General features: G+C 41.5%; 2 protein-coding genes across 2 annotated transcripts; one reads left to right on the plus strand and one right to left on the minus strand.

Annotated features, from left to right (window-relative positions):
• The first annotated feature begins 50424 nt into the window (after nucleotides 1–50424).
• On the plus strand, nucleotides 50425–200135 carry SYN2 (synapsin II). Its single transcript, XM_082211950.1, has 13 exons — nucleotides 50425–51329; nucleotides 116027–116084; nucleotides 118997–119088; nucleotides 123343–123499; nucleotides 129531–129620; nucleotides 163819–163881; nucleotides 166174–166316; nucleotides 171885–171959; nucleotides 174806–174908; nucleotides 179966–180115; nucleotides 190931–190991; nucleotides 195380–195620; nucleotides 199212–200135. The coding sequence occupies exons 1-13, from the start codon at nucleotides 50938–50940 to the stop codon at nucleotides 199345–199347; spliced, it is 1761 nt and encodes a 586-aa protein (XP_082068076.1). The 5' UTR covers nucleotides 50425–50937; the 3' UTR covers nucleotides 199348–200135.
• Nucleotides 133677–152244, minus strand: TIMP4 (TIMP metallopeptidase inhibitor 4). Its single transcript, XM_082211999.1, has 5 exons — nucleotides 151875–152244; nucleotides 143184–143281; nucleotides 140005–140119; nucleotides 137945–138069; nucleotides 133677–136041 (listed from the first exon to the last, which is right to left on the minus strand). Exons 1-5 carry the CDS (start codon nucleotides 152002–152004, stop codon nucleotides 135844–135846), a joined length of 666 nt encoding a protein of 221 aa, XP_082068125.1. The 5' UTR covers nucleotides 152005–152244; the 3' UTR covers nucleotides 133677–135843.
• Nucleotides 200136–251007: the final 50872 nt, after the last annotated feature.

Consider the following 251007-nt stretch of genomic DNA (forward strand, 5'->3'; position numbering starts at 1 on the left):
TGATGGGAATAATGGGGGCAGGACTGATTCCAGTGTTAATAACTACTGGACCCATATACAGCTATCCTGTGCAGGAGCTTCCCATTGAAATGCTTTTAGGCCCTGGACTGAGTCATCCCACTAAGACTGCCCATTGGATCCTCCTGGGCAGTATGGAATATAAAAGAGTTTCTGGTTGAGCATCGAAAACTTCTTAAGCAATGGTGTCTTCATACATGCTTGGTCATTCTTCATTCTGGCTTGCTCTTGCCTCTTAGTTTGTCCTTTGGTCCTCCTGACTAATCCTTCTGTCTTGACTACTAGCTACGTTGTCTCCATGGCTCCTTACCATGTTTCTTACCTCAATTCCTCCTATTTTGATATGATTTCAACTTAAGGTGAGTAACAATGGAAAGAAAATCCATTTTTCTGTCTCCTGGTGAAAAATCTGATTCTGCAGCCAGTAACAATACAACAACTGTTCTGTAGCTGGAAATATATAGTAATAATTGTAGGTCTTCATATCACCTTTCACTGCATGAAGAATTGAATGTAAATGCTTTAACCTGCTTTGGAGCACAGTAACAGATGAAGTCTTTATATCTGTGCAAAGAATTATGTATCAGTACTTTCTATTAACCTTTTAATCACCTCAAGGAGAAAACAGTGAATTTCCAATAGCAGATTTTATTTCTAGGCTGAACTCCCCTAGTGGTGGTCACCAACATATTTCAGCAATGTGCCCCAGTGGGGATTTGTGCATATGTTATATCTGAGCTAGAAGGGATATTGTTATTTTCAGGCTATCCATAGCACCCTATCAACTACACCATTCAGTGGCCAGTACAGTGGTTCACTATACTGGACTGTTAGCAGCTGGATTTCTGAAAGTTGTATTATTAACTCCAAGACTTTAAATTGATCCCCTCCAGCATGCACATCAGCAGCCTATTCATTCAAATATCATGTTCTAATGCAATTTTAAAGCAACAGAAATTGAATGTGAAATTAAGGATGAATGAGTATATTGAAGCAAATCATTGATGATTCAGGATATGCTCAGCATTCAGTTATCTGGTCTCTGTGAATTTTAGTTTGGAGAGATCTCAGGCAAGTCATGTAATCTATTTGCCTCCTACTCTCCTCTATCTAGAGCTGTGGCTCTTGGGAGAAGCTGCTGCTTCATTATATTTTCACAAGTGCCTGCAGGAAAAATGCGGACAATCCCAGCAAGTAAAATGATATAAAAATGCTTATTTGAATTCGTAGATCCTTAGAGAACAAGAATAAGCAAAGGGGGCTAGAAGGAGAGATGAGCCGCTTTAATATGGTCTTGAATATTGAAGCATTTAGTTAGAAAAAGCTGAAATACTAACACATTTACTAGGAAGCAATACTGTTTTCTTTAATGCAGGAGACAAACCAAACCTGTGACAGAGTCCCTTACCACACTTGATGAGCAGGTTGTCTGCATTTGACCAATCAAAAAAAAGATGGTGCAATGCTTGTTCTTTTCTTCTTAGACTTTTGATATTAACAAATATAGCCTTCAGCAAGTACAGATTTTAAGTGCTAGGGTAATATAATATTTCCTTTGGTTTCATAAAATGTCTCTTTATTTAAAACGTTTGAGAAATTGGCAAGTAATTTCTTTTTTCCTGGAAATATTTATCATTAAAGGCAGAAACAGCAGAATTATAACCCAAAGGCTTGTTTGGTTCCTCTGCTGCATTTGATTTGTGACTGGAATAATAACACTTACAAGCTTACCATCATTTGGAAAGGATACAGCGGGAGAATCATGCAGGAGTCAGTGTGACCGAGCCACAAAATCTACAGGTGTGCAACGTTGCTGTGAACATTGCAAATGTCTTAAGAGACATCTGCTGTTGCCTAGCTCACATCATTTCATTTTCCCATGTAGCTGTGTTCATTTATATCTTATTTCCCTTTTTGTGAAATTAATAATAATAATAATAATAAATTTTATTTATATCCCGTCCTCCCCAGCTGAGCCGGGCTCAGGGCGGCTAACAACAATCAAATAAACAATTAAATAATCATACATTCTAAAAATATTTCATTATAAAAATTAGTTAAAATCAAATTGATGGCAACCGATTAAGCAAAATTCTGTGCAGGTTGCCAGAGGAGGGAGTCAGGCTGCGCCCTGACCAAAGGCCTGGCGGAACAACTCTGTCTTGCAGGCCCTGCGGAAAGATGTCAGGTCCCGCAGGGCCCTAGTCTCTTGTGACAGAGCATTCCACCAGGTTGGAGCCGCTGCCGAGAAGGCCCTGGCTCTAGTTGAGGCCAGCCTAACCTCTCTGAGGCCTGGGACCTTGAGGATGTTATTATTTGCAGACCGTAGGTTTCTCTCTGGGGCATACCAGGAGAGGCGGTCCCGTAGGTACGAGGGTCCTAGGCCGTATAGGGCTTTAAAGGTTAAAACCAGCACCTTAAACCTGATCCTGTACTCCACCGGGAGCCAGTGCAGCTGGTACAGCACCGGATGAATGTGATCTCGCCGCGAAGACCCCATAAGGAGCCTCGCCGCAGCATTCTGCACCCGCTGGAGTTTCTGGGTCAGTCTCAAGGGCAGCCCCACGTAGAGCGAGTTACAATAATCCAGTCTGGAGGTGACCGTCGCATGGATCACAGTGGCTAGGTCAGGGCAAGAGAGATAAGGGGCCAACTGCTTAGCTTGGCGGAGATGGAAAAATGCCGCCTTTGTTATAGCTGTAATCTGCGCCTCCATAGAATCATAGAATCATAGAATCATAGAGTTGGAAGAGACCACAAGGGCCATCGAGTCCAACCCCCTGCCAAGCAGGAAACACCATCAGAGCACTCCTGACATATGGTTGTCAAGCCTCTGCTTAAAGACCTCCAAAGTAGGAGACTCCACCACACTCCTAGGCAGCAAATTCCACTGTCGAACAGCTCTTACTGTCAGGAAGTTCTTCCTAATGTTTAGGTGGAATCTTCTTTCTTGTAGTTTGGATCCATTGCTCCGTGTCCGCTTCTCCGGAGCAGCAGAAAACAACCTTTCTCCCTCCTCTATGTGACATCCTTTTATATATTTGAACATGGCTATCATATCACCCCTTAACCTCCTCTTCTCCAGGCTAAACATGCCCAGCTCCCTTAGCCGTTCCTCATAAGGCATAGAGAGGGAGGTATCGAAGATTACACCCAAACTCTTAACGGACGGTGCTGGCACTAATTGCACCCCCGCAAGAGATGGGAATTGTTTTTAATAAGAAGTTTATAGAAACTAAGTTATGCTTTTTACAGGCTTCATCTCTTCTAAGTACAGTTCTTCGGGCCATAGTGTTTCTGTAAACAGCAGCTGGTTTCCTGTACGCTATAGTGAGTGAATGAAAGCCTTAGGCAACCACAAAATAAATACAGCAAATAAACAATCATTTAAACGTATTTAGGAATAGACAGATGATAGATAGATGATAGATAGATAGATAGATAGATAGATAGATGATAGATAGATAGATAGATAGATAGATAGATAGATAGATAGATGATAGATAGATATAGATGGTAGGTAGATATAGATGGAAGGTACACACACACACACACACACACACACACACACAAAGAAACAGAAAATAATAGCCCCCATATTAATAATGTGTTGTCCCTCTACAGTGAACTTTATAGGTGCTAAAAATAAAATAGAATAATAGCAGAACCCACCTACAAACCCACCCCTTGGGTTGCATGGAGCCTGGTTCATAGGAACATAAAAGGACTCTGCTGGATCAGCTCAATGGCCAATCTAGTCCAGCACCCTGTTTTCACTGTGGCCAACTAGATCCCTGGGGGAAACCCACAAGCAGAACCTGAGGAAGAGCACTCTCCCCTACCTCAGTAAGGGCCTGCACATTCCAGGTGCGGTGGTGGTGGGCAACTTGAAGGCTCATTTCTTCTCTTCTTAGGGCTCTTTATTTTTAACCTGGAGCTGAATCAGGCAACCCTTCAGACAGAAGACTCCTTTAAATGGGGGACTGTCTTCTGACAGCCCTGCATATGGAGGACTGTAGTAACATGGCCACTATGGTAACTATGAATCACTTGCAAGGGGCGGGGATCTATAGCTGGGCTGAATACTAATTTTAGTCTATCTATTCCAGGCTATACTTTAGAGGTTGTATTTTAGCACTGAGATCAAGGACTCTCAGCCAACGCAGTAACAAAAAGGACTGCTTTACTTTCTGTTAGTGCTGTTAGTCATGATGACTCATGACACATACGTCCTGTTATCACTAACCCTGTCCCTCTCAGGCTCTTTCTGGTTCATTCCTGCAATAAATATTAATGACAAATTGAAATTATTTCCTGGACTTGAAAGGGGAGAAAAAAGTTTAAAAGGAGGATCTCCCCATCCCCACACTTCTTTTTCTTGGGTCTAATGTTTCATAAACTAATCTTTAATTAGTATCTTTAAAAAAGAGAAAACATTACTGAGTCTTAGCAGTTTATGCTGCTACAGGCTCTTCTTAAATTCAGATTTCCTTCAGATTTCCTATGGGGAGTCTTAATGGTACATTAATCAGCATATTTTATGTATCAAAAAGCATCCTGGGTTTTTCAATTACTAGACATTTAAATTGTATGAGAGAATAAAAAAAAAGATAGAATCCAGAGCTTTGTTTTGTTTACCAGTTTGATTTTATTGCATTGAAACATCTACACCCTTCTATTATGCCTTGAGATATACCAGGGGGTTTTTTTGTTTTGTTTTTTGTTTTAAATGCCACTTACAAATTATGAAGCTAATATTCCAATTTCCATGGAGATTGTAAGATGGCACTTATATGGTACGCAGAAATTTAATGTAGGCTAGCTTGACATTTCATATTTATTCTTGACACATCCTGCTTTACTTCCCCTTTGCAATCTCTTAATAATAATAATAATAATAATAATAATAATAATAATAATAATTTATTATTTGTACCCCCCCATCTGGCTGGGTTTCCCCAGCCACTCTGGGCGGCTTCCACAGAAATCAAAAAACACTAAAATATCATACATTAAAAGCTTCCCTGAATAGGGCCGCCTTAAGATGTCTTCTGAATGTCAGGTAGTTGTCCATCACCTTGACATCCGATGGGAGGGCGTTCCACAGGGCGGGCGCCACCACCGAAAAAGCCCTCTGCCTGGTTCCCTGTAGCTTCGCTTCTCGCAATGAGGGAACCGCCAGAAGGCCCTCGGCGCTGGACCTCAGTGTCCGGGCAGAACGATGGGGGTGGAGACGCTCCTTCAGGTATACTGGGCCGAAGCCGTTTAGGGCTTTAAAGGTCAACACCAGCACTTTGAATTGTGCTCGGAAACGTACTGGGAGCCAATGTAGGTCTTTCAGGACCGGTGTTATGTGGTCTCGGCGGCCGCCCCCAGTCAGCAGTCTAGCTGCCGCATTCTGGATTAGCTGTAGTTTCCGAGTCACCTTCAAAGGTAGCCCCACGTAGAGCGCATTGCAGTAGTCCAAGCGGGAGATAACTAGAGCATGCACCACTCTGGCCAGACAGTCAGCGGGCAGGTAGGGTCTCAGCCTGCGTACCAGGTGGAGTTGGTAGACAGCTGCCCTGGATACAGAATTGACCTGCGCCTCCATGGACAGCTGTGAGTCCAAAATGACTCCCAGGCTACGCACCTGGTCCTTCAGGGGCACAGTTACCCTATTCAGGACCAGGGAGTCCTCCACACCAGCCCGCCCCCTGTCCCCCAAAAACAGTACTTCTGTCTTGTCAGGATTCAACTTCAATCCATTAGCCGCCATCCATCCTCCAACCGCCTCCAGGCACTCACACAGGACCTTCACCGCCCTCACTGGTTCTGATTTGAAAGAAAGGTAGAGCTGGGTATCATCTGCATATTGATGGACACCCAGTCCAAACCCCCTGATGATCTCTCCCAGCGGCTTCATATAGATGTTAAAAAGCATGGGGGAGAGGACGGAACCCTGAGGCACCCCACAAGTGAGGGCCCAAGGGTCTGAACACTCATCCCCCACCACCACTTTCTGAACACGGCCCAGGAGAAAGGAGCGAAACCACTGTATAACAGTGCCCCCAGCTCCCAACCCCTCTAGACGGTCCAGAAGGATGTTATGGTCGATTGTATCAAAGGCCGCTGAGAGATCCAGCAGAACTAGGAAACAGCTTTCACCTTTGTCCTTAGCTCGCCGGAGATCATCAACCAGTGCGACCAAGGCAGTTTCAGTCCCATGATGAGGCCTGAACCCTGATTGGAAGGGATCCAAATGGTCCGCATCCTCCAGGCGTGCCTGGAGTTGTTCAGCAACCACACGCTCAATCACCTTGCCCAAGAATGGAAGATTTGAGACTGGGCGATAGTTGGCCATACTGGCCGGGTCTAAAGATGGTTTTTTAAGAAGCGGTTTGATGACCGCCTCTTTCAGCGGATCTGGGAATGTTCCCTCACAGAGGGAAGCATTCACCACCCCGCAGAGCCCATCACCCAGCCCTTCCCGGCTAGTTTTTATAAGCCAGGATGGGCAAGGATCAAGGAGACAGGTGGTTGGTTTCACTCGTCCAAGCAGCCTGTCCACATCCTCGGGGGTAACGGATTGAAATTGATTCCATGCAACTTGACCAGACAGGGCTCTAGCACTCTCCCGCCCCAGCCCTGCTCCCACGGTGGTGTCTAGCTCCTTCCGAATATGAGTGATTTTATCTGCAAAAAACTTTGCAAAATCGTTGCAGGAGATCTTGGGGTCTTTACAAGGCCCCGGTGGTAAAGGTGGTTCCGTTAAATTGCGGACCACCTGAAAGAGTCTCCTGCTACTATTTTCTGCAGATGCAATAGAGGCGGTGAAGAAAGTCTTCTTCGCCGTCGCTATCGCCACTTGGTAGGCTCGACGTTGAGCTCTAACCTGTGTCCGGTCAGATTCGGAGTGAATTTTCTGCCACCGACGCTCTAGCCGTCTCAGCGATTGTTTCATCGCCCTCAGCTCCGAAGAAAACCACGGGGCTGTCCGGGCTCCATGCAATCGGAGAGGGCGCTTCGGAGCCAGACAGTCGATAGCCCTGGTTAACTCCGCATTCCAGCGGGCCACCAGGGAATCAGCTGAAAGGCCATCAATATGGGATAAAGCATCCCCTACCACTCTCTGGAAACCATTTGGATCCATTAAGTGGCGGGGGCGGACCATCCGAATTGGTCCCACCTCCCTGCAGAGGGGAAGGGTCGCGGAGAAGTCCAGTTGCATCAGGAAGTGATCTGACCATGGCACTTCTTTGGTTTCATTTTTACTTAGTGTCAGATCACCCACGTCGCTAGAGGTGAATACCAGGTCTAAGGCATGTCCATGACTATGAGTTGGGCCCAACTTATTCAGGGACAGCCCCATGGAGGCCATGCTTTCCACGAAGTCCCGAGCGGCCCCTTGTAAGGTCGTGTCGGCGTGGATGTTAAAATCCCCTAGGACAACCAAACTAGGTGTCTCCAGGAGAACATCCGCCACGACCTGAAGCAGCTTGGACAGGGAATCCTTGGTGCAGCGGGGAGGTCGGTACACCAAAAGGAATCCTGTACTGCCCCTATTGCCCAACTTCCAGAACATGCACTCAGAAAACTGGGTCTTCCCAGTAGGACGCCCGATGCAAACTAATGACTTCCTAAAAATCACTGCAACCCCCCTCCCCGCCCACATGACCTGGGTTGCTGTGCGTAAGAGAAACCTGGTGGGCAAGCGGCAGCAAGGACGGGCCCATCTGCCTCATTCAACCAGGTCTCTGTCACACAAGCCAGGTCAAATCCTCCATCCACAATCAAGTCGTGGATGGCAGTGGTTTTATTCATCATTGACCTGGCATTACACAGCAACACCTTCAGGTTATGTGGGTTTCCCCTGTTGATTCCAGTATCCATCTGGTCAAGGCCAGACCCGGAGGCAGGGATAGTCTTCAAACAACGACTAAACCTGCCTCCTCGGTAATGACATGTTATGTACTAAGCTTGGATCCTAGAACAATAGGCAGGTAGGATCCTAGAATGCAACAACTGATTGGCTTGCAGGAGAAGACCAATCAGGCTCCAGGAGGAAGTTAATCAGCCTATTAGGCTGGTAGTATCGTAGAATGCAACAACTGATTGGCCTGCAGGAGAAGACCAATCAGGCTCCAGGAGAGAAGCAGAATCAGCCAGTCAGAAGGCACTCATTGTGAAAATAATGTATATAAAGGGCTGAGGTTTGGGGGAAATCCAATCACTGCTGGACTCCGAGTATATTTCACTCTTACAGATTATTCCTGTAGGGTTAAGTCTGTAGGGTTAATCTTGACATACTATTGTTGTTGTTGGCATCTGTCTGTCTTGAGAGACAATGGAGTGGGCATCCAGGGGTGAAGTCAATCCTGCAGCTGTGGCTGCAGAGGCCACTAACTCATAACTGTTGCCTCCCATGTTTTTGCTGTGTTAGGAACACCAAAGTAACTTCTCTAGGGAGTAAGCCTGGGCAGTGTGTATGGAAGTCCTGGGCTGCCCATTTTACATGGCCCCCCTCTTGGCTTGGCTGGTGTGATCCAAAGGAAAGCAGAGCAATACATCTGACACCAGCTTGGCTGCAGGAGTTGCTGGAAGGAGGTATACAAGATGTCACCCAACCACCTTAGGGACTCAACTCCAGATTTGTGTAGTGTTTACTCCCTAACCTTTTCTTCACCTGAAGGTGTCCCACAAGGCAGTGGGTATGGATTTTTCATTGGCGTTTACTCCCGAAGCCTTTCTAATGAATGAATATAACCGCAAGGCAGCAGAGGCTTAGGATCAGAGTTTCCTTCTCCTAGATGAGCTACCTTCCTAGGTTGATGAGCCCCATCTGCCCCTCACTTTCCACTACAGCAAGTGCAGAAAGTGCCTTCTTGACCGTTGAACTCACTATTGGTCTCATCCGCTCAATCCTCCAGAGCCTGTCCTCACATGCAGAGGAAGCTCCTAACTCACCAAGAGTTTGAGACTCATTGGCTACCCACAGCATGTTTAGCCGGCTAGTCCAAGCCATTTGCAGGGTGTGGCCACTGTTGCATGCGGACAGCTTCTAGGAGCCACAGGTGAGAGCTGAGTGCAGGGTGGGGGCCAAAGGTGGACAAAGTACCCCAGAAAGAACACAATGTATACTCCACCAGAGGTACTGCCTCTCCCCTAACACTATACACCCCATACACCATTGTGTTAAATGGGGAAGTGTATTGGCCACATTGGAGTGATTCTGCTCCATATGTAGGGGTTTCAGTGGTCATATACTCAACATCACATGTACAGAATGGAGCTTTTTCAGCAGAGGTTGGATGCCATCTGTCATGGATGTTTCAGTTGAGATTCCTGCATTGCAGGGGGTTGGGCTAGATGACCCTTGGAGTCTCTTCCAACTCTACAATTCTCTGATTCTCTGATTTTATGAAATGTACAAAGGTAAATTTATAGTATGAACATAAATTCTCTCACATAATCCTGACAATCTGGAGATAACTTGTTACCTTCACTGGGTCCTGGTTGGACCTGAGCTTTCTGGTGCCATCAGACTGCCAAGGTTGGGGACACTCAGATTTCTTTGCTCATTCAGTTGGTGCTGGAACTAGAAGCTTATATAGCAGGCTGGCACTGGTAGAGCACATCTGCAAAGTCAGCAGAAATCCCCCCTTTTCGGCCTCATGGTGCAGTTATTCCTGGGCTCAGTGCCTTGAGGTGTGCTTGCTCTCCACTGAAAATTAGTATTTTGACTGAACTCATTTCCAAATAAGTTTGTGTAGGATTGTAGCCAAAGTGGACTTAAATCAAAATACTTTGGGTTGACATACATTCTCATCTCCTGGGGGAACACTGGGTTTTATTTTTATTGATTTACACAATTTTCAAGGTTTTTCATTATAAAGAGAACACCATCCTAAAAATAGCCTTTTGAAGGTCATTTAAAAGCGAACTTCGATAATGTCTCAATGATAGCTGAAGCTGGACATTATTAAATTTCCAAGCTATTCTGTTTGTCCATGTATTAAACCAAGTTAACTGGAGCATTTTCAAGGATGCAGGGATTGCGTGGATGGTTGTTAAATGGATTATAGCACTGAAATGTACTCTGCTGCCCTGACTTTTAATAAGCCAGGGAGGTCTGGTAGCACCTAATTTGATTAATTTCCTGCAGGAAACTCTGGAGTAAAAATGCATTAGCAAAAAGAGAGCATGCTGGGAGACAAATACAATTATGTATGGTTTTACAAAGAGACATTTGAAGTTTTAGAATGATACAATCAAAGGCAGACTGGCACCATTTTTAGACATGCTTACTTGGAAAATGGAGGCAGTGATTTTAGAATGAGTCTCTGAGGGAACCAATACAGAAAACAGCATATTAGAGTGTGGGGTTTATTTTCCCAGGAGAAGACTAAGATCATTTCCTTAAGATGCATGCTCATTTATATGCACTGGAATATCCACACAGGTCCTGAATGCTGTCAAAACTTTTTCATGACTTGGAATTGTTCCAAAAAACAGTCCATGGAGGATGCTCCACCTTTCCCTGTCCACACTGGAACAGGTTTCTCTAGGAGATGTGCTTGGGAAGCCAGCCTGGAGAAAGCATCTTCCGTCAATATCAGCTTTAAAAACAGATGTGGGAAATGATTCAGAGAAAGTGTTAATGCATGTGGGCTTAAAGTGGGTAGTGGGGGGCACACACACAGACCCTGCCCACAACATTCCGACTTTTTGCATTTTGAATACAAAAGTCTGAAGGGGAATTCTGATGGCATTCAGCAGAAGCCAATCAGGATTGACAAGGAGGCTCCTAAACATGTTTGACATGCAAAGGTTGAAGTGGATCCCTCTTGTGCCTGTCAAAGGTGTTGGAACATGATTCTTGTTTGCATCAGTTCAGTGGGATTTTAATCCACTGTAAAGCTCTTAGAAGAAAGCCAATCTGGAGAACCTATTTATTGTTATTTGCTATTTAATTTATAGCCTGCCAAAGCTTCCCAGGAATGTTGCACAATTCCTCAAATACACACAACTATGCAAAGAGCAGAAAAGCAACACTATTACTGAAACAGAAATTTAAAATAAAATAACAAAATAAAAAGGGAAACCCAGCAGCAACTTATTTCTAGGTTATTTCTATAGTGCTTTTCTTGCAAGAGATCAATAAAGCAAATTTGCTTGCTCAAGGGAGCTGGAAAAAAATGATCTCTTTTAAATATTTCTTTCTGTGATATTTAGGGTACAGAGGGAGGCTGAGAAAACAGAATAAAATTAAAGAATTAGTTGGTTCCAAGATTTACCTCTACCAGCAAATAATCATTTAGCTTGGGTTGCATCATGGCAAGTATTCAAAACATGAGATAATGGTGGCAAAATATGTAGATGTACCAGTGCAAATAGCTTAGAATCCAGTTACGTGCCCTATTTGTGCTGTATTTGCACATTGCTAGTCCGGATACCACACTGTCTCCATATACCCTGCCCAGGCTTACGCCCTGGAGAGGTCACTTTGTGTTTCCATGACACAGGGTTGTTCTTATCCAGTGTCATGGACTGGCTCGATGCCGAGGACTGGTGGGAGGCACCAGCTGGGGAGCCCCCGGGGGAAGAAGGCTCAGAGCTAGGGGACTGGTGGTGGGTTGACGATGAGTGGTCAGAGGGAGAAGAAGAAGCAGACTGGGAGGAGCAGGTGTCGGAAGCTGAAGAAGCTGAAGAAACAACAGGGTTAAGTGAGCAAGAAGACGCTGTGGCAGAAAGCAATTCTGATTCAGAAGCTGGAGAGGAGTGAGATCAAGAGACAGAGATCCGGCAGGCTGCCAAAGAAGCCAGGGTGTCTCCCCCTCCTCCTACAATCAGCTCCCCTCTCCCCCTGGTCTCCCAGGACTAGAATAGGCATGAAGGGGGAGGAACAGAAACAGATGCATTGATGGAGTCTCAGATTGCTAGGGAAGGAACTGAGGAGGAGGAGACTTAGAGAGCTGTGGGAAGGTAGGGACTTTCAGTCCTCACAACTGCCTCATTGGGGCAAGATCTACTGAGAAGAGTTGCTGTGCTCACTAGACCTGGCTTCTGGAACTGTTTGTTTCTTTGAAAAAAGGGTCAACTTCACTGACATTGTAAGAGTTATTACTAACCTGCTCCTGGTACCCGCCCTTGACATCCATTGGATCTCATCTTTTTAGAAATTACCCATTGATTTGCCCTCAAGTGATTCCTAAGCACTTTCTGGATTTGGTACATCATTAAAATTTTACTCACACTATTGCACTAGCAACTCTTCATACATGCAGCACCCGGCAACTTAAAATTAGTGTCACTCTTCATTTTCAATGAAACCCTACCAAGTCATTAAAGGATTATGATGCTGTTTTGCTGGCTTCGAACAGGACAGCCTTATCAAAATTCTATGACAGCAAGCTCAGCAATGCTACATTTGTTCCCTATCAGACTAGCTACTTGGTTTAATCCTCTTTTATAGGAACATACCTTAACTGCAGCTGCCCCCCACCTCCCCACAGTCACACAGTGAAAACTCAAAGAAGAATGGTGGCAAAATTGCTTCCTTTGCATCAGAAATGGTTTATTGCTGCTTTCTGCAGCTATGGTCTCCTAAAGCAAAGGCTAAGTGTACCCAACCACATGTGACAGGTACACAGCCACTTTTGATTTCACCCTGAATAACTTTAGCTGATGAATCTCCAGTCGGTTTTTCAAAGGAGTTTTGCATTACAATGATTTCACGTCTATAATTTTATGCACTGGTGAAACCCTTGCTGTGACTTGCCAATTGCTTTCCAAAAATTTGAACTAAATCCATAGACATTACACTGAAAATGGCCCTAAGTATTTACTTCTTATTTCACCTGCTTCTTAAAAAAAAAATATGTAAGCAAGTTCAGAACACCTGAAAGATTGAAAGATTTGTATCTGTTAAGGAAGGTAAACACCAACATTTCTCCCTGCAGACTTTTCCCAGATGTAATGAAACACTTTTGCTTATCTCCGGAGGGCAAGCAAGCGTGACAGCTCTGTTACAATTAATCCAATCCTGTAAAATGAGTTTAGTTACAGGTAGCATTTATTGACTGTAAGAACATGGCTCCCAGAGGCCTTTTTTGCCACAATGGAATCTTGGTACTTTAGGAAAATAGAGAGATGGAAATCCCCTACTTGTCAGGGCTCCATGAGTAATTGTGTGAAAAGAGTGACCCTAATACACTATTGTAAAGCTTTAAGAACACACACACCCCCAACATATCAACGATTTTTAAACAGGCCTCTTAGTATACAGTCAGGGCCAGTTCAAAACATTTTGCTGCTTGAGGCAAAACAGAAAATGGCATCTGACACCACAGCCTCCTCCACCACCTGAGGCAACGGGAGGCAGCCTGGAAAAGCCCTGGAACACTGAAGGCATAGGATGAGAAAAAAGGAGGCCTGAGATGAGCAGGTAGTGACAAGCAGAACACTCCTTGGGGGCTTTCAGAGTGGCACCAAGCTCCAGTTCCAAGGCTGCAGCAGTGGAAGGACAGTGGTGGTAGTGGCAGCTCCAATTCTCAGCTGAAGGAGCAACAGCAAAGGCATGCAAGGAATGCCTCTGGCCTTCCTCTTCAGATCTGCCACCTCTCCCAGCTGTCCCCAGCCTGTTACCTAAGTCAACTGCCTCAACAAGGCTTATGAGCCCTGCATTCAGTTTTGTTAAGTAGCAGGTGGACAGAGCCTACACGACGAGTTCGTTGCAGGCAGAGGGCCCAGATTGAGACTCTCACCAGGTAGCCTATGGCCAGCTCAGTTTTGCACCCACTCTGCCCCATAATCTCATGTTTCGGGTGCCTTCCCTTGGCTCCTGCTGGTAGGAACACTGCTGATGTCATTGTTGCTTCTGCCGCTCTCTCTATAGCTGCACCAGGGGCCTCAAAAATAGCAGAGCTGCTCTCCGCCAGCAAATAGGCTGGTGGCAGAGACATCCACTCAGTCCTAGCCCTCTCCGGTAGCATGGATTGTGTGTTAGGACTGTAAATCAATGTTAAGAATGTTGGACTTGAGAGAAATTGACAGCTCATTGGGAGAAAAGAAACTACCCCCCCAAAAAAAAGTATAATTCTCCTCAGCCCAGGACACTTTAGTAAGAATCCTAAAGATACCAGATGAACCTCTCTGCATGAACAATGAATTGCGTTAGCCAATCCATGGACACTGCTAGTAGCTACTAAGTCAGATTTTTACCAGCTTTACTATGTGAATGGCAGCCATCAGCCTGGTTGTGTCAGATGAGGGCCCATGGGGAAAATTTAACCACATCAGAACCGAACCACAGGATCCTGTCCAGCTGTGCAAAGAGCTTCCATGTGAGAGGCTACATGTTATTTATTAAATATCATTTCTGAAAGCATAAGATCTCTTAGGAATACAGAGAAGCAAAAGTGTTTTATTGGTGTTACAACCTGAAACAGTTAATGCTGTGTACATCCTCCTCGTGTATGTGTTTAATAGAAAATGAGTGTTTTTGATTAAGGTAACAGACCTCATCTTTTTTTTAAAAAAAAAGGAAAGTGAAATATACTCGGAGTCAAGTGTGAATTCCATGCTCATAGTAGCAATGAATGAAACTTTCCCCAAAACATCTAGCTATACAGTGGTACCTCGGGTTACATACGCTTCAGGTTACAGACTCCACTAACCCAGAAATAGTACCTCGGTTAAGAACTTTGCTTCAGGATGAGAACAGAAATCGTGCTCCGGCGGCACGGCAGCAGCAGAAGGTCCTGTTAGATAAAGTGGTGCTTCAGGTTAAGAACAGTTTCAGGTTAAGAACGGACCTCCGGAACGAATTAAGTACTTAACCCGAGGTACCACTGTATATACATTATTTACACAATGGGCCCCGCGTGATTGGCTAATTCCGGGCTGCTCCTTTAGGCGACTCAGGTTGTGGATTCACCTCCTCCAGAAGCCTGATTGGCTGCTCCTGCAGGCCAATCAGGTTGCTGATTCACTTCCACCTGGAGCTGGATGGATTGGGTGCCTCCTGCGGACCAATCAGACTGCTGCATTCTGGATCCTATTGTTCTAGGATTCAGCTCAGTACATAACAGAAGGTGATCTGCATATCTACTTAATAGTCTCCTACTTCCTTCTGCATTAAGCTCCTTGCCTTTGATTTGACTCTTGCAGTTCTAAAGAAGTAAATCAAGTGTGTCAAGACGGTAGCAGTTTAGACTTGGTGCTGCTTAAGGATTATACTGCTAAGATCATCACTGTCTGTTATCTGTGATACACGAAAGTGCAAGCAACATCTATTCTCAAGCACCATATCTCTCCACTACCAGATACTGGGCACTAACTACAAGATGTAGCTATCACCATCATCCTTAGCTTGTGAATTTCTCTAGGGCTGTGCTAGCCCTAGAATGCTGAGCTTATGGTCCCTTGTTCTGTCCCGCCATGCAATATTTAAGTTCTTATATAAAAGTATAAATGTTTCATTTGTAACAGATCTGTGGCCATTCTCGCCGACGTCTACTACAACTATCTGGTCCAATGGCTTTCCACAAACACAACACTGAAATCAAAAGACTGTTCTTTGCAGAAGTGTTTTAATGAAGCATGCCATTTGCTGCTCCCACCTGCCTCCTTCTATTGAACAAGTGAGCATGTACCCCTTTCCCCTGTTCTTCAGCTATTCACAGATTTCAAATTCATCCCAGAGCAGTTAAACAATAGTTTCCCCCTCTAGAGAGTTCTCTTGTGAGAGGAACATGAGTCTGAGGCAAATGGCAGCGTGGGCGAACTCATTAGATGACAGTAACAATGCAATATGAAGTTACTGACAGGTATTTCAAAACATCTTTCCTACATTGTCTGCAGTCCCCATCCCATTTACTCCATAGCAACCTCACTGAAGCCCGCAGGACTGGTTTGGGATAAGTGAGCTGTCATTATCCCCAATCTCTCTGAGATCAGCGCAACAGCAAAAACAATGCTTTCCTTTATGTATTTATTTATACAGTGGTACGCTTCAGGTTACATACGCTTCAGGTTACACACTCTGCTAACCCAGAAATAGTGCTTCAGGTTAAGAACTTTGCTTCAGGATGAGAACAGAAATTGTGCTCTGGCAGCGTGGCAGCAGCAGGAGGCCCCATTAGCTAAAGTGGTGCTTCAGGTTAAGAACAGTTTCAGGTTAAGAACAGACCTCCGGAATGAATTAAGTACTTAACCCGAGGTACCACTGTATTCTACTTTTCTTCCACAGGATTCCTGCAAGGTCCCCCATGTAGGTACCAGCTCTGCTAACATTCAACAAGGTGCCTGGATCATTATCCTTCAAACTATGCTATGGAAGTTTAAGTGCACTGCGTTCTGTACACAAAGGGTTGTTTCCACTTTTCAAGGATAGTGTGCCACTTCAAACAAAGACTGAATATTCTTTAACTATACTGCGTTACACCATTTTCTCTGAAGCACCCCACATTTTAAACCAAGGGCACCACATAAACAGCTACGTGATTGTGAGGGCCACGCCATTTTTGAGAAGGGATAAGATGAACTGGTTTCATTGCCTCCCTCCTTCTGTAACAAGCAAAATCTTTTGTTCAAGCTTATCTGCAAAACCCAGAAACGGCTGTCTGTTTCATATGCACAACCAGATTCTTGCTATGTGGTACTCAATAGCAATCCTTTTGTTTCTCTTGTTGCTTGTTTTGTGGGTGAGATATGTAAGAGTGCTGTTTGTGTCGTAGATTTCCATGTGTTCTAGAAACCAGAAAGGAAATTAATGCTGTTCTCTCAGCATGCTGTGTCCTTTGTGCAACAGTCTGTAGTTGCGTGTTTGGCATCAACACCTAATTTCACAAGGCTTTCAATAATACTAGTTAGTCAGAGTAAATTGCATTTAACAGATTTCATTGCATATTATTAATCACACAGAAAAGGCAGTGTCTGGAAATATTAAATTATTGTTCTTTCAAAAAAGAAGAAGAGCTGGGCTAATGGAATATACATATTCAAAGGCAGATGCAGTGAGATAGCTGTCTAATGTGTGCTTTGTTTATTCATGGACCTTACTATTGACTTCCTAGATTGTAATATGCATGTAAATGTCAGATCTGAATAAAAATTTGCTGTTCAAAAAAGGCTATACATTTCCAAGCATGATAGAGAATTCTGAATAGATTTATTTACAGGTGAAAACAGATCAATTTGACCAAATATTGAACTACTGAATGCATATAGAATCAGACTAAGCTACTAATGTACAAATTCTGGCTCATTGAATAAATGAAATGTTTCTGACTTGAAGGTCAGATAAAAAACAATATGCTGCTTGCATCTTGAACACACTGGAAGACAGCTTCCTTACAAAGCAGGTAATTCCAAGCAGGTCCAGATGCAGGTTTGAGGAAACCCTTAGCAAGGCAAGCTGCGCTCTGGCAGGACCACTCTTCCCTTGGCAGTGACAAGATTAGGCAGCAACATCATCAGTGCCTTAAACAAATGATGGTGGCACCATTTTAATTTCCCACAATGTTCCCAATGGAGCATCATCCTGGGACATTGTGGGAAATCAAATGGCAATGCAAGGAGATGAGTCAGACTCCTGGATACCAGTAAAAATATAAAGGGATCCCTGGTGTCAGTGAAGAGCACAGCTGCATGGTCCGCTCCCAAGAATGCCAAGGACTCCAATATCATACTCAGATTCTTTCACATGATCTTTCAGGTGGTCCCCTGCATGTTGCACAAGCAATGTCTTGAAAGCTCATTTGTGCAACAAATTTATTCTTTTGCTCTACAACTTGCATTATTTGATTTAAATTGTTTATTTTCTCCTCTAGCACAATCTATTTTATGTATAATTTTCTCCTTGGATCTTTCAAAGTATTCCTGTAAGCCTAGATGTAAACCTTCAGTTCTCAGTGGCATGTTTCCTTTACTACCTTTCTTCCTCATTCTACTGGACATACTCTGACCCCCTCCCCTTTTTTGTGCTTTTCGCTTTTTAATTATTCCGTTATAGTTCTCATATGGTGACCCCCATTTTACATGCTAAGTTGGTCCTTTGTTAGATTCTACTTCTGTCATTGATTTTTTTTTTTTTACTTAATAGGCTTACTTGGTGAAGCCAATTTACCACCATGTTATCAAAGGCCTCAGTATATCTGCATTGTGATCCAGGAGGCACCATAACTGCAGTGAAGACTCCTTTATGATCAAAAGATTGCATTGTATCAGTAAAAGGTGGTCCAATATGTATGCACACATTCATTGCACAACACGGTGCTCCTATCAATATTCACCGAACAGCAGCTGCTATAAATTATGCATTTCTTTTTTTAATTCCCCCTCCATGAAAAAAGATAAATCCTTTTCAGCCCACCTTTTGTATTCACATTCAAATGGAATGTATTATTCCAGAGAAATAAAACAGAATGATGCTTTTTCTAACGGCACTGAGATCCTTTCACAAAGTCTTTGGGCTAAACCAGATCAGGGGTTTAGAGTACAAAAGGTTTTTTTTTTTATTGTGAGCCAGCTTCTGCTGACAGAAATGAAGGTGAGAACTTTCGAGCCAAAATGTGCCGAGCAAACTGCTATAGGTATTGAGTTGAGATAAATTAAAAGGTAATCTACAAAAGGCAAAGCTTGTGGGAAGCAGCTTTTTAGTAAGACTGCAATGGATATTTTCAATTTTTCTAGTTAAGAAAAGCATGACAGAACAATAAAGATAAATACAGGCAATGAGAGATTAGGGAGACATGATAAGAGCCCCAGGGACCAGGTCAGAGGGCTACACATTTCAAGCTACTATCTTTTTCAGAAAGGGGGCAGGATAGCAAGGAGGAATTGAGAGTCAACTGAGAGTGAAGGCAAGTCAGAGCAATGTAAATGGATACATTGTGAAGAGTGTTGTGAAAAGTCAAAGAGGGATGTGTTCTTTGACAATGCTGAGAATGTTCTGAGAAACTGAGAATTGATTTGATTATTTTTCAAACGCTGGTGTTTTAGAATCCACTGTCCCTCCACACCAAACCACATCCTGTACATCCTTAAATATTTAATAGTGTGTGTGAACTGGGATTATTCAAAAATAGCATGTTACTTTACTCAAGATAGGGTACTTTGTTGTGTTCATTATATAATAATACTTCAGATTTATTTATATGGCATTTCTCCTAAGTGCGCAGCATACTTTATATTGTTTCGTATTGTAACAGCCTGTAAGAAAGGCAAGTATTAGGGTCAAACCCAACGTATCTTGAAGCACCATGCCTTTTTTCTCTGCAGTTCTTTTTTTAGGGCCAAAAACAGCATCTGCAGGTTGCCAGTTTGAGCTGGATACTATTTTTAATATTGTATGGTGATGTCATCAAACTTTTCTTCTCTCCTGACTGGTGACTTCAGAGGACTGGTTAGTGGACAAGGGAGATATCTCATCTATCGTGGGGCTTTGCATCTGTCCCATGCCTTATCTTAATGGCCTGTAAGGGACGTCCACCACCCTTATCACTATACTTTCTCACACTGCAATCTTATCAGAAGCCCACAGTCCCTCCTCATGGCATAACACACTCCTAAACACAATGAACTCATTAAAGGTCACAACCAAGAAGGATTGATATTAACTAAGCAGGTCCAGGCTTTGATACAGATCCTGCATAAAGCATTGCGGAGTTAACCTGTTGAATGCCTCTCTCTCCTTGTAACATACCTTCCACATTTCCATTTTAGGTGTTTATTCCTAAAGGGATTTTCCTGGATTTATGTTTTTTTTTACAAAAACAAAGAACTTGTGCCTCTTAATTCTAAGCAAACATTATTTAATGTCTCAATGGAATGTTACTTATAGTCAGGTTAAAAAATTTCTTGCAAGCAATGTCTTTCCTAATTGTGTCTCCTTGAAAAGGATGACTCATTGTTTGGAATGGCTGCTTGCCCACCACCTCTCTTTATAGGACCTGTTAAGGGAGCTTATCATCCATTTAGATTATTATAAACTTCAGCTTCTCAAATTCTTTCCAGCTTTAGATTCCAAATATGGGTTTTACTGTTATTGCATCTCCTTACTGCTCTGAATTATTAAAGATTATTTAAGATTGCAGCAGTGGTTCTTAATCCCTTAGCAATATGGAACATGCAGCTTATCAGATTGTTCTTTGGATTTATTTTTATAGAGAAGTTGCCAAAGATTCCATAGTTAAGGCAGATTTTGAAATAAGAATGGCAAATGGTTAACAACTTTAATACAGCTTTGCTGTACAAATCTATTGTAGGATTTTCCTTGTCAAATTTCATACTAATCATCATCATCATTATCATTAATTCATACATTCTTGAGTTGTTATGATTCTGTGATGGGCCATTGGATTTCAAAAAGTAATTTATGAAGTATATTGAGGAAGAAAAAAGAATTAAAAACTTTTACTAGTTCTGTGAACACAATATTAAAGAGATTACTAGGATATTCAAATTCCGGTAGATGGGTTCCCCCAGTAAAGGTAGGTAAAATAGATCTTCGTTATCTCCTTTTTCTTTGGATCGTTACTTGTAGTCTATTTAAACGGACATGCACAACATGGAACTATATTACTGAATTTACTGGAAAGATCCTTATCAGTTGAGTGACACATTACTGGAGCTGAAAGGGATATTGGACATTGAAACGGTAGTACTTATCCACATGAAGTTAAAAGAGGACAGACAAGGAAAGGATGAGGGTTGGGAAAGGAGTGGTATTGAGACTATGATTAGTGAAATGGAAGATACTGGAATATGTTGGATCTGATTGATTGCAAAAGCACTTCTTATTTCTGTACAAAAGTACTGTATTGCCAGCCTAACAAAAACAAATATATCTGCCTACTTCATGAAATTCTTGATAGTATCTCATGGTATATAAAAGCATTAGCTTTTGGCAGCAGTGGGAGATGATTTTGGCACCACTGGAAAATAATTGGCTGGAAGTCTGCTGGTTTGTAGATTACTGTATCTTGGCCTAATCCACTTCATAAGATTGTTGGGTAGTTAAAACCATCCTCTTTGGCAGGATGCACTTGCAATTAATAAACAAAATGTTATTTTTGGGGGGTGGAGGAGGTAATTATAGCCAGAAATGGCATCACTTGCATTTTAATCAGAAATCAAACTAACTGCATGGCCAAATATTAGTCTATGTTCTGGCAAGGAACCTCTTTAATGTACAGGGATATGATACCGTATATAGTGAGTCCTTGAGCAATAAGAAAGGCCATTTCACTATGAATGGTTGATTCATTGTGTATGTGGGGGGTTAAAGTAGACTATGAACATAAACTATATATTATAGGCAGTATGTTAATTTTTTAAGTTGGGGAAGGTCTGCACAAATGTTGAAAATGGTGCTGGCCCATATTGAGTACAAATATTACTGCTCCAAATGCAAGATCAAAATGTAACCCATGTATAGAGTCCTAACAGGGTTAGCCAAAGAGGTTTTTCCACTGGAAGCCAAGGACAACAGGATCCCATTCCCCATTCCATGTAGAAAAGCTGACTGGGCTTGCTGTTGGGTGACAACGCCAAGGCTGGTGCCTCCCTCCCAACACAGGGTTGCCCGGGATTCATCACTCTGGTCTCCCGTCACGCTGATGTGGTCCATATCCAAGGACATGAGCACATGACAAGCAGAGTTCAAACAGAAGCTTAGTCTTGAGGAGTAACATCTAAGCCTAATTTATTGCAAATTAAATCAAACGTAACAGAACAAAGAGAAACATGGCTTCTCTCTCTGTGTCTTTCTTCCTCGGAGAGAGAGAACTGCAAAAACAACAGCAATACAGAGCGGAAACAGTGTATATCAATTTCCTCTCACAAGACATAATCAGTGCTGGAATGTAAACGGACATGTGACATGTAACAATCCCACACACATCTGCAGCACGGGAGGAATGGAAATCTCAACACTTGCAGCGGAACCTTACTTCAACCCTTTAAATACTGCAGGGTACTGTCTGCACCAGAAGACATCAGGCAAAGTATGAGGATTGGCAATATGGTACACTCACCAGTGCCCTCCAGTCCCACCTAAAGGCTGGGCCAGCCCCAAATTCAGAGGGTAAGTTTTCTACAAAAGCATTAACTGCATTCATTTTTCAGTCCTTCTGTTGTGATTCAGTTTGCCAAAACATTCACAGTGGTTTTGTAAACACATTCAAAAAGCTATTTCCATTCTTCTTCATTCACAGCTTCCCAAGCCTATTTCATCTCAGCAGGGTTTTCTTCTCCACTGGCTTTATCTTTTAGGCCTGCCCAGTTCCCACTTTGGCAATCTCTCTCTCTCTCTCTCTCTCTCTATCTCTCTCTCTCTCTCTCTCTCTCTCTCTCTCTCTCTCACACACACACACACAGCAGCCAGTATCTCAGGCAAAAAATGTTCATGTCATAAGGAGAACTTGATTGTTTTGCTACATGCACAGAACTATAACCTATGGTTTACTTAATAAGCATCCACACTGCTTTGAATTCTGCATGACTGAGTCAAGGGCCAGGAATGACAGAATGAAAAAGCAATTGTTTCTCATTTTGTACCAGAATCTTCTTTTATAGCACTTATCAAATCTATCTTTGGTTTTTTGTTTAAGTGCTTCATCTCATATGCTTCAACTGTCTTGTTTATCAGGGACAGACACTAGTTTATGATCCCTAGTAAACCACAGCTCCTATTGCCTCCCACTTTCCCCCCACATTTTGGAAATACCTTGTTATATAGCTGGTCCTAGGTGGCTCACAAAGCAAAAAAGCACATCAAAACCACACCAAACCACGCCCAGATCATCCCATGTTCTGCTATGCTAATGAAGTTAATAAAGATGGACCAGACCAATTCAAAAGGATCTTTCTTTTTCTATCCATGGGCAACTCTTAACAATTGCAAAGTCATCTGCTATTCCCTTTGGTACCAGTGATTGAAATTCACTTTCTGAAAGTTTTTCAAGTTACATGCTATCACTGACTTTGCTGCTGCGGTTAGATGTCTTAATGGCTCACTATGCTTCAAATCTAAATAAAGGCCTATATATCAATTTAAAAGTGCCAGCTGTGGAGAGGGGTGGTCCTAGGACCCATGATGGAGGTGACTTTCTGAAACACCTGCATTCAACAAGCCCATACTTGGGGGCATGCCCCCCATATCACTACATATCACCAAATTGATTGGCATCCCTGCCAACCTGAAGTAGACTAGCACACATTAGGGACATTTCCCTCGGTGTAAGATACATCATTTATGTATCAATATTAGGAATTGCTCTTTCAATTTAGTAGATGCAGTAAGCCCACAACTTGCACTCACTTTGCTTATGCAATCGTGATTGCAACCTTACACAGGTGGCGGGAGGGGAAATAAATAAAACTAATGCCAGGCCAATGAAACCCACTGCTCTCTGTTCTCCATTTATTTATTTATCTCTGTCTCACTTACTTGGCTTTGGGAAGACAGCACGAGAGCTCTGGGCTGCTTCCAGAGCCCTTGTGCCTCCTTCTGAAAGCCTGGTACCTTGGATACCCAGTAAGCATGGCGACGCCCACCTTACAGCCTCCGGGAAGGAGGTATGAGGGCTCTTTATGTCACCTTGCAAAAGATAGACAGTATCATAGAATTATAGAGTTTGAAGGGACCCTGAGAGTCATCTAGTCCAACCCCCTGCAATGAAGCAATCTCAACATGAGGTCCCCCACCCAATTTGCAACCATACTGGTTTGTGCTAGCAGTTTTATTGCTGCACCATCTTTTCTTTTCACCCTTTTCCTGCAGTGATGAAAGAGCAAACAAGGTTCTTTTGCATCTCCACTGTGTTAGCTAGAACTAGGATCTTTTCTATCTCATGGGTATGTCCTATAATAAAGTTAGCTTTTTTATTTTCTGTACTCAAAGTCTTGGTGTGATTGTATTAAGGGTAAAGTGAGCTTCTCCTAGCAGGGATTTCAGTGCACAGTTCCAGCTTCTGCTGAAGCATATAAACTCCAAATGCTATCAACTGGCACCACAGCAAGTTCCAGCCCTGTATATCAACTGTTAGATCCAATTCCCTTGCCCATTACTCTTGTAAGAATTCTTTAGAGCCTATTACTGATTTTAAGACCTGCCTATAAAAGCTAGGTACCATAAACTTAGCTACCCCAAAGTAGCCCAAAGTGTCGCTTTCAAACTGTGCTGTTTGATAAAAAATTAAGCCATGACAACCCAAGTTGGAGAAGCTGGTTCCAATTATATGCACGCTAGGCACAGGCTCTGCCCCAAATTTAAGCCCCTGGGGTGGACCGGAGTGAAGCCTGCTCACCTGCGGCCCAGCCTCTTGGTGCTGCCCCACCCCCAACGGCACCACAGATAGGCGAGTTTTGAACAGGTGGTTTGGTGGGAACCCCCAACGCTCCACGGTGGCAGGAAGGCAGGCCACATCCGAGAAGTCTCGAAGAGGATTGGAGGTGCTGATGCCGGGGCCTTAAATGGCGCCCACTTTTGCAAAAGGGGAGGCGAGTGCTTATTTCAATACCTCGACAGTGGGCAATCTATCATGCTTGCAAAAATCCCAGTGTGTAAAAAAAATAATGGGAATTTGTAATACTAAAAACAAGATCTCATCCGCACTGTCTTCTGTACTGTAGGATAATCTGACCTGGTTATTCTGGATTCATATCTCAACCAGATGCCCAGCCTGGGAGTGATGATGAGCTGCGTGTACAACCTCCGCAGAGCTGGCTGGTGTTTAATTGGGCAGTATTGTGGTAGCTACCTATGCAGAGCTACCATGTAACATTCTAGCAAAGTGTCAGTCAAAATGTCTGATTTATGGTGCATATCTCCATCATTTGCTGTTTATAATTAGGCAAAACCAAAGCAGATAATCAGATGAGTCTTTCTGTTTTTGTGCTATAAATAGCATTATGCTTACTATCTTTCAATGCCAAAAGCCATGTTTCACTGACATGCATGCTCCAGCGCTCTCCCTGATCAATAACTAGACCAGGAGCATTAGGTCAGTTCACATGTCATCTGACTGAGATCTCTCTCTACATGGTACAGATGCAAGCTGGTAGGCAGGTCCAACTAGAGTAAATGGTTTCCCAGGCATCCTCTGTATGTTAAATCTCAGTGTTTTCAGTACCACATTTTTAAAGCATTTGTAGTACATTTTACAACTTTGATGTATGGTTTGGATGCATGGTTTATCCCAGTCATATAATAAATTTGCATGCATGGATCTGGACCACAACCACTCATGTGCACATCATTGCTGAATCTACATTTTCCTGTAAGTAAATTCAAAACAACAAATATTTGCATCGTATAAGGTCAGTATTAACAGTTTTAGAAATGAAGCTGAATTATTTGCTGCAGCAGTTATGTGGATAATTGTGTAGAGACCAAGGGTAGAGACCGCTCTGCTTGCATAAGATTCTCTAAAACCACTGGAGGTTTCCATGAATGGAATGGAATCCTCACTCATTCCTGTGATCAGCTATTACAAGTTACAAACAAAAGTAAGCAAGGAAAGAGAAAACTGAAACTAGAAAGCCTGCTCCCACATACATTTGTTAACCCCTAGTGGTTTGTGCTTCTCAGTACAGTGGGTGTTAACTGAATACTGTTGCTTATTCCAACAATTCCCCCAACAAGGGATTTGTAGAAAAAAGGGGAAAATCTGTTCTTGCACCCTCTTCTGTTCATGAAAGCCCCTGCTGGTTCAAGAAAACTTTTGTGAATAGGACACCATCACACACAAAGGTGAAGAATCCTTATACATTGCATCACTAACTGGAACAAATCTTACAGGATGCCCTAAAGAAGAATACCCTAAAGAGCATTGATTAAGAATTTACAGCAAGAAAAGTCAGTTCACTAGGGAGAAAAAAACCATTAGCAGAAAATTGGGCTGTTATGGAAATTTATCTTGTGGTGATCCAGAATATTAAGGACATTTATTTCATGGTGGCTTAAGAGTATGGCTTGCTCTAGGGATAGGTTATACCTGTGTTTAAAAGGCCCCAAATGGTATAACTGATTTTGAATTACAGCCTTCAATAATAGCCCCTGAAATATATCTCACAGCAGAAATGCATCCCAGGAGAGAAATGCAACCAGAATATATTGTATTACAGTATGAAGTTAGATTTCCTTTCTGTCACCAAGTTCTGCTTTCTATGGCTGCTGTCTCATAAAAAAAACCCTACAGATATGCTTACTTTGAAATCCAACTGGATTCAATTGAATTTTCACTTAAACAAGCAAACTTAGGTTTCACAAATAATTGTTTCCACCAATTTTCAGTTGTGATTCCTGCACTTCAGGGGATTGGACATGATGATCCTTGGGGTCCTTTCCAACTCAACAGTTCCATGATTTTATACTCATGTGAAAGATGACCACTTTCTTTTCTTTTCTTTTTTAGCAAAGCCATCACAGCATATTTATATAAACATATCTGCCCTAAAGACAAGAAAGAGCCCCGCTGGATTGGGCCAAAGATCCATCTAGTCCAGCATTCCATTCCCACAGCAACTGGTATTCAGAGGCATACTGTCTCCAACAATGGATGCAGACCAGAGCCATCATGGCTGGTCGTCATTGATAGCTTTCTCTTCCATGATTCTATCTGACCCTCTTTTGAAGCCATCCCAGTTTCCACCTACAGTATCACTACGTTTAGTGGGGGTGAATTTCCTAGTTTAACTGTGTGCTGTATTTTCTTTTGTCTATGTTGAATTTTCACTGGATGGCTTCAGGCTCTAAGGCATACTCTGCCATTTCAGGTACCTTGTCTTGACCCAGGAACTAGCTCTATGCATATACAGTACAACAATTAAAAGCTCAGTAACACCATAAGGGTGGCGCTGTGGGTTAAACCACAGAACCTAGGACTTGCTGATCAGAAGGTCGGTGGTTCGAATCCCCGCGACGGGGTGAGCTCCCGTTGCTCAGTCCCTGCTCCTGCCAACCTAGCAGTTCAAAAGTACATTAAGTGCAAGTAGATAAATAGGTACCGCTCTGGCGGGAAGGTAAACGGCGTTTCCGTGCGCTGCTCTGATTCGCCAGAAGCGGCTTAGTCATGCTGGCCACATGACCCGGAAGCTGTACGCCGGCTCCCTCGGCCAATAAAGCGAGATGAGCGCCGCAACCCCAGAGTCGGTCACGACTGGACCTAATGGTCAGGGGTCCCTTTACCTTTACCTTTACCTTAACACCATAAAACCACAATCTGTAGCAACATGGAAATACCCCTGAGCAAGTGGGGCTGTATCAGGAAGTTGTAATAATCTTCTTATTTATAAATGGGTAGGTTGAGCAGTAAGCATGCAGCAGGTCTGTCTCTGCAGCATTACTGTACTCATAAACCCAAGCTGAGCATAGCACATTTCATAGTGTTTCCACGTTGGACTGAATGGGGCTTGCATAGGATTGCACTGTTAGAGAATCATAAAATTAAGAGGAAACAGAGGAAACATCACAAAAGCCCTGCTGGATTAAGCCAAAGGCCCATCTCTAGTCCAGTGTCCTGTTCTCACAGTGGCCAGCCAGATTTATTTGGGAAGTCCAAAATCAGGTCTCAAATTCCAACAGTTGGTATTTACAGGCATACCACCTCCAATGATGGAGGTAGAACATAGCCATTGTAGCTAGTAGCCTGAAGTACCCCTGGTCTGTCATGAAGCCTGGTACCTAAATCCCCAGAAAGATTCCCAACTAACTCTTTTGGCTTCTAGGCAGCACATTCCATTGCCATATTTTTCTTTTAACTAAGATTTCCACTCCTAATATTCAAAGCAAATCTGTTCTTCTGCAGTACATCAGCATTTCCTATTTCCCTTGCTCCAAGATCCCAAAGCTCCGGATATTGTTTGTTTTGTTAAACGTGCCATTTAATTGCATTTCCTCTCAAATGAAAAATTGACCGCAGGCAATGGGCCAACAGCTGAACTGAACCAATTATTTTTACATGCAAAAACCTGTCATTATATCATCCCCACCAGGCATGAAGGTTGTTGCTCTCCAATGTATAAGAAAATATTTAGTATTTCAGTACCAAAATATTGAAGAGGAGCTATGCTGTTTGTGATCAGGAATATCCTCTGTAAACCTTAACCTCCCATGTACTCCTATATATCTATATCTATATCTATCTATCTCACAGATATCCTTCTAGGTTTAAAGGAGATACATGCTCATGAACTAATGACTTATTTATGCGCATCAGCCCTACAGCTGAATAGGACATATGTAGGAAAACAAAAAATAGAAAAAAGCAAAAAGCTGCAGCTTTAAACTTCCTAACTTAGAGGTCAATTAGATTGAAATCAATGGGACTTCCTTGTAATAAATTGACTTAGCATATAAAGGAGGTAGATGCTGGGGCTGGGGCAGGAGATGCTTCTATCTGCCAGCAGACTCACAATTTAAAGATGTGTGTGTGTGTGTGTAGCATACAGAGAGACATCTTTGAACAAAGCAACATCATTGCTAACATGGCTCTAAATCCTAACACACATATTCTTGAGTGATGCTGATTTCAGTGCTGCCTGAGCAAATGTGTTCAGGTTAGAAACAATGGTTAAACAATGGACCCTTACCACATTCTGGGGAGATGCCTGTTGCGGCCTCTCATGCTCAGCCACCGTCCCCGGGCAGTGAGAACAGAGTGCACATGATGGGGCAGCTGGTAGGGGAATTCCCCCTGGCCACCTGGGCAGCTGGCTTGAGTTCCCGCTGGCTGCTGCAACTCAAATTGGCCAAGAAAACCTGCTCTTTAACAATTGATCAGAACAAGCTTTAATCTGTTGAAAACCTGCTTGCCATATGTTGCAATGCAGTGCTAAAGATCACCCCCGGGGGTGCACTCCATTGTCCCTCAAGACAGATAGATACTAACAACAATTTTATTTATTACATTTATATACCACCTTTATCTTCCAAGGATCTCAAGGTAGTGCACATAGATCTCCTCTTCCCCCCCCCCCATTTCATCCTCACAACAACTCTGTGAGGTAGGGTAAGCTAAGAGATAGTGAGTGGCCCAAGGTCACCCAGTGAGCTTCATGGGTGAGCAGAGATTTGAACCCTGTCCCCCAGGTCATAGTCCAACACTAACCCTTACACAAAAAGGAAAGGAGACATGATAGAGGTGTATAAAATTAAGCATAATGTGAATAAAGTAGAGGGAGAAAAAAGTCTCCCCCTGGAAAACTCAGAACAGTGAAAATGAAGTACTTATCCCAAGATTTAATTATGGACACCAACCTGGATTGCTTTAAAAGGGGGATTAGACAATATTCATGGAGGATAAGGCTATCAATATCGGAGGTGATATGGCTCTGAATACAAGTTACTGGGAAATGTGAGTAGGGAGTGCTGTGCCCATGTCCTGCTGGAGGACTTCTTAAGGGCATCTACATAGTTGGCCACAATGGGAGCAGAATGCTGGGCTTGATGGGCCTTTGGTCTTATCCAAAGGGGCTCTTCTTCTGTTCCTACCATATCAATCATCAAATAGAAATTGTAGGTATGTATCCAAGGTATGAGGGACGCGGGTGGCACTGTGGGTTAAACCACAGAGCCTGGGACTTGCTGATCAGAAGGTCAGTGGTTCGAATCCCCGCCATGGAGTGAGCTCCCGTTGCTTAGTCCCTGCTCCTGCCAACCTAGTAGTTCGAAAGCACATCAAAGTGCAAGTAGATAAATAGGTACCACTCCAGCGGGAAGGTAAATGGCATTTCCGTGTGCTGCTCTGGTTCGCCAGAAGTGGCTTAGTCATGCTGGCCACATGACTCGGAAGCTGTACGCTGGCTCCCTCGGCCAATAAAGCGAGATGAGCGCCGCAACCCCAGAGTTGGTCACGACTGGACCAAATGGTATGGGGTCCCTTTACCTTTACCTTTATCCAAGGTATGTGAGTCATGCATAAGCACACACACACATGTGCGCGCACACGAACACACTGTTTGATGTTTCTTGGATTTGCACATTGTTCCTCTATAATAGAGAACAGTGACACAATTTTCTGTGTTTTTCTGTGACATTGGGCAAGTTGCTGAACTTCCCAATCTGGCTATTGCTCTAATTGAAAAACAGAGAGATCTGAGTGTTGAAATATATTAAGAAAACCAAGAAGTGCTATATATGTGACAGTTATATTAAAGGTTCTCTGAAAGGTATCACTGAAGACTCTGAGGATATTTCACACAACTCAGCAACCAAAGATTAGTGCTGCCCTTGCGATCGCAAGAGTGATTAGCTGCTAGAACATGGTCATGCTTTGGGACTGAAAAAGCAAGTGCTAATTGTGCTATATTATTCCCTATTTTTTATTCACATACATTTACACAATAGTTAATCTTAATGAATATCTTTAATTAACAAGTTTGCCATTTCATTGTGTTCCATTGTAACTTTCTGATGTGCTACTTAGTGACTGAAGTTAAAATTCCAGTGTTTGTTTAGGTTTAAATGCGTCTGCATGAGCAGCAATCTACAAAAAGTCTTAACTATGCCACCCGTCTGGTGCCAGCAGCTAGCTGTGCAAGCCAAACAGGTCATTGCTCCACCTGGAAATTCTGCAGCTGAGGAAATGTAGAGTTGAATTTTAATGTGTTTGATCAACAGCATTATGTTATTTCAGGAAAACAAAAGGAACCTAAGAAATTACTGTGCATAGAGGGACAGGGCATAGTTATGGGAGCAGGTATTCTGCATGAGATCAAGCTGTGTGAGGGCCAAAGAGGATGTTCAGGGGGAAAAGCCATAGCTCAGTGGCAGAGCACATGCTTGGAATACAAAGGGTCTCAACTTCAGTCTGGTATTTTTATACCCTCCAAGTGTCCTGATTTTCCATGGACAGTCCTGGAATTACAGAAGCTGTCCCAGTTTCTGACCTGAACCCAGAATGTCCCGGTTTTCCTTTATCCTACAATGCAAAAGGTGCTTAATAAAATTCTGTGTCATAATAATTTTTTTGCTGCTAAGTGTGGAAGCTGAAAGATACATCAAGCAGTTATCACATAGCTATTAAGCAACTCAAAAGATAAGAAAGGGCTTGCCAGGATAACAGTTCAACTGGCAATAAGTAGATTTTTGTAAGGCGCTTACTGTAGGTAGAAGTCATCAGATAACTGCAATCATGGTTAAAGCATGTTGCCATAACCTGCTTTCTTTTTAGAGCACAATAACACTGAGCAAGCTGCTGAATTATAAAATGGAATTATACTTACATGTGCTGTGACCTTGAAATATTACAATGATGTTTAAATGTATTAACATAAATTTGTAAGTCCATTTGTGGGCATTTATTCCAGCATCTATAATAGCAGTGGAAAAGAGAGTCACCTAGAGAGTATTTTTTTATTCACTGGTTAAGTAAATAAATAGCCATATGCTGTGAATTTGAATAATTGCAATACAGAACAATTCTAGACTTGCAATCAAACAGGTGCCCTGGACTGTTTTTTGTTTTGTAGGGAGACTCACTCTTGTTAAAAGTGATCTTCCTAGAGTTTTGTTATTATACTCAATTCTCCTGCACAGCAAAAAGTTGGTACGAATGAAAATCGAAAGAGAGGCCACATGCACACCATGTATTTAAAAACATTGCTTCCTGCCCTGAATAATCTTGGAAACTGTAGTTTGTTAAGGGTGCTGGGAAATGTAGCTCTATGAGGCTTAAACCAAAGTTCTGAGAACTGTTTAGGGGAGAGTCATGCGCTTTAAATGTATGGTACATATGCAGCTAGAGACTAATGGTTTATAGGAAAGTTTTTAAAAAGTAAAGATATAAGAGCCAATCGGAAGGAATGACTGTAAGTCTAGGACTGAATATGGTGTGAATTAATGAACAACAGCAACCAGTTTTGCACACATGGCAATAGCATTCAAGACAATTTGAACACTATTTTGAACTCACAATTTGATGATGGCATTGCATCTATGTCTGTTGTGCAGTGCTGATGTGAGAAAAGTGAGCTGATGGTAATACCTTAAAAACCAGCTGTAAAAATCAATTTCCTGACAGAAATATTTTCAAACTCAACAGTAGGGAATGAAAAAGCATGTTAAAGAGATTATTCAGGAAGATCAAACTGGATATTGATCAGCGAGGGGGGAAACAGTAACACATTTCAAAAAATTATATGAACCTCAATCCAGAATATGTCTTCCATAATAGTAGTGGTGGTATATCCATAATAGCTCGGTTTCCTTCCTTCCTTTCCCCAGTTTACACATTCTCTTTTCAGGACACCCTCATCGTCATCCTTTTCCGGCTTCAAAAGACTAGGTTTTAAAACTCAATCAGCCAGCAACAACAAATATATGCTACCCAAATCTAAGATTCTTCTGCATTTAAAGTTGATTTAAATACGCAGTGATGTGGCAAATAGCCTAACAACCAAGTGAGGAGTAAAGAACAATGACCCGATCCAGAATACACCAAAACAGCATAAGTAGGGTATCCTCTTCATGACTGAAACCGAAAATGTACTTTTTGGCATTTTTTTATTTATTCATGCTTTACATTAAATAGGCTTGAGATATTTTTGGCAGGTTTTCCCAAGTCATGCCATTCAATTACATAAACTCAGAAAGACTGAAGGGTTGCCAGGTTCCTTAATAACAGACAACCAACACTTGTATATTTTCTATACCTTTTCAGCTGCCCTGATGGAGCACATAATTATTCTTCTTTCTTCTGTAATGGTACATTCTAATACTTAATATTCTGTCTAGGCCAAGGCCACTGAGGAGGCAATTCTGTACTGATATGTTGGCTGTAGGTGTTGCTTTGGGATAGTGTAGAAGCCCTACTGCACTGTTATGTCTTGAGAGACACTGGAGTTCACTAATGCTATCATATGTGAGTTATGCAATATTGCAGATGGAAGCTTTGCAGTCACTGTGGACTAATAATATATCTCTTGTTTTCACATATAAATAATAAAATTACTACTACTACTACCGAATCACCACAGTTCTAGCTCTGTGTGATACATGTATGATGTTGCCCTTTCATGTAGGATCTTTTGGTGAATTTTCATTGCAGTAGTCATGTTTTGGTTTCTTCCAAATTAGCTGTTAATTTAGTAAGAGTATAATCCCTCACAGGGCATAGTTGTATTGCTGTACTGGCTTTTGTCACTGTACACCTAAGGGAGGCCCAAGGGTGACCTCCTGTGCAAAATGCTATAAAATCAAGGAATTAACTCTTGGAGGATATCTCCCAACATGACAATAACCTTTCTTTTTTTCTTTTTCTTTTGGTATTCCTATTCTTTGCACAGCAGTACTCCTAAATCTCCTGTATTGCAGTGCTGTGTTGCACCAAAGGCATGGGGTAAGGTGTTATAATACTTTCAGTTTTATAACAGCATTATGCCTCTTCAATCCTATTGTGGCCTGCTGAAAAAGCAATTAATGTGCTTATAGACTGCCACTACATTTTCTTTCTCTTCCTGCATATTTTCTGACACATATTTTAATTCACTGGCATCACATCATGTACACAATGAGAAGAGGAAGGCAAGTAATAGTTTAGATTTGTTGCTCCAGCCTCTCTGCAAACTCTGCAAAAATGTGTCTATATTCTCTATAGTTTAATTCTTATGTCCTGTAATGTTTATTTTAAGCACACCTGGAGACTGCTTTTGGGGTTTTTCAAAAGTAGAACAGTGAAGAATACTTTGGAAACACTTGTCTTACAATGCTATATGCCTGGCAAAATATTTAATTAATGAAGTATATCTTGTCCCAGCAGACAGCTCATTATTCATGCAGATACCTGTCTACTGGATTTGACTTCTAGGTGCTTCAGCTTTAAATCCTCAACAGCATATCAGGTTTCTTTGCAAGCTGTCATAATCTATTGTACATACACCATGTCAACACGTTTTAATAAGCACTGGGAAGAAGTGCCTTTCCAGTGTGTTTTTTTCCTCAGCAAATGAGAAAAGACCTGAAAGACCTATTGTCTTCCTTGGCAACTCAGGCTTGAAAACTAAGCTGCTTCAGTGAACTTCTTTGACTGCTTTTCACCTGAGTGCTCAAGATTTGATACATTTTTTAAGAAACTGAAGCTGTCACAAAATCATTGTTGCAATAAAACAAAACAGGCCACATTGTATACCAGATGCATCCTAAACTCAATATTTGTAGAACTAGGTGGAGGGGCTTGACTTAGTGCTGAAAACTATAAAGGGATGTTGGCTTAGAAGTCTCTTTGCTGAAAACACTGCATAGCTGTGATGCTGACACTGGAAACAAATTTCTCTTGAGCTCCAAGAGATTCATGTTCAAAAAGTAAATGCATTTAACCATGGTTTGATGGATGATACAGACTCATCTAATGGTTCAGCTGAAGCATAGCCTAGTGACTCTAGATTGTATAGGCTTGACCCAGAGAGTTATCTTCAGGTCCAGAGCAGGGCCAGTCCCCCATTAGGTAGAGTGAGGTGACTCACTGCTTTGGGCTGGGCAACTAATTTTGGATGTTGTGAAAGTTGATTCATTTATTAAAGTTGTTGTTGTTGTTGTTGTTGTTGTTGTTACTTCCAGAGAGTTGAAGAGGTGCTTGTGGGATGTTCTGTCTCACATAGCAGAATACCTAGACTGATATTGAGAACTATATATTTTGATTAAGGAAGGGTATGCAACATTGGTCACTCTGTCTCATGTAGCAAAATGTTTTGGGCCAGTCCTTGTGCAGAGAGAAAATGGTGGCAGACAGTATGGACTAGCTATGATGGCTATGTCCTACCTCAACTGTTAGAGGCAGAATATCTCTGAATGCCAGTTGCTAGGACTCACAAGTGGAGGAGAGTGTTCCCCCCCCACTCAAGCCTGCTTGTGGGCATCCCATCTGGTTGACCTCTGTGTGGTCAACAGGATGCTAGGCTAGATAGCTCATTGGTCTGACCCAGTGGGGTTCTTCTTAAATTCTTAACATGATGCTAGGATGTCTTTGGATTGACTACAACTGTCATAATTACTGGGAGCCTGTCCTTCTGCCTTGGCCTTCTGCCTGCTGCACTTCACATTCCACCCCAGTCTTGGCTTCAGGGTTTCAGAGCTAGAGAGCACATCCTCAAGATCTAGATTTTTACATGGTCAACTACTGTCCTAATCTGGCCCTGGTGTTGGGGAGTTTATGCTGGGCTAGAGATGTTGCAAGCATTCAATCAAGGGTGCTTGCAAAATCAATAACCACTTGTTGAAACACTCACGAGTTGGATGAGGAGAGTGGGGCCCTGCTCGCCTTGATCATGCAAGGTGCCTCCACTTGTGTCCCAAAGACCCAGACAGAAATATTTATTGTTCAATAATAAGGAAATGATTGCTTTAGCCTTTCCTCACTCATCTGTACCTATCTTCAAAAATAGCTTTCAAGGCCTATGGCTTTTATGACATATGTAGCATATAGCAGACGGTTAGAACTACAATAAGCAATAAATAATAATAAAGGTCTTTAGTATTATAGCACTTAGGAATGTTTGAATATTCAGTAATACTAAGTGCGGTGTACCCATAAGTGAAGCTGTTGCCCTTTATGAGCATTCAGAGGGCGGCACTACACACTTTGCATTATTTTTAATAGGTTTGTACAGTAGAATGACCCTTGACAGCTGAGGAAATCCTGATGTGGTGCATATTATGCATAGGCTCTTGTGAAGAATGTGACAGATTTTGCAATCCACATATTCCGAGCACACACGATGCTGCTTCTTATAGCCATGCTTCTATTTACAGGATTTAAATTGCCTGGAGTTGTGGAAACAGGGAACCATCTGTCAGAACATGCTTTTGTGAATTTATTGTGTTCATGCTATAACAGAAAGTGACTTAGGAAGCACATATCTCATATAATGCAAGCTACAATTCACTTCCTGTGTATTGAAACTGACACTTAAAAGCTCACTGTGGCTTAAGAATGATGTGTAATTCAAAAGCAGATTATACTTCTTGTATATGATGGATTATATTTACTGGTTATAGCTTCTAAAGCTCTAAATCTGGTCTTCACCCAGAGTGTGAATGGTTTTCCCCATCCTGTTCTTTAAGGCCAGCCTGGGAAGATGGAAATCATCAGCTCATGGTTATTGGGATTAAAAGATTTGTGGGTTGTTAAAAAAGGGGAAACAGTACAGAGGGAAATGGTTAACCTCCCCTCCATAAGCACCTCTGCTTTGATCAAATTTGTAGTCCCCTACAATTGATTTAATGCAAAAAAAAAAAAAAGATTGCATGCTTTAATGCTTGATTTCTCATGAATGGCCTGTACATGTGGCATATAGTTTGACCAGCAAAGCAGACTTTAACTTGATGGTGCAACTATAGAATAGCCTTCTCAGAGAAGCCTATCAGGAAGCATTACTACCATGCCAAATCAAGAAATTTTCATACTCCAAGGTTTTTGGGTGTGCAATATTCTTTTATTGAACAGTATGCCAGGTGTTTATTGGTGAGTTAGTATTGAGTTGTCAGATGGTTTTCTTATTTAGAATAGGAAAGGTACAGTCTTCAGAACTGTATGCTCAGTGATCAATCCAGACAAAATGAATTATATATCAGTGCTGCTGAAATCAATGGGATTTGTGTTAGTCCTTGCTAATGAAGGCCCATTGATTTCAACAGAACTTACTTGTGACTAAAATGATTTGAATTGGGATAATTGTGTGTTGCATTTATAAACAACTAGCAAGGAGTGCCTAGCGCTGCCTGGGTAGTTTTAGAAACCAAAAAATAGTGTGATTTTTTAAATAGATAGTTCAGTTTGTGAATTTGGACCCACCACATCAAATATAAAGTGAAGTCAACTCAAAGTCACATTTTGGTCTAGCATCTTGATTAAAAATTATTTCCAATGTCCAAACAACAGCAAAGATTGCTGCCGCCCCCCGAAAACCCTTGTCCCAGGTTTGGTGATGGTATTTTGAAAGGTGGCTGAATCTATGTCAAAAAATGGGCCAAGTCACACCCAAGTGATGTTTTGGTCCATCTTGATTCAACATGGTGCCTGGCACCCAAACATCAATGTAGACCCCACCCTCACATCAGGAATACTCGTACTGAGTTTGGCAACAATATTTTGAGAGGTGTCCAAATGTGTTGTAAGGATCACTGAAATAACATATACCATAAAAATATTAAGCATAAGTATTATGGTTTTGAAAATAATAAATATTAACATTATATGCCTAGTCTTCCTATTCATGCTGCGGATGTTAAGATTTGCAACCAGAGTGTACATTTGAAGTGTAGGAATCATATGTGTTAATTCCCACTTGAGATATTGTAAGAGTGTAAGGCATTTGCCTGCGTCAGATCTGCCTGGCTATATTTGTAGTAATGTTCCAGTATGTCTTAATTGACTTCAGTGTTACTACTCCAGAGTGCTTGCTAGAAGAAATTAAGAGGAACTGCCTGCTGGATTAGAGAAGGGGCACATTTAGTTTAGAATTATGCCTCCAATAGTGGAGTCTAGAATTGCCTCCTACAGTGGCCAGACAAATGGTATAATATGGTTTGGCAAAATACTCTTCTTAAGATGTTGTGGTCTTTCTAGTACATATAGTTACAGGAATCAATAATCACTTGTGTTAAGCTAATGCATAATTGACAGTGCCAGACCTTAGCAGCAGTATTTAGAGTGTTTATGATTTTAAACTCTAAGTCAAATTTTACTAATTTTCTCTAAGTGACCTTTAATATTACTGATTGGAAGCTATTTATGTGTTCTAAAAATTCATCTAATGTTCAAGAAATGGGATTATTATTTCCCCTTTTATAAATATTACTCTCTCCATTCATGGTCGCCTGGAACACAAGGGTTAATATAATCTGGTTATAGTAGTCACTGAAACAAGTATACCATGAGTAATGGTTGTGGTGATCTATTTTTATGAATGCAGATATACCCTTGGCCATCTGTTAATCAGCTCCTCATTATGCCTTTTAAACATTCATTTTTTGCTTACAATGACATAACTAAGTATCCTTGAAGTTAATCATGCGCAATTCTGTTTAGCTATTCAGTTTCAACTGATTATCTCCTTCATGCGTTCTTTTCTGTGATCTATGGAACTAGAGCAGCAGTAAACTGATTTCTCTGCTCCTCTTCCAAAAGAAGATTATTGCTACAGCCAGAGTGGCTCCATGGCAAATCCAGACAGATAGCCATGCAAAATGGTGAAGGTATAATTATGAAAGGTTCTTTCACATGTACTAAATACTGCATGACTACAGTTCTTTGTTCAGCTGTTAATAACATATGTCACAAATCAAAAGGAAAGTTGAAGGTAGCAAAGTTGTAAGGAGCATTGATTGAAATATGATGTCACACTTACATTGTTGCTTCTCTAAGTACAAATCGTTAACCCAATCTAGCTAGAGAGCATGCATGTACTAAAGCAGGCATTTTATCCCAAGCTGGATGAGGAAACCTGTGTGCTATAGACAGAGTTAACATTTCCTACTCACCCAATCCAGTAGCTGGGACTGTGCAATGATATTCCAGAAAATTAGTGGTAGCATCAACTGGTCTGTCAGGATGGAAAGAAAAGAGCTGGATTTAGTCCATTTAATCAGACCCCTGATTAGCATGGTTGTGCATAGCCCTAACTACTGTAATCACTTCAGGAAAATTCCAAAGCATTTTGAAATCTGTCTTAATGATTTGTACCTGGATGACAATAGTATTCCAGACTCTTTTTAATGTACGTCAGTTTTATATCAGAACTTTGGAAGAAGGCTTCTGAATAAGCGGATTTTAAAAAATAATTAGGATATGTTCATTACACATTCTCCTTGTTCAAATTAGTGCAAGAAACAAAACAACACAATAATATTAGCATTAATTCTGAAATAAGTGATAAAGAGCCTATCTGTCCATATGTTAAAAGTCATAAACAGAAGCATTTGTTAAGAAGAAGAATATTTTGTCAGGCGACTATATCTTACACCAATAGTGTACTTTTGGACCAACATAACATTGCCAGTCATCAGAAGCTGTTGCCACCATCTAGTTGCATCTTTACATAGCATTTGTGGAATTGAAAACATGGTAGCTAGGAGAAAAAGTATCCGCAGAAATTAACCCAAGGCCTAGAATCTGAATGTTAACTTGACCAAGTAGAACACTCATTGTGGAACAGAATACAGACACCAGTCAGTAACTAACCTGACTCCTTTCTCTATTCCTCTATGCAGTGATATTGATTTGGCTGGATAGGTGGGTGACACAATTACCGTATTTTTCGCACCATAGGACGCACCGGACAACAGGACGCACCTTGTTTTAGAGGGGGGAGAACAAGAAAAAAAAAATCTCCCCCTCTCTGCCCAGCGCCCCTTCAGTGAAGTGGCAGGAGGCGCTGCACAGAGAGGGGGAGAATTTTCCCCCTCTTGTTTTCCCGCTCTAAAACAAGGTGCCGTTTGGGGTGTGTTCAGGTGGCTACCTTGGAAGCCTGGAGAGCGAGAGGGGTCGGTGTGCACCGACCCCTCTCGCTCTCCAGGCTTCAGGTTCCTTTCGATCTGCTCTTTGGGGCTGGCGGGGGGAAGCCCACCACCAGCCCCAAAGAGCAGGTCAGGGAGCAGCGGAAAGGCACAGCGGAGAGGCTGCTGCCATAGTCGCGCGTCACCTCTCCAGCTGGGAGAGGGTCGCGGGGGGCTTCTTTAGCCCCGCGCGCGCTCTCCCGGCTGGAGAGGTGACGCGCGGCTAAAGAGGCTCCTGCCATAGCCGCGCGTCACCTCTCCAGCAGGGAGAGGGTCGCGGGGCTATGGTGTCTTCGCTCCGTAGGACGCACACACATTTCTCCTTCATTTTTGAAGGGGAAAAAGTGTGTCCTATAGAGCGAAAAATACGGTGCATATACTTGATATAGGAAATGTATCATCACCATTGAGCCAAAGTTAAGCACTTTGAAATTCAGTTGAGTTTAGTGAGTTATAAAGTTAAGAAGGTGCTCAGTTCCCATTCAAATCAGTGGAAATTGTGTTTAATTTGTGCTAGATTGTGCCAGTAATGTTACATAATAGGGATGTTGTTGTGGGGGAGTTGTTGCTGCTGCTGGGTTTTTGTATCTTTATTATAGATCTTGTTGTGATTTATCTGGAAATCGTTCAGTCTGGTTGTGTATTTCTTAACATTTAATTTATTGTTTATGGCTACTTTTGTTATGTTGTAGTTATGCATTTTTTCATGTTGTAATCCACCTTGAGCATGGTTTGAACTGTAGAAAGGCAGCATACAAATAAAATTATGGCTGTATGTACAGTGGTACCTTGGTTCTCGAACTTAATCTGTTCAATACCCAAAACCGTTTGAAAACCAAGGCATGGCTTCCAATTGGCTGCAGGAGCTTCCTGCAATCAAGCAGAAGCTGCACGGACGTTCGGCTTACTTCTGGGTTTGAGGCATTCGGGAGCCAATTAGTTCGACAACTAAGTCATTTGAGAACCAAGGTAGCACTGTATGTACAGTGGTACTTCGGGTTACATACGCTTCAGGTTACAGACTCCGCTAACCCAGAAATAGTACCTCAGGTTAAGAACTTTGCTTCAGGATGAGAACAGAAATCGTGCTCCGGCGGCATGGTGGCAGCAGGAGGCCCCATTAGCTAAAGTGGTGCTTCAGGTTAAGAACAGTTTCAGGTTAAGAACGGACCTCCGGAACGAATTAAGTATTTAACCTGAGGTACCACTTTATGCATTTAAACTTCCACTGGTAAAAACTACAGTTCAGAAATTAGAGCCTTAACACCTGTCTACTTCTGGAAGTATAATAAGCATATATAGCCATGCCTAAAATTGGGTGAATTAAGTAGCGAGGAATCTAATTGGTACTTAGCCAATGGAAATTACATAATAGGTAGCTACCTAATAGGAAACAGCATTTAAATACAGTTCCCAATTATGTATCACCTTGCTTTTATTTTTTTGCTTTGATAAGTAATAGTGTTTAAAGTAAAGGTCTGATAATATTCTTCATATTTATTGTTCAGAAAAAATACATTTTCTTTCCAGAAAGACACACAAGCAAGTCAAATTAATTTTTAGAATTGAAAGAAAATTATTAAGTAATGCAGAAGCAAAGCGTCAGAGGAAATGACCCAGGAGAAAATAAAAGGCTTATTGAAAAAAAGTAATCTGGCATTTGAATAAACTTAATGTGCTTCTATTCACTTTAGAGCTTTTGTGGAGTATAATGCATGAGGGGGAAATTGTGTGGAAAAAATAATGTATGAAATACAAAACAGACTATAATGAATTGAGCATTTTATCTTAACATATAAGGACAGTGCTTCAGGGGCAGGTGCTGTAGCACAGTGTTGCTCACATATGGAGAATAACCTCATACCGTTGCCCAGATAATTGTTGGGCTTTTAAGAATATAAGATGAGCCCTTTGGGTCAGGCCAGTGCCCCACCTGGTCTAGCATCCTGTTCTGAGAGTGGCTGACCAGAAGCCCATGGAAAACCTGCAAGCCAGACATGAGCAAAATAGCACTCTGTCCACCTTTGATTTCCAGCAACTGGTATTCAGAGGCACAATGTATCTTACAGTGGATGTAGAACACAGCCATCATGGCTTGTAGCGGCTGATAGCCTTGTCTTCCATCTGCATGACAAGACAGATGTGAAGATACATCTCCATTCATACTATGAACCTTTTAAGAGGCCCTGGTTCTCCACATGGAAGCAAAGGATAGGAGAGTTGGGTTGGAGGCAGAGGCTAAAAGACCTCAGTTCACATGCAGTCATTGCCAGAGCTGGAGCTGTCCTTGGTGCTGTAACAACTGACTTATCATGGTGCCGCAGATTTCCTTGCATCTTTTCAACATAAGTATACCTTCAGTGCTATGTGGAAAAACTATTATAGAACTCTTAGTAACATCAACCATAATTATAGAACTCTTATTAACATCAACCATAATTCAAGAGATTAACATAGCTACACCTCTGAAAATTGCTACAGTGGAAGGCACCAGAGTTAGCCATATGGAGTGGGTATTCATCACTGAATAATCTCTAAGTTTTTAAGGTGTCAGGAGACTAATACAGTTATCCTTCTGGAAATAATAAGCTTACACCTTCATTTGGTGATTTTGCACTCACTGCCTACTGACATTGATGTGTAACTCAGTCATGTGAAAGGATCTAATGCGTGTTTAGCTTTGAGACACTAGAGGACTTCCTGTCTTTAGACTTATGTGTGACCTAAGACCAGTTGAGGTTTATATACAGGATGCTGCATGAATCTTATTCTGAATCTTTCAAGACCTACTACTAATGAATGAGGTGAACTATTGAGATAATTCTTTTAGTTTTCCTGGGGCATGCAGAAAAGCACATTCCACTAGCTCTTGCCTGGGAGATTACAGTAGTTGAAAAGATAATGACACATGCTGTAAGTAAGGAATTTGGCGGTTGGTATAGTCAAAGAAAATATAAATGTTTAGTTTTCTATGAAGAAGAAATTACTGAAGTGGGGAAATTCTTATGGGTGAACTGGAAAAAGAAATGGCAAATAATAGGAAGAGTATTATTCCCCTATTTCTCAGAGCACAAAGGGAGAATGCCTTGTATCTCTTGCAGTTTTAACTTAAACTATGTTGTTATAATTGAAACTCAGCCAGGCCTCTGTTGGGAAGCAGTCAACAATAGGTATTGATGAGCTCCTAATTCCTCGCTGTTTTGCATTTGAGAAACTAATTATTGTAATATCTCTTTGCAGTCAGTCTTATAAGCAGCTTCCTCATTCAGCTATTCAATTTTCCAAGCCTCTAATGCGACAGAGAAGAAAAATACATAGGGAATATATTCATCTTCTTGAATCTTAAATATTTTCGAGACTTTGAGAGATGTGGCTGCCTTAAGGGTTTTCTTTCCTCCTAAAATAATCTCCATAAAGAACAGTGCATCTGCTAACATTGATATGGAAATAAATATTTTCCTGTTTAAAATGGCATTAGTTCAGCTTCTAGAACCATAGGAATAAATAAAACTCACAAATCCCATCATTATTATCAATAATATTAAAGTATGCAGCAAGTGAGATTTGTTAGCAACCCCAAAGAACAAAAGGACCTCTTTGTTTAGCCAATGTCTAGCATCCCATTTCATGGCTTTTGACTGATACAGTACATCATCTGGCACTGTGGAAAGTTCAGCGTTTAGGATATCAATACATATCCATTGTATGTAAAACATTTGTGAACCAATAGAACAGAACTTTCCAAACTGTGTGTTACGACACTTTAGCGTGTCAACTGCATTGTGTAGGTATGTTGTGCAAGTGTTCTCCACACTCCTCCCAGGGCTGGAAAGGGATTAGTTTAACCTCCAGTTTACTAGTAAAACTGAATTACTGTGTTGCAAAATGATGCAAAACTGAATTACTGCATTGTGAAATTATGTATGTCTAAAAAGTGTGGCACCAGCAAGAAAAGTTTGGAAAGCTCTGCAATAGTATATTCTGGTGTAATCTGTGAGGCAGAAACAGAGCTCTGTGCACCACTGCCAGATTAGAAAGCAAAGTATAAAAGATGCAGCACACAGGATTGTGTCTGTGTCTGTCTGTCTCTCTCTCACACAGAGAGATTCCAACCCTGGATTTGCATTTGAGGTGCTGAATGGTTGTGTCAGCCTGCTTTGACTATGCTCCCAACTGTGTGGGTGCATGGATTAAATGCAGGCCCCTAATTTTTTCTCCCTGTTTGTTGGAAAGGAAAGTAGTTGATTTTGCTATAATTAACTATACTGATAACAGAAATGCACCCATAGAGGCACAAACACTCTGTGCCAATGCAGGAGGTCCAGTTAACTCACTAAGGCGACTTACCTGGGAGTAAGGCCCATTGAATTAAAGAGAATTTATTTTTGAGCATTGGTTAGGATGCACCTGTAATTTACCTGGTATTTCTAAAATGTATAACCCACACCTTCAGTGTCAATTGGCATTTCCAGAGTGGTTTACAAACAAAATAAAAAAGTGCTACAAAACGTCCACACAACTATAACAACACCAACAATAATTATTGTACTTCTCTACTATTATAATAGTAGAGAAACCAAAATACAACAAATCTGCCAGTAAAAACAGAAGCTGACAACAGCATAAAAGGGCTTAACAACATTAAAGTTATGCTAAAATGTTCTAAGGCTCTTAAGCAAGAAAATATTAATTCACGCTGTTATTCCTCCAAGATGTGGGGTTGAAATTGAGTATCAGGTTGAAGGATTAACTGTGAAATCTGAAATTGACTTTGGAATATGGGTGAAACCTGAACTTATAATAGCATTAATTAAGAATTTCCCAAGACTTCTAACATGCCTCTATCAGCAAAGTCTCCTATATCAACATTTTCCTTATTTCTCCTTAAATAAGACCTTTATGCTGTGTCAGGGATAGCAGTTTTGTGGTATGATCAGATCCTGGCTCAAGGGAAATTGTTCTGGCATTGCATTGAAGTCAGACCCATTTAACCCCAGTTCTGTAAACTCCAGTAATGAAGGATTACATTATACACTATCAACTCTGGGTTTCATTTGACAATTCTCATCTGGTGCTCATTTTCATCAGAAGGGTGGGATATTAATGTTTTAATTATACGTTTTCCCCAACATGCATTATGGGTAGTTAAGTTTTTTAAAAAACATTAACATAATATACTCTTTTCACTTGTTTAAATGTCTTGGGAAATTAAAACTAAAGCTGTATCAATAAATAATTCAGGTTTATGGTTCAGCTACTGCTCTCCTTTCAAATTCTTTGTTGACTTGCAACCGTATTGTAACTTATCTAAGTTTTACAGTCCGTTATTATTTTGTGCAAACTAAATCAACAATTAATTAGAACAACTTGTGTGCACATAATTTTGTTGTCAAATCATTATTATGAATCCATTAATTCAGATAACAAGTTAATGCACAAAACAAGCTTGAATGAGTTTTAATTCCACATGATTAGCTCTCATTTGGTACATTGCTATGAACTCTACAGTCTTTTTGTGAGCAGAGAGTTACCTCTTGCTGTGTGCAATTGAAATCCAAACCTTTGGGGATTATCATACAATGTATGGAATCTATAACAAAATGTTGCAGTGTAGAGTGCTCCTTTTCATTGTATCTGACAAAATGCTTAATATTCTTCCCCTCTCCTCAGGAGTCCCCCCCCCCAAGAATTTTTGTACATCTGTAATCATTTGGATCTCCCATACCTTGTAATACCCTTGTGTGGATGGTGCTAATTGAGTAAAGGTACTAATTTGGATATGTAATGATTGTCACCAACCCCAAACTTAAGAAATTGCTGGAATAATTTACTTTAACAGAAAATGTAATCAGTTGCACATTTTCCATACACTTGTGGTGTGCTATCACTGAACATTTTTTAATGTAGCCCAAAAGGAATATTTGCACTGCAATCTTATTTACTACCATTTGGAGATGCTGGATTAAAACTTAAGAAACTCATCAAAATAGGATTTACTAGGTGAAAGAGAGATCCCTAAATGTGATGTTACATACACATGAAAAATTACAAGACAAGCTACTTTGACTAGGAAAGACAATAAATTTTTGAAGAAAGATCCATGGGAGTATAACTTTCTTAGTTTGGCCAGCATATAGGTTACAACACTGCAGCTAGTAGCCTTATTAGCTTTCAGGATGTGGTTAAAAACATCATAAAACACCAGTGTTGGCTTTTATCTTATTAAGCCAGGCATAGGCAAACTCGGCCCTCCAGATGTTTTGGGACTACAGTTCCCATCATCCCTAGCTAACAGGACCAGTGGTCAGAGATGATGGGACTTGTAGTCCCAAAACATCTGGAGGGCCGAGTTTGCCTATGCCTGTATTAAGCCAAAATCGGCACTGTAGCTTCAGAACAAATGAACAAGAAACATCATGTTCCACTGTGTAGCACCATGGACAGCACCCAATCACATCAAAATGTATGCTTATATTTCTTTAGTTGTGCCTATTCTTTTCTAAAATAGAATAATTATTAATATGATTTATTTATTAAATTTCTATCCTGCCATTTCTCCCAAAAGAGTCCAGGGTGGCAAATGACAAAACAGCAGAACAAAAAAATAAATTAAACAATATAAAAAGGTTAAAAATATTTAAATAATAATTTAAAATAGGATATTTATTAATAATATCATTATATTTTCTATTACTCCTATATTAAATTAAAAATCAGAAAACAAATTACTAGAATATGTGGACTGTGTGCAGTTCAGGTCTATACATAGTAGAGCCACTGAAATTAGTGAGCTTCAGTCACATCCATTTAATTAAATGATTCTATTTTCATGCAGTTCTTAACGGCTTATTATGTACACACTGGTATGATCCTGCAAAGTATTTCCTGTGTTCTTATTGTGAAGGAAATGCTTGTTCTTTGAAGTAGGCTAGCATTTACCTATTTAGAAAGCCCTTCTTCAGAACTAACAGCAACAATAACCCAAATTGTTGTCCTCCATAGATGGAATTAATGTTTGGTAATATTGTTTCTGGCCTTAGAAAACCTGCCTTATATGGAGTCACACTACTGGTCCATTTAGCTCAGCATTGCTCTACGCTGATTTGCAGTGACTCCGCAGGCTGCAAATGATAGTACTTCTCTTTTCCACCTGGAGATACTGGGGTTGAACCTGGTTTTTGCTGCTACGTGCACAGAATGTATTTAACCCTTACCATATATGGGAATGTATACCTATGTACAGTGGTTCCTCGGGTTGCATACGCTTCAGGATACAGACACTTCAGGTTACAGACTCCACTAACCTAGAAATAGTATCTCGGGTTAAGAACTTTGCTTCAGGATGGGAACAGAAATTGTGCTCTGGTGGCGCGGTAGCAGCAGGAGGCCCCATTAGCTAAAGTGGTGCTTCAGGTTAAGAACAGTTTCAGGTTAAGAACGGACCTCCAGAACGAATTAAGTTCTTAACCCGAGGTACCACTGTACCACAATAATTAGGTTGAGAAAATATATTGAGTCAGTGTGTAGGAGTGGTTAGACTGTCAGAATATAAATGAGGAATTCAATCTATACTCAGCTGGGTGACTTTGGATCAGTCATTGTCTTTCAGCCTATCATATCACAAAGAATTGTTATGACAAAAGGGTGAGTCATATACATGTCTACTCACAGAAGTTTCTCAATTCTGCTGTTTGACAATTATTTATTATTTTTACCCCATGCTTAGGGGTAAATGTTCTCCATCACACATCTTCTATTGCACAGTGGTCTTGCACAAAATCTCCTGGAGCACCTCCCAAGATTGGCTCTTTCTTTGCTTTATGGTTGAATCAGTTCTCAGGTCTTTGCCTTGCTATTCTTTCGGTCCCCTGTAAGTGGTTGCTGGCACTCTGTAACTGCACTGAAGGCCTTCTTCTCCATTAACTATGAGGCTGTGGCAGACTTACAACTCTGATGAGGCTAGCTGATTCCCCAAATCACCTCCAAACTTTGCTAATTTCTGCTTCCAAATAAACTTAACAGTTTTGTTGGGTGGAAAGTGGCACAGCTGGTTCAAATAACAGACTCAAATATAAACCTTAATGAATTACAATTGTAACTATACATTCTGCCACACATCTGCACCTGATGTGCGGTAAACTCAAATCCTCATTTTGACTTGATCAGATGATTCAGATATGCAAGTTACACCAGTTTAGTCATTTGAACAGAAAGAAGACAACAAAGCAGGCTTGCACTAACAAAAATGTTAGCATACTAGCAGTGATCGCTGGAGTAAAATGTCAGCTGGAGACCAGTTCTCTACCCTCAGAAATACTAACAGAGTTGTTGGTGGTGACTGATCAACCTGAAAGTGAATTGCAAGGAATATACACCACCATACAGAACCCAAGACTGATTGATTCTGATTGGCTCTTTGGGTGGATTCACATTTACCATATGGTTATTGCTTTAAAATTCTTCCTGTATTCATTTTAATTACATGCAGAGCTAGTTGTTTATAGAGTCTGGCTGGTGCTGCATCCTGATCAAATGGGTCAATAGACATTGATAGCTGACATGCTGTTTTAGGAAAAACATATTTACTTCACACTGTGTAGCATCAACAAATGTCCAGTGAACGCTATGTGGCCTGTAAAGTATTTTGGGGCCAAAAAGTTATTTTCATTGTGATAACCATAGTTTTTGCTGCTTCTTCTTTTCTTGAACATTTTCTTGATATCCAAGTGCATCCATCTTGGCTGCCAGTCCTGGAAGACCTGCTCCCAGTTATTATATGGCTGCCCTTATGGATCAGGTAAGCAAGGTTTTCCAGAAGGAAAAATAAGAATAGTGGACTGGAAAATTGTGAAAACGTAGTTCTAAATTAAGGCTTAAAATCATTAAGTAACCCCACATTTTCTGTTTATCCAGCCTTTTTTAAATAGGTTTGTCTCCTTGAATTTGATATTGTGTGCTTGCAGTAACAAAGTGCTTGGTCATCTTGGCTCGCTGTGTTACAATGTCCATTCACTATGTCATATATAACCAGCAACCCACCAACTCCCCCAGCACAGTACTTGGCTGCAGATGTCTTCAGACTGCAGTCTCACATTCATTCCTTTGCCAAGCTCTCAATTTTGATCAGGAATTTATAGCTAAGTATGAGATTCTGGTACCCTCAGCTAGGAATCTAACAATAGAAACATAGTGATAGATGGGATTTACCAGTTTTCACTATATAAACCTGTGTCATATTGCTATTTGTATTTTTTCCTTACAGATATCTGAAGGGAACATTTGAAATGTAATTCTTGAGTGAAAACAAACAAACAAACAAACAAACAAACAAAAAATCATTCATTTGGCATCTGGTGGAGCTAAATATTTCATACAAAGAACTGTGTTATTGTGCAGCCTAAATAATAAATGGTTGCTATGTTTGCTTTAATGGCTCACATATTACTCTGGCATAAAATTATCTTTCAAAATGTTGCATATTATGCAGGCGATTTTACTATGTCCATTTTTATGCTATACTCAGTCACCCTAACTGTGTATGAACTGTTTTATTCCCACATTTGCAATGGCCACTAATTTTTAGCAAGCAAAACTTGATGGTTTATCATATTGTTGTTTGCATCCCAATTTCTGAGTGGCAAAAGACTCCAGGGGTTCCAGCATTTACCCAGTTTCAGTGGAATGAAGGTCAATGGTGTCTTTAGGATATACAATTTAATTTACAGATCTATCTATCTCCCCTGAGCAAGGGGAAGGGGGCACAACATCAACACTCCAACAAACCTTGTCTCCTTATTAGGCTTCTGGAGTGAAAAGCCTGTGTCTTGTCAGCTCCCATTGTCACTCAGTCTCTCACACAAACCAGCTCTCCTATTGTTCTGCTTACAAAATGATGTTGTATCTAGTCAGGTGAATAAGTGGGGGAAATGCCCACCCCCTGCTGGAGAGCACCAACACTTGGCTGCTGCTATGGCAACATGACCAACCCTTCAGTTATGGAGATAGGTTGTTGAACTGGCCATCAGCTTGAGGAAAATGCACTTTGCCCCTTCCATGTCTTCCTATTCTCTCTCATTCGCTTTGTGTTATTCCTTAGTGAGCAGCAGCCTATCATGTGATTGCCCATGCACATACAGAAAAGCACTATTTCAAGTCTCACCCATGAGGCACACTGAAGCAGGCAGCTGCCTCAGGCAGCAGAACCCCACTGGGGTGGTAACCCCCATGGGCGCCCCACTGGCCCCTGGAAAACTGGTGGCAGTGGTGATCTGGTGAGCTCTTGTGAGAATATGCTGCTGCCACTGCCACTTCTCAGTTTTCCGGCAATGGGGTGGGCCGATAAGCGCCATCCTCGCTTCTCCTGTGGTTGTGGTGGGCCACCACTGGAACTGGTGTGTGAGAGGGAAGCCATGCAACCCCCGATTTGGGAGGTTCTTTTGTGGAGTAGCAGCAACCAGGTGAGACATCACCTTCTTGTTTTGCCGCGCCACCCCTGCACTACCTGTACCATTTTAAAATGACACCATTAAATAACATTGAGGTCTCTTCTTCTTCATGAAAGGGCACAGTTACGAAAGTACTGTTACATGACAGAACTGTATGAATGACAAGGCCGCTCAAAGACGTTTTAGCGCCTTAGGCAAACCGCAAATGGTGAGTGAAGATGTACACTAGGAACAAGGAGGGAATAAAGATCTATAGTGGGATCTGCTGCCCCTGTGGATCCTGCTGCCTGAGGTGGTTGCCTCACCTTGCCTTGTGGGTGGGCTGGCCCTGCCTCATGCTGATGGTGCCACACGTCCAAAAAAAATGTACCTGAGAACATCCCGTTCCCATGACAGTAAATGTTCTGCAGTGAAGCGTGGCTGGTGTAAAGGGCTTTCCTTACCAAATGGCTGGAGGGAGGTCGCAGCAGTCTGGAGTTTTTTTTTCCCCCAGTTGTAAAGGAAACTTTCCCTAGGAAACTGGCAGCATCTCTCCCTGAGGTAAAGCACAGATGGTGGGAGGGGTTGTTTTGAAGAGGATTTTCCCGTGCTCCGGAGGGGAGGCAGGCGAGGCGGAGCGGGGGAGACCGGACGGCGAAGGGCTTTCCCGCCGAAATGAGCGCTAGTGGGCGCTGAGCCCTCGAGCGCCGCCGCCCTGTCGGAGGGTCCCCCTTTCATCTCGCCAGTGAAGCGGCTGGGCGTCCTCCGCGGCTCTGCCTGCTCACATTCACAGCAGAAGCAGCGGGCTTGGGCGGCTGCCACCTAGAGACCGGAGGGCGGGAGGAGCGCGGAAGAAGCGGCGGCAGCAGCCGACGGCTCCAGCGCTGTGCAAGCGAGAGGCAGGCAGCCCTTTCCCTCTTCTGCGCGACCCAGCGAGGAGGCGGCGGCGTGCCGAGCGCCCAGCCAGCCAGGCTTTGTTCCTCCAGCCAGTCTCTTTCCCCCCTTCGTGGCGGCCAAATGATGAACTTTCTGCGGCGCAGGCTTTCGGACAGCAGCTTCATCGCCAACCTGCCCAATGGCTACATGACCGACCTGCAACGGCCGGAGCCCCAGCAGCCTCCCCCGCCAGCCGCAGCGGCGGCGGCGGCGGCGCCTGCTTCCTCGTCGTCCTCGGCCTCGGCTTCCCCGGCCTCGGAGCGCAGGCAGCCTCAGCCGGCGGCAGCGCCGCCGCCCCAGCAGCCGCCCCAGCAGCAGCAGCAGTCGGTGGGCAGCAGCTTCTTCAGCTCGCTCTCCAATGCTGTGAAGCAGACGGCAGCCTCGGCGGGCTTGGTGGACGCCGGCTCGTCCTCCTCGGCGGCTGCCAGAAAGTTCAAGCTGCTCCTGGTCATCGATGAGCCTCACACGGACTGGTAAGGTGCTCTTTCCTTCCCTCAGCCCCCCCGCCACCCCCAGCTGCAAAGTGTCCGGATTGGTGCCTCTCCTCACCCCACCCGGTTCGGAGTGGCAGAAGGCGGGAAAAACGGCAAGCCCTAGTAGGCGCTACAGCCGTGCCTTAGTGCGCTGCAGAAAAGCCCGTGGGCTTTGAAAGGAGCGCGGAGAAAATGCTTGTCACGGGCGCCCACTGGGATGCAGGGAGGACGGGGGGGGGGGGACTCGAATGCCGCTGTGTTGAGGCAGCAACAGGGCATAGGAAAGGTCTGTGTGCTGAAACGGCAGAGAAAGGGTCACCTCCCAGCTTTACTCTGTATGCAAAAGAAACAACAAAAAACAAAACCCAACCTTCAACGTGGGGGGGGGGAGCCAACGGACCTGCCTGTAGATTGTCACGTGCCGCTATTATGCATGTGCATATTTGGCTGGGAGTACATGTGCTGGGAGCTTCCAGCTGACTGTAGCTTCCCAGCGCGCAACACGCTCGGTGAATTTACACCAGTACCATCACCCATGGCGGCCTTTGTGTACAGATCCCCTGCAAGGTTTTCGCAGGGGCTGAGGGAAGTGTTCATGAAACCCTGCAAATGTATCTGTGGTGCTTAGTTACACCAGAGATGGAACCTGTGAGACAAGGCATGTGAGACTGGTGTGTTCCCAGATACAGTATAAGTTTTAAAACCACTATGTACAATTTGCCTAAATATTGTGAACATGCTCTCTATTTGAACAGAGACAAGCTTTTATCAGATTCGTTCCAAATAGATGAGAGTAACTTCATCAGATCTGGAGTGTTTGGATTTTAGTCCTATTTAACATAGTTGTTTCCACAAAATATGAATAGTGACTGCTAGATCACTGGCATGTATCCTGTGTGAAAGCAATTTTATTGTACATTGTTTTGACAAGATATTAAACCTCAGTTTACAAAAGGGATGTGAAAAGGTGAGGTCTTACAACAGCAAAAAAATAACCAACCTGGATGTAAAGTATCAAGAGAAGTTTTCAGTTATCTGATTTTGGAGCTAGTCTGTTTTCCTTGAGGCTCTGGAAAAGATTTACATACAGTAGTGAATTTGGGGAATGATCTGTGAGTACCTGATGCGGCACTATTACTGAAGCTGACAGGTGTGGATCTGATCAGCTATCTAAATGAAAGATGATTGGGAGCTCTGTGGAATATAAGGATTTGTAATGTATTTTTAAAAAGAAAGAATGTTTATACAGTGTTGGCCATGAGGTCAAATGTGCTGCAGATTATAACACAAACGATTGCTTTGTACAACACTTTAAATAGCATGCCTTTCCTGTGTACCTGACAGCCATGTTTATGTGTCCACTCTAGTCACAAAAGCATATGTTTCAATACATGTCTTAGTCTTTACAGTACCATGATAATCCAGTGCTATGCATGTCCACTTGGAAATAATCTCCACTGTGGATGGTGGTCCTTGCTTCCTAATAAGCGTGAATAGGATTATACACAATTACCTGGCAGTAAGGCTGCAAATCTAATCCCATTTACCTGAGAGTATGCTCCATTGAATTCTATAGGACTTACTTCTGAGTAGATTGTTAGGATTATGCCTTTAGTCTCTTTAAACTCAGTGGGGTATGCATCGGATTAAACATGCATAGGATCACAGTGCTGTTTTGCTGCAATACACTAACATTCCTGCTACTTTGGATGTTTGTGGTGTGCATGAAAATTAATAGAGGTTTTAAAACAGTGATAAGCACTGAACATACAACTGCTTGCATCTTTCATTTTCTATCTGCCTGCACTGTGTAATGTGGTTATTGTGGAAATATTGTGGAAATTAAAGCAAAAACAGTTAATGGTTTAGTATTTGATTTAGATTATCTTGCCTTGGTTTCCCCCCTCTGGTATTATGTGCAAATGATAGTTCTAGATAATGAACTAATACAGCTCACAGCAAGAAATCTTACTTTTTAACTCAAAATGATAGTGTGAATTTAAAGGAAAATGTGCTACCACAAGATGTGGTGATAGCAACTGGCTTATAAGCATGAATAAATTCAAAAACAGGACTATTTATGGTTATTAGCCATGATAGTTAAATGGAGCTTTCATGCCAGTAGCATTTGGAGTATTAAATGCTAGGGACAAATAAAAGGAGATCCTTCATGCCTTGCTTAAGATGTTCCAAAGATGTTTGAATGGCTGCCTGTTGAAAATAAGATGCTAGGCTAGAGGGGCCTTGGTCTGATAGTCTAACTCGTAAACCAAATCCTGGGTACTTTTGCTTCAGTGACAGCAACTGTCAGACATTTCCCAAGGTGGCATATCCCTTTGGTTTCTGTGCAGCAACACAGCATGTGCATTTCCCCACCAGACTAGTGATGCTTATGTACCTTTGAGTATTGCCTCCTGCTATTCATGTTTTCTATTTTCAAAATCTCTTAAAATTCATATCTCTATTACAATAGATTCCAAGGTACACTGGATTTTATTTTTATGGCAATCATAGTATAATTCACCAACATTTGGTTAAAGGAACACTCTGTTCCGGATCTAGATAATAAACTGTGGTTTAGGAAATGTCAGCTGTGGTGTCCCTCTGTTAAATATGTCTGTTTTATGTACCTGAGTAATTCTATTTAAGCTCTATATTTGGAAGGCTTTTTTAAAGGCAGAGGTTCTGTTTGCAGAAAAACTTATGAAGATTTGCTAGATTTGTAATGGAGAAATGAAATTGCATATTACATGGAATGCAATTGTCTCATTAGGAAATATATTTTCATAGTAAACATAAGTATCAGTTTGTTTGACCATATGAATCAAATTAGAAGAAACTATATTTTAATTTACTACAATCTTTTCTCTTTGGGTTAGAATAAGACAGCAGCTACAAATGGTTTGTTTAACTACCGGTACATTAGCCCCTGGTGAAGCCTCTTTGTGTGCATATCTAGATAACGCAGTAGGAACATTTATGTTACAAGGTCAGAACTATTTTATCTTGCATTCAAAATTAGTTCCTTAGACTTGTGCATCTTGGTCTGTGAATCTACTGTTCTTATCCCATCAATGTGATAAGAGGTCTGCTAATTCTAAAGCACCTACAGTACATCTAGGTTTGCCAGGTAAAAACCCTTAGACGATTTCTGTCCTCCTAAGTGTTGCATAAAAGAGAAAATCCCCACCAGGTATGGTTATCTGCCAGTATAAGTAGTGTGGGGTACATCTACAGGAGTGGTATCACTCAAGCACTGGGTTTGACTACTTGCTCAGCAGCAAGTCTGTCAGCATAATATTCAATAGGTAAAGAGGCAGGTGTGTGTGTGTGGGGGGGTATCTGGAGCTTTTCTACTCCAGCTGAGGCTGGTTCCCTTCAGAGAACACCTCTACCCTTAGATCTGCTGTTCCTGAGAACTACAGAGGATAACTACGCAAGAAGATTCACTAGTCATTCGCTTTGAGAGTATTTGTGGTATCAGCAGCCCATATCCCAATTCTACCTCAGCTTATTACATAATTATAGTCAATGTGCCACAATTGACAGAGGTTTGTGCTTCTTCACACCTTGTATTTCTGCTTCCTCCCATGAAGAGTCTGGAAAGAACAGTTTAGTAATGCAGTTTGGTTTTTCTCCATTTCCATCCTACTTTAGTCAGTATTTTGGAACAAGTTTCCTTTCCCCTTTTTTAAATACAGTAAGTGCCTAACTATACACATAGTTTATGTTGACAAATAGCTAGGAGTACTTGCTATGTTATAAAAGTAAGAATTTTGCTGCTCATACTTTATCAATCTGAGTATAGGTAAAGGAAGAAACAGGATAATTATATGTGGTCACCAGAATTGTTTAAACTGTGAAAACAAAAATTTGCTTCATTCTTGCTACCATGTGAAAATTGGTTGTGCTATTCTAAAGTACAGTCATACCTAGGGTTACAGACACTTCAGGTTGTATTTTTTTAGGTTACGGATCGCCGAAACCCGGAAGTACTGGAATGGGTTACTTCTAGGTTTCTGCGGTTGCGCATGCGCAGAAGCACTAAATCGCGCTTTGTGGATACGCAGAAGTACCGAATCGCAACCTGCACGCGTGCAGACGCGGGTTGCAAACGCTGCGGGTTGCAAACGTGCATCCCACACGGATCACGTTTGCAACCTGAGCGTCCACTGTAATGCTGTCAATGGTCGCCAAAAGGATGCAGTAATGGGATGAGAGCTTAAGGAAATAAAAATTGGACTCTTTTTATCTTGAATGGTCACTGTTGGATATAAACATGTGTTTCTTTCTTCAGTAATAAACTAATTTAGAATAGATTTCAGCATGCTGGCACGGCACCATGATAATTATTATTCAAAATTGTCTTTCCAATCAATACATCATGCCCATATTGATATTTCTACAAACATTAATGTCTTGCTTATTTATATATACATACAATCATAACTGTAGAGTTGGAAGGTACTACGAGGGTCATCTGGTTCAACCCCCTGCATTGCAGGAATCTTTTGCCCAGTGTAGGGCTCAGGCCCACAATCCTGAGATTAAGAGTCTCATGCTCTGAGCTATAGCTAAGGTACTAGATGGATTGTACATTGCACCTGCTTTCTTTGGATTACAGTAGTTACTTAGGCTCAGCAAAGACAATTTTTGAATATCGCAATGCTGAAAACTATTGATTTTGTCCCCTGCCTATTCTATTGTGCAAAATGAGTTCACGCCAGTTCATATAGTATAGAAGAAATCATAGTAATTCAAAAGCTTATTATTACCACGATTGTCAAGCAGTTTGTTCTATAGCTCTCAAAATGAGTTTTCTACGAATCTTCCAAGATCACAACTTTATATTTAAGAGAGCAAGAAAACGGGGAAAGTTCTATATCTAAAACTCAGAAACAAAACATAGGATTTTGCATATCAATGAGAAATTAGATGGGGAGAGTATTCAACCGCACAGCTGTCTTTTTAAGATTCATATTCAGAAGCGAAAGCAAAGAAAAAAAAGAAGAAAATGTTTAGCATCAGCTTTGGAATTGGGGGTAACTCATTTGTCTCAAGTTTTATAGGCCTAAATTTGGGCAACACAGTTGAGAGGTTTGTTGTCTTGAAGCTAAACTCCTACCCCTGCAAATATTTATTCTAGGATGAGCCAGAGCAAAGCTCTTCCTAGCACCTAGAACTAGGTTTAGCCAGTCTTGGGCAAACCCCTACCTCTTGGGTTTCCTTGTTTGTGTTCCAGAAGCTGCAGCACACTGCCCATCTGCAGGGCAGGCCTTACTATTAGTAGGCAAGACTTGCAGATAGTTGCCTGGGTGACTTTTCCTTCTCAGTACTTCCTTCGTCTATGTGTTTCTCCATAATAGCAGTAGTGGGCAACTGAAGGCCCAAGGTTATAATGGTAAATGAGGTGATGAAAATGTTGAGTAATAAGGAATTGCAATAGCAGCAGAGGAATCCAATTAGGCGTCATAGTAAGCTAGAACAGTGCTCTTAACTGGACCCACTAGTGGGTCGCAGCCCAATCCAAGGTAGATTGCAGCAGGAGCACTACTGCCATGCAGGTATGTTCAAAAAGACTTAAGAAATGGGTGCCCAGATGCTTGTTTTGGTTAGAAGTGGGTTCTGGGTCTGAAAAGGTTAGAGGACAAACCATTGGGTTGAAAGGTTCAGGCTTCAGCTTCTAGTGTAGTTTGCTTGTTTAGTCAAAATGTTACCCATTTAATTTAAATTATTATTATTATTATTATTATTATTATTATTATTATTATTATTTATACCCCGCCCATCTGGCTGGGTTTCCCCAGCCACACTGGGCAGCTTCCAACAAAATATTAAAATACAATAGTCCGTCAAACATTAAAAGCTTCCCTAAACAGGGCTGCCTTCAGATGTCTTCTAAAAGTCTGATAGTTGTTTTTCTCTTTGACATCTGGTGGAAGGGCGTTCCACAGGGCGGGTGCCACTACCGAGAAGGCCCTCTAACTGGTTCCCTGTAGCTTGGCTTCTCGCAATGAGGGAACCGCCAGAAGGCCCTCGGCACCAAGCCAGTTTTTTTTTTAAAAAGATCAATATAGCCACTTTCTTATTTAGCAACAAAAAAGGTTACAGAAAACTTTCTGTTGTTATTATCAACATTCAAATGTCATTATTAGCACTCTTATTTTGCTACATAAAACATGATTTTATTTATATTATATTGTATTAAAATACATTCAGGCTTCTAACCACTGTGCAACAATATTTGGAAAACAACATTAACATTACAGTTGTAGGAGCGTAATCCAAAAAAAATTATGCTCCATTTTGTTAAAAACAAGATGTTCTATAACAAAGGTTGCATTTCCTCCCAAGGTTTAAATATCAAATAAAGCACATGTAAAGCATTTGAAACCATTATTTTCTGAAGTATTGCAAGCAGAGCAAATAAACAGAAAAAGAAATAACAAAAATAAATTTGAATGAGAAACCTGTATACAGAGCTTGATTATATTATATCTTATAAGCAGTTTTGCTTTTTTGGTACAAGATAGTAATTCTGGTGTATAGTGAAAACTTCCTAATTTTTTGTTGGTGCTTTCGTAGATGGAGGTTGTAGAACATGGTTATTATTTCTGGAAGCAGCAAGATGGATTAGGTGCAAATGGATAATTGCCTTATAATTTAAACATACCTTTTTGGAGTATTAAATCTCTTCTTTAACATTTAATCCCTTGGAGGTATGAATCCATCAACCTTTTGATGGATGTGCATATATGTAATTTTGCAGAGCATTATGATTGACAGGATTTTATGCTAGAAGTACTACAAATGTAAACTGCTATTTTACATAATGGTTGTATGGAAAACATTGCAGAATTGATGCAGTGTAGATAGCCGCTGTCATTGGCTTGAAATAATCTGAGTTCTTCACATTTGGTCCTTTAAAAAATATTCTGCAAAGAGATTTGGTTTAATTGCTGACTGCAGTTTTGAAGCATTGTAAATTCAAGCACTCTGTTGTATGGTAACGTCATAGTCATTCTGGCCTTCTGGCACACGCAGCTTCCTGTGAGGCTGCACAGATATTGCAAGCCCAGTGTGATAGAGCTCCTTGTAGTGTGCACAGGAGAAATGCATGGAAACCATGTCCCTAGCTCTCTCTTGGGCTCCTAAATGGCTGCAATCAGGTGTACTATCATTGGGGGATCTATGCTTTCACTGCGCAGCGATCCCTCTTGCTGTTCTGGCTTCTGAGATTCAGAATATTTTTTCTTGTTTTCCTCCTCCAAAAACTAGGTGCGTCTTGTGGTCTGGTGTGTCTTATAGAGCGAAAAATACAGTAACTCTATTGCAGCTCCTGGTGATACCAATGTCATGGCAGGAAGGTCAGGTGTTATTATGTTATCTATGTGGGGCTGCCTTCAGGCCTGATCTGGATACTCCAGCTGGTGCAGATTGCAGCAGCAGCTAGATTGCTGATTGGGGCAGACGGCTAGCAGCATGTAAGAGCTCTGTTAAAATTTCTACACTGGCTGCTCCTGTGCTGCTGGGCCACGTTCAAAACCTGACCTGTTATACAAGGCCCAGAGCAATTTTAGTCCATGAAACCTGAGCCCTTCTCCCAGCAGAGATCCAGCAGGAATCCTTGGTTTTGACTTTCAGACGTCGCTTGAAGATTTTAAAAAAAATGCCCACAGACCTATGCAGTTGTTTAAAGCAGGTACAGTCATACCTTGGGTTACAGCTGCTTCAGGTTGCGGTTTTTTTGGGTTACGGGTTTTTCGGGTTTCTTAATCTTTTAGCATATATTGCATGGTGGTAGTACTCCTGTTATGACCCACCTTGGATCAGGCCACAAACCCCTAGCCCACAAACCCACCAGTTGAAGACCAGGGGTTTAAAGTATCTCTTTGGTAGGTAATCACTTAAATGACTGTTCTGTATTTTTAAACATAGAATCATAGAATCATAGAGTTGGAAGAGACCACAAGGGCCATCGAGTCCAACCCCCTGCCAAGCAGGAAACACCATCAGAGCACTCCTGACATATGGTTGTCAAGCCTCTGCTTAAAGACCTCCAAAGTAGGAGACTCCACCACACTCCTTGGCAGCAAATTCCACTGTCGAACAGCTCTTACTGTCAGGAAGTTCTTCCTAATGTTTAGGTGGAATCTTCTTTCTTGTAGTTTGGATCCATTGCTCCGTGTCCGCTTCTCCGGAGCAGCAGAAAACTACCTTTCTCCCTCCTCTATGTGACATCCTTTTATATATTTGAACATGGCTATCATATCACCCCTTAACCTCCTCTTCTCCAGGCTAAACATGCCCAGCTCCCTTAGCCGTTCCTCATAAGGCATCGTTTCCAGGCCTTTGACCATTTTGGTTGCCCTCCTCTGGACACGTTCCAGTTTGTCAGTGTCCTTCTTGAATTGTGGTGCCCAGAACTGGACACAGTACTCCAGGTGTGGTCTGACCAGAGCAGAATACAGTGGCACTATTACTTCCCTTGATCTAGATGCTATACTCCTATTGATGCAGCCCAGAATTGCATTGGCTTTTTTAGCTGCCGCGTCACACTGTTGGCTCATGTCAAGTTTGTGGTCAACCAAGACTCCTAGATCCTTTTCACATGTACTGCTCTCAAGCCAGGTGTCACCCATCTTGTATTTGTGCCTCTCATTTTTTTTGCCCAAGTGCAATACTTTACATTTCTCCCTATTAAAATTCATCTTGTTTATTTTTGCCCAGTTCTCTAATCTGTCAAGGTCGTTTTGAAGTGTGATCCTGTCCTCTGGGGTGTTAGCCACCCCTCCCAGTTTGGTGTCATCTGCAAATTTGATCAGGATGCCCTTGAGTCCATCATCCAAGTCGTTGATAAAGATGTTGAATAAGACCGGGCCCAAGACAGAACCCTGTGGCACCCCACTAATCACTCTTCTCCAGGATGAAGAGGAACCATTGATGAGCACCCTTTGGGTTCGGTCAGTCAGCCAGTTACAAATCCACTGAGTGGTAGCATAGTCAAGACCGCATTTTACCAGCTTCTTTACAAGAATATCATGGGGCACCTTGTCAAATGCCTTGCTGAAATCAAGGTAGGCTACATCCACTGCGTTCCCTTCATCTACCAGGCTTGTAATTCTGTCAAAAAACGAGATCAGGTTAGTCTGACATGACTTATTTTTCAGAAATCCATGCTGACTATTGGTGATCACAGCATTCCTTTCTAGGTGCTCACAGACTGTTTGCTTAATGATCTGCTCCAGAATCTTCCCTGCTATTGATGTCAGACTGACTGGGCGGTAATTATTTGGGTCCTCTCTTTTCCCCTTTTTGAAAATAGGGACAACATTTGCCCTCCTCCAGTCTGCCGGGACTTCGCCTGTTCTCCAGGAATTCTCAAAGATGACTGCCAGTGGTTCTGAGATCACATCTGCCAGTTCTTTTAATACTCTTGGATGCAGTTCATCTGGCCCTGGAGACTTGAATACATCTAAACTAGCCAAATATTCTTGTACTATCTCCTTAGTTATTCTGGGCTGTGTTTCCTTTGCTGAATCATTTGCTCCAAATTCTTCAGGTCGGGCATTGTTTTCTTTATCGGAGAAGACTGAGGCAAAGAAGGCATTGAGGAGTTCAGCCCTTTCTGTGTCCCCTGTTTGCATTTCACCATCTTCTCCTCTGAGTGACCCCACTGTTTCTTTGTTCTTCCTTTTGCTACGAACATACCCATAAAAGCCTTTTTTGTTGCTTTTAACCTCTCTAGCAAGCCTGAGTTCATTCTGTGCTTTAGCTTTTCTGACCTTGTGTCTACACGTGCTGGCTATTTGTTTGAATTCCTCTTTGGTGGTTTCCCCCCTTTTCCATTTTTTGTACACGTCCTTTTTTAATCTTAATTCAGTTAAAAGTTCTTTAGATAGCCACCCTGGCTTCTTTAGGCACCTTCCATGTTTCCGTCTCATTGGTATTGCCTGACGTTGTGCTTTTAGTATCTCCCTCTTAACAAACTCCCAGCCATCATGAACTCCCTTTCCTTTTAGTATTGTTGTCCATGGGATCTCACCCAGCACTTCCCTAAGTTTTATGAAGTCGGCTTTCTTAAAGTCAAGAAATTGAGTCCTAGTATGCTTGGCTGCTCCTTTCCGCTGTATAGTAAACTTCAGAAGAGCATGATCACTCGCGCCTAATGATCCTTCCACTTCTACCCCACTAACCAGGTCATCAACATTGGTTAGGACCAGATCTAAAATGGCTGTTCCTCTTGTTGCTTCTCCCACTTTCTGGACAATGAAGTTGTCTGCAAGGCCAGTGAGGAATCTGTTTGACCTTATGCTCTTGGCTGAGTTTGACGTCCAACAAATATCCGGGTAATTGAAGTCCCCCATTACTACTATCTCCCTTCCTTTTGCATGCTTGGCCATCTGTTCCAGGAAGGCATCATCTATGTCCTCCGTTTGGCTTGGGGATCTATAGTAAACTCCCACAATGAGGTCTCTGTTATTCTTCTCTCCCTTAATTTTGACCCAAATGCTCTCACTTTGGCTTTGAGGATCTAAATCTTGGATCTCTTCACAGGTATACACATCCCTGACATATAACGCCACTCCTCCTCCTTTCTTGTCTGGTCTGTTTCTCTGAAATAGATTGTATCCCCCCATTATTACATTCCAATCGTGGGACTTATCCCACCAGGTTTCAGTGATGCCTATTATGTCATATTTAGTTTGCTGTACCAAGAGCTCAAGCTCATCTTGTTTATTTCCCATGCTTTGCGCATTAGTGTACAGACATTGAAGTCCATTAATCATTCCCCCGTGTCTCTTATTTAAGGATTTTTTCCTCCCACCACTAGGTCCGCGTGCTGTTTGCTCCATTTGGTCTATGACATTTGGATGATCATCTTCATTAATTGATAGACTCCTACCTTCAGGAGCACTGTCTCCCTCCCCCACATTAGTCAGTTTAAAGCCCTCCTGATGAGGTTTCTGAGATTTTTGGCAAAAACATTTCTCCCAACCATTGTGAGGTGCAGCCCATCACTTGCCAGAAGTCCATCTTCAAGAAACTGCAGTCCGTGATCTAAGAATCCAAACCGTTCCTGTTTACACCATTTGCGAAGCCAGCTGTTCACTTCCACTATTTTCCCCTCTCTCCCTGGGCCACGTCGTTCAACTGGGAGGACAGATGAGATGACAATTTGTGCATTTAGTTGCTTCAATTTCCTGCCGAGAGCCTCGTAGTCTCTTTTGATCTTCTGGAGGCTATGGCTTGCAGTGTCATTGGTTCCCACATGAACCAAGAGGAAGGGGTATTTGTCAGTGGGTTTTATGATTCCTTGCAGTCGTTCAGTTACATCTTGGATCTTAGCCCCGGGGAGACAGCACACTTCCCGAGACATCTTGTCAGGCCCACAGATCACTGCTTCTGTTCCCCTCAGTAGGGAATCCCCTATCACCACTACACGCCTCCTCTTAGGTTTGGTCGGGGTTCTTCCGTGAGCTGTCCGTTCCAAGGTCGCCTGCACATTCCCTGAGGACTGACTTTGCTGCTCGTCTTCATATACCTGATCGACTGTAATGAGGGAGAGATCCTCAAATGGAGTCTGCACTTCGTCTTCCATGCTAGGGGAGAGGACCTCAAAGCGATTGTGTATTTCTAAGCAATCAGAGTGAACCCTGGGCCTCCTACTTCTTTGAGTGACGTTTCTCCATATATCTGGCTCCTGTGTTGGTGAACTATCCTCCTTCTCAGGGGAGTCCCCTGTCTCCTCCTTGGTGGAGACAGTGTGCTCTGTTGCTTCCAAGAAGAGCTCCAGCTCTCTAATTCTTTGGAGCGTAGCTACACGTTCCTCCAGTTGCAGGACTTTGTCTTTTAAGAGGGCAATCAACATGCAATTGCTGCAGGTAAAGCTGCCTGCAACCTTTGGCAAAATATTTATGTTGCAGACAGTGGTATATAAATTCTGTGAACAAGGAAATTAAAAAAACAAACAAACCCTGACTTGTGTTCCCAGTTGTAGGTTTTTAGTCTCTCCCATACAAATAGGTACCTTCTATTGATTCATTTTGTTACATAGATTTCCGGTTTGTAATCTTTATCAGTTTCTTATACAGAGATCTTTCTGGGCATTTGCAATGGGAAGGCCAGTAAGTTTGGAGAAGATAACATGTCCCAACCTCTCAATTTAAAGGCAGGTTGTGTGTGTGTGTGTGTGTGTGTGTGTGTGTGAACAGGAATAACATTTGGGACAGAGGCCGAGACAGAGGAAGAGGGAGAACTCTGAGTGAAAGTATGAAAGCATCCTGGGGTTGATGTGGGGGTGGCAGTTCAGCTGTCTGATATTTCTATACCTCCACTTATGCTATGCTTGTCGTTGGTATCCGTCTGTCTCGGGAGACAATGGAAGTACAGTTGGGGGTAAAGTTAAACCATGGGAGAGTTACAGTGCCAGCTTTGTAACACAGAGTTAGTCTGCCAATAGGCCTAGTGCCTGATGCCAGCTCCCCCGTAGAGTATGTTCTTGGGGATCCTGCCATCTTCCATTTGGTTTGTATATTTGTAATTAAAGCAAATATCATAAATTTTGCAAGAAGATCAAACCTATCCATTCTTAAGGAAATCAGCCCTGAGTGCTCACTGGAAGGACAGATCCTGAAGCTGAGACTCCAATAATTTGGCTACCTCATGAGAAGAGAAGACTCCCTGGAAAAGACCCTGATGTTGGGAAAGATGGAGGGCACAAGGAGAAGGGGACGACAGAGGACGAGATGGTTGGACAGTGTTCTCGAAGCTACAAACATGAGTCTGACCAAACTGCGGGAGACAGTGGAAGACAGGAGTGCCTGGCGTGTTCTGGTCCATGGGGTCATGAAGAGTCGGACACGACTAAACGACTAAACAACAACAACATCATAAATTTCCAATGCTTTCTTCTAGAACACCTTACCTCTTGGAAGAAAATAAATACAGACCTCTACAACAATGTCTCCCTCCCCCCACTAGTGTATATGTGATTTAAGTGATTATTGTTAATATCTGCAAGGTGTTTAAAATTTGGGCATTGTGATTTTGACTGACTGCAATAGCATTACGACGTGTGATGTTCCTGTAATATTGCAGGCAATTACTTCATGAAGTTAAATAAATTCTGGCAAATATCCTTAGATTAGGGTCTTAAAAGGACTGCAGTTCAACTTGACTCCTGTGTCTGCAAATAGCACATTACTTTAAATATATATTTAAATGTATTGGGGTCATATAGACCTCAACAAAGCAACAGTTAAGAAACAATGACAAATGCATTTGACATTGATTTTTGTTTAATATAAAGTACAGTGTGTGTGTGTGTGCGCGCGCTTGCGTGCGCACATGCCCCCCTGCGTGCACATATTAAAGGCTATTTTTGTAACATAAAACTAAGCATGGTGAGGTAGAAGCAGGAGTCTGTAGCCTCTGATGTTGTGATTAAGCCTAGACCTGTGGTGGGGCATTAACACTGGGATTATCCACATGATTGAAGTCTGCAGGCTGCTGTCACCATGATCAGGCCTACTGTCAACCATGTCAACTTAGTCAGATGCCATGGCCCAAGTGCCCTGGAAGGGCATGCTAAAGACAACTGTCTCTTAGTCCTGGTAGAATAATGTAAGCCGTAGAAAGGGGTAAAGAACAGGCAGAATACTTGAGGCAGCTGGCTGTGGGAAGAAAAGAAGTAGCTCTGATTGGGAAACTGAATATTGCTAATTATGGCATCCATAATTGGCTTACTATGAGAGCAAGTAAAAAGTATTTTAAAAGCCATACCTTGTTTTACTCATTGACTGAGGTCCTGTATTGGCCATGCTCATTTTGCTGCTGCTAAATGATCTCTTTATAAGTACCTTAATTGATCTGAGGCAGAGCAACTTGCTTTAATCTTTGCTATCTATTTTCAAGGGGCATGTACACTTGCTCTCACTTCATTCGTTATGGAAATTATAAAATGATTTCATTACAATAAACTTTAAATAGGTAAAATATAGTCCCATATTAGAGCATAGAGAAACAACATTGTACAGTCAATTAAATTCCCAACTGCAACAGAACAACCTGGGCAAGTCCAATTTGCAGTAGTTAATGAGAGCCAGTATGATGTCATTATAAATGAATATTGATTTTGAACAAGATCCATCAAGCTTCATTGAGAATCTCCAGAAATACAGGGTACTTCAACTGTCAAGCATCTGCGTACTATTGAGTTTTTGCTTCTTCTTTTAAAAGGCCTTGATAATATCCCCCTCAGATGGTTTATCAGAATATGGCTAGTCATAAACAATAGCTATATCCATGTATACCTTTTTTATATAACATTCACACACCTTTATATATTTACTCCTTCACTTTTACCACATTCAGCCATCTGAAGGTCTTTGCTTCCTTTGATGACTTGGCCCTTTCTCCTTAATTGTTTCTTTGCCCTCCAGCCCTACTAGAAAATTCTGAAGCAAAATGTGTGTGTACCCTTCTAAGTGATTTCATTTTAAATTATTACCCCCGCAAGCTATTTTGGGGTGGTGTACTCACCATCTTCTTATGGTACACAACAGTCTAGACTCTCTGACCTTGTCTTGGGAAAGGGGAGTTGCATATAGAGAGTGAGTTTCTTTAGTTATTTTATTGTTTCCTGTTTAAATACTTGATTAATAGTATTATCTCTAAAGCACAGGGTTGATTTCTGACAGTCTACAAATAATTGTAAAACATTAGTGCTTCATTTCAAACTTTGTAACTGGAAAGTAGAGGTGAATAAATAAATCAGTGCATGTTGTTTTCAGATAAAATTTCAAATTAAGTGAATAGTTCATATCCTCCAAGTGTCCTTATTTTCCAGGGGCAGTCCCAGAATTATGAAAGCCATTCCGGCTTCTGATTTGATCCCAGAATGTCCCTATTTCCTGCATCAGTGTTGCTGCCACCAAGCTTCGGGGAAGAGGAGGAGCCAGCACTTTCCCCAAGTGGTGGCAGGGGTGGCTGCTGCGAGGGAGCATCCTGTGGCCTCTCCTCCCTTGGACAGCTCATAGCAGCTGCAGGGGCCCAGCCCTGTGTGATACACCAGCTCTGAGGGGCAGATGGCAGGGCCACGCGGGGCGGGAAGAAGGTGGGAATGGACCACAAGGTGTATTGACTGGGGGGGTGCTTTGTGTGACCACATCTAACCTTGCACCTTTCTAAAATTTATTTATTGGTGTGTGTGTTTATCAAAAAACAAAACAAAACAGGGAATAAAGGTTTTTCTAAGTATGGTGGATGGTGTGTGTGCTGTGTTCCCATTGGTGTAGTGATGGTGGCACTTGCTCTTCTTCTGATAGGAAATGCTTTGGAGGCAGGAACACAAAAAATGTGGGATTGACGAAGGTTGGGGGGGGAGTGAGGAATGGCCCCTATTTTCATGTTAGGAATGTTGGAGGGTATGATAGTTCTGATTGTACTATAGAATGCTGTGGGTGTTTCTTCTACCTGTCCAGGTTTGCTGTAGCATGGGTGACCTCTTCAATTCAGCTTGCCTAGAGTAGCAGTTACCCAACAGTGGTGCACTTGGTGACAGGTATCTTAGATGTGATAGCAAACAGTCATTCAAGTGAAGAGGATTGATGGATTCATATTTTGTGGTTTGTTCTGTTTTGGCTCATTTATTGTAATTTTATTGTTTTGATTCATTTATTGTACTTACTGTATATTTCCCCCCCTCAATTAGGAAGTGTTATCTTTATTTGTTAATGCTTTATTGTTGTTGTGAGCTGCTTTGAAATCACCTTGGTTATTGGAAAACAGCATAAAAATATTCAGACCAAACTAACTGTCTTGTCAAATAAGGGTTCCTAGTTTTGGGTACTGGCCCCCGCTTCTGTGCAATTTAACAGCAGCCTGTTCTGCAGACACTAATTGGTGATAATGTGTTATCTCCATGCTATCATGTATACTCACAACATTTTTCACTGCAAATGCATGCCTACTGTATTAAAAATGCAACCCTCATGTGACGTCTTTGAGAGCAACCCTAACAAACAGCTGGGAAGGCCCAGAGTAGTGGATTCATGTCTCTGTCTGTATTACTGCTGTCTCCTGTCAACCATGGTGGAACTGATATTATTATTATGCAAGTACTGTTGTGGTAAAATAATGTATTATTTAATTCAGATAAAGTCATACATGTCAGGGCAAAAAAATCACATACATGCTCATGGTTTCTGAAGCCGTGGTGACTGACCAGGAAGAAGACCTTGGGGTTGTAGTAGATTGCTCAATGAAGTTGTGGACCCAATGTGCGACAGCTATGAAAAAGGTGAATTTCTTGCTAAGGATCATTAGGAACGATAGTGAAAATAATACTGCCACTCTCATAATGCTGTTAAACAAATACAGTGGTACCTCGGGTTAAGAACTTAATTCGTTCTGGAGGTCCGTTCTTAACCTGAAACTGTTCGTAACCTGAAGCACCACTTTAGCTAATGGGGCCTCCCGCTGTTGCCGCCGCGCCACTACTGCGCAATTTCTGTTCTCATCCTGAATCAAAATTCTTAACCCAAGGTACTATTTCTGGGTTAGCGGAGTCTGTAACCTGAAGTGTCTGTAGCCCGAGGTACCACTGTAGTTGTTGGACATAATGTGATATTAAGATTTGTTAAGCTTCTCTTTATCAAGAAGGTATTGGAAATTCATTTTTGTCTATTGTGAAGTTTGAAAGTTGCTCCTTGGCAAAACAATTCAAGTTGTGGAGGTTTCCTGTGGAAGTTTTAATGATGTCTCCTCCACCTTTTGACTTTGTAGTACAGAGATAGATTTGCTATGGATCTTTCTTGTCTCTGTAGTTTCACTCCTGCTGCAAGAAATCAATCATCCACAGAAAGTTGAGTCTAAAAAACCCACAATTTTATCATTTTTGAGAGCTGCTTGCAGTAAATCTCTTGAGGCATTACCCAGACAGAAAAATAAACAAGGCCTTATGTCCTCAGGATCTCTAAAACTGTTAATAGTATATTGAAGTGCTAACATACAACTTCTAAAAGTTGAATGTTTAACAGCTTACTTCATTTGAATCATTGACAAGGAAAACAGTAAATTGAAGGTAGTCTGAGTGGTGTGTGACAATGTGGGAAGTATTAGTCATAGTCATGCTTTGGCTCCTTCTAGCACTCTTTTTGACTATTGTCTAATTAAGTCCTCCTACCAGGCGCTTGAAGCATTTCCCTTCAAAACATTTGTAATAACCCTGAAAGTACAGCATTGATAGAGCAGAAAAATGGCTTCATTAGGAATGAGTTGTGTGATGCTTACATGATACAGTCACTTCACCTGTAGAGGACTGTCTCATGTTTCTTAAGTTAAAGCAGAATGGTAGTGAAGAAAGCAGTTGGACTGGGAATCCAGCTATCCCTAGTACAAGTCCAACATTCTATGCACCATACCACATTGGCTCTCATTAACCAACATAAAATACTGTTGCTTTTATTAGATATGTTTGGATGCATGTTATTATATTTCAGCCTAATTTATATAACAGCGTTGATTTGATTATATAAAGTACCTAATCTGTGGACAAAATAAGTGGAATAAAAATTGCAGTGTTGGGAAAGGACACACACACATGGCACAAGTACCCACTTAACATTATTTGTCCCAGTTGGTATTAAAAACAATACATTTAAAGTTAAACAGATGGACATTTTGAGGCCAGCCAGTAGTTTTACAATTGATCCGTGCCATCTTGTGTTGCTCTAATGGTGTGTTGGACATAATGGTCCTGTGCGCCAGGTCTTCCCATGTATAATAAAAGCAAACCCAATGTTCTCTATCCACATTTTTGTTTTTATAAGGTCATCTATCATCTTTTCTGCAAACATAATACACGGAAATAAGCCTGTCAAATGTAATGGAAGCTGAAGGCTGACACAATCCAATATGTCAGTGTGAACTTTCTAAGCTGGCGAAAATTGTAAAAAGAAAGAGGTTGCCATTTCAATTATTGCACGTTGGGTTTTCTACGAGAAGTACATTCAGGGTAGGAAATGCTCGTGTATATAACAAAACTAGCATTGTGACAATATTTTTGCTTCCCGTTTAAAAGTAATCTGACATTGTACAAAAACGGTATTGTTTACTTATTACCTTCAGTTATGCAAGACTGTTTGAGACTGCTTCTGTGTGCCGGCTTGCTGCCACTGTCATGATGAGACCAGGCACTCCAAGTGTCTCGCCACCCCCACTCACTCACCCTCTTTGGCTTTCTTCTTTTGGGCCAGCAGAACTGTCACATGGGGAGTGCTCATCACCACCTGCCCGTCCCTCGCTCGCCCACGTCCGTTTTATTCCTTGGGCAGGATCTGGGAGTCTCTACACCCTCCGACTGCCGTCACCCTCTCCCTCTCCCTCACTGCCCCACAAGCAGGCAGCAACTTTATTTCTTATGGGGAAGGGTGGAGGGGCACACGCCTGTGGTGACTGTAGCTGAAGTGGAAATGACCAGAGCGCAAATACACAACTGAGTGCATGAAAAGTGTGCATATGCATGAACCCTGATCTGCACCATTTCAGGGGGAAGGAGAGATTGCTTGGAGAGGGGCTGCTGCCTCACTCCAGGATTTTCCTTTTTCTCCTTGGTTCTGCAAGAGATACGGAACTGCCAAATTGGCAAAGATTTATCACAATAGTGATAATCTTTGCTGGAAATGTAAAGAAAAAGAAGGTACCTTTTATCATATGTGGTGGACTTGTCCCAAGGTGAAAGACTTCTGGGAGAAGATTTATAATGAATTGAATTTTTTTTGGAAATATACATTCAGTAAGAAACCAGAGGCCTTTCTTCTTGGAATGACAGGTTTGGATTTGCCCAAGAAAGATGTTAAATTATTTTTGTATGCCGCAACTGCAGCAAGAATTTTGTTAGCGAAGAATTGGAAAACACAAGAAGTACCAACAGTGGAAGATTGGCAGATGAAGATGATGGATTTTTCGGACCTGGCCGACCTGACTGGAAGAGTCCATGACCAGAAGGAGGAGGAGTACCAGGAAGAATGGAAGAAATTTAAAGATTATTTAGCTAAATATGTCAAGATAATTTAATTGGAAAAACTTGCAAATATTAGATAGGTTTAGGATTGAAATATGTAAGGATAAGATTTAAGATATTTAAAGCTAAATTAGAAAGAATGAAAGATGTTAAGTGATTAAGTGAACTTTCTTGAGAAAATTGATTTTGGAAAACTGTTAAAATGATATATAATGAAATTCAGTCAAGGGGATTTGAGGAAGTCACTTAATAATGTTACTAAGAACAGGATGCATGTATGTATGTTTATATGTCTGTTTGTTGTAATTTTTTTGGAAAATGAAGAAAAAAAATGAAGAAAAAAAAGAGATACGGAACTGCCCCTGGCTTGAGAACTGGCTATGTGCTTGGTAAGTTACCTGGTGGCACAGAACAAGGAGGAGTGTTCCAATCTGCTCCGTTTATTGCTGGGTAGTGAACTGGAACATGCTTTCCTATTTCCAGAACACTTGGCCAAAAGGAGAAGTGCAGAAGGAGGGAGGAAGCAGAAATCCCTTCAAAGCAAATGTTGCCATATTCACCCTCCTTTCCACACAGGCATGTTTCACCCGTAGGGAGAAAGAGTGAGAAGGATGTTTTGCTTCCCCATCACAGTGCTGCACAGGGCAGTCTCTTCTCTGTTGAGTCTAGTACGGCAGTGGTACCCACCGCTTTGCCTACTTTCCCTAAACGATAGATGTGGCTCCTGGATTTACCGTATTTTTTGCACCATAACACTCACTTTTTTCCTCCTAGAAAGTAAGGGGAAATGTCTGTGTGTGTTATGGAGGAAATGCCTATGGGTGGCATGCCTACGGATTTTCCTCCTCTAAAAACTACGTGTGTGCTATGGTGGGGTGCGTGTTATAGAGCGAAAAATACGGTATTTCAGATACCACTGCCACTGCTGAAGCTTCTGGAAAATTTGCGGGATGCCAGGTGGGCCAAATAATGAAAGGGAGAGGGATGAAGCCTATGGGCTGCTGGTTCACCACTGCAATTGAAAAGCATATTAAATATTTTATGGTGAGGAAAATTAAGAATTCCCTCTTGTCTACTGAGTGACATTTTTAAAAAACAAATCTTCACTTTTGGCCAGCACAGGTTAGTAGCCTTGATTTAGAGCATTATAAATCCTTGATATGTGCAGCAGCAGACAAAGTTTTGGCTTGGCATTTAGGAAGACTATAGGAAATTAATGTTCCTACACTGCACATTTTAAGGACTTCAGAGGCAGAAGAGTTTTATACAGCACATACACAGAAAAAGAGGTCCCATTTCTACTGCACCTCTAATGTCAGAAAGGCGTCATTAATTTTCTTTGTGTGAAGCTAGAGAGCATGTGTGGGTGTAAGAAAAATGACTGGAAGCATTTACCAGAAGGGAGGGCTAGAGACACTGCTGTAGTATAACCACCCACGCACATTTTATCAGGAGTGAGCAGTAGGAGATTTATTCTGCTGGATTCAGCCCAGAAGAGGGCTTCTCAGGGAGCTGAGATGAATTTTAACTGTCATACAATTCTTCATTTTCTGAGCACTAAATCCTATGCATCAGAACTTATGACTTAGAATTCTGACTACAGTATTAAAATTCTAAATAGGTTTTTTTAAAAATCCATTGATTTGTAGCTAGGATAAGCCATGTCTAGGCTCATCATGAACTAAGATGTTGACATAGATGGTTATTCAGTGACTGTTTAACATTTGTAGTAATTCCATTGACTTCCTTGTGCTTGTTCAAGTCTTTTGTATTTGTCCCTATGGTAACACAAATGTCTGCTCCATTAATTTCCCTTATGCTTTGTCTTTATTGGGTGCATAAAATCCACTTATTCTCAGCTTCAGTTCATCTATCTTATAAAAAGGAAAGTATATTTTATATAGACTACTTTGAAGTAAATCACAAAAGCTTTTCCAGCAGACAACTAGATTAACAGTGTTATTTTTTGATTTCCTCAAAAGTGTATTTTTACTTTCCTTAATCTTTCTCATGGCAAAGGAGTAGGAAATGTGCTTGAATGCACTGAAATGTTAACTAATCTAATGTAATACCCACGTCTAAGGAATGCACCTCTGCAGTCAAGGGTCATATAGTCATGTAATGGTGTCTTACTGTGAGGAAGTTACTTTCCTTTTCTGGAATATTAGGACTGAATATTCTAATAGAATATTAGGAAGTAGGATTGCAACTTCCACGATTACAGCTTAATGCATATTACAAAAAATAAAGGGGGTGGGATATCCATGCTGGCTGGATTCTGGATATTCTTGTGAGATCACACTGGATCTTGGAAAGTCGTGCAAAATCTTGTGGGAGCTCCAGAGCTTTCATGCAACCACCCGAGAGCCCAGTAAGCCAGGCAAGGGGCACAAAAGCTCTTTCCAGCACTTTTTAGCTCTTCTGTTTGCTTACTGGGCTCTGGGAGACTCCTGTGAAATCTTGGGTAGTGGGGCTGGTTCTGGGGGTTGTTCTGAGTTTGCATGATTGTCCCTTTATGCACAGTCCTTAAGAACACAACCCTCCCGTAAGCTGCAATTGCACTGTATTAAAGAATAAAATAAAGAAGCTGCAATTGCACTGTATTAAAGAATAAAATAAAGAAGCTGCAATTGCACTGTATTAAAGAATAAAATTATTACCGTATTTGTATGTGCCCATATCCCAGCAATTAAGCGTAGCAGCAGTATTACACTTTCAGGGAACATTCCTTTGGTACCTTAAAACATTATTTGACAGTAAGGGTGTGAGTATTTCACGTGGAAAATAGAAATATCAAACGCATATGTGTGGCAGTCACAAATTATGAAGTTTGATGTTACCCTGGGTTGTTGTATTCAGTATCGCTAAGCTTATAAATAAGGGATTGCCTGGAGTGTGAAAGGGATTTAAAAAATAATAATAATCTGCTAGTCTGCAAGCTTCTGTTAAAGTCAATAACCTCCATCCCTTCCCACTGTAAAAAAAAACATTTCTTTTAGTAAATCTGTTTACATAGAAGGCCCCTTTGTAGAGGCTAAACTATGTTTTAATTTGTTTTCCAGTCAGTACATGGGCTGCAAACTGTTGCATGGATGTTTCATTTTCACCTATATGTGCATTCTGTCTGTTTGCATGGGTTGGTTCTGGACTGGTAGTAGGCTGATACTCTATTTCTTGTCATATGAGTAAGTAGTTTAAATGAGTAGTTAATGAGTTTAGTAGCTAGGCTAAGAGCAGCCAAAAAGAGTGAGCTCCCGTTGCTCGGTCCCTGCTCCTGCCAACCTAGCAGTTCAAAAGCACGTCAAAGTGCAAGTAGATAAAAAGGTACCACTCCAGCAGGAAGGTAAACAGCGTTTCCGTGTTCTGCTCTGGTTCTCTAGAAGCGGCTTAGTCATGCTGGCCACATGACCCGGAAGCTGTCTGTGGACAAATGCTGGCTCCCTCTGCCATTAAAGTGAGATGAGCGCCGCAACCCCAGAGTCGTCCACGACTGGACCTAACGGTTAGGGGTCCCCTTTACCTTTACCTTTTTTGGATAGGTTTAGCAGATTGTGGTGGTTAGTGCCAGAACAAAAACTCTCATGAATTTTAGGTCCCAGTTGTGAAGAAACCTTTGCTCACTGGCCCTCTGTTTTACCTGAGCAAGGCAGTCACATATCTCCTGCCACTGAAATAATAATTTACAGTGCAGAAGGAGTCATCGTTTCCCAGGAAGCATTTATCTCTTCATATGAAAGCCTGAGTGTGACATAGTTTGAAACACACAGAATAGCAGCCTACTTAACAGTGTCTGAAGCAGTGCTTTGTCTGCTTGCAAAAATACAAATGTCAAGGGATGCCAGGGGAAGAGCTCTACTTAGGGACTGAACTCTTCTCTGCCTTGTCTGCTGTTTGTAATGTGCGTTCTGACATACTTTTCTTTCTGACTTTGATAATAATCTATTCCTTCGGATATTTTTGCCCGTTTCACTTAAGTGGGGAGCTCATGCTCCCAAACACATTGCCTAGAATAAGAAAGCTTTGTAGACTGACCTTTGCAATATGTGTGTATGACTCTTCAGACAACTTGAGAGCCGCCAGCCCTCAAGGCTATCTCATACTCCGCAAAGACAGGGAAATTGGAAGCTGGACTGATGCCTTAACCAGTAGATGCAGTTTCCCTTGGTACTTCTTAAAACATGCTTTGACAGTTTGCACAACTGGCACCATCGTCGGTCACAATGGTGCTAGGAAGCATAGCTACATGTATTACCAGCAGCACCCCTCCACCCCAAATGCATGAACCTATCCTGCCTGCTACTGATAGAAGGAACAGACTGGCATGGGTCAGTTCACAGGATGATTGCTCTAGCAATGCATGAACGCTCATATGCTTCAGAACAGGAGCAGGGCAGCTTCCGCCATCTTTTGCAGTCCCAGACACTTTATCCTCCCCATCTGGATTTGGGCCTGAAAGACCAAGGCAAAGTATGGGTTCTTGGGGGTTAAGTTGTCTGCTAGCATATTCTCAGTTGGGGTGAAACCAGACAGAATAGGTTATGTTGTCCCCCTTGTCCCAGAAGATTTAAAACAGCTAATATATTCTGGCTGATCCCCCAGCTCCAAACTCAAGTTGTTTCCTATCTTGAGCCTCAGCAGGCAGTCTTTTTCAAGCCTTCCATTGTTTTTGCAGTACTGCCTTGTTTTGAGAAATGCCCAGTTTTGATGCCATTCTAGGAACGTAACATTTGTCATGTGGTTCAGGCTTGCATTGCTGGTACAAGAGGCCCAAGGTGGATTGAGACTGTGGCTTAGGTTTGGGGGTTTTAACGCTCCCTCCAAGACTGCGATCTTGGACCTTCCCTCTCTGACCTTCCCGCTGTAGCGCTTGCTATTCCTAGGGGAGGAAAGTTTTTCCCCTAATGGTGGCTTGTGTATTCATTACAGCATAATTAAATAATAATAAATGTGAGGAATAGAAATCTAAAATTACCTAGATAATGGGTGGGGAACCTCTGGACCTCCAGATATTGTTGGACTCCAACTCCCACCAGCCCCTAATAGCACAAAAAATGGTCAGGAATGATGGGAGTTGTGGCCTTTCATATGTTGTTGGATTACAAGTTCCCCATCCTTGATCAGTAGCTTTTGGGACTAACTGTGTTCATAGGGTACCGATTCATAGGGTATCAGTTTTACAAACTGAATTAATAATATTGTCTGAAACAAATTCATTCAGACAATACTATTAATTCAGTGTGGAAAACTAAAATTTGAATTAGTAGCATTGTCTGAACCATTTTGTTTCTTGCCTGTCTGTTGGTCTTTGGGACTAATTTGGCAATTGTTCTTGGGTTTAGGTAAAATAGTTGAGGTTCTATCCAATTCCTGTCTTTCTGTTGACAGGAGGCTCTTTTTATTTCCCAGTGAGCTATCTTCCCTTGTTATATATGTAACCTATTCCATAATGATTTTTATGGAGCTATAGAAATTGGTATGAAAAGATAATAATAGAAACATATTCTCAGGGATTATTTTTCCCTTCTATGCTCTAGCTTTTCCAGCTGTAAGGTTTAAATTACGTTAATTATCCTCTTTAGAAAACACTTGGTGTGACAGATAAACTTAGTACAGATGCCAGAAGGCAGTTCTTGTCTTTGTCTCTATCCATTCCCCTAATTAGGTCTGAGTGTAGTTTGATAGTATGGCCGATAATTGCCAGTGATGTTCAGAGAGAGTTTCTTGGATTATACGGATGCGCATGTTTCCAAAACTGCCAAGTTAATTATTGCTAAGGTGAAATTTGATTGCACGTAATTGCAACATTTATTTTTGCCCTCAAGTAATTACAGAAAGAAGGCACTACTTCACTAATGAAAAAAATGATGTCGTTATAGGCCCAGAGTTGGCAGATGTTTAGATTCATACTAAAGTAACACCCACAGTTTTCTGTAAATTATTTACCAAAGCCTCATAACTGTGTCGACTGAGGATGAGGAAATGATGTAACAAATACAATGCTTTAGATCAGGTGTCGGAAAACTTTGGCTCTCCTGATGTTGCAGAACTACAGCTACTATCATGCCCAGCAGGCATGGCCCTTGGCTAGAGATTATGGCAATTGTACTGTACAAACCTAAGAATTAAATAGTGCACATCAGTTATGCTCAGACATAATGCGGAGTTTCAGCCTCAAATGAGGGGGGGGGACAATAATTCCCTATATATATAAATATAAATATAAATATAAATTTGGCAGAAACAGGAAGATTATGTTGATAGGGAATTAGAGAACACGATAGAACTTTATATGGTACTATGCTAAACTTCTGGTTGGGTTAAAAAAAACATTTTATCAAACATTTTATTTAAAGTACCCGTTTTGTATTATAGCATAGTTTGTGGCTTAATAGAATCCTTAGTCATCTTCCTGAAATTTACCTAATTATTGAAGATTGAAGGTGGGAGGTAATAATTAATGTGCAGCTTCATTTTAATATAATGAATATTTTTGGTAATGATTATTTGTCCCTCACATTTATCATCTCTTCACTGAACAAACTGGAATGCATTTTTAAAGTTGAAGAATATTAAAGGAATAAAAACAGTAAGTCAAACTCTATTCGTATTCAAAAACCATATAGATAAATCCAGCAAAAAACCCAGTATCCCTAAAATGCAGTGTTTTGTCTTTTGCATTTAATCCCATCAATGTTGCACATCTGTGTTTCATATACACAGTGCTATAATTCCAAAGTGATGCCTAATCTGTGAGATGAATGAGAATCATTACACAACTTTAGTAACTTCCACACCTTTGGGAGTTTATGGAACCACTGGTGGATTTGCATGGCGGTGGTATTCAAATGGTGTCTCTGTGTGGAGTTGGAACCTTTTTTGAGCTCCCACTGCCCACCTATACTGTGCCTGGACTAGAGATTGCCTTGCTGTGCCCCAAGCAAACTGCCAGTGAGGCAGCATTCTCCTGGGCAACAAACATGGTTTCAGGAATGAGCTCCCTAGAAAGCCAGTGATTGGAGCTGCGGCCACCACTTCCGCTCGGTGGTGAAGAGGAAAGTCTAATCCTGAATCATGTTCCTTATGCTTATGGCATGTCAGAGAGAGATGGGAAAGAGAAAGTGCTTAACATTTGCATGTCTGTGGTTCTCCTACAAACGAATCCTCTAGTAGGCACACATTGCCCTGCATCTCACGACTGAGGCTGGTGTCTGATGTCTCATCTTTTCCCTTCTCCATTCTGCCAGTCCAGTGTAGATCCTTTCAAATAGGATATAATTGTAAGACAGACAGTTAAAAGGATTGATTTCAAAATGCCAAATCCTTCTCATGTGTGCTGCTGTGCCGTTTGTTCAATGTGAGCCCCTTCCTTGTTTAATGTAAGGCAAAGCATACTTTTATTTTCTCAACCAGATACAAGAGGGGAGGAAAAGAATGTGCTATATTGCCAACAGACTCTGGCAGAAACACCGTGGGTTGCATCCAGTTGTGTCCCTTCGCTCATAGAAGACTCTTTGCTGTAGGAGAAGCTGTGAATGGAAGGGGGAGGAAGGTGATTTTTGCAAATTCACCCTTTTCCCTGTAGCCCAAGTAGAGTACCTCTCGTGCTGTTCCAAAGGATCTCCTAATTCTCTGTCAAATTTTTCAGTGGACTGCCTTTTGTGAGTGGAGGGACACAACTGTATACCATCTTTTCTCTGTGTGTGGTGTGTTTGTGTGCTTGTATACTCTCTCTCTGAGCCATAGAAAAAGTTAAGGTGGTGGTTGTCATTTGTGTGTGGGATGAGTGAGATAGGTAATGTGTAGGTGGGTGGAAGAGTACATATATGCTTGTACAAGATTCTGCCTTATCTAACGTAAAAATAATCTAGTGTTCATAGTTTCCTTCCCCTGCTAGCTAACACATCTCTCTCAAGTTTAGCTTGGTAGATCTGTCATTAATTTGTCACTGACTTCATGCCCTGTGAGCAGTAGAGAACATCACTCATGATTTAAAATATGGTGCTTGCCTTTGAGAAAGGGCTTAATTGTAGAAAGGGGCACCACGCAGTCACTCCCATAATTAGCTAAAATGAAATAATGAGCGAGCAAGTAACAGTTCTGCTGTAGCAAAACGAAGTAGGATCCCCATCCCACAAGCAGATAAAAAGCAAGCAGATAAAAAACTGCCATGCTGCCTAAGCCAGTTTTAGATGGATCTGAACTTACAGTGTGTGAATAAGACTGGAACCAGTATGAGTTTGACCAAACTGCGGGAGGCAGTGGAAGACAGGAGTGCCTGGCGTGTCTGGTCCATGGGGTCACGAAGAGTCGGACACAACTAAATGACTAAACAACAACAAGACTGGAACAAAATTTTATGGTGTGCATGAGGTCTGCCAAAAAAAAAAAAAAATGGCAGTCACATCTCCTCCCAAACCATTATTCTAAAACAACTTTAGAGTTTCCTAGAGTTTCCTCCTGGTGTTTAATACTTGTTCATTTCCCTTTTCCTTGCTGGTGGCAGCTGAATATATACTGCAAAATACTACTTTTGTGTTTCTTCAAGATTGGCTAATATAGGTACATCCTGTTGTACATGCCTAAAGTGGCTGTGTCATCCAATGAAGGATTGCTCCTCTTTAGAGAATATGAAGTATGTTTCCTAAAGGAGGAACACTCTTCATTAGAAACCATTTTCTTAACTGGTCCTTCAAGAGATTCAAGGTAAGTGATAAGTAGTGTGAACAAAAACTAACATGCAGCAGTCAAATACAATTAAAAAATTGACAAGACGAAACAAGCAACCTCCTATAAATAACTAATTTTATGGACAATATATGATTGCGTGTGTGTTTTCACCTACATCATATTTCCAGTGTCTGTACTGTGAACATGATTTCTGCAAGTTTCCTCGCCCCCATAAAGTCCTTAAGATTGAGTGAAATTTGTCATGAAGGTTTTATTAAAATACGTCCTACAAGCCTCCTTCTGAGTTGGTTATGAAAGGGGAAATCCAATTCCTCAAAATTGTAGTGGGAAATATTTCACAAACTTCTTCCAACTCTGGCATATTTTTTAGTCCAAACAAAGCCACTGGCTCCCAAATGCTTGCCTAATAACAATTGGGGGGGGGGGAATCCTATTAGCATAAAATATAACATTAAAATTGCATAAACTTTCTACTCTGATTCATTATACTGAATTTATATATACCGAATTTAATTTATCTACAGTATTGTAACTAGGAAGCCCTTGGCCATCAGTCAAAGTGACATTAATGTATTTTGTACAAGTTTGTATGTTATTTTCAAGATTAATTTGTATCACTGTTAATAAATTCTCCTCAGTTTATCATAAAAGAGAATAAATGCATTGTCATCCAGGTATTTTATTAGTCTTGTTGATGTAGACAATATAAATGAGAAAATGTTTTTACACCTCCAACAATTAGCACATCCCAAAGGAAATGAGCTACATGTTTAGTTTAATGTAGTAGATTTGTTGGTCTGTAGTACTTTTGATTGCAGGTTGGAATATGTTTTTGAATATGTCTGTTTCATTTGAAAACAGAAAAAGGTATATTTCGGACTGTAGGTTATATACATTCTACGTATTTCATCATCTGAAACCATCCTGTGGTGGTGGTGATATCACATCAAAAACTATTGAGTGCCGCATAAGATTTAAGTTGGGCCATGGGTAAAGGTAAAGGGACCCCTGACCATTAGGTCCAGTCATGGATGACTCTGGGGTTGTGGAGCTCATCTCGCTCTATAGGCCGAGGGAGCCGGTATTTGTCTGCAGACAGCTTCCGGTCATGTGGCCAGCATGACTAAGCTGCTTCTGGCAAACTAGAGCAGCGCACAGAAATGCCGTTTACCTTCCCGCAAGAGTGGTACCTATTTATCTACTTGCACTTTGAAGTGCTTTCAAACTGCTAGGTTGGCAGGAGCAGGGACCGAGCAATGGGAGCTCACCCCGTCGCGGGGATTCGAACTGCCGACCTTCTGATCGGCAAGCCCTAGGCTCTGTGGTTTAGACCACAGCGCCACCCTCGTCCCTCTTGGGCCATGGGTAGCCAAACCTAATTAAAGTCCTAGATCCCCACCCAACTAAACCTCAGAGTGCAATAAATTAAGGCAGAAATCCAGGGATTTACTGTATTGGCCCGAATATAAGCCGCACCTTTAAAATTGGAGGAGGGAAAAGAAAAAATACCCAAATAGAAGCCGCTCCCTTCCTCGCTGCTCCTGGCTGCGTACACTTGCTGCGCTGCGTTGTCAGAGACCTTTCCCTTTTCTCGCTCTCTCCCTTCCCGGCCTTGAGGGAGAGGGTGGGCGATTACTCCCAGGGCGGGCACCGCTTTGCCACGCTCCTGATGCTGTTTGTCCCGCGCTCCTGGCTGCATACTGTAAGGTCGCAGATATAAGCCGCACTTTAACTTTTCATGGTTGGAATTTGGAGGGAAAGTGTGGCTTATATTCAGGCCAATAAGATATACCAAGGCTGGTAGAGCCAAAAGCTCCTTACTCCCTGCAAAATTCAAATACCTTTCTCCACCTGAAGTAGGTTCTGAGGTCTTAACTTAACCAATCATTTAGTGTTGCACCTCCACCTGTATGGAATAAATTACCAGCTGAAAATAGACAGGTACCTAATATTGCTGAACTGCTGGGTGCAGTGACAACGCTTTTAACATGTATGTTGCCCAGAAGCTCCAAAATTATTGCATTTGATTTGAAAAGAAGAAACTTCCAGAAACAAGATTAAGTTGAAAGGCAAATTTGGAGTATTGGGGGTTATTTAAAAGTAGAGAAGAGCGCAAAATATGGTCTGAAGCTCAACATCAAAAAAACTAAGATCATGGCCACTGGTCCCATCACCTCCTGGCAAATAGAAGGGGAAGAAATGGAGGCAGTGAAAGATTTTACTTTCCTGGGCTCCATGATCACTGCAGATGGTGGCAGCAGTCACGAAATGCTTTTTGGGAGAAAAGCAATGACAAACCTAGACAGCATCTTAAAAAGCAGAGACATCACCTTGCCAACAAAGGTCCATATAGTTAAAGCTATGGTTTTCCCAGTAGCAATGTATGGAAGTGAGAGCTGTACCATAAAGAAAGCTGATTGCTGAGGAATTGATGCTTTTGAATTATGGTGCTGGAGGAGACTCTTGAGAGTCCCATGGACTGCAAGAAGATCAAACCTCTCCATTCTTAAGGAAATCATCCCTGAGTGCTCACTGGAAGGACAGATTGTGAAGCTGAGGCTCCAATGCTTTGGCCGCCTCATGAGAAGAGAAGACTCTCTGGAAAAGACCCTGATGTTGGGGACGACAGAGGACGAGATGGTTGGACAGTGTTCTCAAAGCTACCAGCATGAGTTTGACCAAACTGCTGGAGGCAGTGGAAGACAGGAGTGCCTGGCATGCTCTGGTCTATGGGGTCATGAAGAGTCAGACACGACTAAACAACAGCAACAAATACTGTAATAGAGGTTCATAGAAAAAAATATCCCACAGATTAGTAAAGGTACAAACAAACCCATGAGGGCATCAGTGTAGTTAATAAGCAGAGATAAGGCTCAAAACCAGAGATACTCTGTGGAAAAAATGGTGGCAAGTTATTTAGGTTGATGTTACTTTGCAGCAGATTGTGAAGGGTTCCGAAAGGAACTCTCCAAACTGGGTGAATGAGCAACGAAATGGCAAATGAATTGTAAGAAACTCCTACTACAAATATAGATTGAGTTTGAATCCTGGCAAGATGGAGGCACTGCGGGTGAGTTTCACTCCCTCTGAACAGGGTTGCATTCCCCCTGAAGTAGTAGGTGTCAGAGACCAGACTGAGGAGAGCTACTCTGATTAGGAATGGTGAGTGAGAAACTGAAATTGATTTACCCATCCCTAGTCTTAAAACCCTTATCTACATCTATGGTGTGGATATATGCATTTGGAATACTGTATCAAGTTTTGGGTGCACCATATCAAAAGATCTGGAGAAGGGGAAGAAAAGGGAAGTAAAAACGTTTTAGTGACTGTATCTTCTTTCTTACAAGCAAAGGCTAAAGCATTCATTGCTGTAGTTTAGAGGAAAAGGTCATTGTGGAGGGACATGATAAATATGTTTATAAAACTATGAGTGGTGTGGAGAAGTGGATATAGAAGCCTCCCCCTCTCGGTGCTAGGATTCATACATTGAAATTGATTTATATTACTTGCAGAACAGTGTGTGTGTGTGTGTGTGTGTGTGTGTGTGTGTGAGAGAGAGAGAGAGAGAGAGAGAGAGAGAGAGAATGCGTGATTAATCTGTGGATTATTGTCCTCATTGTCAGAGGATGAGGGGCACTGGTTTATATAGCTGCAAAGGGGGATTACACATTACATGGAGAAAAGGTCTATGAATGGCTATAGGCAACAATAGCTAAATAGAATATCCATGTTCAGAAGCAGTAAACCTCTGGCTATGCTAATGATAAACATCTATGCTAGGGATAACTATGTTGCTTCTGAACATATGCTGGTCTTATTCAGCTCCTTGTATGTCCTTATTTTCCTTTTCTAAGTTAAGTTTCCAGTACAAACCATGAATTTTTTTAAACAAAATTTTTGACATAGCCTTCAGAAATGTTTTGAAGGCTTGTCTTTCATTGTAAAAAGAAAAACACAGCAAGTGCAGAGTGACAAAAAGATTAATTTTAGAGACATTATAATTGTTATGAATCATCTAAATATATGAAAGGCAAACTATATGCTACCTGCAAATGTATGTAATCCAGCCGTCAGTTTGTTTTTTTAATAACAAAGAAACAGCATTTGAAGGGATGTGATTTCAACTGGAGGAGGTGTTTTTTTTTGGGGGGGGGAGTCAAACTCCCATTGCAACTTTTCATTTCTTTTTAAAAGAAGAAAAAGAAGCAATGCAACCCAACAAACTGCTGGAATTTCATGTCCCACATTTGTGTGTAACGTGTAGTTTGCCCCTCTAGGTTTCACGGACCTGTCTCAGTTACAACTTGCTACGGGAAACGTGGTGTTTCAGTTACAATGTGTTCCAATTGCACTGACTGCTTTGAGTTTGAATCACCGCTTGAGGCAATATTTATTCTGTTAATACCCATTAATCCTCTAAACCACTATTTCTTTTCATCAAATTGGAGCGTTTAATTATTTCATTCCTAGTTTCCAAGGCGTTTGTGCTCAAGGGAATGTTCAAGCAGCTTTGCTATGCCCAATCAACAGCAGGAATGCTAGCATGGGAAAGGTATTATTTAGGCCAGTTGGTCTTGCTGCCTCTAGCTGACACACACCTGTGCCCAGCATGGGTTTCCAATCAGCGTACGGCTTGACTTTCAAGGGCAAAAAAGCCTTTTGCTGAAATGGACGAGATATAGCAGCAGTATGCTAAAGTCACGCTGAGTAACTTCTTCATAATCTACTTGTCACTAATAATTAACTGCAAAATATTTCCCTATTAAAAATATTTAGTGGCAAGCTTGTGTCCACAGTATGCTGGTGTTGAACATAACACATCATCATATAATTCTTCATTTTATAAGCATATGGCACTTAAATAAGAACATAAAAAATGTTATTATCTCTATATTACCTCTTGACAAACACATTTATGGTTATGTCATTTTATACAATTCTGGATAAGAAAACTTTGCTGTAAGAATATTTTGGAACCCTAATTAGATGATTATGATTCTAGCAGAAGCTTCTACAAGGGCTTCATGGAAGTGATGCCCTGGAGAAAGACAGGAAGCTGTGCTGTCTTGGTCCTTCCCTGGGGGGAAAAACCCCAGTGTACTTTCCATTCCATCCACCCCACCTGGCTTGTTCCCAAACACCCATCTCATTAAGAAAACAACAAAGTCTTTGCTTTTAGAGCATGCCAGTGTTTCTGATGAATTTGTTTTGTTACAGTATGTGGCTTTGCTGAGGAGGACACTCACTATCACTTACATATTTTAGATGTTGACAGTATTTTTAATGAGTAGTTTGAGATATTGTCAGATTGCACGTAACTTTGAAACTACAGTATCCCAGTGCCAAATACTCTCTTAATTCGAAAGCCTTGGATCAACAACCAGCTGGCTTAAATGTATCTTGCATTAAAACCTTCATATAACCAGAAAGCCCTCTTCATGACAACTTCATGGCTGGAGGTTCTCTCAGCCCAAGAGGCAAGAGTGAGCAGAGCAACAGTAACCCTTTGTACAGTTGACTGGTTTCTACATGCACTTCCACATCCCCTATATCCACCACTCAGGCAAGCATAAAGCATTGTCAGGGCTCAATAACACATTCCGTCTAAGCAAGAACACTCTTCTGCGAAGAAGGGCTGGTAAGGGATATGGCTGATGAGAGGTATGGAATGAGTTCCAATGATCAGATGGAGAGTCCTGGAGTGCTGCATTTGGCCCCTGGGCCTGAGGTTCCCCATCCCTTCCCATTAACAACCCCTGCTTGACTCATAAGCCATCTAGGTTTTGTAAGCATTCCTTGCAAATACTTGAATTCTTGCAAAATCTAAATGTCACCTTTTTTGTCCCTTTGTATTTGAATCACTTTGATATTTTTTTCACACAAGCAAATAAGTACTAATTTCTAAATACAGTGGTACCTCGGGTTAAGTACTTAATTTGTTCCGGAGGTCCGTTCTTAAGCTGAAACTGTTCTTAACCTGAAGCACCACTTTAGCTAATGGGGCCTCCAGCTGTTGCTGCGCCGCCGGAGCATGATTTCTGTTCTCATCCTGAAGCAAAGTTCTTAACCCTAGGTACTATTTCTGGGTTAGTGGAGTCTGTAACCTGAAGCGTATGTAACCCGAGATCTAAGGAGAAGAACTAACAAGTTGATTCTAAGATAATGTATAAGCATTGTAAAAAGTTGCCTTAAAAGTTGCCCAAAAATGTTGCATAAGTATATAAAATAAATAACAAATATATAGGAATTAAAAAATTATAGAGATAATAGCCACCGTTTGAATACCCATGGTAGGCCAATAAACACATTGAGACAGAATCCAGTTCTTCTTGGAATCCTTTAAGGATGCTATCCCAAAATTGGCTTAGACATCTATGCGTTGATAGATGGTCTCCACCACACCTCAACCTTCCAGATTAAGATAATCCCTTCCTATGATTTAGCCATGCATACTTTGAAATCAGCAACTGACACTGAAATTATTTTGTCCATAAACCCAGCTTTGTCTGCAGATAGTATGTCTCATCGTGCAAAGCTATATTAGTCTTTTAGAACTTCTTATCAGATTCCCCTGCTATCATGCCTGATGCTTCAGATAATTTGTTAGATTCTGTCTCAGAATAGCTCTCAGCAACATAAAAGGCAACCCTCTGTCGCCTTATCAGTGGCAGGTGCTAAGAAAAAGGTTCTGTTAAAAGCTTCTGTAACAAAAGAGTGTGTCTTAGAAGAAAAATGTAACTGGTGAAAGGATCTGAAAGGTTGGTTGGACCTTTATTCAGTGTTGCTGTCTCTTTGATAGCTAGCCTATTAGATAGATAATAATGGAATATTTATTTGGTCACATGCTAGAGTAATTCAGCTGTTCCTTATCTGAGCTTTTCACACACAATCAACACCTTGCTCCTCATTTCAGAATTAGCCAAACATGTTGAGGTGTTTCTCTAGTTTCTTGCTTTTCTGCAGCTACATACCAGGTCTGCCTATCTTTCCCCCTGTGATTCTGAAAGCAGCTGGGTGGTATGGTGGCTGCAATTCTGTCAGGAAAAACGGTCCATGCAGTTAAGCACCTTCTCCCCTTGTGTCACAGCTTGAACAAACGGGTCTTTAGGGACGGAAGCGGTATTTCAGACATTTGGAGCCTGAATCATTAGGGCTTTAAACACTAATTGGACCCAGATACAAAAATGCATACAAACTGGTTGCATATTAGTATTCATGGCATATTCTATTTTGGTCATAAAAATCAAATAAATTAATGTTTTGTTTCTAATTCTATGATTTCTCAATATGAGTAAAGTGTGAGTATAATACGTGTTACTTATGATTGCATTCATATCAATGGAATATATAGTCATGGGATGAAGTGTGAAAGCTTGCAGAAACGTAGATAAGATTTGTTTTAATTGCATCAGTCACTAGAATCATGCCACTTAAAAAATTCACAGTGAAGATTTTGAAAACTGCATACTGTGCTATGGTATTCAGTTTAGATCTAAATATAGTGCATGAGTCAGCTAAGTACATGTCTCTAGCAAGATGCTGCTCACGAAGGCAAGCTGTGCTAACGCGTAGAGTACCCAGGTGCTGTGGATGAATGTCAGCAAGCTACAACATGAACACGGAGTGCATTAGGGTCTTGATTTTCCTCTCCCTGAGGAAAGAGTCTCTTGTAGTCCTTATTGAACTGGCACGTTTTTAGACAATGAAGTTGCTAAATACTTGAAGTGGAGCAACACAGGAGAGCCGGCGATTGCGTTAAGGTTGCCACAGAACTTTATGTAATGTAGCTCCTTGCTCCAACCATATGTGATTTACCAGTTACTACTTAGGATAGATATTTAGTAGTCGCAAGCAGACCATGTCTCTTGGCAACCTCCACTATACATATGCTGAATGCTGCGTCTAGGGCTGTTTCACAGATCACACTGTAACAAAACAAGTTTTGTTGCTACCAACTATATAGTCAAACCACAAAGAAATCTAATGTGTGTTTCTGCATGATCCTATTTGAAAGCACTTTTGTGAATTCATATTTTACTTTTTAAAGAAATGTACACTTAAAATGCATGAAATGGCCTAAGTGGCCTTGGAACCATCTTCCTGACTTCCTCAATAACCTTCTAGTTTATCTGCCATAAATTAGCTCAGTGATCATTCTGTCATCACTGCCCAATACATTCATCAAGCCCCTCCCATCACTTGGAGTTATTTTACAGAATTTGTATAATGCTTCCTGACTGGTGTGGCTTTGTAAAACAGAAGGAATGCTGAAATAAATGAGGGGTTTTTTTATGCCATACACTAACAAAAAGCCAACAAAATAAATATTGCATGAATGATTTATGTTTGAGATGTAACAAATAAATCCCTCTGCAAAGCATATTTAAACAATGTTGAAAAGAGAAAGTGGAGTGGTTCAAAGCCTAGCACGCAATGAAGGTAAAAGTTGTAAACTGAGGGGAGTTATGATTGCAAGTGTTAGATTTTCATAGGCAAATAAAAATAGTTGAAAATATACCGAAGCAATGTGTACATCAGTTTGAACAGTGCATTGGTGCAAAAACTACACATAATTCTGAATGGAGACGATTACTTGAGAATGAAAGAAAAACATTTGCTGCGGAGGAGCATCATCATCATCATCATTATTTGTTGGACTTATAAGTTGTTGGTTTTAATGAAAAGTCAACTCAAAGCAACTTACAATATGATACAAAAACCCATATAAACCTATAACAAAATAAATGCTAATGGCATTGATACAGCTTAAAGAGTCAAATACATCCCACCTACTTAAAAGAGGCCATCATATCTAAAACTCTCCAAGATAGAGAAACACCCTCACAACATGAACAAGCGTGACGACACGTCCCGCCTGCCAGACATCTGGAAATTAGCCCTCCCCACAAAAACCGACACCAGAACCAGAGGCACACAGAACGCCGTCACCAATCAACCACACCAGACCCAAACCCAGACCCTCTCCACAGACATATTACAGACTCCATCCAGTAGCCAAACTATAGTGGCACCTCCGGATGCTGCACCCCCCTGCAATCCCTACACAGATCTGGCTGGCACAAGGCACAAAACCATAGCTCGCCCCTATACACGAAGCCAAGCCAGAGCACAACTAAATGCAGCACAGCCATCTTCTCAGAAAAACTCTTCACAAGCTCAAGAGGTCAAGACACGAAAGCTTTAGCAACTAATCTACACTTAATGACCCACCCAGTGATATTCTGAATATCACTCATGAAATCACCCAAGATATCCCTCAAGTAATTAAGGAACAAAAGAAGAAAAGGCACACTAATCTAGGAACTTCCTCTTTGCCCAGAACGTTGGAGGCTATACACCACACCCCTCAACAGTATTTATAGGAACTCAAACACCAGACTCTGCTCTGTTCCAGTAACAAGAAGCCGAAAGCACCAGCCTGAAGATGACGAGTGAGACCTCGTCGAAACGTCGCACAGACACCCCGACTCTTACACGGGAAGACACCCGAAGACACCAAAACCTGCATATATATATATATATATATATATATATATATATATATATATATATGAGAACTGTACTTCTGCTACTGCAGTGGATCAGAATTGCAGTGGCCAGGTTGCTGTAAGAAGCACAACATTTGAAGCATGTTATTCTGGGATAGTTTCCTGTTTCTCACATCATCCATGCAAACAATGGCTTAGTATCAGGACCAGTCCAATACATTTTGGCATCTGAGGTGAACCACAACATGGTGCCTCCCTACCGGGGAAGAAGAAGGGAGATCTACATCAGGATCAAGAGGGGAAAATAAAGATCAACATTGGAAATGGGGTGGGTGGAGACTAGTAGTGCTTCTTATTCATTGAGAGGCCACTGTGGAGGCAGCATTGGTGGGGGGCTAAGAAGGTGGCACATGTGGCCTCCAGCAAGTGTGCTTAAGCTGCTGTTGACATTGTAGCAGCAGTGGTGGGTGATGTGTTATTTGGAGGCTGGATCTGCTGCCTCTATGGATCCTGCTGCCTGAGGCAGTTGCCTCATTCTGCCTCATGGGTGGGCCAGCCCTGCTTAGAATGAATGAGTGGGATGCGGGAGAGGAGATCACAGTTGCTGAGCCATTTCTGATTTATGTTTTACTTGCACTTCGGAAAAATACTTCATCCCTCCCCCACATGTTAAAACGCCGAGGTTCATGTTATAAAAACAAGAATTGAAAGGAAAACCATGAGCAGAAATTCCATTCTTCTTAGTTGTTTCACACATTATCATATCAAATTGGGTTTGGGCTAACACCAGAGACTGCTTGGGCTGCAGTTGCTGACAGCTTGTTGAAGAATGGAAGCAACCAGACTGTGTTTTTGTTTACACAAAGTAAGGAATGTGTGTGCAGAATATGGCATGCAGTAGAGACACTTCACCCACACATGCTACTGTGGGTCATGGGTTGGAATCTCACTACCTTGCTATGTTTCTTATATTCAAACTTATTCTGACAGTATCTTTGGGATTGAACACTGAAGTGCTACCACTGGTGTTATGGCTCTTCTATATAATACCCCCCAAATAATACCTAAATCCCAGCATTATTGATCCTATGGACAACATAAATTTGTCCATATTAAGCCTTTATGCTCTTTTAGAACTGAGAAGCATCCATCAATTAATCATGCAGTTTATTAGGGAGCTTTACGAAAGAGGTGTGACGATTGCAGATTCCAGCTAGGAGAGTGGTAAGAATTCTTTAAGCAAGTTGAAAATGGAAAGGAAGTTGTACTTTCTAAGTAGGATCCACTCACCCCTTTGATGGGGTCCTGAAATCCAAATTAGTTGTTTCTGACTATTAAGGACATTAAAATACTCCTGCTGGATAAAACCAAAAGCCCATGTAGTCCAACATCCTGCTCTTACAGCTGTCAGCCAGATGCTTATGGAAAGTCTGCAAGCAATAACTGAGTATAAGAGCTCTCTTCTGTGTACTCTTCCGTATTTCCAGTACTGTAAGTGGTATTCAGAGGCATATTGCCTCTGGCACTGAAGGTTCTAGAACTGTTCTTCATGCCATTCAGTGTTGCTTGCAGCTTGTCATTCTGTCCATGGTAAGAATCACCCTTAAATAAAGCTACCTATTTATATTATTTTACTCTTCACCATATGGTTACAGGTTGGTGTACAGTGTATTAAAACACAACGAAACCAACCAAAACATCACTACAAAATAAACAGTGTAAACTAAAATAGCAAAATTTACATAAAATGGAGGGTGTGGAATTTTGTTTTTATCTTGGATTTTTATGCTATGAACCTCTGTGAGATGAAGGGTGATACACTAAATAAATATATACATACATACATACTAACCCCAGACAGACTACCCACCATTGCCTACAAAATCCTGAAAAAAGATGTAAATTTCCACTTTTCTGCTAAAAGATAGTAACACTGAGGCAAGATGCACCTTAGTGGTGGGGTTGATCTAAAGTTTGGGAGCTGCTAGTGAAAACATAGTGCTACAGGCCCCTGCAGTGCTGATCTTTTTTCTTTCTTTTTTTGGTCAGGACCACCAAGAGCGTCTCACTGGCTGATATTACAAACCAGACAGATGGATATTCTCTCAGATCCTTGCTTTGATGAGGCAGTCTCATAGTTCAATAGTCTGTGCACCTTTCTGTAGTAGTTCAACATGATGCTGGTTTAGCTTGTTCTTAGGCTTATTTCACCCAAAGCCTTTCAGTACAGGCATTCATCCCACCCACTTACGTGTGATTGACTTGCACACAACTACATATATGTGCAGTACAAATACATGGATGGATAGACCGATAAACAAATGCCAGAAAATGGCAAGAGAGAGAGCTGGACAGCCCTTGTAGCTCTCAAGGGGGCTTTCCCCAGAGCCCGAAGAGGACTTCAGTGAGGGCAGAGGAAGCCCCAAAGAGACTGAAGGCACAACGGGGCTTTGTTTAGGCTGCTCAGCCTCCCTGCCTAGCAGCTGAAGCGTGTGGTCGTGCCACAGCACCTGGCTCTTGTCTGAGTACCCTCCAGCCAGTCCCAGAACTTCAACTCTAGTTGAAGATAGAGTTGTGTGGAGAGAGAGTGGGAGAGAGAGCTAGACAGTAGGAGAGACTTTTTAATCACTCACATGATTTTCACTTATGTGCGCAAGGGCCTGGAACGTAGCCCCCCATGTAAGTGGGGAGATGCCTGTACTCCCCTCTACCTGTACTTGCCTGCCAAAGAGGGGAGGTGTTTACACACGGTCCCAGTTTCTAGCTTGTTTGGTTAAAGCCCTTTTCTTCCTAAGCTCTTAAGTAATGTACACATTGGTAGTGATGCTGTTGTGGCTGGGACTGCTCAAGCCTGAAAATTTACCGAGAGGCAATGGATGAAGAAAACAGTGCAAGGTACTAAGAAGCATCGCTTGATAAATGGGAGGCTATCAATAAAATCAGAGCACTGCTCCAGGCTTTTTATCATCCTGACTCTAATTGATGTCAAGGCAAGGCTGAGCTGTTCATTGAACATTACAAGCAAGCCAAGCCAATAGTTCTTTTACAGTAAAATTTACTCTGATTTTTTGCTGAGAAACGTTTAAAAAGGACACTCAAGTTATTATATCTAATTTGTAAGTGCTGTTAGGGAAAATAACAGCTAACAAGCACCAACATTGATTAGTGAAATTATAATTGGTCTGAGATTTTGTAATTTTGAGTGTTGAAAGTTTTTAATCTAGCAGAGTCCTGTTTGCTTCTGAAGCTAGTATTGTGTTTTAATTGTAACTTGTCCTGGGACCTTAGGGTGAATGGCAGGCAATAAATTATAATAATCGTTCTGGCACATTATTCTAGCCTAAGTCCTGCATGTTGTTTTATTAAAAAAAGAGCTACTTCTAAACAGATGAAGGTGCCTTAAACTTATTCAGGACATTGATCGGTCTTGTCAGGCACCTGTCTACTGTGATTAGAAGATTTCCAAAGTCCCTCAGCCCAGATATCTGCAGTCTGTTAACAAGGTGCTAAGGATTAAACACAAGACCTCCCATATGTGCTGATCCACTGAGTTGAAGGGTCAAATGGTGCTCCTGCCAGTTCATTTTTGCAGCTCTAACTTGACTGCTCGCCTGCCCTGTCCCACTCCAGAAAGCAGCAGTGATTGCGTTTGTGGAGGTGGGCAGCAGCATGGCAGCACTATGTCAGTTGCTCCTGATTATGGCCAATCTATACTTGCCAATGGGACTTGGGTGGCGCTGTGGGTAAAAGCCTCAGCGCCTAGGGCTTGCCGATCGAAAGGTCGGCGGTTCGAATCCCCGTGGCGGGGTGCGCTCCCATTGTTCGGTCCCAGCGCCTGCCAACCTAGCAGTTCGAAAGCACTCCCAGGTGCAAGTAGATAAATAGGGACCGCTTACTAGCGGGAAGGTAAACGGTGTTTCCGTGTGCGGCTCTGGCTTGCCAGAGTAGTTTCGTCACGCTGGCCACGTGACCCGGAAGTGTCTCCGGACAGCGCTGGCCCCCGGCCTCTTGAGTGAGATGGGCGCACAACCCTAGAGTCTGTCAAGACTGGCCCGTACGGGCAGGGGTACCTTTACCTTTATACTTGCCAATACCAGTAGAGTAAATTGCACAACAATTAATCAAAGCATTTAGCAAATGCTAGGTTTCATGAAATAGTTTCCCTTTAGATGATTGCATGTTTCCTTAGTTAATAGCTTGATTTTTGCTGTAGATAATAGCACCAAAGGGCTGCTTGACATCTAAATACCAATGCTGTTTGAAATTTTAACCTACAGTAGAAATCAGTTGGCTGCCATCTGGCAAGAAAGATGACACAAGCATTTTAAAGCTATCTGCAGCCTGAGTAGAATCCACCCCCACCCCCCCAGTGACATGGGCCCAATTCTTTGTGACTGCTTCCAACACATCCCTGTGACAAACCTTACAGCTTCATTAGGTCATTATGTCTGTTGTAGGGCTGGACTTACAAAAATAGTTTGCAAGTCAATAATAATAAAATAATAATAATAATAATAATAATAATAATAATAATAATAATAATAATTTTTATTTGTATCCTGCCCTCCCCTGGCTCAGAGCAGCTAACAAGAAGTCAATATAGCACGGTGTACATAAAATCACACAGTCAATTAATTAAAATACACTCTAAAATCAATTAGGAATCAAATTAATGGCAACCATTGGGTTAGAGTTCTATGAAGATTACAAAAGGAGAGAGGGGGTCAGACTGTGCCGTGGCCAAAGGCCTGGTGGAACAGCTCTGTCTTGCGGGCCCTGCGGAAAGATGTCAAGTCCAGCAGGGCCCTAGTCTCTTGTGACAGAGCGTTCCACCAGATTGGGGCCACGGCTGAAAAAGCCCTGGCTCTGGTCAAGGCCAGCCTAACCTCCCTGTGGCCCGCAATCTCCAATATGTTTTTATTTGAAGATCGAGGAGATACCATAGGTACGGGCCTCCATTAACTAGCAGAAATTCATGTGATGCAAATAAATAGAGACTAACAATGCTCACTTTTTAGCAGTGAGCTAATGTTATAGAAAGAACAGGTGATCACTCTATTAAAATAGACAGACTAAAGCAAAGAAGGCGGGGCAGAGCAGCAAGGCAGCCAACTAGAGTGAGAATCCCTCTACGTGCCACTTGTTCTTTGCACAGTTTCATGCATTCTAAATGGATATGGGTGACCTAGCATCCAGGAGCCAACAAAATATTTGCAGATGGATTTGTATTAAGTCTTCTCACTTTCCATAACATCAGTTAGCTATATAAAACATGCAAGTATATTATTAGTACTCTGCTTCTGTCCAAGTATCTGGAGATCCATCTACACTGTACACATTTGTATACACATTTGTTAGCATATTTAAGTTTTATTTGCTGAACTTGGTTGGTTTGATACATTTACATCAGCTAATCAATCTATAAGTCTATGAGTGGTATTCAATGCTGGTCCTACTCAGAATGGGCCCAAGTTAATGGGCATTACTAACTTAGGTTCATTAATTTCAATGGGTCTATCTCAATAGGACTCAGTTGGATACAACCCTATATGTGCCCTTCATATTCGGGTTCGTGGGAGCTGGTCATCTAGTCTGACTCAATCCTTCTGAGCCCAAGTAATTTTATCTGCCAACATTTATACTTTCTCAGTGCTAAGAAATGTGAAATTTGTATTTGTCTATCCAGCTATGCATGAAAAAGAACCATAACCCAAAGTCATGCCATTCCTCTACAGACATGTCAGCATGCTGTTTCAGCTACAACTACCCAGGGTTACTTCTTCATTATTGTTAATGATGGTTGACACAATTGGGGTAGTTATTTCAAAAGCTGACCTTGCTTGTAACAAAATGGTGGTTCACATCAAATTAGGGAAAGGTTTGAGGATAATTAGAAAACAGTCTGATATGATATGTTTTGTTTTTAACAGCACTTAGATATATGGAGGATGAGGCTATTGGGTTATTTGCCATGATGGCTATGCTCAGCCTACATGGTTGGAGGCAGCATCCTTCTGAATACTAACTGCTGTAAACCGCAGGAGGAGAAAGAGTGGTGGGTTTCCCACAAGTATCTCATTGGCCACTGTGAGAACAGGGTGCTAGACTAGATGGTCCATTGGTCTGATCCTCTGGGCTCTTCTTATGTTTTTATGAAACAACTCCATGGGCTTCCTAACCAAAATTAAAAGCGCCTGTAGAAAGAGCCTTTCAGTAGTGGCTCCACACTTTTGGAATGCTCTCATCAGGAAGCCCCATCATTGTTAGTATAATTTAGGTACAATGCAAAATGATTTCTGTTTTTTCCTGCTTTTAAGAACTGCCTGTTGGAGCACTCTTAAAGCAGCATTTAATTTTTATTGTCTTTTTGAATAGTCCTTTTGCTGTTTCATTTTGTGGTGTTACTTCTCTTGCTTACTTTCCTGTTATTTATTATTGTACTTACGTTGTATCTTACTACTTTGTTAGCCACTCTGGGAACATATGTTGAAGTAATGTCTTCTGCCCTGCTGTGGGCTCATTCATGATTTAGAAACAGTATAGATTTGTATTGATTTGACTGTCCTTCGTGTTGGGCAGAACCACAGTAAAAGATCAGAACAGCTTTTTCAAGGCCACCCATGAATCTTGAGATGAGCCAACATTTAAGCAGTTCTCTCAGGCCTTTCTCTGATACTTTATCCAATAAAATGCATTCATGATGTTTTTCACAAACATCAGCATATTTACTCTATATACTTTCAATATACTCACAGGTCTTGCTATTTTGAATGCAGTGTTTTCTCAGGAAATTGTTGGCGAGTGTTTGGGTAACGAGTTGCCGATTTCCATTGGTTCCTATTGGGATAGTTCTAATGTGTTCTTGGCTGTGGACCTTTGACCCCAAAATGATTTTTAAAAACCCAGGAAAATCCTCTGATATCTTGCAAAAGGAAAACAAGGAAGGAAAAAAACGCTCTCTTATTTATTCTTTCCCTCCCTGCCTCTCACTATGGTTTATAATGAAACGGCTGCTGTTGACCAGTAAAGCACAAAAAGTAAGGCTTGTTTAAGGCTGCTTATTTGTTTACAATACTACAGGCAGGTCTGGCTGTTTGGATATCTGAATCTGCAGTGTGTATAGTGAGGTTTGGATAAGTGAGTTTTTTGTATAACAAGTATTTGGATAGTGGGACCTGCATGTAATGCCTTTCGTAGTCTAGAAAGCAGACTGTTTCTCTTTAACCCGAGTAATTGTCTTTTACCCCTCACAGCTTGGGTTCCATATGGATCTCATTGCTTCCCTGAAATATAACTCTTGGTTTTGCTGATTCACTCTCTTTGGATACTGGCATGCTGAGATTGCCAAGTGATAACTGCTGCTACCATGCAAATTCTGCTATGCAGGAACTCACACATATACATTTCTTAGTAGCATGGGTTCTTACAGCATTTTTAAAGAGACAAAAAGGGACTTTTTGAAGCCATGACGGCAGAGCAGGAAAGTGCTGCAATAAATGTCTAGAAGCAGGACTAAATTGGCTGTTTGATAAAGCACATGGTAGGATACTTTATCAGACCCCTTGATAGGCTGGCATATCTCCTGAGGCTTGGTTTCTATTCAGGAAAATTCAGCTGATTGTGTGCTGCTGAACAAAGCTAGAATTTATGCTGCTGAGACTGGCAAATGTATTGCTCATTCCAGTGACAATGTTGCTTCTCGCATAGGAGGGAAACCAAGGACAGATTTACTTTAATAAATTATAAATTAGGTAATTGTTTTTCAGTGTGCTTCCTTCTGCTTCTGTATACACAGCCTCTGGGTGGAATATTTCTGGGACTGAACTCCCCCTAGTGAGAGGACAGAAGCTGTCATTTAAATTTAAAGAGATGTAGATTATAAAAAGGAAAGTACTTAACTTTGAGGGGTGTATTCCATCTTTTTAACGCTTCTGTATGAAGAAAAAGCACTTTACTAATACTGTGGCCAGATGAGGCCAGTTCAGCCACACATTAGCTGACAACTACATTTTAATGTGAAAAGATGAAAAGGGTGTTAAGAATAACTTCTATAATGCCAAGATACAACAATGGAAATATGATATTTGTGGTTTGAGGTGACCACAATGTTATTTTCTATTTATTAAAATGATATTTTTTTTTTGGGAAACCCTTTTATGAGGAAGGCAAAAAAGGCCAGACGGTCCCAATTAGCCAGAGGGCAAAATTCCTACCTTGTCCCAAATAGAGCAACCAAAGCGATTCCCAGCCAGGTAAAGTAAATAACATAATAAAGAAGGAAGAAATGATAAGGGAGGGAGTAAGATCCTGAGGCAACTGTGTTGTTGGGTGAGGAGGTGAGCCAGTTTAAATAGCTGGGGAGCAGACCTGAGTGAAAACTCCATCGAGTCCCAGTCAACTCCCCCCCCCCCGAAGCACCACCTACAGGCCTGTCCGTGATTGGCTGATTTGAGACAGGCCAATTTGAAATTTCCCATCTGATGGGAGAGGCAGCTGTGTCTCTCAATGGCCGTGGGAGCACTGCATGTGGAAGCCAGAAGCCAGTGGTGTGTGAAGCCACGCTGCAACTGTCGCCCTAGTCACAGGGAAGTAAATGAAGATTTGTTGCTGTTGTGAAACAGCTCAACTATTCTGCTAAAACACTGTTGCAGATAAATCCTGAAGGTTATGATGCTGAGTTGCTGAAGCTGCTTTGCAGGCGAAATGCTTGTTTGCTGGTGCGGTAGCTTGTAAGATTTTGCCGCAAATCAATTTTAATCTATTCCTATCTATATGTGTATTTGTTAGCATTGCAAGTGTAGAATTTTCTTTGCTTTTGCACCTGTCATATAAAGAGCTAAATAGTATAAATGAATGCAAATAGTATAAATGAATGTAATATGGGATTAGATTGTATTGTAATTGCTTTTTGTTATGCTAAGTGGTGGGATTGCCTTCCCTTGGGCATAGTGGAATACGTTGATTGATGGGGGAAATCAGAGGTGATTAATGGGCAGATACAGTAAGAAGCCCTTAATTTTGTCCCTAGCCACCAGGAATGCATAGTGATAATGGCTTGCTGTGCGGAGAGAAAGCTATAGTGCTGTCTCCATGGAGCTACAAAGAAGAACTTTCCCCTTCACTGTCAGCAAGAGAGAGAAGAGAGCTAGAGGACTCCAGAGTCCCTAGGTCAGGGTTCAGCAACCTTTTTCATCCGTGGGCCGGTCCACTGTCCCTCAGACCTTGTGGGGGGACGGACTATTTTTTTTTGGGGGGGGGGGAATGAACAAATTCCTATGCCCCACAAATAACCCAGAGATGCATTTTAAATAAAAGGACACATTCTACTCATGTAAAAACATGCTGATTCCTGGACCATCCATGGGCCGGATTGAGAAGGCGATTGGGCTACATCTGGCCCACGGACCTTAGGTTGCCTACCCCTGTCCTAGGTGATACTGAAACAGCTAAAGCAGGATTTAAAAAACAAAAACCACAGATTTTCCAACTGCACAAATTCCCCACCAGACACCCCACACTAAAAACAAAAGATGCCAAATGAACACAAAGTTGTTTCTCCACAGTGGCTCTTATACAGTTATACGGTAACTAACATGACAATTCAATAGCCCTTGCATCAAGGGAAAACCTAACTCAGTGACTCTTATACCAATGTAAGGACTGTGTTAAGTTCTATAACGAGGGTGTCCTGGGACCTCAAATTAAGACCCATGCAACAACAAAAATAATATTTAGGACTGTTGGATCATACTGAAAATTATCTATCCCTGCTGCCTCATCAAATCTGGGCTGCTAGAATTGGTACTGTTATGTACTGAAGTTCTCACGCTGGGCCAGCAAGGGGATACTGTAGATAGTTTTCACTCAAGTCTACATATGCAAATAAGGGATTGAAAGTGACATTCAGTGATTGGATAGTTACAGAAAATGGTTACTGTTGCATTCTAGTGGAGCTCTATGTAAGCAGGCTAGCTGAACCCTTCAGTTCAGTTGTGTTCTGACCTGTGAATAAACAAGAGCTGTGAAGAATCGCTGTGTCGTCTGATATGTTCACCCACAACTTAACAGGTACCTCTCAAGCACTTGGCTTCTCCCATTTTCATGAAAATTGCCTGTTAAGCATAACTCAGCAGATGTCTTAAACCGATGCATTTATGCTGCAGTCAGTAGGACCTGCAGTGCTGACTGCTGTTAGCACCATATGTTGAGTTGTGATATCTGAGGTGAGGAGCATGCATAGGGGTAAAAAGAAAGAGAGAGAGGGGTGATGGGAGAGAAAACTTTAAATGTAAACCAGGGGTCAGCAAACGTTTTCAGCAGGGGGCCAGTCCACTGTCCCTCAGACCTTGGGGGGGGGGGCTGGACTATATTTTGAAGGAAAAAAATGAATGAATTCCTATGCCCCTCAAATAACCCAGAGATGCATTTTAAATAACAGCACACATTCTACTCATGTAAAAACACGCTGATTCCCAAACCGTCCGTGGGCCGGATTTCGAAGGCGATTGGGCTGGATCCAGCCCCTGGGGCTTAGGTTGCGTAACCATGATATAAACTGATTAAAAGGTAAATTTATCAAATTTTCATTTTCCAAAGCAATACAGGAACTGAAATACAGGCATTGTTTGAAAATCACACTCCTTCAAATTTTGCCAAGCAGTTCTCCAACCAACTACTGTTTACAATAATGTGTATTTCAGGGGAAGCCGTACTCAAATATTAATATATCAGTGAAAATAGCATACAAAAATGCATTATATTAGGAATAGGTGTACATTAGTCAAAACTTACTTACAAAATAGGTTTATTAGGATAAATTCACACTGAAGTGTGAATGTTCACTCACTTCGTGAGGATTTTTTAAAAAATGAAACTGCAAATTGCTGCAGAAATGTGAAGTGAATTTAAGATTGGAAAAATGAAAAACTGGGGGTGCCAAATTGATAGATACTTCTATCCCTACCTAGAAGTGAGCCCTATTGGAAACAATGAGACTTGCTGTTGAATAGCCATGTATAGGATTGCACTATTCATGGTCCCGCTGATTATTTTCATACTGGTACAGATACTTACTCTAGAGAAGGCTTCCTTGGCCAGCCGATAGAGGCAAGGACAGAGGTTCCATTTGTGCTTTTATTGGAAGACATGACTTATTTTGCTAAATAGCTAAACTATCTCTCTCTCTCTCCTGCTTGTCCAGAACAATCTTGGATTCCACATATAAATGAATAAGACATTTCTGCTCAGGATCTTTAGCCTTAACCCCTTTTCCAGTATAAGCAACAACATTTTCAAAGAGAATGACACCAGAGGAGCCATGAAGGAGGCAGCTGTGTATTCAATCTCATGTCCGCTGCTAGAAGAAGCCAGTGAGTGTGAGGACAGGAGACTAGCCGCTTCTTTCCATACTTTCCAGAACAGCTGTTTACATCAGGACAATGCCAGTCTTGAGATTTAGAATATCTCTCACTCTCTTAGGGATTGAACCATACATCAGTGATTTTTTTTTAGTGATATCTCAAAATCTAAAGATTACCTTTAAATTGATTATAAATCACATGCTTCAATTTTAAATTATCATTCTGTGCAGTAAATGTTGCAATAACGCTATTCAACAAAAAAGTGCTTAATGTTCCTACCCATGGTATTTGACCTTAACTGCGTTGTAGACAGCCTACCTGTTTACTATCCTCTCACAAACTCAAACCTATCTCCAGAAGGTTGTGTTCTCAGTTTATCAGAGGAAAGACTTATTCCAGTGAGATTATTTATTCCAAACTTGACATTCCTGTATTAATTCCCCATGAATCTAGTTAAATATTCATTTCTTGGAGCTGCTAAATTTCTATCCCCAAATAGATTATTTTGGGTTGACCAGAATGGTACAACTCCACATTAAGTGATGTAATAGTTTTAATCATTAATGCAATTGTTCTCACACTTCTTCAGCATAACTGGGAAAGGGATATGATCTTTATTTCTTAAACAGGTTTACAAAATACTTGTATGCATACCAGTTTTTGGAAAATGTGATAGATGTATTACAGACCTTAGAACTTCAAAAGCATTCATGTTTGTTCCAAATCCATTGTTACAAAAATAAAACGCCAATACATTGATAAAGAGGAAGATACATTAAGTGGTTTTGGAGTTTTTAACTTCAGACTATCCATGAACGAAGTGGATTTTTCTATATTTCTTTAGGAGTTCATCTTCAAAAACAGTTTTCATAAAAACCTAAAATAGAGGTTTGTAATTGTCTGAATACTTAAAGAACACTCAGTTGACACCAGCATATCTGACCCAACACATGCTTTTTTTATAAAGGAAATTACCCTCATAGGCTGCTGCAACCCATTTCCCCTTTAAACATAGACATTAGACACAGATGAAAGGCATTAATCAATAAGACTACAGATGCTTTGTGATTTACACGTGACCTGTCATTTGCTGGCAATGAACAACAATTTTCTGTGACTCAGAACACTGACTTCCCAGCCTCCTGTTGGGAAGACATAAAATGCTGCTTTAGATTTTGTGTGTTCCTTTCCCCCTCCTCTGGTGGTGCATTTTATGTGATCCATATTTATAGTAAAATAAAGCTTGTTCTGGCCACCACTTCTCTTTAGTTTGCCAGCATTAGTGTAATGCAGTGTTCTCTCTCATTGAATTCTGGAAGAGAGAAAGAAACAGCCATAAATGACAGAGCTAATAATACAGTTTTAGAGTTTGCATGACATGGACATGTGAAAGAGAATTTTGCTATCATCATTATTATTATACCGTTTAATGCAAAAAATATGTGTTAAGTATAAAAACCAATTACAGTAGCATTAAAATTTAAACATCTATCATCAAAATATTTGATAAAGCAAATGAAACATTAAAATACAAAGATCCGTAATATGCAATTAAAATACGGCTCTGTGAATAATTATTCTAATAAATTGGACAGTGTGTTACAGCTAACAAAAAGGCACTACTGATTAATTAACACTCAACAGGGCTGTAAATATGATAAAGCAGTAGAGCCTTTGGTGGCGGCAGCAACAGAGGAAATGCCGGACCAGGGGTTGGGGCTATGAGGGGATAGGGGATGGGGGATGGGGGCAAACTGTGGGGGGAGAGGGGCCTTCTTAGTTATGAACTGAACAGACAAATGGTGGACTAAAAAGACAAGTTATTCCAAAGTGCTTTTTTCTATGTTAGCTATATTAGTAGCAAATCCTTGAGGGTTGTATTTATATCTCATAAATCAAAATATAGTCTTTTATTTTTATTCTTTTAAAAACTTCCTAAGGAACCTACTGAATGTGTGTTGTAGAAAGGTCATGACCATCAAAGCAGCTTAGCTTAAATATGACACAGAGAGTTGTATGGCTCCGGCTAGCGCTGGGGTGTTTCCAGAAAACACCGTTATCTTTATGCTCCAGCAGAGGAGTTAGAGCTTGACCTTTGCAGCACTTTGTATCTTGTCTTTTCATAAAAGAATCTGACTTACAGTCTTGGTTTGGTTAGGGTTTATGCTGTGCTGGATTGGTCTGGAAACAATTGTTGTTGGGGTTTTTTTTTACAGTTTAATTTGAACCTATACTGATAAAGTTGAGTTTTTTTTAAAAAAATAAAAATATAACTAGGCTACCGGTAAGTTTTAAAACAAAACCCGAATAATTGTGATTGATACTAGGCTCCCTGCAATCACCCAGTTCATGATCTGTCCTGTTTCTTTGTCTCAGTTCTGTTTTTTGAGGCACTCAGTATCTCAATTTCATCCTGGATTCTGGGCAGTAAAATTTTTATCACCTAAGAATAGCAGCATGAGTGATATAAATATTACATGCTAGTATGTTTATGTCTTTATGAGCATAAATTATTGCCCTTTGTTTGGTACTTTGACAGAATTATTGATCGTATAAACATCAAAACCAGAAGTGAATGTTGCTGTTTTCATACTACTTCAGTTCCTTTGGAATGCTGATATTTACATTGCTGGAAATAAATTGATTTGTGGTGTCTAACGTCTCTCTAACTTTTCTTGATTGTGCCTTTTGTTACCCCCTTGACTGTCTACAGAGCCCCATAGAAGGCTATCAGTGAGCTTGTACAGTATGTGCCTTGTGTGAACAGACACCACCATAGTCATTGCTTCTGTAATTGATTTTTTCCCCCTTCATGGTTGAGTTCTGTTAACAAATCAAAATATTCTGGCTCTGAGGGTTATTACTGTGTAGTGTTGTATGATTAAGGAACAAGGGAGCCACCCAGAGCTTCTGCAGCCGCAGCTAAAATGGTTGGATCATCAAATACATTTTTGAAGACGTAAGGCAAACATCCAGGTGGGTTTGAACTGTGCAAGTTTGACATCTGTAGTAGGATTTAAAAAGAGCCTCTTTCAAAAGGAGACTCAGAAATCACAGTAGGCTGTATTTTTAAGTTTTTTGCTTAGGTGATGTATCTATATCAGTTTAGAAATACTTTTCTGCAACAATGTGCTTATGAAATCAATTAAACAGATACAAATAAAGCTCGATGATTATTACTTCTCTGACCATGCATTTCATCAAGACTGACACCCTTGTTCATAATGCCTGTTTTTTCACTAAGCAACAGTATGATTGCTTGAGAGCATGTTAAACTAACGTACCTTCTAAGGTTTAGATATTAGGACTGCAATCCTGGCTACTTACGTACCTGGGAGTCAGGCCTATTGAATTAAATAGGACTTATGTGTAGGCATGGCTGTAATTTTATTGTAAAGCACTTTTCTGCCTTTCATTTGGGGAAGTATATGCTGGATAAAATGTTCTTCTTTCTGCCACTGTATGTCAGCTTGTCTCTTAAATAACTTGCCCTTTATTCAGTTTGAATGTGAAAGCTAGACAGAGACCCAGACAGTAAGAATACTGAGAAATAGGATAGATATCACTTATGAAGTGTGTTAATGTGGCTTTCAGACAGAGCAGCTCTTTTATGTCGTATCTATTGAACTTAATTGGGAGTATTTTAAATCCTTTTTATCTGCTTCCATTTAAATTTCGCTCACCTTTCACAATACCTGTCCTTGATGTTCAGCCTGTTATATATTTTTTAAAGAAAAAAGTCGCACTGTGGGTTCCTAGATAGCCTCCTATCATGAGGCTATCTAATTCTAATTAAGAATATGGTTGCTATTGAATGAAAGATAGAACCATTAAATTGCATAAAGGTCATTTTCACTATGGTGACAAGAAAATTCAGTGGCTGTTTTCAAAGCCCTAAATAGTTCACAACATGGGTTGGAAGGTAGGGTCTCTCTCTCAATACTGTGAGATTTGAATTGAGTCATATAAATCATTGGCTTCAGCTTTTTATATTGAATGAGCTTCAGTTCCTGAACTTGCAGTGTGTGTTTTTACAATATTTCTAAAATCTTATGATCAAACATGACCCCCACTTTTAGAAAATACAAAAACTAAAAAGCTGGACATGATATCATATGCCTGGGTTTCTAAAGAAATAGCAAAAATTTCTCCACCTCTTTGGTAATCCTCTCCATAACTTCCTTCGCTGCTCTACTACAGTGGTACCTCTGGATGCGAATGGGATCCATTCCAGAGCCCCGTTCGCATCCTGAGTAGAACATAACACACGACTGCGTGTGCGTGGTTCGCGTTTCACCGCTTCCATGCATGCACGTGACGTCAGTTTGAGCATCTGCACATGCGCGAGCTGCGAAACCTGGAAGCAACGCTCTCTGTTACTTCTGGGTCGCCGCGGAGCTTAACTTGAAAATGCTCTACCTGAAGCATATTTAAACAGAGGCATTACTGTACATGAATTCAATCCCCTGCCCCATTCTTGCAAAGTTAAGGCTGTTAATATCTATGTCAATACTTCTAAATGTGCTTGAAACATTGATTATATCAGAAGACCATACTGGCACACATTCTTCTTCTTCTTTGGCGATTACTCGTAGTTGAGTAAGATTGTCTTCCATAAACTCGGTTTAACAATGAGTCCGTAAGTAACTGTGGAGGCCAATTCTGGATCCACACATCCTTCCACAGTGGGGACATTGGTTTCTGGGTGAGAGTTGATCACAGTGTGGATTGGCCAAGAGTGCCTTCCTCTTAGCACGTTTCTCCCTTGTGTCCTGAGTTCGAGTGTCTTCAAAGCCCATGACACCTTTGGTAAAGGCTGTTCTCCAATTGGAGCACTCGCAGGCCAGTGTTTCCCAGTTGTCAGAGTTTATACTACATTTTTAAAGATTTGCCTTGAGACAGTCTTTAAACCTCTTTTGTTGACCACCAGCATTATACTTTTCATTTTTAAGTTTGGAATAGAGTAGTTGCTTTGGAAGACAATCATCAGGCATCCGCACAACATGACCACATGAAGCAAGCTTCAGCCTAAATAAGATCATTTCCATTTTATTGTTTTATCCTATTAGGCTTCTTTCTTAACTTACAATTATTATGCCTCTCCAAACTGTGAAATACTGTCTAGAATCTAAAGTAGGCTAGCACACAATTCATTCTGTGTGCCCACTGCAACCCCATTTTGAAACTGATGGTAAGTTATGAAAATTTAAGAGGGTGGGGTATGGGTTGACTTTTGCCAATTCCCCCACCCCCTGAAGTTCTGTTTTTTGTTGTTTTCTAATGAACCTAAGCTGCTTTGTTCATACTACAGAAGTACAGTGGTACCTCTGGTTATGAACTTAATTCGTTCTGGAGGTCTGTTCTTAACCTGAAACTGTTCTTGACCTGAAGCATCACCTGCTGCCGCCGCGCCACCAGAGCCCGATTTCTGTTCTCATCCTGAAGCAAAGTTCTTAACCTGAAGCACTATTTCTGGGTTAGCGGAGTCTGTAACCTGAAGCGTATGCAACCTGGAGCGTCTGTAACCTGAGGCACCACTGTATAGGAGAAAAGCAGGCTGCTCTGGGAGAGACAAGGAGCTCAGTGTGGCTCTGCTCCCCTTATAGACTGAGAGGGATGTTGGCAGAAAAAAATTAAGTTCCTTTGACCCTGGGGAGGGTGAAGCTCAAACTGTGGCTGTGACTGTTTGCTTGAGAGCCCCAGAATTCTGTCCTGCCTTGGGATGTACGTAGGTAGTAAGAGGAGGAGGTGGTAGTGATTACTGGATAGTTTGGATTGTGACTGGCCTACTTTGCAAGGCAGTTGTGCAATGAAATGTGTAAGCAGTCTCCCCTGGCCTTCCGCTCCCCTTCCCTTGCAAATGGGACTGTTTTTACACCAAATGTATTTAGGATTAGAGGGAATTATACTAGAGGTAGTAGAATAATCAGGACTGTTCTGACAATTCTTTAAGATTTAAGGGCGGTTAATAAAAGTGCAGAGTGGCAGCACATGTGTTACCCAACATGTATTAATTGTTTTATCTGAAAGGTATTTGGTGATGATTTTGAGAAGGAAGGAATGCCACTCTGTTCTGTTGCAATGAAGACTACATACAGTACTTGTAAAAAATAAATAACCAGCAGGTGGCAGTGGTTAATCATAATCTGCTGTATTTTAACTTTACTATTACAGACTTCAATACGACTGTTGTTGCTTTTTAATTTTATATTAGGTCAGTGGATTATCTGAATTGTTACTTTATCATGGGCTACTTGTGGGTGGGGATTAGCAGCATTTTCCAAATAATTATTGGCATATATGTATAGACATAAATGGCAGAATTGCACACACATATGAAAAGATTTTTGTCCCTGAAAAGTTGGATTGGGAGGCATAGGGACATTATCATTATTTTAATGCTTTTACATAAATCGTATAGATATGTACAGAATAATTCATTGTGCATTTTAGTATCAGAAGTTGTCTTCAAAGCAATGCAGTATGCGTTGCATGGTTCCGCTCAAATTCTTGGCTCATTTTTATCCCATTGATAAAATGGCATGCCGCCAACATTTCTCCGATGAAAATAAGGACGTCCTATATCAATATGTAAATTCTGTAGCCTAGTTCAGTCTCTGCTTTTTCTTCACATATAAGTAAACATGCACAGGCACTCTGCTCTGCCCCACCTCCTCCAGTACATAAGTTTTACCCAGTCTACAACTTCGCCAGTTTGAGGGCAAAGTTCTGAAGCAGATAGCCCCCTTTGCTTAGGAAGACTCCCTTTTCCCTATGATTAAGAACCCTGTAAACTGCACAGGAAGCCCCCACAAGTAGACATTGCTCTTAACGGAGGATTCTTCCCTTGACCTCACAAAGACCCATAAGCTCCACTTGCAATTTTGCTTTCATGTGAGTAAAAATAATGCCCCTAAGGGGCTTATCTCTCCTCTTCTGATGCAGATAATACAGCAGAAGTTTCAAACCAGTGCCTAGGAGCAGAATGGACTGGATTGGATTGGCCTCATAAATGGGGCTTGGGAAAGCTGGACCAGGATTCCGTTCCTAAAGGCAGCCCTGTATAACGAAGCTTTTAATGTTTGATATTTTGCTATGCTTTATATATGCAGTAAGCCACCCAGAGTGGCTGGGGAAACCCAGCCAGATGGGTGGGGTATAAATATTATCATCATCATCATCATTATCATTATTATTAGTGCCTCTTGAAAAATCAGGGCTTGCTCCCAAGTGCTTTGCTGACCAGACACTGTGAAGCTAGAGACATAGTCTGTAGAACATTTGTTACTTAGGAAAAATATTTAATAATATTCAAGATTTTTATTTTAAAAAAACCTTAAGTAACGTATATAACATTTAAATGGATGTTTCATCCTAAAATATTCTGACACCAATGATGCAAATTACTGTTAACAGCTGTGGAAAACCCAAATTGACATTTGCTCTGATTCAGCTTTTAAGAGCGGGTTTTCGCCAGGAAAGCTCAGGGCGAAAAACAGACAGACAAACAAAAACCTACAATGCTTGGATATGGAGTGTTAAAGTGCATACTTGCGCCTGGAAAGAGCAGGGCAAAAGGTAAATGTGGCTAAGTCCTTAGGTTTTACTGAAAAAAAGCATTTAACTTTACATTTGATCTATTCTGTAATGTCTCCAGGGTTGCAGTCCTATACATATTGACCCACCCTATTCCTGTGACTAATTTGTTTTAACTGTTTTTAATATTGAACTATAAGTTGGTGTAAGTTGTAACCCACCCTGGGACCTCCTAGTGGAGGACAAGCAATATATTTAACAAAGCCTCTCCTCCTTCCGGAGGGGAGGGCTTGTGAGCGGGAGCATTCTGCCCCCTGCCCTGACATCATCGCTGGCGCGCCACGCCTCCCAGTGGGCACACAATCGGGTGACACCACGGGGGCGTGGTTTAGCCGTTCAAATGCGGCCGTTCCAGCTCTCCCCGACATTACGCTTCTGATCTCCACGAGTCACCCACCCACCACTCCCTTTAGTGCATAGCTCCTCTCTTGACCTTGCTATGGACCCATGGTTGGTCGCCTTGGTTGCCCAGGGGGCCTGGTAGGAGTTTTTTCCAATTGATGAATTGGCACCGGCCTCTTGGTTTTTTCCAACTACCTCGTAGCAGTCGTCACAACTTTCTTGGTATTTGGCAGTTAGGCACTGGAATGTGTTGTTGGTGTTTCAGGGGGCAAGGTGTGGCCATCGCCTACCCCTTCACTTATGGGTATTCTGTTAAAGGAATCTGGCAGTCGTGGATCCTGTCCGATGCCCTATGTGGCGGGGGGCCATGGCACGACCCCCGGTGACATCAGGGGAGAGCTTATAGTTGTATTTGCATCAACAGGCTCCCCCTACTGGTGGTTAACCCCTCGTCAGACTCACCCCTCTCCGAGTGGGTGGAGTCAATTTTGGTGTTGTCCAATGCCTAAGCCAATACCTTCTCACATGCTGTAATAAAGTTGTGGCCTTTTCTAGCCCATTAACCTAATATACTGTGTCCACGTGTCTTTATTATTCCCAAGCGGGGGACGGGTCCTCGAAACACAACCATGGTTATGAGTAGACTTGCATAGGATTGCACTTGTGAAGCTGTGCTGGAATCTTTAACAATAGTTTGGGTTTCTTGAACTCTAGTGAACATTACATTGCTAAATGATTATTACTGTCCACCATAAATTGATTCTTTCACCCGTAGCATCAGAATATTTTGGAATCCACTTTTTTCTACACAAGAGGGCAGCAGAAATGGGTAGCCAGGTGCTTCTAATTTGGGTGTTTTTTAAAAAAAATGCCACAGAGAACAATTTTGAAGACAGTAGTGAAGTACCGAGAGCCGAGAAGAGCATAGTGTGCCTTTAAAAAAAAAAGTTACAATGTGAAACACAGGCTAAGTATCAATTTTTAAAAGTTAGAATCTATACTAAAAGTTTTAGTGCATTGCACAAAATCTTGAACATCCTGCAGGAGGCAATAAGAAATTTGAAATGTATGCACTTCTTGAAAATACTTAACATGTGATCCATGTCATTCAATATACTGAGCTGGTAAATATGAATTATTTCCAGTTATGGTACTTAGAAAACTCAGAAATATTATGGTAACAGAATGATGACATGTTCTCATAGATAATTTGATTTGTGTTAATTCCATGGTAGTCCCACTGAAATGATGTGGGCATTGGAGCTGTGCTTTGTCAATTGCCATTTAAAAAAAGAAATATTTGTTTATAGCGTTTGTATCCTGTATTTTCTCTTACAAGAGAGACCCAACAAATCTGTCTAGGGTCAGCAGCCAGTAGCTACTAATCATTACAATTGGTTGGGTGCTACAACCCACTAGCTTATTGTAAATGATCCTCTAGATCTCTTTAGAATCAGCTTTGCCACTTGGTTTAATTTATTTTCAAGAATCAGTCTGACAAGCACTTAGATCTGGTTCATTAACAAGGCAATGCTTTGTGGTTCTGGCTAGCTGCCAATATTCAAAGAGAAATAGCAATAAATTAATCCTATTCCATAAAAGTACAATATAATGCCTTAACATGTATAACTTTACTGTGCCTGAAGACTTTGTTATGCTGCGTCCCCCAAATTATTTATTGCTGACATAGATTTACATTAATTGTGGTGGCTTTTTTAATAAAAAAAATAGCCATTAAGTGATATCATTGCAGCAGTAGTATTCACAAGGCCAGATGTGTTGGAAAATAGCAGTAGATGCAGTTAAATATGTACATTCCTGTTGAGAAAATCTTTTGATTCCACCAAGGCTACCTCTGCCTTTTCTCCACCCACAAACATGAACACTACTTAAATGAGCTGCTAGTACAGTATGAGTTTCAACTCTGCTTAGCTTATACCAAGGAATAAGTAATGTTAATGAGTTTATATCTGGCATCTGGACAAACCTTTCTTGGGACTTTTAGGTACATCTGAATGTAGCAGTAACCTGATCTCAGACTTTAACTGTGTAACATACTGCATCTGTGCGATAGAAGAATTGTTCTACGCCTCGTTTAGGGAAAGTGTAACTATAAACAGTGTGCAGTATTAATGTGCTGGTAGTAATTGAGAAGAACGGATTTGAGACATTAGCAGGAAAGAAGCAATGCTATGATCTAACACACTTAAGCCTCATTTATTTCAACAAGATTATTAAGTACATGCTTAAATATATCCCAATGAAATAGTATTTTAAAGTGACTAACTAGAACGTACCCTATGTTACGTTGCAAAAATAGCACTTTCTTCAGTGAACTAAAATATCCTTGGGCAAAATATTGTGACATGCACTATCCCATATAGCAAAAAACAAGTGGCTCAGAGTCAGAAAAAGTACCATTTGTACTTTTACAAATTATAGGTTATAATTCCAAAATAGTTTCTGCAGCCAGACTCACCTAAAAGAGGCACTAAATTGATCCTCTTTCTGCTTTGCATTCGCTAGCAAATAAAGGTATTTTGAAGTGAAATACACCCTGAACTGGGTGTGGAGAGTGCAGCTGAATGGGACATAGCTGTGGGCGGCCTGAGGAAGTACCATCCACCTTGGCCCTGCCCATAAAAAGCATGTCTAGAGTGAGAGGCAAATGTGATATTCCCTGTTCCCAGGAGCTCTTCTCTTTGTGAGACTTATGTGGGTGAGCTGAGAGTTTGTTTGGACCCTGAGTGAGAACTCAGAGGCTAAGAGGAAGGTGTGCCTGAAGGAAAATGAATTGATATTGATTTTTGTATATTAGTACCTTTATATTAAGGGATGCGGGTGGCGCTGTGGGTTAAACCACAGAGCTTAGGACTTGCCGATCAGAAGGTTGGTGGTTCGAATCCCCACGACGGGGTGAGCTCCCGTTGTTCAGTCCTAGCTCCTGCCAACCTAGCAGTTTGAAAGCACACCAAAGTGCAAGTGGATAAACAGGTACCGCTCTGGCGGAAAGGTAAATTGCGTTTCCGTGTGCTGCTCTGGTTCACCAGAAGTGGCTTAGTCATGCTGGCCACATGACCTGGAAGCTGTACACCAGCTCCCTCGGCCAATAAAGCGAGATGAGCGCCGCAACCCCAGAGTCGGCCACAACTGGACCTAATGGTCAGGGGTCCCTTTACCTTTACCTTTATATTAATAGTACATTTTTATTTGTAACTGTGTATTTTTGTAATATTTTGTTTTTCAGTTTTCTGTACACCACTTAGATATATTTTTAATATATTAAGTAGTATATAAATAAAATAAAAATCAAATAATGTTGATGCTGCTGCTGTTAGGTCCTCCTATATATTTTCGACAACTGTAAAAATGCAGCCCTGTGCTCTTCTACTCAGCAGTAAGTCCTGTTTAGTTAAGTGGAATTTACTCCCAGGTAAAGTGAGTGCAGGATTCCAGGATGACAGAGCAATCCTATAAACTACTTTAACTCCAACCAAGGGATGGAGATACATCACTTCTATGCTGGTGAAACAACTACCATGCCCTTGACCTACATTCTCAGAAGTAGTCTAGAATTATTATCAAGTAAGCAACCAGCTTTAATCTAAAAGACACAAGCTCACTCTTTTCAGTCTCCTCCATCAATCCAAGGTTTGGGGCAAACTAAAGCATTTACTCTTAGTGGAAAGATTCACCCGTTCCAATATCATGTTTGCATGTGTATTCCTTCATTTCAGCAGGTATCTTGCTAACTGGTCACAGAGGTACGCTACAGTTAAATGAGGCAGAAAGGAAGGGCCTGGGTGCAGGTGGCAAAGGGCAACAGAAAGGTTTGGGCAAATGTGGTAGTTGCCACACACTCATCGAGAGCCCATTTCCATGACCACATTTCTGCATGTGTCCCCTCAGCAATTGGGGGAAGCATTTCTGTAGTTCAAAATAGGTGCTGAAAGTAATCTGAAAATGTGGGGGTAGGTTGAAGTTTACTACCGTGTGAAAGAATGACTAACTTTTAAGTCAGAATGAGGAAATATTGGTTAAGGAAACAGACAAAATAATGTGGTGTTACCCTGAGGTTTTACTGTGGGGTTCCATGATGAATCAAACCACAAAGTTGAATCATTTGGAAGACTAGCCTCAATGTTCTCAGTGGTGACATGTCTTCCCTTAAGCGAGCTGTTTTTATACTGTGCAACTAATTCGCCTTGACTGAACACTTCACTACCGGGCCTCTTAAAACAATTGTGTTTCCTGGTAGAGAATTGATGACAAAAGGTGTTTCCAGTAGCTGCAGAAAGAGTACTAGGATGGTCCTGCTTTGCAAACTGAAAAGAAAAACATGGGGGGAAGAGAGAATAAAAAAGAAAAAACTGAAAAGAATATCAGAATGTGCCACATTTATTTACATTCAAAAATGGATAACTTTCCACATTTTATCAATATTCACCTTTAATTGCTCAGAAGTGACATCTAGAATGGTTTACTTAAGTTTATAATTAGGAAAATAGTTCAGCATAGCAACTCCACTTTTTTATATATATCAGAGATGGGGAATCTGTGGTCCTCCAGATATTGTTGTATTCCCAACTCCCATCAACTCGAGTCAGCAGGAATGATGGGAGTTTTAGTCCAGCAACACCTGAGGGACCACAGATTCCTCAAACTTGCTCTGTGTAATAAATCCTTTGATACTTTAACTACTTTTACCTATAAACTTTGCCTTTTCCTTAGTTAGTTACTTCCTCACATTTTTGTACCTCCTCAGTCAGCAGTGACTTAAAAATAGCCACCATCACCACCACCACAAAATGTGTATACTGCTTGATTGTAAAAACTTCATAGAATTGTGGAGTTGGAAGGAACCCTGAGGGTCATCTAGTCCAACCCACCTCTCGTGAGAGTCAGTTCCATTGTCAAAACAGCTCTCACTGTCAGAATGTTTTTCCTGAGTTCTGTTGAAATTTTCTTCCTTGTAACTTGAATCCATTGGTTCAGGTCTTAGCCTCTGGAGCAGGAGAAAACAAGCTTGCTCCTTCTTCCATGGGACAGCCGTTCAAGACAAGACAGAAGTACTGTTTTGGGGGGACAGGAGGCAGGCGGGTGTGGAGGACTCTCTGGTCCGGAATGGGGTAACTGTGCCCCTGAAGGACCAGGTGTACAGCCTGGGAGTCATTTTGGACTCGCAGCTGTCCATGGAGGCGCAGGTCAATTCTGTGTCCAGGGCAGCTGTTTACCAGCTTCATCTGGTACGCAGGCTGAGACCCTATCTGTCCGCGGATTGCCTCGCCAAAGTGGTGCATGCTTTGGTTATATCTCACTTGGACTACTGCAATGCGCTCTATGTGGGGCTACCTTTGAAGGTGACCTGGAAACTACAACTAATCCAGAATGCGGCTTCTAGACTGGTGACTGGGAGCGGCCTCCGAGACCACATAACACCGGTCTTGAAAGACCTACATTAGCTCCCAGTACGTTTCTGAGTACAATTGTTGGTGCTGATCTTTAAAGCCCTAAATGGCCTCGGTCTAGTATATTTGAAGGAGCATCTCCACCTCCATCGTTCTACCTGGACACTGAGGTCCAGCGCTGAGGGCCTTCTGGCGGTTCCCTCACTGGGAGAAGTGAATTTACAGGGAACTAGGCAGAGGGCCTTCTCAGTAGTGGCACCAGTCCTGTGGAATGCCCTCTCACCAGGTGTCAAAGAGAACAACAACTACCAGACTTTTAGAAGACATCTGAAGGCAGCCCTGTTTAGGGAAGCTTTTAATGTGTGATGGATTACTGTATTTTAATATTTTGTTGGAAACCGCCCAGAGTTGAGCAGGGTATAAGTAAATTATTATTATTATTATTATTATTATTATTATTATTATTATTATTATTAAGATATTTGAAGATGACTATCATATCTCCTTTCAGTCTCCCCTTTTCCAGGCTAAATATACCCAGTTCCCTCAACGATTCCTCTTAAGGCTTGGTTTCCAGACCCTTTTTTTATCTTGGTTGCCCTCCTCTGCACACGTTCCAGCTTGTCAATGTCCTTCTTAAACTGTAGTGCCCAGAACTGGACACAGATTCCAGGTGTGGTACTATTATTTCCCTTGGATGAGACACTATATTTCTGTTGATACAGCCTAGATTAGCTTTTTTTGCTGCTGTATCACACTGTTGACCCACTTTAATCTTGTGGTCTACTAAGACCCCTGGATCCTTTTCACATGTACCACTGGCAATCCAGTTGTCCCCATCTGTCTTCTGTGTAAAAATCATGAAGATCTATATGAATATGTCTCTGACCCATATTTGTGCACCATTTTTTCTGGAAACCTCCAGAACAATGGTTTTTATGGTTTAGTCAACGGAGTAAGATTTGTGATATGTGATATGATGGTTGGGAGTGGGGGACCAGTGGGAAAAATGTGCAATTTCAAGAGCATCTGGTTTACTGGAACTGATGTGTATGAGAGCACCCTTCTTTTCATCTTCTGATGAAGGGGGCACTGAGTATGCTGAGGCCACAATAACTTTGCAGCGTTGAAGTAAGTCCTCAGGAGTACCATGTTGATCAAGAGCATCATGCTGGTGACCTGCGAAACGTGTTTTATATTTTTAAAAGACATAATGATGCCTGTCCTGCTTTCTAACTTGCATGGAGTGTGGTGAGATGGATATTGTGGAGAAGGTATATTGTGAAGAAAGTGTATGACATGACTCTCTGCATCTCTTAGTCCAGTGGAGGCATACGATATTGACTTGTGTATGCTCACCCTCCTGCTGAAGCAAGAACATTTGAAAGCCTTATCATGCAAAAAAAAAAGTAGTGCCACCAGAACGTCTACTATTCCTCTCTCGCATGTATCATTTCACAAGCAGCGTTTGATTTGGAAAGTTGAAATTTCCCCAAGGATTTTAAATTCAAAATCATGTTGCATTTACTCAATGACAAGCCGATGCTGACATTTCCTTCTTAACTTTGTCAGCGTGAAAGAAAACTGTATACCTCGATCTCCAAATTGCAGACCTAGGCCAGAGCCTTCCTTCCTAAAATGCACACGCAAATTATTTATAGATATTAATGTACATTGCATTCTGGTAGGAAAGTGAATTCTACATAAAGAGAGAAAAGGCATTCTTCGTTTTTATTTTCAAGAATCATAAAACTATATTTACTTGCATCAGGAGCACTTTGTTTTGTTAACCTTTCTCAAGCTGGCAAGCAGCTGCTCTCTTTTAAAAGTGCGTGGCTTGGGCCACTGCTGATTTACCTTGCGTAGTAGCTGTAAACTAAGCAGGGGATCACAGTCATTACCAAACGAGTTTTTATAGGAGCTTCCAAATGTTTAATATTCCCTTTTTTCATGAATGGATGTAATTTAGACATTACATGACCCTATTTCAATATTGCTGCAAATCTCCCAAGTTAGTAGGCTGGGAACAGTTAAGGCTTATGGATGTTTTTTCTAAGCACTGAAGGCGCCACTTAACTTTGGAACTGGCCCAAGTTCTCAGTAAAGGAACACTTCAAAAGTTAGTCAGAGTTCAGCCCTCTGAATCAGCAAATCCAAGAATATGCCTTATAAAGTTGTGCTGGAGGGAGGAGAAAACATATTTAAAAAGTAAAACATTCAGAAAGGTTTTAATGTTTTTCTACATCTACTTTTAATGCTTATGTGGAATTAAATCACTGGATGTATTCGTGGCCTCGTTTTGTTTAACATTTTGTTAGACTCCAGATGGCATAATTTAGTGTTCGGTATTGGTGTTTATTTTCAAAACTGAAGTCATTTGTTGAAACATGAATCATGCCAGAGATCAGTTGTTTAATAATTGCCTCATCGAGCGGATGTTTACAAAGAAAAGGTGAATCTGAGGAGGAGTGTTTCATCCTAATTGGAATACAGTCCATATGCCAATATATAAAGTAGATTCTAATTGTTTTTAAGTGTCAATCTTTCACTGTGTGCATATATGAAATATACACCAAATTTTATTTTTTAAACATCAGCTATAAGCATAATCTTTCCAATAAGGTAAGTTTAAATGAGATGTTAAAATCAATCCAATAACTTTAATAATGTTAAATGTGTATTGCCCAGCTTGCCAAAGGGTAATGCCTTAACTCTACTCATACCATTATATTTACACCAGATTTATTGTAGTTATTTTCTTTTTCAGGGCCAAATCTTTTCGTGGGAAAAAGGTCCATGGGGAATATGACATTAAAGTTGAACAGGTATCAATTTAAGAATTTCATTTCATTTTTACATACACTATTTTTTCCATATTTCTGTTTGTTATTATTTATTTATTTATTTATATATTTATCTATTTACATGATTTGTACACCATCCTTAGCATGATCACAGGGTGGTTAACAAAATCAAATAAGAATTTTTAAAAATCCATAAATCGCACAATCCTTAAAATATACAACTCAGTTCATAACCGTTCATTGGATAGCAATTGACTAATAGCAACAGCAGCAACTAATCCATTCATATGCTCAGGTCTCTCCTTCAAACACCTGCTGAAAAAGGCGCTTCTAACCAGCTGCCTAAACTGCAAAGTGTTGAGGCTGGACATCTCAGTAGGGAATTCCACATGTGAAGAGCCTCCAATAAAAAGGCCCTTTTCTGGGCCAGCACACCATGTACATCATTCTGCGATGGGACCACCAAGAGGGCCTTATCTACCAATCTTAGAGCATGAGCAGGCTAACATGGAAGAAGTTGGAAGTTGGGCTTGCGGAGGTTTGGGTGCCAGACCGTTAAGGGCTTTAAATGTCAAAGCAAGCACATTGAGTTGGGCCCAGAAAACAAGTGGCAATCATTTTCACTGTTTTAATATGGGAGTAATATGCTCACAGCCTGCTGCTCCCACCACCATACTTGCTGCAGCTTTTTGCACTAGCTGCAGTTGCTGCCTTCAGGGACAGCTGCCCATAAAGTGCATAACAGTAGTCCAGTTTGGAGGTTGCCAGACCATAAATAACTGTGGCCAGGTTATACCTATCTAGATGGGGCCGTAGTATGCTCACTGAGCCAGGGGTAGATGCTCCTAGGCACCAAGGTCACCAGACTGGCCTCAAGTGACAATGATGGTTCCCAAATTATGCACCTGCTCCTCCAAGGGGAGAGCAAGGAATTCTACTAACTCCCAAACACAGCTCCTGCCCACCCATGGCGCTTACGTCTTGTCTGGATTCAGCTTCAGTTTTGTTTTTTTTTTTTTATAATAATTTTTATTACATTTTTCCAAATTACAGATGAGAAAAGACAGAATAAAAGAAAAGAAAAGAAAGAAGAACAAAAAGTCACATCCATTTCAATAACTTATTTCAAATTTCCATTGGACTTCCCCACATCTCCCGCATAATGCATTCTTGATAATAAAGTCATCAGCAAATTATACCCTTATTTCGTGTATTTCTTTATATTTTCGATTGCAATTTAAGTTTAAATCTCTTGTTCTCCGTTTACTCTAAAAATATAACCTGATATCGTTTTAACCCATTTAAACTTTGGTTCTTTCACGAATGTTAACAATTTCATAAATAATTAAACTTCATTGCTGGGGCTAACGTTCTAAATCATACGACATCTTATGTTTCATACAACTTGTAATACTTTTGCAAATAGTCTTTGAATTTTTTCCAATCCTCCTCCATTGCCTCTTCTCCCAGAATTCAGCTTCAGTTTTGACCCCTAGTCAGCCCATTGCTACCTCCACTCTGCCTCTCTTGGTACCAATTGAACAGAGAACAGAGCTTACTGCAAAACATCTGATGATTGCTCCCAGTGGTTTCCTAAATAACAACATGTGTTGTTAAAATACAGTACTCGGTTTGTTGAAGAAAGAGCACATGAATATCACTTGGAAATCTGTCAGGACTATAGTGAAATTACACATATACTTTTATATAAAACCAGTATAAATGCAGGCTACAGAAATTCTGCACAGCTGGTAGATCCACGACTTTCTTTGAAGTTGTACAGCGACTAGTATCAGCCTGAAAGTTACCGTATTTTGCGCCCCATAGGACGCTCCGGCCCATAGGACGCACCTAGTTTTTTGGGGGGGAAATAAAGAAAAAAAAATTATTTCCCCCCAGGTGCAGGGCTGGAAGAACCAGGTCGGGGAACAGTGGGAAGGCACGCTCTGCCTCCCCGCTGTCCCCCAAGCTTGTGGGGCTGGCGATGGGGAGAAGTGCGCTGATCCCGGGACTGCAGGCAGCTCTGCGCCGCCATCCGGAGCGGGGTGGGACTTAGCGCCCCGCTCCCGGTGGCCGCGCAGAGCTGCACTGATCCCAGGACTGCAGGCAGCTCTGCGCCACCATCCCGAGCGGGGCAGGACTTCGTGCCCGGCTCCCGGTGGCCGCACAGAGCTGCGCTGATCCCGGGACTGCAGGCAGCTCTGCGCAACCCTCGGAACCGGTCTCCCGAGGGTTGCGCAGAGCTTCCTGAAGCCTGGAGAGCGAGAGGGGTCAGTGCGCACCGACCCCTCTCGCTCTCCAGGCTTCAGCGAAAGCCTGCATTCGCCCCATAGGACGCACACACATTTCCCCTTCATTTTTGGAGGGGAAAAGGTGCGTCCTATAGGGCGAAAAATACGGTAGTTCTTATAGCAACATATTATGAAAGGTGCTCAAGAGGAGCCAACACTGATCTCCTATTAATCCAGAATTGTTTTCCCCCCAAGTGCACGATAACCATTTCACCTTATTTTTAAACAACACATTTGTACTTGATATGTGGTAAAAATTCTTCTTATCGTTTGGCAAAATAACAGGATACCCTGGAGACAGAATGATTTGATCAACTGTATTGATTTAAAGATAGTGTTTTTTTCTGGACACATACTGTTTCTGGCTTTCACCTGAAAAATATTTCCAGGAGTGGGATAGGATTCTAAACAGGATTGCTAACTCGTGCCTTAAGAAAAGAACTCTTGTAGCAACGTCTAGCAACTTCTTCTGGCACACTCCTCAATGAAGGGAGAAGTTTCACATGTCCAAAGTCTTCCTTCGTTCAGATGACAGAGATAGGAGCATTAACCCTAAGTAGAGTAACAGCTTAATTAAATACGCGAAGAAGAATTTAATCTGACACTATTGATTATGGAGGTTCTTTTTTTCTTTTCTTACAGGCACAGTTTTCAGAGGTCAATTTGATAGCTCATGCTGATGGCAATTATGCTGTTGACATGCAGGCATTCCGAAATGGCATTAAAGTTGTTAGGTAAGTTGATTTCCCCCCCTCCTCATAAAAACTGAAATTAACTTAAAGCAGTCGAAAACTACCATATTGCTAAAACCAGCAATGTTCTTTGGAATTATTAAATTAGATCAGCATTTAGCCAGAGGCGAAACTAGGCTTTATTCCACCTTGGTCAAATGACCCTGTTTGCCCTCACCCACCCACATGCATTTGCTTACACACACACATAGGCTGGCAGCCTCAATAGCACCCCTCTGGAGGCATCACCTGGGGCAGGCAATCAATCAATCAAGCAAGCAAGCCCCCCCCCCCGTAGCTATGACTGATTTAGCAAACTCTGTTTTTATCACTTTGTAACTTGTAAAGCAAAAGAACAACTCTTAATAGCAATGAGACATAGCAATGAAATTAGCTTTGGACAAATTTATTTTTCAAATGATAAAAATATTTTCTGAAACTGTTTATTCCTTTGGTTAGGGTATTTGACTCATGTTGCTTGTTTCTTTAAAGGTGATTTAGTATTTGTGGAAGCTTACCTCCAATACTATTCAAAACCTCCTGTCTTTGCAGAACTGATGATTCATTATAATTAAAAAAAATTCCTTCCTGTAGCACCTTAGAGACCATCTAAGTTTGTTATTGGTATGAGCTTTCGTGTGCATGCACACTTCTCCAGATACACTGAAACAGAAGTCACCGGACCCTTATATATACCAACAGACCAACACGGCTACCTACCTGTAACTGCCATTATAATAAAGTCATCTACTATACTGTACTAAGAAAGGTTTATTAGGTGCTGCCCCTGTTCCTTTGAAATAAATAGGAGAGGGAAGGAACCCCACAAATAACAAATGGTGCTGTGATGCACCAGTGATTAATACATACAAAGGGCTCATTGCAGGGAGTTGGACTAGAAGACTCTCGGGAACCTTTCCAACCCTACAGTTTTATGATTCTATGATTCACTGCTCCTGGAGGGATCCTTATACCAGAATCTTATTCTTCCCTTTCCTGCTTGGAGCATACATATCATGATGCCAAGGTATTATTGGAAGGCAGTTAGTTCAGCTGGTTAAAGCGTGGTGCTGATAATGCCAAGGTTGTGGGTTCAGTTCCCATGTGGGCCAGCTGCATATTCCTGCATTGCAGGGAGATGGTTCTCAGGGTCCCTTCCAGCTCTACATTTCTGTGACCTGTGAGCCTCTGTGAACAATGCTCTGAATAGTGCTTTCATTTCTGCTGCAATGGGACATGGGGAAGCGAGGGCTCTGGCATGACCTGTGTGGATCTTTCCTTGCATTAGGGTTATTTATGCCTGCAATACAGCTAGACCAAGCCCATAGTAATTCAAAAGGCTAGCAAATATTTCTGCTGATTAAATGTTATATTAAATTACCAAACTGTGCATGAGCTGCAAATATAATCAGGGAGGAACAATGTATTGATTTATAAAGATATTGCAGAACATATCTAAAAAATGATGGGTGAAAAATGTTTTATTTTTATATTTTTTAAAAAGCTTATTTGAAATTTAGTTGCACTCCCAAGGATTTCTGCTTCAGAATTGATTCACATGCACTTCTGTGGTATAGCTGATGCTTCCATGTGATTGGGATCCCATACCATAATTGCAGTGTCTGAAATTTGGAAACGAATAGTGGTCATAGGGCATGCGGTTAACTGCCATTTTCAGGCCTTGTCTTTTTCTAGGGGGCAGCAGTAGTGCAGTATTTATGGCAGCTGCCCAACTCACCTGGTTTCTCATTCCAGATGTAACTACTCTGATGTGAATTTTTTGAGATCTAGGAAATAGAGTACAATAGAGTCGCTTTGCCCATGAATAACAAGAGGAGGGATCAGAGCCATAAGTTTCTTCCTGCACACTGAGAAGTCTAATTGGGAAGCCCACTGCAAAGGATTGAAATGAAAGCAAGGCATGTCTCTCAATATCACAAATGTTAGAGAATCACTCTATATCATAATTCACTGATTCTCAGCCCACTTGTGCTGGGATCAGTAACCTGGCAGGAATGTGTGCTGACCTAATAAGAGGGGAAATGACTATATTGCTTGTAAGAGGAAAAAGGGCTCAGTAGCACTCAGATGTTCCAAAAAGCTACCATTCTATAGGGTATCCTTTAAAATTTTAAAAGATGATGCTGTTAAGGTGCTTCACTCAATATGCCAACAAATTTGGGAAACTCAGCAGTGGCCAGAGGATTGGAGAAGATCAGTCTACATCCCAATCCCAAAGAAGGGCAGTGTCAAAGAATGCTCTAACTACCGCACAATTGCACTCATTTCACACTCTAGCAAAGTTATGCTTAAAATTCTACAAGGCAGGCTTAAGCAGTATGTGGACCGAGAACTCCCAGAAGTGCAAGCTGGATTTCGAAGGGGCAGAGGAACCAGAGACCAAATTGCAAACATGCGCTGGATTATGGAGAAAGCTAGAGAGTTCCAGAAAGACATCTACTTCTGCTTCATTGACTATGCAAAAGCCTTTGACTGTGTTGACCACAGCAAACTATGGTAAGTTCTTAAAGAAATGGGAGTGCCTGATCACCTCATCTGTCTCCTGAGAAATCTCTATGTGGGACAAGGAGCTACAGTTAGAACTGGATATGGAACAACTGATTGGTTCAAAATTGGGAAAGGAGTACGGCAAGGCTGTATATTGTCTCCCTGCTTATTTAACTTATATGCAGAATTCATCATGCGAAAGGCTGGGCTGGATGAATCCCAAGCCTCAGATATGCAGATGACACAACCTTGATGGCAGAAAGTGAAGAGGAACCTTTTAATGAGGGTGGAAGAGGAGAGCGCAAAATATGGTCTGAAGCTCAACATCAAAAAAACGAAGATCATGGCCACTGGGCCCATCACCTCCTGGCAAATAGAAGGGGAAGAAATGGAGGCAGTGAGAGCTTTTACTTTCTTGGGCTCCATGATCACTGCAGATGGTGACAGCAGTCACGAAATTAAAAGACGCCTGCTCCTTGGGAGAAAGGCGATGGCAAACCTAGACAGCATCTTAAAAAGTAGAGACATCACCATGCCAACAAAGGTCCGTATAGTTAAAGCCATGGTTTTTCCAGTAGTGATGTATGGAAGTGAGAGCTGGACCATAAAGAAGGCTGATCGCTGAAGAAGTGATGCTTTTGAATTATGGTGCTGGAGGAGACTCTTGAGAGTCCCAAGGACTGCAAGAAGATCAAACGCACCCATTCTTAAGGAAATCAGCCCTGAGTGGTCACTGGAAGGACAGATCATGAAACTGAGACTCCAATACTTTGGCCACCTCATGAGAAGAGAAGACTCCCTGGAAAAGACCCTGATGTTGGGAAAAATGGAGGGCACAAGGAGAAGGGGACGACAGAGGACGAGATGGTTGGACAGTGTTCTCGAAGCCACAAACATGAGTCTGACCAAACTGCGGGAGGCAGTGGAAGACAGGAGTGCCTGGCGTGCTCTGGTCCATGGGGTCACGAAGAGTCAGACACGACTAAACGACTAAACAACAACATTATAGGGTAGCCTGCCATCTTGTATCTCTATCTCCTTGCTCTAACATTCAACCTTCTTTTATCTATTTGTTGTCTCCTAACATCCTATATTTTGTGCTCCTAATTCTCATATCTTATCGCCTCATTCCTGGCACTTATTTCCAACAATCCCAAGATGTTTTCTGCTTCTTTCTTAATAACTGTAGTTTATAGGTACAGAGTGCTTTACTAAATACTGCCCTACAGGTGATTGCCCCAGTGTCCCAGGCAATAAAAATTATTTTGATTGTTCTTTTCTTTTCATATAGGTATTGGCTTTTCCCTCTAAGTAATATGGTACATTAGGAACAAATATCAAAGATATGGTTTTCAGTGAGCATGCAGTTGCTAGATCAGAGCTGCATCACTATAGATTATAATAGATGTCACTTGGGTAGACCAGGTATAGCTGGGAAATCTGGAGCTTCTTCACTTGGATGTGCACCCTAGTCTTAAGCATACTTAGTCAGAAGAAACTCCCATTGATTTCAGTGGGCTTGCTTCCAAGTGAGCATGAATAGGACCACAGCTTTAATAACACAAATCATTGAAAGAAGAACATTGGGTTTATGGGGAGGGGGGAATCCCCTGGCTTTCAGTGCAAAACGTTTCATATGAAAAAATATAGTAACCTTTGTTCTCTTATATTCTCTTATGTTTGTATTACTTTCATTTATAAGAAAAATAGCTTATGGAAGAAATGTTTAAATTCTCTTATTCTCCTTAGATCATTCAGGCCCGACTTTGTTCTTGTTCGACAACACTCGTTCGGCATGGCAGAAAATGAAGACTTCCGTAACTTAATCATCGGGATGCATTATGCTGGCATCCCAAGCGTTAACTCCCTAGAGTCAATCTACAACTTCTGTGACAAGCCCTGGGTGGTAAGTTGACAGAAATTCCCGAGTTCAAAGACAATGGTTGCTTTGAATTGGAAGGTTGGAGAAAAGGAAGGAGCCGTTTTGCGTGATGCATGACAAATCTGGCCATCTAGATTTTTAAAAACATTGTTAACCCTATATCAGTCCAATGGTGGGCTCATTAATTGCCCTAACAGCTATAATTTTAATTTCTCATGTGAAAATACAAAACACTTTTACTGTATGCTGTTTTGTTCATTTATTACGTTTTTATTTTCTTTACTCTAAAGAGTTCAAGGTGGTGTACATGTTCACATCTTCCTGCCCCCTGGCTAATTTTTATCTATTTTAAAAAAAATGAGGTGGGTTGGACGAGTAGAGGTTTGAACATGTGCCTGTCTAGTCTGAGTCCAACACTCAAACGACTACACCACATTTGCTCCAAGTGGCAGTCTGTTTGTAGCCAAAATAGCTCCATCAGTGCAGAAGAGAGAGTGATCAGAAGGTTTTGGGGGCACCCCAAGGTTTGCAGAAATACAAACATTTTAAGGAGGTACAAAAGCTTAAAGGGCATCATCCTCCTCCTCCTCCACACCCCCCATAAAAAGCCATCCCATTAAGGGCTACACATGCTCAGTGGCCACATAATGCTCAGTGGATGATGTGACTGGAGGTGGGGAATGGGAGTAAACGGGAGTGGAGGAGAATAGAATTGAATAGAACTGAGCATCTTGGAATGGGACATGGCTGTCTGAAACCCTGAATGAGAACACTCCACACTACATGTGTGCAGATCCCACTGGTAGATATTATCAACACAAATTGCACCTGCTGTGTGTAGAGCCCTCATCTTTCTCAATTTTGTTACATCTTCCTACTGCTCTTCCTTGAGGTCTATGTGTGTGCATGCTGTAGTGCCCATAGAATCACTTCTGCAATCAGAAAGTTAATGTGAGGTGATAAGCTTTTTAGGATGCCTTTGCCTTAGAGCAAGCTCTTTAAAATGCTGGCATTAAGGACAAAACCAGTTATACTTGAATTCGGCATTTTTCTTCCTTAGGCTTCTCAGTCTTGACATTCCTGCTATTGTTTTAAAAGGTTGCTAGCATTTGGGACTAGCCATGCATGCCCTTATCATTTAAAACCAGGATGCCTTTATCTTTCTTCACCCAGCCCTTTGCATAAGAAACTGGCTTTATAGATTTACAACATAATATTGAAGAGCTGGAACATGCCAGTCTGAATGAAAGCATAAACGTCTGAGTGTTGAGCTGGTAGGATGGGTTTATGCTATAAAAATTTACTACCAGCTTGACAGTTATGAATAAATTTATCATTTATCACATTTTGTGAAATCATGTTTAACTGAATGGCTGGGTAGGTCCTTTTAGAGATACGGCATATGGGAGTTCAAATATTTTTTGTCACATTTTAGCAAAAGATTTTGGTTCTTTAAAATGCATTTATTTATTTATACCCCATCTTTTCTCACAGGAGCTCCAAGTGGTCTCCACCCCTAACCACCACCCTATCCTTGCAATAACCCTTTGAGATCTGTTAAGCTTAGAGATCACTGGGACGTGGGTGGCGCTGTGGTCTAAACCACTGAGCCTAGGGCTTGCTGATCAGAAGGTCGGCGGTTCGAATCCCTGTGACGGGGTGACCTCCCGTTTCTCAGTCCCAGCTCTTGCCAACCTAGCAGTTCAAAAGCACGTCAAAGTGCAAGTAGATAAATAGGTACCACTCCGGCGGGAAGGTCAACGACGTTTCCGTATGCTGCTCTGGTTTTGCCAGAAGCGGCTCAGTCATGCTGGCCACATGACCCGGAAAAACTGTCTGCAGACAAACGTCGGCTCTCTCAGCCAGTAAAGCGAGATGAGCGCCGCAACCCCAGAGTCATTCATGACAGGACTTAACTGTCAGGGGTCCTTTACCTTTAAGCTTAGAGATAGTGATCAGCCCATTATGAGCTTCATACATGAGTGAAGATTTCAACCTGGGTCTCCTTTTTGATAGGGATCTTTGCTTTCTGTCTGGGTTTTTTTTGGGGGGGCGCATTCCAAGCATCAACAATTTTTCTTCTGTGAAATGGATATTTTCTGGTACCCACAGCAACATTGAATGTAAAAATGACAAGTGATCTGTCAACTACAAAATACCCTAGAGCAGTTATGGGGAATATGTGGTCCTACAGATGCTATGCTCTAACTTCTATCACCCCTGAGCATTAGCTATACCTGTTGAGGCCTATGGGAGATCGAGTCCAATATCTGGAGGGCCACATGTTCCCACCCTGGCCCTAGACAATAAATAATGCGTATTCTTAATCCATGGATACCACTCTCACCAGATCCTGGGATAAGGAATAGAACATACCAAGCTGCATTAACAGAACTGAGAGAACATATACAATAATTCCAGTAATCTCCATACAATCTATATTTTTTTTTAAAGGAAAGCAGCACCTTTCAGATCAATAGAACTTCAGTCAACACAAAACTTACGGAATGCAAAAAAGAAGGGGGAGGATTAGTATGGAAGTAAGCGGGTGGCGCTGTGGGTAAAACCTCAGTGCCTAGGGCTTGCCGATCGCATGGTCGGCTGTTCAAATCCCCGTGGCGGGGTGAGCTCCCGTCTTTCGGTCCCAGCTCCTGCCCACCTAGCAGTTCGAAAGCACCCTTATGTGCAAGTAGATAAATAGGTACCGCTTTATAGTGGGAAGGTAAACGGCGTTTCCGTCTGCTGCGCTGGTGCTGGCTCGCCAGAGCAGCTTCGTCACGCTGGCCACGTGACCCGGAAGTGTCTCCGGACAGCGCTGGCTCCCGGCCTCTTAAGTGAGATGGGCGCACAACCCTAGAGTCGGACACAACTGGCCCGTACGGGCAGGGGTACCTTTACCTTTACCTTTAAGCTCATTTTATTCAAAAGCCATAAGAGCTGGCTGAGTATCCCACCAAGATAATGACTGAGAAGGGGTTCACATATAACCTTTCATCCCATAGAGCATCAAAGTATGTAAAAGAGTAACCAAAATGATCAGGGAGCTGGAGCAACACCTCTATATGAGAAGGATAAAACATTGGCAACTGTTTTACTGGGAGCCAGGGGGAAGCAACTAAGGAGGAACATGCTAAACATATGTAATGATATTATTCATGGTACAGAGAAGGTGGATAGAGAGAAATTGTTGTCTGCTGCTTCCAGGACCAGAGGCAGTCCTCCCATAAGGGATTCCCAAGTTCATTCTGCACTCTCCTTTTGTATTTGGAAGGAGTTTCCCACTAGTCCAGTTACCCACTCAGATTGAAGCTGCAACTGCAGTTCTGCTGTCTCTTCCTCCCTCCTGCAGCAGTCTGAGAGAGACTCCATTGGAAAGTTCTGTGCTCATTTTTGTGTGTGGAAGCAAGACATGAGGCCATTTCCCATTTAGGTGTAATTACTTAAATGCTGTATATTAGGGAGAGAAATGTCCTATTCTGTTTCATGGCACATGCTTATATTTAAATGCACGTGAATAAAACTAAAATAGTAAGACTGTTATTATCTAAGTCTCTAATTATAGCATTAGCATTCACTGTACCCTATACCTAGGGATTTCACTCAAAGCTACAATGTTCCACTCTTAGGATAACAAAATATATCTTGCACATTCTTTTATTATCAAATGAAAGAGCTCTCTTGCCAAGTGCTTACTATTATCTGTACAAAGCATTGGTGGTACACATAAAGATTTCAGCTGACAATCCCTTCGTCTCACTCGAGAAAAGCTCTTTAATAGATGAAAAGACAGCTTTTATATGAGAAAGGTAAGAATACAAAGTGCTAGCAATACAAAGAAAATGCACTAAGAACAAGAATTCTCACCGTAAAATCTATGAAGACATTGAACTATCAAGCAGTCATCTTCGTACATCATAGAATCACAGACAGTGATCCATTTCCCCAAAGAAAAAGTAGCTAGATGGTTGCAAACAGAACCAAAGATGTTTAATTCCTCCCCCCGCTGCCCCATTTTTCTTCCCTGTTATTTTTATACTTAAAAACAAATCACATAGATAACATAACTCGAACTGAATAATATTCAAATGAATCACATTCATTTTCTTTTTTGATCAAAGAACAGATGTTATAAAATCTCTTGTGCTAGAAATTTTCTGAAGTATAAGCGTAGATGTTTCTGGTATATGTTATTGTTGTTTCTTATAAACGTCAGATGTTTAGTTACCAGGTAAAACACAATTACCATAACATTCTCCCATATTGATATGTGTTATTTTTTCTTTATTACCACACATACAGTTGAAATGAAAATAGCTCTAGAGGGGACTTGAAATACTAGTTATTAGCTTGAAGAGATCTTCTCATTCTGGTTTCCCACCATTTTATGGACTATGCCATATTTAAAATTGATTCAGAGTCCTAAGTTGCTAGTGCTGTTTCTTCCTGTTAATTTGTTGAAGTGACAAATCTTTAATTTATGCTTATCATTCATGTTTTGTGTCATTGTGCATCCAGCTGAACTATGTGGGCTGGCGGCAGAAAATTGTCTGTTGGAGGCTCAACATTTTTGTTAATGGAGAATTAAGTGTGTGATTAGCGCATAGCACGATCCTCAACTCCAGATTTGCTGTGGCTCTGGAGGGTTGTTGATTCTGCTGAGAGAAGTCCCACAAAGATAGCTGCTGTGATTACAAGACTGAGTCAAGGATGTTGTTGTTGCAACTGAGATTTCATAGTTTGAAGACTGGAAATGAGGGCATATGGAATTAAGTTCTCTTCATAGGTGCGGCTTGTATGAGAATTGCCTTAAAAACCTGTTGAATGGCTGGTGGTTTTGCAATCTTATAAAACAATCCCATAGGAAAAATGCACTGAAATTCTCCTCTTTGGAACCCCGATTCTAAATTCTTCTACATTGGGGTGAGAAATTAGGTCCAGGATGGGACCTGGTTTGGCCTATACGCCACTCTCAACCAAGCATGCCCAGCTGCCCCACACCTGGACATTGGTACTTAAAGTGAGCTTTTAATTGTTCCATGGTAAGCAGGACTGTGACAGGGTGCCCCACTGGGATGAGCTGCACTATATAAAATCTGTGCAGAAGTGTGTCAGATGAGCAATGCTAAATACCCAGTGCTGATATCCAGTGCACATTTCTAAATTTAAGTGCCATTAATTTATTGTGGGATAATCAGTGCTGGAGAAATTTGAAAGGGCTTCCTAGACGGGAGGTATCCCTCACAGAAACCCCAAAGGAAATGATACAGGCTCCAAGTAAAAAGAATAGGCCTTTATTGAATACAAATATACTTATGGTCAGGCTCCTTAAAATCATAGAGAGGCCACGAAGAGCTGTGTCCAAAGCAATGATTCTTATACACTCCCAGGTTACACATGTGATTTACATTCACCATTCAAAGAATCACAGCAGTCTTCCCAGAGTGGTTGCAACCCAGTGTCATCATCCTGAACCAATCAAAATCATTTAGCTCCTCATTGTAATATCAGTCAATTACATATAATCATTTTTCGGTGTCTTTCTTTATTAAGACTTTGACTAATTTCCCTGTTCATTAAATGTCTCCCAATATCCTTTTTTATCTATCTACAAAACAATTCAAGATTAAGCATAACTGCCATGACTAGTTGATTTTCTTTTCATGCGTATGGCGGTCACCATGGATTCTATCAGTTTATTCTTTTCTGTGTTCCAAAACGAACATTCACTAAATACAGTACTTAAAAGCAGCTTGTTCTATACTGTAAAATGTAGGCACAGGCCTTTTTAGTTTAGCTAGGCCATAGGCTCAAAAGAAAATGAAATTGCCAAAACAATACAGGTGTATGAAATTATTATTTTCTCCATCATTTGCACTTGCATATTTTACTTTTTATGCATTCTTTTTCTGTAGGTGGGTAATCAGAATATGGTAAACTAGAAGGGATCTTTTAACAGGCTCTTGAATTTTTGATAGATAGTAATTATGGTGCTGAATAACAGAGCTGAAGTAATTTTGAGCTTTGAGCTTAGAATTCTGTTTATTTTCTTTTGCAGTTTGCTCAGTTGGTGTCCATCTACAGAACCTTGGGACCAGAGAAGTTCCCTTTAATTGAGCAAACCTTTTATCCCAATCACAAGGAAATGGTAGGTGTGAATAACAAACATTAATACCAGTTGATTCTCTGTAGTAGGGAAAGGAGCTATAATAATGCATGATTCACATTATAGCTCTGCCCACCAGCTATTACTTGATATCAAATGCTACTTAAAAGTTGGTTTCATCCAACAGACCTTAACTTGGTTAACTACCCAGCTGAAATATCTAAAGCTCTGGAAATGGGGAAAACATTATTTAACAGACTTTAAAAACAAACCATTAGAAACATTGAAATGAAAGATGTACTTTCCGGAGAAGAATTCAACGTAGCTGTCACTGACTCATCCTCAAATGCTGTTGTGGTTTTTGAGTGCATTTGATTCATGGATTGCTGTTAACAATTGGTTTCTGTGATTATACACATGTTCAGCTTTATACTAACAAGCATTTCTCCTCTCACTTTCAAATATGCCATCTAGTATGTGATAAAATAATGGACTACTGGAAAGGAAGCCTGGAGTGGCTTCCCACATCCTCTTATTTCTCCAGACCAATGAATGTAGTGGTTTGAATGTGAGTAGGAAGGATGAGAGTGTCATTCTGGGAGAAATCTTTCCCCATCCCATCTTAGTTGAGATAACAAAAGAAAACCACTGCTGGGCAGGAAACAAACAAGCAAACAAAACAAAAAAATGGGTGGACCTAAGCAACCAAAAATTAGTAGCCACCAGGAGAGTGTTCAGACTTGCATCTGAAACTCAGTGCAACACCAGGAAAATTCACCCACTCTCTTCCATATCTCCAAGTTTGGACCTGGGAAAAGGAAATTTGTTCCTGATTGTGCTGCAGAGGAAGCCCAAGCCCCGTTCCCCAGACTGAAGAGGGGTGGGATGATCCTGCACAGCTAGGAAGCCTTGGGAACCTTGTGCAGTTGCAGGGACAATTGCTGCCACTGCCACCGCAGCTCTGAACTTGTTTTGTTGAGCTGTGAGTGTCTCAGAAGTGCACCAGCAAAAACAACAAACACCCACTGTCCTTTTTCAGTTCTGGAATGGAAAGCTGGGGCTGGTTTGGCACTGTAGTTCTGTAAGCAAGTCCCAACTTTCCACCCAACCTAGAAACTGGAGACAAGCATTGGGATCATCCAAAGAAGTCTGTGGACCTCTGAATCGCAACACAACTATGAGGATGATCCTTGCCCAGTTCCATTGATGGAGGGAAGTCTGTGGTTCGTCATGCTTGCCAGAGAGTTGTGGTACACGAACCACAGTAGGACTACTGAGTTGAATTGCAGTTTGAGGAAGTCATTGTAGACTTTAGACAGATAGATAACAGTCTGTGTTGGTATCAGGTGGTACTATTTTGAAAAGCCTGCTATAGAATAGTTGCTATGCACTGGAAGAGTAGCATTGTTAAATGTTAAATTGTTAAATGTACAGTACAGGAATCACAAACTGGAAAATACAAAATTTGCTGTGTGGGTGGTTGAAACACCATTTCATACTGCAAGTGCTTGTTTTTTTTCCTCCTCCAGCTCTGGCAGATTCAATGATGGTGTTCCCCCCCCCCCCAAAGAGTACAAGAGAAGCAGAATGAGGAGCACTTTACAGATACACTCTGTTACTGTGGTGTTTGCTCTGAAATATAAATGGCAAATACATAATCCTGAGTGTTTAGGAACACATGTCTTGCCCTTTATATGCCATATATTTAATCTGAATCTCCTCGGAATTTGGGCTGTGTTGGAAAGATTGCTAGCTTATCTAATTTGTATTCTTAGCATGTCTCTCACTTGCCTTACGAGCAAATGAGGTAGGCTTTGGAAAATCCTCTGCTATAGCCAGAAATTTCTAGTTAACAATAGGTAATACAAGTTCTGTATTCATGAAGCTCCTAAGACTGCAAGCCTAATCTCACTTACCAGGGAGTAAGGCCTATTGAACTTAATAGGACTTACTTCTGGATAGTATTACACTGTAGATTATATACCTGGGTGTTTCCCAACAGCGTATGGGCTAGAAACTTGCATTTGAATGAATGAATTTCTAAATTAGATTCTCTGCTAAAAAAAGTACATGACAGAATATGCCTAGCCCTTTCTATTGATTCAAAATATTTTATTATTAAACAACGAGGGCCTTAAAAAAAATCTACACGATAAAAAGTGATTTGGAGCACAGTCCTAGATATGTTTACTTGGAAGTATGGCTCCTTAAATTCAGGGCAACGTCCCAGTAAAAATGCATTCTAATACATGTTTACCTATGAGTAAGTTCCTCTGAGCATAGTGTGGCTTACTTCTGCATAATAGGATTGCACTATGTGTTCAGGATTGCAATGCTAGTTTAATTTGGTTTTCTGATGTTTACCTGACATTCCTGAGTCTGAAATATTCACCTACAAGATAGTAAAAGAATGTGTGTCCTCTTTTCTATGCCAACACCACAAAGTCATGATATCTTAATAAAATTATTTTGCTGGCTGATTAAATGTCTGATTAATATTCTGTATGAATATAAACATGGCCATGGTTCTTCATCTGCACATGCATTCTTTTATTATGGACATTTCACATAAGCAGTGATGACTGTAAATTTGAAGATTCTTCCTGTTGTGATTCTTTTTCTCTGAGGGAGACTTTGTAAAGGCAGTGACTTGGAAAACAGTTGATGCAGAATGACAGATAGATTTTGCAGTTTCTGTGAAAAGCTTAGCTGCTGTTGTGGGATGATCCAGAGAGGGGGAGAGGGGATTGTCACTAGTAATGTTGGAGCCGAACCACAGTACTTAAAGACGTTGTCTAGGCAGATTTTTTTTGTGATGCTTCAAGAGTTTCTCACAGTTCCCTTCCCCTCAACAACTTGCTGTTCAGAATTCTGAGGCTCTAAGTTTGAAGCTGGTCAATTGGATATACTTGTACTCTTTTAGAAAAGTCTTGTGTTCCGTTTTCCCTCTAAAAAGCTGTAAACTGCAATTGCACAAAGATAGCACTCTTCTTAACTGCTTCAGTAGATGGCTTTTAAAAATTAGCATTTTTTAGTTTTAAATGTTTATTGCTGCTAGGATAAAAGCTTAGCAATTTCCTTGATGTATTTTCACATTTACCTAAGGAAATCAGCAGTTACAAATTGACCCATGCTGCAGATTGAAATAATAGATGAGGAAATGTTGGGATTTATTTTTCAAGGAAATTACATTACTTGCTTTGAAGTACCTGCTATCTACTATGTAATTTATGGGATTAAAAAGTCACATGCATGATACAGTAGAATATGCTTGCTATATTTAGTCTTACACTGAATAACTTGTTTCACACAAAAAACCATATATAAATGTTGATCAAAAATCCATTTTGGAAAATGAAAGATATTTTTTCAGAAAAAATAACGTGAGTTATATGCTTATTGAAGCCAATGTTTCAGTGCCAAAGGGCTTAGAATAAAAACTTGTGCTACTATATATATTATATATACAGTGGTGCCCCGCAAGACGAACGCCTCGCGAGACGAAAAACTCACAAGACGAAAGTTTTTTTCGTTTTCGAGTTGCTTCGCAAGACGAATTTCCCTATGGGCTTGCTTCGCAAAACGAAGCTTGCCCCCGCACCCCAGACCTCTTTTGAAGCAAGGGGCGGCGGGGAGAAAATCGCTTCTCCCTGTCGCCAGCCCCGCAATCTCCGGGGACAGAGGGGAAGGCGCGCGCGCGCCTTCCCCTCTGTCCCCAGACCCCTTTTGAACCAAGGGGCGGCAACGGGGAGAAGCGATCTTCTCCCCTCCGCCCCTTGCTTCAAAAGAGGGGGCAGAGGGGAAGGCGCGCGCACGCCTTCCCCTCTCTCCCCGGACCCCTTTTGAACCAAGGGGCGGCAATGGGGAGAAGCGATTCTCTCCGCTGCCCCTTCCCTTGCTTTAAAACAGGTCCGGGGACAAAGGGGAAGGCCCGCGGCGCTTCCCCTCTGTCCCCGGACAGTCTCCATAGGAATGCATTGATTGGTTTTCAATGCATTCCTATGGGAAACCGTGCTTCGCAAGACGAAAAACTCACAAGAAGAAAAAACTTGCGGAACGAATTAATTTCGTCTTGCGAGGCACCACTGTATTCATTTTCTATGGAGTCACATTTCTGGGAGTTGTTGTGGTACAACAAAAAAGTTGACTTCTACATTCTGCAAAAACTATAGCATATTCAGCTGTTTAAACATTGTTTTAGGAAGTAGATATCCTTCATAACATGTTTCTACATAACAGTATGGTCCTAAGCATGTTTACTGAGTAGTAAGTCCCATTGTATCCTAAAAGGTGCCTGGGGCCGCAACATATGGATCTGTCCCACTGCCTCATAATGCAGTTTGCAAAACAGGTGGAGAACAGTGGCATCTCCACTGGGTTATGAAATAGTCAGAGATGCTCATGGTCAAGGCAAAACTTTGTTCCTGCTTCCTCTTTGATGGTGCATCTATAGAAACAAATTTATGAGCTGGGGTGAATGCATAGGTCATAGGAAGTTGTTTTATACCGAATCAGACCATTGGTCCATCTAGCTCAGCGTTGTGTACTCTGGCTGGTAACATCTCTGTACCGTATCATGCAGGAGCCTTTGCTTAGCTGCCTCTGGATGCTGGGGATTGAACCTGGGACCTTTTGCATGCAGGGCAGATGTTGTCTTACTGAGCTGCAGTCTGTGCAAATTCTGCTGTAAAACGGTGGTGGACAGAAAATAGGTATCAATAATTAGGAACTACAAGCAGGTCAGTGGCCAGATCACCATCAAGGGATATCATTAGAAGGTTAGCGCCTCTTTAATCGCCTGCTCCAGAAGTTAGGCCCCGAACCAGTCGCTTCAAGTTACAAGAAGAGAGATTCTGGCTAAACACCAGGAAGAACTTTCTGAGGGTAAGGGCTGTTCTACGGTGAAACAGACTCCCTCAGGAGGCTGCGGATACTCTTTCATTGGAGGTTTTTAGCAGAGGTTGTATGGCCACCTGTCATGGATGCTTTAGTTGAGATTACTGCATTGGAAGGGGCTGGACTAGATGACTCTTAGGATTCCTTACAGTTCTAAGATTCTATGAATGTAGAAGTATTTTGCATGAAGAAACCAGGAAATTGCATACTCAGTAGAGGCCGTTATACCTGAGCTGTCCTTGATTTGTCCCATCATATTTCAAAATACTTAAGTTCCAGGCACTTCACCTGGACATCTATAATTATTGAAGTAGTGATGATCATGATACTTTCACCCCATGTGTGAGGCCACAGCATATCATCCTAGCTTTGTGTTTCAGGCTAAGCTAAAGGTTCTCAAACTCTATCGAGCCTCCTCTGGAAATGCCCTATAATACTTCAAGCATCACTTGCATTTCATGCCTTAGGATCAATTCATCCATCTTTCTCTTTTGTCCATGTTTTGCTCCCTTCATTTTGCTTGTTTGTGCATAAGTTAGCAAGACTTGAGAACCGCGTACATCTCAAACCACTAGAAGGGGGAAAATGTCTTTTTCTAAGATGTATGAAGTTGGGTTTTCTTGGCCTGATAATGTCATGGTGTTCATTCAGGGGATGCAAATGTCATAATACTTTTGTAATACAATAATCAGCCTTAATTTCTGTTTTAGAGTATACTCCAATTGATTGGACTGCTACACTGGATCTGTTTTGATTATCAAATATGTGTTATAGTTATGAACAAATCCTTCAAGACAAAGATAAGGCTAGATGAGACATAGTAAGTAGCATACAGAAAAGTGTAGTAGAACATTTTAAATGGCACTCACAAAACACTGAACTTGAATAATCTGAAATGGGAAAAATAATCTTTCATCAGACTTTTTACAGCAGACTGTAATAATATACATACTGTCGAAGCTCTTATGTCTCATGCTACTCCATTTTTTTCAGAAATACTATTTTGGAATAAAACAGGGTAAATTCATCCTATGAACAGGAGTCCAAATTTGGATGAATCTTGTTTTATATGGTTACATTCATTTTGATTTCAAAAACAGAATTATTGTTATTGTTATTGTTATTATTAAAGAACAAAGAAGTGCTTCCACATAGTTGCTCTCTAAAGTTTTATCAAGGAGTGCTACCTCCAGGAGATTCATTTCTCTTCTTGACTGGATGCCAATTCTACAACCTCTGTACTTTATTTGCACAGCACAATTTGCTTTTGTTTCTAAGCAAGAGACAGTTGTTGGAAGTTCAAAGCAGCAGTGAGCGTACAGCGTTGGATGGACTTAACCCCCTGGGGCTTTGAAAGAAATTATATGATTCATGGTTCACTGATGTCAACAAAGTCTTTTTCTGGAGGAGGGCCACCACGATACCAACTGCATGTTCCATCACTGCGTTTGATACAGGCGTAATGCTTTGCTTGATGACCATACAGCTTCCTCTCTATCAGCCAATCTGTCCACAGGCATTCATTTGGTGTAGAGATGGAGCAGGGTACCATGTAGCAAGTAGAAATCTAAACATGGAAAAGTACATTAATATCCCATTTTTAAAAATACTTTGCCAGTGCGTACAATTCCATCTACCCATATCTGCATAGGAACTGGTACCCAAATTATTAGACTGAAGTGAAATACTGTAAACCTTATGGAAAGTTCAGGGATGAGTTCAGTCTCAGCCAGCATGGCCAATGGTCAGGGATAGTGAAAGTTGTAGTGTGGAGGGCCACATGTTCCTCAGTCCTCTTCTAGTTGCTTTGGGACAAGGGAAGGGTTTCTTCAACATAGAACAGTTTAGATCTTTTGGCCAACCATATATATTATATATGTACAAAATGAATGCATTCCTTCAACATAGATCATAAGACAATACTGACGAACTTAGTATGTATTTGACTTCACATTTTGTTTCCTGTGAGATGTTACCTTCTTTTAAATATTATTAGTATGAAGAAGAGGAGGAAGAAGAAAGAAGGAAGAAGAAGAAGAATTAATGTGAATTGGTTAAACACAGTGAAAAGTAAAATAAAAACTTTTCAAAACATCATAAAAACATTATTTCCGCAAGTTGTTCTTTTGGTCAGACTACAGATTATGCTGTTAATGATATGCTGCTATGACCTTATCCACACTTATTTATTGCTCAGCTCTTTCCAGGCAAAGGCTGCACTTAAAAGCTCCTTGTCCAAGTGTGTGTGGGTTAGTTTGTTTTTTACTTGGAGCTTTCCCTGTGAAAACCCGCTCTTTAGCACTCAAACATTAATTCAGATGTTCCGCAAATTGCCATTTGCTCCAGTTGAGCTGTTAAGAGTGGATTTTTTTCAGGGAAAGCTCCAGAGGGGGAACAAAAGGGTACTCAGACATAGACCTTTAAAGTGTGGACAGTGCCTGGAAAAAGAGTGAAGGAAAAGTAAATGTGAAAAAGCCCTAAGTCTCTTGCTTTCCCTTCTTTCCTAGCCACAGACACCCTCCCAAAATTGATGTGTGGCTACACAAAAGGTCCCATTAGTGACAACAGGTACTTAAAAACAATAACAGCAACTAACCCTTTACTAGTCACACAGGAGGTGGGGTGGGGTGAGTTGTAACTGGGGAGGGAAGGGATAAACTTCCCAGTGTGTTGCAGTGAGGCCTCCTAAGATTGTAAAAAAACAAGAAATTTAGCTGCACATTTCACCTTAAGCTAAACATGTAGTCTGACCCTTAGAGTCATGAAGTTTGTATTGATGTTACACATGTATCTTTAGGACAAATTTCTACATTATGCACATGAAATACGGGAACCAGCCTTGAGTGCATGTGCCATTTTTATGATAAACATATATTTTCATAATAAAAAAATTCCTTCCAGTAGCACCTTAAAGACCAACTAAGTTAGTTCTTGGTATGAGCTTTCGTGTGCATGCACACTTCTTCAGATACACTGAATATATTTTCATGTGAAACGTGGCCTATTCATCTAATTCTCTCCAGCACTCTCCAGCACTGGTGAGAAAACTGTCCAGGAGATTAGATGGAAATACAAAGAAAAGTTGTGCTAGACATGGCAGGTTAACAGGAATCACCCAAGCCAAGGCAGCTTGATGTGGGAAAGTATAACACACAAGTGTGTTCAAGTCAGAATGCATCCCATATTAGTTTTAATGAGAAAAAGCAGGCCAAAGAAGGCTAATTCCAGGGTAGCCAACATAGGATTTTCACATGTTGTTTGATGACAACCTCCATCCCTCCGGATCACTGGCCAAGCTGGTTGGGGCTGATGGGAATTGTAGTCCCAACAACTGCTGGCGGGCACCTTGTGGGATGCCTGGGCTTATGAGTTCAAAGAAATACTCAAATGAAAGAGCTTGCCTTGCTCAACCTTTCTTGTGCTATAGGTCTGAAAGAGCAATGATACTCCAGTGGGTAAGGTATACTTACTTTACAACCGCAGCCCATTTGATATCTCTGATTTAGACTTTTCTTTTGGGAGAAGGTAAGGTCATCCCATGGTTCAATGTAATTGCACAAATGGATAAGAACTTTGCCATCATCTAAAATCTGTCCTGCATTGGGGTAAACATCAAAACACAGGATTCAGAATTGCATTCCCAACACTAAAGATACAATCCACATCAATGATGTGGTTTGCTTTTTAACTTCAGTTACAGTGGTACCTCGGGTTAAGTACTTAATTTGTTCTGGAGGTCTGCTCTTAACCTGAAACTGTTCTTAACCTGAAGCACCACTTTAGCTAATGGGGCCTCCTGCTGCTGCCGCACCGCCGGAGCACGATTTCTGTTCTCATCCTGAAGCAAAGTTCTTAACCCAAGGTACTATTTCTGGATTAGCGGAGTCTGTAACCTGAAGCATATGTAACCTGAAGCGTATGTAACCCGAGGTACCACTGTACTTGTGAATATCACCCTGAGATTTGCTGAAGCAATTTTTTTTTAACATAATTAATAAATACATGGAGCCTGCGAGGAAATGTTGCTGTGTAACCCCACCATTAAATGGAATAACACTGACCCATCCTGAGTCTCCTCCAGGATACTGTTTTTATTGTTATTTAGTTAAACTTCTATCCTCTCTTAGATGCCCAGGGCAGCAAACAACTAAGTACTAAATACATTACAATAAAAGCAATACAGCACAATTTGTTTGGGACTGAATCAAGCCAATTCTGCCCCCCACCCCAAATGTGGCTTTTGGAGGCCACTGTGCATACTCGGGCAGAGGGAAGAGTTTCTTACATTTTATTTTAATTTACAAACTACTGTTCTTCTGTATACCTTGCCTGTTAGAAACTACTGGAGTTTTTTTAGGGGGGTGTCACATATCGCAAACAGATAGACATAGGCCAATGTGGAGCTTGTCTGAAGCCCGGGGCAGGAGCCTTGTTAGAAAAAGTTATAAACTCAGACAAAAAAAGCAGCTGGTCTGTTGGCTGGCTTAGTCCTCCAAGGCATGGGGCAAGTGTACCTGGCTGCCTCCCTCTTGCACAGGCCTGGTGATAGCCACTATTGGAGGTACAGTGGTGCCCCGCAAGAAGAATGCCTCGCGAGACAGAAAACTCGCTAGACGAAAGAGTTTTCCATTTTGGAGGTGCTTCGCAAAACGAATCTCTTGCTTTGCAAGACGAAAATGTCTTGCGAGTTCCTGCTGTTTTTCCCCCCTTTCCCCCCTTTTTCTAAGCTGCTAAGCCGCTTATCAGCTGATCCGATCAGCAGATAAGCCACTAAAAGCCGCTAATAGCGCTAATCCGCTAATCCGTCAATGGGCTTGCTTCGCAAGACAAAAAAACCGCTAGACGAAGAGAATAACAGAACAGATTCTTTTCGTCTTGCGAGGCACCACTGTAATGGCACAGTTCAGACTTTTTTGGGTTTTTAAATTTTATTTAGTACTGTAGTTTACAAATTTGTCTCCGTATCTGAAACGGCAAGAAGGACAACTTTTTGAATTAAAACAAGGGGTACAGTTGTATCCAACTAAATCACTGCATGTGCAGACAAGTGCAACAGAACTTCTCATCCTAGGCCCACTGCTATCTACTCAGGAGGTTGCCCCAGTTAGCCCAATCTGCTAGTTGGGTGGTGGTGCAAGGGCCTATTGGCCCAGATTCCACTAATTCTGCATGCTATTGGAAGCTAGCGCAAGGGGGCCTTTCCTACCCTCTCATCCTGCTATGGCTTCCCGAGAGCCACGCTGGAGAGTCAGGAGAATTCCCATAAAAGCAGGTAGAGGGGAAGAGGGGGGTTCATGCTGTCTGCCAAGCAAAAATGCTTCTGCTGCTGGAACAACCACAAGAGCGCAATGTTTTAATTCCTCCCTTTGGTATCATGTTACTTATGCGAGCACAGTTTTCCATAGCAGCACAGCCCAAATTTTGACTTTATATGGGCTCCAGTATTTATATTGTTAAATAGCATAATAAGCACTGGCCATGCTACTGTAATATATATTTTGTGTACTGCCTTGGCTTCTGTGTACTGTACCTGTAAGGAGATATTGCTTCTTGTTGTTAGCTTCTAATTTCACCCCACAAAGAGAGGAATCGAAAGGTGTGAAGACATACTGAACATCTTTCAACTTTTCAAATCCTTTGAACATCTGTATTAGGAAAAAGGAAGAAAGATTTTTTGAATAAGATTTTTTGTGAGGTTACAATTGATACCTTGCTGGTATGGTGGGTGGCAATGATGTGTATGGAGTGGGTGGGTGGCAGTACAGCTAGATAAGATTGTCCAGCTTTATGGCTTGACTAGCCAGTATGTGCAAGCTCCTGTCCACAGGGTAGTCCTCTGGGACATAGGAGCCAACTCCTAGGGGCTGCAGGGGCTTTAGCCCCCCACAAGAAAATATTTGAGGGGACCATGCTTCCCCAAAGTTGATGGGCATTCCCATTCAAATTGTGTGTGTGTGCCACATCATGTGATCAGTTATCCGGAGAAGGGCTTACCTGGGCCCCCACAATATTTTATTCACGTTGGCACTCCTGCTCTGGGAGGGCTAGGGGAGAGCTTACAGAATAGAGCAGAGTAGGAACTTCTCCCCTCTAGCTTGCTCCTCAGTTATAAATTGGAGGCTAATCAAGCCATTAGCCAAGGCTGCAGTTAAATGTTTAGTCACACAGTTTAGAAATTCTACTTTGCATAGCAACAGAACCATGAATAAACCACAACAATGTCTAACATAAATAATTTTCACACAAATATTTGCTTGATTAGCCTGACAGTTGTGTAAGGGAGTTCTAGTGTTGTATGAAACCCTGTTTTTAGTATGAATTTCAGAAAAGTGACATATTCAGTTTTGGCCTTCCTATATGCTGAGCCTCTGTTTTTGATAGTATTATTTTAGTTTCCTATTGTCCAATGCTCACATGGAAAGTATTCAGGCAAGTTACTAGAACTACAAATTCCATCTTTTCCAGCAATTGAGCCTACTGGCTGGGGATGATCAAATTATAGTCCAAAGACATGTGGAAGGCACCATGTTGCCTACCCCTGAATGACATAATTCTTTCTTAAACAATGCACACGAAAAGCCTATGTATATTACTTTTGAAAGGATATCATGAAATGCGCCTTCTAAATTGACTTCCATCAGTAATTGTTAATGAAATGCAACTGTAAATGAGTTCCCATTATTATATTGTGTTAAGTGTTGACAACTGTAAACAGCTATAAATTCAAAATATTGCTGAAAAATATGTGTCTAAAGTTTAAATTCTGAACAGAAAGGTTTCTTTAAAAAACATAGCAACAGATCTAAATTTAGGCCAACCATCGCAACATAGCACAAGTGAATTTTATCTACCCAAATGAAGTTTACTTAAAAAAAAAAATATCTAGTCTTATCTTTGCACATTTATATTTTATTACCATTTACAAGGGATGGAAACTATAAAGGAATGTCTCAGGTCTATAAATATTCTAACATGTAAGACAACTATGTCTTTACAGTACCATTTAAGTCAAAGCACAAATTTTGATCTTCCACTCAAAAGTTTATGTATCTTGATTTTTTTCCTAATAAAATGTGTTCATCCGTAGCAGTGCTCTCTGCTGAACTCATCCAAGCAAATGTGATAGATGGGTGCTTAAGTGTTTGCCAGTACAAACTGTCACGAAGCACGTGTTGAAGTCAGCACAGATATGGGAGGAGTTGGTCTTGCAAATATCACAACCACAGGGCTCCTCCAGCCTCATAACTGCCCTAAATGGAATTCATCAGATTCAATCATCAGCAGGTGGAAAAGACTTCTCTACTGCCAGCTACACTATGAAATACAGTGGTGCCTCGCAAGACGAAAAGAATCCGTTCTGTGATTCTCTTCGTCTAGCGGTTTTTTCGTCTTGCGAAGCAAGCCCATTGATGGCTTAGCGGATTAGCGCTATTAGCGGCTTTTAGCGGCTTATCTGCTGATCGGATCAGCTGATAAGCAGCTTAGCGGCTTAGAAAAAGGGGGGAGGGGAAAAAAACCAGCAGGAACTCACAAGACATTGTCGTCTTGCGAAGCAAGCCCATAGGAGATTCGTTTTGCGAAGCACCTCCAAAACGGAAAACTCTTTCGTCTAGCGAGTTTTCCGTCTTGCGAGGCATTCGTCTTGCGGGGCACCACTGTATGTTCTATTCTGTGTTCAATGGGATTTCCCCCCAAGTTTTCATTCTGCCACTTGCAAAAGAGAAGGAAAGGATGCAGCTGGAGAACCTGCTGAAGCTGATGAAAGGTTCCTCTGGATGTGGACCCAACCTGAGTATCAAGGAACAATGGATCTAAGAGCATCCTCAGACTTGCAACCCTGACCTTTCAGGTGAACCAGAATATTGGCTATACAGAACTACTCATTATCAAAATCAAATGACGCCTTTACACTTATTGCTGACTTTGAAATTAGAGACAAATGTAGATTAGACAGATTCTCTTTCCATCATACATATTTTCAGAAAGCTTTGTCTGCCAAGCGTATGCATAAGAACCATCTAAACCCATGCAGTGTCCACTCTTAATGTATAATCCCATAAAGTCTGAATCAGCCATTGTAACCCTAAGATTCCTAAACCAAACAGTTGGGGAATATCTCATCCTAGGCTTCTCAAGCACCTACCAATGGTGGTATAAAATGAATCTGATACCATAGATCTATATATATAACTACTGTTGTCGATGTTCTGGTAACATCTTGTAATGTGTTATATGTTGGGCTGCCTTTGAAGACTGTTCAAAAAGCAGCTGGTGCAGAATTTGGCAGCTAGCTTGTTGACTGGAGCAGGACGGGCTGAACATATAACCCCGATTCTGGCATAGCTGCACTGGCTACCAATTAGTTTCCAAGAATCTGCAAAGCAAAGCGTTTGAATCTGTCCTGAATCTTGTTTCTAACACAAGTACTTACAATTATGATTTTGCATTAGTTGTTTTCTAATATAAGTTCCAATACAAAAAATATTTCTCCTAAACATGGATCAGACATGATTACTTCAGAAGCTATAAAATCATGTTACAGCACAATCTTATATATGTCTGATCAGAAGTTCAACAGAATTTATGCCCAGATAAGTAGTATGTGTTGCACCCTTATGTGCACATTGGAAAATGAGTATAAAACTGACCAGGAGTAGTAGTAGTATTCAGTGGCATTTAAGCATCATAATAAACATTTTTTTCATGTACCTTTATTTGTTTGATTTCATATCGAATCATTTTGTGAGTATGAAGAGGGTCTTCACTTGATGCAATCACTTTTTCACTGGAAATTTTTGCTCGAATCACTGCGAGTAAATGAAAGCAAAACAGACATTTTAGAATTTATTCACCTGTTCTTTCTGTAGTGTGACATATTATTTGCACTATAAAGCACAGATGCTGTTATATTTAGTACAGTCTATTTCTCTCCCCCCCCCTCCCCAGCTAATATGAAGATGAACGTGATTAAGACTAGAGTTCTCCTATGGTAATAATTTCACATAGCAAGTGCTTACATCTAGATTTCAACCAAATTCTGTTAAGGCAGTACTGATGCTGTATCAGGCTGGTTCACATCACTTCACGATGGGAATATGTGGACTCCTAAGGGGAGTTCATAGCTACATCACTCCTTCTCAGTCCTTTGTACTGCTGTCCCAAGATGAGCCAAGGTTTGGTATAGCATTTAGTTCAAATTGGGAGTTCTCATGGTTAAGTTCTCTATTCACTAACCACAAGCTGTAACCCAGGTTTGCGCTTGCATTAGTTCAGTATGAGTTGGTAGCAGTAAGCAAACTTCTCTCCAAGTACCCTCATATTTCCACACTCTCAGTAAACTACATATATTTCAGCTTGCTGTGCAGTCCAAGCTTATGTGTGCTACCTTCCACCTGTGACCAGATGAAAATGGATGTTCTTGCCCCACCCTACTACTATTAATAATAATAATAAAATTAATAATAATAATATTTCCGAAGTATATTTTATTTATATCCCGCCCTCCCCATCCGAAGCCGGGCTCAGAGCGGCTAACAACAGTAAAATGATACAACATAATAAAATCATTTCATTATAAAATTAATTCAAATCGGATTAATGGCAACCATTGGGCTAGAGTTCTGTGAGGATTGCCAAAGGAGGGAGTCAGGCTGTGCCCTGACCAAAGGCCTGGTGGAACAGCTCTGTCTTGCAGGCCCTGGGGAAAGATGTCAAGTCCCGCAGGACCCTAGTCTCTTGTGACAGAGCGTTCCACCAGATCGGAGCCACAGCCCAAAAAGCCCTGGCTCTGGTTGAGGCCAGCCTAACCTCTCTGTGGCCTGGGACCTCCAAAATGTTTTTGTTTGAAGACCGTATGTTCCTCTGTGGGACATACCAGGAGAGGCGGTCCCATAGGTACGAGGGTCCTGGGCTGTATAGAGCTTTAAAGGTTAAAACCAGCACCTTAAACCTGATCCTGTACTCCACCGGGAGCCAGTGAAGCTGTTATAGCACCGGGTGAATGTGATCTCGCAGCAAGGACCCCGTATGAAGTCTCGCTGCAGCATTTTGCACCCGCTGGAGTGCAAAGAAACTGTTCCCAAGGTAAACAATGTAGAGGAGCCTTCAAATAGCATAGCAGTGCTGCTACTCTGAATGATGTTCATATATGGTTGCTCTTCTTCCTAGACATGTTATCCTCTGTGCCCATACAAGTTGCTGGAGCTCTTTACTAGGAAGAGATAATTCAGTCTTTCCTTCCCATGCAAGGTCTTAACACCTTAATCCTCCCTCGAACATCTCTTGCATACAGCGAAGGAGTGAAGGAAAATTGTAGTCATGTGATGTATTTAACATGGGGGGGGGGGTTTAACAGGCAGAAGATTAAGATCTCCTTCTCTCTCACTAATTTTTCTGCAGTTTCTGTTATTTTTCATCTACCTCTGATGTGATGATAGCATAGGTGCCATCATGTCCAACAACTTTCGTGTCCAATGAATTGGATACTAAGGCCTCTTGAAAGAAATTTTGGGCTACTGATAAGAAAATATTCACAGCCCATTCCTACCTAAGTCTCAAGCCTCAGGTAGATGGTTGATCATCTACTGTTTGATGTGGACATCACCAAAAAGAGATAGATAAATGAGGGAATTCTGTAGCTATTCCTGCCTGCCTGTTCCCTGGGTCCTGAGCCAACAGTCTGAAAACTATTTTGCTCCTCCCTCTAGTCTGCCAAACTCAACAAAGGAGAGGTGAACCATGTCAATTCTCCCTGGTTCCCTCCCCCCTTTCTCTGAGGATAATTTTATATAACTGAAATATGTGCAAAGCTGCAGTTTTACTGATGGATGATGCATTTTCAAAGAAACCAAACTGAATGAGAAAATCCCACCTATGGCCCACAGTATTTTAAATTTTATTTTGACAGCTTTACAGTGGTACCTCTAGTTACAAACTTAATTCGTTCCGGAGGTCCATTCTTAGCCTGAAACTGTTCTTAACTTGAGACGTGCTTTCGCTAATGGGGCCTCTTGCTGTGCTGAGCCACCAGCATACGATTTCTGTTCTCATCCTGAGGCAAAGTTCTCAACTCGAGGTAACTCTTCCAGGTTAGCGGAGTTTGTAACCTGAGGCGTTTGTAACTCGAGATACCACTGTATAAGAAAAGAATGTTGTTTTGCATCCTGTAGTATTGTAAAAAGCCTGCTCTAGATATTTCTGTCTTGCAGTCATGAAGAAAATACAGACCCCTAAAGATTTGGTTAACCAAAATTGTAATGATGAAGTCGCTCTCCTGTGTATCAGTATGGGTTGTCTCTTCCAATTTGTGTTCAGCTGTATGCTGTTCTCTTATTTCAGCTGGAGTCAGCCATCATTAGTGTGATGAATGGTAGCCAATTTGGAAATATCAACTGTGATAATTACACAAATTAGCTACTTCGTATTCTTTCAGTGGTAAAATACTGGATCACCCAAGTTTGCTGATTAATACATCAGTAGGGTTTTTTTTTTTTAAATGAGTTCCAGAGCTTCAGAACTCATAACAAAATTGCTGGCAAGGACGCTGTGATCTTATTCATTGAGGTTCATGAGTTTGTCTATAAAAGAAATTTTAAAATGTTTCCAACATGCTTCCATAGCCCCCAAACCACACTTCCTTTGAGCAAACAGAATACAATTTGCTGTGTGGCAAATGAGGACATTTGCAAAAGCCTGTTAGCATTATGCAGCAGAAAAGGTATGTGTTAGCTCCTTCTAGCTTTATAAATCACTGCACTTAACAATGATGTAGATGTCCTGTGGGAAGGAGCCTCAAGGCTAGCCCTACCATAAGGGAGAGTGAGGTGACCACCTCAGGCAGGATATTTTTTGAAAGGGCAGCATATTGTTAGTTTTTTAATGTATTATTGCTGTATTTATATTGCCAGAGTGTAGGGTAGACTGTTGTGGGATATTCTGCTTCAGCTGCAAAACGACAACAACAACAACAACAACAACTACTTTGCTGGCAGTATTGGGTATTATACAAATTGGCATGACCAGGCAAGGGAGTTCTGCCACTTGCTCTCTGTCTCTGGTGGCAAAATGTCTTGGGCTAGCCCTGAATGACCTAAAGCAGGAATGTCCAGGATCTTAAGTCCAGGAGGTAGAATTTATGTATGAATACATTTCTGCTAGTATACATATTATATGGCTGCTTCTTTGTATATATTTTAATTTTTTTGTATATGGATGTTTTAAGATGGTCTGTATCTGTAATGCCTAATAAAGGTTTCGAGAAAGAAAAAGAAAAAGTATTAACTGTTAGCTACTTGGTGGCCATGAATTATAGAAGGGAGAACTATACTACCACTTGTGAAAGCTGGATAATTATTCTTTAAGGGCTTTGAATTCAGTTGTGTGGCCAGCTATCCAAGCTTATGGCATAGGTTGTTGCTGCAAAGGAACTTGCTTCTCCAGTCTGGGGTCATGGGGTCAAGCTGCTCCTGTTCTAAACAACAGCTCCCAGTTCCTCACAGGCTGAGCAAAAATGTCTTGAAAATATTGATTATTCCACAGGTGTTAGCTGCAGCAGCTGCTTTTTATCACCATCACATTATTATTAATATTATCATCATCATTACCTCATTTTTGAGTCTAGAAATCCTCTAGGTAGTTTGCAAAACCCCCACAATATTTCAGTACAAAGCTATGGTTAGCTAAGAGTAGAGTGGGGGGTGGTATATTACTTCCATTTGTCCTCTTGATCATAAGAGCATCAGGAGAGCCAACATCATGTACATAAAGAGCATCGATGTTGCAATTCTATTCACACTTACATGTGGGTAAGCATCACTGAACAGTGAAGTAAGCGTGCAAAGGATTGAGCTTTTGAGAGACTTTATATTATTTTTATGCAAAATTTAATTCATCAGCATGGAAGAGGGCCAGATAAAACATGAAATTCTATGAGCGCCTGTGAGGAATATCTCCAGCAGGTAGAAAGCATCCATCATCACTAACTAAGACATACATTCTGTTTCCAGAAATATTAAGTATTTTATATAAATAGATACTTGGAAGATGCATATAACTTCCCTCTCCTTACTGTCCATTAAAAAGAATCCAGTTAGGCCTTGATAGTGGGGTGGAGGAGGTAGGGCAATTTCTATCTGTATGGCTGCTTCTCATGGTCAGGAAGAGTTTATATTATATTGTTTGGCTGGGGCTGCTACAGTTTTCTCTTATATTGCCAACTGAAGGAGTTTCTCTTCGAAACTGGGATCACCGGGCTCTAGTCCTGTCTGTTGCTACAGCTGCTCCGCTGCTTTCAAGAATTCCCTTGTGCCGGCGATATGAATATATATTATATATATAACAATATATAATTGTTATATTGTATTTGTTGTGATAAGTCTTAAGTTCCGCTTGTATGCACCGTATGCCTTGTAATAGTGGGAACACTGGGATGAACACATTTGTTGCACTTTGTTTGCAACAAATTGTACAATTGTACAAATTGTACAATTGCAAATTGTAGCTTCGTATGATGACCTGAACCCCTGTTTTTCCCCCCATTTGTGTAGGTTCTCACACAGTGGGTTCCTTATTTTTTTGTGCTTACTGTTGTCTTTGACGCATTTACCTGAATTCTGGAATCTCTCCTAAAATATACTTTGAACAAAGATGGTTCTTGCCACAAATACAGTGCTCAATATCTGTAATTTTCAATAGGTAGGCTCCATTTCTTTCAATAACTCTTAAAAGTCTAATTTACTTTCTAGTAGAATCAAGTGTGAGGTAAGATGTAGGAGGTAAAAAATAATGCTCATGTTCTGAAAAGTAATTATTACTTTGAAGGCTAGTTTTCAAGTTATTTTGTAAGGTCACATATAAAGATATATAAACAGTGTGTAGTAGATAACATAATTGTCTACTGTGTGCCCAGTATAGAATTTTTGCTGCCATATACTGAAACAAACGTACGTTTAAGAATCATGCACTTGTTTTCTGCCACCATCCCACATGATATTTCTCAATTCCAGCACACCAGTTTATTTCTTCCAAGTTACTTGGGCCTACTTAGTAGCTATGAATGTTTCGAAACTAGGCATAGCTTGAAGCAACAAAAGCAGCAAAACCACTAATCACACAGACAAATGCAACAATGAAAGTGCTTCTTGTTTCATCTTGGGAATGGTAAGGGTTCTGAATTAGCCAAAGGTCACCCATGTACGGTCTGTTGATTTAACCAGTGCCTGGGATACCCTCCTTCATTCACATATAATTTTCAAAGGAGCAAAATTAGTAAAAAGGAACAGAAATGGAATGGCAAAAAAAGATAGGAACAGCTGAAGCATTAACACAATTTTCATATACATTTAGTATAACAATTTTTTCTTTTCTTCTTTTTATATTGATTTACTATGTGCTGTGCGATTCCCTGCACATCCCAATGGATAAAGAAACTGCAAACTGAACATTAAAATACCACATAATAGAGTAGTATAAACTAGTATATAAAGCAGCTTTATATTATAAATATAAACAAATTAAATTGACATAACCAATGAATACTCATTTGAAAAGATCAAATCAAACTGCGCGCTAACTAAGCCTAACACATTTTGACCATTCTTCAGTGGTCTGTATGTACAATAGGTAATGTATACAAATATGTATATGTTTCTGACCTCTGAGATGGCTGACATAAGCAAAGCAAATGCATTGGAAGGGCAAGATAAAAGTTTTATAAAGTAGTCAATAAAGAAGTTAACAATTATTAATAACTTAACTAGAACTAAAATAGTAAAGAACTTTCAAAGAAGTGAAAAGCCTGGTGCTAAGAATTTATCATATTTAGATGCTATTCTGCATTCACAGACATACTACCATTTTTCATGTTTTCGTAATCATTCTCTAATTTTTCATGCTCTGTGAAAAGGATGTTCAGACTATGGTATTTCTGAATTTTTACAACCCACAACTCTTGCAAAGTAGAGCTACACAAGAGCAGTCATACGATCACTTCCATCCCTCATAGTATATCAACCGGAGCTCCTTCAGTAGTTATAATGTCTTAAGAGAATTCTACAAATATCAACCTCTATCATGCTTCCTTCTCATGTTTGATTTGGAAAAGGGGGCAGCAGGTATAGGCAGTGGTAGAACTACATTTGGGGGGCCCTGAAGTTTGAGCTGTTGTGGGGACCCCTTTGCAACCAGCAGCGAGATCTGGGTAACCACTGTTATCTTCTTCAATGGGGTTGTTCCATGATAGATCACCACAATTTAAAAAAAATTAACTACTTTATCTCATATTTTGATTAAAATTGCTATACTGGATTATTCCACAAGTCACTGGTATGGATAAATATTTCCTATGCCTTATAGTTTTCAAGTTATGGGGGGTGGTAAATATTAGGGAGATGTTATATACATGCATGAAGCTTCATTTGTTTCATAGTAAATTTGCCCCTGGGTATAGGAAACATTCACAATTCTGTGACCATACTTCAAAAGCAAGCACCTAATTTATAGGTGGCATTCTTCCATATGCATATGCTTCCTGAGCGTTGGCCTTAAGTATAAATGACAATGGCTGCGAAGTGTACTTCAGAATACAGAAATATGGGTTTACAAGAAGGACCTACAACTAAATGCTGCAGTGCTTAGTGCTTCTGTTCAGCATTCTATCCCCTCCACCTCATTTTCCTACTACCACCTCAGTCAGCATTATGTGACTACTGAGCATGCTCAATGATCACCGGTCTGTTTTGAGTGGGTGTGCTTTGGCCCCCTTCAATTCTTTTTGCTAAATATTTTTGGAGCTTCTGAGGTTTCTTCGAGAATGTTGATACATCCCTCTTGTTTCTTAGTGGCCCCATTTTGGCTAGAATCCTGCCAGTAGTCACCAGCTGAGTTTATTATTAGTAGGTATATAATAGCAAGCATAAGATCTTTCTCTATAGTCCACATTAGTTAGTCAGTTATATATGCTGTATAGAAAAACTGGATGGTCTTTGCTTTCCCCAGCCACCTGTCACATTAACTCCAAAGACCTGAGTAAGTAAAGGTTCAGTCGTCCAGATTAAATATGCACCCAGTTATGTTTTTAGTTGCCCATATAAAGCACTTCGAGAATTAAATCTGTTAAGAAACTAAACATTCCATTTTGCTCTATTGTAGCAACTGAGATATTTGTTTACTTTAAAGTAATGCATGCACTTGGATCAAGTTAGCGTTTTGTATGCTTGGTTTTCAAACCCTAGAAAAAGGTATTTGAAGAATTGTGTAGAGGGATCCGCCCCCTCTCTCACTCTTTCTATATTGATGCTTAATGTACTGCTAAACACTGTCGGGCGTCAGTCTTCTTTCCTAGTTCAAACTGATCATCTGTGTGAATATATTTCACATTTCAGAGAAGTGTCATGCACCAGAACTGTATCAGATGCATTTTGAGTACTGCTTTCTTTTACGCATTTAACAGCTGTTTAACTGAAGTAACACTAGCTGGTACTTTTTCCTACACTTCACATTATTCTAGGTTGTCATGTCTGGTGTACGTAATTTAAGGAAAACATTACTTAACACAGCCAGATTAAGAAACAATTTAATTGATGGTTTTAAACAGAGTTTGTCATGGCTACAAAGATTTTCTGTCAGCACATGAAAGCAATTAATCAGTATGCAGAAGGTATTGCCTATCCCATAGAGATGCTAATTTTGTGACATTTTAGAAACTCATGTTCTACATTTACTGTTCACTCTGGATGGAAGCTAACTAGCCACAGCTCAAGCTGAAAATGAAAAGAATACAAAAGTCACATTTTCCTATCCCGTTCTCTAATTGTAAAACTTTAGTTTTTTAAATATATAGAGCGAATACTTAGTAATAAAACTAGGCATTTTATACTTAAACTCTATAGAGTATTTTGCAGAAATGTTCATCCATACACAATTTTAAATAGCATGTTTTGAGCATGATACATTCTCGATTTAAAATTATAAAAAGCAGATTATCTTAAAAAATAAGCGAATGTTAATATCTATTTAGAAAGCAGTGTAACAAACAGAATGCCTACAAGCCCTCCACAGAACACATATAATCACATCCTTATTATTCTACATATTAAATGTCAGAATCTAATGCTCAGAAAATCATCATGAAGAAAATCCATAAAGGATTTCAGCCACCAATTACAACAAATCATTGCAGAGAAAACTGAAAAGCAAAAATAAATGGGAGCAACTGCTTCCAGATGCTTTTGTAATATTATTCTTGAAATCTTTTTGTGTGTGTAACCACTTCTCCAGAGTCCCAAACAACCATTATTGGATATGAGCCCCTAAAGGGTTTGCAGAGAAGTATGCCCACAGTTAATCTAGCGTCAGTTGATTTCTTACAGGCAGCATAAAAAGTGTATAGTGTTTATGACTCACCTAAAGCCGAATCGCAGATCTGCTGCTGTGGATGTGCAGGGGCACAGCTGCAAGCCTCTATAAGCTCCTGAATTCTGAGGGTTAGAAGAAGTAGCAGTGAAAATAACAAGGTACTGAGTAGAGGATTCATGCTGCTTGAAACTCCGCTTGCTGGCCAGCTTGAAGAAAATGTTCTTTCGCTCTTGAGTTTATATCTAAACTTCCTAATGACTGTCTGCTTTCTTCTTTGTGCAACCAGCAGTTCAAATTCAGCAGACTTAAAATGCTTTGCGGGGGGGGGGGAGCCCTCTCAGCTCAGCCTGAACATATACTTTTGTTAACTGACTTCTAATGTCCCTGACATAAGACCCCCCCTTTTTTATTGCCCTGATACTTAGTTGTAACCCCGCCTTCCTTTAAGGAAAAAGCACATCATTGGTGAAAATACTGTATGACAGGTTTGCTCTACCAAAGGAAAGGTTACCTTTTTTGATTGCATCACAGTGGTGTTGTTGTTGTTGTGAGTCATTGTCAGCAATAATCACGAAGGCCTTCCAGAAAACACATTCTTCTTGATTTTAGGCTATTTAGAAGACTTTTTAAAAAGAAGAAGATATAAATTAGCCTGCAATATAGCATGTCATTGTCTGTTTCTCTCGTCAAAGTAAAAATGTATGTCAAAGCCATTGCTTCCTTTCACTTTAAGGCTCAGCTTTAGTTTCATCCCCTAATCTCTCCCTGGCCCTTTTAACATTTTCTTGCAATAATGCCTCTATGCCGGTTGCACAGATGATCATTCATGAAGAGGAAATGTTACAAGCATAGCCTGTACACAGTAGGAACATGCAAGCGATACCAGGACAAGTTTGCAGTAGAACAGTTTAGCTGCTATCTGGTAATGGATTTGTTTGAAGTATTGATTAACTTTTTTTTTTTAAGTGCCCTAAGTCTGATTTTGTAAGAGGAGCTTCTAATTTAACACCATATTAGCAGTGACCTGAAACAGGGGCATGCAGTTTGCAAATATTTTCTGCGCCTGCTAAGTGTGCTCCCTCTTAGCTGTATGGGTGAGAGGGGCAGGGTTTGGGCTTTTTTCTCCCCCCCCTTTTTTTTTTTTTGAAAGCTACAAAACAGTTCGACATATTGGGTTGGGAAGGCATTTAGCTTATTGCATGAACTTCATAAGAACCACTGACTGGTGAGTCATATGAGATATAGGTGTATTATCACTGCTTTGATTGTTCTATAAAAATTCTGTTTTTTCCACATAACATTAAGAAACTGGAATCTTGATTTACACTGTTCAAGCAGCTTGTGACAATTAAAAAATATAATAATCAGCAGGTTGAAAACAATGAATTCTCAAGACAGTAGGAAGGATAGATAACTAATTTCCTAAAACAGCATGAACCTGGCCGTGGGCTTCAACTTCAGCAGTAGAGCACCAGAGTTAAAGGGCCAGTTTACTAAAGAAGCATAAAGAAGTTTTAAGTTCTCTGCTGCTGCAATATGGCAAAGCACTCTGTTCCTTTGAAATGTGTCTGTGTCCCCGTCCCCCCCCCCCCGCCGCCCCTTTTTGTGTTGGTCAGGGAATAAACTAGGGAAACAGAGTTTTGGGTTTTTTTTGGCTTCTTATAGAGCCATGGGCTTGAAAGAACCAAGCAATATATGTTTGAGATATGTTTTGGAACAAATGTAACTAGTAACTGACTTGACTAATGGCATGATTGTATCCTGCAGTTGAACTCAGCAGAATTATATGTCCACCTGCCACTGTGGCTACTGGGCAGTTTAGCAAAGATCACAGTGATCTTAGGCTAGATTGACTAGATAGAACACTGCATGCAGTCTACAACTGTTATATAGAAGGGTAATTACTCCTGAGTAATTAGCAGCTACCTTTCTTTACTGTGTAAAGTTTACCCTGTAGCAATTGGCATTACAATAATTACCTGCGGATTAATAAGGGGATCAGTTACTGCCAAACAGCTGCCTGACAAGCTGCGAATCTTGGTGGAAAACATACTTCTAACCACAACAGGGGGAGCTGCATTGTTACTTAACAGTATAAGCAGTGGTCAGGCTGTCAAACTGGGCCACAATGTCAAAAGTATGAGAAAGTGCAGCTCTAGTACGCTACATATATCATGCACTTTCCTGTGGTTCCTTGGCATGGATTTGCCTCCATTTTATGGACTCAAGAACCAGGAAACAGAACAGCATAGGAGACACAGGCAGGAGTGTATATAAGATGCCATGACTGTTCTGTTCCCACAATATCAGAGCTGCTGGGCTTAGAGTAATAGGCTTGCAATGGGAAATTAAGGAAATTCCTAGCCGGAAGGGAAGATGATGATGATGATGATTGTTCCACTATGAAAGAAATAAGGTTCCTCTCATTTTTGTAACACAGCTGAATTTACAGTTTTGTCCTCTCCCCTTTCTTTGTCTCCCCTTCCTGTGCTCAGTCATACTCGCGTCTGGTGCTCAAGTAGTCAGTCAACCAGTTCCATTACCCACAGCTCTCTGGAAAACTAGGGAGCTGAACCACAATGCTGGATATCACATTTGAGAGGGATTGTACATACCCTCCAACAGTTATGCAATGAAAATAGGGACATCCTGTTCCATAATGATAATTTTGCTATTTATATCCCACACACATCTTATTGGGTTGCCCCAGCCACTCTGGGCAGCTTCCAGCATATATGAAAACATAATAAAATGTTAACTATTAGAAGAAGAAAAACTTCCCTATACAGGATTGCCTTCAGATGGCTTGGGGGTTGGATAACTCCATACCCTCCAACATTCTCCAGTGAAAATAGGGACATCGTAAGGAAAAGTGGGACATTCCAGGATCAAATAAGAAACTGGGATGGTTTCTCTAAATCAGTGATGTCCCTAGAAAATAGGGACACTTGGAGGTTCTGATTGTGTTGATTGCCAATACCCATCTTACCATTCCATAGTGAGGCAAGGAAGTCAACAGGAGCATCAGTGAGGTCAGCTATTAATGCCCTCAGAGCATTCAGGAATCCCTCAGATTCTATCAGTTTCAGGGAGCAGACTATCCTGCAAAGTCGCCTGTTTCTGCAGGGGGGAACTCCCACCACCATTCCAAAGCTAACCTTTTAACAAGCCATCCATGACGAAGGAGTAATTTTAACTCCTTCCACTACCAGATCATTCCCAATCTAATATATAGTAAAGACCAGATCAAGGGTGTGATCTGCCACGACTGTAAGGCCCTGATACGTTGAGATATCTCCATGGTTGTCATGGAACCAATTAAATCCTGAGCCAGTCTATATAAGATGGCCGTGGTGTGAATATTGAAGTTCCAGGAATAACATAAAAATGTTCAAGAAGAAACTTGCCTGTTCATGTTATTGTTGGGGCATTTTCTAGTTTCCATTTCATCCAAAAACGGGCATTCCCTAATATTGACGAGGGAAGCCCTTTCTCATGAATAAGTACAGTTTCCCCATGACATTGCAGTTTCTGTAAAATATTTATAACATCTTGCCCGTGGAAGTCGACATGCCATAGTAAACTGGTGTCACAACATGCTCAGTATCTCATTCCATTAAAATGTACTATGCAAATGTTATGCAGCATGTTTAGTTACAAAAATCCAATTAACTGGTAAATATAACTGGCCATAACCTGCTATGAAAAGAGCAATAAAACTACTCCATAATAAAAATCTCCCACAGCAGCAAAGTTTAAACTTAAATAAACATTAAGTTAAACTAATAATTCAGCAGTATATAACAAAAGGTGAAAAAGAAACCTTATAAACTAAACAAAAATATTATTATATAATTATTGCCATATTGAACCAAAGTATAGGTTTGTTTTTTTATTTAGTAAAAACAAAATGAACTACAAAGTACCATGTGCCATGTTCTCATGTGTACACAGGAGTAAGGAAACCCAGGGTCAAATTCCTACTAAGCCATGAGGCTCACTGGTAGCCCTTGAGCTTTTCGCTATCTATCAGCCTAACCTACCACATTGCATAGGCCTGGCAGAATAAAAAAAAAGTTTTCAGCAGACGTTTAAAAGTTGGCACAGAAGGTATGAGTGTGCAGGTGGAGTGTATTGGCATTTTAGGTAAGACTCAGTGGATTCCAGCATGATGTCACTGCTTGTTAACTTAAAATTTGTCAAGGCCTTAGTGGTTCATTGATTGTCATCTCAATTCTTGAAGTATATGCATTCTCCAGTTTGTGGTTTCTGATGTCGAATCATCTAAATGATTTCGAAAACAAAACAACCCCCCCCCCCCCGCTAAGCCATCTTCATTGTCACAAGCAAAATACAGATGGCTGAGAACCAGACCATCTATTGCTATCTTTTTAGTGCTTATAAACTGTTTATGGAACCTCAAGACTGCAAAATACATAATGATGCACAACTCTGAGAAAAATATGTCTGTGTTTCAGATGGAAAATCATTTGGAGCCTTGCTTAATTAATAAATAAGTGGAACTCATATTTGTATAGATACATTTTTTAGGTTTTTATTGGTTTGTTGACATTGGTTTTACTGTTTATATTGTGTTGTAAGTCACTTTGGATCACTTTTGTGACCATAGTGACTAATAAATATTATTTAATATTTAAAATTCGCAGCTAGATTTCTCATGATATGCAGTAAATTGTATTTATATACATTTTAACCACGGATATAAACCCCAACTATAATCCATGTGTATGACACAATGTGCAACTAGTGTGAAATTGTTTTCCAATCATCAGCTCTCCTCACTATTGTTTAGTTTTCTTTGAATGGAAAAACCAAATAAGGAAGCTACAACAGAAGAATAGTGCATATGAACTTTGTGTTGCATTCAGATAACCATAATGTTTCTGACCTTCAAAAAAGACTGATTATATCATTATCTCAGTATTTAAAACTTTCCCTTCAAGCCACAAATCCTCCATGTATTTCATTTTAAAAACTGGAGGAGTAAAGTTTCATAACCATTGTTGTTGTGAAAATAGGCCCAGAAGCATGACAGCTTCTTGTTCTAAACCACTCTCATAACTCATAACTTCTAGGGCACCAACTCATAGTTAGACACATGGGTTGGGCACCTGCAAAAGTAACACTAGCACTGACTTATGGAACTGTCTATGGTTAAGACCTGGAGAATAAAAGCGATGCTGAAACCAGGAAATTCTAAAGTGAAAAAATATCAACGTATAAAATTTAGATGCTGCAGTAACATGACACATGTCTTAGATATTTACTTTTCCGATAAACTTCTTATTCAGTTTGGGTTACTGTTTATTTTTATGATTCCCAGGATTCTCTGGGTGAGTTGCAATAGATCTGCAAGGGTTTTTGACTCCCAATTATTTTACAGTAATAGCTACAAAATGACTTTTCTAACTAAATTCATAGAATCATAGAATCATAGAATCATAGAATCATAGAGTTGGAAGAGACCACAAGGGCCATCGAGTCCAACCCCCTGCCAAGCAGGAAACACCATCAGAGCACTCCTGACATATGGTTGTCAAGCCTCTGCTTAAAGACCTCCAAAGTAGGAGACTCCACCACACTCCTTGGCAGCAAATTCCACTGTCGAACAGCTCTTACTGTCAGGAAGTTCTTCCGAATGTTTAGGTGGAATCTTCTTTCTTGTAGTTTGGATCCATTGCTCCGTGTCCGCTTCTCTGGAGCAGCAGAAAACAACCTTTCTCCCTCCTCTATGTGACATCCTTTTATATATTTGAACATGGCTATCATATCACCCCTTAACCTCCTCTTCTCCAGGCTAAACATGCCCAGCTCCCTTAGTCGTTCCTCATAAGGCATCGTTTCCAGGCCTTTGACCATTTTGGTTGCCCTCCTCTGGACACGTTCCAGTTTGTCAGTGTCCTTCTTGAATTGTGGTGCCCAGAACTGGACACAGTACTCCAGGTGTGGTCTGACCAGAGCAGAATACAGTGGCACTATTACTTCCCTTGATCTAGATGCTATACTCCTATTGATGCAGCCCAGAATTGCATTGGCTTTTTTAGCTGCCGCGTCACACTGTTGGCTCATGTCAAGTTTGTGGTCAACCAAGACTCCTAGATCCTTTTCACATGTACTGCTCTCAAGCCAGGTGTCACCCATCTTGTATTTGTGCCTCTCATTTTTTTTGCCCAAGTGCAATACTTTACATTTCTCCCTGTTAAAATTCATCTTGTTTGTTTTGGCCCAGTTCTCTAATCTGTCAAGGTCGTTTTGAAGTGTGATCCTGTCCTCTGGGGTGTTAGCCACCCCTCCTAGTTTGCTATTATGCTATTGGAATGAAAATAGCTAACCCGGAGTGAACATTTGTGAAAGGACTGTGATCTTCCTTCAGTTCTGGGACTGAAAATAATTTCCTAGTCTTGGAAATTTCCTAGGCATTCTGTTCCATGTTCTTCAGTTCTAACTATGTCTTTTGCACATAGAACCTGAGATTATAGTAAAACACAAGCCATAAGTCTGACCACTCTTGTAGTAGGGGCATCCCTTAGCAACTGATTCACATCTACATAGGCCTTCTGATTTAAAGTTTTTAACATCAAGATTGCCTTTGCAATGACCTTTTCTCTTTGTATGCTGTTCAGTAATATATCTGAAGATTAAGGAATGATAGTTTTTGCTTTGAAACACAAGAGCTGGTCTGTGACTTCCTTAGATGGATATATCAAGCAGAGCATATTAGAGTTGATATACGAGGGACCCAGATATATCATGATTATGTTCACATGTCTTGCTTTTCAGACTAGCGAGTAAAGCTCACTTAACCAAAGTCTTACCTGATTTTTAAAATCACACAGATGTTAAGTCTTCAAGAGCAGATTATGAGCTATAAAAGCCATTTGGGGTAGTGTGGAAATATCTGTATTCTTTGGTTGCTGTTATTAGACAGCGATGGGAAATAGTTCCCACTGGGAAGACTATTTTAATGAAAAGGACCATGTTGATTTTTGAAGTAAAACCATGAAGACTAATAACCATTTGCCTTTGCATCAGCATACCCCCCCAAAATTATATCTCTTTCTTTTCTTACTTTTTCTACACTAATTAAAAGTACAAGCAAACTGCAGTTTAATTCTATAAGCTAATTAGGGGAGAAAGGAAGAGTAATTGAGAGCCAGTGTGGTGTAGTGGTTAAGAGCGGTAGTCACGTAATCTGGGAAACCGGGTTCGTGTCTCCGCTCCTCCACATGCAGCTGCTGGGTGACCTTGGGCCAGTCACACTTCTGTGAAGTCTCTCAGCCCCACTCACCTCACAGTGTGTTTGTTGTGGGGGAGGAAGGGAAAGAAGAATGTTAGCCGCTTTGAGACTCCTGAAGGGTAGGGAAAGGCGGGATATCAAATCCAAACTCTTCTTCTTCTTCTTCTAATTATGGGTAGGGACAAAAAAACTCCAGCACCTGAGATATTTTCTGCCAGGCTCTGCTTATTGTTGTGGACAGTAAGCAGTAGAATAGCAATGAATATGGAAACAAATGTGCTGACCTTCATGTGCCAATCACACACAGAGAAAAATTGGATATAATTGACCTGTTTACAAGATAATGTCCCTGTCCGGACACAAGCTAATACATTTTTTTAAAAAATTCAAAAAAGCCAGAGGCTTTTTCTAACAGGATATCAGTCGTAGTTTAACTCTTATGTATGCTGCAATATTTGCATTGCAGAGTTTAGCAATTTCATGATAAACAACCTGATCCCATCCATCTCTGTTAGGAAATAAGCCCCAGTGAGTTCACTGGGTCATACTCCCAGGTAAGTGTGAGTAGCATCTCAGCCTAAGTCCCTCAAATACTTTGCCCTTGAAAATTGTAGCTGCACACTGAAGAAGACTTGTTAGACTTTGAATACGTGGGATAGGTAAACAATCTGCCAAAGTATTTTTAGAAGGTATTCCGCTCATTTAATTCCATGCCAAACATGAGCGGACTCCCACTGTGAAAGTGTAGCACATCGTAATTTTACTTCTTGACAGTAGTGCTTCACAATAATCAATAAAGTCTTTCATTTGTAAGAAATCCAGCTTTCAGACAAAACACTTTTCAGTCTGGTATTTAGGAATCTTTAGGTGTTCTCTCATGTTAACAATCACCCTTCATTTTCCACAGTGTAATATAGGGATACAATATCTTTCACCCACCACATCTCCAAGATCACAGCAACCATGAGCTGCAGAAGTCAATGCAAAATTCTAACTTCATTGCACTTTGTCCATATAGTCCTACTCTCTGCTTCTTGTTGCTTAACCAGTTCCTGGTCTACAAGAGCATCTTGCCTCTTATTGCATGACGGCTAAACTTACTGAGAAGTCTTCATTGAGTTACTTTGTTAGACTAACCACTGAATGTCATGTGGATGTTCCTCTTGTTATTATTCTATAGTGATACACTTTCCACCTAATGTTAATGCTAATGTGATCCTCTTGGTGAGTAATGAGAGTCCCAGGAATAAATTTTCAATTTGGACAGTGGGGGCGGGGGGCGGGGAAGCAATCTGCAAAATTTGCAGTTGCAGTTTTTCAATAACAGTAGAATTAAAGGCTGCAATATGGGAATATTTACAGAGGATACAACCCAGTCTACCACAGGTGCTCTTCCCATATGCAGTGAATTCCCATGGTCTCAACAGAACCCTGTTATAATTCACCAACCCACCCACATAAGTGAATGCCACCCATTGAGCCATTGAAAGGAACTGAGGCCTGTGTGCGCCTCTCATATCTCTGATCCCTCTCACCTCAGTAAAAGCTGTTCATGTGCTAGAACCTGGCATTTGTGTATAGATCTCCCATTACTCCTAATGGCATGTGTTTGGCCATGTGTGGGAAGAGGGAGAAAATCTATGCTCTATTGAGTCTGTAGGAGGTTGCAGTTCCTCAATTTATTTAGTTGTGATGGGGGGGGGCGATTTCCATAAAGACATGCCTCTGCATGTAAATTCACTCTTATTTTATATTTCCCAGCTTTGTTCAGCTATGTGAACCTCACAGATAAAGGACAAAAGTAATTTACACTAACTCAGTATGTATTAATGATGATAACCTTGTAATGTGAATTATAGGTTGGGAAGCACACTTTATCTAGAGAGGCATAAAATGAGACTTTACAACCATTAAAATGATGAAAACGCAATTAAGTCAAAAATAAGGACATTCAGAAGTCTTATAGTACACATGAGACATAAATCTGCTGAGGATATCTGGTTATTTAGAAAAAAAAATTTGAAGAAACAAACTTATTTAGTGCTAAATACAATATTTAAAGGTGAAGCAGTCCAACAAATCGAACACTTGACAGAATCAAGTATCAGAAAAGGTTGTTTTCAAGTTGCTGCTTGGCAATTTTAAGCAAGTTACTTGCAGCATTGCTTTGCAAGTAGGAGATAACATTGCTTACTTTGTGAAGAGTTTGAAATATGGCTCTAAATGCCAGGTTGTGGTAGATCATTCAATAGACATTGTTGGCGGTCATGGATATATTTCATGACTGACTCCTATTGAAATGGACAAATTTGTTTAAAACTTAGCATTGCCGGGATATGCCAAAACACAGCTAGTGAATTTGTTTAATTCATTCTGTACTGTTCAAGAATGATTAGCCCAAATGGAGTTGGAAATCAGACTATTTCACAAGTTTAATCATTGGAGTTCCTTTTTTTTTTTTTTACTGTTTTATTGTTTGTGGATTCTTAGACCTATATTGGCTTCATGTGCTTTCAAGCCTATTCCTTCCCTGTCATCATGATGAGTACACAACCCTAGAGTCGGACACGTACGGGCAGGGGTACCTTTACCTTTACCTTTACCTGTCTGTGTTTTTAGCCAATGTGTGAAATTAGAGCTACTCCTGATAAAGTGAGTTGTTTGGACACCAGTCAAGAGGAATCCCTGGAGTCCTAAAGAGCTGTTGCTTTACCCTCCCCTTTAGTACACCTTTCCTGTTTCTGTTTTATTTTCTAGTAGTCCTTGGAATCTCCATATTTTGCACTTCCATTTTTCCTAGCAACCAGGATGCATCTTTCCTGTGGGGGATTCTTCTGAGATTAGGTACTCCCTAGAGGTCATTGCTTGCAAAGGCTAGTACAGAATAAGGGTAGGTGGGTGTTAAAAAAAATCCCCATCCCAATTGGCAAATGCAAATATGAAAAGTTTGCAAAGGAGGTATACCTCCTGCTGTGCAAAGCTGGTGTCCCGGTCCTCATGAAAAATATAATTAGTATATTTAGCTGATAGTACATTGCTATATAGGGACACGGGTGGCGCTGTGGTCTAAACCACTGAGCCTAGGACTTGCCGATCAGAAGCTCAGCGGTTTGAATCCCTGCGACGTGGTGAGCTCCCATTGCTCGGTCCCTGCTCCTGCCAACCTAGCAGTTCGAAAGCACATCAAAGTGCAAATAGATAAATAGGTACCACTCTGGCGGGAAGGTAAACGGTGTTTCTGTGCGCTGCTCTGGTTTCGCGAGAAGCGGTTTAGTCATGCTGGCCACATGACCTGGAAAAATTGTCTGTGGACAAATGTCGGCTCCCTTGGCCAGTAAAGTGAGATGAGCGGCACAACCCCAGAGTCGGTCGTGACTGGACTTAACTGTCAGGGGTCCTTTACTTTACCTTTACATTGCTATATATGTCTTATTTCAGAAGTTTCTTTGTGTTTAATGGGGCTTACTCCGAGCTAGGAAGGTACAGGATGGCAGCCTATGCTTTGGTTTAGCATTAGCAGTGGGGAAAGCAGGGCTCTTGCACCTTTTAACAGCTGTATCTGCACAATCAGGACCAGCAGCACATAGGTGAATTCCTATGGTAAGATGAGGGCACCTGCAGGCAGGAAGCCAAAAAATAAACAATGACTTTACAGGGACCATTTTGTGTGCATTCAAAGCACATGTGGACCATTTTTTTTATTGCCCCAGAAGAGGGCTGAATGAGGCGTAATGCAGTGTGGTGAGCTTATGCGTGTTCCGCCAACGCACACAATCAGGGGGTGCCTGCGCTGTTGCTAATTTTTTGTTTTGCCATGTCTTCCACAGCAGCCATGTTGTGTTATGCTATGGCAGCCATTTTGATTGCATTTTGTGGAACCTAATAAATAGAATTGTTTAATTGTATCTCCTGCTTGTGGATAAGCATGCAGTTCATACCTTAATGCAATTAAATTGTTGATTAAAAATATAAACAAGTAAGTCTTTTGAAAACAGAATAGCACACAGGCTGTGTGACAGCAAGCAACAATATTGGGAACTGGCCGGAGGCCACCAATCCAAGAACTCCCCGCTAACCACAGGCACTAGAAAATGCTGCCGTGAACTGCCGTCATCACAATGGAAGGAAGGAGCTCCAGTCTTCTGCCCTCTCTCAGGGTCTCAGGAAGCTGCTGCAAGTGGGAATTGATTGATGGCTTTGTTTTATAATTGCTACCCACTTAAGAATTTACTAATTGAAAAACAAGTTAAAAATGTATTAAGTAAATAAATATGTCTTCCCTTTTATTATCAGGGATTGGCTTGGTCCTTCTTGTACTTTCTGCTAGAGAAGGCCATGTACATGTTGGGAAAATGTACTGTACATCTTATGGATAAATTATTATTCTGCAGCAAGGACCTGTTAAAAAAAACCAAATCATTGTCTGAGACAAAGTTTTAAGAAATATCTGAACTTGGTGCTTTTATGTTAAGGAGAGAGAAATTATGGCCTGGAAGACAATATATTCCTTGCATTATATAAAACAAAAGGCAAGTGTGAGAGCCCTGCACCATAGTAATGAGGACAGCCTGCCTGTACCAATTTGCCATATACAGACATTCAAGACAAGCTGAATCCCATCTGCCAAGCCTTCTAATGAATCCTTTATAACAGAGAAATATGACCTTGATAATGAAATGTTCATTGATTAAGCAACCGTTTTTAAACTTGTGTTTCTTTCTTTCTTGCCCTCAGCTGACATTGCCAACATTTCCTGTTGTTGTGAAGATTGGACACGCTCATTCGGGCATGGGAAAGGTGCAGGTGCTATTTATCTATCTTGAGGGGAAATGGTGGAACTACCTTTTTTTTAAGAAAATGCTATGTAAACACTGCAGGCACCAAATTCTATAATGGAAGCAGCTAGAACTTCAGGGCAGTAATTATGCAAATCCATTTTGAGGCCCATGCTTAGAAGTCCATCCGTATGTATTTGCTTAATTTTATGCATATGCATAAATCGCCTGAGCATATAATCCTCTTGTAAAAGTCGGTGCTTTTCAAATTGAAAGATGCTTCAAAGAGTAAGAACTATTCTTAACTAAAAATTGACAAATTACCTATGCCAGAAATACTGTGCACCTGTGATATTTGTCCTCTGTTTTATATTATTTAACCTTTTAATAGTTTTATAATGAACTGGGCTTACACCCTCCCATCCATTCAATCACTACATCTTCCATCCTGTTTACCTAGTCCTTCACCTCCTGTGTCCTTCCATTTAAACCCCACTTACCTGGCTGGAAGTCTAGCCAGCACCAAACAGCTTCAGGAAGAGGAAAAGGGGGACGTGCTCCATCCCTTCTCTGGCAAGAGGACACAAGGCCCCTAAATATGCCCTAAAATTAGTACATGAGCTACTTTTTTCATTTTATTAGTCACACACTCCCACACAGCCTACAGATATTATAGTAGCCTTTGAAAAAAACTAAATTCCCAGGGGATGGGGCCACTCAAGCAACATACCAGATGCCAAGACAGGAGGGAGGGACAGATTTTCTGACTTTCTCTCCCCGCCCCTGCCCCCAGCTGTTTGCTGCTGCTAGAGATACTATTCAGGTGGTTTAAATGAAAAGAAAGGCAGGTATTTGGGATTGAAGTGGGTGGGTGATAAAGGACTTGGACAATAATTCTTCTTTGGCTCAGGTTTTAATCAAAGATGGAGAAGTTTCTGATTTTGTAAAATCTATTATTTGAGTATTATAAGCCCTAAAACTAGTACATGAGCTACTCTCTTCATTTTATTAGTCACCCACTCCTACACAGCCTGACTTTTCAGTATCATATTTTTACATCTGGCGTTCACTATCTACTCAGCATTTTCCATTCTAAAGGCCAACTTCTTCAATCAAATATGTACACATCCCTCAGAGTGAAGTATTTACTATGGGAGGTGGCGTCACAAGTGACAAAAGATCTTGGCACTAGTTTATTGAACCTTTTAAAGAGAAGCTAACTGATTTAGTGAAATCCAAGCTCTCTCACTTAATTGGATTAGAATATACTCTGATGAACTAAGATAGTGTACTATACTGATTAAACATCCTTCTAAGCCTAACCTTTTAACATTTAGAGAAGAACAAGCATTTTACATTTGCTTTTGTTCCATTTTCAAGTCTATATCCAAACATCTTCCACAAAAGAATTTGAAATCTCATCTCTTTTATGCTGAGATCTACTAAAGTGCATAGTGAAAGACTTCATTGTATTCTATTGTTGAAGGGAAAGTAAGCTGGAGAAGTCAATATTTTATATGTAAAATTTTATATGTAAATTTTAGATGTAAGAAGATAATATAATTCTTTGAATCATTCTACTTTCATACCATTCCTCTGTTTTTAAAATATTTTATTCTTGAATTTGAAACATTGCCAACTGTCCTAAACACCACCATTTGTTTCCTTACAGAGAGGTCCTAATTCTTTTTCTTTTTTAAGATATTTATTAAAGAGAGGTCCTAATTCTTTATTGTATTTTCAGATTGTCTGTAAACATGTGCTTCTGTACCCTTCATTGATACTGCTGGGTCAGTTTTACAATAATGCATTGCTAGAAATTAATTGTCTGCATAAAGACATATGAGGGGGGAAATGTGTTGTAGATATTTATATAAATGAATAAATCAATAATAAGTAGGGATGTTCAATGATGTCATTCTCTGTCTCAACTTATTTCCCTGCTGTATAGAAGTGCGGTTGTCCCTCATATAAAGATGCTTGCTTTGCAGGGACACCATTTAAGGTTGGGGTTGAGTGGGTGACAATGAACAGCAATATACAGAATTGATTTCAAGGAATCCACTGAAATCTGGGCATTTTCCAAACATCATTTTCTGTCCTGGGAATAAATATGGGGATGGGCACTGAATTTTGATATGTTTTGTACATTTGCATGTTAAATTTCACTAAGTTTAAGGGGAAATGTTTAGCAAAAAATAATACAAACTTGTTAAGTAAGTTCAAGAAGTAGAGTTTTCTGTATAAGTAAACCTAACAGTTCTAATCTTATTCTTTTTGTCTCCCCATGCTATAAATCTATGGCTAATAACAGGTCAAGGTAGACAACCACTATGATTTTCAGGATATAGCCAGTGTCGTAGCACTCACTCAGACCTATGCCACTACTGAACCCTACATAGACTCCAAATATGACATCAGGATCCAAAAGATAGGCAACAACTACAAAGCATACATGTGAGCAAACATTCTGTTGTTTTTTTCATTTTCAGTTCCATCAGCTGTAAAGCAGGTAACAACCAGACTTTATGGCCTTGCATGAAAGTTCACCATTATCCCAGTGTGGAATCTACAGTGCATCAGTAATACTGTGAATCAGTGAGTAAAAAAATGGGGATTCTTTAAAAAAGGATATTAAGAAATTCAGAAATTCAGATTAGAATAAGTCATCTTTTAAAGTGATGTGCAGTAGAATGCAAACAAAACATGATATAATTCCTGAACATAAAAACAAAACAGAGAGATTCTGCACAAAAAAATTAAAAGACAGGGATAGCTTGAAGAAACATCCACTGGAAATTGCCCTAAAAGCAATTTCCAAGCATGTGGTTTGTAGGCGTTTTATAAGTTTCTCTACTGAATACCTATCGATAAGTGCCTAGTTGTTATTGGCTTGTGATGACACAAAAGTGGGTTTTCCCACCGATGGCACTGGTGTTATAGAATGCACTCCCTGCTGTAATAGGAGAAGGGCTGTTCCCATTGGCATTCTGCTGGCTTTTGAAGACACACCTGTTTACACAGGCATTCCCTTGATCTCCCAGCCCAAGTCTCCAGCTTTCATTACTGTGTGTTTTAATGAGATTGTTTTATTGAGTATTTTAATTATGGCTGCTTGTAACCGGTTTATATACTTGTAGAATGTTTGGAAACCTATTTCGGCACTAGATGGTATATGCATTATTAAATAATCATAAAAATAATATTCAGGATGAAAGCAAACAGATTTTATTAGGACATGATGAAAGCCCATTTCATCAGAGGCATGATAAGTGATTCTCAGTTGTCATATATATATATGTATATATATGCATGTTTAAAAAGGGTAATGTAAGGGTTGTAGGTTATGTGACAACACCATAACAAATATCATTAGCCTTTTTGGTGTCACAATATAGGTACCCCACCCCCACTTACGAACATCCGATTTTTGTGCAACCACGTTTGCACAGGCCACCATGAAATATAAATAAATAAATGGACTGGTCTTCTCTCGCTTGGGGATGCTGCCTGAGCGAGGAAAGGCAGCTTTCAGTTAAGCCAGCCGGGTGGGAGGTGCCTTCCCCCGCCTCCACTGTGCATCCACACACCCCATCTGGCAGCGGTTCCACTGGGCATCCTTCTCAGCCCTCGCCCTCCATGGCCAGCTGCTACCGTCAGACGCACCGGCTCCCTTCAGGGAAGCAGGCAAGCTCGGGACAGGCGGGACACAATTTCACTTATGTGTGAAGGTTCTGGAGCGTAGCCTGTATGTAAGTGGGGGGATGCCTGTATTTTGTTGGTTAGGGTCTGCATAAGAGTAGAGCAGGCAGCAGAAGGTTAGGTCCTCTTCAGGAAGTAACCAGGGCCAATCGGGGGGGGGGGGACACACCTTTATTTAACCTTTAACCTTTAGTTAAATTTAGGTAGCTACTGAATCATTTAGAATATTATGTCCCTTTTCCCAGCCCCAAGAAGCTGTCAGAACGGCTTGCAAAAGAGTCTCACGATACTATATAGGGTACATTCGGGAATAGTTTCAGGAACAGAAATAACCTGACGTTGATATAGTGCCAGGTTTATTCAGGCAGCATTTCCTACTCTGATCTTTGGTGAAACACTTCGGCCTCTGCCTAACAGAGGGCAGAGCCCACCCAGGACTAACAAGGCAAGAGAATGATGCCAGTTAACAGGAACTTGCTCAGCTCTCGAGAAAGGCAAATCTTCCCTAGCTGGCAGTTGCCAGTTGCCAACAGAAGCTCCCATTGAGGAAATCTTCTGAGACAAGGGAGTGGGACAGACCATCTTGTAGCCAAGAATGGAGGCAGATATTCCAGTATATAACATTCTTTATCACACATTACCAATGAAAATTGCAACAGTCAAGTCATATTAATAAAAATCAGGGGAGTAGCAACAGTCTAAGCAAGGCTTAGCCCTTACCAGAGTCTTCACCCACTTGTCCTGCCTCTCCTTGCTCTGCCCACTTTTCCATAGCCAGATTCATTTACAAAACACCATGCTTTTCTTGTAAAAACTCAGGTTTTCAGAAAACTTCCTTCAGAAATCTTATTATTGTGAGAGAATATAGATACAAAAATTGATCCATGGGAAACCTGTGGTTCTTTAGATGTTTCTGGACTACAGCTCCCCTGATCGTTGACCATTGAGCATGGAACTGAGGCTAATGGAGTTTTAAGTCCAACAACATCCGGAGGGGCCACAGTCGCTGCCATAGTTGGGTCAAACCCGGAAGATGCCCCATTTAGGTTTGTTGCTGAATTTTGCCCGAATTGGCTTTTCTGCCCAGGAAATCTGAGAGAGTTATGATGGGATCCAGCAGGTTATCCTCCCTGCCGGCAGCTGGGATCAGGGTAGTTTCCTTGTCTGCAAAACTCCTGTAGACGCAGTGAACTGCATAAATTGGAACCTCCCTGCTGCCCCTGAGAATTTATATGGCAAGGCAGGGGCTACAAGGCTAATGTGTATGTTTAGATGGGCTTGTTTCCTGTAGCAGGAAAATTGAAAATGAAGCAGCGTCATAAAGATTATATTTCCTGTGAACTTTGGAACAAGGTCTTTATTGTATATACACCCTGAGAGAGTTGTTAAAGGATACTGAAGGAGTAACTAATCTACATTAAATGATCTTGAGTGTGTACCCATTACTGTCATTCCATTTGGACCCTACCATTTCATTTCATTCCACACTTTACTGTCTCTTTCTATTATTATAGTAACACGTTGTGGAATAAATCACATGCTCTATTTCCACGGTCTGTTTAGTGCAGTCAATTCAGTTCTCAATGCTTTTATTGTATTCGTTGTCTTAGCTGCAATGACTACATAATTCAGTTTGTTTCCCATTTCTGTTTTATTGCTTGTTTTCATTTCAGCAAGTTCCTAAGTGCATTGAATAGTTCTGTCATGTCTTTTAGCCCAGCTGAACTTGACTCGCCTCATCCTTCTTCTGTAGCGCAACTTTGATGCACATTTGTAAACGCCGTTCGTCTCACTTTTTGATTCCACTACCATTCATAGTGATCATTTTAGACATCCATGTTATTTTTGCAACATGTTTTAGAATGTTTGGTTGAAATATGGAGGAAGAAGCTACTCACCTTGTCCAAACACAAAGAGGAGCAAGTAGGAAGCCGTGGGAAGAGAAGAATTTCCTAGCTCTGGATCCTTGTAAGAGTAGCTGGATACAAAAGCATTAAGAACATTGATAAGAATTTCTCCTCCACTAATAAGTGCCCTGAAATTCTACAGCTCTGCTGCTACTTTTTAATTATATCTGCTTCCATGTCTTATCCTTATAATATTATGCAGCAGATGTGGAACACAGTTGTCCGGTTCTCATGTCACAGTAAGCCAGACCATGGCTTGATGTGGACATGCAGGCTCCTGTAAAGGAGATCATGGCTACTTTGTCCCTCTCTGGTCAATCATCTGCTGCACTGCAGTAAGACATGCTTTGACTTAGCATGACATCTGAACCTGGAGCCATGGTTTAGATCTCCTGAACAAATCACAGTACGTAAACGAGAGCACAAGCCTTTGTTAGAGCTCAAGGTTACTCTGGAGAGTTAAACCATAAACCTGGTCTCGGATGTCGCATTTAAGCCAAAATCTGGCATATCTCAGCACAGCAGCAGAGGAGCAAAGTGGCTGTGATTCGCTTGCACAGAGCCTGGGCTTATGGCCTACGACCATCATTTGGTTTATCATGATACGCAAATCAGGCCAATATGGCTTGTGTAAATGTAGCTTTGGGATCTTGTGTGAGTTGCAAGTGGAGCAGGGAGATTCAATCCAGGTTAATAACAAGAATAGCAACAAAAGACATAACAGTCATTGCAATTTTATTAGAAACTTTCCAGGAATTGGGTGCAACTGACCTCTCCTCAAAACGCAAGGGTACGTATAGAAGGACCTCTGAAGATGCTCTCAGAAGTTCAGAAGAACTCACATGGGAATAGGTTGCCCTTTAGCGGCCAATGTCTAAGCTGTGTGGGATTTTTAAGGTTGATACCAGCACTTTCAATTGTGCTCAGAAATGGATCAAGAGCCAATAATACCATATAGTGATTAAAAAATGATGGTTCTTAGGACCATATAATTTTTTTTCTAAACAATATACCCACTGTTAAAATTGTTCATGTTCTACAGCAATATTGTCACTGTTCACAAACCATGGCCTCCAATACAATGGTAGATTTAAACATATTTTTGTGAGAAGTTGTTGTGTAGTTAGTTTTTCCATTTCATACTTGTACATTATTTTCAGTTATAATTTATCAAGGGAAGGGGGGTGTCTAGCAGAATATTACAAACTGAGGGTTCGTCCAAACTTCCACTTCCCCCCAGGGAAACCCAATCTTTATTGCTGAATCAGAAATGCCTCAGAAGTATGGGATAAGTGGAAAATCTCTTGGACCTGTGCTTTCTAAGCATGGGGCAAGCAGCAGTGAGGATGAGCCCTTAGAGACAATTTCCTTTGACTTTCACAGTTTAATCAGAGTTAAAAATGAACTTGGTCCATTTACTCTAGATCAGCATGAAACTTTTATTATGCTTCACGTGTTCAGATATATTTAGTCAATAGCTTGATATTCTACAGCTGGTTTTCATTCGTGAGTGTGCTTTTAACACAAGCACAGAATATTGAAGGGCCACCACAGGAAATATAAGCTATTTTAGAGTTTTAAATCTACTATCTAAATATCTACTGTTGTAATCTTCTGTAGTGTTATGTTGTAGTAGGTAGAGAACTCGCATTATAGGTGACTATTATATGCCAGTTATCAGATAACTAAGATATAGTATGGAGTCAATCCAAATACCACAACTCCTGCAAATGTTTAGAGATTCCTACATATGGATATGAATATAAATGCATTGCTGTTTCAAGGAAACACCATGGGGTGAAAAGGAAACAAACACAGCAGGAACAAAATTGCACTCATGTTGGATTTTCTCACATTACCTTGTCTTTCTCCAAAACCAATATACTAAAGGCATAAATTTATGTATTAATATGGAAAAAACACACTGTTCTAAATTATAATCTGTTCTATAGATTCAGACCTCACAGCGTGATGATGAATAGTAAACCTCTGTATAAAGTCACATAATTATTGTTACAGAACACAAATTATGGGTCAAGCCCATGTTACTATTCTGCATACAGCAGAGAAGTTCTCACTTTTGGCACAGCTGCACTAAGTTCAAATTCATAATTTCATTCTTTTTTAAAAAAATATAACTTATCTGAGTCAGGAAACATAGCTATGGGTTGGTTCAGTACACAAATAACATTTATTTTCATGAGTGTCTTCTTTCCTGTACACATCAGATTTAAATGCATTTATTTATTTGGGGAGGTAGTTGAATATAATGTTTGTTTCATTTTAATCTTTTTGGAGTTCCTTGGCATGCTATTTCTTTTTTTAAAAAAACCTCAAAAGTTAGCAATTAATAAGCTAATGATAAGAACAAAGAGGTTGGTGTGCTGCTTGCTAAAACTTTTATATTTCTCCACAGGAGGACTTCAATATCTGGAAACTGGAAGACAAACACTGGATCTGCAATGTTGGAACAAATTGCCATGTCAGATAGGTAGATGAGTCTTGATGCAATAAGAAATCATGGATGTGCCTAATTGGAATAATAATAATAATAATAATAATAATAATAATAATAATAATAGGAATACAGCTGCTGAAATTATTAGAAGTGTTGTGGTTGTTGTATGTGCAGCACCAGCATACTTTTGCTAACGTTGCATCTGCTCAAAGTTTGAGTGGATGGAGAGCAGACATTTAAGGGAGAAACTAGCCCTTTAATAGATTCTCTGAGAATTCATTATCCAAGAGCTTCTATCCTTCTCTTTCAGCTTTTGCTTTCCATTGCCATTTATCTTTTTACTTGCATGGAAAACACTGAAAAATTCTTTTTTAAAACACTGATAAACTGTTTAAAATCAACATCAACCTGATACCAATAATGTTAATGTTTTCCCCCACTCCATTCACCTTGGCCCTCTTCAGTCATTCTCTACACATACAATGCATGGGTGGAGAAAGAGGGTAATGGAACGAGTCTCAACTTCATGTGTCCTGCTGGCCTTCCTGACATTCATGTGTATAAGCTATGTGCACATAAGTCTGCCTTTTGAGATCTTCTGCAGAGAGGGTTGAAAATTCTGCTGTCCGTGCACCCCATTGTTAAGCTCTTGGGGGGAGGGGGTCCTATTCAGGTCACAATGTTTCAGGATTTCAAGATACTAGATTATCAGCTTTGAAAGAAGAAACCCAAACATTTAGAACAGCTAGTTCATGTTAATAGCTTATAACAGTAGGTGTTCTATGCTCCAAGGCCAAAAACAAGAGTTTTCATGCATGACTTTATTAAAGCAAGCTTTAAAATTTCATATCCGAACTTGTCAACTATAACACAGTCAATTGCAATTGTTGAGATGACAAACATAAGTGAGATGCACATCATATCCTGAAAGGTGGAAAAAGGCATAGCTTCCAGAAAACAGTAAAGTGAGAAGATTATAATTCCACATCTTGAAAGTTTAGTATGAGAAATGTTGACCAATTTATTCCTACCCCTTTTAGAGGGCCAAACTAGATGTTACATAAAAGATGTATGGAATAGTTTCCCAATATATATATATTTAACTGAAATGCAGGAGAAGAGGCTGTTGAATCCCATTCTTCCCAGCCGTTTCTTCTCTCAACTTCATTCCCGCCGCCCACCAGCTGCTTTCCACCACCACCAGGACAATTATAAACTGTAGTTTGGCCCTAGAGTGTGAGAACAAAGGAGAAGTACCCTTTTGCCAAAGTGGCAAAAATTGGAAGTGGCCCCTTTGGTGGATGTTAGAAATTGTATGCTTTGGATCTGCATTAGATTGCATCTGTCACATGCCTGACTCCTAAAAACAACAACACTATGCATACATGTTTTTACTGAGCAGCCTTTAGGCTCAAGGCAAGCCTTCTGTTCTCAATATTTGTTTCCATGTGTGGCTGTTTTTTCAGCTTTATGCATTGTATATGAAAACTGACTTCAATAAGATCTTCTGAGTGTTTCTTTGGTTTCATAGGAATAGCCTTTCAAAATAAGGTTCCTTTGTTTGGTTTGGTTTTTCTCCAGATTTACCATTAAAAGAAACAACACTTCTCCTAGATTCAAGAGACTATAGCACTTTATAGCAAGAATGACTTATAAACAAATAAAGCCAATTATGACGGTCAGCACTTCTACAGATGTTGAATTTGACATGCATCCAAGAAACAACTTCAGAAATGAAGTCATACGAGAAATAAGCCACTCCTTTCATTCCACAAGATTTCATCAATAATAGTTCAGACCATTTTTGCAAATGTCTGTGCTTAGCTTTTTTTATTTAAAGAGAAACCATTCTACTAGAGCAGATTTCAATTAGTAACAACGATAGATAGCAGGATAACCAGTGTGGTGCTCTACAGATGTTGTTGAACAACCGTTCCCATAATCCTTGACCATTGGCCATGTTGACTGAGTCTGATGAGAGCAATTGTCCAACAACATCTGGAGGACACTTCTTTGTCTGTCCTTTAAGGGTATTCAATTCAAAGCACATCGCTTTGGTTTGGGTAAGTCTGACTTCCAATCAAGCAGTTTTAGCATCACAACCAATTTTCAGGCTGCTTACCATGTTACACAGTGGCAGACGCCTGTTTGACCACATGTACATGCACCAGGGACCTTCAGTCAGTGCTAATTATGGCTTCATGTGCTGATATGTTAGAAATGACCAGGCTTTGCTGTTTGCACATGTTGTACTTTTATAGCTTGGAATATAATGCTTTATGTTACAGTCCCATTAAAAGAAAGCCTGACACTGAACTGAGGGCATTAGGATAAGTGAAGTTGCCAGGGTGAGGGCAACTCAGAAGCACAAAATATCACACCAAAATCACAGTAGGCATAATTTAAAAAACCGCGAGGTAGAACACGACGATTAGCAAAGATACTGCTGTAAATACTGCTGAGATAGAGGTCTCGTCGTGGTGGTGGGAAGTCAAAGAACGTAAATATTGTATATTGATACTTGAATTATTTTATTATCCTTGTTTTTTCTGTGTTTTGTTCTATTATTAATAATGTATATGGTTTTTTTTAGACGTTGGATTATAATAAAAAAATTTTAAAACAAAAAAAACAAAAAAAAACAGAAGCACAAAATATCAGATGAGTGTCTCAGATCTGGTTCTCTTATGCAACAATCTCCCTTAATGAGCAATTTGATCATCAGAAATATTTGGAGAAGGTTATATAAGAGCTAATGTGGTGATGATTTGTATTAGCACCAAGGCATGGTTACAATCTAAATTCAAACTAATATAGCTAGATCACTGTTGTGACAAGATCATGCTTTTGGCTAAAGTGAGCTTCTTTTCACATTCCAGGTACAAGCTTTGGATTGACAGCTGTTCAGAGATGTTTGGAGGTTTGGACATATGTGCTGTCAAAGCAGTTCACGGCAAGGATGGGAAGGATTATATTTTTGAGGTGTGGTATATGCTTTTCCTCTGCCAACACTGTTTTTGTTGTTGCTGCTGCTGTTGCTGTAAGATAATAAGGAAAACCTCTGCTCCTAAAGATTCCATAAATGTTCTTTAATTCATGCAAAGCACACACCACTTTGGATTACTTAGCAAACAGACTAGGATGATTTCAAAGTTTGGTAAGTCCATCTGCCCAAGGATGCAGACTTTGGCTTTGGTCCAAAGTTTTCTAGTGGGAGCAGAAGGACACTTTACTCACATGAGTAGATTTTCACAGGTCTCCTCCCGATGCTGCATGCCATTCCCAAGGCTCTCCCAACTCTTAGGACCAGTTTTTTCAATGAGGCACTTGGGCTGTAACAGGAACAAGAGGTCAGGAAAGCCATATTCCTTCAGCAGAATGTTGCTAGCAGTTCTTAGTGTCCAAGCTTTTATTTTAATAATGTGATTTACATAGTCTTAAGGCTCATCACAGTCAGGGTTCAGGCTTTGTTAATAATGATGATGATGATGATGATTTATTTATACCCTGCCCATCTGGCTGAGTTTCCCTAGCCACTCTGGGCAGCTCCCAATCGAGTGTTAAAAACAATACAGCATTAAATATTAAAAACTTCCCTAATCAACCTTGGTCACCCTGCTCAAGAGGACAGGGGAGAGTGACCATATTATTATTACTTGGTCTCTCAACAGCTTTTAATGTCATTGACCATGAGATCTTCGTTTACCAGCTCTGTGGAAATGGGAAATGGACACTGCACTGTTCTCCCTCCAGGTCTCCCTCCAGGATTGGTTTCATTGGATAGCATTGGATTATTGTCTCAGAGCCCCTGGGTGTCATGGGGTGGGGTGTCACAGGATACAGTCCTGTCCCTAGTGCTATTTAACATCTACATGAAGCCACTGGAAGTGGTTATTGGGAGTTTTTGGTGAGGTATCATCAGCAAACTGAGTTTGCTGATGATACCCAGCTTTATTTCTCTATAATGTATGAATTAAGAGAAGCTGTGCAAGCCTCTCCTATGCCTAGACTTGGTGGTGGGCTGGATAAGGGCCAATATCTTGACTCACTCCTGACTTTGCTTGGTGGGTTCCTTAATCTGAACAATTGGTCAATGACCTACTTTGCATGGGGTTGTTCATTCCCATAAACAGTAGGCTCCATCTTAAAATCACTTTTTTTCTGCAACAACATTGTTGAGTAGGTTTTTAAATTTCACCATGAAAACTCGGGTTAAGAGAGAGACCAGTGTAGATAAGGGAGAAGGAATCTGTGGTGCTCTAGACGTTACTGGACACCAGTTCCCATCATCTCAAGCCAGCATGGAAATTGGACGTGGATGGTGGCAGTTGAGACCCAGCAAATTCTAGAGAGTCACAGATTCACCTCATTCTGATTTAGATGATTAATGTATATTGCCACTTCTGGTCTGCTTTCTGTAATAACCATGCACAATTGTTTTCTCTAGCTCATAAGTGCCATGTGATTTGTTTGCTATAGGGGGATTCAGCATGTTTTCCATTTGCAGGCCAACAGCATGTGTCCCCTTCATTTCTTTTTCTGGTTCTGGTCTCCTAATCATATGACATGTTACTTAACCCTTTCTGTCTGCCCAGAATTTTTAATTTTTTTGGACTTTAACAGTGCATTTCTTTATTTGTCTACTCAAAAGTGAGCTCAATGAGGTTCAGTCATACTTTCTTCCAAGTAGACTTACCTTAAAGTATTTGTGTACAAGATTGCAGCTTATTATTATTATTTTGCAAACTATCTTTTACACAAGTCTCAAGGCAATTTACAAGCATGCAATAAAAACTACCATAAGTAGATTTAAAAGCAGTACAAAAACAACTTAATATGGTTTTTAAAACAACACAAATTAGCAGCTAAGACTGTTTCTTTAAAAGAAAACACACACCAACATTTTAGGTTGATATTTTGTTATATATCATTTGGGGGGGGGGTGTAACATATTATTACACTAGTCCCAGATGATTCCATCCAATTGTTCAGTGGCCATAATCTCTTGCCAAATTAGGTTCACCTAAACCCATGCTTAACTCTCCCTTGTATTATGATTCATGGCTCTTTTAAAAAGTGAGAGAGAAATAATAATCTGAATCTATTCTAATAATTTCGTAAAGGTAGGTATGCGGGGTCCCAAGCTATAAAGATAAAAACAAACCAGTTCAAGTGTCATTGTTTCAGATGAACTTTAATAATAAACTTCTAATGAAAACTACAACAAAAGTAAACTTTTTATTCCGGGGAATGTTTTATAGAAACTGTGAAGCTGCAATTATATCCAAATGAGATATAGAAGATAATACTCGACTGTTCAAATGATAATTTTAGAAACCATTAAACTTGCTAGCGGACTAGTTACATAATCCTAGCTTTATTGTTTGGCATCAAAGCTTTTGTTGGCATGGATAACTTCAAGAGTAGTTGTGGGTTAGCAATAGCAAAAATAATAATGGTGATCAGAACAGCTGATACCTCTTGCCCATTTGTTCACCATTAAAAAAAATCAATTACCGTATTTTTCGCCCCATAAGACGCACTTTTTCCCCTCCAAAAATGAAGGGGAAATGTGCCTGCGTCTTATGGGGCGAATGCAGGCTTTCGCTGAAGCCTGGAGAGCGAGGGGGGTCGGTGCGCACCGACCCCTCTTGCTCTCCAGGCTTCAGGAAGCTCTGCGCAACCCTCGGGAGACCGGCTCCGAGGGTTGCGCAGAGCTGCCTGCAATCCCGGGACCAGCGCAGCTCTGCCCGGCCACCGGGAGCCGGGGGAGAAGCTCCGCCCCGCTCCCGGTGGCCCTGCAGAGCTGCCTGCGCTCCTGGGACCAGCGCAGCTCTGCCCGGCCACCAGGAGCCGGGGGAGAAGCTCCGCCCCGCTCCCGGTGGCCCTGCAGAGCTGCCTGCGCTCCTGGGACCAGCACAGCTCTGCCCGGCCACCAGGAGCCGGGGGAGAAGCTCCGCCCCGCTCCCGGGGGCCCTGCAGAGCTGCCTGCGCTCCTGGGACCAGCGCAGCTCTGCCCGGCCACCGGGAGCCGGGGGAGAAGCTCCGCCCCGCTCCCGGTGGCCCTGCAGAGCTGCCTGCGCTCCTGGGACCAGCGCAGCTCTGCCCAGCCACCGGGAGCCGGGGGAGAAACTCCGCCCCGCTCCCGGTGGCCCTGCAGAGCTGCCTGCGCTCCTGGGACCAGCGCAGCTCTGCCCGGCCACCAGGAGCCGGGGGAGAAGCTCCGCCCCGCTCCCGGTGGCCCTGCAGAGCTGCCTGCGCTCCTGGGACCAGCGCAGCTCTGCCCGGCCACCAGGAGCCGGGGGAGAAGCTCCGCCCCGCTCCCGGTGGCCCTGCAGAGCTGCCTGCGCTCCTGGGACCAGCGCAGCTCTGCCCGGCCACCAGGAGCCGGGGGAGAAGCTCCGCCCCGCTCCCGGTGGCCCTGCAGAGCTGCCTGCGCTCCTTGGACCAGCGCAGCTCTGCCCGGCCACCAGGAGCCGGGGGAGAAGCTCCGCCCCGCTCCCGGGGGCCGTGCAGAGCTGCCTGCGCTCCTGGGACCAGCGCAGCTCTGCGCCGCCATCCCGAGCGGGGCGCTAGGTCCCGCCCCGCTCGGGATGGCGGCACAGAGCTGCCTGCCGTCGCGGGACAGCAGGCAGGTCTACGCCCCATCCCGAGCGGGGCGCTAAGTCCCGCCCCGCTGGGGATGGCGGCACAGAGCTGCCTGCCCTCCCGGGACTGGTGCACTTCTCCCCATCGCCAGCCCCACAAGCTCGGGGGACAGCGGGGAGGCAGAGCGTGCCTTCCCACTGTTCCCCGACCTGGTTCTTCCAGCCCCGCACCTGGGGGGGAAATAAATTTTTTTTCCTTTATTTCCCCCCCAAAAAACTAGGTGCGTCTTATGGGCCGGAGCGTCTTATGGGGCGCAAAATACAGTAAGTAGTTCATTACTGTTGTTATTAGGGATTTATTAAGTTGGAGGAATTATTATCTTACTATCCTCAGAAGGAGATGTGGAAATTTCAGCCTGTAAAAGCCATGCAGGATCATTATAGATAATTGCTGGTCTGCTGAAATTTATTACAGTGTCTTTATCTTTTATTTAAATACATAGGGTAGTTCTGCTGTGGTCAGAAGAGTATTAGGATGGTGGGGAAATGTCATAATTCTGAACTTTAGCTCTAACCCACACACTTTAGCTCTAACCCACACACTTTCTTTACGTAACACTATTGTTCATCCACTGTGCTGTAACTGTTCCTGGGACATTGTGCTTGATGCACACCAAGCTGGACTCTAATAGCCTGGGCCAGTTACTGATGAGATCTGGAACTGTTCTTCTGATCCAGTTTCTCTATGACATCTTCAATCCCCAGGGCCATAGGTCTTGAAACCAATACATATTCCAGTAAGCATTCCAGGTCCACTCCCCTACCCAGTACTTTTGCTTTATTAAATAAATAATGTTCCCTTTGGCTGGGGAGCAGAAGTTGTGAGCATGCGGCTGCTTCTAATGCCCCAAGAGCAGGTGCTGTTGCTGGAGATTTCTCAGTGTTCAGTGTGTCCACATAGTCAAGGACAGACTTACATTGTCTGATGCCACATCATATCACAACCATACCACATCAAGGAGCCATGCCGCATATTCTCCCAAGGACCAGTTGAAATCACCCATCCAGTTTTTCTTGCAAGATACTTTTTAAAATCATACTTTGGCTTAGTTTCCTTCCCATGTTACAAAAGAAAAATTGAGTGGCTTCCACAAATCTCCTCACCTTTCCTGATGAACAAAACTGAGATTTGAACATAGAGAATTTTAAAATTTTGTAATAATAATAATAATAATAATAATAATAATAATAATAATAATAATAATAATAATACCCTGCCCATCTGGCTGGGTTTCCCCAGCAACTCTGGGTGGCTCACAGCATATATTGAAATACTTGATTTATTTACAATCATCCACAGCACAATATGGATAACAATAATGGTCTGTAACACAGCATAAACAAATCACTAAAATGATATTTCACTGCCTAAACAGCTTTTGTTTCTTCTAGGTTATGGATTGTGCCATGCCTTTGATTGGTGAGCATCAGGTTGAAGAGAAACAGCTTATTACTGAGCTGGTCGTAAGCAGAATGAACCAACTGTTGTCTAAAACACCTGTACCATCTCCTCAGAAACCAACTGCCACTCAGCAGCCACAAGTAAGGAATGCAGACACTCTTCATAAACACATGCCGGATTTCAGTAGACACATGTCATGAGGATTCAGGACGTGTTGAGCTGTTGTTATTAGAAGGAAGTGGATAGTAAAAATGGAGTGTGATTTTTGTGCTTCCTTAGAACAGAGTTTCAAGCATCATATATTTAAAATATCAAGCAAGAGCTCATCAATAAAGTTGCAACATATATAATGGCATAAATGACATTAAACGTAGGTTTCTGAATATGTTACAGTGGCATAAGCTGAATCAACAGTCTTGACTCCAGTTTGCTCCAATGTGCTTTGTTTTCACTCAGTTCTTTCAATAATCATCAAGGCTGGTACAAAGGGCTCTGTGCATCCATGGTTTTGTGGCCATGCTGATTTTACTTATATTTTATTTATTTAAAATGATTATATGCTGTCTTTCCCAAGCTCAAGGCTGTCAAAATGCTATGAAATACTGTAAAACTGTAAATAAAGATATAACAACAATGTAACTTAGCAACTAAAAATATTCTCAAGACAACTATGCAATCAAATCAGCCTCCAGAAGCCACTCAAGTAGTTTGCAAACTTTATGGAAAGCAATAGGCTCAGTCATTCTAGAGCCAAAGCAAACTGCAGTAAAGGGTAAAAGCAGCAGAGTCTGATCAGATGAGTTTATAACCAGCATAAGTATTCTTAGTTGGTGGTCATTTACTCTGAGGTCAAAAGAGAAAGAAAGTTGTCCACAGTTTCTTTTTTGCACCTCTAACATGCTCCAACTGAGATCTGTTCTTAGATTGTGGAAGTCAATCTAGTATGCTAATAGTCAAATATTTTCACTTGGGAAAAAGCCCAATAGATGAGTTTTGTTTCCTGCTCAGACTTTAAGGGCCTTTTCTCATGTTACGCTTGTCATGTTAAAACTACTTTCAGTAGAGAAAGTGATTCGATGCATGGATTGCCCCTGTCATCTAGAAAGTTCCCATGCCATTTTTAGCCATTCCATGGTTGCCCCCTGGTATAGAAACTCTACATGATGGAAGTGTTCCATATAGCTAGTCTTCTGTGGCCACCATGCAGAGGCTGTTTCCTGTGGCCTCCATATTTTGTAAATGTGTCATGGAGACTAGACCTGACAGAACCTCCCATCAGGTTTAGTTTACTACTGAACCAAAAGAAAGAAAAAGGTTAGTTACTGACTTTGGTTTGATGCTCTTCCTGTTGTCCATCTGAATCTATCTGTTTTGCATGCATTTCATTTCAGCAAGCACATCTAACATGAAGGGACTCAGTTAACTCTTGCTCCTGGTTTGTGATTCAGAATGTTATTTGAGACGATGAGCAATAGTCTGTGTTTTTGTGTCTTATTTTGCTTTGATTTCAGCCATTGACTGTTTTGGGGTATCACAGAAACATCTGGGATCACAGCTTATTGATTCCTAAGCCTAGTTTAGGTTGAGCCAGAAAAAGTAGAGCTATCATCTTGCCACATCGTTGTTGTGACATTTCAGAATATGCAAGCAACTGATGACCACATACCATCAATCAATCAATCCATCCCCTTTTCATTACTTCCTCATGTTAGTCATCACCTCTCATCGTGATCAGGTCTGGAGGGTGGGGATAAATTTGAAAGAGAATTAACTCCTGGAAGATACCACCCTAGTGTAGAGTGATTCGACTGTAGACAGTGGCATAGCGTGGGGGGTGCAGAGGGGGGCCGGCCGCACCGGGCGCAACATCTGGGGGCGCGCGCTCGCACTCGAGTGCTAAAATCCACGGGTTAGGGGGCGCAAATTACTTGCCTTGCCCCGGGTGCTGACAACCCACGCTACGCCACTGGCTGTAGACCATAGTTCTGTGAATATAAGTGTGTGTGTGTGCCACTTTTCTGAAAAAAAAGCTTCAAAGAAGCAATGGAAAAATAAATAGTGCTTATGGTAGCTGCTAAATGGTAGTAATTGGACTGAAGAGATATGATGCAAGTTTCAAAGATAAACAAGCAAGCAAAAAAACTATTTATATTCTCAAAAGGGGGCCCACATCAGTTAAACAATTGAAAAACTAAGTTTGTGGTACACCTCAAATCAGCTTGTTCTTGGAGGATAGTGACTAATTTTTGTTTTAAATTTTGTCATGTTCTCCGAGTAAAAAATAATGCAATTCCACAGAACCAAGTGGTAATGCTTCTATTTTGTACTGTACCACTTGAAAGGCAACACAAAATTATTTCAGTCTCATCTAACCACATACAGTGACTAAACTTCATTGTAAAGCGGTTTTAAAATAATAGCCACATAAACCAAAATAGAGAAATTGCTTTCTTCTATAAAAACATTTTTCACATTTAGATCAAACTATGCTATCCTATGTAAATAGTTACTTGTTGCTGTTGTTGAAGATGAGATCATTTTCCAGAAAAGATCAGCAGACAAAAAGATCAGCACATTTATAATTCCTCTGCAGGTAGAAAATGAGGATGGGTGGTAATTAAAACTATTTTTAATTCTTAAGGAGGCAAATTCCTGCCCTGTTGTGCAATGCTGATATTCATCTACAGAATTTCATTTTCGGATTTTCAGTACACGAAAGTGAATGGAGGTCAACAGCAGATTCTGAATTTCTCTAAGGGCTCTAAAATTATATAGATACTCTTAAGTGATTGTGAGGGTTAACTATTCATTTTCTTAAGAGCATAATACAAGCTAATAGATTTTGGTGCATTCTTTTAGTACTTTATGATGCAACTGAGGATACAGTAGCCCTTAAACATACTATAGTGCATCAGTCTGTCACTACTGGCACACTGGGTCACTGCATCTGGCTCTTAACCAGAAGCCCAACCAGGAATGGTTGCGGGCAGGATTCCCTGCATTGCTGGGGGTTGGACTAGATGATCACCAGGGTCCCTTCCAACTCTGCATTTCTGTGATTCTACAATCATACTCTTTAGTACTTTAAGCATTAATTCTGTTCTGTAGGATTTCAAGTTACACAATCTGAAAACCAAAGCCCACAGGGGCTCCAGTTCTCGTTCAAAAGCATCTCTTTTATTTTTAACCTGTCTATCTATGTAGCTCTTTCATTGCATCAGTCAGCTCTCAGCACTAACAAGAACACAGTTTAGCGGCAATCTCTGTTGCCTACAATCCTGTAGCTTCCTGAAATCCTAGTCATCATCTGCGGTTCAGGCAGCTGGCGTATCAGCCCCATCACCATTCTGAGAAGAAAACCTGTCCTCTTCTACTGGTAGGAGAAGCCTCCAGGATAAAAACTATTCTGAGTCTCATTTCTGAAAACACCCTTTGTTCTAAGAACCTTCAGATTTTAGCGCCATCTCGTGGAAATCCTGTTTTGAACAAGAGTCCTTACATTCTGTTTTTAGGGGCAAGTTTTAGCAAATTGAACTAGTTTATTGAGGGCTATAGAATACATTTCCAAATTGAGTGAGCCAGAAAGAAATTTTTGTTTCTTCTTATTCTGCTAGCTTTGATGGAGTGTTTATGGGCCATTATCTAGTGTCTATGGTGTTGTTAAACTGATCTAAGCTGAATCAATGAAATCATAAACAATGACTGATTAATAATAATAATAATAATAATAATAATAATTTATTATTCAAACTGAGCTGTTTGTGTCAGTCTGGGATCCTGACCTTAAACATTTGCACAAGCCAACCTGTGCACTGGGTTTTATTAACTGTGCTTAGAATTTGTTAGAAAACAGATCATGTCCTAATTTTCTACAGAACAATTTTGCTCTTGTATTTGTCGTTTGTCTGAGCTCCTCTGCCAAGGTCTCAGAGCCTGCCATTAGGATGCTGGAACTAGAACAAGAAATAATAATGCCTCCATACAAGCAGGAAACCTCTCTGGTTTTTTTGTGCTGCTTCAAGCCTAGCAGTGAGATTTCCCCCTCACCAAACACCTGCATCTGAGAGTTTTGTAGTCCAAGGATCATTGCTCTTCCATGGCATCCCTAAGGAGTCACAGCGGCTGACCCAAAAGTTCCCTTCCCGTTTTCATAGTGAGGAAAGGGTTAGTGACAGCTGCATTGAAAATATTGCAAAAGGTTTGCAATAAAAGACAGAGCTAACCACATTAGAAGAAATGGTGTGTTCCAGAGATTGCCAATTACTTCCAATCTGGGTTTTATTTTTCCTGGCTTCTCCATACTTCCACATCAGAATAGGATTGTAAAGTGCCACTTTATACATGCCAGGTGCCCTTTGCATAGTGTTGGGGAAAGATGTGCAAAGGTGATGTCTTCTATTTCCATTGTAGGAGGTACTGAGTTGTTTTAGCCTAGGGCCACCTGCTTGTGGAGAGTGAATGATGATAGTCTCAAAACAACTAGATTGAGGGAATCCAACACACACACACACACACACACACACACACACACACACTCACACACACACTGCAGGTGCTGACAGTGGGATACAGGAGATTTACAGACATGGTTATTGCAAGCACACCTGCTGACTCAGTGCACCAGCAGATGGAGCTGTTGTTTCATGACAGCAAGATATATAGCTTAGTTCTTGGGGCGCTGTTTTTTCATTTTGCTTGTTTGCAGCTGAACTTTATGAATAATGAAAAACACTTCTCAAGAACTAGGAGATCTGTTTCTTTACTGTTTAAAACAAACCATGTAACAATAATCTTGTAAATGAACATTTATCCTCTGCAACATGCATGCAGACCATGAGACCCTTTTAAAGACATGATCTCTGTAGTATAACCTCTATGTTGCCAATACCAAAAACATCCCAAGGAAAGGGCACAGGAAAATTCTAACAGGGCTCTTCTGCTTCGAAAAGAACTGCTGAGCAGAAAGATAGAAGACTGGAAGATGCTAATAATAACAACCAATGATTTCCCATTACACACAATACTGGTACCATATATATTGGTACCTTGGTTCCCAAACAGTTTGTGGATGTTTTTCAGAAGCTGAACATCTGATGTGGCTTCCGCTTGAGTGCAGGAAGCTCCTGCAGCCAATCGGAAGCCATGCCTCGGTTTTCGAATGGTTTCGGGAGTCAAATGGACTCCCGGAATGGATTACGTTTGAGAACCAAGGTGCCACTGTACACATGATACTAGTATTCAGGTGGCTGGGTGCTCACTGGAGCGAGATGGTTTGAGCCTTTAATGCCAATTCTGGCCCAGCTGCACAGGCTGCCAGTTAGTTTCTGGGTGGAATTCAAAATGCTAGTTTTGACCTATAAAGCTTTAAACAGCTCAGGACCACAATACCTCAAGGACTGCCTTTCCCCATATGAATGGACCCTGACCCTGCAATCATTCTTCATGTGCCTCGTCTTCAGGAGGGCAGCAAAATGACAACGGGTCTTTTCTGTGGTGGCTCCCCGCTTGTGGAGTGCTCTCCCCCAGGGAGGCCTGCTTGGCGCCTTCATTACATATCTTCTAAGTGCCAAACGAAAACATTCCTCTTTCCCAGACCTGTGGCTAATTAAACAACCTCTGGCCTTTTAAAATGTGGTGGAGTTGTTGTTCCTGTTTGTTACCATGGTGTGTATTTTGGTGTTTTTATTATTGTAAACTTGCCTGTGATCCTCGGATGAAGGATGGTATAGAAATTTAATAAATAGATAAATAACATACAGATGAACAATTTTTTAAAAAATGTCCAAAAAATTGCATGCACACTTCACACGAAAGCTTATACCAAGAAAAAACTTAGTTGGTCTCTAAGGTGCTACTGGAGAATTTTTATATATATTTCGACTACCTACCTGAATACAGATGAACAGTCAGTTGTTTGAAAAAGAAGCAATGCATCTTAATGGTATTCAGAGATATCAATTAGACAGGCTGTTTGGCAATTTCCTTGGAATGTTGAAGGCTAAGAATGGAAGAGATGGAATGAAATAGTCCCATTTGCTGTTTAAGCCTCATGATCCTTAAGCCTCAGGAACGTAAGAGTGGATGCCATGCTAACTGAAGCACAATCCTAGGTTCATCTAGAAGGCTGAAGATTGTTGGCATTGCCTTCTTTCCTTAGCAAACATTGTTGTTTCTTCTTTCTAGTATTTATGGTTCAGGCAGCTTCTTGCACTGGCCTCTGTGACTCCCATGCAGAATGGGATTCTGCTTATTCTGTGGACTCTTCCTACTTCGGCACCAGCACCTTAAACTAAATCCTTTGAACAGTGCCTTAGCACTCTTAACAGCACGGGCTATTAGGCAAACCTCACAGCAGAGAATATGCGCAGCTTCAGTCGCTGTACTTATTCTGAAAGTGCTTGGCTTCACACAAAGTATTGCAGCTATTGATATTCAAGGGCTAGGTTGGGCAGACTTTCTGCAAATGTCAAGCGTAGGTACAGAGTGCATAATTAAGAAGCTGATGGCATTTAAATGTAATGATGAACAACTTCACTCAGGTCAGATCAGTGAGCCAAATTTTTTAAAGGATTATCTTGCTCATGTTAGTCTGGGCATGCAAACACTGCATTTAGAATATATATTGTCTTATCTCTTCTTCATAATGTGCTGAACAAGCATACATTTCAGAAGGCATAATGTAGAACCTGCATTGCCCCTGTTACGCATGTTCCCTTTTAGGGCCTACAGGACTCCTGTTGGGTCTCGGCTAAGTGCTGGATCTCTTGAGGGTTTTTTATCCACCAGGCGTTTTTTAGTTCTCTGGTTCCTCTTTGAACCTCACCTCAGCCTTAGCGCTGGCATAGGTTTTTTTCTTAGTGGCACAGTTTCTGTCTCTTTGCCAGATCTGAAAAGCCTTCCTTTTCTTGTCAATCATGCATTCAATCTCACTGTCATTCTCATCAAACCAGTCCTGGTGTTTCTTGGTGTGGTATCCAATAGTTTGTTCACAGGCTGCAATAATGGATGTTTTTAGCTTGGTCCAGTGTTCCTCAATGTTATCAGGGAATTCTGAACGCAGATGGTCCTTAAGAGTCATTTGAAAGCAATCCCGCTTAATGGGATCTTGAAGGGCTTGAGTGTTCATTTTGCACCTTGGTTTCCTTCCTTGAAGCCTGTGTCAAGGTATAATCTTGATAGCCATCGTGGAGCATATTAGTCGGTGATCTGTCCAGCACTTGTCGGCACTCGTCATAGTACCACACTTCTAAAAGATAAAGAAGCTAATGCACTGCGCAGGAAAGAACATTACCAACATCTCCTTAACTCCCCCGTAGCTGCTGAGGCCCTCTCACAAATTCCGCAAAAACAAGTTAGAGATTAGCTTGCAGTATCTCCAAATCTGGGAGAGTTGTGTACAGCTATTAACCAATTGAAAAACAACAAAGCCAGAGGACCTGATGGGATATCTGCCCAAGTCTTCAAAGTGTGTGGAATATAACTTACACAACAACTTCACAAGCTCATCGAAAAAATCTGGGAGAGAGAAGAGATCCCAGCAGATTTTAGGGCTGCCAAAATTATCAATCTCTTTTAAAAAGGTGATAGAACTGATTGCAGAAACTATCGAGGCATCTTTGTATTAGCTGTGGCTGGCAAAATTCTTGCAAGGATGTTAGCAAACCGTCTCTTAACAATATCCGAGGTGACCCTTCCTGAATCCCAAAATGGTTTTTGGCCCTCTAGTGGGGCAGTGGACATGATTTTCACTGCTTGACAGCTTCAAGAAAAATGCAGAGAACAAAACCAACCCCTGTATATGGCATTTATTGACCCGGCTAAGGCTTTCGACACTGTAAATCGTAATGCCCTGTGGACTGTCCTTCTGAAAAAAGTCTGTGCAGACAAATTTGTGAACATCATTCGGCTCCTCCATGATAATATGACAGCAACAATCGCAGATAACAATGGCTCTCAGAGTGAACTATTCACAGTGGGATAAGGTGTTAAACACGGTTGTGTTATTACCCCAACTCTATTCATTATTTTCATTGCCATGATCCTACACTTTGTCAAAGGGAAACTCCCCACTGGAGTAGAAATCATATATCGAACAGATGGAAAGCTCTTCAATCTGAGCATGCTGAAAGCAAAGAGTAAGGTTACCGTAACTTCCGTCATAGAGCTTCAGTATGCTGATGACAACATAGTGTGCGCACACTCAGAGGGTGACCTCCAAACCATCCTAAATATCTTTGCAGAAGCTTACAAAAAGCTTGGCCTGTCGCTCAACATCCAAAACACCAAAGTGCTGCACCAACAAGTACAAAATAAATCCTCAGCAGTGCCACAAATCCAACTCAATGGAGTAACGTTTGAAAATTTCGATCGCTTCTCCTACCTGGGCAGTTATCTCTCCACAAGGGCCAACATTGATGCCGAAATCCAGCATTGCCTGAGCTCTGTGAGTGCGGCTTTCTCCCAAGTGCAGAGTGCAGAGTCTTTGAGGACCAGGACATTTGCAGGGAAACTAAAATGCTTGTTTACAAAGCTATTGTACTACCAGCCTTACTATATGCTTGTGAAACATGGACCACTTATAAACACCATCTCCAGCTCCTGAAAGATTCCATCAATGTCGTCTCCGGAAAATTTTACACATCACTTGGGAAGACAGGCAAACTAATACCAGTGTATTGGAAGAAGCAAAGAGCACCAGTGTTGAAGCAATCAACTTCATTGGACTGGTCATGTTGTGCAGATGTCTCATTATCGTCTTCCAAAGCAACTACTCTATTCCAAACTTAAAAATGGAAAGTGTAATGCTGGTGGTCAACAAAAGAGGTTTAAAGACTGTCTCAAGGCAAATCTTTAAAAATGTAGTATAAACACCAACAACTGGGAAACACTGGCCTGTGAGCGCTCCAATTGGAGAACAGTCTTTACCAAAGGTGTCATGGGCTTTGAAGACGCCCAAACTCAGGACGCAAGGGAGAAATGTGTTAAGAGGAAGGCATGCTTGACAAATCCACACCGTGATCCACTCCCGCCCGGGAACCAATGCCCCCACTGTGGAAGGATGTGTGGATCCAGAATTGGCCTCCACAGTCACTTACGGACTGATTGTTAAAACTGTGTTTATGGAAGACAATCTTACTCAGCTACTAGTGATCACCAAAGAAGAAGACTTTCATTTGTAAAAGAAGCATGCTCGTTTCAGCACGAGAATTTTTTTGAGTCCATGACCATTTTTGCATGAATTTCCATGACTATGACATCCGTCTAATTGATCATCATGAATCAGAACCAATGGGTTCCCACTATCCCTCAGGCATGGCAGACACTTGGCTGCAGAACCATTAACTTGGAAGCCTTTTGGCCACTGCTGATGCAACCTAACTGACTGGCTGCAAAGCACGTGTGTTTCTTTTGGTTTGGCCTTCATCAGCAACTGTGCTGTGGCTGTGTGATTGGCCTAAGGTGTCTGCAACTTCTGATGGCTATTTGATAAACAAGGGCTCTATGCCTGATACAAGTAGGGAACTGGAGCTGCTAATTAGCGGGCAGCAAGTGCATCCATAGGAAAGTGTGCAAGGGCTATTAAGGTTTCAAAATGCTTAAACAAAGCATGTATTTGAGGAAATCCAGTGACCAGGAAGTATGAGCTCGCATGCTGGGAAGCCTAATTTAAGGCAAAGGCATTTCCTTTTAGGTGGACTATATTAAACTTCAATTGTAAATCTGTTGGTTTGGTAAATATTTTAAACTTGAGATATTAATTACAGTTGGGAACGTTTGAGGAATTTAAACAGCCCCTTCATTTTCCCTTTCTGGCAACTTCAAATGCCTCAATATCATTTTCTTCAACTCCATGGAAATATTGTGTTCAGGAAGTCTACCTACATAAGTGGACATCGTCTGGCTGAGGAGATTGTGACAAACCCTGAACCTGAATAGGTTTAAGTCCCTGTGTGCAGCAGCAAAAAATCATTAATCTAGGCTGCTTCCACAGAAGTCTAGTGTGCCAATCAAGGGAAGTAATAGTACCACACCTGGAATCTGTATCCAGTTCTGGGCGCCACAGTTTAAGAAAGATATTGACAAACTGGAACACGTTCAGAGGAGGGCAACCAAGATGATCAAGAATCTGGAAACTTTAGGAGGAACAGTTGAAGAAGCTGGGTCTGTTTGTCCTGGAAAAGAGGAAACTGGGAGGAGATATGATAGCTATCTTCAAATATCTAAAGGGCTGTCACATGGAAGAAGGAGCAATCTTGTTTTCTCCTGCTCTGAAGGGCAAGACCTGATGGTTTTGATTCCGCATTTAGCATCGTTGTCTAGTTTGGTCCTGTGACAAAGTTCATTTGGGAATTACTCAGGGTTGCACAACTTGTGTTCCACCAAAACAAATTTAGTTTAGCAGTTAGGCCAGCCACAAAAATTGGGGAGATTTTTGAGCCATTAGTAGGCTATCATACATTGTAGGGGTGCCGTGTTCAGCTTGATGGCAGCTAAAACAATAGTTACACAAATCTCAAGGTGTTCATGAACATGAACCAAGGCTTCAGAGTTAAATGCTTTTTGGCCTGGCTAATCATTCTGAATGTAATGTCTATCATAAAAGACACACCATGAAATGTTCTTAAAAATTCAACAAAGAAGTAATTAGGCAGCATTCCTTTCAAGGTGTGTATAATCTAAATTTATTGTTGTTTTAAATTTTGCAAGTTAATTTAATTCTCCACACTATTTAGGGGGTTCTTGGGAGATTGAGATGCAGTACTTCTCCAGCGCATACTGGCAAGTGCCCTAAGAGATGACTTTTACTTGATAAGAGATTCTTAACATGCAGGAAGAGGCTTCCTCGAATGACAAAAACTTTCTCCTAGGTGTGATTCCTTATTGTAGCCCTGCTCATTTGACCTCTCTTCTGTTTTGCTTTCCTCCCCACCCCTTTTTTTCCTTTTGTCTTGCAGAGTGGATCACTTAAGGAGCCAGAACCAAACAAAGTCCCACCCCAGCGACCACCTCCTCAAGGTTGTTTACAGTACATTCTCGATTGTAATGGCGTTGCAGTAGGACCAAAACAAGTCCAGGCTACTTAAATTACTAAGACCAAAAGCAAGGGTTAAAGCCAAAAAAAGAGGAATCAAACAATACCAGTTTTTGTGCAGTTTTTGCATTGTTTAAGTGCTGACCTGGACTGTGTTTTTTCTATGCAGTGTCAACTATACTGTCTGGTTGTTTATCTGTTCATGTTTGTGTTGTAATGCTTACTTATGTTTCTCTGTATAACTTGTGATTCAGGGCTGTTGTCAACAGTGTACAAGAATTGTGCCTCTACCAAGTCAGTGAGACTGTTTATTATGGATGGCTAGACAGGTTTTTCTTTCTTTCAAGTATTCTATATTGTGGGGTAAAAAAGACTAACCAGCCCAGGTTGAAATTTATATACTTTTGCTTAACTCTGTGAGTATGTGCATTATATTTGTTTGGTTTTTTTTAAAAAAAATGTGCATGATTGATGTAGAAAGGTGATTATAATATTTTTCAAGTCTCATTTAATAGTATGTTGAATGAGGCATCATTAACTTTTGAGTTCATACTTATAGGCAGTGCTTTTTGTTGTAAAAGCAAATGAACTCATGGAATTCTTCTCTTGATAAAAGTGAAGGAGATACCAGCACAAAATGGCTGCCAATGGCAGCAAAAAAGAAGTGACAGAATTCTGTACTGGTTTGTACTGTCGCAAAAAAGTACTGCTTATAGGTAACATGAAAGACAAGTGCTTTATTTCATTTATTTCCTATGAAATATGAGAGAATTATTTCCAAGAATACATAAATATCCTTTATTTTCAATGCAGATTTTTTTATTTTAAAATCTGCATTAAATTATTAGCCTCAGTGCTATAAAAACGGGCCACTTACGTGCAATATTGATGCAAATGTGAGGGTACTGAATGTATTTAAGTTCAGTGACAAAGGTTCTCTAGTGGTTATGAAGTAGCCATCTGGTCTTGTACAAAACTAAATCAAGTGTGTTTACTAGATATTCCTTATCTACAAAATTCAGGTAAGCTACAGCTGTTTGTTAGAGGAAGTCAACAAGGCCATTAAAAGCCTTGCTAGATTAATCATCACCTTTTCCAAATATTGGGCTAGCCACATGTTTTTTTTTAAGGGATTTAAAAAGTGTGTGGTACATGGACTCAATGTGTGGTTGTTCTGTTCTATATTAGCTGAGGCTATAGCCAAGTAATTAAGATGCAGCTGTCATCTGATCTATCATTCTGAGCGTAAGCAACAGCATATATGAAAGTATATTTAACATATGGCTCAGAACAAGTAAAAAGGTTTAGGCTTAGAAGTTCACATTTATGACTCAAGTGTGTGTAAATAGTAAATCAAAGTGACCCGACGGGTTTTACTTTTCCAAACTTTCTTATAGCCATAATTGCTTATGACTGTCACATAACCAATGGCTATGTGCATAATCTTAAAAGCAATATCTAGGCAGGGCAGTTAAACTGTTATGGAAAATCTAGCCTGTAAACGTTAAAGGTGCACTATTATACTAGCTGTGAGCAAGGCAAAGGATTGTGTTTTGTCAATTAGAATCCCATACTAAGGTAAATAGCAGTCCCTAGGTTAATACAAACAAGCCTGTTTTCTTGTGAAACAATGCCAAGGTCTGAATTTATTTTCCTTGCAAACACTGCCAACAAAATTATAGCTCAGTTACCAAGTGGTTTTATTTGTTCTGTTTTGTTTTTAAATTCAGGCTAGTGAGCTGCAAATTTCACGCTGCTTTTGATGGGAATTTCAGTGCTTGTTGGGCATGCCTCTGCGTCCTGCCCCTTTTTAGTCTATTATAGTATCATTCCGCTTTTGTGGTCATTGTTTCTGGTTAGTGATCTCTTGATAACTACACTGATGATTTCGATTGTGTAGAATGAGTGCATCCCCTTCAGCCTCAGGTTCACACACGCCCCTCCTCACCTCCAAATCTCAACCCAAGTGAACAAAACAGCCTCCTGCCCTGAGGTGAAGAAATGAACCTACTGACTGAATGCCATTTAATATCAAGCCATGAGTGTTCTTTTGCATGTAGTAGTCTGAGTATTTACAAATGCTTTTGTGCATTGTTTACGAGCTCTGTGTGTGCGCGTGTGTGTGCGTGTGTGTGTGCACACGTGTGCCTGCAGACCTCAGAGAAAAAGAGCTGCATCCCAGCAGGACTTAAGTGCATTTATTGCAAAAGGTCTTCGGAGGGCACACACTGGTTACTTCCTGCCACAGATATTAAGCAAGCCAAAATGTCTCTGCATGCTAGCATGCTTAGGTGCAATATTGTGGGGTATAGGGAACTGATATTTTGCAGTCTAGGATTAATGTCCAGGGGGTTGGTGTGTGTTTGGTTTATTTTATTTTTCCCTTTCCTTTTCTTTTTGTAAAAGCTTTTTTATTATTGTTGCTGCCTTTTTGTACCAAACCAGCTGCAAGAAAGTGAGCAAATGCTGAAGTGTGATTGCAGTATATATTTTGTGAAATATCTTGTACAGCTTAATGTGCAATAAAAAAAAGTTACATCTGTCTTCAGTGTATAGTTTCTGGCATATAAGCCTCAATATCTAAATGGAGAGGGGGGGAAGTATTTTCTGCTCAGCAAAGAAAAGCTAAATGAGAATGTTTGTTTTAGGGTACAGAACTGATCCGCCTCAGTAAAGCCTCATTAAAGCCCAGATTCAAAATTCCACCAGTCTCCTGAAAATAGAACCTGTTGATCTTGAACTTACTTCTGAAAAAGACATAAGCTGTATACATGCTGCATGGCATGTTCAGGAAATGTGTGAGTGGTGGGGTTGGAATCATACCTGCTTGCTCCAACTGTGTCCTGCGCATACCCAGTATGGCTTTTTAACAGACCTACATGCATCGAATAGCCAATCTGCATATACAGCTTATTTACATAGAAAGTCAGCTCACAAGCTCTCTGTTGAAATCGGTAGGGCGAGGGGCGGAGCCAGCAAGTATGATCTCAACTCCTCATCTACCTATGAACAGTTTCATTTGAGTGGAAGTGTCTTACTCCTTGAGCCTATAAGTCTGCCCTGTTTGCAGTGCACTGAGGCACACATGGAATTCTTCCTTAAGAGAGTTTCCCCATCGCTTTGCTGAAGAGGTCATTTCTGTGCTTGCACGTGAATGGGAAAGCCCTTGGAAACAAATAGCTGATTAGAATAGCCCGTGGGACTTATCCTAAGTCAGGCCATAGGTGCATCTAGCTCAGATGCATCTAGTTTGTCTACACTGACCAACAGTGGCTGTCTAGTGTTTCAATCAGGTGTTGTTCCCTGGAGATGCCAGGAACTGACTGTGGGACCTTTGGCATGCAACGCATATGCCCTGCCACCGAACCACAATCCCTCCCTAGCCCAGTGGAATTTATCCCCCCCCCCCCGCCATATTACCAACATGGGGCATGGCTGATTTTGACGGGAAATGTCTCAGTTCCCCTTGGGCTCATGGAACTAATTTCATGATCCTTTGGTTCCAGGCCAAGGAATTTCATAATGCCAGAGTTGGTGCAATGCTACGCTGTGATATAACAGTGGAGTAGTTATCATAAGCATTCATATGTTGGCATAATAAGTCAAGCTATAAACCCATTTAAATGTACCTCAGAACATTGGACCCTTTAAGATCACTGTGACTAAATTGGTTCCCCTTCAGGTAGTCTAGCTTAACTGGTAGCCTTACAAAGGTGAAGCAGATTGCATCTGGTGAGATATACTCAATGTACTTTCAAGCACCTACAGTTCCTGTCTCAGCTGCATACTTAATAAACATGGAGCTGCACTGGATTGATATTCTCTGATAATTAAACAGTGGCTACTGCTGTAAGGGCGCATGCTTTGTCTTTTTCAGAAAGGCTCTTTAGGGCCCACTGAGTAGCCACTGCAAGTCTGTGTGCTTCTATATGGCATTTAAATAAGCAAGAACAGCAACAAAAATCCTAACCCCCCTCCCCTTAGCAAGAAATAGTGTTGTTGGTTTACATTACCATATGCAGAACCATAAAATACAGCTTCCTTCTAGGCATAGCTCCCATTGCAATGGAGCAGTAAAGAAATATTTCTTACCATGGAAGTTCAGAAACAAAATAGAGAAATGTTGCAATGAATGTAGCTTGTAAGTTACCATTGCTAAATTAATCCTTTTTTTAGGGCACCTTGGTATCAGTGTGGCACTTCTGCAAGTTACATGGATTTATGGCTAATGGTATCAACAGCAAAGATGTGGCTCGCCTATCCTAGACACGCTGAACTTTGTTGGTTCCAAGTTTATATTTGTAAGTGTTAGATATAAGAACTAGTACAAAATTACTGATGCATTATGAAGTTTTTCTTGTACTGAACCTAGGGGGCCCAGTGCAACCCCAAGGAATGCAATCACAAAGCCAGGAGCCATTGCAACCACAGCGTGCGTTCCCTCCGGGGCAGTCAGCAAAGCCCTCGAGTTCCCTGCCTCCACGTCCACCGGGCCCTGCAATTCAACCACGTGCTCAGGCCCCAGGTCCTTCAAGCGCTGGGCCACCTGCGGACACAGAGACGAAACCCTCCACAGCTCCACCCCAGAAACCTCCAGCACATCCGCAACTGAAGTAAGGCTTTTCGTTTATTTTCTCCGCTTGTTTCATATGCTTTCCTTTGCCAGTGAGGTTTGAATACAATCTGTACAGATCCCCTGTGGTGTTGTTGTTGTTGTGAGCATGTAACATCTTTGCACCAGGTTGACCTGAAGCAGGGAAATTTCCAACAAAGGCAATAACAGATGTTGAAAAAGCTCTCCGGTAATTTGCAATACATGCAGATTTCTGCTGCCACGAGGCCAAATTTGATAATGGGTCATCCTCTGTTTCTGCCCACCAACCAAAAAGGCACTGACTCATTTTTGAATGTGCTGTCTGTAAGTCAGCTGCTGAGGAAAAGAAGGAAGCCTTATCTACTTAAACTTTTAACCTTTCAGCCACTCAAACAACAACAGATTTTCAGTTTTAAAAGGCTGCTCCGAAAGTCCATGATACATTTTTCATCCAATTTTCCCCCCAAAGCTCCAAAGCTATATGTAGGCATGTGTAGGGCTGTACCCAGTCAATCCAAATGCAGAAAGAGAATGGCATACTGTGTAAGGCCAATAAGACAGAAAAAGAGGAAATTGGTCCTAGTCAGACATTTGGTACCTTGGACATTTAAACCAATGCCAGTCACGTGTTCAGTGCCAGTCTGAAAGAGACTCTTCTACTCAAGTAGAGTTTTTTCCTTAGCAGAACCCTGACTGATGGGCACCAAACCTCCTGAAATGGGCTATTGTTTGTACCAAATGCCTGGATATATAACTGTTGGTGGAGAAAGAAAACCAAGTAATCTGCAGTTACATCCCACAGCTCTGGCCATATTGGAATCTTACATAATGGCAAAGAATCTTTGCCTACACTATGTACAGCAGCAGCAAGGAAACAATAGTATTAACAGCACATACGGTCTTGCCAAATAATGTGCAGACAGATTGAAAACTCAATATATATTTATCTATTATAAAATTATAATATATATTTATCTATTATAAAATGCATATCCTGCCTGACGCTATCCAGCTTTCAACAAGAATTAACAACTAACAATAAGCAAATTATGAAATATAATAAATAGCAAATAATTAAAACAATACAATGCAGTGTCCTTAATTCACGTGCAATACAAATTCTAAAATGCCTTTGGTTATGCTTGTAAATATTAAATTCATGATTACTGAACTCTATACTACTGTATATTTTCCCTATAGGGCAAATAGCAGCTGGCAGGACAGGAACTTAAAACATGAAGCAAACACAATCTAAAAAGCCCAACTACAGTTATTAACTTAAAAAATGCAAGAGATCATGCTCATGGAACTCCCACCTTAATCTCCCCATTAATGAGATTAAGTACAACAGCTTGGATACTAAGAAATGTTAACTCAAGAGGATTCGTGGAAGGATCATGTGCCTCTCTGGAGGTGGGGGGGGGGGCTTCCTGTATAGATATAGCATGATCAGCTGCATATTGTTTTCAAAAAAAAACCAACTGAATTTTTGCCTTCTGAAACAAAAGTGGAAGGAACACAGAGGAAATAAAGGATGACAGACATGATTAGCCCATCATGTAGAGCTGTTCCATAAAAAAAGTATATGAACAAAAAATGTGGCTATTCTGCAGTAAACGCCTACTGTGGGATCATGAAAATGCAAAACGGGCAGGTGTGAAAGTGGCAGTGGAATCCACATGAATTGTGTCCTCCACCCCAAAATACTCCTTTCATTATTTTCTGAGACCAGCTTATCTCATTAGAATACACATAGCTAAAGTATTTGCTATATCAACAACTGTAATAGCATAAGGAAAATGAATGAAATATTGGCCTGGAACCTTTCTAATGGAAATAGTAAAATGTTTTATTTGCCTGTTTTATTTTACCCTTATTCTCAAATGAGATTTTTTTAAAAAAATCCATTATCCAGAGAAAGAGATTTTGAAAGCCTTCGCTTGTATCCCAGTCCTAAGCAACTGGGCTAGTGCCATCTGCCTGCCATGCCAGAGTAATACCCCTGGAATTGCCAACATAAACCACAGCTTGGGAAGTTGCCCTCCTAACTGAGATCAGCATGTCCCATCCTAATCCTTTATTTCCTTTGATGGAAAGGTGTTAGGGTCTTTCCTGAACACTTGAAAACTGTATGCATGTGGTGTGCCATTGAGCCTTCCTTGACAGGCTCAAAGCCTGAGTCACAGGCTTATTCCCATTCATATTTTAATGTTCAAAATGAAAAAACAAACATACACAAACTCAAATTGCCAATGGGATTAACTGTACTCTGTGCATTTGGCATGTATGTGCCTTGCATTCTCACCCACATGCTCTTGCTTAACATGTGCGTGCAGGTTATTAGCCCATGAACAAATATTTAATTAGGCCGTTCATTTTTGAGTTGCTAATCAAGTGAAGCCTCGCTTTGCCTTTCCACCGCCTCCTTTCCGTGAACACTAAACCCAAGTACAATGCAAACGAGAGACAGAACACCACATGCAGCACCGCTTACTCTGGTTTTCAACAAAGTTTGGGGTTGAAAGCACACTGGCTATGAATTGTTGCCTTGTGCTGAGACATAGTACAGGAAGCGCAAGCACCTCACAACTTTTTCCTTCTACTAGCCTTAGATTTTATAGCATAACGAAAGCCCAACAGTTTTGCTACTGTCCACACTCTACATACCTGCATTCAGTCAGATCCTATCAAATTAAGAAATATTGTTCCAGGGAAAGTCACTTTAGGAATACAGAGCTAAACTGAATATATTTGTTCCGAGGTGCCGTTCAGCAGCCATTTTCTGTTGAGCTGGATTATAGAATCATAAAACTGTAGAGTTGGAAAGGGACCATGAGAGTTATCTAGTCCAACTCCCTGCAACCCAGGAATCTTTTGCCTAATGTTGGGCTCAAACCCACGACCCTGAGCTTAAAAGTCGTATGCTCTACCAGCTGAGATATCCTTACATTGGATGCAATCTATAAAAAGTAAAGCATGTTTAAGGCTGTAATCCTAAACACATTTACTAGGAAGTAAATCCCATTGACAACAATGGGCCTGACTTCTGAGGAAACATGCTTAGGATTGTCCCACACATCCCACTGAAATGAATGTAAACTAAAATTAATTAAGTCCTCAGGACTGCACTCCTAACCCTCTGAGAACTAAATGCCACTGAAATGAGTAGAACAGGTTTCCAAATAAACATGGTTAGGATTAAGAAACAAGTCCATTCACTTGAATGGGACTCAAGCACTCATGTCTCCTAGAATGTATGGAGATAATTTTTGGTCCAGAATTTTTTTGTATGCCCTGATGGACAAAATGATTCGTGTGGATTTCTGTGACGCCTTCCCCTGCAATGTGTTGCGTTCTGTGTGAAATAGCCCAGCACAATACATATACATTGCCGAACAGCTGGTCATGGTGGTCAGGCCCGAGCCTGCATCCATATCTCTGCCCAAAACATATTATCATCAGTGACAAAGCTAACAATGAGAAGGAGATATGGTGGGCAGAGGTCTATATGTCCTGCTTCCATTGTATGACATGGTAAACAGAATTCTGAGGTATGGCTGTAGCAGACAACATGCATTGATGTGCATTTTGCTTTGTTTTTATCTTGCAGCAAATCACAGTCTCTGACCAACGCCTTCAACTTCACTGAGTCATCCTTCTTTCGGTCATCTGTGAACGAGGACGAAGCAAAAGCCGAAACCATCCGAAACTTGAGAAAATCCTTTGCCAGCCTCTTCTCTGATTAGCCATATAATGTTTGGTTTTGTGCGTCTGTAACACATTTCAAAGTTTACCTGCGAACATAATTTTGCAAACATAATTTCCTTGTGAATGACCCTCCTTTGCTGTTCCAAGTGTTGTATTAAGCAATATGCTAAACTATTTTTAATAAGGGACTATAATGAGATAGACTTCAGGTATTGGGGGGCGGGGGGAGACACACCCGGCTTTTTTAAAAAGCCAGAGAGGAAAAGCGATACAGCAGAATGCTTAAAGTCCTCATCAACTGTGATAATGTGGCCTTACCGTGAAATGCACTAGGTCATCACATTGGACTCCCCTGTGTGAAATCATTAGAGCAACACACCATTACATAGTGAGTTTTCTCCAGCATTCAACTCACTGCATGTTTGTTTGTTTGTTTTGTTTGTTTGTTTCAGGTGTTTTGTTCTGCAAGGGTACAGTCTTTAAACCTGCTTTATTGCCCCCGGATCTTTAGGGTACAGCTTCACAGGGCTGTTTCCTATTAATCTCCTTCACCTTGTGCGTAACTAAGGCAGTTTTCTACCCCAGCAAGCTTTCCATCAGATGAATGTATCATTCTGATATGCTGCTAGGGGCAAACCTTGGAATCAACCATTGTTCTAGAGCTTTGTGTCTATATTATTGTATCCCCATATATCTGTTAGACAATTTTTTGCAAACTGTTAATGGTAGCCTTTGATTTGTAAAAGACCATGCATGACCTCATGTTCTCCATAGTTCCATGTTACCTTCCAATAAATGCAAAACCCTTTGCCTGGCAGTAAACACACTTCTGCAGGACTGGTCTGCACTGTAGTGTTGATTTCTCTAACAAACAGCCCAAATTAGATGGCAAAGCATTATTTTTCTCATTGTCAGCCGTACTTATTCATCAGCCAAAAAAAAATCTATCTCTGTTTCGCAATACTTGACAGAAACCACACACTTCTGGACTATACAGTTGCATTGCTGAATACTTGTCGGTAAACATGCACTTCCTGCCCTATGAACCATGGAATATGTTCTACTTAGCACCAGATTATAGGACCACGCTATATCATGATGCACTGTACTAACACACCCTCTACCACTTTCCTTTCGTGCTAATCCCACTGAATTATAGCATGCCTGATTCTTATGCTAGCCATGCTTTGCAGGAAGTAAATGTTTTAAGTTTGCTTGCTCTTGAGACCATGGGTGCTTCTGCCCTGTTCTGTGGTACAGCAGACTTAGTCAAACTTACGCCACACCAAGCCAAATGCAGCCCACCAACCATCTCTAGTGGCCTAGAGGGGGGTTGCTGCCTGAGTGTGCTAAAGGGAGGAGAGAACAGTTATCAAGTACCCAGTAGACTGAAAGCTAGTAGGCTACATGTGGCTCTGTAGGCTCAGATCTGAGGAGCTATGATAAAAGGAAGAGTCCTTGGGTATCAGCTACCAAATTGTTTTTCCTTCCGTGCAAACTCTCCCTGAGTACATAGTTGCATGGAAAAAGTGACATGTGGAGCAGAGGCTGTATTTCTGTCATTATAAAGGTGGCAGAAATGACTTCCACACTTGCATTTATTTTTATTTTTATTTACAAACACATCTAGTTTCATGCTATAGATGCACAGTGGTACCTCGGGTTAAGTTCTTAATTTGTTCCGGAGGTCCGTTCTTAACCTGAAACTGTTCTTAACCTGAAGCACCACTTTAGCTAATAGGGCCTCCTGCTGCCGCTGCGCTGCCGGAGCACAATTTCTGTTCTCATCCTGAAGCAAAGTTCTTAACCCGAGGTACTCTTTCTGAGTTAGCGGAGTCTGTAACCTGAAGCGTATGTAACCCGAGGTACCACTGTACTGTACATATCCAAGGACAATACTATGAAGCAAAATCTTTTGAGAAAAGGACTATGCTGACCTATCCCAAGGCTGAGGGTAAGTCTGCCACAGGAAGCAGGACAGGCCTATTTACACAGAAATCTTCTCACACTAGAAAAGGGAATCTGTCGCATACTTTTATCCCGAGGGTTAAGCCAGCCCTAGCTGTTCCCCAGTGCCACACTGACATCATTGTTTATTTGTGTAACTTGGGGTTCTGTTATTTCTAGTGAAAAGTTATTGCTTTTTTAAAAAGGAGGCATCCAGTGATAATAAGATGCAGTGCTTAATGAATCCAATAGGAGATACCTTTAGTACACCAGCTACATAACTGGAGCATAAATAGCATTTAGAGTTTTCATAAGACATTTGTGAAAAGCATTGCTCTGTGCAGTGTTGCAAGTTGCATTGCAGCTGTACTTTCCGATCTAGCTCTCAGAAGATAGCACAAAGCAGTTGCAAGGGCCAAAGGGAGGGGGGAATTCTGAATTCCAAATATAAGATTTGCCATCAAAGTCCAAGAAACCAGAAACTTCCAGCGGCCAATTCAAAAGGCCTGGCTGAATATTTGTTTTTAGAAGCCCATTTCATTTGTACATGGCCCAACAGAGAATGAAACTTGCATCTGAAATTGATGAACGAAAGGTTTTTGAGCCTCTGGGCCAGGGATGGGGAACCTGTGGCCTTCCAGTCGTTGCTGGACTGCAACCCCCATCATCCCTAACCACTGGCCATGCTGGCTGGGGCTGATGGGAGTTGGAGTCCAACAACTTCCTAGGTAGTAGTGCAGGTCTTTGTACCAGTCCCTGTAGAGCAGAGCATTTTTGTGCTTGCCCTCAAACTGGCTTTCAGGGGCAGCTTTTTCTGCCTAGCCTGTACTGCAGGCTGTGTGAAGTGTGTGCACAAGCAATTGGCGTGGCCATATAGATTAATTTGGTCACATTTTGGCAGGTGTGCAAGCTGGAAGGGCTGTATGATAACCAGATGAGCACTTTTAGGCAGCTGAGGGGCATATTCAACTGCTGAATAAGGAAATCTTTTGGACCTGCCCTGTCTCAGTCACAGGCAGTGCATGCCATTTTGCCCCCTGAGGTGAAAGGGCCGGAGCCTCCCATACTTGGGTTGTGTGACAGGTTCCAGAAATATCTTGCAGATTTCCAGTAGAGCCTGCAGGGGTGCTGCCTCATGACATTCCACCGCCTGAGGCAGCTGCCTAAGCCCACCTCCTAGGCAGGCCAGCCCTGCTCAGTTACCAGGAGTTTTGTGGCCCTGAGCAGGGGTTGGTATCAAAAAGTCTCCCTACTCAGAACTCAGGACTCAGATAAGGGGCTATGATCAGGTCATGCCCTTCCCCTGGGCCCTGTGGCTCACCTAAATTAGGTGGAGTTAGTGCTGATCCTGTATAACATCTACAGTCTCTATTTAGATCTGCATTGAATCAAATGTGGGCCTAGTTCATCCCCACATACTTCAGTCTAGCCTGAGGCTCCCCACTCCTGCTCTAGCACCCTGAGGCCACTTATAAATGACAACAAAGGAGCAACTAGATCTCCCACAGAAGTTCCAAAAGGACCCAATTGTTGATCAGTTTGCTTATTTTGTTAACAACTTTTACACACCTCCTAATAGCAACATTTAAAATAAAATATTAAAATACAGGCCAAAGCCAAAATGGAAAACAAAGCACGCAAACTCAGCAAAAATTCATTACAGCAAGTCTGTCAAGAGCATTAAAGACTTTTAAAATGGATCGTTTAACATTTTTTAAAAAAACACTCCCTCAAGCATTTAAATTACTAAACAGGAAGATAAAAGCTCTGGCACTGAAGATATCGCAAAGTAGGTGCCAGTAAGGCTTTCTAGAGAGGACAACCACAGCCAGGGTGTCTCCACTGAAAAGTCCCTCTCCCCAAACCAACCTGCTACATCTCACTCAGCAAGGGAGCCCTGGGGAACACTTCAAAAGATGCCCCAAAGGTCCAGCTAGGAACATGAAGGAGGAGATAATCCTTTAAGTAACCTGTACTCAAATCAAGGTTAAAAGCAGCACTTTGAATTTGATCTGGAAACAGCCTGTAAATCAAAGCACTGGCATGGAATCATTGAGTTGGAAACAGTGCTGTTTTTCTAGAACAAGAGGTGCCAGAACGCACCATTAACACCTCCGTTGTTTTCTTATAATGGCAATGGGGGCCCAACTGAGAGGTGCTGAAACTGTGTTCCAGCAAGTTCTGGCTGGGGAAAAAGCCCTGGTTGGAAGGGATCTCAAGGGACATCTAGTCCAACCCCCTTCCATGCTGGAATCTCTACATGGTCCCCTACCCAATTTGAAACCATAATGGATCCTGTGCAAGCAGTTTTATTGCTGCAGCCCTAATCCAATAGTCCCAGTCCCAGTTGATACGCTTGCGGCTGTATCTGGACTACGTGAAGTTCCTAGATCATATTCAAAGGCAGACCTATGTACAGAACACTACAGTAATCCAAGTAAAATGAGTGCAAAATCCATCTGCCAGAATGCTTATGGGGGCTGGACAGCTTGACAACATCACACCAATTTTGCATCAGTTGCATCAGTTACCCATTGAGGGTGACTAAAGCAGCAGTGACAACACCATTGCATTTGCCAAGGCAGGGTAGGGTGAGGTTGGAGGAAAGTGTTGGCTGGTGGTGTTGACATCCCACAACTGTGTGTGCACACACACCTGGGAGGTTCCAACCCCAGCACCCCAAAGATGCTTCTGCTGCACAACCACCACCTCACTGTATCGCCAGCCGAGACAGTGCAGCTCCACCACTGCTAGGAGAGCTTCACTACCACACACCGCTGCTTAGTACTAACGTTTAAACCTGGAATGGTCTGAGATTGAAGGAGCGCTTGCACCCATGCAGACCTGCATGGGCCCTGAGATTAGCCTCAAAGGCACTGCTCTCTGGGTGATCACTGAAGTCCATCTGGTTTAATTCCCTCTGTTGTGGCCTTTATGTGGCTCACAAATACTTTCTATTCTGCCAAGCATTTTTTTTTTTTTGAGCCACAAATGTTTTTAATCTGATTTACAAAAAAAGAGACAGAGGTTCAGTTAGTTCGGGGGTTTTTTAATTGTAATGTTATTACCAAAAGTCACCTTGTGAGGGATTTCTCTTAAAAGGCAGGACAGGTAAATAAATTCCCCGCACAAGTTCCCCGATGAAAGTGAAGCAAATTTATCAAGGGGGAAACAGACCAGAGTGTAGGACAGTCGCCTTTAGCCTCCAGCATGCAGAAATTCAGCAGTGCACATTTCCCCCGTCATTGTTTCTCTATGCCAATGAAAAGGTCGAATTTCTGCCTTCACCTGCTGATGAAAGTATCGATACAGGGCCAGTACAAAAGCAAAAAAAACAGTGTGCAGTTGAGTAACCGCAGGTGGTGCTCTCATCTCCAGGTATAGGAAGCAAGGAAGCTATCAGAAGGTGTGGCCTCCTCGTAAGAATAAATCCCACATCTCTCTATGAACAATCATGTTGTGTTGCAAGCCTGAAATATACAAGGTTACTTAATACAGGCAAATTATCTGGTGATTATCTTCTCCCACATCTGGGCTTGAAGTAGCAACGGTATTAAAGAGAACAGGCTGCCTCTCACAAGCTTCTGCCTGCATGACACACAATCTGGGTCTATTGGACCATAGCTGGGGCAGCAACTATCAGGCTCCCTCAATATGGGAATGGCTGCAGTCGCAGGAAAGACTTCCCACCTCACTTTAAGCAGAGGTTGCCATGGTGATCTGAATCTGATGGCAACCATCAGAACAGTCAGTTACCTAACATGGAACAGATTTACAGAGCATTGAACACATTACAGTGGTACCTCTGGTTACGTACTTAATTCGTTCCGGAGGTCCGTTCTTAACCTGAAACTGTTCTTAACCTGAAGCACCACTTTAGCTAATGGGGCCTCCTGCTGCTGCCGCGCCGCCGGAGCACGATTTCTGTTCTCATCCTGAAGCAAAGTTCTTAACCCGAGGTACTATTTCTGGGTTAGCGGAGTCTGTAACCTGAAGCGTATGTAACCTGAAGCGTATGTAACCTGAGGTACCACTGTACTGAACAAACTAACTAGAAGGCGCATAAAACACATTTATAGTTAAACAAAGTATATTCAATGGTTTGAGAAAACATCTTGCAGTCAGAGGGTCTGAGTTCAACATAGAACTAAGAAGATGGGGCTCTCCTGACCCCCCAGTTCAGATTGTGGGGGTGCAGGGGTGCATGGGGGGAGCGGGGAAAGGGGGAAGCCTCACTGCACTAACAGGAGTCCTTGTGCAGAATGGGCTCACTGATTCCACCTAGAATGAAGGATCTAACCCTTGTTGATTCAAAAATCCACTTTGGCATCTTTTTGTCAATCCGTTTCATTTTATTTATGTTTTTTGTATGTGTCAATGTGCTCAGCCCAGGTGCTCTGCCATGTGGTACCATTCTGGCTTCTCTCGCCACTCCACGCTTGTCTTTAATTACATACAAAACTGGGATCTGGTTGCACCATGTATGTGCTTTCATGCACACTCTGCCAAACTCTCACTCAGTTTAATCAACATGGATTGTTGTGGCCCTACAACCAATTAAGGGAATAGGATCTTTCACCAATTGCAGAAGTAACTGTTACAAGCATTTATACTGAACTTTGGTGGTGTCCAGAGTGCTTCACGTACATTGTCTTGGTATGCATTACAATAACTCCTGTAAGATAATATTATTCCAGTACTGCAGGTGAAGAAAAAGAAGAATGGGGAAGAGCTGTAGGCTCAGTGGTCACACATCCGCAGAATGTCCCGGGTTCAATCCTTGTTCGACTCCAGGTACAGCTGTGACAGAACCCTGTCTGAAACCCTGAAAAGCCGCTGTCAGTCAGTGTGTAGACAATACAAAGTTAGATGGATTCAGTATAAGGCAACTTCCCATGTTTCTGTGGGGGACTGAAACTGAAAGAACAGTGGCTTGTCTAAAAGGCCACATACAGAGCTCAGGTGGTGGCAAGTTTTGAACCTGTGACTTCATGAATCCCAGACCAATCTTTTTTTTAGTCTCACTCATAAAATATAATCCAGAAAGTCGAATTAGATCGTGTATATGTAGTGCCTGCTGAGATCAAAACAGTAGCTCAAAACTAGTCAAAAAATGGTAAATTTGCCAGCTGTACCCATCTTCAGTGAATGATAAACATATGTCCCAGGATACTAGATCAGGCCCGTGCAGAGGCAGGCCTCGGAGGGTTAAGCAGGCTGGGAAGCCCAACCAGGGACCGGACTCTTTTTTGTTTGAGTTTATAGTTTTATTCTAACAAGACTCCTGCCCCAGGCCTCAAACAAGCTCTACACATGCCTGTACAAAGTAAGACCGAAATGTACAAAGTCTTTTTTATTTACCATCACACTACAGCATCTATAGGTAGGTGCAGAGTTGCGCCTCAACACAGTAACCAATAGGATGAAGACGCAAGAGGGTAGAAAACTGCCATCTATTGGTCAATGTGGATTTTGTATACAGAGGTAAAGGTAAAGGGACTCCTGACCATTAGGTCCAGTCGTGGCTGACTGGGGTTGTGGCGCTCATCTCGCTTTATTGGCCAAGGGAGCCGGCATACAGCTTCCAGGTCATGTGGCCAGCATGACTAAGCCACTTCTGGCAAACCAGAGCAGCGCACAGAAACGCCGTTTACCTTCCCGCCGGAGTGGTACCTATTTATCTACTTGCACTTTGACGTGCTTTTGAACAGCTAGGTTGGCAGGAGCAGGGACCAAGCAATGGGAGCTCACTCCGTTGCGGGGATTCGAACCACCGACCTTCTGATCGGCAAGCCCTAGGCTCTGTGGTTTAACCCACAGCGCCACCCGCATCCCTTATACAGAGGTAGGGCAAGACAAATAAGCAGTGAGTCACACGTGAGAAGCTTTGAGAAATCTCATCTGCTCAGAAAGCATGCTAGCTCAAATTAAGAAGCCTATTTAGAAAACCTTATACTCACTTCACAGTCCTATGTTACATTTTGTGTAGGCTCCCCTTTAAAAGAAGGACCACAGAGTATAATCTTTACAAAACTACAGTTACCTCACTTACAAGCTTCTGTAATAAAAAAGTTCACTTATTTTGGAAGTCCGTAACATTTAGTATCTTCAGCTTTATTAGCCTCCTAAGGTATATTTTATTTAAAAATTGCAACAAAATCCTGATTTATGAGCTGCAGCCATAGTTAGTTGTTACCATATCCCATAACAGATGTTATTAGACTGAGGTTCTTCTGCAATGTTTTAACAGGCGGCTAAGGAAACAGCTACTGGGCATGAGAAAGAGAAATGGCTGGCTGCCATGCAGCCTCTTACTATGCCTTAAGTTTATTGGTTTTGACACACAAGTTGAGCAAACCTTTTCAAGAGCAGTTTGGCAACTGGGTCAAATTAATTGGTTTTCCTCAGGTCTGTTTCATAATGTTGTGGTGCCTGTGAGAGCCAAGGCACCCTTGAGGTTTTCTCCTGGCACCCACAAAGCCTCTGAGCCCAAGCCCATCCACTGCTCCTTTGCGCATGACATGGTGAAGATAGTTACCTTTTCCCCATGAAAAGTACACAGAACTTAAGGGAGAAATTGAAATATGTGCCCTTTAAAGTGCGCTCCTAAATATCCTCTTAAAAGGTTTCTTTCCAAAGCTTCCTGCTTCCCCTAGTATAGAAAAATACTACACATTTGTAAGGTAAAAATGGTTTACTTACAAACTCCCCAAAGGTCAAATTCATGTGCTTCAGAAAGCTGTGCAAGCAGTAAAACTTTGGCTTAGTCACAAAGCAGTGAAAGTTCCTAAATTACTGGTATAGGAACACATGAAGAGCTTGTGAGAGCCATCTGGCTAAACTAAAGCAACCAGTTGAAACCTCTTCACATGCTGAGTTCATTAGGTAGACTGAAAGTTAACAAAGACTTGGGATTCAGCTACATTAGTAAAGACAAGGCATTTTAAAAAGCATTTATAACACTGACACCAGATGGCGCTGTGGAGTTCCGTCTTTCAGCAACATGATTCCCCATTATATGAGGTTTCAACACGTTTTCCTGAAACGTTTTTTTGATGTCTCTAGATCCAGCCCAGACTCCCCAGTTCCTCCTCAGGTGAGAGGAAGTGGACATAGCTTAGCCTGGCAGAACAGCTTGTTGTATGATATTAACCCCTCCGTGTATTAATTAAGCTTAAACATGTTCATTGTATGAGGCTGGTTATCCAACATCCAACCCAGTCCCAAATTTGGTATATTCTAGCTTTGTATCCTGCCCTAAAACCTCTTTTTAAAACCAAACCCTAGTGAGAGTTTCCTTCCTAACAGAAATAGCAACGCAGTGGGGGAGGAAAATTTTTTCATCTGGATCAGGGCAGTTCCTACACTCCTGGCCATGATCAGCTCCTCCACTGCTGCTATTTGCATTTTTAGAAAGATTAATTCAGCTGAAAGTGAAAAATGTAACAGCAGCCTTAGTTTGAGCCTAGTTTTTACTACTAAATATTGAGGCTCACTGGAAGGACAGATCGTGAAGCTGAGGCTCCAGTACTTTGGCCACCACATGAGAAGAGAAGACTCCCTGGAAAAGACCCTGATGTTGGGAAAGATGGAGGGCACAAGGAGAAGGGACGACAGAGAACAAGATGGTTGGACAGTGTTCTCGAAGCTACCAGCATGAGTTTGACCAAACTGTGGGAGGCAGTGGAAGACAGGAGTGCCTGGCGTGCTCTGGTCCATGGGGTCACGAAGAGTCGGACGCGACTAAACGACTAACAACAACAACATTGAGGCATCAAAACAAAGAGCCTCTGACTGTTTTCCCCCTTCAGTATCAAGCTGATTTAAGAATATCTTGTCCTTCTGCAAGATTTAAATCATGGGGTTGGCCAAAATAAACCATTTCTAACCTATAACTAGTTCTAAGACTGAAGGCAATAGGCTTAATCTGCCTTCTCTTATAGCTTCCGAGGAGAAATATCACTAGATAGTAACAGAAAAGAAGCACAAATGTCATTTGATGTGGCTTCTCCCAGAACATGCTAATCCCACCTTGCCTCTCCAAAATCAAATCCACACCCCACACCTGAAGCATTTTTATAATATTTTAACAGCCCTGGTTTTCCCCAATGTATCATGGGAATTGTAATTAGTTAAGGGATCTTCTAAAAACTCTCAGCTTTCTACACTTCTCAGTGAGTGCTGATCCTACACTACTTGCTGTACTTGTTAGGACCATTTATCTGCTGATGAAGAATTACTATTGAAACAGTTTGTCATCCGGAAAAACTGCACTACATTCTGGAGCATCCATTATCACACAGTTACAGGATTGTGACTGTTGAAAGGCTTGTTTGCCTCTTTCATACTGATGGACTATATTGTCTAACTTTGCTCATGCAACAGTGATAAGACTCTCATTTTCTGTGATTCTACTACATACAGTGGTACCTTGGTTTGCAACCGTTTTGGATTACAACTGTTTTGGATTACAACCACGTCAAACCCAGAAGTGTGTGTCCCTTTTTTTGTTTTTTTTATTTTTTTATAATAATTTTTATTACATTTTTTACAGAAATAACAAAGAGATCAAAAAGTAAGAAGAAAAAAAAAAAGACCAGAAAAAAAGGAAAAAGAAAAACACGACCATTTCAATAACTCATTTCAAATTTCCATTGGACTTCCCCCATCCCTCGCAGAATGCATTTCTTAACAATAAATTTATCAGCAAATTATATCCTTATTTCGTATGTTTCTTTCTATTTTCAATTACAGTTTAAATTTAAATCTCTTGATCAATATATACTCTGAGCAATATACCATAATATCGTTTTTACCCATTTAAACCTTGATTCTTTCATAAATCTTGTCAAATTTCATAAATAATTAAGTTTTGTTACTGGGGCTAGATTCCCAATCACACGACATCTTATGTTTCATATAACTTATAATACTTTTGCAAATAGTCTTTAAATTTTTTCCAGTCCTCCTCCATTGCTTCTTCTCCCAAGTCTCGAATCCTTGCAGTCATCTCGGCTAATTCCATGTAGTTCATCAGTTGCGTGTGCCAGTCCTCCAGTGTGGGCAAATCTTGGGTCTTCCAATGCTTAGCGATAAGAATTCTTGCTGCTGTTGTAGCGTACATAAAAAAAGTTCTATCCTTTTTAGACACCTTCTGGCCGACAATGCCCAGAAGGAAGGCCTCTGGTTTCTTGGGAAAAGTGTACTTAAACACCTTTTTTAACTCATTATAGATCATTTCCCAGAAGGCCTTCAGTCTTGGGCAGGTCCACCAGAGGTGAAAGAATGTTCCCTCAGCTTCCTTGCATTTCCAACATTTGTTATCGGACAAATGGTAAATCTTAGCTAGCTTAACCGGGGTCATGTACCACCTGTATACCATTTTCATAATGTTTTCTTTCAAAGCATTACATGCAGTAAACTTCATACCGGTGGTCCATAACCTTTCCCAGTCATCAGACATAATATTATAACCAATGTCCTGAGCCCATTTTATCATTGCTGGTTTAACTGTCTCATCTTGAGTGTTCCATTTAAGCAGCAAGTTATACATTCTCGATAATAACTTGGTCTTTGTGTGTGTCCCTTTTTTTGGATTACAACCCATTTTGGGGGGAGGCCCCATTGGCAAAAGCACACCTTGGGTTACAACCTGTTTTGGTGGTTGTAAACCAAGGTACCGCTGTACTTTCTGTTTAAGAATTTCTAAGTTTGGAGCTTATTTTATCGCACGGTTACAGGATTGTGACTGTTGAAAGGCTTGTTCGCCTCTGTGATATTGTTTGACTACTTGTTCTAATTTGGTTTGTGCAATATTGATTGAATTGTATTATTTGTGACTCCATCATATCTTTTCTGTTTAAGAATTGTGAAATAATACATGTTACTAATATTTTGTTAATACATTATTAGCCGCGTGTTGCCTGTGATTGTTTAGAGTGCTTACCAGATGGGGCTGATAGACAGCTGCCCTGGACACAGAATTGACCTGCGCCTCCAAAGACAGTTGTGAGTCCAAAATGTCTCCCAGGCTGCGCACCTGGGTCCTTCAGGGGCACACTTACTCCATTCAACATTTACCCCATTCAGCATATAACATATCTGTGATAGTGAAAAGGAAATAGAAGCTGCTCTAAACTGAGTCAAATCAGTGGTACATCTCGCTCAGGGTTGTCTACACTGACTGGCAGCAGCTCTCTGGAGTTTCAGCCCTACTTGGAGATGCTGAGGATTGAACCTGGGACCTTCAGCATATAAAGCAGATATTCTACCCTGAGAAATGAGCCTTCTCCATAGTCACTGCACGTTAGTAGCAGGGCAAGAGAAGTATCTACTACTCTCTTTAGATTCATACTGCCTCTACTTGTATGATACAGTGGTACCCCGGTTTACAGACGCTTCAGGTTACAGACTCCGCTAACCCAGAAATAAATAGTACCTAGGGTTAAGAACGTTGCTTCAGGATGACAACAGAAGTCGTGCAGCAGCGGCACGGTGGCAGCAGGAGGCCCCATTAACTAAAGTGGTACCTCAGGTTAAGAACAGTTTCAGCTTAAGAACGGACCTCCAGAACAAATTAAGTTCTTAACCTGAGGTACCACTGTATTGGCCTGAAACACAGCAAACTAGCTTGGTAATCTCATTCTCTCAATCCAGAAAACAGTAGGTTGCTGGAAATAGGCATCAGAAATTGGGCTGCTACAAAGAAAGAAAGCTTCAAGTCTGGTCCAGGTCAGAGTTGTTTGACAAATCACCCATTGTCTGTTACCATAACTTACTACAGTGGTACCTCGGGTTAAGTACTTAATTCGTTCCAGAGGTCTGTTCTTAACCTGAAACTCTTAACCTGAAGCACCACTTTAGCTAATGGGGCCACCCGCTGCTGCTGCACCGCCGGACCACAATTTCTGTTCTCATCCTGAAGCAAAGTTCTTAACCCGAGGTACTATTTCTGGGTTAGCGGAGTCTGTAACCTGAAGCGTATGTAACCTGAAGCTTATGTAACCCGAGGTACCACTGTACAACACAAATGACTAAATGTAAATGAAGGAGGTGAGTGGGTTCATAGCAGTTTCTCCATAATTTGCCTCAGAAGCTCCAGTGAATGAGAAGCTTTTGGGCTTTAGAGATAAGAAGTTCTGTCAAATAACAGTTTGGCCTTCTCAGTGGAGCAACAGAAGGTAGGTAGAGCTCAGGGATCCCTCAGGCTAAGAGGGACCTGAGAGACACCCAAGACTGAATAAGCATGTGTGGTTGAAAGATCCCGTGAGTCCACATGCCATGTAAACAAGGGAAGTTGAGTCAAGAAAACACAGTCAACCTCCTTGTTCTGTTGAGCAGCCAAATTCATGAATCTGCAGGTCACACTTTCACCAACCATATTTAGACCACTGGAAATTAGACGGATCCAGTTCTGTCTCCTTTATTAGCTTAGAGTTCCCCACTGGCCCTTTCTGTGGGCTCCCTGAGCTTGCCAAAGACCGATTAAACTAATAACAAACAAAAAAAACACCCGAGCAGCAAATCAATTCTTGCTACCAAGAAAAATGGAATAATTGTGCAGGTTTTGGCAGCGCACATAATTGGTGCCTTTCTAATTTCAACAGCATGCAGTACAGACTGTGTTACATTAGTTCTAGTCCCACCCTCATGACCCGGGGCAAAATTTTACACTTTATTAATATTAAATTCCCTCCCACCTCTTCCTCGGGGTTTAGGGGTGGGAAAGTCTTCACTGAAGTCTTTGTCTTCTTTCTATGGAAAGAAAGGAAGAGAGTGATGCAACACCTGCCTGACAAAGCCTCCCACGCCAAAGGGGGAGTGCCAAGAAGGATCTCTGAACCTTTCTGCAGCATGTGAATATGCGTGGCACGCAAGCTGGCGCACGTTGGCTCCAAACGTCAACACTGGGGTTTGGAGGCTGTCTCGTTGCCATACAGATCCCAAAGTTATCACATGCCCAGAGACTATCCAGCTTCCATCTGTGGGTTCAAAGGGGGCATATTGCTTCATCCTGAAAAGCTCCATGCTCCTGGCCCTTTCCACTATGGGGCAGGGTTCTCATGTTCAACGTCAGTGAATCATCCCTCGGCTATTATAAAACTTCAGTGCTGGAGTGGCAAGATCTCATTTATTCATGCTTTTTTTACAGATCTAATAGGCATCCACACCATGGTTTGTAGCCAACGTTAGTGCTACTCAGAGAAGGCCCACTGAAATTCATATACAGGACTACCTCAGGACCATTAATTTCAGTGGGTCTACTCTGAGTAAGGACTAGCACTGGATACAGCCTTACACGTGGCTTCCCACAAAGAATCCTGAGAACTGCACTTCATCACTCACAGAGCTACAATTCCCAGCACCCTTAACATACTACAGTTCCCCGTATTTGGGGGGTGGCAAAGCAGCATGCATTGAATGTTATCATAGAGACTGAAAAAGTGACAATGGCTTTTTGCAGAGTGGCAGAGACTCTCAGTAGTATTGGGTGCTGGCCAATGAAATAGTGGTGTCCTTGGTCAAGGGAGTGGTCACTATCAAACATTGCATTGTACATTCTCATTGATGGATGCAAGCTACACTCCAAAAAGAACCCTCTTCTGTCTCTACCAGTGCTTTGCTAGCCATGTTGCAACCGAACCAAAATATTACATCTATTATTCTGCCATGATAAACATGGGCATGCCACTTTGTTCTCTTAGAATATGCCGGAATCGGAAAACAGATAAGAAAGTTCATTGTTGCTACAGTCAGCCCACTGTCCATGTTATTACTACTGTGGGGGGTAGGATGGGGGGGGATACTGCATTTTGCATAATTTTGCAAACACCCAGCTCAAGACATAAATTGTTGTTGTTTCAATTTATATAGTTCCTTTTATCAAAAGATCACAGAGCAGTGTACAACACATTGCAAAACATCCAATGATAAAAACATAATAAAAAGCATACCAACAGACAACCTAATACAATGGTACCTTGGTTCTCAAACACCTTGGTTCTCAAACGCCGAAAACCCGGTAGTAAGTGTTCCGGTTTTCAAATGTTTTTTGGAAGCCGAACATCTGATGCAGTTGTCGGCTATTGTTTCTGCGGCACCAGCACCAATCAGAAGCTGCGCCTTGGTTTTCAAATATTTCGGAAGTCAAACGGACTTCCGGAATAGATTAAGTACGGCACTTTTGTTTTTGCTATTTATTTTGCGTTTTTGTTTTTGAGGCTTTTTCGGTTAATTTGTTTTGTGACTGTGTGGAACCCAGTTGATTGATTGATTGATTGATTGGGTGACTGCGGAAATGGATAAAAGCCCCCCCGTCCAAACAATGACTATCATCAGTGCAAGTAAGAAGAAAAAAAAATTATCATCTACAATACTGTCTTACTTATTTTATAGCACAGTACATTGATTATTGCTTTCATTTTATTGATCAGTGGTGTTGTTAAATAGTAAAATTTGTGTTAAATTGCTGCTTTAGGGGTTGTTTTTCTAAGTCTGGAACGGATAAATCCATTTTGCATTACTTTCTATGGGAAAGCGCGCCTTGGTTTTGGAACACTTTGGTTTTGGAACGGACATCCAGAACGGATTAAGTTTGGGAACCAAGGTACCACTATAGTAAAATAACCATAATAATAACAGTCCCCTACACTCTCAGAGGCCATAGATTATTTAATAGCCTAGGCCTGGGTGAAGAGGAATGTTTTTTCCTGGTGTATAAAGACATGTAATGATGGCACCTACTTCCAGACATAGAAACAGTTTGTTGTAACTCACAAATACCAGAGTCCTGGGCCCTGATGGAACAAGGGAGAGGACAAGGGAACAAGGGAGATCCTGATCTGGAAGCTCTCTTTGGCACTGCAGTGTTGATGATGGATTCATTCCTTCAGGATTCCAAAAGACTCTCATCAGTTGCAAACCAAGCCATTCCAGGTATTCCTGCATGTGTTATTGACATTAATGGTGTGATCAGCCTTGCTGTGGCTTTGAGAAGAATTAAATGGCAGGTGCAGGCAGGGTGGGATGGTGGGTGTCTTTCCTTAGAAATGCAGCGCATGAGCAGCGTTAAGCACTCTTTCCCCAACCGCAATCTCAGGGAAAGTTCCCCTGCCCAGCTTCCGCACGGCAATCAGCATTAGCGAAACAAAGATCACGTTGCTCCCCTGCGAGAGAACCACTCATGGATTTCCTGCATCCTGAGAACAGGAGGTCTACCTCTGCGTGCGATCGTAAATTGGCCGGCAAACATGCCTGAGCTCTGACATTGCAGCAATGCCTCACAGAGATGGTGCTGTCTGAATGTTTAATGCTATCTGTTGTTATTTATATCGTGTACTGAAATTATATGCTTGGGTTTTAATTGTGTCATTTTATAATGTTGTTATTAATTCATTTTTGTGAGCGGCCTTGTAAGGAGCATCTTCCTAAAATTAAATTACTTGAATACACTAGTTTTTATGAATGCTGGCCCTGCAGTGCATCTCCAGCATCGGCAGTAGAGATGGGCTGGGGAACATCCACCCTTCAGGAGGCCCAGCAGGGACCCCTCTTTAAAGATCTGCTCCCATTCTTCTTCTTCAGATGACACTCTGATGAAATGCAACTAAGGGAGTTGGAGAGGCAGGCTGCAGTAGTCCTTGTCCACTGAATTAAGGAACCAGTGTGGTGATCCCCACTCAGCCGTGAAGCTCATTGGGCCAATCACTGTCTCTCAGTTTACCGTATTTTTCGCTCTATAACACGCACCCGACCATAACACGCACATAGTTTTTAGAGGACGAAAACAAGAAAAAAAATATTCTAAACATAACAGTGGATGTATGATTTTTGTGGTTCATGCTGTGGCCACAGACATGTGATCTGACGGTGAGTTTGGGGTAGCCCAGTGCAAAAATCCTGAGGATCCATGTGGATCCATGCTTTGTAACCACGTTTTTGCACCACTGCGGCCCCAGGCAAAAGTGGGTGCGTGATTTTTTTGGTGCAAGATGTAGCCATGGACATGCTATGTGATCTGATGGTGAATTTGGGGTGACCCAGTGCTAAAATCCTGAGGATCCATGTGGATCCGTGCTTTGTAACCAGGCTCTTTGTCCCTCTCTTCTCCCCACTCAGCGGCTCTTCTCCCGCTTTGCTGTTTCAAAGCAAGCAAAGCGAGCCACGGAGGAGGGAAGGAAGGGGAACCATGGATCCCCTGCTCACGACTGCAGCAGATCCCCCCGCCACCCGTAGGCATTCCCTCCATAACACGCACAGACATTTCCCCTTACTTTCTAGGAGGAAAAAAGTGAGTGTTATGGAGCAAAAAATATGGTAACTTCCCTCACAGGGTTGTTGTGAGAATATTACAAGGAGGAGAGGACCACGTATGCCATCTTCCGCTCCTTGGAGGAATGGTGGTATAGAAATGTAATCATAAATGTATTTATTGTTTGCACTTTTACATTTAAAGTGCAGGGCGCTGAAACTGGGTGGGAAAAGAAGAAGGCTGAGCCAGAGTTAAAAGGAGCCTCCCCAGCTCTACTCAGCATCCCTGGTCGTGTTGTGCTTTTACTTTTGGATTTTCCCTGAACTGGAGCAGGAACAAGGGAAAAACAAAACTTTTATGTGAGTGTTGACAGCCTTACCCCTGAGCTGACAAATTATTTGCCAAGTTATCGTTTGGTTCCTTGCATGGAGGTTTTACCACCTAGGTTTCCCCAAACTGATCATTATGTAAATACTGAAACAGGGACTTTTCAAAGTGTAGCTGGTTGACCTATTTTAACTCAAAGTTCACACGGCATTTCCTGGATCTCAGTCGCTGAAGCCAAGCTTGTGCTAACTTGGTGCACAAATGCCTTCTCTTCAGTAAACCAGAGCAGCATGAACAATCTGAATGAACGAAGGGACCTTTCTGTTTGGGGCACCCACTCACCCAACCACATCTCAGAGAGAGGGCTCTCTCTCTTCCTCTTCCTTGCGTGTCAAGGAACAGGAGTTAGGAAGGCCGCCTCCAGCTTCTATGCAAATGATAAACCTCCTCTTTGGCCCTCTGCCATTATCAGCTTACAATTCAGTACACGCAAGAGGCACCGTAGTCAAAAAAGAAAATAAAAAAGTGATGGGTGGGTGCACAGCACAAACAGAGAGAACCGTGAAAAGCAAAATGCAAAAAGTAGGTATAGAAGGAGCCTGCTTGAAAGAGCAGACACACGTTTTTCTATTGGGGCAATGAAAGGTTTGCTTTCCCATTGAAGCTGACAAGCTGAAATTCAAGTCCTCAGATCAAAAATGGCATTCGTGACATTACAGACTAAACGTTGTGCTTACTAAGGAAGGAGGGTGTTGAGGAGCAAGTTGGATGTTGAATCGTGTGTGTGTGGTTTAGATGCCCTATCTACTATCTAGAAACAGCACTTGTAGGAGTGGGTAGTGAGCCAAGTCCTTAAAAAAAGACTTTAGTCCTATAGGAGAAGGAGGCTCAAAACATGTTTGATGCGTGCTGGGTCTTGAGTCTTCGGGGAAGGGCTGCAGCTCAGTGGTAGAACATCTACTTTACATGCGCAATTCCTGACATCTCCAGCTAGAGCTGGGAAAGAGACCTGTCTGAGACACTGCTTGTCAGTGTAGACAATACTGAGGTTGATGAGTTATTGGTCTGACTTGGTACAACAGCTTCCTTGTATTCCTACAGAGGTTTCCACTGAAGGAAAAGGGGGAGTTGCCCTACAGCACCCTGGTTCACCTACTATACTGTTCCAAAGTGCCTCCCAGTCTTTTAATACAGGGTGTGGGGCAAAGGATGAATCGACAAAAGTCACCCACCTTCAGCAACAGTGTGGAGTTCTGCTCATGGAAATCCTGGCTCCAAGTCAGGGTCAAGGTGTTCCCCCTTGCTTGCTTGCTTGCTTGCTTGCTTGCTTGGTTGCTGTTGTTGTAATAGGAGGTATTAGAATCACAGAAGTGCTCACTGGAAGGACAGATTGTGAAGCTGAGGCTCCAATACTTTGGTCACCTCATGAGAAGAGAAGACTCCCTGGAAAAGACCCTGATGTTGGGAAAGATAGAGGGAACAAGGAGAAGGGGACAGAGGACGAGATGGTTGGACTGTGTTCTTGAAGCTACCAGCATGAGTTTGACCAAACTGTGGGAGGCAGTGGAAGACAGGAGTGCCTGGCGTGCTCTGGTCCATGGGGTCATGAAGAGTCGAACACGACTAAATGACTAAACAACAACAACAAGAATCACAGAATTGTAGAGCTGGTCATCTAGTCCAACTCCCTGCAATACAGTAATCTTTTGCCCAACGTGGGGCTCAAACCTGAGATTGAGTCTCATGCTCTACTGACTGAGCTACCAAGGCTCACCTGATTTCTACTCAAAGTAGACCTGTTGAAATTAACAGACCTCTCTTAGTCATGCGAATTAATTTCAGTGAGTCTACTCTCAGTAAAGATTTAGTCAAATAACTCCCTATGCCTCTTCTGTAAGTATATGGGGGGAGGGCGTTTTACGCACATGTGAAAAACTGAAACAGTCAAGAAGTAAAAGTATACACGGAAGAAGTCAGCTTACAGGGAAATGCTTTCTGCATTTTTCCTTGAAGGACAAAAGCACAAGCCTATTTGCTTCCTTCATCTTATATTTTAAAAATGGATTATTTCTTAAATGCTCGTAACTAGAAGGCAGTGAAGTGTGCACACGGGGTTGTGGTGCCAGTAGCCCACTATTGAAGTTAAAGGCGTGTCTGTGATTGCCACAAACCTTTCTGAGATAGCAGCCGGGTTGCATAAGCTCTTGGCTGACAGCATCAGCATGATTCAGCATTTCTGAACCTATTTCAGTCCGTTTGCTTTCCGGTTAAAGGATGATTAAAGACCTTTCTTTCTTTCTTTCTTTCTTTCTTTCTTTCTTTCTTTCTTTCTTTCTTTCTTTCTCACATGCTATGAAACAGTTATTACTGGCAGAATCAAGTTTCTGAATACTGATTATTACATGTTGGTACATATACTGCTCTACGGCTAGGGAAAAAAACGATTTTCCCCCTTTAAAAAGATTTACAGTGGATGGTGTTCAACTAAGGGTTACTCAGAGTAGACCCATCGAAATTAATGGACCTTGTGAATCATGTTCATGAATGTCAATGGGTCTGCTCCGAGTAAAACTTACTTAAATACCACCCAGTATCTAGTTTACCCATTGAGATAGAGAGGGCTCTTTCTAAATTGAGTTTAGGGGAAATTCCGTGTAGGACTTAAACACTCTGAGCACATTTACCCGAAAGTCAATTCCATGGCAGTCAACAGTGAAACCAATATTTTCCTTGGGAAAACTTCTACCATCCATCCTGTTCCCTATTTGAAACATGTAAATAATGGCATGGTTTTCTGTGGTTTTTTGTAAGAAGGTGTTGTTGCACAGGGGAAGAATTATGCTGACATTTGAAAAAGGCACCCCTTTGAGGAAGTGACTCACAGTGGCACTGAGATCTGCCTCAAGGCCCAGCTTTGGAGGACTCTCCTGTTAGGCAGGCGGCACCTAGGGTGCAGGGCCTTTTCACTGGTGGGGCCCCAGTTGCAGGGGTATCCCCAGGGCTGTTCACCTGATAAGTAGTTTGTCTAGTACAGTGGTACCTCAGGTTACATACGCTTCAGGTTACAGACTCCGCTAACCCAGAAATAGTGCTTCAGGTTAAGAACTTTGCTTCAGGATGAGAACAGAAATCGTGCTCTGGCAGCGTGGCGGCAGCAGGAGGCCCCATTAGCTAAAGTGGTGCTTCAGATTAAGAACAGTTTCAGGTTAAGTATGGACCTCCGAAACGAATTAAGTACTTAACCTGAGGTACCACTGTATCAGGCTAAGACCCTTTATCATTATTATTATTTACTTGGGCTTTCAACTGAATGGTTGTAATGGGATACTTGTGGTGTTTTAGTTTATTAGGGCATGGTATTTTTTAAAAGGTGACGTGGGTGGCGCTGTGGTCTAAACTACTGAGCCTCTTGGGCTTGCCGAACAGAAGGTTGGCGGTTCGAATCCCTGCGACGGAGTGAGCTCCCATTGCTCTGTCCCAGCTCCTGCCAAACTAGCAGTTCAAAAGCATGCCAAAAGTGCAAGTATATAAATAGGTACCGCTCCAGCAGGAACGTAAATGGCGTTTCCGTGCACTGGTCTGGTTTCAGTGTTCTGTTGTGCCAGAAGCAGCTTAGTCATGCTGGTCACATGACCTGGAAAAACTGTATGCGGACAAACGCCGGCTCCCTCAGCCTGTAAAGCGAGATGAGGGCCATAACCCCAGAGTCGTCTGCGACTAGACAACTGTCAGGGGTCCTTTACCTTTGCCTTTTTATGTTTTTAAAAGTGAGTTGGTCATTAGGGCTTCCGGCTGTGCATTAGACTCAGAAAAACAGAGCAGTAACTTCAGGGGTTGAGATAAACAGGCAGTTGAAACAAAGGAAAAAGACTCAGGATCCCATAGGACTACATCATACATTAAAATGCAAAAGTGACTTGTGTTTCCTAGTAATACTATGTTATGCGCTGTATCGGAACTTGCACATATCCCACAAACTGATATGTGTGAGTTCCAGATGCGTTGTATGAGCATTGAAACTGCCTTCATCATGGATTGAGTACCTCTTAACACTTTCTGTAACATCTGTATGGCAAAATGTCAGTTCAACACTAGCGACGTAAGAAATTGATTCAAGGAAGGCTAATCACTTGGTTTTCTTATATACTGTACCTCTCTGCAGGTGTCCTATATTTGATTTAATTCCAGTGATACCTGACAGATTGATGGATAGTTAGATCACACACACACACACACACACACACACACACACACGATTTTATATGCATGTCCCTCAAAACCTCTCTTATTATGCTGTGCGCTTACTTAATTTTCCTTTGAAAATATTATTGCTCAGGTCTGTGTATAATATAACACTCCTCAAGTAGGAGAACTTGCTCTAAATCCAAATATATGTAGCTTGGTTGTTCCTTTTTGATGGCAATGAAAAGTATCCTGTGTCTTCTCTCATGACATTTTTCATACTTTGTGTGTTGCAGGATGAATTCTAGCACCAAGAGCAGGTTTCAGAGGAATGTCCTAATGGAATCCCAGCTCAGATAAATCCCTGGTAAAACTAAATCTGTGCTGTAAAAAACCCCAGTGTGGAGTAATAAATTACTTGTACTGGGAGGGGGAATAATGTGAAAAGAATAAGATAAAGGTAGGGAAGAGGCTTAGGAGAAGCAAGGTGTAATATGTGCAAGAAGTGGTTATTCTAAGTCCACATGCTTCATGAATGAATGTAATTCAATCACAAAACTTTTCTTCAGAACATCCTGCAGTGCACAGAGAAAACTAGCACATCATGAAGAAGGTTCAGCTGACCTTTCTCCTTGACATGCTTGTCTTCTGTGTGCAGGGAGTTTGGATGGGTTAGACTAAGGAACCCTTCTTTCTGCACTTTAAAACAATTCAGCCCAGCTGGTATAAACTAAAGGAGGTAGTGTGTAATTCTTATTCTTTTGTCTTGAGCATAACTCTCTAAGAATATTTCCAGAAGCCTCTCAAGTCTAAATTCTGTATGCGTCTGCACTGTTGTTAAAAAAATAATGACGATAGTAGATTTTTAAAGGGACAGCAATACCTTGTGCGGTTCATATTTGGAAAGACATTGGGAGAATTGCTTGCTTCTCTGTGTCCAAGATTTTCTTCCCCTTTTGAATGCATTTAAATTCCTCATGGGAAGGTTCTTTGGGAATGTGCGTATAAAATCTCCAGCATGTTAATTGTAACAATGCGTAATATATATTTTTTTCTGTTTGCCTATCAGGAAATCAAATATAATTTTATGGCACTGCCACCATAACCAGTCTAAACCGGCATGTGTGCAGAATGATGCAATGTGCAGCACTCCCTGAAGGATAAAGCCAGGCCATGCTATCTCATCCTGTATCCCTCATATGATGTGCGGGGGTGGTGAGTTTTTTTAAAACTCACTTCCTCCCTTCTGTCAACAGAAGAACACCAGAGAACAAGAAAATCACTGAGCTTATCAATATTATAAAACAATTGGAACTGAATCACTGGGCATGGCCCCCTTCCGGGGGAGTCCATTCCACGGTCAAACAGCTCTCACTGCCAGAATGTTCTTCCTGATGTTTAATCGATAAGTTTTATGGAGTGTAGACCAATTGAAATGAATCGGCCTAGTTTAGTCATGTTCAGTAATTTCAATGGGCCTACTCTGAGTAAAATTTAGTTGAGCAGCACCCTTAGTGTTCTCTATGTTATTTATTTATTACATTTATATCCTACCTTTTCTCCAGGGAGCTCTGGGTGGCATACACACTATCCCCACCACCACCTTTTACCGTACATTTTATTCTCGCAACCACCTTGTGAGGTAGCTTGGCTCTTAAACCCACCTGTTGTGGGCTTCATGGCTGTGTGGGGCAGCGGTGTAGCTAGCCGCTCAGGCACCTGGGGGCAGGGCTAGCTGCCCATGCGGGTGGGACAAGCCTCCCACTGGGCGAGGGGAGCCAGGGCAGGGGCCAGCTGCCTCCCCCTCAGCTAGGAGGAAGGCAGCGGTTGGGGCACCCTGCAGGCCACGTGCCACACGCAGCCCACGGGAGGGCGTCCTGCAACCCCTGTGCCCCCCATGACCCCCTCGCCTCCCTTCCTTCACTACTGGTGTGGGGATTTGAACCCTGGTCTCCTGGGTCCTAGAAAGCAGGGAAGAGCAACTTGATGTATCAAATACCTTCACATGTGCACAAACAATGCTTGTCATGTGTGGGCCCAGGAGTTCATTTATGTCACAAAAAACCAGCAAACATGAAACAAGGTGGAAGTCAGTTGTGCTTGTCTGACTGCATTTCTCCAAAAAGTCACAGGCAAGACACAGTTACAACCTACTCACAAGTTTTACCAATTTAGTGTACCAAAAGCTCATTGTGATCCCTTATTTGAAGCAACAGAGGAATGAAAAGTTGGCGGTGATTTCAATGCATCTTCAACCCCAAATGCTCTTCAGATGACATCTCAAGGGAGGGGAAAACTTGCCCTTGCCATCCCTAGTCAGGATGATGGCCAAGCATTCAGCCAAAGAGCCTACATGCATAGATGTTACAGGTGTATATAAGCCATTGTCATGCATCACCTACACGGCTGAAAGGTGGATTTTAGCAGGGTGGACATTTTTTGTGTGTGTGAAATCTCAGCTTGTTGTGTCAATTGGAGCAGGCATCCTAGTTTGTAACAAAGTCCAGTCCATTTCAAAACAGGCCAACTTTAAACCATGGTTTGAAGCTTGTTAAACCAAGGGGAGTCATAAACCACAACCCCTGGTCTGGACAACACAAGATTCAGGGGAAGGGGAAAAAATGTTCTTCATGTCTTCCTTCCTAGGAGGATGAGAGGGTAGTGCACAAACCCAAAGCTCACTTGAGTTCATTACAGCTTGTGCTTGCCATGCTAAGTCATGGTTTAGTGCAGCCTTTCTCAACCTGTGGGTCACCAGATGTTGTTGGACTACAACTCCCATCACCCCTAGCTAGCAAGGCCAGAGCTCAGGGATGATGGGAGTTGTAGTTCAACAACATCTGGGGACCCACAGGTTGAGAACCACTGGTTTAGTGTGAAAGTGGACACTTGGACCAAGCATACAAGCACATTCATGCGTGCATTTGTACAAGTGTAATCTCTGCACAGCGGGGCTATGGTTAGCAAGAGTGATACCCCTCTGCCCTAGGACTTTCCCCCGCCTTCTGTCTGCTTACCAAGTCTCCCCATCTTCACACCCTAGAGATGTTATCATTGCCGTTGGCCAGGTGAGACACTGCAGGAAACTTTCAGCATATAAATAGAAGAAGAAACATGAAAAACAAGAGCTTTTACCAGAACTTCTGTTTTCCCAGCTATTGGTCAACATCACTTGACCTGCTGATGCCGGTAAAGGTTACATTCTCCAAGGTAGTTTACTGAAAAATCCAGCAAGACAAGTACGGGTAGCTATTATCAATTATGTGGCTTTGCAAGAAAGGCAAACCGGATATCCGCATCACACATACCAGAAGGATGGGGAAGATTTCTTACTGAAGCAGTTGGCCAATAAGGCTAAACGCAAGTCACTTTTTTTTTTTTTTTTGTAGAAAGTCCTGGGAAATATACCAAGTACAGAATGTGGTAAAGTCAGTAATCTGCCTAATAGGGTTTTATTTTTCCTCTTCACTTGAGCAAGGCCGACCATCTCCAGCTACTCATTCATATGGACAAATGTAATACATGAACTCGATGATTTCCAGCAATTCCCACATTCAGGTGTATCCATAAGGGCTGTATTGTGTAAATGAATAACTCTATAACCCTTAGTCAGTTGTTGTGGACACAGAATAAAAATAATTGTTGCACAAAATTCAGTGATATACTACTTTTATTCATATCAAAACCATAGGTCCTATCATAACCGGTAAGTTCAGATAGAAGGAGAACATTGGGGAAAGCTCTGGTCCAAGGCCCACAAAGATCTCTTTCAGCTCAAACACCACAATGAATTTCTTTCATACATGAGGGTGCTTTCCCCTTATGCTGGAGTGGGTGCCAGGATACTGAGACCTACCAGCATATGTGGTGGGACTGTTCCATGGTAAAAGGATTCTGGAGAAAAGTAGTTTTCACTGATTTCATTGATAACAACACAAACTATTTCACTGATAACAAGGCAAACGATTCTTCCCTCTTCTCCTCTGGTTTTTCTGAATTTGTTTTGGATCAGAGCCCCAAACAACAAGGAATGGATTTTTCATTTTTTGACAGCAGCCCGGGCCACAGTTGCCCATTTTGGGAAGACTTTTAATCTCAATAATCTGGACTATTGTTAGTCCAAGATTTTACAAACTGCTTGAGAAAATCTCCCACAGACTAAAAGTGTCCAGGGACCAAAGCCCTCAAGATACTTCTTTGCCATTTGGTCTAATTTTATTTTATATACAAACGCAGAGGCTCAGGAGCATCAGGTACTGTTGGACCGGGCAAGTGTTTGGATTTCATGCAGTTCAAAGTTACTTTTTATCTTATTATTTGAAATAAAAAAATTGTAGTGGTTTTGATTTAGACCATGGAAGCCTTTGTAATTACAGTCCATGCATCCTTTCCCTCTGGGTATGTTTTATTATTGGCTGAATAATTTGCATAAATGTATCCTATATTTCCTTATTGGCAATTGTGACAACTTTCTTTTCCTTCCTTCCTTCCTTCCTTCCTTCCTTCCTTCCTAAACTTTTTCCCCCATTCCTTTTTTTCTGTCACCTGTTTGTCATTATTCAAATTTTAAAAATATTATTTTTTTCGAAAAAAAGAAAGAGTCCTGTGGCTGGAGACTGCAGAAAGACAAATGTCCCAGGAGCAGACAAGAAACAAAGTGGTTAGGGAACTGCATTGTGGAGTTTGCAGTGTAGATTCGTCATGGAACCGCTGTCTCTTTTGCCTCAAATATAACATGTGTTTTTCAGACATTTCTTCCTGGTGGGGCTCAAATTCCCAAACAAGAGTCCAATGGTGTGAGTCACTAGAGGCTGCTACTGTCAGTATGTGTCTTGGGCTGCCCTTATAGCAGTAGCATATCTCTTTCCCCCACTCCCACCCCACATCTAAGTTTGCTTTTCTCAAGACTAATACCAATGGGGATTGTCTACACCTCTCATTTTGAATCCCCAGCAACTAGTTAGAGCAACCTAACATCCTGGCTCTGCAATCTAATGTCTCAAACCTCAAGATGAAACAGTCAAGCTGCATGAAATTATGAATGTCCCAATGTCTGCTCTAATGCCCCATTCACTTCAGGGAGGTCCATTCTGGGGCAAAATGCCTTTGAGAATTAGGCTGCTGATCACAGTGGGATCCACAGAAGTTGGAATATGTGCAATGGTTCCATCTATAAGTCAATGTCACTATTTGTACTAGCAAAATTTACTGGATTAAGAAATCACTGTTTTTCTTAAAACACAGCAATCGAGAAGCAAGTCAGCATATTTTTGCTGAGAGCTGAACCGTCAGCCAACCAAAGTGAATTCCACTGCACCACCCACACTCGTTCTCTCATCCTCCCCCTCCCTAGAGAAACCACCGCTTCTGGCTAATATAGCAATAATAATAATGGGAGGGGGAACTCCAACCCATTCTATGAATCTGTGGTATACCAGCCCTTCATCTGAACTGTCCGTGTCACCTATATATTCCCTCCCCTCCCCCATTATTTAAAGTCTAGATTTATGTCCCTCTCACAGTTACTACAGTAAATTGCAGGCTAAACAACATACTATTTTTCAAAGTTAAATGCCAAGACCAGATAAAGCTTGCAATTGGTCAAAAGAAAGCAAGCAGTATTGTTCCAATTTTTCTCAAGATAATGACAATCCATCATTTTGGTCAGAACTAGATATGATACCTAGCACGGGCCTGCCACTGAATATTATATTTATAGAAAAGTTACTTTACAATCCTGCCTTTCCTTCAAGGGTAGTTATTTTCCTGACTTTTTTCTTCACAACAGCCGTGTGAGGTAGATCAGGTTGGAAGAGAAGGACTGTCCCAATGGCGCTCAGCGAATTGTGGCATTACCCACCATGAGCTTTTCTAGCTTGAGCTTCAATTTATTCACCTTAATCCCTTCCATTATGTCAGAGCACCACTGAACATCAAAACTAATGCTTGGTTCAGATGGGTTATCACCAGAATATTGATCATAACCCATTCCAAAATTTGGGCAACCATCCCAAGTGGGTTCATATAGGCACTGAAAAGCACTGGAGGGCAGAATAGATTACTGTGAGACCCCTTAAGTGACCATTCAGGACTCCTTTCTGAAAAGTGCCTAAGAGACAGGACTGAAGTACTGAAAAACCATGCCCCAGACCCCAGTCCTACAAAGCTATCCAGAGGAATACCATGGCCAAGTGTAGCAAGAGCGCCTAAGAAGTCCAAGAGAATCAACAGCCACATTTCCAGGGGGTGCCCCACATAGCTGATCACTAGACTCAGTGTGTGCATGCCATTTGAATGGTAATGCACATCAACTTTGGGGGAGTTGGTTCCTATGCACATGTCCTTTGTTTATCCCTTGTCAAAGGTTTAGGAAGTCTTACCTATGCTGTTTCTGCATGCTTTTCCATTCAATGGCAAAGTAGGTTTCCCTAAACATTCAGCAGCCAATGAAGTGGAGGGCGGGTGATGAAATGGCTTGATGTGGCCATTTCATAAAACAGAGAAGTCTACCTAAGTGTTACAAGGAATGGGGACTTGACCTGAGGCAGGAATATTGAATATCAAATTCCATACTTAATATTAAGGAAGACAAAGAAAGGCTTTTTTGAGATTTTGCAGAAATTTGGATTTTACTAAACATTTTCGTATTTAACAAAGCTCTTTCCTCCCTTGTAATTGTGATACTCCAAGCAAAATGTGATCTCAAAAAAAGCCCGGAACGATTTCTATTCAAGATACACAAACCAGAAAAATAAATCTGCACCAGAGTTGCAAAATGCAGCGTATCTCCAAGAGTTTTCATCAAAATCGTGCCAACATTGCACACTGTATTGGCACATTGTGCAGTCTAAAATGAGGCTCCCAAGAGCCAGGGTCAACATTGCAAAAATGTGTGATTGCACAGACAAAACAAGCAGCAGCTCTGTAGAGATATGATTAAGCAGGCACCAATTTTATTTTTCATAAACAATAAAATTACACTACACGAAAATTATTGTTCGTGTAATGGCTGTTGAAAGCTTTGCATGTTTGCCAATCCCTTTGCTGAGGCTAGTATGCAAAAAGGACCTGTTGGACTTTGGTTTTCAGTGTCCTAGCTTAAGTTCCATCCTAGGCATGTTTACTCAGAAGTCAGCCCCATGTCGATAGGGCTTTCCCCTAGGAAAGTAAGTACAGCCTGACCAGCTGCAGCTTTGACAGTTCCTGGGCCAGGAAAGCTTGGACACAGTAATTCATGCATTGGTTACTTCAAGGGATGAGACCTTGGGGACCATAGCAGATAGCTCAATGAAGATGTTGACCCAGTGTGGCAGCGGTCTATAAAAAGGCAAATTCCATGCTAGGGATCAATAGGAAAGGAGCTGAAAATAAAACTGCCAATATCATAATGCCGTTATACAAATCTATGATGTGACCATATCTGGAGTACTGTGTACTGTTCTGGTTGCCTCACCTCGGAAAGGGTGTTGTCGAGTTGGAAAAGGTTCAGAAAAGGGCTGCCAAAATGATCAAGGAATTGGAGCGACTTCCGCATGAAGAATGAAGCTGAAATGTAGGAAGTTTAGGACAGATAAAAGGAAGTACTTCTTCCGTTGTCAAACTATGGAACTTGGTCCCCAAGGAGGCCGTGATGACCGCCAACTTGGATGGCCTTAAAGGAGGTTTGTGGAATGCCCTCCCATCTGGGGCTGCCGTGGGTCCAGATTTTCCTGGAAATTCACGTGATTCCAAAGGCAGAACTGAGGCCTGGAGGGGAATTCCGAAAGGTGGCACTTTGTCCTGGATCTTAGGCAAGTCCAAAGAAAAATCCCGGAGTTTATTGGTGTTTTTATAAAAACTTTCGGGGTGTCCTGGTTTTTACTTTTTGAACCATGGTATCCCTACTCCCATCAGATGCCAAAGAGATAAGCAATGATATGACTTTTTGCATAAACCGCCCTTTATTGGGAAGCTTTTAATGTCTGGTGTATCATGTGTTCTTTTATATTCTGTTGGAAGCCTCCCAGAGTGGCTGGGGCAATGCGGTCAGATGGGCAGGGTACAAATAATAAATCGTTGTTGCCAGGTTTTTCACATTTTAAAGTTTTCTTGGAAGCTGCCAAGAGAACTCTGGATAGTAGGCAGCATATTAAATTATCATTTCATTTCATTTAAAATGCTTTCGTATTTTAAAATCCCAAAGCAGCGTAAAAGAAAAAAGGAATAAAAAGCACACAAGACATAATAAGACAGCATAAAATAAAATGTCACACCACCATGAAGTGACACACACACACACACACACACACACACACACTTCTATATGGTGATATACATTAGCTACAGAGATAGATATACAACCATTTGTTAAGCATCTTAGCAGTTCAGGCACTGTACAAGGCGGACTTAGAATCAACAAACTTTGCCTATAGGCTTGCAGTCTAAAAATACCCACAAACAATAAGTCAAGAGGAACAAGTGGAGAATAATAGCTTACACGGGAGTAACAGTGAGCTCATCCCACTTCTCCCTTCCTCCCTTACAATTCCTAGAATTGTTTCTCCAGGTTCCTGTGATATCAGCACTTCAGTTTCTTTTAATCCCTTTATGTCTAAATCAACATGGACATAAAGATGCTACCAAATATTTATGGGTAGGCTGGAATATTTTTCTTCTGCCAGACACCACCTTCATTATACTCTAAGTAAATTCATTTGCTAAGTCATCCTAACTGTAATCAAACTTAAGAAATGACTATTGCATTATTTCTTGGCGCAGCAAATAAAATACCTGAGTTCCTGTCCCCCCCACCCCAAGTCACACTTTTTCAGTCAAGGAAGAGAAATCCCCTTATCCCTCACTAAGAACTGAGGGTGGCCTACAACTGCTTGCTGCAGCCTGCTTGGCAAAAGACCTTTGCTCAGGCTCACCTTGGTGCCAAGAGAGGAAGTCCAGTTCTGCAATCTTGGCAACTTTTGTGGGGGTACACTATTGTGTTCTCAGAGCAGGCAGTCTCCAAAGGCTATTGTGAAAACAGCAATAAATAGAATTCTTAGCATCAGGATGCAAGGAACGGGGTCCAAGAATTTGAAGTTGCATGCCAAGTATGGATGTGACCACTGACCCCATTCAGCCACCGATGGTACAACCGTGTTGTTCTTAGTCACTAGATACAGCACACTCTGTAAAGAGGAAATAAAGGGTTTAGTAGGGCTTGGGTAATAACTTTATTCCGGGGGTGGATGGGGAATCTTGAGAAAGTTAAGTTCCTACGTTGATTTTTCCGCTCAGTTTATACAAGTTAGTCAAGCTCAGTCAATATCAGAGGAAGCAGTTTCAGATGACAACATCTGTGACCTTGCATACGGTCTCTGAATAAGGGAACTACTATAAGAGATTTTATACGTCACGCGTATACAGAAAGAGAGGAAGTACAAGTGAGTCAAGCTTCCGGGATTCACACATACTGGTGAAATTTTAAGTAAATGCTTGTCAACGTCCACACTGCTAAATGTGCTTCAAATGTTTAATATTGCACTTGTGTTTCTATTGATGTATTACATCTTTAACCTTTGTACCTGGAGAAGGAGGTCAGAGGTGGTATAAAAAGGTATTAATAGACAATAAAGAAAGAAATGTTAATGGTATATGTAAATAAGGACATGCAGTTAACATATTCATCAGCATCCAACTGAACTAAAGAAAGATGCTGTAGGAGGTTTCAAAGCAACATAAATATCACAGTCATCACCGTAGCTGAGCTAGTTGACATTTTCATCACAGCCTTCATTTCCCCCTTCAAAGAATCAGGAATTTTCTACAAACCAACAGATGCATATGTTAACCAAGTCTCTAGCTGCCTTTTAGCATCTGTTAATGCTAAATCCTTAGACATCTTATTGCTTTCAATGGAGCTACGTTCCAGGTAAGTTTGTAGGATTGCAGCCTAAGAACGTGTTACATCAGAAACATTTGAGCTGAACAATAACAGTTATTTTGCAAGTTGAGAAGCATTTATCTACTTATAATGAACTCCTGCCTTAAATAAACTCTAATTTCCTTAAGTTGTTCCTTGTCCTCATCCATAACTCAGTCATACATGCAGTCGTGAGATTGCATTCAATGCTAGTCCTACTCTGAGTTGGCCCATGGATGTTAATGGACATGATTAACTTAAGTTCATTAATTTCATGGGTCCACTCAGAGTACAATTTTGTTGAATACAACCCATAATAGCTAATAGGTTATTTCTCTCTCTCCAGGATCTCTTATTTATGATCATGGTGATAGTAATTTTGAAAAATCCACCCACAGGACTATAAACTTTGGAGGCACCAGTCACCACTATTCTAAAATCACCTGTTCATTCTATTTATGGAAACTGCCTTTCACAAATTGAAAAGTCTTTTGAAAATGTATATTTCAATGGACTGAATCAATGCTGAACAAATCTCCTACTTGCTGATGTTGGTTCTAGGATACATTAAATAAAAATCTCCCATTAAGAAATGAAATAAGACTTGAGTAAACTCTTCTGCATCTTTATTAAATGGGTTTCTAACCATTCTGAACTGGACTGGTGTTTTCGTGCTTTCCTTCCAAAAGAGTCTTGCAAAAAGGAAAGTAAACAAAGAGAATATATATTGATCTGGAATCATAGAGAATGCACTTTCTTTGGGTATCACAGAAGGTAGAGATGATGCATTTACAATGACAGAATGGAAAAACATGGGGAAGTTTTCCTACTTGTTAAATCAAGGATAAGTGATGCTAAATACTGTTGACCACGTGGCTTATGCTGGAATAGTCTGTGGTTGCTGTTGCTCCACACCTAGTTCTGTTGCTACAGCATGAAGCTCTTATTTTACCTACCGTTCCGGCCTTGCAGCCACTGTTTCCTGACTGAACAACGTTGTTTATTCTGTGCTTGTTATCTTAAGAGTTTTCTCATGCTACTAATGATTATTTAGTTAGTTAGTTATTCAATTAATATACTGCCCTTTATCAAAAGATCCCAGGGCTGTGCACAACATTATGAACACATTTTATGGAGCATAATAATAAAAACATAATTTTGCATTGGTTTTCAAATATTATATGCTTATATATATTCATTGAATTAGATTTTGCTCTTGTTTCTTTTTGGTAGCATCAGTATTGTTCTCACATGTAAACTACCCTTGCAAGTTGAAAAATATAAAGGGAAAACCTAAAGTTCACTTTGCACTTAAAAATAATGTCATTGATATACATCGTCTTAGATATACTCTGCACACTCCCTTCACACAACATGTGAACAAAAAAATAAAAACTGTCATGAACTTGAGATATTGCAGGATTATGCCCAAGCCTTGGAGGGCTAAGCCGGCTGGTGTGGGACGGGAGGGCACTAGGGGCCTGCTGGACTTACACTGTCACGCCAAGAATGCCCCGTGCCTCCCAGCCGACTGCAGACTCAATGGGCAAAATGGCCATGCCTATCCATATTCACTGGAAGGCTTCAATAGTAAAATTTGGACCTGTGTTACTGCATACTAGCATGTAGTATCAGATCAGATTAAGCAGTGGCGCCACAGGAATCATGGACAAGATTCCTGCCCCGAGCTTCAGACAAGCTCTGCACAGGCCTGTACACACCTCAGCTTAACTGCAACTTTCATTTTCAAATTGGATGAAAGCTGATTTGAGGCGAGATGCACAAAACAACAGTTTTCTCAAGAAATGACAGCATATATATGAATTGTGGCTAGCGTCACACGTACTCAGCTTCAAACACCAGCATGGGAAGCACACTGGAGCTGAATATTCCAGAAAAGTATCACTCTAGGCCATGAACTGACAAGTTTCTAATTTCCCCTCTAGGACTTCTGTGTAAAATCATAATTGCAAAGAAAGGAAAAGTCCCTCAGTTGATGAACACAGTGGCCAAGTTCCTAAACTCACTCACCTGCATAAAAATGTTCATTTCACAATACTCCATTGCATCCCATTGTAATCACTCTTATTTTCTACTATGGTATCCTCAAAGTTTTATATATATATGATGACCACTGCAGCAATGTTTGGCATTAATTTCAAGCATGCCAAAGAAATTCATGCTGAGAGTGCAGATAGACAGTTGTTGTTGTTTAGTCGTTTAGTCATGTCCAACTCTTTGTGACCCCATGGACCAGAGCACGCCAGGCATCCCTGTCTTCCACTGCCTCCCGCAGTTTGGTCAGACTCATGTTTGTCGCTTCAAGAACACTGTCCAACCATCTTGTCCTCTGTCGTCCCCTTCTCCTTGTGCCCTCCATCTTTCCCAACATCAGGGTCTTTTCCAGGGAGTCTTCTCTTCTCATGAGGTGGCCAAAGTATTGGAGCCTCAGCTTCACGATCTGTCCTTCCAGTGAGCACCCAGGGCTAATTTCCTTAAGAATGGATGCGTTTGATCTTCTTGCAGTCCATGGGACTCTCAAGAGTCTCCTCCAGCACCATAGTTCAAAAGCATCAATTCTTCAGCGATCAGCCTTCTTTATGGTCCAGCTCTCACTTCCATACATCACTACGGGGAAAACCATGGCTTTAACTATACGGACCTTTGTTGGCAAGGTGATGTCTCTGCTTTTTAAGATGCTGTCTAGGTTTGCCATCGCCTTTCTCCCAAGGAGCAGGCGTCTTTTAATTTCGTGACTGCTAGACAGTGGTTTGGCCTAAACTGTGTTCTTCAACCTTGGCTCTCCAGCTGTTGCTGGATTATAACTCTCATCTTCCTTGACCACCAGCTAAACTGGCTGGGGATTATGGGATTCATATTCCAACAACATCTGGGGACCCAAGTCTGAAGAACCCTGGTCTAGATAGTTCTCACATAATGCAGACTATTGTGGAGGAGTGTGAGGTAGCCCATTTATTTATTTGTAAGCATTTTTTTTGCCGTGCTTTTCAAGGCCTATGCCAGCTCAAGCTAGCCATTAACAGAAGGAAATGTTACAAGTCCCACATTCCTGAACAGGAAAAGCCTGACTACTGTAGTCCATGTATTGCTAACCTTGAGGCTGGATTACTGTCATGTGGGGCTGCCCTTGGGTCTGGTTCGAAAGCTTCAGATGGTGCAGAAGGCAGCTGCCAGATTACCATTGTTTTTAAAAGCTGCATTGGCTGCCCATCCAAGTTCAAGGTCCTTGTACTGATTTACAAAGTCCTGAACAATTTAGGTCCAGGATATCTCAGGGATCACTTGAACCCTAATATACCAACTTGATTATTGAGATCATCTACAGGAGCATCATTGGCCGTTGCCCAAATTGGTGAGGCTCATTTGATGTAAACAAGAAGCCAAGCTTTAAGTGTCATTGGCCCAGTTCTCTGGAATATTCTGCCAACAGAGATTCAGCAGGGGCCTTCTGTGCCAACTTTTCAATGCTCACTGAAAATTACACTAGCCCTATGCAGGTAATTAAGAATACATCTTCCCGCAATGGTTAGTTGATGTCTGTTATATATATGTGTGTGTGTGTGGTTTTTACTCTATGTATTTTTGTTGTAAAACGCTTTGATATTGTGGCTGATATTTTTTATAAATAAATTGCAGGTGTAGCTTGTCACTATGTACTCCTTTAGTTCCTCCAGAAGTATATTTAAGAGGGTTGCAATGCTGGGGTTAAGCAATTTCCCCTCAGGAAATCTTGTCTCACGTTTCATGAAAGAGTACCATGATTTGTCCCTCTCAGTTTCCCTATTTTCCTACTGAAATGCATCTGATAGTCAATACATATACCTAACATCTTACCAGTAACCAGTACCTCTTTTCTCCTTCCTGAGAAAGTTGGTGATGTCCTCTTGCTTCGACAAGAACAGCAGAGGGAAAGCCATTCTCAGAAAAATTACCACAAGACTAGATCCAAAGCACCATTATTTTGCAGAACCAGGTTAGTGCAAACATGTCCTGAGTGGAAAACATAGCTTAGCTTTCCCAGAATTGCATAAAATTACTGACAATAACCTGCCACTTGCTGAGAGAGCCAGCTTGCTGTAGCATTTGGGTCACATTGTATTTCCTGCACAGCCTCAAGGCTTCCTTGGTGACCTTGGGCCAAACACTATCTCTCTGGCTAATCTAACTCAGAAGCCTTGTTGTGTGAGCCTTGAAAGAAGAGCGGGAACCAGGAAAGACTTGCATTCGAATCCATACACAGTCTCAAAGCTTGACAGGATGACCCTGGGCCAACTGCTATTCCTTGGCATAATGTACCTCAGTAGCTTGTGAGGGTAAAAGGAGGACTCCTTGGAAGGAGGCCTGGATAGAAACACCATTTATCTTCATTCTATATTCTAATTACCATTCAGTTCTCTGAGTGCCAGCCGCCACGATAGCCCAATGAGAACTAACTGTTGAGATGAAAAGAGGGTGGAGGAATAATGGAATGGAACAGCTACAAAAGGAGGGTGGAGGAAAAGACATGTCAAAGTAAAGGTCTCTGGCTGTTCATTTGCTCTGTTTTCACACAGTTGTTTGTCAGCTGGTGCCTACCCATTCACTTGCTCTGAGCAGCGTCCTGACGAAGACTAAGACAGGAGACCTTAGAAGGTTATTTCCCCCCCAACACACATATCACAACACTTTGTTGCATCCAACTCCCTATATTGACTATTAGAAATACAGTTGTACCTTGGTTATCAAACTTAATCCATTCCGAGAGTCCGTTCGACTCACGAAACCGTTCAAAAACCAAGGCACGGATTCTGATTGGCTGCAGCAGCTTCCTGAACTCAAGCGGAAGCCGCGTCGGAGGTTCAGCTTCCGAAAAATGTTTGCAAACCGGAACACTTCCAGGTTTTTGGCATTCAGGAACCGATTTGTTTGGCAACTAATCTGTTCAAGAACCAAGGTACGACTGTATCAGTTCTCCAACTACCAATATGTATACAGTTGAACCTTGGTTATCGAATGGCTTTGTTGCCGAACAAATCAGGTCCCAAATGCCGCAAACCCAGAAGCAAGTGTTCCGGTTTGCGAACGTTTTTCTGACACGGCTTCCGCTTGAGTGTCTGGAATTCTGAAGAGCAAACACTCTGTACTTGAGTTCTGGCTGCAGGTCTCCCTTGCGATGAGGGTAGAAATTTGAAGTAATCTTAGGTTCAGTGATGGCTGGAAGAACCTTAGCGATGAAGCGCACACACATTCCAAAATGGCACAACTGACGCAACAGCGCTAGCACAGTAAAGGGTTTTGTTTCGCTTTTGAAAAAATTCCTGAGGACTGGAAGCTATCCAGTGTAACTCTGCTTTAAATATGGGCCTAGGGACATATTTCATTGGGAAATTAATTATGGGAAAAGTGTTCTGCTTGGGCTTTTTTTAGTACTCTGTAAAGGGACACATGGGACAGCTTCCACGCTAGTTCAGTAGTTATTGTAACATGGTTATAGAATTACAAGATAGGAGAGAAAATGTCATATGGAAACCGCTAAGATCCCCCCACCCCACCCCCTGGTAAGTCAATCCTGATCAGGCTATTTGTTAGAATTGTAGCCGCACTAGCAAACATTTTGTGTTGTTCTGGCAAATACTTGTGCAGCTCATTTTCTTCCTCCCACAGAACTTTGTGAAATGCAGAGTTGCATGGCATGGGAAGGAGTGGGGAGTGCTGGCTAACTGTAAGCAAAGAGAAATCTGGAGTAGCAGGAGGTTTGTGGGGCAGATGCCAAACATTTGAATGGATGAAGTGGACTCTGATCCATGGAAACTTATGCTACAGTAACTGTGTTCACCTTTAAAGTGCCACAGCACTCTTTGTTGCTTCGGTCAACGTCTGTCATTCCAAACCTGCATCTGAGGCATCTAAGCCAAGACAGACCACCACTAGACTCAGTGGACCTTTTGGCTTTGCTGACTGCCCAAGACTGCAAAATTGGGGGGGGGTGTCAAGCACTTGGCAGGCCACAATGTATTGTTGATGGGCTTTGTTTAGCACTGTCCGTCACATATTTTGCAGATCTGGTATAAAACGGAGGGGGCAAAAAAAGGCATCAGCTGCTACCTATATATATATTTTACTCTAGTTTCTTATTTGTGCTGCAGCAGCACAGAATTCTTTTCCAATATTCTGATGGCGGCATGGACAATAGGCTTTCAGTCTACAATTTTCAACCTCTGTTGGTTAGTTCTGTTCCCAAACCTTTAACCTGATCCATGGCTGATTTGACGAGCCAGTTCATTCTCACTGTTTTACAGCACTGTTTAAAAGTATCAGGTGTCCTTGAAGCACCAGATTTTCTGAGATGACACTGTGATTCAATTTATTTTCCATTTTTTAGAGCTGTAGTGCCATAATACCTCATTTGCAAGCCCATAACGTCTAAAGATATTGAGAATAATTGGTATTAGCTTATTATTTTCTTTTCTTTTTTCTTCAAATTTAAACAGGACTACTCTATCTTTTTTTAAAAAGGAGTATCCGATTCATTATGACCAAACAGACAATCCTCTCTCTTCTCTGTTTTGCAAACTCCCTCTCCTTCTCATCTGGTCATTCCCACAATGCCCTCCCACACACACACACAAAGGAAAGCAACACAATATAAGGAAGCCAGACCAAATTTCCCAAAAGGATACTGATTTCTGGTGTGTAATGAAAACTATTCCTTATTTTGCAACTGATTCTAGAAGACCCCCAGTCCTGTTACATTAGGGCTTCATAGAGATATCAGAGAATTCTGACAAAAACAGAAGTGGAAATTGCTGCAGTTGATGTGTTCGTCTTTGACCAGGGATGAAAATCAGTTAATGAATATGATCAGTATTTGTTCACACTGTTGTTGTGCTTAAGCATGCAAATGATACATAATTAATGACATGGTTTTCACATTGCTTTGATGTTTCCTGTAAATTGAAAAGAGTGCAAATTTTGTAACTTGAACGGTTAATTCTTCTTATTGATAATATATTGTTTTATCCTTTTTGTAAACTGTTTTGAGGGTGTTTTTTACAATCAAGTGGTGTATAAATTTTATGAAATCAATACATAACAATAAATAAATTTATTTAGTGTTAGACTGTGAAACAAATAGCTTAGTATTCGATGGAAACTGAACTGTGACAGAACGGAAACATGGCTGATTGTGACAAACTCAAGACAGAAGGGAAATCATTGCCTTCTTACATCCCTGGGGCTGTGTGTTGTTTTTGTCTTGCCTCAGTATTATTTTAAACACACACACCCTGATCCATTGAATATTAACATGCATCAGTATATCTGCACACATTTCCTAGTACAGTGCAGAAGTGCACAATGGTTCTGTGATTTTGATATTCACAAAAACATGTTCAGGCAATGCCGAATCTGTGAATTGTTTTATTAGTAATTCATAGGTTGCTTCTAATACAGTTTTTTAAAAGACCTTGCACATTAACTACTGCAGAATTTGTAATGTCACAAAGCTGAGTGCCAAGGTCAAAGGTGGGGTTGCAAGCACTTCGTGGGCAAATGTCCTAGTGCACTTAAAAAGCCGTTAAAATGAACAATAATGGAGTGATGCCAAATACTGAAAGTTACCAAAGATAATTAGAATTGTTGTAGATATAATGGCGTTCAGTGACAACAGCTGTTTTGGAACTTCCTGCAAATTACTGCAATATTTTTCTCAGAGAAAATAGCTCTTCGTTTGCTAATAATATTGTCTCACGTGTTATAAACCCAAACAACAACCTATGCAATCCCTTTATCTTGAAGAAGAGGAGAACTTGTCAAAATCAACTGCTCAAGAAAGGTAGACCAGCCACGTGAAGTGTCAGTGTGACTTATGGTTCTACCTGAAACTTTAGCAGGAAATACTGTTGCCTAATTTCTGTCCTTTTACTTGTAACCCTGCGAGCCCTTATCTTGCACCTATTTTGTGATGTGTGAAAAGTACACAAACAAATCTACTACTCCCAGGAACAGAAAGAGGTAAGGCAGCTATTCTAGCAGTGCCAATATAGAGAGTAAAACCAGCAACAATTTGTTCAATGTTCTTTAAAGTAAACCTTTTCACTTTAAGAACAGCACGTATTCCACAGCCGGAATGATTTTATTTGATTTACTGTTAGCCTACTAGAGTGTAAGATTGTCCTCTAGATGCTTGAAGTTTGGCTAGATAATTTCCTATTCCTTCCAGAACACAGAGGTCGATATGCTCAGTGATTTATGCCTATTAAAACTGGGGAATGTATGAAGAACATTTATAGGAAGACACAATGGGAAATATCAAAATGATTAAAAATGAACTGGAGGCAGGTTAGGTAAAACAGAGAGAGCTATATCAGTCTTTAACACCCATTTCCTACATGTCCAATTTTAGGAGTAATTATCATCAGCGACAGAGGGTGGTAATGAGGTTCTGTTGTTCTTCTAAATCTGCAATGTGGCTTCTTACCTAACCTGGCATCTGGGAGTGGGGAAATGCTGCTTGAGCAATTTTGGGATGAACTTGGCATGATATGATTACAAATACTGCTTCTGTCCACTAAGGGTGACCCTTCTGCAATCACTGACATCTTTCACTGTTGTAAGAGCAATGGGGAACCTGTGTTCTTCCAGATGTTGTTTGACTCCCAGCTGCCAGCTGCTCCAGCCGGCATGATAAATGGTCAGGGATTATGGGCATGGTGGTCCAGCAATATCTAAAGGGCCACAGGTTCCCCATCACTGGTTTACAACCTGTCAAGACAGGCTGTCACCAAACCATGGGCGGCAATTGGGAGCATTCCACAGGCTTGTATGCTCTGCCTGTCTGCCTTTTGGGTGTCCGGGCAGGTGCCGGGGGCAGGTCAGCAATAACTCACAAGGTGTCAGTGAACTCAACAGCACAGCAACTCTCCCCAGTAGATCTTGCCCTAATGAGGCAATTGTGAGAACTCCCAGTCCCCACCTTCCCCCAGTTATCTAAGTCTCCTCCTGTCCCAGGGTCCTTCATCTTGCCTGTCTTTTCTCTGCCCTCTTAATACCTCTGTGGGTTCTGGGAGACCAATGGGGAGAAGAGCTGGTCTCAGCAGGAGGGGAAGAGCCCCTGGATTCTTCAGCACCCTGCCTCCTACCTCTTGGTCCACCTCCTCTCCAGCCTCCGCTTCTACCTCTGATTCTGGACTGGTCTCTGCCACTACCTCTTCTTGCTCACTGAACACTGTTACTTCTTCAGCTTCCAACAGCTGCTCCTCCCAGTCTGCTTCTTCTTCTCCCTCTGACCACTCATTGTCATCCCACCACCAGTCCCCTGGCTTTGAGCCTTCTTCCCTTGGGGGATTCCCTTGCTGGTGCCTCCCACCACTCATCTGCATCCAGCCAATCCATGACAGTGGGGAAGAAGGCGGCTTTTCCCCCAGCCATTTCTCTTTACTCCAAATGAGACCTGTTCCTGCTCCTTCCTAGGAGCTGCTCTAATGGAGGGAAGTCCTCCACGTGAACACCGTCTAGACAGATCATCAAAGCCTTGCAGGAGCGGATTTCTTCATCCATTTTTCCAATTGCTCCACTCAACCACAACCATCCTTCAAAATCTGCATTTATCTTAATTTTGCAATGTTTACAAAAATGCACATACTAAGGGGAAATGTCTATAAAATATGAATATATTTAAGAAGATAACATACAAGATTGCATATTAAGATAAATTGCCTGCAAAAATGTGTATACTAGGCAAAATCACAAATGTGTTTGATTAGGAAAAATTTGCACCAAAATGCTGAATAAATTTCATGTTGTTGTTTTTTAAAAAAATGCAAATGGATGGATTTAAGATTGGAAAAATTAGAAACCAAAATTGACATATCCTCCCAGCGCTACTCGCATCTAAGTGTGTATAAGATTGCAGCCTCTGCACATTTACTTGGAAGTCAGTTGCAAAGGGAAAAATATGGTTTACTTCTAATAATAATTTTATAATAATAATTTATTTATACCCCGCCCATCTGGCTGGGTTTGCCCAGCCACTCTAAGTAAATGTGCGCAAAACTAAGCTGTACTTTGCTGAAATAATCAACATTCGGATATCTTCCCCAATGCATATTAAATGCAAATTTTGGTTAGCGAGCAATACCCCAAAAAGACCAAGGAATGGAGAGCAGAAGGCATGAGAAAGAGGACTGCAAATTCAGGGTCGAATCCCCACTCGTGTACGAAACTCACCAGGGGACTCTGATTCAACCACCATGTCTCCTCCTAACCTCCCTCATAGGACTGCTGTGAGGATGAAGGGGCAAAAGAACTGTGAATGCCACTCTGAACTTGGTTGGAGGTTAGGATGGAAGTATCAACAAACCTAACAGAAGTTAAATAGTGGCTATCTGAACACACACCCCACCAATACATATATGCTTCTGTCCAGGGTCATATATTTCTGGATTTTCTTTTCTCTAAACTTTGAGCATTAGAAAACTCCTTGTACAAAAACAGAAACCCTCTGATTGTGAAGACATATTGAAACCTGATTTCTGCAAAGATTCTGCATGGTTTTACAGTATCTCTATGGTCCTATCTGAGTGTGGAGCTGTTCTTGAACAACATCGAGCTGCTACAGAAGACTTTCACAGAGGAATTGAGCCCATTAACCTGTTCTTTGCTTGGGGTCCTGCAATTTTACATGATGTTGTTGTTTAGTCGTTTAGTCGTGTCCGACTCTTCGTGACCCCATGGACCAGAGCACGCCAGGCACTCCTGTCTTCCACTGCCTCCCGCAGTTTGGTCAGACTCATGTTTGTAGCTTCGAGAACACAGTCCAACCACCTCGTCCTCTGTCGTCCCCTTCTTCTTGTGCCCTCCATCTTTCCCAACATCAGGGTGGTGTAGTGGTTAAGAGCGGTAGTCACGTAATCTGGGTAACTGGGTTCGCGTCTCCGCTCCTCCACATGCAGCTGCTGGGTGACCTTGGGCCAGTCACACTTCTGTGAAGTCTCTCAGCCCCACTCACCTCACAGAGTGTTTGTTGTGGGGGAGGAAGGGAAAGGAGAATGTTAGCCGCTTTGAGACTCCTGAAGGGGAGTGAAAGGCGGGATATCAAATCCAAACTCTTCTTCTTCTTCTTCTTCCAGGGAGTCTTCTCTTCTCATGAGGTGGCCAAAGTATTGGAGCCTCAGCTTCACGATCTGTCCTTCCAGTGAGCACTCAGGGCTGATTTCCTTAAGAATGGATAGGTTTGATCTTCTTGCAGTCCATGGGACTCTCAAGAGTCTCCTCCAGCACCATAATTCAAAAGCATCAATTCTTCGGCCATCAGCCTTCTTTATGGTCCAGCTCTCACTTCCATACATCACTACTGGGAAAACCATGGCTTTAACTATACGGACCTTTGTTGGCAAGGTGATGTCTCTGCTTTTTAAGACGCTGTCTAGGTTTGCCATCGCCTTTCTCCCAAGGAGCAGGCGTCTTTTAATTTCATGACTGCTGTCACCATCTTCAGTGATCATGGAGCCCAAGAAAGTAAAATCTCTCACTGCCTCCATTTCTTCCCCTTCTATTTGCCAGGAGGTGATGGGCCCAGTGGCCATGATCTTCGTGTGTTTTTTTTATGTTGAGCTTCAGACCATATTTTGCGCTCTCCTCTTTCACCCTCATTAAAAGGTTCTTTAATTCCTCCTCACTTTCTGCCATCAAGGTTGTGTCATCTGCATATCTGAGGTTGTTGATATTTCTCCCGGCAATCTTAATTCCGGCTTGGGATTCTTCCAGCCCAGCCTTTCACATGATGAATTTTGCATATAAGTTAAATATGCAGGGAGACAATATACAGCCTTGCCGTACTCCTTTCCCAATTTTGAACCAATCAGTTGTTCCATATCCCATTCTAACTGTAGCTTCTTGTCCCACATAGAGATTTCTCAGGAGACAGATGAGGTGATCAGGCACTCCCATTTCTTTAAGAACTTGCCATAGTTTGCTGTGGTCGACACAGTCAAAGGCTTTTGCATAGTCAATGAAGCAGAAATAGATGTCTTTCTGGAGCTCTCTAGCTTTCTCCACAATCCAGCGCATGTTTGCAATTTGGTCTCTGGTTCCTCTGCCCCTTCAAAATCCAGCTTGCACTTCTGGGCGTTCTCGTTCCACATACTGCTTAAGCCTGCCTTGTAGAATTTTAAGCATAACCTTGCTAGCTTGTGAAATGAGTGCAACTGTGCGGTAGTTGGAGCATTCTTTGGCACTGCCCTTCTTTGGGATTGGGATGTAGACTGATCTTCTCCAATCCTCTGGCCACTGCTGAGTTTTCCAAATTTGCTGGCATATTGAGTGTAGCACCTTAACAGCATCATATTTTAAAATTTTAAATAGTTCAGCTGGATTTTTATCATCACTTCCACTGGCTTTGTTATTAGCAGTGCTTAATAATAATAATAATAATAATAATAATAATAATAATAATAATTTATTATTTATACCCCGCCCATCTGGCTGGGCCTCCCCAGCCACTTTGGGCGGCTTCCATAGAAACCAAAAATACACTAAAATATCACACGTTAAAAACTTCCCTGAACAGGGCTGCCTTAAGATGTCTTCTGAATGTCAGGTAGTTGTTTATCACTTTGACATCTTGTGGGAGGGCGTTCCACAGGGCGGGCGCCACTACCGAGAAGGCCCTCTGCCTGGTTCCCTGTAGCTTTGCTTCTCGCAATGAGGGAACCGCCAGAAGGCCTTCGGCGCTGGACCTCAGCGTCCAGGCAGAACGATGGGGGTGGAGACGCTCCTTCAGGTATACTGGACCGAGGCCGTTTAGGGCTTTAAAGGTCAGCACCAACACTTTGAATTGTGCTCGGAAACGTACTGGGAGCCAATGTAGGTCTTTCAAGACTGGTGTTATATGGTCTCGGCGGCCGCCCCCAGTCACCAGTCTAGCTGCCACATTCTGGATTAGTTGTAGTTTCCGAGTCACCTTCAAAGGTAGCCCCACGTAGAGCGCATTGCAGTAGTCCAAGCAGGAGATAACCAGAGCATGCACCACTCTGGTGAGACAGTCTGCAGGCAGATAGGGTCTCAGCCTGCGTACCAGATGGAGCTGGTAGACAGCTGCCCTGGATACAGATTTGACCTGTGCCTCCATGGACAGCTGTGAGTCCAAAATGACTCCCAGGCTGCGCATCTGGTCCTTCAGGGGCACAGTTACCCTATTCAGGACCAGGGAATCCTCCACACCTGCCCGCCTCCTGTCCCCCAAAAACAGTACTTCTGTCTTGTCAGGATTCAACCTCAATCTGTTAGCCGCCATCCATCCAGGCCCATTTGACTTCACTCTCCAGGATGTCAGGCTCAAGGTCTGCAACCACACTACCTGGGGTGTACGAGACATCCATATCTTTCTGGTATAATTCCTCTGTGTATTCTTGCCACCTCTTCTTGATGTCTTCTGCTTCTGTTAGGTCCTTTCCACTTTTGTCTTTTATTATGTTAAGCTTTGTACGAAATGTTCCTTTCATATCTCCAATTTTCTTGAACAGATCTCTGGTTTTTCCCATTCTATTGTTTTCCTCTATTTCTTTGCATTGCTCGTTTAAGAAGGCCTTCTTGTCTCTCCTTGCTATTTTTTGGAAATCTGCATTCAATTTCCTGTATCTTTCACTATCTCCCTCGCATTTTGCTTGCCTTCTCTCCCCCGCTATTTTTAAGGCCTCGTTGGACAGCCACTTTGCTTTCTTGCATTTCCTTTTCATTGGGATGGTTTTAATTGCTGCCTCCTGTATAATGTTACGAGCCTCCATCCATAGTTCTTCTGGCACTCTGTCCACCAAATCTAAATCCTTAAACCTGTTCCTCACTTCCACTGTGTATTCATAAGGGATTTGACTTAGATTGTATCTTACCGGCTCAGTGGTTTTTCCTACTTTCTTCAGTTTAAGCTTGAATTTTGCTATAAGAAGCTGATGATCTGAGCCACAGTCAGCTCCAGGTCTTGTTTTTGCTGACTGTATAGAGCTTCTCCATCTTTGGCTGCAGAGAATATAATCAATCTGATTTCGATGCTGCCCATCTGGTGATGTCCATGTGTAGAGTCGTCTCTTGTGTTGTTGGAAAAGAGTGTTTGTGATGACCAGCTTGTTCTCTTGGCAGAACTCTATTAGCCTTTGCCCTGCTTCGTTTTGAACTCCAAGGCCAAAGTTGCCAGTTGTTCCTTTTACCTCTTGACTCCCTACTTTAGCATTCCAATCCCCTATAATGAGAAGAACATCCTTCTTTGGTGTCATTTCTATAAGGTGTTGTAAGTCTTCATAGAATTGGTCAATTTCAGTTTCTTCAGCACCAGTGGTTGGTGCATAAACTTGGATTACTGTGATGTTAAAAGGTCTGGCTTGGATTTGTATCGAGATCATTCTATCATTTTTGAGATTGCATCCCAGTATAGCTTTTGCCACTATTTCGTTGACTATGGGGGCCACTCCATTTCTTTTACGGGTTTCTTGCCCACAGTAGTAGATATGATGGTCATCCGAACTGAATTCGCCCATTCCTGTCCATTTTAGTTCACTGATGCCCAGGATGTCAATATTTATTCTTGCCATCTCATTTTTGACCACATCCAACTTACCCAGGTTCATGGTTCTTACATTCCAGGTTCCTATGCAATATTTTTCTTTACAGCATTGGACTTTCCTTTCGCTTCCAGGCATATCCGCAACTGAGCGTCCTTTCGGCTTTGGCCCAGCCGCTTCATCAGCTCTGGATCTACTTGTACTTGTCCTCCGCTCTTCCTCAGTAGCATGTTGGACGCCTTCCGACCTGAGGGGCTCATATTCCAGCGTCATAACTTTTATATGCCTGTTGTCTTTGTCCATGGAGTTTTCTTGGCAGGGATACTGGAGTGGCTTGCCGGTTCCTGCTCCAGGTGGATCACGTTTGGTCAAAACACTCCACTATGACCTGTCCATCTTGGGTGGCCCTGCACGGCATAGCTCATAGCTTCTCTGAGTTATTCAAGCCCCTTCGCCATGGCAAGGCAGTGATCCATGAAGGGATTTTACATGATATGACAATGCAATTCTACCCAACAAATATGTTTGTGCCTTTTAGCTCCCTTTCCAGACAGATGTCTTCCATTAATTGTTACATGTCAATTTATACGAAAAAAGAATGTTTAATTAGTCAGTCTTATTATTTCTGAAATGTCTGTACAAGAGATAACTGTTTCCACCCAAAATGCCTAAGCCTTTTTATTTATTAATTTCTTTGTGATATTTATATACTATTTAATATGTGAAATCCCTAATCGGTTTACATAGAAAAATCTATAAGATATTTTTAAAATTCCAGTAACACAGAACATTATAACAAAAAATACTAAGCAATAACATCAACAGAAGCAGAGAATTGCTTTTTGAAATGATTTTTAATAGCAGCAGAAGATCCTAGTAGCTCCGAGATGGTAGCGCTGTGCCTTCAGGACACAACAAAGCAGTGAAAACCAGCCCACGTAGAAGAGTTTAGATTTTTAAAGCAGAGTTTCAGCGATAAGAGCTTGCTCAAATGATGTCATGCTTGTAAAATGGATAGTCTGCAGAGCTTGGATGAGATACCTTTTTGCAACATGTCTGAACTGGATTTGGTTATAGGTTGTGTGTCCCCCCCTTGTTTATTTGTTTCTTTATTAAAAAACATAAATCATAGCTTAGCATACTATAAATATCTTGTTAGCAACTCCATTTTCTGCTGTGTACCCTGGTTCCTGAGAGCGCGTTTTAAACTTGCAGTGCAAGTGCTTGATACCATTCTTGATAATGAGCTTTGTGTAAAGAAAGGAGGGGCTGTGCTGTGGCTACAAGCCTGCTGAGGAACCATAAACTCTGATCATGCAAAACCAGCTGTCTTTACTGTTATCTTACTGGCTAGTACTGCTTGGATTGCCAGCTTGTTGTTCCATAGTATCCTGTCCGACTGTGTGCTGATGGAGAAGGGAATGTTGATTGTTTCCACATTGTCTAAGATAAAATATCTGCAGTTGGACACTGATAAACTCCAACAATTTTATTAAAATGCAATCATGTATCATTGCACTGCAGATTTCAAAAGTACAGGGCTGGAGAGAGAGAGAGTCCTGGAGAGATTAAGTATGTGGACATTCTAGCAGCCTCTGCAATCCTCCATAGACCTTAATTCAAGCTTTTGGATTGAACTGATTTTCTGGCTCCATTTCAGTTTGCTTTCTGGCCCGCCTTTGAGACTGAGACTACTTTGGTTGATGACCTTCACTGAGCAAAAAGGAGGGGAAGAATCTGTTGATTCTTCTCAACTGCTCAGTGAATATTCCATATCATGGGCCCTGACATCCTTGGGGGGCTGGAGGCATCACCTTGCAATGGTTCTATTATTTCCCAGGTGGCAGAAGATGCCTCCCCCATGAATGTAATTTCCCATGAGCTCCTCAAGTTCAATATTGTCTTCCGTGCTGTCTAACATCAACCTGTTAGGAATCTGGTGTCATCAGTAATTTATGCTGGTTTTCAAGAGATATATATACCCTCCATGCCCTTTTAGCTTTTATGCCGCATATGGCTCCGGTTTCTAAAATCACAGTGCAGACCCTTATTTAACCCAGTTATCATATATTCACTTCATGCAGAGAAGTACCTGAGAAACTGAACGGATATAAACTTACAGAGCATTGAGTTCTAGTTCACCTAAGGATGCAATCCTATGCACACTTAAAAGGAAGGAAGTCCAATTGAACTAAGTGGGGTTTTGTGTGACATAAATGAAATTGTGATGTAAATAACCTAAGATGAAAGTAACGAAGAAACATGCATATCTATAAATAGGACAGACAACACAACCCATCTGGGTTTGGGAAGAAAGTAGCTGCAAGTTATGCTATGCTGAGTTTTCACCCCAAAATACTAAGGCTGATTATGAAGCCAACATAAGCAATCACCAATGAAATATGTTTCACAAATAAGATGAGATTAAGTATTTGATCCAAGTAAATTATTTATTTATTGAACTAAATCTGTATATCAGTTAACTGTAAATAAAAGACCTAAGCTATTTACAAAGAATATAAACTATGCATTAAAATTGTCAATAAAAATCAATGCTTAAACACTAAGTTTTAAAAATTTGCTAATGTGCCAGTCTGTTTACCAAAATTAACCAAAAACCTACAAAGAAAAATTATGTTTGGTTCAATGATTTATTAGTTAAAGCATTACCATGGTTTTGTGTCAGTAATTTTAATGTAATAAGAAAAAATAAGAAAAATTGTCTCACAAGAATTTATTTTCTCTTTGGGCTAGATGTTACGTGTGTGCTTGTGTGTGTGCGTGCGTGCGTATTTGGAATCCGGAATTGTTTACTAATAAAAGCATTAATATCTTCTCTGGGATGCACTTTACTCAGTTATGAGAATTACAACCATTAAATGGATATTTTCTTTTTACCAGTTAAATGAAAAACAATATTGTTCCTGTAAACCTTTTTGTAACCAGAATAGGTAAAGATATTAAAAAAGAATACCACAATTCACAAATGTGTGCAGATATGGCCCAAGTTGGTGGGGCTGAACTAGGTCCACATTTTATTCAATACCGATCTAAGCAGAAGGTAAATGCTATGCTCACTCCGCCCAACATAGGCAAGCCACTGGGCCATGGCCATAGCCAGGATTTTTGTTGGGGGGGGCAGGACTTTTGTCGGTGGGTGGAGGGACAGAACCGACCTGATTGGTCAGTTAGTTTAGTATTTCTATTGTTTTGCTTGAAATGGGCTCAGGGCAAGGGGCACACTTTGTTAATATGGCAACATCTGGAGGGCCAAGTCTTTCCCACACCTGTTTTCAAGCTACATATTTGAGTTATACAATGTGGGAGCATTAGAGTCTAACAAAGCTTTTTGTTTAATTAAAAAGAGTATCACTTCAAACAATTCACAAACATGTATAGACATGGACTTAATCAGGTCTTAATTAAATTTGCTAAAATTAGGTAAAACCAATAGTAACGGAAGAAGAAACATTCTTTGTTTTTCAAATCATGAAACTCCTTCCTAGCAAGCATCATCTTCGGAGAGGCATCTGCCCTACCTGAGCGAAAATATGGGATGATTTCCTTTAAAGATAGTGCAAGCTATCTGCAATTTTTATATGTGCTTATAGAAGTGCAAAGTTTTCCCTACCACAAAATATTGCCCCTTAGTACATCAAGGCCTGCAGTCGCTTTGGTTGGATCAGATCCATGGTGCCTTGCACGTTGAGGAATTGAGTGCCCCTTGCATCAGAAGTGCTTCTCTAGGGAATACACCTGGATCCCTAACAAGAAATTTGCAACAATTCTGCAACAACATCATGCAAAACCCGTAAACCCTGGAAGGGGGGAAAACCACTTTGTTTCCTGTTGGCATCTTATCCAATGACAGTCGCTTGAGCTTTTGCTACTACCTTACCAACTTTCCCATAATAGCGCCTCCCTACCCCCACAATAATATTGGAAAGATTCTGCTACGTAGGGAGAAGTTGTCACCTTCCTGACTCTGCCAATGGCAGCACTCGCTTCCTGGTCACAGGTTCATATGGACAGAGCTTAATGGGAGAGAGAACTAATCAGAAAGAATTCCACCCCGAGAACGCACCCAGCCTTTGTCAACCTAGGGCACCCTCCCAATATGTTTTGGGACACAACAATAACAGAATAGCTGTGCTGATGGGAGCTGTAATCCGCAACATATGGCGGGCACCTGGTTGGCAAAGGCTTTGCAACATCACCTTTGAATGCATACAGACTATTGTTTCTTCACCACCACACAGGTTTTGTTAAAATAATTAGATTGCAGAATTTCCAGGCCGGCTTTGTGCCTTACCATTCCATTTCTTTTTCTAAAGAATGAAATTACCATTCCTTAGCAATGCCTCCTGGTTCAAGTCAGGGCTGGCATCAGAGGCGGGCACTATCAGCCAACTACAAAGGCTGGAACTCAGGAACTCATTGGTGCCAGCCCCTGACTAGCTGCCACTGAAGAGCAGGTGATGTCACTGCTAGTGGAGCACACCCTGGATCTTTTTGGCCTCCTCTGGGATGCGCTGCTGTTACCTACACAGCATCACCTTCTCTCCTCCCCCTCTTCATCCAAAAAACCCAGACAAGCGAGTGCCACTACAAAGTAGCTGCCCAATCCACTCACTTGTCTGTCCTCCTCATGTCTGGGCAGCAATGAGGCAGGGCCCAGCACTGCCACCCAGGCACGGAGTGGGTAAGTGAGCAAATGTGGGCTCCTCCGTCAGGCAAGTGAGCAACACTGGTAGGAAGCACCTCTGCCCAGTCCCCCTGGGTGTTGCAATGGAATGTTGTACCTTCTGGGTCCAGTCCCAATTGACATGCCACTGGTGGGTGGTGGGTGGGTGGGCAGATAGCAAGACAGTGAGCAACCACAGCCATTCTCTCTGGTTTGGCGCGTCCAGTCCCAACTGCTGCACCACAGGTAACACAGCTGTGCCTTCTTTTGTGCACGGGTGCTTCCATTTGGTTCAATTTCCGGCATTTCCAGGTGTGTCAGGGAGAAGCGCCTATCTGAAACCCTGGGGAGCTGCTGTCAGTGCAGAGCTTCCTGCAAAAGACAAGCCAATGGACCTGCTCTTTGGCCCCCACTCACTGTCCCCCTAATTCTGGCCACAGCAGGTTGGGGAGCCCCCCCCCCCAACTCGGACCCCTGGGCCTGAGGAGCAGTAGTCACCATTTCTCTTGGTCCAGCAAGCAAGCAAGCGTTCCCTGCCCCTGGTGAACTGAGGGAGTCAGGACAGGGGCGGGCAGATTAGGGATGGATGTAAATAGTCCCCTGTTCGATCTTCAGGTAGGGCTGGGAGAACCTTTCGCAGGAACCATTGCAAAGCCGCTGCCAAGCCAGTGCAGGTAGCACAGCTCAAGGTAGGCCAATGGCCTGACCACGCGGCAGCACCTTGGCCGCGCGCATTATTCCCTTGGGCCACGCTGCGTCCACTCCTCTTGGCCACAGAAGAGCCATGGGACAGCCTCGACGGCCACTCACTTCCCCCAGCCCCAGTCCATTTGCAGAGCAGATGCCCGCGCCACCTCGCCC

The sequence above is a fragment of the Podarcis vaucheri genome (assembly GCF_965113315.1).
Source record: "Podarcis vaucheri genome assembly, chromosome: 2".
Lineage (NCBI taxonomy): Eukaryota > Metazoa > Chordata > Lepidosauria > Squamata > Lacertidae > Podarcis > Podarcis vaucheri.

What these genes read in the sequence shown, in the direction of transcription:
- TIMP4 (XM_082211999.1), bottom strand. Translation starts at nt 152,004, where the DNA reads ATGAATCCTCTACTCAGTACCTTGTTATTTTCACTGCTACTTCTTCTA. An exon ending in ATGAAATCAAACAAATAAAG is followed by an intron (nt 140,120 to 143,183) that starts GTACATGAAAAA and finishes TTCCTAATACAG; the next exon opens with ATGTTCAAAGGATTTGAAAA. An exon ending in AAATGGGCTGCGGTTGTAAA is followed by an intron (nt 136,042 to 137,944) that starts GTAAGTATACCT and finishes TTCCATGTTTAG; the next exon opens with ATTTCTACTTGCTACATGGT.
- SYN2 (XM_082211950.1), top strand. Translation starts at nt 50,938, where the DNA reads ATGATGAACTTTCTGCGGCGCAGGCTTTCGGACAGCAGCTTCATCGCC. An exon ending in GATGAGCCTCACACGGACTG is followed by an intron (nt 51,330 to 116,026) that starts GTAAGGTGCTCT and finishes TTTCTTTTTCAG; the next exon opens with GGCCAAATCTTTTCGTGGGA. An exon ending in ATGACATTAAAGTTGAACAG is followed by an intron (nt 116,085 to 118,996) that starts GTATCAATTTAA and finishes CTTTTCTTACAG; the next exon opens with GCACAGTTTTCAGAGGTCAA.